The 288,358-nt window shown below is 44.3% G+C and overlaps 1 protein-coding gene across 1 annotated transcript; it reads left to right on the forward strand.

The window, feature by feature from the left end:
• Positions 1-3,373: 3,373 nt before the first annotated feature.
• LOC121276073 (collagen alpha-6(VI) chain-like) lies at positions 3,374-232,622 on the forward strand. The gene is made up of 41 exons (XM_041184013.1): positions 3,374-3,935; positions 20,452-21,078; positions 22,786-23,349; positions 29,934-29,991; positions 36,927-36,997; positions 37,101-37,661; positions 39,173-39,757; positions 48,603-49,172; positions 53,899-54,254; positions 65,159-65,237; positions 80,189-80,334; positions 80,600-80,692; positions 80,818-80,871; positions 126,159-126,230; positions 126,335-126,361; positions 126,483-126,527; positions 127,056-127,109; positions 132,574-132,636; positions 137,434-137,499; positions 137,614-137,667; positions 140,005-140,040; positions 144,405-144,467; positions 157,886-157,948; positions 160,172-160,234; positions 162,911-162,973; positions 164,846-164,896; positions 167,418-167,520; positions 168,257-168,503; positions 168,618-168,819; positions 175,299-175,334; positions 175,424-175,486; positions 185,322-185,384; positions 194,203-194,238; positions 194,341-194,377; positions 208,687-208,701; positions 208,819-209,312; positions 210,827-210,908; positions 211,744-212,412; positions 227,984-228,080; positions 228,165-228,217; positions 231,041-232,622. The coding sequence occupies exons 1-41, from the start codon at positions 3,374-3,376 to the stop codon at positions 231,214-231,216; spliced, it is 7,419 nt and encodes a 2,472-aa protein (XP_041039947.1). The 3' UTR covers positions 231,217-232,622.
• Positions 232,623-288,358: the final 55,736 nt, after the last annotated feature.

The raw sequence follows: 288,358 nt of genomic DNA on the forward strand, positions 1-288,358 counted from the left end.
CACACTCAGTGCCATGCACTGCCATATGAACACACTTGACCTCTCCCTTCAGCAGCACTGCCGCACCCATTTCCAAAGCTGCGCATGCCCCCAGTTTCATTTTATTCTTCGTCTCATCCGACGCCTCAACAAGAAACTTTTTCTCTTTCTCTCAAGTGCTAAGGAACGCAAGCTCCAACAACTCCAACACCCATCGAGGACCCTCCACCCCTGCCTGTCCCTCTGTCCCCACCCCATCTTCCAATCCCAGCCCCGGCCGTGTATTCACTATACACCCTGACCCTCCCCTCTCCAACGCTGAATGTTCAGTGCTCAGCAAAGGACTTAGTTTCAAACCTTACGCCCTCATCTCAATGAATTTCGGGCTCGGCACGATGCTGAACACTTCTTCCGCCGCCTTCGTCTCCGTGCTCACTTCTTTGGCCAGGAGTCCTCTGCCCGTTCAACGGATCCTCTTACCCAGCTCCAATATTCTCCCTCCACCTGGACCCCTCCCTCTGGATTCTAACCTTCTCTTGATCTTTTCATTGAGAACTGTCGGCGTGACATTAGTCGTCTCAATTTCTCTGCTCCTCTCACCCATTCTAATCTGTCTCTCTCTGAACTTACTGCACTCCGTTCTCTCAGGTCCAACCCCAACATTGTCATCAAACCCGCTGACAAGGGTGGTGCTGTTGTTGTCTGGCACACTGACCTCTATCTCGCGGAGGCTGAGCGTCAACTCGCAGATACTTCCTCCTACCTCTCCCTGGACCATGACCACACCACTGAACATCAAGCCATTGTTTCCAGGACTGTCACTGACCTCATCTCCTCTGGAGATCTTCCTTCCACTGCTTCCAACCTGATAGTCGCCCAACCTTGGATGGCCCGCTTCTACCTCCTACCCAAAATCCACAAACAGGACTGTCCTGGCAGACCGATCGTGTCAGCCTGTTCCTGCCCCACGGAACTCATTTCTCACTATCTTGACTCCCTTCTCTTCCCCTTGTCCAGTCCCTTCCCACGTACATCCGTAATTCCTCTGACACCTTACGTCACATCAACAATTTCCAGTTCCCTGGCCCCAACCGCCTCCTCTTCACCATGGACGTCCAATCCCTCTACACCTCCATCCCCTACCGGGATGGTCTGAGGACTCTCTGCTTCTTCCTCGAACAGAGGCCCGAACAATCCCCATCCACCACTACTCTCCTCCGTCTGGCTGAACTTGTTCTCACACTGAACAATTTCTCCTTTAACTCCTCTCACTTCCTCCAAATAAAAGGTGTGGCTATGGGTACCCACATGGGCCCCAGCTATGCCCGTCTCTTTATGGGGTATGTGGAACATTCCTTGTTCCAGTCCTACTCCAGCCCCCTCCCACAACTCTTTCTCCGGTACATCGATGATTACTTTGGTGCTGCTTCATGCTCTCGTCGGGACCTGGAAAAATTTATTAATTTTGTTTCCAATCTCCACCCCTTCATCATTTTCCAATGGTCCATCTTTGATACTTTCCTTCCATTTCTTGACCTCTCTGTCTCAATTTCTAGTGATAGACTGTTGACCAATATCCATTACAAGCTACTGACTCCCACAGCTACTTCGACTACAGCTTCTCACACCTCACTTCCTATAAGGACTCCATCCCATTCTCTCAGTTCCTTCACCTCCGTCGCATCTGTTCTGATGATGCTACCTTCAAAAACAGTTCCTCTGACATGTCCCCCTTCTTCCTTAACCGAGGTTTTCCACCCACGGTAGTTGACAGGGCCCTCAACTGTGTCCGACACATCTCCCGCGCATCCGCCCTCACGCCTTCTCCTCCCTCCCAGAAACATGATAGGGCCCCCCTTGTCCTCACTTATCACCTCACCAGGCTCCGCATTCAAAGGTTCATCCTCTGCCATTTCCGACAACTCCAGCATGATGCCACCACCAAACACATCTTCCCTTCACCCCCCCGGCGGTATTCCGTAGGGATCGTTCCCTCCGTGACACGCTGGTCCACTCCTCCATCACCCCCTACTCCTCAACCCCCTCCTACGGCACCTCCCCATGCCCACGCAAAAAAAGTAACACCTGCCCCTTCACTTCCTCTCTCCTCACCATCCAAGGGCCCAAACACTCCTTTCAGGTGAAGCAGCATTTCACTTGCACTTCCTTCAACTTTGTCTACTGCATTCGTTGCTCCCATGTGGTTTCTTCTACATTGGAGAGACCAAACACAGACTGGGTGACCGCTTTGCAGAACACCTGTGATCTGTCCGCAGGCATGACCCAGACCTCCCTGTTGCTTGCTATTTTAACACTCCACCCTGCTCTCTTGCCCACATGTCTGTCCTTGGCTTGCTGCATTGTTCCAGTGAAGCTGAATGCAAACTGGAGGAACAGCACCTCATCTTCCGACTTTACAACCTTCCAGACTGAATATTGAGTTCAACAATTTTAGATCCTGAACTCCCTCCTCTATTTCCACACCCTTTCCGTTTCTTCACCCTCCTTTTTGTTTTTTCCAATAATTTATATAGATTTTTTTTCACCCATTTCAATTATTTTTAAATCTGTACCTTTTATGCCCTTTTAGTCTTATTTCACCCCGCCCCCACTTGAGCTATGTATACCTTGCTTATCCTCTTAATTAGCACATTTGTTTAGATGATATCACCACCTTCAACACCTCTTTGTTCTTTTTTCTGTGACATCTTTTGGTTATCTCCTCCTATCACTGCTTGCTCGTTGTCCCAACAACCACCCGCCCACCCCCCTTCTCCACAGCCCCCCCCCACCCCCTCTTAAACCAGCTCATATTTCACCCCTCTCCTATTTTTACTTAGTTCTGTTGAAGGGTCGTGAGGACTCGAAACATCAACTGTACTCTTCTTTGCCGATGCTGCCAGACCTGCTGAGTTTTTCCTGGTATTTTTTATTTTTTGTTTTAATCCTGTTAACCTATTCAGTGAAATTTCTAGTTGCTCTCAATTTAAGGATTTTTGTTTGGTTTTGGTCTACTGGGTTGAATTTCCAAAATCATTTCAGGTAGAAGCCTTGCATTTAATAGACAGTGAAGATTTCATTCTAGTCTGGGCTTTATTCAAACTGGAACTGGGAATGGACAGTATGTTAAAGCATCAGGTTAACCAGGTCTGGGCATTTTTGTTTGCTTGGCAAGCGAATTAAAAGTAGTTTCCTTATTTTGAAACATTTCAGTCTAATCACTTCATTAAAAAATAGGAGTGTAATACCCAGGTAATGCCTTTCATTTTTTTATATTAATAATTCTGTTAACAAGAGAAACTCTCTACATACACTCATTCTTTGCTATTTTAAATTCACAGGTAAACCTGAATCTTATTCTGATGTTGTATTTCTGGTCGATGGATCTCGAAATATGGGACGAGCAGGATTTCAGCATGTACGGAAATTAATTTTAGAGATTGTTGATAAGCTAAATGTTGAAGCGAAAAGCTACAGAATTGGACTTGCTCAGTTCAGTGGGGATGCACGCACTGAATTCTTACTGAATAAGTTTCAGACAAAAGCGGAGGTGATGAATTATTTACAAAGTAAGTATGCCTTCAAGGGTGGAGCAGCACTGAGAACAGGGCGTGCCATGAATTTTTTACACAAAGAATTCTTCACACGATCTGCTGGAAGTCGAAAGGATGATGGTGTTCCCCAGTTTGCAATCATAATTACTGCTGCCAGATCACAAGATGATGTTCGAACAGCTGCCAAAGCTTTAAAAAGTGATAATGTGCAAGTTATTTCTGTTGGCATAGGGACGGGAGCCCGAGCGGATCTGATAACAATGGCCTTTCTTCCAACCAGTCAATTTGTAGTACAGGTCAATGACTTTAATGAACTTCTGCAGTCTGCCAAAGCACTGTCCACTACAATCAAAGCAATAACACAGAAAACAAGTGTGGTGGAGGAAATCAAAGCACCACCAGGTAATGTGCAATCTCTTTTTATCTTCAGATCAGGATTTGTTCTAGAAGTGGGAGGCTTTTCTCTTGTTTTGATTTAGTCTCATTGTGAGGGACATTGTAATCCATTGACATGGTCCTTTATTACAAAATAAGTTATTTTGAAGGCTTTGCCACTGAAATACTTTAATGGCGTGAAAACCTGTCTCCACCACTTACTGATTATCATCAAGTTTTTCTTGTGAGTTCACATGACAACTGCCCCAATCCACTACAGTATATTTGTGCAAACGTACAAAGGGTCAGGCAAGTCTAAGCTATTTATTTGAGGTAGACTTCTAATAATGAATCAGTTTTAACAATTTTCATAGCCTCTCTCCAAGTATGTAATAATCAGTCAGTGGCCAGGGTTTTTAGGATGGTGGGGTTTCCCTTCCACTGCCTGTCCCACAATGATTTCACACTCTAAAAAGCATCAATTGGTTGGAGACCAGACTTCTGCCCCTCACCCAGGAGGAAGCCCCACCTTAGAGCTGCCAGCCTGTTTTGGGGTGTCAGGGCGGGGAGGGTAGGGGAGGCCTGGGGTGATGGGTAGAAGGGGATTAGGGTGTTGGTGGACAGCCCAGTGGAGGGGTGGGGGATGGAGGTCCTATGGTTGCTGGACCTTAAGGGGGCAATTCCTAATATTAAAAGGGCATTACTGATGAAGGAGTTTCCCCCCCCACCTTCCCGCCCAAGCCCGAACCTGATTTATTTTTGAGCTTCCCCCATACCCCGTACTCCTCCTGCCAGCCTGACAATTGAGGCTGGGCAGGAAACGGCCATTAAGTGGTCAGTAATTGGCCACTTAAGGGACCCAATTGGAACAAGGGTGGGCAGGCCTGCCCCAGTGACAATTGCAGAGATGTTGGGATGAGTGGGCACTGAGCGGGAAGACCATCCCACAGGCAGGAGAACATAAATTTCTGCCCAGTGAAACCAAGCAATAAGTTTGTGGCAGAATTTTCTGATCGCACTGAAGTCACACTGGAGGTGGGTGGGACCCGAAAATACCAGTGCTGGCTAGCATCCCAGCTTTCCAACACCATTCCCAGTGCCGGCCATTTTAAAGGAGGTGGGTTCGGGGCCCGGCAGAGCTACCTGTCCCCACAAGGTCGACAGCCAATTAGTCTTATCAAGGTAAAAGCAAAATGTTGCAGATGCTCGAAAGCTGAAATTAAAACAGGAAGTGCTGGAAAACCTCAGCCGGCCGGTCAGTACCTGTGGAGAAAGAAACAGGGTTAATGGCTGGAAATTTCCAGCCCCGATGTGGCAGTCCTGATGTGGCAAATGTGGTGAGCCAGCCAAAAATCTATTGACTTCGGCGGGACTGGAAGATCCCACCAGTGGGTGGGGCCAGAAAATCCCACCCAATATTTTGAGTTGAATGAGTTGAATCTCTAGAGTTCTTTGGCTCAAAACTTTAACTCTGTTTTCTTTCTCCACAGTTGTGGCATGACCTAGTGAGCTTTTCCAGCACTTTCTGTTTCTATTATAGACCTGATAAGGGCTGTTAATGGAGACCAATTGGGATTTTTTCATTTACCGACACAGTAGAAGGAAGCTGGAGACCAGGATACCAGGCAGGTCTACAGACCCTCCCTGCCTACATGGGTGGTTGTGCAGCCAATGGGCACCCAGTAGAGGAATTCCCTCCATCCCCCACACACCAACACTAGTGGCCTAGCGGCTTGTTCTGTTTTTTATTCGAATTTTTAAATCGTTAGTGAGAGGGTGCCTTCATGTAGGGTGCTCTTAGTTTCTTAACATGTTCTGTAGCCTGCTGTCCCTCTCAAATTGGAGGACTTCTGATTGTCTCCAGCTTCAAGAGTCTACCTGACACCCTTAATTGGACTAGCTGAGGTCAATGCCAATGCGAGGGCTTGCTGGTCCAAGCACATCCCCAGGAAGCCTGATGGGTCTCCTGGAGGAGCCTCTCCATGAGAGTCACCACTCTCTCCATGGAGGAAGCCTGGCGCCCGGCAATGAGGCTCATTGCTTCGGCAATAGTCCACGTAGACTCCTCCACCATGGACACCAAGCCAAGCATAGCCTCATGTATCTCCACCAGCTGCTCCCACACAATTGACTGCATTTCCTGCATTTGCTGCATGGTGGATGACTCCGTAGGCACATCATCAGGCATCAACTGAGCATGTGCCTGGTCTCCTGCAGCCCTCCAACCATTGGCACCATGGGCACTCTCTGTCTCTGCCAGCTCCTTCAGTGACTGTGAAGTGCCTTCACCACTGTGCCCTGGGACACTAATTCCCACCGAGGTGCTAGTGTCTGCACTGGTGCCTGCTTGGGAGAGATGGTGTGATGTCGGTGAGACTTCAGGACCCTCCGGTGTGAGAGGGGGCCTCTGCTGCTCCTCCTCCTGGCTCTGCTCCACTGATGCTGAAATGAAGAACAAGGACATTGGTTCAGTTAATGTGGAGACAATGTCAATGTGCATCCCTGTCCCCTACATCATTATGCGCTCATCCTTCCATAAGCAATGGTCAAGCCATATTGCATACTTCAATCAATGAACATTCAGCAGTGCCATGGCTGTTGGGAGAACAATGGTGACCTCACTGCTGGGCATACATACCTGCCCGTGGCACCCCAGCCTCATCGACATCGGTAGACATGGGCGCATAGTGCCTCTCCAGATCTAGGGCCTCCTGCTCGAAGCAGCTGAGAATTGCCAACTGTGCCGGGCTGCCGCCAGTTCTTACTCGCTTGGCGACATTATGTGCTTTCTTCTCCTGAAAAGGTGGGAAGAGCATTGATTAGTGCGACTTGTACCTGGACTCTCGTCGCAGATGGCCCATTCCAACCAGAGTGGGACATGTCAGGGCTCCAGTACCTCCTCACCCCGCTGCTGCTGAGCACTCACACAAAGGTGCTAGCCCTGTTCCCCCACCCCATCACTCCCCGCCCAACCCCACCCCATTGGCCAAATGCTGCCTACATCACATTAGGCACCACACGGCCTAACCTTCCATAGCAAGGAGGCGCAAGCATGTGGAGTGCAGAGGACAGCAAATCGATTGGTGCCACACCACCTTGAAGCTCCCCTCCCAGCATGTCATCACCCTGACTTTGACATGCCCTGGGGTTCCAGCACTGTGCCTAGGTGCAGCTCCTCCAGGTTGCCCCAGAACAGTAATATGGGTCACAGTGTACCACATGCTGTGGGGGCAAAGCCCATCTCATCACCACCCTCTCAGGGTGACCTCAGCATGGGCAATATCTGCTGGCCCACCCAGTGAAGGACACATGCCGTCAATGATTCAATGCAGTCACTACACTCAGAATTGGGGGGGTGGGGGGGGGGGATGGCCAGGGGGAAAGCCTACCTGTTGGGTTAAGTGACCAATGCCAACATTGTCCTCACCCTTCCTGAGCGCAACAGGGTGTTGAAGCGTTTGCGACGCTGGATCCAGGTGCATTGCACCACGTCACTGGAGCTCACCGCCTCCACTACCTCCTCCCAAACATGTTTGGTCATGTGTGTGGTGGGGAGGGGGAGCTCCTCCTCCTGTCCTGGGGTACGAGCACCTCCTGCTGTGCTGCCATCTCCTCGAGGAGGACAGCAAGGCAATCATCCGAAAAATGAGGGGCACAGTGCCCCCCCCCCTGCCCTACCCTCCTGCCTGGCCTGCTCACCAGCAGTGCTCTGGGGAGCCCTTCCACTGGCCATGATTTGCAGCCTTTGAAAAGCCGTAGCAACTTTTTAAACTTTTTGTATCTTCGCCGGTGTCTTTCTAATTCCCAAATATCACCCAGTTGGAATTTCATGAGCTATCCTAAAATCTCATTTCTATATCCAAATAGCCGTATAATCTGATGCACCTCCCTCCAGCTTTCATTTGCTGAAACATGACAAGGCCTCCATTTTCTCATTAAAGCATTACCCTTATGGTAGTAACATTCTGGATTATATTTTGCCTCTGCTTCTGAGTAAGCTGTCTGAAATAAATGTTTTATTTGCAAATCCTTTTTCTGTAACTTCACTAATCTCCTTGATTTTTAGCATTTCAGCTGAATTGTCTTCCAGTCTTTCTTCCTGAACAACCTTATCAAACACAATGTTATTTAATTAGATTTCCACACCTTCTCCCTGCCTTTGAACTTCCTGTTCTTCTTGTTTCAACCTATGAGTCTGTGAACTCATTATCACACAATCTGGAAACAATCCTGGATATTCCCTCTGCAACACTTCTTTTGAAAACACATCTACATGCTGTTCAACCAGCATAGGCATCACCCATATCAGTGATCAGCTATATCATCACCCAGCATAAATTGAACCCCTGTAATGGACAATTTTTCCACTAATCCAACAATCACTTCACCTGTTTTTCACTTACTCTTGAAATTTACCTTCCACAATGGGATAGGTTTAGCATCTCCATGAACCCTACTTGCTATCAACTCTTCCTGCAATATTCCCTCTGAACAACAAATGTCACTATCCCACAACATTAGGAATTGACTAGCCTCTGTGTCTCTTAGAATTTTAACATCTTTACCAACTCCACCTTGAACATATGAAAAGACTTTCCCTTCACACACAATATCTTTAAACATTTCTACAACCTTCTACTCTGAATTGCCTTGGGTAAATTGTGAACACATTCACACTCTTTTACCTATTCTGATTTTCTCTGTTTTACCTGCACACAAGCCATTGTTTTTTTCTGTGCCTGAACCTCAGAACCCACAGTACTTTTACTTCCAGAGCTTTTCTGCCTATAATTCCAACATATTTTCCCTGCAATTTCCAGCACACAGATTTCATATGCCCTACTTTATTACAATGAAAGCACCTTAATTTTCAAATGTCACTTCTACCTTCAGCACCTTTCCTTTTATTCTGAGAAAAATCTTCCTGCAAATTTCCACCTACTCCTCTTACCTGACTACCCACCTCCCTTTCACTTTCCTATTTTCTGTCCTTTTCAGATTTAAAAGAGTGACAAAAAAAGATTCAGCTCTATGAACTAATTCATAATCATTAGCTGTCTCTGCTGCTTGTCTTACCGTTTAAACCCTCTGTTCCTCCACATGAGTTGTCACTACCAAAGGAATTGGATCTTTAAATTCTTTCAAAAGAATTACCTCTCTAAGAGCTGCATATGTTATTTCTATCTTTAATGCACCAGTGAAAATTACTTCGTTTTACTCTTTCAATGTCAATGTAAATTTGCCTAGGCGGTTTTCTCATATTCCTAAATTTCTGTCTGAATGCCTCAGAAACCAACTCATATGCACTCAAAATAGCCTTTTTTTTTTAACCACATCATAGTTCACTGACATTTCTTCTGACAGTGAAGCATAAACCTCATGTGCTTTACCCATGAATCTGGATTGTAACAACAATGTCCAGTTTTCCTGTGGCCATTTGATTTGTTTAGCTATATTCTCATATGAAATATAGAATGCCTCCACATTTCTTTCCTCAAACTTTAGAAGAGCTCAAACAAATTTAAACATCTCCCCACTGGGTTTTAGGTTAAAGATTTTTTCATCATCAGAAATCTCCTCAGCATCTGATGCCTCCTTTTAAAATACCACTTTTTAAGCCGAAATTCCCTGTCTCTTTACTTCATTCTCTCTTCCATTGCTAACTTTTCGCTCTGGAAATCAAGTTTTCACATTTCCACTTCTTTATGAAATAATCTCTCCCATTCCCTTTCTTTTTCTGCTGCCTCTAGTTCCCGTTTTTAAATTTTCAATTCTTTTTCCTTTGCGTTTGTCTCCAATTCAAGTTTTCTCAGTCCCTTTACTTGTTCAAATTCAAACCTCTTCATTTCTAACTGAAGTCTCACTCTCTCCAGCTGTGACTTAGTGTCAGGTATCATTTCCAATTTTAAATGCTGTGCTATACCTTCAATTATATCTGCTTTCTTCACCCCTACAGGTAACACTAATTATAATTTATCCGCCAATTCCATTAACTTAACTTTAGTTATCTTTTATAAACAGCCAAAGTTATAACTTGAACTCCCAGGCAAGTCTGAGCAACTGCCAACGCTAAATTGTAGCCTCACCACTTCAACAAACCTCACACCAACTCCTGAATTCAAAGTACTTCTCGTACTCATAACCTCAAGATTAACCAACTCCAAACCAAGGAATTTCAAATCTACCCTACAAAGAGCCCCCAACTATGTTATGCACAGCTGATGGTAAATGCTGAGTCATTCAAATCCCCAAAGGAAACTTAAAACAACTTGTTCTGCAATTTGTATAAATTTTGAGATGCGTGCCTTGAATTCAGTAGTAATAAGACCACCAAGTGTTACAGGTTTTTTTTTACAAAACTAGATTAAACATTTATTAATAAGAGAAATGATTTTAAAACACATACATATGTCTACAAATTATTACTATGATAACTTCTAAGTCCCTTACTTAATCTGACTCCCAGTTACACTTTCATTAAGGCAACAGTAAGACACATAGATTATAAAGACCAGGCAAGGTGACACACAATATCCTGAACCAGTCGAATTCAAAATGAGTTTTCTTAAAATTCAATTCTTTGAAGAGAGCAGCTTGAGGCATAGATGCTTAAGGCTTTTCACACTTGTTAGATCTTAAAATGCCAACCGTTATGCACAAACGTCGCTCCTTTATACACATTTTCCCCTTTGAATGCAAATTCCCATTGTTTCGCTAAGGGCAGAATTTTGTGGGTGGCGGGCCCCACATGTCAGCGCTTAAAATGGCACGTGCTGCTGTCGGGCGAGCGTCCTGATGTCACCACACACCATTGCGATATTTAGCTGGGCGGGCGCGCGATGAACAGCGATGCGCGGCCGCCATTAATTAAAGGGCTTGGTAAGGCCCGTAACTCATCAACCGACGCCGATTTTGAGGCACCTATGCGATCTTCGGCTTGGCGCACGGGCGCAACGGGCAGGCGGGTAAGTGACTTTTTAACAAAACTCATCTACGGGCGGGATATGTGAGCTCAGTGGAGTTTTCAATGATTTATGTGAAGTATTTATTGCAGCAAGTGTTTTAAACTTGCCTGTGTGATCGGTAGCTGTTCAGATCAATTTCCAGCAGCTTTCTCTGTACTTTGAAGCTTCAGCTCAGCACTCTGCAGTCAGGAATCTTTATCGGGCCTGCAGCTTTCAGGAGGCCTCCATTTAACCTGGGTATGGGTTCTGACATCTCCACTGGAGGCAGCTGCTCCGAGGGCGAAGGGAGGGATAGAATAAGGAGGTGGAGCCACCTTTGGGAGGCCAGGCGCAGGCACAAGGGGTGCAGGTCCAAGAGGTTGTCCAAGGTGGAAGGGGCCACAGAAGATGCCACTATTCTGCTGCCAGGGTACACAGGCGGCGAAGCAGCTACCTCAATATGACTGAGATGCAGTGCCGAAGGAGGCTCCAACTGTTAAGAGAAACAGTCAACTACATCTGTCAGATGATTGGCCCTGAGATATCTCCTAACTGTGTGGGTGGACACCCCATGTCAGCAGCTCTGAAGGTCACAGTTGCCCTCAACTTCTATGCATCTGGCTCCTTCCAGGACTCAGTGAGTGATCTTTGTGGTGTCTCCCAATCAGCTGTCCACACTTGTGTCAAGCAAGTTACAGATGTCCTGTTCAGACGGGTATTGACCTTCATCCACTTCCGCTGCGACCAGGCAAGTCAGGCACAGCGAGCCATTGCTGGCTTCCCCTGTGTCCAGGGTGCTATAGACTGCACATATGTGGACATCAAGGCACTAGCAGGTGAGCCCGGTGCCTTTGTCAACAGGAAGGGCTTCCACTCCATGAATGTGCAGATAGTGTGTGATCACAGGATGCAGATTCTGCAAGTCTCTGTAAGGTACCCAGGCAGCTCCCACGACACCTACATCCTCAGACACTGCCAGGTGCCGGGGCTCTTCAGTGCTCCAGCTCAGCTGGATGGTTAGCTGGTGGGTGACAAGGACTATCTCCTCAGAAGGTGGCTCATGACGCCTCTCCACTATTCAAGAACAGAAACTGAGCAGTGGTACAATAGGAGCCACGTCTCCACAAGGGCTGTGGCGGAGAGAGCCATTGGTCTTCTCAAGAAGCGCTTCCGATGCTTGGATTGCTCAGGGGGCGTACTCCAGTACGCCCCATATCGTGTCTCTGTAAGAGTGATAGCATGCTGCGCTCTGCACAATCTTGCACTGGAAAGGGGGGACGCAGTTGACGATGAAGTGGATGCAGCTGCACACGATGAATCCAGCAGTGGCTCAGAGGATGAGGAAGCACAGGGCAATGATGAGGGGCAGCACGCCGATACGCTACTACACCAAGGAGGCAGGGCCATCCAGGGCACATTAATCCAACAAACTTTCAACAAGCTCCACACAAATGGATTGGCAGGACCAGCATTGCCTGGTGCATTCATACGCGGCACTTAAGTGCTACATCTTCCACTTCATCAGCTGCAACTAAGGGCTTAGTACATTAACATCAATGTCCACCCAACACTCCTGAAATGTCTGTGAAACAGACAAATGTAACACAAAGGAGACACCCTCAGCCATGGTCACGAGTGTGGACTTTATTGCCATCCATCAGCTGGTGCCACCAAAAACGTTACAAAACGTTGCTCCACGTTCACAAAAATAAATTCCCTAATCTAGGGCCAACAGAAAAGCACCAGTGAGAAACCCATGGAGTGCCTAACGTGTGTTATGCTTTTGTTTGCGGGTGCTATGTCTAGGTGCCGCCCCATCGCTCGGAGTGGCTCGTGAGACAGCCTGCTGACTCTGCTGTCCTGTTGGCCTCGATGACCTTGGCGGACGTCCTCTGGCCCGTGGAGCCTGTGATGGCCCCGCCTGGGAGGGAGTGGCCAGTTCCAGAACTGGCACTTCCCCAGTTGTCGCCGCCTCAATGGATGCAATGGTCACTGGCAGAGAGATGAAGGAGCTGCTGCCCTCATCTGGAGCGCCCTGAGAGGAGCTCGCAGTGACGATAGGCAGCTGCTGTGCCGGCATGAGGTCACATTGGACCTCCCTGCCCACTACAGATGGATGGGCACCGAGCGGTGACACTTGGTGCCCAGAATATCTCCCACATTGCCAATGACCACCTCTGGCCATTAGCACTGTGAGGGCTTGCAGGTCAGAACGTAGTCCAATCAGATGATGATCAATCTGTTGGAAGCCCCTTTCCATGAGAGTCGCCAACCTCTCAATGGAGGAAGCCTGGCGCTCTGACATGAGGTTCATGCCTTCACTGACACCCTGACTGGATTCCTCCATCACAGGGACCAAGTGAAGCACACTCTCATGCAACCCTGCCAGATGCTTCCGCGCACCCGGACGCTTGTCCTGCAGCGGCTACATGGCTGACATCTTCAGGGGCACATCATCACGGCCCAGCTCAGCATGTGCCTGTTCCCTGCAGTCGTCCGGCTGCTGGCGCCATTGGCATTCTCTGTCCATGCCAACTCCTCCAGCGATTATGAAGTGCCCTCACCACTGTGCTCTGGGACACTAGCCGACGTTATATTCCCCACCGATGTGGTAGTTGCTGTGCTGGTGCTTGGCTCACTGAAATGATGTGACGCTCGTGCCAATTGACGCCTCTCAGGTGTGGAAGGGGGACTCTGGATGTCCTCCTCGTGGCCATGTGATGGTGATGCTGAAATTAACAACAAGGACAGTGGATCAGTTAGCGTTCAGTTCAGTCACAATTCATCCCTCCCCCCCACCTCCAAGCTCATAATGCACTCAACCTTCAAGAACTTAAGGAGGCGTACATTGGTGGGGTAGTAGATAGTCAAATGGAGACCCAAACATTGCACGGCATACAGACAGGCTGGTCAGATAGGCTAAGCAATGCCACACGGAATGTTGTGTGGATAAGTGTGAGGTTAAGCCGTTGGGCAAGACAAGCAAGGTACGGGAATACAGGAGAAATGGTAGGACTGTGGAAAGTAAGGACGATTACAGGGACCTTGCTGGGCAGACCCGTTAAGGTAGCAGAACAGGAACATAAGACGTTTGACAAGGTCAAAGCCAGACTTGCCTTTATTAGCCGAGGAAGAGAATGTAGGAAAAGGGAGATCATGTTGCAAGTGCAGAAAACGCTGTCGAGGCCACAGCTACACTTCTGCGTTCAGTTGTGACCTGCACTCCATGGGAGGGATGGAATTGGAGTGGGGAGAGTGCAGAGGTTCCTGACCTGGATGCAAGCTGGCTGGAGAGTTGGAGTGATGAGGAAACATTGCAAACACTTGTGACATCTGCCATGGAGCACAGGAGATTGAAAGGTCACGTTATTGACCTTCATACCATTATGAGGGGCATAGAACAGGTGGACAGAAGGCAACATTTCCCCTTGGCACAGGGATGACTAACATGGTGGCATTTATTTAAGTTGAGTGCCATGAGGTTGACAGGTGAGGTGCTGAGGACATTTTGGACAGAGTAATGTGGGACACACTGGCTGAAAGGGTAGTGAGGTTCAAACCCTCCTAACATGCAATAAGTATTTGGCTATGCAGCAGCGATGCCATGGCATGTTAGGCCATGGGGATAGTGGTCACAAATGAGATAAGGCGACTTGGGAAGGTGCTAGAGATGCACATCCTCAAGGGGCCGAGGGACCTTTGTGTATGACCCACACGTCTGACTGTATCAGTCTGTGAATGAGCAGTGTTGCTGCATTAACGATTGCAGCAACCATCAGTGCTTTGGATGGTGGGAAGACAGAGTGGATGGGATTGTGGGCCTCAAATACCTGGCTGCTGGACCCCAGCCTCGCCAACACCTGCCAACCTGGCTGCTTGGCTTAATCCCAGCTCCATGGCCTGTTCTTCAAAATGAGTCAGTGTGTGCAGCATGGCCTGGCCACTACCAGTGCGCAAACGCTCTTGGGTGTTGTGGTCAGTTTTTTCACCTGCAGAACATAGAAGAGTATTTATAGGGGCTGATCGCTCATGTACTCTGCACGCGCACGCCTCACCCCAACCACAGTGGCCCATCTGAGGCCTCCAGCGGCTGCTGTCCACACTACTAGTGATCAGTCCCCAGAAGATAGCACGGCTGCTCCCAACCCCCTCCCCCAATGGCCACCTTGGACACATTCAGTGTCATCACTTTGAATAACACACGGGTCTTAGCGCCCATGGCAAGGAGGCGCCACTAGGTGTGGCGCCGAGGCCAGCGGATGGCTCTTGGCCACAACACCTTGAGACTCCCCTTCTAACATCTCATCACCGTCAATAAGATATGTGTTGGAGTTCTGAGTATGTGTCTAGCTGCCTCCCCTGCAGGTTGCCCCAAGACTACTCAAATGCGACAAACACCAACATATGCTGCAGGGAGAACCCATCTTCTCCTAAACCACTAAGGCTGATGTAAGCATGGTGACTATCTGTTTGTCCACCCAGCATGCACCAAATGCCCAATGCAGTAATGACACTAAGACGTGGACGGGGCCTCAAAGGCTAAGGCTACCTGCTGGGTTAAATGACCAAGGCTGACATGGTACTCACCTTTCCAGTGCGCAACACATCATTGAAGCGCTTGCGGCAATGTGTCCCTGTTCGCTGGACAGCATCTTGGGGGCTGATCACCTCCGCCACCTCCTGCCAGGCCCGCTTCATGACGTGGGGGACCCTCCTCCTCCCATCCCCAGGAAACAGGACCTCTCGATGCTCTGCCACCTCCTCGAGAAGGGCAGCAAGGCAGGTATCAGAGAGAAGCGAGGGGCACATTGCCCCCCCCCACCCCCCCCGCCCCCCTCCCCTGGCCTACCCTGCAGCCTGCCCTCCTCTGGCTTGCCCTCCTCCGGAGCACCTGTAGCTGGCCATGGTCATCAGCCCAAAGGAGGCTGCCTGGCCTTTCTTTATACAGACTGCTGGTTCCCCATTGGAACTGGCGGTCTGTACACGCCAGCTGCAAATTTGAAAATCCCACTCTCCATGGGAGTGTGAAATGCGCTGGGCGGGCTTTAATAGGCCCATCTGCGCAAAATGGTGGCGAAGCCTGGTTTGCCGGCAGCAATCGGCTCTGCACCCGCCTGCGATTGGGTCGGGCCCGCCCGCCCGACAAACGGAAAATGCTACCCTATGTCTTTGGACTTTACCTTTCTGATAATAAAATCTCTCATAAGTTTTACCAGTCATCTGGGAAAAATACACACACTGTTTCTGAACTTCACCTGGCTAGATGACATATTTCACTCCCTTTTTTGAAAACAATCTAGTGTGGTTAATTTAAAAATGCAAACGTTCCCTTGACACCTATGTTTACCTATTTAACATTTCAAACCTAGCTCATCTGCTACAACATCGAAGCCTCCAGACCAGCTGCCTTTAATCCAATTAAGTCACACACACACACAGACACACACACACACACACACACACATAGATATAGATACCACTATTTTACAATAAATTTTAATAACATTATGAGAATTATTATATCTTCCTGACCTTTCACCTGCTGGAGGTAGCTGGGATTATATGATTAACAAATTGTTTGTTGAAGACTTGCATTCCACTTTTACGTGGAGAACGGTATTGTCCTTACCAATCAAAATTGCTACTAGCCTTAATAGTGGCTTCCTCCCAGCAGTTACATTTCTCTAGTGCTGCTCACGTAGGACATTTCCCTTTCCTGAGTGAGAACACAATGGTAAAGGAATTTGAGTGGTAAAGCCATTCATCACTCACCTCCGTTTCATTCCAAATGAATGCAGCATTCATGACAATGAGGTGCATTGTCGCTTTAATTCAACAGTCGCATCAAACTATCAGAGCCCTTAAAGTAGATAGTGTGAATTACCAGAGCGGCTGTGAACTAACATAATGCTTCACTCTTTCCAGAGGTTTCCCTTTGCATGAGTTTGTTCCCCTCACCCCCAGGTGATATCACTTAAGGAGCTGGAGAAGTAATGAAGTGGGTAGGGGACAGAGCAGGGATTGGAAAATGCAGGGTGGAGAGGAAAAGATGAAGGAAATGAGAGTAGCAAATTGGGAAGGTGAGGAGATCTGAAAGAAAAGAAAAAGAGAGGGTGGAGGAGAGGATGGGAGACAGTAGAGGGAAGGGCAGGAAGCAGAGAGAGAAGAAATTTGGGGAGGTTAAAAGAAGAAAGGGCTGGGAGTGGGGGATGAAAAGCTTGGTGCTGGAATTTTAGGTTGTGGGCAGGGTCTCTTCCCCCTATTGTAAAAGTTGAGGGTAAGCCCGCCTCCACCTAGCTGGCTCACTTCACAGCCATTTAACAACTGTTGGGCCTTTTAATTGGCTCAAGGCGGAACTCCCACCCCCATCCGAGAGGATGTCCTGCCTCTGAGAGCTGCTGGCCAATCTCATGGTTGTGGTGGCTTTTGCTGGGATAACAGTGAGTCCCGAAGGAGAGGAGCAGCATGGAGCCGGACTTTAAGGTAAGTTCAGAGTTTCATTGAGACCAGACTGACAGCTCTCTGGTGAAGGGGTTAGGAGAGGGGGTTAAGAGAACAGGATCAACAGGGTTTGGTGGAGAGGAAACCCAGGGGTTGGAATACCCTTGCGGGGGAATCCTTCAAAGGGCACAGGTTTCCCTCAAAGTAGACACTTTACCTAAGCCCAGCCACCAGTACTCTGAGTGTTACCTAGTGGGCTAGACACTTGACCATGTAATTGCACTTACAGGCCTCAACTGGCCCACGGGCAAGTAGGCTGCCCAATATCTACCCTGCCATGGGTAAAAAATACCAGCAAGGGTAAAGCAGATAGGCACAGTGCTGCCGTCCTGGCACTCAATTTTACAAGCCTCTCCACCTATTTGCCATCCTGACTGCAGAGGATTGTAAAATTCCAGCCAAGGTGTGGGATCGAAGGAGAAAGTTGGAGGGGAAGTGAGAGGGGAGAGTTGAAGATGAGAGTGAAAGGCAGAGAAAATGATCAGGAGAGGATATAATCATTAAGGGGGTGGGGGTTAATTTGGAAGGAAATGTGCAGAAAAAAGGGGAGAGGAAAGGAAAGATGGAGAAAAGTGGAGCATGGAGAGAAGGTGGGGAAGAATTGGGGAAACAGAGTGGTGGAGATGGGTGATGAAAGATGGGAGGAGGTAGATGATAATGGGGGTTTGAAAAGTTGAAAGAGAAATGGTGAAAGAGACGGTGGAGGAAAGTGGGAATATGGTGGAGAAGAATGGACGTAAATGTAGATACCAAGGATTATGTCCTTGCTCAGTAGGTTAGCAAAACCTGGCCTGAAATGCTGGTCAGTGGCAGGGTATGGAGTGATGTTGAGCTCAATGGTAGCCAGAACTGAAATGCTGTACACTGGGAGTTGATCAGCTGTCCGGTGTTGCAGGAGATTTTGAGTTGCAATGTAGCAGCAGGGTAGGCAACACTGTTGGCCTTGAGTCGCTTGACAAGGGCCAAAATTCTGTGTATACAGGGTAGGGGTGAAAAGTTACTCAGCATATGGGGACAAGTGTGAATCTGAAATGCTTCTTAGCGCAGGAAGTATTGCTGAGTACTGGGGACAGAACAAAATGCTGGTCAGTGAGGAGACAAGGGTTGAACAGTGGTATATAAAGGCAGAATTAAAATTCCACCTTATGGAATGGATGTGAGGTTAGTGGGTCCAACAATGCTGCTCAGTGTGGGGTTGGGGGAAGGAAGAGGCTTGGTCCAGAGTGGATAAGAGTGGGTGAAATGCTACTTATTGGAGGATTTCTTAAGTGCTGCTATTGGAGGAATTGGAAGATTGTTGGAGGTTGGATGCAAGTGAGTAAAGTGGGAGAAATGAGCTGTGCTGGTTGGTGTTATTTGTTCTTACATGAATGCTGATTTCCCACCCTCTGAAAATCCGTGAGCTGCTGCTGGACACCCATTTGGCATTGAGATCTCACAAATGGAATTTAAGAGACCTAAAGCAAAACTCCTTGGGCATCCTGAAGATGGCATTAGGCAGACAGCCTGGAGCTCTGCTGGCTTTATCAACATAAGAACATAACAAATAGGAGCTGGATTAGGCCATTTGATTCTTCTAGCCTGGCCTGCCATTGAACAAGACCATGGCTGATCTTTTACCTCAACAGTATTTACTGCACCATCCCCAGTTCCCTTAATACTCAAAAATGTATCAAGCTCTGTCTTGAATGTACTTAGTGACTGAACATCCACAGCTCTCTCGGGTAGAGAATTCCAAAGTTTTACAGCCTTTGACTGAAGAAATTTCTCATCTCAGTCCTAACTGGCCGATCACTTATTTTGAGACTTTTGCCCCATGTTCTAGATTCCCCAGCCAGGGGAAAACTTTCACAGTGTCTACCCTGTTAAGCCCTTTAAGATATTTATATGTTTCAATGAGATCACCTTTCATTCTTCTAAACTCCAGGGGCAGAATTTTGCTGTCGGTGAGCAGGGTGCGGGGCCTGCTTGTCGACACATAAAATGACGTGGGATGATGTCGGGCGGAACCCCCAACATCATCCCGCCCCACTTAAATTTTCAGGAAGGCGGGGGCACAGCCAAATTAGCTGTGCGCCTGCCGATTTGTCAATGGCCAATTGAGGCCATTTACAGGATCATTAAAACAATTAAAGGCCCTGCCCGTCCAACCTTAAGGTTGGCAGGTAGGCCAGGAGCCTCGGCGGGCATTAGAAAAAACATGAAACCTCATCCAGCAGCGGCATGAGGTTTCATGTAGGGATTTAAATATTTTAATAAAGTTAGTGTGTATATAATGAACATGTCCCATCTCATGTCACATGAGGGGGACATGTTAGGGAATTTTTTTTTTCTATTTTTAACATTTTTCAGAGTGTAAGCGATCTCCCTGAGGCAGCACTTAGCCTCAGGGAGATGTGTGCATGCATGATAGAGCGCACTCTCAGTTTTAGGGAATCCCCTCACCCCCCCACCGTCCGCACAGGGAGCGCATAGCACTTCCCACCGGACATCATGCTGGGTGGGCCTTAATTGGCCCTCCCACGTAAAATGGCGGCGGGACCGGCTTCTCTGGCGGGGATCAGCTCCCTGCCCGCCCGAGATTGGGTTGGGTCCACTCGCCCGACAGGCAGAAAATTCTGCCCCAGGAAATTTAATCCTAGTCTATGCAATCTATCATCATAAAACACTCTCCTCATTCCAAGAAATGGTCTAATGAACCTTTGTTGAGTTCTCTCTAGGGCAAGTATTTCCTTCCTTACGTAAGGAGACCAAAATTATACATGCTACTCTAGGTGTGGCCTCACTAGTCCTGTATATCTGTAGTAAGACTTATTACTCTTACACTCCAATCCATTTGTAACAAAAGCTAACATATCCATTTGCCTTCCTCTTTGGTGCTGTACCTACATATTAACTTTCTGTCATTCGTGTACGAGGACACCCAGATCCCTCTGAATCCTTCTCTGTGCCTATTTTAGGCAGAAGTTTGCTCCCTGAATGTCCAGGTGCAAGAACAGGATCATGTGCTCAGTTTTCATAGTATTTAGTGAATACATGTCTGGTCTTTTGTTCAGTGCCACACAATACATTTACAATGTTTTCTTATTTATTTCCAGTGTGCCAGACTGCTTCACTTGCTGATATTGCATTTCTTGTGGATGGATCAGACAAAATTGGAGCAACAAACTTTCAACTGATCAAAGAGTTCCTAACTAATTTTATCAAGGTGCTTGGAATTGGTTCTGAACAAGTGCGAGTTGGTATGGTTCAGTACAGTACTCTCCCAAGAGCAGAGTTTTACTTTACAAGATTTCAAAACAAGAAAGATGTTCTCGAACACATTGCAAATTTACCTTACAGGGGAGGAAAGACAAATACAGGGGCTGCTATTAACTTTCTAAAAAATAACTACTTTGAGCTAAGAGCCAGAGGTAGGAATACAAACGGGATTCCTCAAATTGCGATTGTGATTACTGATGGAAACTCTGACGATGATGTCAAAAGACCAGCTGCTGCCCTTCGACGCCTTGGTGTTACTGTGTATGCCTTAGGAACAGAAAACACCAATTTCAGAGAACTAGCCAGTATTGCCTCATATCCTCCAGAAACTCATGTTTCAGTGAAAGGAAGTTTTGCAGAGTTATCAGAAATAACTCCTAAAACAAATATCCCAAAGAAAATTTGCATTGAAGTTGTCCATGATATTGATCTAAGACCTGGAAAAATAGATCAAATTGTGCAAGGTAAGAGTTTAAAGTTCTGAATTCAGAGCATACAGTGATCTTAGATGGAGAAAAATTGGGCTGCATTTTATGTGGCCCCGGTGAGTATATTCTTCTGCAGGGGATGGGAGGGGTGGGGGGGGTGGCCATGTAAAATGGGTAGGCACCCATCCCACCACCTTCCCGCTCACCCCCGAGCTCACCCTATAATTGGGGAGTGGCAGGCACTTAAATTGACAGCCCGCCTGCTATATTCAAATGACCAATTATGGGCCATTTAGGCTTGTTATCAGCCCTGTTGACTTCAATAATACACTGACTATGCCATAATCTGTTTGATGTGGGAAGCAAGACAGGAAGCCTGATTTTTTTTTTCAGGCTACCCTTTGCTGATCATGGGGGGGCACCCCTTAGACTGAACCCCCTCTTCCTTCCTAACCACTCCCTCCCTTAAACTAACCCCCACCTCCCCACTGCCCTTCTCCCTAACCTACCCTAACCCTTCTTGTCCAAGACCCCTGACTTAACTGCTCCAGGGATCCTAGGCCTTGGAGTGGCTCCTTCAGCAGCAGTCCCAGCATCTGCCATTAGCACCTTTCTGGCGCTGCTGAGACTGATGAAGCTGCTGGCCAATCGGGTTAACTGGCAGCTCCAGAGGGCGGAATCGAGGTTGAAGTCCCACTCAGCTCTCCTTAATGAGCCCCATAGTGCTTTACTGCTGCGGGACTGATCTGTGTGGAGCCTGTCCACTTCACGCTGAGGTGGTTACTGTAGAGAAAGTCCATGCTTTAAACTCACATATGTGCAGGATCATGGTGAACTTTAGAGTTGAATAAGAAACTGGGTTAAGAGTTAAAAACAATAAGGGTGAATGTCGGCGGGCTCTTTCCTGATTGTTGACCTTAACTGAGGGCTGCAATATGCCAGGAAAATAGCCTAGGTGGTATTTGTACTTATAGGCCTGGATTTTCACCGTCGGGTTGACTTGTCAGCCCTTTAAAAACGGTGGATGGGTCCTGATTTCTGGATTCGTGACCCCACTCCCAGCCTCTGCGATTTTTGGGAGTGCCCTTAAAGGTACAAGCAGCTTCCTGTCAGAAGCCTACACCTGGCACTCTCCTCGTGGCTGGCTCCATTGTGGAGATAGGTATGTCCTACCTCCGCAACTTTCATGGGGTCAGACCAGGTTCTGAAGAGTCGTGGTTCACGATCCCTAAGAGGAGTCTTGAATCTTAGCTTGCAGAAGGGGACCTTTTGAAAGGTTAGTTTAAAAGGTCCTCCTCATGCCACCTATGCCAAGCTCTGTCCTTCCAACCAACTCCTATGCCCCAATATGCCCCCAAGCCAGGATCTGGCATTTCCGGGCCCATTGACCCGCTATAAACTTTCTAGAACCAATCAGCACCGCAGTATAAAGTGGTATGTATTAAAAAAACGCTTCGAGAAAATGTAACCCATTGATTGCTTTCTCCTCTGGAAACAAACATCTGGACAGCAAACTAAAAAAAGTGTCAATCACCCAGGCCCTTTGAAGTTTCAAAAAACACAAACTACAAACACTTGAAACGACTTGAGTTATGTCGACATAACTCGTTGTGAAATTGACCGCAGAGATCCGACAGCCTGAATTGTCAATCAATGTTCCTTCTGGGGAGCAGGTGTTCTGTTATTCTAATTGATGCCTTGGCTCTCAGCCAAACCTCATTATGCTTTTTTTTCCCTTCTCAGGCTGCACTGAAACTGATGAAGCTGATATCTATTTCCTGGTTGATGGATCAGGTAACAAACAACCTGACGATTTCAGAGACATGAAAAATTTCATGATTGACATTGTAAATGTATTCCGCATTGGCAAAGACAAAGTACGGATTGGCTTTGTCCAATATGGATCTACTATACGGAAAGAATTTGACATCGCTAAATATACAACTGAAAATGAAATAAAAGCTGCAATTGAAAAAATCAATTTGATTAAAGGAAGTGTGTCAAAGGCAGCTCAGGCACTGAGATATATGAAGGACCTCTTCAACGAAGCAGATAAAAGTCGTATATATCGGGTGCGCCGCTTCCTGATTACCATCACAGATGAAAAGGCACAAGACGATGTTTCAATGCCTGCTGCAGAATTAAGGCAGAGGGGAATCGAGATTTATGCTGTTGGTGTGGGAAAAGCTGAACAAACTCAACTTCAACAGATCGCAGGAACACCTGAAAGGGCTTTTCACACTGAAAACTTTGACGCTTTGAAAGAAGTAAAATATAGAGTTATACAAGATATGTGTACAAAAGAAGGTAAGTGGTTCTTGTTTTTGCTGAAATGATCAAACATGGAAAGGTTTCTGTTTTAATACTTTATGTAGAGGGCACTAGGCATATAAAGATTGATTTTCCTTGACCACTGTGCCCCAGGAGAAGTGTATCGAAAAGGCACTGCATTTATCCTAGCCCTGAGACAGTAGAATTTCCAGTTCTGGGCCACTAACACTGTTGGGAAAGCCTTATTACAGGCATTGCAGAACCTAGAGAGCAGAAGGGGCAGGACAGAGATGAGATGCCACAAATTGTTGATTCGGGTAGAAATGGATTCTCGGAGTCACAGAATTGTTACGGTGTAGAAGGAGGTCATTCAGCCCATTGTGTCTGCACCGGCTCTCTGAGCATTTTAACTTAGTGCCAATCTCCTGCCTTTTTCCCATGACCCTGCACATTGTTTCTATTTAAATAATCATCCAATGCCCTCTTGAAGGCTCAATTAAATCTGCCTCCACCACACTTCCAGGCAGTGCATTTCAAACCCTAACTACTCGCTGTCGGTATTGGGAACCTTGCTTTTCCTGATATATATAAATGATCTAGATCTCGGTCTGCAGGGGGCAATTTCAAAGTTTGCGGATGACAAAAAACTTGGGAGAATTATAAACTATGAGGAGGACAGTGTAGAACTTCAAAAGGACATTGACACATTGATGGAGTTGGCAGATAGGTGGGCACTTGTAGTGAGGAGGGCCAGCAGCTAGAGACCTGGGGACATCACCCAGGTGACTCCCAAGCGTGTCCAGTCGATCCCAATCCCTTCTGGCTGTGATCCATCACCTTCAACTGTACGGGCCGACGAGGGTGCAGCTGACCCACAGCAGGATGCCCAAAGCAGGCCGGGGCCCTCCAGGTCTTGGCCCTCAAGAGGACGTATGTCTAAGTCATCAAAGACAACAGGACGTGGCAGTCAGCAGGCTGCCTCCACCTCTGCTGTGAATGTCAGGGATGCACCAAGACAGTAGGGTTAGATAAATCAAGAAATTTTGATATCACTTCTGGATCAAGGGCATTCAATTGCTATCTATATTATGCAACTTTGTAAATACATTTGCTGATCATGAGAATGGTCTCCTCATTCAAAAGCATTGTGCTTATGTATCCATGTGCCCTCGTATTGTGAGGGTGAGCCATGTTCCCAATCAGCGATCACCTCCCTTCATGAGCCTCACAATAATGTGGTGTAGCTGAGTCATGATAGTTACTCGACCCTTGTGTTATGTCAGAGGTATGTGTCACACTCTTTACTGGAAGTGTTTACGAAATGTGTTAGTAACCAAACTTCTTACAAGACAACATGGAGTTAGGTGTGCTCAGTAGCCTTGGAGGGTGAGCTTTAATTGTTTTGCATAATGAGGCGGCTGTCTTCATTACTCGTGCCAAAGCACAAGACCTGCAGCCATGATGGTCTCTCCCAAACATGCACGCACCTCAGTGTCCGCTACAAGTTTCTCATTAAAGTGGTGACAACTGTACCAAGTCCTTTGACGCAGCATTTGTGCTCTTGTGCCAACTTTCAATTCCCAGAGTGTACGGATACAGGGTTTATTGCTGACCTTTCCAAAGATTAGGGCTTGGTGAATCGTAAAAGTTGAAGCGGCAAGACTGAATGCTGAACTTGTTTTTGATGTTACTGGTTGTAAAAGCCTTTCAGTGCACAGTCATGGCACTAAGGGACAGAAAGAATGTGACTGCGTCCGGTTTCCTGAACCTTATTCCTCCTGGAATCTTGTGCTATCAGCATAGCACATGCATGCCTTCCATGTTGTGCTTCCTCGATGGCATTCTTACCTGGAAGCTGACTCTCATCTCCCTCTTCCGGTTCCTGCCCTTCCTGATCTTCATTGTCCAAGGAGCTCTCAGCCTCCGCCATGCCTCTCTCTGGCAAGGGATCTCCCCTTTGAAGCACCAGATTGTGAAGGACGCAACAGGTCACGCTTATGCAGGACACCCTCTGTGGAGAGCACTGCAGAGCCCCATTTGAGCGGTCCAAGCATCGGATGCGCATCTCCAGGATGCCAATGGTCTGCTCAATATTGGATCATGTCAATATGCCACATTGTATCTTTCTTCAGAGGCATGGGTATCATGAGCTATCATTTGAGCGGGTACCCCTTCTCCCCAAGCAGCCAACCCTGTAATTGCTGAGGACTGTGAGATGCCTCGTAGGTCCCCTGTGCACCCCTGGAATGATCCGCAGACAAAAAAAAATAAGCATGATGTTGACCTTCAGGGCACTGGCAGGGGATATTCTCCCAGTCCACGGGGTGTTAGATCTTCCCATAGACATGACCCACTACATCTCTTCACAAGTGCAAACATGTGCAGCATTGTCTTTCGCTCATCTCCAGATAGGAAAGTCTTCTCCAGTAGATTTTTGGTCATAAGAGTTGCCTCCTTTGGATGGGTCTAACCTCCTCATCCTCTGGGTCTTGCTGGGGCTCCCCTCGACCATGAACCTCAGGCTGGAGCTCCTCGTGAAGCTGTGCTAGGCAGTGCTGGGCCCTTCTCCTCCTCAATCGGATCACTGCCATCAAGAAGGCAGCATTGAGAGCAGGCTCCATTATTCAATCCTCCTTTTCCCTGTGGACTGATAGATGCAATAGAGTAATGAATATTGGCCAAATATTGTATACCTGCCCCTCACAGGCAGACAGCCATTGTCATGCCCTACAACTGCATCTGTGCTACTAGCTTTTAGCTGATACAGCCTTGTAGCTAAGGTGCAAACTCACAGATCTAAGTCACCAAAATGCCAACCCTGATACTTGTTATCTCAATCCCACAGAGATGGGAAGAGGTTTGGACGCATTTATGAAATGTTCCACTTTACCAAAGGCATTCCTGCAATCTCTGATCTGGCATGCTGATTAAGCTTAACTTGCACTTCAGCAATGACTGGATGTCCTTTGGCCTGTTGTCCATGCCAATTGGAGAAAGCACATTAGAGGCTTTCATTGGTGATCTGGTAGACATGCAACAGCTGTGCCTCCTTAATGGTTACCTGCATGTTCCATTATCACATACCTGTTAATGTTGAAATGGAGCAACTGTATTGTGAAGCCAATGGCTCAGTCAGTCTCTCGTTCAAGCACATCAAAAGGCAGTGGCTCCAATTCCACGTTCTTTACTCCCGGCTCTGACTCTATTTCAATGTTGCGACTCGAAGCGGTTTGAGGGTGCCATTGGAAAGGGCCCCTTAGTCTAGCTGTGGGCTCCTCCCACATTGCTTCAGACCTCTCCCCTGCAGATTATTTTCTAGTTTTGATTTCCAACTACACGACAACTTCGGGCTTTCAAGATGGTGGGGCTGCATTTTTATTTTGAGACCAGCTTCAACCCTCCCCCTGTCAGTGTGTGGATCCCTCCAGTCTTCCTGGAACCTCACGATGTGCAGCTAGGCCTCCCTCTGGTTATTCTTCAGCCTCCCCCAGTCACCCTGGATCCCATTGTATTGTGGACATTCCAGCCTTCCCCCGAACCCATCACTGTTAATATCCCCATGTCCCACGTGGACTTTACCCCTCCCCTTCTCGAGATTGTGTGCACAGTCACATGCAGAGGCGAACTCCCCCCCAAGAGAGCTTCAAATGCCAACTCCCCCACCTCTTTATTACCTTTTCCCCATTTACAGGCTGCAGATGCCTCACCCAATCATGACCATCCCATCAGCACTCCTATGCCGAGCCAGACAACCCCATCACTACTCACTGTAAGACTATGACCACATCCTGCACACTAAACTGTGTTTTATCACAATTGAGCACACAGGCCTTGCCCCTCCCCAGAAGGGGACTATGACATGCTTGCCATGATAGCTCTGCATTGTGTCCTGCAAAGCCCCAGGACTGCCTTTAATTTCTCACCCTGACTATAAGGTCCATAAAGCCCGAGGGCAGCCTTTAATCTCTCACCCTGACTATAAGGTCCATAAAGCCCGAGGGCAGCCTTTAATCTCTCACCCTGACAATAAGGTCCAGAAAGCCCGAGGGCAGCCTTTAATCTCTAACCCTGACTATTAGGTCCATAAAGCCCGAGGGCAGCCCTTAATCTCTTACCCTGACTATAAGGTCCATAAAGCTCCCGGATTGCCTTTAATCTCTCACCCTGACTATAAGGTCCATAAAGCTCCCGGATTGCCTTTAATCTCAAACCCTGACTATAAAGTCCATAAAGCTCCCAGATTGCCTTTAATCTCTCACCCTGACTATAAGGTCCATAAAGCTCCCGGATTGCCTTTAATCTCTCACCCTGACTATAAGGTCCATAAAGACGCAGGACTGCCTTTAATCTCTCACCCTGAATTCTTGACCATAGACTAGGGACTATGACTGTCTTTCAGTGAGCCCTCCCATTTCTTCAGGGCTTATCACAAGACAGCCTGCCTTCCGCCAATGCACCCCCACCCCCATGAGTCTCTGTGCAACCCATCCCTCATGTGCAAGCCTTTCCCCTCCACACCTCCATGAGGCTCTGCAACCCATCCCACTTGTACTACATGAACACAACACTCTCCACCCATCTCTGTGTGCATTACCTCCAATTCATACAGTTTGATTCCCATCCATCCCTCCCTTCTCTGTCCGCATTCTGGTCTTCCATGTCGGGCTCCAGCTTCCCCACCCTCAGTCTCCTCTCTGCCTGCCATCATCACCCCATTCTCCAACTCCACTATAGCCCTTTGTCCCCCATGTCCTTCATCCTTTCCCCTGACCACCCAGAACCACTGCCACCCCACCCCCCCCCCAACACCCACCGCCCCAACCTCCTAGCCCGGCTGGCCGCAATGCTGGTTTCTGTTTCAGAGTGCAGCCCTGCCTGAGACCTGCAGAACACACCCTCCCAGCGAACGGAGGAATGGAGTGAGCAGTCCAACCCGTAACCCCCACCAGTGTGGTGTCTCACTGGCATTGCTGAGAAACCAGAGCAGCGCTGTTACAGGTAGGTTTCGCATGTTGCACACATCTTGAAGTCACGAGCGAAGTGAGTATGGACAGCTGCACACCACTTATATCCAATCGTGATTTAGGCTGGTCTAATTTCCCGCTGGCGTGGCACGCAATTGAGAGGGGGGATCGTGATTCCAGCGAGTAGCGTTTTTAATGAGCATTCCTGATAAAGTAGTGGATGCAAATGGTGTTCCCGACGTGGATCAGCGGCGAACCTGCCCAGCCATCAGCCCACCGTGAAACCGGTGAGGGGAAAATTCCGAACTGATTTCCCGCTGGCGGGATTCCAATTTTCTGCCTTTCTCCAAATTTACTGCTCCAACCCCGCCAAGAGACTCGACACATGCAGGACTGGAAAATTCCACCTATTAATTCTGTTTTCCTCCCCACAGATACTGCCTGACCTCTTGAGTATTCCCAGCATTTTCTGTTGTTATTGGACATATATGAACCTAATTGCATACTGTGCTGCACACACTTTGAGGAGTAGCAATCACCGTTGGATTGCCTCTCTGTTCCGATTTTATTTTTTTACCTTGCACTGGAGCTCTGCCTTTGTGACCGGATTTCCAAACCAGACCTCTTTAGAAATGTGACACATACCTGTTCTGGAGTCCTTTTTAGGGAAGGAGGCATTTAATGACATCCCATATGAAAGTTTATTATGGAAAACAAAAGCTCATGGTATAGGGGGTAATATATTGGCGGGGATAGAAGATTAGCTGGCTAACAGGAACCAGAGAGTTGGCATAAATGGGTATTTTTCTGGTTGGCAGGATGTGATGAGTGGTGTGCCACAGGGATCAGTGCTTGGGCCTCAACTTTTTACAATTTATATAAATGACTTGGATGAAGGGACTGAAGGAATGGTTGCTAAATTTGCAGACCACACAAAGATAGGTAGGAAAGTAAATTGTGAGGAGGACTTGAGGAAGCTACAAAGAGAAATAGATAGGTTAAGTAAGTGGGCAAAGATCTGGCAAATGGTGTATAATCTGAGTAAATGTGCAAAATTTGTCTATTTTGGCAGGAAGAATAAAAAAGCTTATTATCTAAATGGTGAGAGATTGCAGAGCTCTGAGATGCAGAAAGATCTGCTGGGTGTCCTACTGCATGAATAACAAAAGGCCAGTATGCAGGTACAGCAGGTAATTAGGAACGCTAATAGAATGTTATCATTTATTGTGAGGGGAATTGATTACAAAAGTAGGGAGGTTATGCTTCACTTGTATCAAGACCATATCTGGCATATTGTGTACAGTACTAGACATGAAGTTTCCTCTTGTGGGAGAACCTAGAATTAGGGGTCACTGTTTAAAAATAAGGGGTTGCTCATTTAAGACAGAGATGAGGAGAAATGTTTTCTCTCAGAGGGTCATGAGTCTTTTGAACTCTCTTCCTCAAAAGGTGGTGGAAGCAGAGCCTTTGAATATTTTAAAAGCAGAGCTGGATAGATTCTTGATTAGCAAGGTGGTGAAAGGTTATCAGGGGTAGTCAGGAATGTGTGGTTGAGGTTACGGTCAGATCAGCCATGACCTTTTTGAACGGTGGAGCAGGCCTGAGGGGTTAAGTGGCTTACTCCTGCTGCTAATTTGTATGTTCGTATGTTCATAGGATCGTCAGTGGAAGCCAAGCCACGCCTCTTTTTTACAGCACTAGCTGCCATATTTTGGTAAGTCTTCATTCATTTCACAGTGAAAAGGCTAATCAAAAGGCTAATATGCAAGTACAGCAGGTAATTAGGAAAGCTAACAGAATGTTATCTTTTATTGTGAGGGGAATTGAATACAAAGGTAGGGAGGTTATGCTTCAGTTGTATAGGGCACGAGTGAGACCACATCTGGAGTACTGTGTACAATATTGGTCTCCTTATTTAAGGAAGAATGTAAATACGTTGGAAGCAGTTCAGAGAAGGATTACCAGACTAATACCTGGAATGGGTGTGCTGTCTTATGAGGAAAGGTTGGACAGACTAAGCTTTTATCTGCTGGCGTTAAGAAGAGTATGAGGGAACATGATTGAAACATATAAGATTCTGAGGGGTCTTGACAGGGTGGATGTGGAGAGGATGGTTCCTCTTGTGGAAGAATCTAGAACCAGTGGTCACTGTTTAAAAATAAGGGGGTCACCCATTTAAGACAGAGATGAGGCAAGATTCTTTCACTCAGAGGGTCATGAGTCTTTGGAACTCTCTTCCTGAAAATGTGGTGGATGCAGAGGCTTTGAATATTTTTAAGGCAGAAGTGAATAGATTCTTGGTAAGCAAGGGGGTGATAGGCTATCATGGGTAGGTGGGATGCAGATTTCAGGTTACTATCAGATCAGCCATGATCTTATTAAATGGTGGAGCAGGCTCGAGGGGCTGAATGGCCTACTCCTGCTCCTTGTTCATATGTTGGTATTTTCATAAAAACTTTGGGACATTTATATCGATTTCACTGTGTTAATGAATGAGTGTGAGTGAGTTAAATGGGTAGGGTGACTAGGGTAGCAGGTAGTTGGCAGAGTGGGTAGAGTGGCAGGTTGCCAGCTGGTTGGGAAGCATGGTGGTAGGTGGCAGGGTGGGTTAGAGTAGGGAGGGTGCCAGCTGAGTAGGCTGGCAGAGTTGGTAGAGTGGGTAGGGTGCCAGCTCAGTAGGGTGGCAGGGTGGATGGGATGGTGTGGTTGAGACAAGTCTGGTTGGGATTGGAGTCGGGGTGATTCAGAGGATCGGGTGAAGAGCCAGAGGATCCAGGGGAGAGTCGGAGGGTCAAGGGGGAATTGGGGGGTCAAGCCCTGCGTGAGTCAGGGGTGTCGGCGTGAGTTGCGGGGAGGGGGGGGGTCAGGGGGAGATTCATGGGTGAGTGGTAGTCAGGGTATTGGGGGTAAGTTGGTGGGTGTGGGGTCAGCATGAATGATTGGAGGCTCAGTTGTATTGTTAGCCAGGAGTTAGTCCTGTCAAACATTTCCTGGGTAACTGTCCAAGTATGTAAATCGGAACCGTCCGAAGTCTCCAACTCTAACTCAGAGTTGCAGACTTTCTCGGAGGATTCTGTACATTGGGGAATTATCTACCCAAAGTCTAAGCTTCCTGGGCAATTCCAGAATAGTCAGAGTATCGGCACTTCTGAGGCTTTCCTTAGGGGTACATCCAGGGCATGACAATCCAGAGATTGGAAGTTTTAAAATTCATTCGTGGAATGTTGGTGTCACTGGCTAGGCCAGATTTTATTGTCCATCCCTAATTGCCCAAGAGAAGGTGGTGGTGAGCTGCTTTCTTGAACCACTACGGTCCATGTGGCGTAAGTGCACCCACAGTGCTCTTAGGGAGGGAGTTCCCGGATTTTGACCCAGTGACAGTGAAGGAACGGTGATATATTTCCAAGTCAGGATGGCAAGTGGCTTGGAGGAAAATTTCTAGCTGGCAGTGTTCCCATGTGTCTGCTGCCCTTGTTGAAGGTGCTGCTAAGGAGCCTTGGTGAGTTCCTGCAAGGCATCTTGTAGATGGTACACACTGCTGCTACTGTGCGTCGGTGCTGGAGGGATTGAATGTTTGTGAATGGGATACCAATCAAGAAGGCTGCTTTGTACTGGATGCTGCCAAGTTTCTTGAGTGCTGATGGCGTTGCACTCATCCAGGCAAGTATTCCATCATATTCCTGACTTGTAAATGGTGGACAGGCTTTGGGGAGTAAGAAGGTGAGTTACTCACTGCAGGATTCCTAACCTCTGAACTGTTCTTGTAGCCATAATATTTATATGGCTAGTTCAGTTTAGTTTATGGTCAATAGTAACCCCCAGGATGTTGATGGTGGGGGATTCAGCGATCCAGTGATGGGGGAATGTCTCTTGTTGGAGATGGCCATTGCCCTGCACTTTTGTGGTGCAACTGTTAGCCCAAGCCTGCATATTGTCCACATCTTGCTGCATTTGGACATGGACTGCTTCAGTATCTGAGGAGTCGCAAGTGGTGTTGAACATTGTGTAATCATCAGCGAGCATCCCCACTTTTGACTTTATGATGGAAGGAAGGGCATTGATGAAGCAACTAAAGATTCACGAGCTTAGGACACTACCCTGAGGAACACCTGGAGTGATGTCCTGGAACTAAGATGATTGACCTCCAACCACCACAACTATCTTCCTTTGTGTTAGGTATGACTCCAACCAGCAGAGAGTTCCCCCCCCCCCCCTCTACCCCAATTCCCATTGACTCCAGTTTTGTTAGGGCTCCCTGATGCCACACTCAGCCAAATGTTGCCTCAATGTCAAGGATTCCCCCTTTCATTTCACCTCCGAAGTTCAGCTCTGTGCAAGTTTGAACCAAGGCTGTAATGAAGCCAGGAGCTGAGTGACCCTGGTGGAACCCAAACTGAGCATCAGTGAGCAGGTTATTGCTAATCATGTGCCGCTTGACAGCACTGTTGATAACCCCTTCCATTGCTTTACTGGTGATGGAGAGTAGACTGATGGGGCATTACTTGGCTGGGTTTGATTTGTCCTGCTTTTTGTGTACAGGGCATAACTGGGCAATTTTCCACATTGCTGGGTAGATGCCAATGTTGTAGCTGAACTAGAACATCTTGGCTAGGTGTGTGGCACGTCCTGGAGCACAGGTCTTCAGTACTATTGCCGGAATATTGTCAGGTCCCATTGCCTTTTCAGTATCCAGTGCCTTCAGCCATTTCTTGATATCACATGGATTGAACCAAATTGGCTGAAGACCGGCACCTTTGATGCTGGGGACCTCCGGGGGTGGCCGAGATGGATCATCCATTCAGCAATCCTGGCTGAAAATTGTTGTAAATGCTTCAGCCTTATCTTTTGCACTAGTGTGGATATTGAGGATGGGGATATTTAGAACCATAGAAAAGTTACAGCACAGAAGAAGACCATTCGGCCCATCTTGTCCATGCCAGCCCGAGGACACTCAGGTGCCCTTTCTAATCCTACCTTCCTGCACCCAGCCCATAGCCCTGCAGCTTACAGCATTTAAGGTGCTGATCCAGGTACTTTTTAAAAGGGTTTAGAGTTTCTGCCTCTACCACCAACTTGAGCAGCGAATTTCAGACACCCACTACCCCCTGCGTAAAAAAGTTCTTCCTCAAGTCCCCCCTACATCTTCTGCCACTTATCTTGAATCTATGTCTCCTGGTTCTAGAATTCTCCACCAAGGGAAACAATTTTATCCTATCCACTCTATCTATTCCCTTCATAATTTTGCACATCTCAATCAAGTCACCTCTCAGCCTTCTTTGTTGTAAGGAAAATAACCCCAACCTATCCAATCTCTCTTCGTAGCTACACTTTTCTAACCCTGGCAACATTCTTGTAAACCTCCTCTGCACTCTCTCCAGAGCTATTATGTTCTTCCTGTAATGTGGTGACCAGACAATACTCCAGTTGTGGCCTCACCAGTGTTTTATACAATTCCAACATATATCTTTACTTTTATATTCTATACCTCTGCCATTGAAGGAGACCATTCCAGATGCCTTCTTTACAGCCTTGTCTACTTGAACTGCTGCTTTCAGGGATCTGTGTACTTGTACGCCAAGATCTCTCACTTCATCTACCCCTCTTAGTATATTCCCATTTATTGTGTAATCCCTGTAACAGTTTGACTTCTCTAAATATATGACTTCACACTTCTCTATGTTAAAATCCATCTGCCATTTTACCGCCCACTCCACCAACCCATCTATATCTTTATGGAGATTATGGCTATCCTCTACACTATCCACTACTTGGCCAATCTTTGTGTCATCTGCAAATTTCCCAATCGTGGCCCCCACGTTCATGTCCAAATTGTTAATATATAACACAAACAGCAAGGGTCCCAACACCGAGCCCCGTGGAACACCACTTGAGACAACTTTCCATTCGCAAGGGCATACATTGACCATTATCCTTTGTTTCCTCTTACAAAGTCAACCTTTTATCCAGTTTACCACATTACCCTGAATCCCATGGGCTTTTACTTTCCTGACCAATCTGCCATGTGGGACCTTGTCAAATGCCTTGCTAAAATCCATGTACACAACATCCACTGCACTACCTTCATCAACCCTTCTTGTCACTTCCTCAAAGAATTCAATCAAATTTGTGAGGCGAGACCTTCCTTTAACAAATCCATGCTGACCATCCCTGACTAGTCCATGCCTTTCCACATGACAGTTAATCCTATCTCTCAGGATTGATTCTACTAATTTGCTCACCAACAATGTAAGACTAACTGGCCTATAATTGTTTGGCATTTCCTTTGATCCCTTTTTAAACAATGGAACTACGTTTGCATTTCTCCAGTCCTCTGGTACTTCCCCTGTATCTAGTGAAGATTGGAAAATCATCCTCAGAGCATCTGCTATCTCCTCCCTGACTCCCTTCAGCAGCCTCGGAAACAATCCATCTGGCCCTGGTGACTTATCAACTTTCAAGGATTTCAACCCTTCAAGTACATCCTCTCTCTTTATGACTATCCCATCCAATATCTCGTAGTGTTCCTCCTGGACTACTATATCTACATCCTCCCTTTCCTTTGTAAACACAGAGACAAAATATTCATTCAAAACCCTTCCCACAGCCTCTGCATCTACACACAAATTTCCATCTTCATCTCTGATAGGTCCCACTTTTTCCTTAACTAACCTTTTAGCATTAATGTATTGGTAAAACCCTTAACTAACCTTTTAGCATTAATGTATTGGTATTTATGGAGGCTCCTCCTTTAGTGAGTTATTAAATTGTCCACCACCATGCATGACTGGATCTAGCAGGACTGCAGAGCTTAGATCTGATCTGTTGGTTGTGGAATCGCTTAGCTCTATCTATCACTTGCTGCTTATGCTGTTTGACAAATGGTCCTGTGTTATAGCTTCACCAGGTTGACACTTCATTTTTAGGTATGCCTGGTGTTGCTCCTGGCATGCTCTCCTGCACTCTTCACTGATCCAGTGTTAATCCCCTTGTTTTGTGTTAATGGTAGAGTGGAGGATATGAGGGCCATAAGGTTACAGATTGTGGTTAAGTACAATTCTGCTGCTGTTGATGGTCCACAGCACCTCATGGATGCCAAGTCTTGAGTTGCTAGACCTGTTCAAAATCTGTCCCCTTTAGCATGGTGTTATTGCTACACAGCATGATGGAGAGTATCTTCAATGTTCATGGGACTTCATCTCTGGAAGGATTATGCAGTGGTCACTCCTACCGATACTGTCATGGACAGATGTACCTGCAGCAGGCAGGTTGGTATGGATGAGGTTGGGTATGTTTTTCCCTCTTGTTGGTTCCCTCACCAGCTACTGCGGACCCTATCTAGCAGCTATGTCCTTTAGGACTCGGCCAGCTCAGTCTGTAGTAGTGCTACCGAGCCAATCTTGGTGATGGACATTGAAGTCCCCCACCAGAGTACGTTCTGTGTTCTTGCCACCCTCAGTGGTTCCTCCAAGTGGTGTTCAACATGGAGGAATACTGATTCATCAGCTGAGGGGGGAATGATAGGTGGTAACTTGCAGGATGTTTCCTTGCCTATGACCCGATGCCATGAGGTCTGGAGTCAATGTTAAGGACTCCCAGGGCAACTCCCTCCTGTCTGTATACCACTGTGCTGCCATCTATGCTGGGTCTGTCCTGCCTTTGGGACAGGATATACCCAGGTATGATGATGGTGGTATGTGGAACATTATCTGTAAGATATGATTCCGTGAATATGACTATGTCAGGCTGCTGCTTGACTCGTCTTCAGACAGCTCTCCCAATTTTAGTACTAGCTCCCAGATATTAGTAAGCAGGACTTTGCAGAGCTGACAGAGCTGAGCTTGCCATTATCGTTTCCTGTGCCTAGTTTGATGCCTGGTGGTCCGTCCAGTTTCATTCCTTATTGATTTGTTTTTGCGGTTTGGTACAATTGAATGGCTTGCTAGGTCATTTCAGAGGGAATTTAAGAATCAACTGCATTGCTATGGGTCTGAAGTCACATGTAGGCCAGACCAGGTAAGATTTCCTTCCCTCAAGGATATTAGTGAACCAGATGGGTTTTTATGACAATTGACAATGGTTTCAAGGCAGCAAATTTGGAAAAAGTATTCCCCTAAATTTTTTCATATATATATGGCATTGTTGGTAAGGCCAGCACTTGTTGCCTGTCTCTAATTGCCCTCGAGAATATGGTGGCGATTCACCTTCTTGAACCACTGCAGTCCATCTGATACGACTTTCCTGAGGCGATTTGGTATGGTTTTAGTAGCTAAGTTATTTCAGAAGGTAGTTAAGAGTCAACCACATTGCTGTAGGTCTAGAGTCACATGTAGGCCAAACCTGGTAAGGACAGCATATTTCCTTTCCCAAATGACCAGATAGGTTTTTACAACAATCAATGATAATTTCATGCTCACCATTTCTGAAACCACTAGCTTCAACAACAAGATTTATTAATTAATTGAATTTAAATGCATGTTCCCAGAGCATTAAGCCTGGGCCTCCGGATTACAAGTCCAATGACATTACCACAATTTCATGGTCTCCCCCTAAATGTTGTAACATGTATAACATGACAGTATAGAAAATCTAACACAGCATTTCGCAAATATTACTGAACAGATTTGCTGCTGTCACTTTCACTAAAAAAAGCCTGGTGTGCGTCAACACGGTCTACAGTGGAGTTAACAACATTGCGAACCCTCCAAAAGTCTTTGAACAAAGTTTGTTATTCTACATTGACATGGGAAGATTAACTTGATGCAAATAATTTGAAAATTTAGTAACAAATGCAAACAAACATATTTTTGTTTTAATTTCCTACAGCCTGCAGTAAACTGGAAGTGGCAGACATGATTTTCGTAGTCGATGGATCAAGTAGTATATTTCCTTCAGACTTTGAAAAAGTAAAAAAATTTATAGAAATCTTAGTCAACAAAACTGAGGTTGGTAAAACCAGAGTCCAATATGGCGTAATAAAGTTTAGCACATATGTAACTTTGGAATTCCAGCTTGATCAATATGATGACAAAGCAGAACTACTGAATGCTGTTAATAGGATTCAGCAGATTGGTGGTGATACAAATATAGGCGCAGCACTGAAGTTTACAATTGACTACTTTAATAGCTCAAAAGGGGGCCGACCTGGAGAACGACAATACCTTATCGTGATTACAGATGGAGCAGCAAGCGACCATTTTCCTGAAGCTGCCAAAGCCATCAGAGATAAAAACATTAACATTTTAGCCATTGGTATTATCAATGCTAATAATGATGAGCTTACAGAGATTGCAGGATCCATAGATAATGTTTATCATGTTGACAGCTTTGATGCACTAAAGGACTTGGAAAAAATGATTTCATTTGAAGTGTGCAGTCCAATTGATGGTAAGTTAAAATGTTTTCAAAATACTTTGTAAACTAGCAGAATGATTCTACAGTAGAAGAAACTTTACAAGTATGTGGTGGTGGTGGGAGCCTTGCACATTGGCAATGAATTTTGGAATATCATGGGTGCTTTTCTGGATATAAAATTTTCCATTGTGTATTGCCACAGGCAGTAAGGTTAACCCCATCAGGGCAGACTCAGAAAATTAGGCTCAACTGGTCCAGTGTCACTGGTTAGGCTTATTACTGCTTTTCTTTCCTCTTCTCCTGAAGATGGTGATATTTGTTGAGCTCCTTTTAATGCCGGAAGCCTGCTGTACTTCAGCCAAGCAGCCACTCCTCACCTGTGGGCTTGGCAAAGTATTTGACTCTCAAAGTCATCACAGCTGAGCCACATGCTGTTCTCAGCCATAGTCAAACCATTCACACTTCCCAGGGATCAGTTAGGATTTTGATAGCATCTCTACCCCCTTCTCTAGCTGGAGGTACTGAATCAATTGAAACACCTTCCCCCCCAATTTAGCTGAGATAACTCAGTAGAACCAGGAACTTTTCTGATCAAAGACCCAGTGTAACTCTGCACAGAGCATCTTCCCCATCATTTCAGATAATGAAGAATAGGAAAGCCTTTCATAACTCTATTCAAAACAATATTCCAATCTGTTGAGCTATTGAAGGGCCCTTACCCAATAAAAATAGAATTTAAATTTTGAAGTTTTCAATTGACCTAGCCTTTGAAATAAGAAAGTTCCAGATTTTCACTGACATTTGTGTGAACAAGTTCTTTCTTACATCACCCTGAACAGCCTAACTCTAACTTTAAGATTATGTCCCTTGTTCAGGACTCATCCACAAGCAGAAATAGTTTCTCTCTATATATGCAATCAAACACATTAATTGGATCAACTCATAATCTTCTGCACTGAAGGGAAGACAAGCTGCCTCTTAATGTAATGCTTCTAACCCCTCTATCATTGTGATGAATCGACACTGCATGTCCTTCAAAGCCAATATATTCTGCTTGAGGTACAGTGCCCAGAATTGAATATCTTCTGTGAAGGGAAAAGTTACATTAGTGCTTCAGGTCCTATATCAGTGTGTGAATGAGCAATCCTTAATCAAACAAGATAATAAAGTAGGAGGGAAAAACAATATGTAAATGTCAAGAGTCCATAAATGAATATAACAAAGAACCAGTTGGTGAATTTAAATGTATATTATTTGCATCGGTAAATCAAGTTATTTATTTTTTTGTGATAGAAATCTCCATACTTATTGCTTGACTTTTAGATGTTCCTTTCTGCTCTGTCTGTTTTGTCAGACCTATGAAAGGAACTCAATTAACTTCCAGTTTTTAGTGTACACCTGAAGCATTAACTTGTCTTTTTTGTTTTCAGATGTTGTGTATTTATCATTGTGTATTGTTATTTAAGATTGCCAGCATTTTCCTTTTCTTTTCATTTCTACTTGCCTTTTCCTGATTATTTAATGTTGACTACTTTTTTCAACAGAATGCAAGAGAATTGAAGTCGCAGACATTGTATTTGTTTTGGATGGGTCAGACGGCATAAACACAGCTCAGTTTAATAGTATGAAGGATTTTATGATGGCAATGGTGAACCGTTCTGAAGTTGACAGGGATAATGTTCGATTTGGCGCCATTGTGTATGGAAACAATGCACAGACGATATTCCAGCTTGATCATTTCACGAGCAAAGCTGAAATCAGAGATGCAGTTTTAGGGCTACGGAAGGAGACGCGTGGATCTAGGAACACAGTAAAGGCTCTGGAACATGCAAACAAACTCCTAACTGCAGAACATGGTGGTCGACCGCAAAGCAAATCCAATGTGCCACAGATGGTTATTTTCATTACTAATGGACCAGTCACTGATTCAAGTGACATACCATCCATAGCTAATACCTTCAAAACCAATAATGTTGAAGTTTATGCCATTGGTGTAAAAGGTGCCAACAAACAACAACTTATGGCGATTACAGGATCAGAGGCTGCTTACTATGCTGCTGAGGATTTTAATTATTTGAACACTTTATCCAAGATAATCTCCAGCTGGCTGTGTAAAGAAACTAGGCCAGGTGGGTAGTTGTTTTTCAGAGGAAATTATAATGAAAGTATATCTGTCAAGGAACCATGGAACATAATCCATATTTCAGGTTAAGGTGCTAAAAGCTCAATGTAAATTGAATTTTAAATGGAAATTAAGTTGACACACAGAATCTGTGAAACTTTTGTTTGAGAAAATACTCAAAAGTACTGAATAATCTTTGGTAGAAATCATTTTGCTGAAAGGAAGCTCAAAGTGGAATGATTTTATGACAGGTTAGCTAGATTACAATCATTGTGATAGTACTGCACAAAGATTTTAAAAAAAACAAGGTTCCTTTATTCCACCAGCATCAAAACTACATAAACGCTCCAAGGAAAGCTTAACTTCAAGAAACTAGCTATTTATAGAGAATATCCACAGCATTGCTCCATTTCTCTGCCTTATTTGTGGCCTCAGCTCCTCAATGCAATGAATCACCAGACCTAATCTGCTGCTCCAGCTCCTGGATACAGTCTGACTCTCTCTCTTTCTCTCTCGCTATCCATGAGTCTCCAGGGGTGCTGCCAATCAGTCTGACTAGGTCTCCAATTTTGCCATCCCTATTCATGGCCTTGGCACCTCACCAGCCTACAACTCATGAATCCTAGACTTATCCTTGCTGTCTTCTCCCTTACCTCATGGCATTTGTCTCCGCTCCTCAGCTTGTCAAAGAACATTGCGCCATACAGGAAGGGGCCCACAGAGGCTCACCAGTTCTCCCGATCGGTGCTTCCCCCACTATAGCCACCTGCTGCCGAAGGCAACATACATTACTATGGGCAGAGTTTTTCATCCCACAGGCGGGCGCACGCCTGACCCGATTGGGAGTAAAATAGTACGCGATGACATTGGGCAGGCATCCTGATGTCATCATGCACTCGCATGTTATTTCACTTGGTGGGCGTGTGCGGCTGCCAGAGCGCCACTCAGCATTAATTAAGAGGCCACTTAATGCCCTTAATAATCCAATTGACTGTGATTTTCCCTTGCCTGGGCAATTTTATGCTTGTCACATGGTCAGCCAGCTGATATTTTCACAAACCTCATCTAAGGGAGGGATAAAATGAATCAGCAGCATTGCCAGTGTGAGTAGTGAACAGTTTTGGAGATAGTTTGCGGCTGGTTCCTTATTGGTAGCTTCATCTCTGTTCGGGCCTTCATTCTTAACATTTCCAGGGTTCATTTCAGGACTCATTGCTGTCTGCAAGGCCTCCAGAGGATTCAGGCTGTGTGGACCCTTCCAGGTATCAGACAGTCTTCCCTTACCCGGGTAATGGGTTTCTGTGTGGTCTCTGCTGGAGGCACTTCCTCTGAGGAGGAAGAGAGAGGCAGAGTGGGGAGGAGGCCAGGTGTCCATGTACAGCTTCCAGGGGAGGAGAGGCGCAGGCACAAGGGACATTGGGCCAGCAGGAAGCCCAAGGCGGAAGGGTCCACAGAAGACACCACTATCCAGCCAGGGTTTACAGTTGGCGATGCAGCTACCTCAATATGTCTGAGGTGCAATGTCGAAGGAGGCTCCACCTCGAGAGAGAGACTGTGACCTCCATTTGTCAGAATGGACCTGCGATATGCTCCGACTATGTGGGTGGACACCCCATACCAGTAGCTCTGAAGGTCACAGTGGCCCTCAACTTCTATGCCTCCGGCTCTTTCCAGGACTCAGTGGGGGGTCTTTGTGGAGTCTCCCAATCAGCTGTCCATAGTTGCATCAAGCTGGTGACAGAAGCTATTTTCAGGTGGGTACTGACCTTTATTCTTTGTCATACTGACGATGCCAGACAGGCTGAGTGAGCCAGTAGCTGTGCAGTGATTGCTGGGCTGCCATCTAGGCTGCCATCAACTGCACACATGTGGCCATCCAGGCGCCAGCCCTGTGCCTTCATCAATAGGAAGGGCTTCCACTCCGTGAACGTGCAGGCAGTGTGTGACCACAGGATGCAGATTCTACAAGTCTGTGCAAGGTACCCAGGCAGCTCCCAAGACAGGTACAACCTGAGACACTCCCAGGTGCCGAGGCTCTTCAGTGTTCCAGCCCAACTGGATGGATGGCTGCTGGGTGACAAGGGCTATCTGTTGAAGAGGTGGCTCACGATGCCTCTCTGCCACCCAAGAACAGAGACAGAGAAGCATTACAGTATAAGACATGCCTCCACAAGGGCTGTGGCAGAGAGGACCATAGGTCTTCTCAAGATGCACTTCCGATGCCTGGACCATTCAGGGGGTGAACTACAATAGCCTCCAGAGTGGGTGTCACTGATCATGGTTGCATGCTGCGTTCTCCACAATCTGGCATTGACAAGGGGGGACCCACTGAAGGAAGGGAATCTTGATGCAGCTGCACAGGCCACAGAGGATGATAGTGAGGAGAATGCTGAGTCCAAAGATGATCATTGTGAGGAGAATGCTGAGGGCATGGAGCCAGACCTCAGTAACCTTCAGGGAAGAAGGGATGCTAAGGATGCCTTGATCAGCGCTCCTTCAGCTAGGCTACCAGATCAGCTTCAAACACATGCCAGGGCTGCTTCCTCCATCCCGGATGTCTGGAAGGACCCTTTCATTTGAACACAAAGAATACTCAGTGCCTGTGCAATAAAATTCAGAGCTACGTACATCCAGCATTACATACTGGTGTTCCCCACACCAATAAAATAAAAAGGTGAAGCATACTCAGGCCATGATAACAAAAACAAAATTTATCTCCCTGTGACAGTTCCAAACAATTTACATAAATGTTTCTGGCCTTCAGTCCCAGACCAGCATAGATAAAGTAAACAGAAATGAACATAAAATCACTCTTGACCTGTCCCTCTTGTTTCATGGTGCCTTTAACTTACGTTTGTGATTGCTACATCTAGGTGCTCCCCCCTCGCTGGCACCAGCATTGGAGACAGCCTCCTGACCACATCATGGCTGCTCACCTGGGCTGCCATCTCCTCCCATGCCCTCTTGGTGAGGTGCAGTGGCCTCCTCCTCCCACCTCTGGGGACAGGGATGTCCCTCCTAGCAGCCATCTCCTCCAGGAGGACGGTGAAGCACTCCTGAGAAAAGCGGGAGGCTTAGTACCCACCCAACCTGCCCTCCTGCCAGGCTTTTGCAGCTGCACTCGAGTCCACCGTTGGAACGGCATACAGAAATCCTTCCCTGGCAGCCTTCCTGGGGCTGCCTGGGCTGTTTTTAAACTGACGGCCGGGTCGCCAATGGACCTGGCAACCAACAGGCTCCTGACCCCAGCTTGGCCCTTTCCTGCCAGTGCAGAGCCGCACTTCATGGTGGGGCAGGTCTTAATTGGCCTGCCAGCATGAAATCGGGGTTGGAGCCCGATTGTGGGTAGCGGTCAGTTTTGTGGCTGCTCCCGGGCCCACCCACTGCACCCGCTCCACAAGGGGAAAATCCTGCCCAATATGTGGATAGCATAGAAGAGCTGGAACAGTTTCAGAATTTATTTATAATGGACCTGAAAATAATTTAAAAGCAAATACTGTGGAGTCTGGGAATCTGAATTAAAAACAAAGTAATGGAAATACTCAGTGGGCGGAATTTAATATAAATAGCAGGGCATGCTGTTTGGAGAGCCAGTGAGAGCCCCACCTTGTCTCTTCTCGAGAAGGCCCACTGCATTAAGTGTCAATCAGGCACTTAACTGGGAAGCTGTGGGCCTTATTCGGGATCAAGAACCCCGGGGCAGGAAGTGTTGTCTGCCGAGAGCTTCAGGTCAATCAGAAGCTAGGAGCTCTTCATCATTCAGCAGTGCCACTGTCGAAGGGATGGTTGCTACTGGTAATACACGCACCTGAGGTCCAGGTTTCCTGAGGGACCCAGGCCAGGCCACAGATGAACAACGGCAGGAAGGGGGATCTCAGGGTGGAGTTCATTGGGTTGGGGTGGTTCGCAGAAAGGTCAGGGGGTGGCTCTCAGCAAGCCCTGCCCCTTCCTGAGCCTGGGTCCCTTCTGAGTGCCTTTGAGTGAGGGGATCTTCCCCCACTACCTGCTGGGTTAATGCCAGTTTCAGTGCCCAATTAAGCAATTAAGATCCTTAAATTGGCAGAGGGGCAGGAAGGCCATCCACAAGCCTTCCTGGAATAGCTTAACTGGGGCAGAGACGGGAAGGCAGTGGGATCCATGCCCATTACCCTCCTGCTTGATTAAATGCCACAGCACTGCCACCAAACCTGTCTCAGGAGGGCATTGAATTCCAGTCAGCAGGTCTGGCAGCATCTGCGGGGAGTTAAGCAGAGCTAATGGTCAGCATTTTACCAGGAAATTTTGACTGAGTTTGAAGAAAGGTGGGTGGGAGAAGGGGTGCCTGTAAAATGGGAGATGACTGCATTTGGCCTGAAATCAAGTGTCTTGATGTCACTTCCAAAATTTACCAGTGGCGGGAACCATGGAGTGCCATCTTTGGACAGTGAGGCGGTGGAACACCAATTAAGGTACTTGAAAGACCAATTAACTCCAATTTTACAACATATTTCTAATTTTATTGATAGTGCACGGTGCTCCTGCCTGCTGAAGTGAGGCAGCAACGAACCGGGGGATAAGTGCTGGCTTTCCCTGGAAGCCAATGAGAGAGCCAGTGTGCAGTGGCAGGAAATGTGGTCCACAGAGGGCACTGCCAGACTTGAGCAGAAGGAGGGAAGAAGTTGTCAGGACTGTGGGGGCTTGCTATGAGGGTCACATAGGCACAGTGATACTGGTTCCCTGCAAAAGACTCAGGGTTTGGGGGGTGGCCGGGTTGTGGGGGTGGTGGTGGGGGGGCGGTGGTGGGGGTGGAGGGGGGGTGGGGGGTGGTGGGTGTGGTGGGGGTGGTTGGGGGGTTCACCCTGGTAGAAGGCCTAGGAATCATTTGGCGTGTGCAATGCTGTTACAATGCCAGTACTGCAATTTTCAAACTCCAGCCTACATCCTGTGCCAACTTTGCACAGCTGAACATGAAGTTCAACAAATGAAGGGGACTTATTTTGTGCTAGTTATAATGAACTGCTCACTGGGTGGTTGCTGGATCATTTCTTCTGGCTGCTGGTGCAAATGTATGCAATTTGGGCCCTTTTGGATACTTTACTAAAGTTTTTAATATTCAACATGGAGCGGCTAGGCTAGTGTTGATTTATTTCTGTTGATTTTAAAGCTTGTGCTGAAAGAAGTTGTTTTCAGTCACAGGTGTCCTGGTGTGCCTTCCTCTGGGAAATGAGCATGATTTTGAGAATGCAGAACAAGACAGGTTGTTAGGAGTAGGAATTATAGAGAGGAAGGAGGGGGAGAAGAGTTCTCAATCGGAGGCCTAATCCACCAAGGGTCTTCAGGCAGCAATTCAATTTCAGTGAGAAACAATGCTTGAGTCAGCTTCACTTTTCAAAAGAGGTTGTGATTGAAATTTTCCAACTGCTACAGCCACAGCTCCAACTTCAGAGCAGGACATTTACTATGGCTGTCAAGTTGACCATGGCCTGAATCTTTCACTCGTCAGGCAAGCACGATTGGCGAGCCTGGGAGAGGATGGGAAATGAGTCCCTGACCGGGATCAGCCCCTGACTGCAATTTTACGCTGGCTGGCCAATTAATGGTCAACAAGCGTGAAACGCGCCATGAGAAAGGCTCAGCACTGCCTGTGGGGGCAGGAAGAGGGCGGGCGCCGACGTCACCACGGGTGCAGGTGAGCGCTTCCGGTGAGCTCCCTGAAGGCAGACAGATGCCTCAGGAAGCTGCAGACCTCCACATAATAAACAAAACAACAAAAATGCTGCAAAATACGTCATGCAGCACAATCAAGCTCCTGAAAGCATACCTCATAAAAAACCAGTCCCCAGATACCTCCTTATTTTATTTCTCTATGGTGATTTCATCCCCTGGATCAAGATTTAAGCAAAAATGTAAAGGCTGCCTGGCTGATTGGCCCATCCACCAATCGTAAAAGTGGATGGGCTGTGATAAAATCACTTTCAATTGCCTCCATAATGGGCTTAATTGCCCACTTAATTGTTGCTTCTGACTGCCACACACCCACCGAGTAAGATATCGTGTGAGTGCACGGTGACGTTAGGATACTCACCTCACTTTATTTTGCGCGATTTCGCATGCATTCGAGACGGGCATGCGCCCACTCGATCATTGTATAATTCTGGCCATGGTTCTTCTATGTGTCGGGTTCCTTCCACATTGCTGCTGCAAGTTTGGTACAAGGAACAACTCGCAGTTAGCAGTAACCTATTCCATAAGAGTTTGGCGAGAGAGTTTGGCATATTGAAAATGTCCCTGGACTAGTAATCTAATGCTCTGGGCTACAGATGTTATGATCCCAGTTGCAATTACCTCGGGACAAGCCTGGTCCCAGGGTGGAACCCAGCTTGATAGATCCTAACTTTTATTTGTTTGTTTAGATAATGGAGAGTAGCTACTGAACAGATTAACAGGAGTCGATTGATGTACTTTTTAACTAAAGAATAAAACATTTATTAAACAAGAAAAGATTAACTATATTGCAATGCTCCTTCACCCACAATGATACCTTTACAGATATATATATAGTTTTGTAACGATAACACAAGTTACAAAAGCTATCTTATACTTCAGTGTTCACAGTAAGTACACAGTCTATGTAAACCTATGGTTACCTGTGGTCAGGCACACCATACTCTGAAACCAAGTGACAGATGCCACCTCAACCAGATGCTATGGATCTCTCAACTTCCCCCAGATGCTTGTCACACCATGAGCCAACTGGTCGCACTGCACTCCGGCTTTCACATGAGGGTTTCCAATCTCCATTCTCCAAGACCTCGCCTTGGAATCCTCTCCCAAACTGACAGTTTCTCCCAGATGCCTTCCATAAGGGTTCACTTCCAGGGTTTCAAACTTTCCTTCCAATGTTCCTTTCCCCTGGGTCACCACATGCATTCAAGCTATCTTCCACACACTCTCTTTGACCGACTCAGCTATCAACAGTACCACTGCTTCACATGCCCATAGCAAAGAGTTACAGACCTTTAGTTGCCTCTTTGAACTTTCTTGCCTCTTGCAAGCTGTTCTTACTTTAAATCTGTTTCTGCAGCTTTCGTCTCTTTAAATCTGAAGCTTGGAGCCTTTCTCTCTGACCCTCATTCTTAACTTTACTAAACAGAGCCTTTTCCAGGTTCCTGACCTTCCTTAGACTAGAAGGTCTTCTTGGGACTTTCTCTTGTTCCACTCTCTTAGATTTAGGGGTCTTTTCTTTAGCTTGGGACTGGCTACCTGTCCCCTTTTGCTCCAGTCTCTCTGGCAGCTACTTTCAAAACCTGCTGAACTCCAACAACTTCCAAAACAAACTGCTGTTTCTAGCTTTTCTCTGTCTGTCTGGGGAAGGGACATGCCTCTTTGGACCCCTGTTGCTAGGCAACAGCCCAATTCCTCTACTTTTGCTTGTCTAACCTAGCTGCAACAGTCATAGAAAACCTCATTAGAAATGCAGGCACCTTCTTATCGTGAAACTAAAACTCAATTTGACCTTTCTTAACACAGATACAGAAATACAAATCAAACTTAAACTTTAAAGCTAAAACTCATCCCTAACAATGACAAATACAAATATAACTCACTTAAACTATGTCTATTTCCTAACACAGGTTCAAACCCCACCAAGGAAGCTGGCAGAATTTAAATTCAACTAATAAATCTGGAAATATAAAGCTAGTCTCAGTAATGGTGACCATGAAACTATTATCGATTGTTATAAAAACCCATTTGGTTCACTAATGCCTTTTAGGGAAAGAAATCTGCTGTCCTTACCTGGCCTGGGCTACTTGTGGCTCCAGATCCACAGCAATGTGATTGACTCTTAACTGTCCTCTTAAATGGCCAAGCAAATCACTCAATGCAAGGGCGGTTAGGGCTGAGCAACAAATGCAGGCCTTGCCAGTGATACCCAATTCCTATGAAAGAATAAAGAAGAAAAAAAGAAATGTTACGTAGGGAAGAATTTTCGGGTTGGCGAGCAGGGGTGGAGCCCGCTCGCCGGTGTGTAAAATAATGCGCGGTGACATCGGGCATGCATCCCAATGTCGACGTGCGTCATTTAGATTTACAGTTCGGCGGGCACGCAGCCGACTTGGCTGCACACCTGCCAAACCGTCAAAGGCCTATTAAGGCCATTAAGAAAGTAATTAATGTTGCTAAGAATGCTGCCCATCCAACCTTAAGGTTGGCGGGCAGGCGAAGAGCTCAGGCGGCCTTCATATTTTTCAGGAAACCTCATCCACGGGCAAAGTGATGTACTGTGCAATTCCCAGTACAGGATACCGAAGGGTCCCATAACTTTACACATAATTTAAAAGACAAAATTTTCCAACATCCTGCAGCAAACCCAGCAGCTGTGCTCTAACGTGCACCAGACTGTTCAGGTTTGCTGAAATCAATGTTTAAAATGCATACTGGCCACACTGGCCCATTAACAAGCTCCAAGCGGTAATTGGCAGTGAGTGGATTCCCTGTTCTTTCACTCCTGCCAGCCCTTTGAAAATTTCAAACTTCCCGTAGGCATCAGGATTCCAAGATGACCTCTGGGACCGCAATTTTCAAATCACACCCGCAACAGGTGCAATCCCACAGCCTTTTGAAAATCCAGCTCCCAAACTCAGTTTTACTCAATTCCTTAAAATTCAAAAGATCTCCGATTCTCCACCAAATTTGTGGAGATTCATGACTATGTTTGCATCCTATACTAAATAGAAATTTCTGAATGTTTGAGATATTAAGCGGGATTTACTGTATACATGCTTTAACGTTTTTGCTTTATATTTGCAGATGGTTTTTCGATCACATCATCTTGCTTTGCTCTAAATGATCTGTGACTTTATTTTGTGCAGAATGTAAACTTAAGAAAGCAGACATTGTTTTCCTTATGGATGGCTCGAAAATAGTAACAAGCAACGAATTCCAGTTGATGAAGGAAGGCTTGATAGATTTTGTCAAGTTGTTTAATGTTGGTCCAGATCACTTCCAGTTTGCTTTGGTCCAGTATGGTGCAACTCAACGTTATGAATTCAACTTGACTCAGTCTGGTTCACAGGATATGCTAAGAAAAAACATTGATCGTATCACCAAGTTGGGTGGAGGAGCTGCCACCGGGGCAGCACTGAAATTTGTGAATGGACTCTTTCAGCAATTAGAGGGAAGCCGAAGAAATGAACAAGTGCCCCAATACCTTTTAGTGATTACAAGTGGGTCATCTGTTGACAATGTGGTTCCAGCAGCTGCTGAGTTGAGGAAACAGGATATTGAAATATTTGCATTGGGTATTAAACACATAAAAAGTCGTGAACTCCTGCAAATCACTGGATCGGCAATGAGAAAACTTTTTATTAAAGATATTAAAGATTTAAGCAAAGTTAAAAGAAGAATTGTTCGTGGCATTTGCACTCCTTCTGTTCCAAAAGGTAAGTGAGCTTCATCTTCTAAAAGATTGTGCTTGGCTTTCTGTACCATAACCCAAATCACTGACAATTGTTGAACTAAATCATAAATCAAGCCATATATTGGCTTAGTTTTTTTTGTCTCTTCACTTTTTTTTTGGCAGATTGAGGCAGAAGGAGCCTCTAATGGACCTTTTCCCCATCTTATTTCCTGGGCGTTGCCTGTGTCAGTGATGAATGTCCTATTCATATGTGAGTGAGTGACCATTAGTGACATGCATAAGATGGAAAAATGTCAGTGAAAATATATCCAAGAATCTGGGCCTCGAGACCTTAAATAAAAGGACAGTCAGGATCTGCCCTTGTGCTCAGAGTTCTGCCTTGAACAGTCCCCAGGAAAATATTCAATTTTTAAAAAAACTACTTTACCATTTCATCGGCAGCTTATGGGCTGCCTACACCCTCAGGCTTCAACAAGCATCCAATTTCAGGGGCAGTTTCCAGGCAGAATCTGGTAAGCATACCCCCAATAAATAACTGGGGCTGCAAAACAGATATGCCACAATCAGAGAATCTAAGTTTTTGTGTTTTAATTTAGAAAACTAAGTGATCCCTTATTAAGTATTTTCAAAAACTTAATCAATATTCATGCTTTTAACTTCCCTTGCTAGTAATGATGTTTCATTCTTCTTATGTTAAGTTACTATCTGGTGTAGATGTATAGGTTGATTAAATGATCTGAAGCATGGTGGTAACCAAATGTTTCCCATAATTAAAGGAACAGCCGATTGGGAGCAGTAAAGCAACACATGTTTCTTCCTTTCTCCAAGTTGGTTTCCCTGTTCCACCCACCATCCTCAGCTGAAGTGGTGACCTGCTACCAGACCTCTAACAATGGGGTAGGTGGCCCACGTGAGGAGTGCTCAGTTTCCATATGGTCCCTAGGCTCTACTGTATTGTTGGAGTGGTATGTTGAGACCCAGCACACTTCAATAACTCACTCCATTCCATTAATTTTTATTGCTTGCTTTTAGTAATTTAATATGGGAACTTGTTTTAATTATTTCTTATCCAGCAGAGAGTTCTGAAAGATCAGGAGGCAAAGCAATTTATTTCTATTTCTTAAATAGCATTTTTCATGAAATTATTACAATATTTGAAAGCGGTCCAGTGTATTAGAATAGCAACCTGTTCCCAAAAGCTTAACTCAAACCTGCATTGCCTAATGTAGTAGTTTGCAATTTAGGCTAAAAGTCCCTGATTCCAGCCCTGATGTGTGTTGTGATAACTGGCCTCACCTTTGGCAGTGATAAAGCCACTACAATTGGCATTGGCACCTGATCGAGGGAGAGGAGAATAAGTCAGGATTTCATGCTTTTGATTGCTATCTTGTTGGAAAGTGTGAGTGTTGACCTTGAGTGAGGGCAGGATAATTCAGCTGTGATTCCCTTCAGAATCAAAGAATTGCAGACCCTTTATGCCTCTGATTGCCACTTAGGTTGAGGTTGGAATGTTTGTTGAGAATTGAACAGTGTTCAGTTCCATTCACAATTAATCAGATAATGAAGCAGTCTGTACATGCATGCAACAAGCGCTGGACAACTTTCAGGTTTGGCTGATATGTGACAAGTAACTTTAAAAAAAAAAAATTGGGGTATGTGGGTGTGCTACTGGTAAGGCTGGCACTTATTGCCCTTTCCTAATTACCTTTGAGCAGGTGGTGGTAAACCACTTTCTTGAACTGCTGCAGATGCCACACAAGTGCCAGGCAAAGATAATCTTGAACAAAAAAGTCTAACCACCTCCCTTTGACATTCAATGACATGACTATTTTTGAATCCTCCACTCTCAATATCCAGCGACATAAATATTGTGGCTACAAGAGCAGATCAGAGGCTGGGTATTCTGCAGCAAATGGCACACCACCTGAGTCCCCAAAACCTTCCATCATGTACAGGCACACGTCAGCAGTGTGGTGGAATATTCCCTCCTTGATGAAAATGCAGTTCCAATGACACTCAAGATGCTCAATGCCATCCAAGACAAGGCTTAACTGTCACCCCATCCACTACCTTAAACATTAACTAACTCCACCAGTGGCAGCAATGCGTACCATCTACAAGATGCACTGCAACAACTCAGCAGGGCTTCTTTAACACCTCCAAACCTTCACCTTCAACCATGGAGAAGAACAAAGGCAGTAGATAGATGGCAACACCAAGTTACCCTCCAAGCATTGCACAGCATCCCGATTTGGACAGATATTGCCATTACTTCAATGTTGCTAGGTCAAAATCCTGGAACTTATCTACTTAACAGAAATGCGGGTGTGCCTTCACCATACGAGCTGCTGCAGTTCAAGAAGGCAAACCACCACTGTTGAATATCTGACCAGCTCCCCACCACCTGACCTCCCTTGACTATCTCCATCCCTGAACACCTTCCTCCCTCTCCCCTTCCGACCACCTGATCCCCCACCACCCATCCTACCCCCTCACCCAATTACATTACACACTTACCTTCTCTCCCAACTTGTGAAGCTGGCTGGGACATTTCAATTAGTGCCATAAAAAGGGTGTGTGTCTTTGTTTCCTCTGAAGCTCCTATTTACACTGTTGGACTCCAGGAAAAGCTATGCTCCATCTTTCTAAGCAGGCCTGGATTGGAGGTCCAGGCAGAAAATGTGGAGCTCCAGTTTAAGGTAAGAAAATAGAGGTGGAGTGGCTATCCGAAGGTGATTGTCACTCCATGGAAGATTTGGCCCCATGTTTTCATGGTTATGTTGCCCTCTTAAACTGAGCCCCATTACTCAAGTGACCAGGCTAACGTATTCCAGACCATCACATGACTGAGAGGGGTTCACATATTCCATAATCCTGTTGAGTGGAGATACCTTAGGCCTAAAGCCAGTCACACAATGGATATTTTATAATCCCATATTCAGTGAAACTCATCATGCACTGATCTCACAGGCTGTCCAGAACACTGAGGTACTCCACTACTGTGGCATTGGGTCTATAAAGGGCCCATGGGTGGTGGACTGAGGGGCATACGTTGGTACAGAAGATATGAGGGGCCACAGGGATGGGTAGAGGGGCATAGCTTGACATGGAGGGTATGAGGACCCAGGGGGGTGGGTAGGGGGGCATGAAGTAGCATGATTTGGCATGGAAGGGGCATGGGAAGTGTATGGGAGTGAGGGGGTGTGATGATTGAGGGTTGTTTTTGTTTTTTCTTTACAGCTGGGACAAAATCCCAGAGCACCAAGGTGGGCCTTTTGAATAGCCCTCCTCGGCACCTAGCAGCCCCAGTGGCTGCATCCATACCATTTCCGGGGTGGGCCTGACTCCCATTAACATCTACCCCCCCACCCTGGGAATGAAAATCTGGAAAGATTTGGGCATTTTTACCGAGTTGGGAGCAAAAATTCAGACCTATATCTTTTCCACTATTTGGTGTCCCATAGGTTACTCCCAGTAGTGTAATAGTACCACTCTTGTTTCTTTACTCTCACCAGTAGTTTCGGTCTTTGAACCCTCTAAGACATCATCTTTCTCCAGTGCCGGAATATGCTCCTTAATCAATGCTGCCACCCCTCCTCCTTTCTTTTCCTATTGTTTTTGAACTGAAATTGGGCTGAAATTTTAAATCCCCGTGGGGTCAGAATCAGAGGCAGGTGGGTCTGAAATTTCCCGCCGCTAGCCATTTGGTGTCACAATTCCAATGCCAAGCCATTTTTGACATGGCTGTGTCAGGTTTGGAATAGACACCCACCCATATGTAGTGAGAGGCCAACTGAGGTGAGGTGAGGGGCTTTTAAAGATTCCTTTATCAAGCTGACTGGAATTTCCAAGTCGGCATGTGGGCTATGCACAGTGGCCGTGCTTAATCTCATGAGGGACACCCATGCCACATCCATCCTGGCTGCAAGGCCACAGCTATGACCACTGCCCGTCCCATGGAGGGGTATTCCCTTCATAAGCCAGGCAGCTGTGGCCTTTTTATTTTTAAAAAAAACTAACTTGTCATCAGAGGGTTGCTCCATGTTGAGGAGATCCTCTCTGTCTCTGTCTCTCTCTCTCTCTTCACCTGCACGGGAAACTCCCACCTCAGCTGGTGGAGCTGACAGTGTGGGGGTCTCTCATTGGTTTCAGGAGCCCATCCACCATCCTTAATTAGATGACGGGCCTGCTTCTTGGCCATTAGTTGGCCTGAAAATAACTCTGGGTAGCTCATACAGTGCGGTCTTGGTACCCAGAAATATTCTGGATGTGGGGGTCTTGACCCCAAAACAAAAATCTGGCTCCTTGTGTCCAGGATATTTAGTACCAAGTACTGTTCTTTTTTGAGTCCTGTGTCCACTATCACCACTATGTCATATTCCCCATTTGCGTCTGCAGCTCACCAACCTTATTTACCACACTTCATGTGCTTACATACATGCACTGTAAACCTGAATTAGCTCTTACTGTATTCCCTCTTAGCCTAATCCCATGTAGTACCTTACTTTTTCTTACTCTAGTGCTATAATGCTAGTACTGTGTCTCTCCCAATCCTTTGAGCATCGTGTTTCTCCTTTCTATTCCCAAAATTCTCTCCACCAGTATTAGCAAACTGACACTATAATTTCTGATTTTCTTAGTTCTTTCTTTCACTTTGCAAAAAAAATGTTTTGAAAGCAAGCTATTTACTTTGACATTCATTGCACAAAACGTATAAAAGCTCTGACTTTGGGTTGTTCATATTTTAGATGATCCAGTGTGTACGATAGACATTGCTGTGGGATTTGATTTCTCAAGAAGGACCGGATCAGAGAACATATTTGCGAGCCAACAAAAGCTGCAGGCAAAACTTCATCCAATATTACAGAAAATTGTTTCCATACAAAACATCAGCTGTATTTCTGCTGCCCAGCTAAATATCAGAGTGGGTTACCATGTAAGAAGCAGCACTGGCCAATCTATCTTTGAAACTGAATTTGAAGGATACAACCCAGAAATTTTAGATAAACTGTTGGCAATTCAATCAAATGCCAAAATTAATCTGAATGCTGATAATTTAAAATCATTTCTTGGCGTATTCAGTGCGTCAAAAGCAAGTTCAAAGGTAAGGACATTTTTAACCCTATGTGCAACGCTTTCAAACCTATTAATCTTAAATCATTTGAGAATATTGTCTTTTAAAAGTCATGGATGAGCCACATCTGGCTGTTTGAACACACTGTAATGGTTTGGGTTTTGAATGTATTGCCTGTGACCTGGCAATTTTCTTCACGATGTAGCAATCAAGCTACATTCAGATGGCTTCCTTGACTGATTCAATTTCCAAATGCATTTTGCACTGCTCTGTTCTAAAAACTAGTGGGCCAAGGTTCAGTGTAATGTCTCTGTGAACTTAACTGATCTCAGCTGAGCGATAGTCAGACACTGTAATTATCCTGAATACCTCTGGCCTAAGGTTGCCCATGTTGTTGATTATCTATTGATTCTTGAAGGAAAATCCATATATTGTGGCTTATAGATTAGAGGTGCATGTTTGCCATCCATGGCTTTACTCTCCCCAGTCTATAACTGTTCAAGCTATGATCCATAGATATCTATGATACTTGATATCTTATGAATCCTGGGTGTTTGGCCCATAAGTCCAAGTGAGTTACTTGTGGGATAACTTCTCACATACTCTTGTTTTTGTGCTTGTTCTTTCCTTGGTATGGGAAAATTATCAATCAGGTGATGTATTTGTGTATATATGGCAGCAGTTAAGTGCCTTCGGGACAAGGACAGAAAATGCTGGGGAAACTCAGCAGATCTAGCAGCATTTGTGGAGAGAGAAACAGAGTTAACGCTTCGAGTCCATATGACCCTTCTTCAGAGCTGAAAAGAAGTGGAAATGTGATGAAATTTATACTGTTTAAGGGGGGTCGAGTAGGTGGAGCTGGATAGAAGGCCAGTGATAGGTGGGGACAAAGGCGGGATTGCCAAAGAGGCAATGTTAATGCTAGTGGTTACTGCTAAAAAAGGTGCTAATAGTGGCATAAAGGTAAGAAAACAGAATGTGATAATAGCAGAACAAGGGTTAGCATTATGTGAAAGAACAACAGGGAACAAGTAACTGATGGCCCTGTCGGGGATGGGGTGGGGGGAGGGGATGGTGGTGGGGAAAAACTAAGATAGAAAATGGGATAGAAGGGGGGATAAAAAGGGGGATAAAACCACAGATAAATGAATAAACATAAAAGGATAAAAAATAAAAATTATTGTAGAAAAAATTAATTTAAAAAAGGGGGGGGTGAGGATGGAGAAGAGAGTTCATGATCTGAAGTTGTTGAACTCAATATTAAGTCCAGAAGTCTGTAACATGCCTAATCGGAAATGAGGTGCTGTTCCTCCAGTTTGCGCTGGGCTTCACTGGAACAATGCAGCAGGCCAAGGACAGACCCATGGGCATGAGAGCAGGGTGGAGTGTTGAAATGGGAAGTGACAGGGAGGTCTGGGTCATGCTTGCAGACAGACGGAAGGTGTTCCGCAAAGCGGTCACCCAGTCTGCGTTTGGTCTCTCCAATGTAGAGGAAACTGCATTGGGAGCAGCGAATGCAATAGACTAAATTGAGGGAAGTGCAAGTGAAATGCTGTTTCACTTGAAAGGAGTGTTTGGGCCCTTGGATGGTGAGGAGGGAGGAAGTAAAGGGGCAGATTGAATGGGAAGGTGCAGTGGGAAGGAGATGAGGTGTTGGGGGTGATGGAGGAGTGGACCATGGTTTCCGAGAGGGAATAGTCCCTACAGAATGCTGACGGGGGTTGGAGGGGGGGTGAGGGGAAGATGAATTTGGTGGTGGCATCATGCTGGAGTTGGCAGAAATGGCGGAGGATGATCCTTTGAATGCGGAGGCTGGTGGGGTGAAAAGTAAGGACAAGGGGGACCCTATCATGGTTCTGGGAGGGAGGGGAAGGTGTGAGGGCAGAGGCGCGGGAGATGGGTCAGACATGGCTGAGGGCCTTGTCAACCACAGTGGGGTGGTGGGGGGATCCGCGCTTAAGAAAGAAGGAAGGCATGTCAGAAGCGCTGTTTTTATTTTTATTCATTTGTCCATGGTTTTATTCCTCCTTTTTATTCCCCCTTTTATCCCATTTTCTATCCTTTTTTTCATCTGTTACTTGTTCCCTGTTGTTCTTTCACACAATGCTATCCTTGTTCTGCTATTATCACATTCTGCTTTCTTACCTTTATGCCACTTTCAGCACCTTTTTTAGCTCTTACTACTACATTAAAACTCCCTTTGTCCTTTAATTTATGGCATCTTTGTCAATCCATCCTTTGTCCCCACCTATCGCTGGCCTTCTATCCAGCTCGACCTGCCCCAAACCCCCTTTAAACAGTATGAATTTCATCACATTTCCGCTTCTCTTCAGCTCTGAAAGACTGCCTTAGGAAATTGGGAAGAATGTATAGAGAGAAAGAGAGGAAACAATTAGTGACGGTGAGTGCAGAATCACACTTTTAACCATGAGATGTGATGCTTTAGGAGATAGGAAGTACAGGAAGATACTAATGCAGAGCAAATTGAAGATTTTATTTTATACGGATGAACCATAAAGGAAGAAAACTAAAATCTGAGCTTGACCTTGTTGGTGTGCAGCAGCATCCTGCTCTTCAGTTTCAACCCTGAAATATCAATGACTTACTGTCTTACTGTGAAATTAATTATTACTTTGGTCACTTCTTTTCTGACCTTATGCAGGCACTCTGCAAGTGAGAGCTCAGAACATTATTAACAGCAAAACCTACTAGACATGTGGCCTCAACAGTAGGGTGGGAGTGCGGAATTTCCCATATGTGTGTTGGCGGGCGGTTTCGGAAGCGCCCAGCCCGTTGTCCAAAATGGCGGCAACTTGTGTTTGATTCTGCACTTGGAGGCTCATTAATTATGCAGAGGAGCGCGTTGGTCCGAATGACCTGACAGTTCGGGAACTAATTTGTTCGCCCACCATCAGCTGGTGGGTTTGAAGATCTGGGAACCATATTTAAACGCCAGTCCAGCACACAATCTCACACTCCCCAGCCCACTAGAGATGTCTGGCAACCAGAAGAGGAAGGCCAAGAGCCTGAAAAGGAAGGCAGCAGCCCACTTCATACCCCAGACCTCCCAGGCCTTGATCAGAGGGATGCAGGCGCACAGGCAAGTGCTCTAACCCAGGGATGGCTGCAGGAAGCATAGTAGCCTCACCTCTCTGGCCTGGGAGGCCATTTCGGAGCAGGTCAGTGCGGCTGGCACCTGCTCCTGAAGTGCCACCCAGTGCAGGAAGAGGATGAATGATCTCATCTGCTTCGCCAGGGTAAGTCATCCTTCAACACTCTCCAGTATCAAAATCTCATCATGGCATCATGCACTCAAATGGCTACCCTCTTCAGGGGTCTCATGCAACCATTAGCGGGGGCCACATATCAACCCCGAGACATTCACATCACCACCATCACATCTATCGTGTTGTTCACACTCCATCCTCTGGACTTTCTGGGGAGGGCTCACCACACACACAGGACAGGCATCTCACCCAACCTCTGCTCCGTCCCTTCTCATCACGTGCCTTTCTTTCTTCCTGATACAGGCCAAGCAGGTACACAACAGGCACGAGAGAGAGCATAGACTGGGGGAGGGGTGGCCAACATCATTGCCCTCACTTGGGTTGAGGAGGCTGCAGCCGAGCTGGCTGGGGATGACAGGGATCACTCCTGTGGGGAAGGGGAGATCAACCTCTCCCAGCTCCATCTCTTCATCAAGTCCTGACATTCACAGTGAGCCATGTGCAGTCTTACCGAGCTCATGCTCAGTAACTGAAACTCTAATTTCTATTTTCAAGGCACCAGCAGATTGAGGCCCCCAAGCCAGTCCAGCACCACCAGTGCAAGCCCCCAGACTTCATCCGAGGAGGAGGCTCCGGAAGAACCGTCACAGCACTCACATGCACCCATCCACCAGCTCAGAGAGACTCACACATCATTGGGACACAGATGTAGATTAGGCTCAGACTCACTTTCTGGGGAACATCTTACTGATGCGTCCCCACAGTAGTCAGAGCAGGGATAGCCCAGGTTTCCCGCACTTGGAGGGCTACTGGAGACCAGCCACCCACTTGGTCCGAGTGAGATGATAAGCCCCTTGAAGCGGCCGGCAAATCTATGCTGGAGATGCAGTGACAGGCGGCAGAACATCTGGCAGAGATTCAACAGTTGCTCAGCAGACCACAGCGAACGATGGAGGAGCCCGTCCGTGTTCTGTCTGATGTCATGGCTCCAACATGTAAGCACCTCAAGGTCACCCTAGGAAGGCTGGTAATCACCTTGGAGACCTTGGTCCTGCAGGGCTTGCCAGATTTGCGCTCAGTCATGCACTCCATGGCCACAAACCCTGGTGGGCACCATCAGGGTGTAGGCAACATGGGGACGAGGCACCTTGACCCCCCCCTCCAGGTATACCATCTCCTGCAGGAGTCTGGGTGGGGCACTCGGGCACCCACAGGAATGATGAGCATCAGCCGCACACCCGGGGCCTCCTCTCAAGACACTCCAAGGATGTACAGACGCTCACAGTCCCGTCTGCCTGTGACCCTATCCACTCCAGCTTCTCAGGCCGCAGAGAGTGCTTCTGCCCCTGAGCAGGTGACCCTTATCAGGCCTAGGCCCTCCAGGCCAGAGGGCATCCACAAAGATCATCACAGACCTCAGGACATAGGAGTCAGCAGGCTACATTCACCTCTATTGCACATGTCGGGACTGCACCCAGCCGTAGCGCTAGAGTTGGAAAATTTAAGAAAAATTGAAGTCACTTTTGGATCTGGGGTGTGCTAGACATGTAAATAAATTGCACGTTTGTTAATACATTTGATGGCTGTGTGAATATTCTTGTCAGTTGAAGTCGTTGTGATTTTGTACTTAGGAATCCTCTTATTTCAAGGTTTAGCCTTCCTCCCACTCAGTCCCACTCTGAGATTCACATTCCTCAGTTGAACTAGTCACCACACCCTTGTGTGATGTCAGGGAGACGTGTTTAAATCTTTATTGGAGGTGTGTGATGTAAGTTCCTAACCTTTCTTCCTCAAAGAAAACTATTGAGCGAGGGCAGCTCATCAGCATTGATAATCTAGCGGCATTTGTGTCTCCTCAATGGCAGTGGCAGAAGAAAAGACATGTACGGGAGGAGGAGATCCCTAGGCACATCCATATCTCAGCCGCGCAGTGTTTGCATCATTAGATGGCGGAAGAGGCTTCAAGCCTTTTCTAGCATTGCTCTTGTTCCTAAGTGGGCTCTCGGTTCCCAGAGTGAACTCACTCACAGGGCTCCACGGACCAAAGCAAAGATCATGGCCTGGTGACTCATGAGGCATGTGTGAATGCGGGATTCGTTTTTGCTACAAGTGGGTGGACCTCCCCTGTGTTGAAAGAAAATGGCATTTTGGGCTAGGAGAGAAGTGGCCATATTACCTCACTTGACATTACTCTTCCTGGAACCTGTCAGCAATTAGCATATAACAGGCACATCTCCCACGTCTCCATTCCTCCATAGTATGATTGTGTCCATACTGACCCTCAGCAGCCTCCTGATGTTCCTCATCCTCTGATGAGCTCTCATCCTCCTCCAGGGCATCCTCTGGCAGAGGTTCACCTCTTTACATAGCCAGATTGTGAAGGGCGCAACACACTGTGATGATGTGGGAAACCGTGTCGGGAGTATAATGGAGTGAGCCACCTGAACAGTCCAAGCATCTGAAACACATCTTCAGAAGCGCTATGGTCTGCTCTCTAAGGGAGCATGTGGAAATGTGAGCAGTGTTGTGCCTCTCCTTGGAACGACCCTGAAGGCAATGCACTGGTGTCATCAGTCAGCGTTTCAATGGGTACCCCTTATCCCTAAGCAGCCATCCCTACAGACGTAATGGCCCCTTGAAAATCTCAGGCATCTGAGAGTGACTCTGATGGAAGAGTCATGACAACCCCATTATACTGTGCACAAATGTGCAGTATGTGCATCTGGTGATCATAAAGCAGTTGCACAGTGATGGAATGATAGCCCTTGCGGTTTATAAACATTAGAGACTGCTGCCATGGAGTCCGTATGTCCATATGGGTGCAGTCTATTGCACCCTGCACTCTTGGGAAGCCTGAGATGGCAGTGAAGCCAGTGAATCTTGCAGCCTGGCTATCTTCGTCCTGAGCAAACCTGACATAATGATGGGCCTTCCTGTAAAGGGCATCTGTGACCCCTTTTATGCAGCGATATGTTGCGGACTGAGAGATGACACACAGGTTGCCTGTTGATCCTTGGAAAGAACCAGAGGCCAAGAAATTGACTATTGCAGTCACCTTCAAAGCCACTGGCAAGGGATACCCTCCAACTCCACATGGCATCAGTTCTTCACAAAGAATGTGGCATATGTGATATACCAGAGCTTGGGACAAGTGCAAATGTGCAGGGCATTGCCTCTCACTCATTTGTAAATAGGAGACTCTTAGATGATAAACCCTAGGCCTGGCAAGTCACCTCCATTGTCTGCGTCTCTCTTCCTGACCTTGTTGTTCATGCTCTGCCTCCGCTTGACCGTGTCCCTCCTGCTGGAGCTGCGCGCGGAGTTGCCTCTCCCTCCTTCACATCCTCCATTGCATTCAGACCCTGACAAAGGCAGCTGTGAGCCCTAGATCCATATCTGCTTTTGCCTTCTCTCTGAAAGAAAACATTGAAGACGTTAATGATTCAAGAGGCAAGAAGATGAAACTCAGAAGATGATACATTTGGAGACTGTAAGCTCCATAGTTTTCCCTGACTTACTTGCATGGTGGCTGATGCCGCCTTGTCCCTGAGACGCCAGCACACACATCGAGGTGACCAAGATGGCATCACAGATATGTACCATCTTGAGCACTACATGGGATGCTAAAATTTAAGTGAGATGAGTGATACAACCTAGCTCGGTGTTCCAATCTCTGATGCGGCATATTGATGACCAATCAGTTGCTCATGTTCAATGAATAGATGAGCCCATTAGGAGTGTCAAATATGGTGAACACATGAGAGGCCTTCATTGATGGAATGCCAAATATAATACAGGTGTGCCTCCTTCACTATTGCCTGCATTCCCAAATTCTACATTCGTATGTGTTACCCTTGCGATGCAGCAACTGTGATGTGAAGCAACTGAGTCCTGAGTAGCACGTTAATGGTGCTAATGAAGCTATTGACTTTAAGTGGCATTCATCGCAAGGAGGTCTTCCTTTTTACGCAGACTCCTGCTCACCCCTGCGGCAACAAGAGGTTAGAGGGCGACCCCAGAAAGGCCCCTCTCACTTTCACCCTTCCCCCTGATGGCTATTCCACAGCCCTCCCACCCCGCTGTCACCCTTGAGCTCATCCTTCCCTCTCACTGCCATTCCACAGCCTATCTTCCCTGTTGTCATCCTCATGTCATCAACCTGCCTCACAGCCACCCCCGGTTGAAGTGCTAATCTCTGAAAGTGGAGGTCTGTATGAATACCACAGCACAGTGATGTTCCTCGAGACAATGAAGGCAAAGAGCAGGAGCAGTCCAATGCTACAGCCCCAGCAGAGGGCCTTTATCGCCTCAAGACTGAAGTAGTGCTATGGCAGGTATGTTCCACTCACCTCGAACTGACCAGTGAACTGAGGTCCAACTTGTGCACGCCACCCCTTTTCAAATGGGTTTGAGGCCGGCGCAATTCCCCACTGGCATGACACAAGATTGGAAGGTGTGGCAAGATTCTGGTGAGCAGCTGTTTTAATGAACAGATTGTTCATTAAACATCTTCAAGTGGTGGTCGTGCCACGAGTCGGTGGGATTACCAATCTGCCTTGATCTGTTTCTCTCTGCACAGATGCTGCCAGACCTGCTGAGCTTTTCCAGTGTTTTCTGTTTTTATTTCAGATTTCCAGCATCCGCACTATCTTGCTTTGATGTCAGACCTGTAGATACACACCACAGTTTAGAGGGCTGTGTGTGGCATGCCTGTCCATATCCCATACAGTCCTATCAGGTGTGCCCAGCATGGTGTACAAGGTGTGTCTTCCCTCACACACATCTGTGCTGGGGGTTGGAGGCTTGATACTGGGCCACAGATGGTACAGTCACAGTCAGGGGAGATATCTGCAGCCTGTAGATGGGGAACAGGTAATGTAGGGGCAGGCACTTGATCGTCTCATGTGGGTGAGGGGGTAGTTCTCTGTAAGTGACAGTGCAATGGGCCCCCAGATGGTGAGGGGTCAGGTCTACATGGGGCATCAGGACATCCCCATCAAACAATTCGGGGGGGGAAGACAGGGATATCAACGGCCAAAACGATGAGATCAAGGATATGTGGGGGAGGAGAAGGGACACCTGGAGTGAGGTCAAGATGCCCCGTCCCCCTTTTGCTTAGCCATTGATGGGTCGCACCTATGTTCAGAGAGACGGAGTGCAGGTCCTGGTGCAGATCAGGCCCTATGTCCTGGACCAAGGTCTCCATGGCGGTTGCCATCTTACCAGTGTTGACCTTGGTGCACTATCATATCGGCGCTAAGACATCAGACAGAATGCGGATGGACTCCTCTGTCGTCCATTGGAATCTGGTGATGGCATCTGCCTGATGTTCCCATGTCTGCCTTTGAAGCTGTAACATCTGCATTAGGGCTGAGTCCAGGGGCTCGTCATCAAACTGGGACTCAGCAGGAGCTTGGCCTCCAGTAGTTCTCTGAGTGCCAGTGACCTTTGATGTCCTTGCCTTCGCCTGCTGTGGACCTAAATCTGCGCTGTGCTCACAAGATTGTGACACCGAGCCTGCTCTGGAATTTGGTTACACCGAGGTGTGTGTCTCGCGCCAGTGGAGAGTGGAGGTGAACACCATAAGGGGTCATTAACCTGTGTGTCCTCAGGATCCTCATCCGAGGTGGGGTGAGGGCTGGGGCTGGGGCTGATGAGCTGCCTGGCTGTCTGCCCCTTTCGTTTCCTGCTGGTGTCTGTCAAATAGAGAAGAGATAATTAGTGATTATCTGCATAATCATCAACATTACAAAGCAGCCACAGTTGTGTCGAGGGAAAAATTAGCTGGTGATGGGTCTTCACAAGGTTGAGAGATGCTGATCTCACCCTCAGTGCAGTAACGCTCCCATTCCTCTCTGGCCGGCTCTGCTGCATGCTCTTCAAATTCTGAAGGGCCTTGAGCTCGGGCATCTCCTCTGCGCTTTGAGGCTTCTCCCTGTTATTGAGGGCGATCTCCTGCTCCATAAAGACAAATGGACGGACTGTGAGCAGTACGAATGATAAGAATACCTGCCTTCTGTGGATGTTGAGTGGACCTGTGTAAGGGCTGAGGATGCGAGCTTCACAGGTTGTGCAAAGAGATGAGGATATCAAATGAGTGAGAAAGTCAGTTGTAATGTTGTTGTGCTGGGAATGTGTGAGATCCCTGTGGACTCTAACCCTGTAAATGCCTGATGGGCTTGTGGGAATGGGAGTTTAGAGTGACAAGAAGGTTGACTTACCCTGGTGGTGCAGATGAGACCATTCATTCTCTTCCTGCACTGGATGGCAGTCCTCTTTTGAGGAGCGTTGGCGCTGACTGACCCAGTGACCTGCTGCCAAGCTAGAGTGATAAGGTTGGTTGACCTCTGTCACCCATCATGGGGGAAAAGTATGTCCTCGCATTCCTCGACTGCATCGAGAAGTACCCTCAGAGCATTGTCGTTGAATTTGGGCACTCGCTTTCTCTCTTTTCAGGGCCATCACTCGCCATGATAAGTCCTGGGCTACAGACAGTGAATGATGTGTGCAGTTACAGTTTAAATATGGTGCCCAGAAAGATGATCTGATGAGGTCACGGTGGGGTGGAGGAATCGCAGCCCACCCTGGCACAAGATATAATGTGCTTCACATTCATGCGTAATAACGAGCTGAAAAGCAGATAATGCGACAAATGCGCAACTTTCCAGCCTGCCATCACACTTAGTCTCCAGAGTGGAAAATTCCACCCTATAACTATCCAGATTGGAGGAAGCTAGAAAGCAGTATTCCACAAGGATCAGTGCTGACACCAATGTTATTCATCATTTACATAAACAATTTGGGCTCAGGAACAACAGATGACCTTCATGTCCCTGACCTATCTGAAATTTTACAGGTGGCAGGGGAGGTGTTGAGTGACCCAACTACCCTTGGGCTTATTGAGGGCCTTAAGTGGCCACTTAATAGCCACATAAGGGCCTCATCAGGCCCCCATTGATATTTTGCCTATGGCACAGGGAAGCCCAGCAGATTTAGCTGTGCAGGATAGTATCAGGCAAGGTGGGGAACCTCCTTTATGGATCCCATGGGCCCATTGGAGGGTTCTGCCCCTCAAGATCATCCCCTCCTTGAACCCTGCCCCCAGCCTATTGAACCCTGCCGCTCCCACCAGATCCCTGAGCTTCCTCATTGAGACCCCCGACCCCAGACTTACCTGGGCTCCTCGGCGGGTTGGGACTGCCTGTAGTCCTAGTTGGCCACCACTTCTGACTGGCACCTTTGGGACTATAGAGTTGCTGACCATTCAATTGGCCAGCAGCTTTCTAAAGAAGGGAGCTTCCTCCTGAGAAAGGGGCGGAAGCCCTGCCTTAAGGCAATTAATGCTGCTCCCAGTGCTAAATTGCTGTGAGGTAGCAGTCAGGATCTTGGGCGGGTTCCTTGCTAACATTTTAGGGGTGGTGTGGGGACTGCGGCACCATGTAAAATCCAGCCCATGTAACTCAGTATCAAACCTTGCCAATGGGTATGTAGCTGGGGGCTATACCTGGCACTGAGGAAGTACGGAAGCTGATACAAGAAGATATTAGATAACTTGCAGACTGGGCAGCCATGTATATGCTATCAGTTACTTTAATAATATTACAGAATGGATAAAAACCTACTATTCCTCTGTTCCTTTTTCTGCCTTGTTATTTAAAATATAAATTAGCAAAAATAACTGCCTTTTCACTTACAATCTTTCTCTAGGTGATACTGTTATTCACGGATGGATTGGATGACACTGAAACGAGGCTTAAACAAAGCTCAAAAGAACTCAGTGATAAAGGTACATGCATTTTCATTTAGACATAGACCTTCCAATGGTTTTGCTAGACCTATTGAAAGGTACTTATGAATGCTGAATTTCTAATTGCATTGGTAATCTTTGTAACATACATAATATTCCCAAAATTGTAAGGCTCAGAGTTTCACTTTCCAAGAATACCAATGGAGCATTGGAACAATGAGTCAGCATGATCGATTTGCAGTTCATGCGACATTCTTATCACTGATTTTAATGGCTAGGAAACCAGAAGTGACTCAAAACTGGCATAATGATTTCCACTCCCATTTCTCCAATCTGTGTTCCAAATTAAGTGAGACCCAATACCAGGAATGTTGTCTCACAGTTTCAGTGTCAGAGTCGGAGGTGCAAAGGATCGATCTGTAATCTGGAGAACTGAACTGTTTCTTGCAAAGTGTTTTTATGGGAAAGATTGGTCTAAGTGCAAAACAGAAAAAATCTCATCGCTGTGAAAGTATTATTGAAATTACAATCTTAGGTCATCTAGCTACATGTTTTTGCATTTGCCCTAGAAATTCCTCTGGAGTGTAATGGCGTAAGTTTTGGACAGGTTGGAACTGTCTCCTTCACCTGGGCTGCACCCTGACTTTACTATTCAAATATTTAAATACCAATGGGGTATTTATGGCACCAATGGGTGACTGCCTCACATCAGAAGGAGTATTCTACTATGGCATCTATGGCTGTAGCATAAGTGGATCCATAGTTCCTGACTAACATTCAAGAAAATCTTTAAATATGCAGATTTCCCTAAAGCGATAGATTGCTCTGTGATTTGTTGAGAGGAATTGCCTTTGGGGAAATGGACTTTTAAAATTTAAAGTTCTGCCCCACTTGCAGCCCTCAGGAAGGCTGGATACTAAGAAAATGCAAGTGATCCTTGTGCCTACTATTGTTACGATGGAAATGACAAATATATCATGTAATCTATTCTCTTAAATTGGGTCTAATTATAATATTCCATCCAATTTACAAAGATGCTTCTCATAGGATTTTCAGCTCTCTTAAGTTCCCTTTATTGTTGCACCATACAAATTTATGGTGTATGTATATAGCGGAGTTGGTAATTTGGTGATATGGGGAAGTAATTGAATGTGCAATATTTAAAACTCTCTCACCGCACAATCTTGTGCATTATTTTTACCACAATTTTGGAGTTTCTCTGTTCAACAGTCCCTGATTCACCTTGGCCCTATGGGATTATTGCTTTGATTATTTAAAGTTATTATTGTCAATTTATCATTTTCCCCCTTTAGATTTCAATTTTGCTTCCTGAGAGATATAATTAAAAGAACAGAAGTGATTTGGTTTGGTGGGTTGAACTCATATTAACTTTTTTCTTGACGATTATTTAAGGAGCGACATTGTACCTATCCTAGAGCAGCTGAACACATTTCTCAAAATTCCAAAATAAATGATGGGTAATATTGTTTTGAAGGAAGATTTGCAATGTTCTCTGCAATATGATTCATGGCATAGGATATACACAAAAAGTGAATTCAGGTAACATAATACATCACACAAACATCAGGCCCCATCGCAATCAAGCTGAATCCCCCCCACCCAAATCTGTCCCCTCCATCTAACAATCTTGATTCTGTCCTGCCAAACATGGGAACAATGTGATGGGGCATATGTGCAGAGAATCTGAGTCCTCTTGATGCAGTATAGGCATTTTAATCATGGTGCTGATTTTTCAAGTAAATGTGAAGAAGAAGATAGTGGGTCTCGAAGAGTATCACCGAATCTTTTAGCACAGAAGGAGGTCATTCAGTCCCTCATGCCTGTGTCAGCTTCTCAATACAGCTATCAAATTAATCCCTCTTCTCTGCTCTTTTCCCATGGCCCTGCAATTTTTTTCTTTTGGTGCACATATACAATTTCCTTTTGAAAGTTATGACAGAATCTGCTTCCACTCCACTATTCTTGAGGGCAGTGCATTCCAAACCATCGAAACTCATTATACACAAAAAAAACTTATCTCTATCTTGCTCTTTCCCTGATTGTATTAAATCTGTGTCCACTGGTTAATGACCCTCCTGTCAGTGGAAACTGTTTCTTTTTAGCTATACTACCAAAACCCTTCAAACTTTTGAATACCTCAATTAGATCTTCCCTTAACCTTCTGTGATCTGAAGAGAACAGCCATGGCATCTCCAGACTGTCCATGTAACTGAGTTCCTGATGCCTGGTAGCGTTCTAGTAAATCTCCTCTAAATCATTTCAAAGGCTCTGGCATCCTTAAGTGTATGAATAACTGAACACAGTGAGTAGTATTTTATGGAGCCTGTTAATACAAGAAACATGGTGGGCAGGGTTACTTAATTAGGTGGGAGGCAAAATTTTGGTTTCCTGACAGCTTTGTGCAGTTGTCTGAGGACTTCGGTTTTCTCCGCTGAACTCTGTGGCACAAGGGAGGGGAGCAGGAAATGGGAAATTATATTGAGGCTTGGGACTGACAAGGGTGAGTCAGGGGTGAGTGGTGGGGGGAGGAGCGGTGGGGGAGAAGGAGGGATGCGGACTGGAATCAGGTGCATTGGGGAGTGGAAAAGGGATCCAAGAGTGGACAGAGAGTGGAGTCAGGAGCAGAGCTCAGAGGATGCAACAAAGGAGGGCTCTTGCTGGTCGACAAAGGCCACAATTCCAACAGCAGGCAGCACCAGAAGGGGAGGCTGGTTAGGCTGTAGCCATCCAGAAAAGGCGTTGTAGAAAATGGGCACTGCTGTATCAGGACAAGAACTAACTACCTGCAGTCATTGGAGAGGCAATGCCAGAGATAATTAATGATGTCCTGGGAAGTGGTCACTGAAATATCTGGGATTGTGCAGCAGGACCTGTAGCCATATTGATTTAGTTGGAGCCCCATGCCATGGAGCCTCAAGGTGACAGTGGCACTAAGTTTTTTCGCCAGCTGTGCATTCCAGGGCTCCTTGGGTAACATGTGTGGCATATTGCAGGCTGCCACACACTGATGCATAAAGGAGGTGACTGATGCCCTCTTTCATCATGCAAATCAATTAATCAATTACTCCATAGATGGGGACGCCAGGCAGCACAGACATTGGGCTTCGGGGCTTTGGTGCCTTCACTGATTTTCCTAGAGTGAAAGAGGTCATCAATTGCACTCATGGCCATTAGACCTCCCTGGTACCAGCCAGTGGCATTTATGAATCACAAGTGCTTTTATTCTTTGAATGTGCAACTGGTCTGCGACCACAAGCAAAGAAGCATGCATGCCTATGCTCATTTCCCAGGGAGCCCTCACTACTCGTACACTTCCTTAACTTGCAGCTCTCAGAACATTTTGAGGCCCCAGCCCAGACTGATGGCAGGATCCACCAATGAATATCAGCCCTCGCTGCGTGATCACACATGTCTCCTATTTTAATTAGAATCCAGGGATCCAGCCCCCAACACAAGAGTGGATTCTGGTTCTGCCAATAGGAATGGTGTGCCAGATAAAATACTGCCCATTAGTCCAGCTGTTTTATACAGATTAACCATAACCTCCTTGCTTTGGTTTATAATGCAAGGATCCTTTTTAACGTGCTCATTGATTTATTCCACCACCTTCCAAGATTTATGTATATGTCCCCCCATAGTTCTCTACTTTTGCACACTTTTGAAAGGTGTATCATTTAGTTTATAGTTCCTCTTCTCATCCTTCCTTCTAAAATGCAATAACTCAGTAACATGTGACGTACATGCAAAATTTTCAACAGAAAACAGTAGACTTCATAAAGTTGTATAGAAGTCTAAATAGCTATTCTGTCTTCATATTTGAAGTATCCAGTACAGGATAAATTGTTTTTGGAATGAAAGGGAGACCTGCATTAGGTTCAAAAATGCTTCCAACCCCCCTTGGGAAACACAATCTTGTTTCCAACAAGCTGCACTTCCTTCATAGACTTCGGCATCAGCCACTGTGCTAGCAATCCAACTCGTATTTTCTCCTAGCTCTCCAGTGTCACTTGATTTGGCAGGCGTATAAAATTGGATGGAGAGCTGTCCCACTTGTAACCCGCAAGTCCTCATTGTTATTTAGATTTTCTGCTGATGTCAGAAGTTCCACCCAATGTCATTCAGTGTCATTTTACATGTCGATGAATGGGCCCCACCCCCACTCACTGATGGGAAAGTTCTTCCCATGGACAGAGTAGATCAACAGATAGTGCTTTTGTAGAACGCATTCTATTTATTTGCAAAGGAACACAGCAGCCACATTTGTGTGCTTACAACTCAAATACTGTCTCTACATTTCAGGCTCTAGACTACTACTGACCACTAAGGTAGCCCACGCTACTCTATTATTGGATACTAAGATTATGTGATCTTCCCATTTATAACATTCTTCTTAAAGAAATATTACACATCAGATTATCACAAAAGTAACTACTGTCTTTTGGGCCATTGCACTGCTGAGTCCTAGGAATGCTGGCTCGAAATCCAAGGTTACAGTGGGGTAGCATAGAATCTACAATTTATAGGATCACTTGCCCGGTGCAAGTGATAACAAAGCAAGATTTTAAATTTTATTTTATTTAAATCAATTGCTTTGAAGCCTGTCAGCCAAATGCTGTGATGCAACAGGTGCCTTACCCATCTACATCCATTTTCCACCATCTCCGAAAGGCATTTTTCTAGATGAAGATAAGAATTTGTCAAGTGGTCTATGGAAATGCTTAGTTTGAAGGTATAGTCATCGATGCCCTGCTGAGTTTCTGCTTGGGTTTATCCGGAGCAGCATTCCTGCCTACATTGCCTCCAGATACATGAAATATTGCTCATGGCACTGACACTGATTGACAGTTGCTCTTTGATTTCTGCATTTCTTGGCAGCCTGCAGCATTCAATCTGGATTGCTGCGGTACAGTTGCTGTTGGTTTAATATTTCTCCGAGCTTATCTTTACTTGGTACATGAAACAATACCAGGCTTGGAAGCCAGTATCTGAATGCTGTTGAATTAAAAACATCTGTGTGTCATTAAGAACTATGTTCATATGACATCATTTTACAGACATTCACCTTTGTGTACATTCAGTATACCAGGAGATTATTTAATTTAAACATAGACTACAAGAGTAGAGAACAAGGTCAAAATTCTCCAAGAGTAACAGTGGAATATCCACAAAACAACTAATTTCATTTTTCCTTCAGAAAACACAGCTGAATAAATAGCTGCCTTAAGAATTAAATTGAAAAAGATTAAGAGCTAAAAGTTGGATTAAGGCCATTTTGCAACATGGATAATTATGATGGTGCAAACATCCTGATGGCTCCCATAGCGTAAAGCTGGCCTGCACTTCTTGAAGGCAGCATGTCCCTCGTAAATGGGAGATACAGTCAGGCTGCAAAAGTTGTTGGAACAGCCTCAGAAAGGTTTTGAAGGAAATGAATCATCAGGTCAGAGAGAGGCCTCCCAGGTTCTCTGATGCAGCACTGAAGTCCTTAATGCAAGAATTAGAATAGAGCAAAGGGGTAATGTTTCCCTACAGGACCAGGAGGTCTCAAGGCAGATCTTTCAAAGGGAATGAGGGCAGATGGCCAGAGAGGTCAATTCCTTGTATCTGGCTGTAGCACTGAAAAAAGTTCAAAGACTTCACACAAGTTGTCAAGGTCAGAGAATGCATCTTCGAATTGCATCTTCTACCCACTGCATCATCAACTTCTCAGGCTACTAATGCACCACATCCCTAACACTCATTTATCAGCAATCCAGTCTCCTGCCAAACATTCAAATATTCCAACTCACCAACACACCCTTACTAATGCTGCTATCCTCACAGCCACTTCTTGCAGCTTCCACATATATTCAGCTATGGCAGGTACATCAGCTAAAAAGATTGCAATACAGCCGCTGCACAAGAAGAACTCGTGGTGTTGGGGATGATTTATTCACATGGATAGAGGATTGGCTAATTTACAGGAAACAGAGAGTTGGGATAAATGGGTCATTTTCATATTGGCAAACTAACAAATGCTGGGACCTCAACTATTTATAATCCATATTAATGACTTGGATGAAAGGGCAGGCTTTATTGTAGCCAAATTTGCTGATGACACAAAGATAGTTAAAAGTAAGTTATGAGGAGAATACATAGGGTGGGATTTTTTTGACCCCTCCTGCCAGCGGGATCTCCAGTCCTGCCCAAGTCATCGAAAATTTGAATGGCTTGCCAGATCAAGCAGATTGAGCCTACCTATACTCATTGGAGGTTTGAAGAATGAGAGATGATCTTATCGAAACCTGGAAGGTTCTGAGGGGACTTGACAATGTAGATGTTGAGAGGATATTTCCTCACATGGAGGAATCTAAAACTGGGAGCACAATGTCAAAATAAGGAGTCTCCTATTTGACTCAGAGGTGAGGAAGGAATTTCTTCTCTTAACAGGTCATTATTCTTCCACAGATAGTAGTGGAGGCTAGGTCATTGAATATATTCAAGACCGAGTTAGACAGATTTGTGATTGCCAATGGACTCAAGGATTATGGCAACAGGCAGGAGAGTGGAGCTAAGGCCACAGCCTTATCGAATGGTGGAGCAGGCTCAACGGGCCAAATGGTCTGCTTCTGCTCCTATTTCTTATGATCTTATTGTGTGTGTGTGTGTGTGTGTGTGTGTGTGTGTGTGTGAAGGGGGTTTTTTTTGTGAGGGTATTCCCTCTTCAGGATGGCCTGCAGTTCGAGCTGTGCCCACTAATTCTCATGACTTTGGGAGATGGTATTAAAGGAGGCCTCACTGTGGCACCATGCTGCCGAGAGACTGCCTCAGAGCACCTCCTGGGCTTCTACCACAGTGGAGGGGTTGGGGGTCGGGGGGGGGGGGGGGGGGGGGGGGGGGGGGGGGTCTGTCTACCAATTTGTCACAAAGTGGCATTCATTGATAATAAACAATCCCATTTCTAAGGCCTTAACTTCCTTCATTAAAATAGGGCACCTACTGCGCAAAATATTCTGTGCACAAACCAATGATTTGTATCGGCGTAAATTTACTTATTTGCCTTTGTATTCCATATCTTTAGTTATAAAACCTATGATCCCTCACATTTTTTGAACAGTTTTTACAATTTGTCATTGCACTTCTAAAGATAAGGCAATTTCCAGAGCCTTATCATCATGAAAATTTTTATAAGCCCTTACCTTCAGAAGGTTAAATGAGTGGGATAAGTGAGTTCATTTTTTACTATTTTACTGAAAGGCATTTGATGGTTAAATTTAAATAAAATATATTTGATGGACTGCACTTGCAACTTTTATAATTCCAATCGCAGTGACTGAAAATTATCTAATCTGTTTGATTAACATATCTGTTCCATTTGTTATTAAGCCTGATAATCATTTATGTAAGATAACTGATTTATTTTTAATCTTTCATGGGATGTGAGCATTACTGGCAAGGTCAGCATCTGTTACATCCCAAAGATGGTGGTGAGTTACCTTTTTGAACCATTGCAGTCCATCTGGTTCACAGTGCTGTTAGAAAGTGCCAAGATTTTGACCCAGTGGCAGTGAAGGAACGATAATTTGGTTTTAATGAGGATGGTGTGTGGCTTGAAGGGGAACATGCAAGCGGTGTTGTTCCCATGCAGCTGCTGCCTCTGTCCTTCTAGGTGGAGGTTGTGGCTTTGAAAGTTGCTATCGAAGGAAGCTTGGTGAGTTGCTGCAGTATATCTTGTATATGACACACACTGCTGGCACTATGTGCCAGTGGTGGTGGGAGTGAATGTTTAATGTGGTGGATGTTTAATGTGGCCAATCAAGCATGCTGCTTTGCCCTGGATGGTGTCAAGCTTCTTGAGTGTTGTTGGAGCTGCACTCATCCAGGACTTCACATTCCTGACTTGTGCATTGTAGATGGTGAAAAAGCTGTGGTGTGTCAGGAGGTAAGTTACCAAAGAATTCCCAGCCTCCGATCAGCTCATGTAGCCACATTATTTGTATGAATTATATGGCCCAGTTAAGTTTATGGTCACCATTAGAATATTGACAGCGGGGGGTTCAGCAATCATAATGATATTGAATATCAAAGGGAGGTGGTTCAATTATTTCTTGTTGGAGATAGTCATTCCCTGGCAGTTGTGTGACACAAATGTTATTTTCCATTTATCAACCCAAGCCTGAATGTTGTCCAGATCTTGCTGTATATGGACACAGAATGCTTCAGGATGTGAGGAGTCATGAATGGTACTGAACACTGCAATCATCAGTGAACAACCCAACTTCTGACCTTATGGTGGAGGATAGGTTGTTGGTGAAAGCTGAAAATGGCTGGGCCTAGGGCACTACTCTGAAGAACTCCTGTAGTAATGTTCTGAGGCTGAGATAATTGGCTTCCAACAACCAAAACCATCTTTCTTTGTGCCGGGTATGACTCCAACCGTTGGAGTCCCCGTCTGATTCCTTTTGACGTCAATTTTGCTAGGGCTCTTTGATGCCACACTCAAACAAATATTGCATTCATCTGACCTCTTGAATTCTTTTCTCCATGTTTGGCCAAGGCTATAATGAGGTCAGGAGCCAAATGGTCCAGACAAAACCCAAATTGAACATCAGTTGCTGTGTATATGCAGCTTGATAACACTGTCAATGATACTTTTCATCACTGTGTTGATGATTGGGAGTAGATTGATGGAGCAGTAATTGGCCAGTTTGGATTTATCCTGCTTTATGTGCATAGTACTACCTGGAAAATTTTTCACATTGTTGTGTGGATGTTAGCATTGTAGCTGTACTAGAACAGCTTGATAAAGGACGTGACGAGTTTCTGGAGCACAGATTTTAGTCATGCTGCCTATTTTTGTCAGGCCCCATAGCTCTTGCTGTTCCAGTGCCTTCAGTCATTTCTTGATATCAGGTGGAATGAATCAAATTGGGTGAAGACTATCATCAGTGATCTTGAGGATCTCAGGAGGATTAATTGGATCAGTCACTCAGCATTTCTGGCTGAAGGATTGTAAATGCTTGTGCCTTAACTTTTACACTGAAATAGAAATAGCACTATCTGTATAACTGTCCTATTTCTCAATGTGAAATTTACCTTTATTCAAATCTAGCATTGCAGTGTTGGACTGACAGTACTGGAATACCTTGCATACTATCAACGAGCTGGAAAAACTAGGGTCTTAAATCTGAACAAAACAATCTATGTAGATATGAGGGTTGAATTGGCAAAGGTAGACTGGGAAACTAAATTTAAAGGAATGACAGTTGATAAGTATTGACAAGCATTTAAAGAAATAACTTGAAATTTGCAACAAATATATATATTCCCTTAAGGAATAAAAATCCCACAGTAAAAATGGTATAACCTTCAATAGCAAGGGAAGTTAAATATAGTTTTAGACTAAAGGAAGCTTACAATGTTGCCAAATAGTAACCCTGAGGTTTGGTAGGATTTAAGAAATCGTCAAAGGATGACCAGGAAATTGATAACGAGAGAAAATAGAATATGAGTGAAAAATGACATAAAAAGGTATCTAAAAAGGAAAAGATCAGCAAAAGAATACCTGGGTTCCTTGAAGGCAGAGACAGAACAAATTATAATGGGGGAGGTGGGGGGGTTGTGTAAGGAAATTGCACAGACATTAGATGAACACTTTGGGCAGAATTTTCTCCCTGTCGGACGGGCGGGCCCAACCCAATCTCTGGCGGGTGGGGAGCCTATCCCTGCCGGAGAAGCGGGCTCTGCCGCCATTTTATGTGGGCTGGCCAATTAAGGCTCGCCCAGCATGACATCTGGCAGGAGGTGCTATGCGTTCCCTGTGCGGGCCGGGGCGGGGGGTGGGGGGTGGTGGTGAATTCCCCAAAAGCAAGAGGGCGCTCTTTCTCGCATGCGCACAAAAGATCTCACATCTCCCTGAGGCTAAGTGTTGCCTCAGGGAGATCGCTTACACTTCTAAAAATATGAAAATTAGAAAAAAAAATTCCTTAACAATGTCATATGAGATGGGACATGTTCATAATTTATATTATAACTTTATTAAGCTTTTTAAATCCTTACGTGAAACCTCATCCTGCCAGTGGATGAGGTTTCATGTTTTTTCTGGTTCCCACTGGGGCTCCTGACCTGCTCCCCAACCTTAAAGTTGGACGGGCAGGTCCTTTAATTGTTTAAATGATCCTGTCAATGGCCTCAATTGGCCATTGACAGATTGGCAGGCACACAGCTGATTTTGCTGCGGGCCCTCCTTCCTGAAAATTTAAATGGGGCAGGATGACATCGGGAGTTCGCCCTGATGTCATCCCGCATCATTTTATGTGTCGGAGAGCGGGCCCCGCCCCTGCTCACCGATGGCAAAATTCTGTCCTATGTATCTGTCTTCACAGAATAAGAGACCAACACATTCTAGAAACAGTGGGTAACCAAGAATCTAGTGAGAATGAGGAAGTTGAAGAAATTAGTATGAGTAGCTAAGCACTATTGGAGAAATTAATGCAACTAAGAGTTGACAGAACCCCTGGTTCTCGTATCAACACGTGGCTGTATTGGTTTTGATTTTCCAGAATTCCTTAGATTCTAGAATGGTCCCCACATGTTGGAAGGTAATGAATGTAACATAGGAGGGAGAAAGAGGGTAGGGGACTATAGGGCCATTAGCCTGACATGAGTATTAGGGATATGCTATAATCTGTTCTTAGGGATCTGGTAACAGGGGACATAGAAAATCATAATATGATTGGCCAGAGTGAACACTGATCTATTGAAGGGAAATTGTGTTTGACAAATTTATTTGAGTTTTTTGAGGTTGCAGTCGAGGTGGATAAGTGACAACCAGTGGATATTGAGCATTTGGATTTTCAAAAAGCAATTGGCAAAGTTCACATAAAGAAGTTATTAAAAATGAGCAGGAGAAGAAGTCATTGGCAGGATGAGCTCAGAGAAAATACTTCAAATTGGTAGCATTGTTGTTGCTTGATAGCTGGGGAAGATGCTGCAGGGGCTCCATTTTCCCTGAAGACACATTTCGGGGGCGGGGGGGAAAAGAGACATTTTGTACTGCAAAATGGCTGCATAAGGTCCAATTTATTTTTTTACCTTTTTTGGTGAATATTTTGTTCCTGGTCGCTCTGCTAAACATGCAAATGATTGAAAAGGTTTCTAAATTCCATTAACTTATGTCAGAATATTTTAATTTTATTATAAATCTTTGGGGTGAATAATATACGGGGTGGGGGGGAAGGTGGGGGGTGGTGGGGGAAGCTTAGTGGGTGGCTTGACACTTCCCACTGCCCTCTTCCCCAGACCCAGAAGTAAAGTTGGCCTGCTCCACAACTGCCCAGCTGCCCGCCCATCGCGATAATGTGCTGCGGGCAGGCTGAGCAAGGTCATTGTGAGAACTCTGACCCTCGCTGGGGAGGAAGTCCTGTTCCCTGGAGCTGCCGGCCAACCTGATTGGCTGGCAGCTCCATCAGTCCTGGCTGTGCCAAGGGTGCGTAAGTGGCTGCTGCCAGGACTGCAGCAAAGAAGACTAAAAAGGCCCAGGGACCCACGGGACCAGTAAGTGCGGGGTGTTGGGCAGGGAGGGTTTCAGATGTCAGGGAGGAGGGCTGGGGAATGTCGGTTGGGGGTGGGGGGTGGTGGCGGGGTTTGGTGTTTAAGGCTGTGGGGGAGGTTAGAAGGAAGGTGGGGGTTTGATCTGAGGAGGGCTGCCCCCCTATCTGCAGAAGACAATCCCCAAAGATAGAGTCCCTACCCCCCTCCTTCCTGCCCTTTGAAGAAGTTAGGTAAAAGAAAAACAGGCTGCCCACTCCTGCCTGGCTGCCCAAGCCATTTGTTTTATGATGTGGGCAATGTATTATCAGGGTCAACTGGCTTGTTAACAAGTCTAATTGACCCTTGATAATCTATTTGAATATGGCAGGCGAGCTGCTCATTTTGGTGCCCTCCCATCCCCAGTATTATTGGGGTAAGCTCGGGGATGGGCGGGAAGATGTTTGGATGGAGCCACCGAATTTTACCTGCACCCCACTGGATACGTGCCCACCAGGGGCATGTAAAATGCAGCCCTTTATTTCTTTACAGGGTAACTGCTGCACCTTATTTCATAATCTCACTTGATATATCTCCCTGTGTTATGATCCCCAGCTAGGTTACCACTGGACAAACCTGATCCCAGGATGGAACCCAGCTTGATAGATCCTAGCTTTTATGGGCAGAAATTTGCGCTAAGCAGGCGGGTGTGCACCCGACCCAATCGAGCATGAAATGATGCACGATGATGTCGGGCGAGGGTCCCGATTACATCGTGCAATATTTTGGTCAACAGGCGCGTGTTGGAGTCGGCAGTGTACCCGCCGACAATTAACAGGCCTGTTAAGGCCATTAAAGTTCTAATTGAATGAAATTTTTTATTGCCTGTCCAACCTCATGACTGGCGGGCATGCCAAAAGTTCAAACGGCCTTTGGATTTTTTACGAAACCTCATCCATGGGTGGGGTGAGGTTTCCAACAGCGATTAAAGTTTTAATAAAATTTTAAAAAGTTCATTCATAACATGTCCCTGCTCGTGTGACAGAGCCACATGAGGGGACATGTTTTTAATATTGCTGACTTTTTTATTTTTAATATTATAAATCTTCAATTCCCTGAGGCAGCACTCGTGCGCTTAAGCAAACTTCCACGCTTGCCCTCCTTCTGCCCCCCACCCCTGCAGTGCTGAGTGCCAATTAATGGCCAGCCAGTGCGGAATAGATGTCAAGGCCCGATTGCAGGTGGCAGTCAGCTTTGTGACCATTCCCTGGCCCACCCGGCAAGGTAAAAACCTTGGCCTATTTGTCTGTTTAGATACATGGTGAGTAGCTACTGAACAGAGTCACAGGAGTCAGCGGATGAATGTTTAACAAAAGAATAAAGCATTTATTAAACAAGAAAAGATTAACTATGTTACAATACTCCTTCACCCACAACTATACCTTTACATATATATATATACACATTTGTAAGGATAACGCAAGTTACAAAAGCTACCTTATACCCTAATGTTCGCAATAAGTACGGTCCATGAAAAGCAATTGGCAACCCGTGGTCAGACACACCACACTCTGAAACCAATTGAAAAATGCTACCTCAACCAGATGCTGTGGATCTGTCCTCAACACCCACCCAGCCCCGCACCCCCCCACCAGATGCTTGTCACATTGTGAGCCAACCGGTCTCACTGAATTCCATATTTTACATGAGGGTTTCCAGTCTCCACCCTCTAAGAACTCACTTTGGAATCTTCTCCCAAACTGATACTTTCTTTCAGATGCTTTCCACAGGTGTTCACCTCCAGGGTTTCAAACTCTCCTTCCAATATTCCTCTCTCCTGGATCACCACATGTGTTCAAACTTGCCTCCACACACTCTCTCTCACTGACTCAGCTGTCAACCACTGATTCATAAGTCCATAGCAAGAGTTACAGATCATCAGTTGCCTCTTCGGACCTTCTGGCCTCTCACAAGCCTTTATCTCTTTAAGCTTTTCTCTGCTCCTCACTCTTAACTTCAATTAACAGGACCTTTTCCAGGTTCCAGTCCTTCTTTTGACTAGAAGGTCTGCTTGGGACTTTCTCTTGTTCCATTCCCCTGGATTTTGGGGTCGTTTCTTTAGCTTGGGACTGGCTATCTTTCCCCTTTGCTCCAGTCTCCCCTGGCAGCTGTCTTCAAAACCAACTGAACGCAAACAGCTTTCAAATCAAACTGCTGTTTCTAGTTTGCTGTGTATGTGTGTGTGTCTGTGTGTGTGTGTGTGTGCGTGCGCGCAAGTGTGCATGATTATTTGTGGGAGGGACCTGCCTCTCTGGCTCCTGTTGCTAGGCAACAGCCCAGTTTCTCTACTCTTCTTTGTTTAACTTAGGTGCAATAGTCATAAAAATCTTATGAGAAATGCAGGCACCTTTTAAAGTGAAACTAAAACTCAATTTAACCTTTTCTTAACACACAAATACAGAACTGCAAATCAAACTGAAACATTAGGCAGAATTTTTCCCTTGGTTGGAGGACGGGCCCTACTGGCTCGACGGTGGGCGGGCAGCTGAACTCTGTCGCCGAAATGGGGCTGGCCACCATTTTGAGTGGGCGGGCCAATTAAGGCCCATCCAGCGGCCTGCCTGACAGGAAGCACTATGCGCTTCCTGTGCGGGGAAGGGAGGGATTCCCCATCTGTCTGCATGTGCACGAAAGAGCGCACTGCTCCCTGAGACTAATTGCTGTCTAAGCCAGTCCCAAGCTAAAGAAAAGACCCCAAAATCCAGGGGAATGGAACAAGAGAAAGTCCCAAGCAGACCTACTAGTCAAAAGAAGGACTGGAACCTGGAAAAGGTCCTGTTAATTGAAGTTAAGAGTGAGGAGCAGAGAAAAGCTTAAAGAGATAAAGGCTTGTAAGAGGCCAGAAGGTCCGAAGAGACATTGTCACATGAAATGGGACATGTTAATAAATATGAGTGAAACTTTAATAAACTTTTTAAAAACAGATGAAACCTCATCCCGCCAACAGATGAGGTTTTATCTTTTTGCAGAAGCCCGCTGGGGCTCCTGGCTTGCCTGACAGCCTTAAGGTTGGCCGGGCAGGTAGTTAATTACTTTAATTAGCCTGTCAAAGGCCTCACTTGGCCATTGACAGGTCAGCGGGAGAACAGCTGATTTAGCTGTTCGCCCGCCTTCCTAAAAATTTAAATGGACCGGGATGACGTCGGGGATTCCTCCCGGAGTCATCCCGCGTCATTTTCCCATCGGCGCGCGGACCCCGCCCCCAAATCGCCAACAGGAACATTCTGCAGATTAAAGCTAAAACTCATTTCTAACACCCACAAATATAAATATAACTTACTTAAACTATCTCTATTTTCTAATTCCTGCCATCTACCAATGGCTGTGAACCACCCAATCTTCAATATTACAGAGTTATGAATAATAATGTGTGATAATAAACAGACATTTTGTAATTCCAGGAGTCCAAAGGCTCATTACGGTGGCTCTGGAAGATGCTGTGAATGTTGATGAGATTCTTCACATTGAGTTTGGAAGCGGACTTGGATACAAACAACAGCTAACAATTGAAATGGACGATATTGGACAAGCTTTGCTTCAACAAATAGTAAGTGATTCTGAGAAAAGTAAGGCAAGATTGATCTTTTGTACCTTTATCTAAATAAAATGGAATTTGGAACAAAATGGCCCATTATATTCAGTGACATTTCAATATGCAGTTCGATTATTTCAAAGTTGGCGATTATTCCTAATGTAGGTTCAGCAAATGTGTAATTTACGCTGACCCAGCATTTGCTGTTCAATGACTTAAGTATTTTGAGAAGCTAATCACAAAATACATTCTGCTATTTAAAAAAATGTTTTGTTTGCAGAATGCAGCTTTGGAAACAAAATGTTGTAAAGTCGTTTGCACATGCTTTGGAGAACCAGGTGTGATCGGTCTGCAAGGGAGCAAAGGACTGAAGGTAAATTAATTATATATTTCCATTTTTAACAGTTTCATGATAGATAACTACTCATTGGAATTTAGAAAGAAAAGTGCAGTGCCTTTTCTATTAATCACTTACTAGATCTGTTGATCTTGTTTTAGGGACAATCAGGTGTAAAGGGATTTCAAGGCTACCCAGGGGAAGAAGGAGGAGCAGTAAGTTGGTACTTTTAATATATTTGAACTGCTCTTTTACATGATGTGAAGTGCGGCTGCTTGTGTTTGTTTCTGGGGTCTTTTATCAGGCAGCAGGTTAAAGAAAATTTTGATTTCTGTACAAGATGCACAGAAGAAAAGCCAATGCAGCTCACATTACTGGATAGTTTAAATACTTCCTTCCTGAAACTAAAATACTCATTAAATTCTGGTTACAGTGGGGCTGATTTTAACTTCTGTGCAGCCCACCTGTTTTGTGGACAAAGAGGCTGGAGGCACTGGCCTCACTTGACTTGGCCAAATGTGCAACCCAATGTATCCCGCTGGACACAGGCCTGCCAGTATTGGGCATGTTCATGGTTGCCAACTCAACAGCAAGGTATATCCAGGATGGGTGACCTATCATGATCATGGAGGAGGGGGGCTGGGGGGAGTCCAGTGAAGAAGAGCCCCAGATTATTTTTGTTGTGTTCTTCCCGATACACAAGTATGAATTAAACCTTACTTTCCTAAGACATCTTCAGCTTTGTTGTCCATCAGACTATCGGAGAGCACACGGCATTTGTTCTGACCAGCATTTCCTAAAATAATAATCAGAGTCCTCTGTATGTCATGGGATTCCGACTTGCATCTCGTAAATGACTTACTGCCTCAAAAGGCAGGTGCTTAGAGCAGCCAGTCATCACCCCTCTGAAATTGGCAGCAGGCTGATCCTTGGCATTAACAGAATAATAAGTGCAGTTAAAAGATTCTAAAGTAAATGTGTAAATTCATTTGGTGTCTGATGACATTTACATGGTTTTTTGAGTTTAGAATTTGAGCCACTCCAGGGTTATTCCAAAATACACTCATAACATTTGTAATGACTATTCCTATATATATAATATATATATATATATGAGTATTGAGGAGAATAACTTAAAGAGGGTTTAATTATTTTGTTATTTTATGGGTGGTAACCTCTTGTTGGGCATGATTCATAACCGCCTACAGAGAGCAATTGCCAGATTTTGGTTATGTACTTTTGATAATGCTAGGACATTAGAGGAAATTGTTATGATATTGTCTAAGTTTGTATTTCTCTCCCACTGGATACCAAATAACAAACAGCTGGAAATAGTTGGTGATACATTCTAGTCCAGCCAGGAGCCAGATGGGTAAAAGTATGTTTGCAGAAGCAACGCTATGTAGGCTATGTTGCTTCCCCGGGAAGTATATAGTGCCATGGTCAAGTGGATTTCCTTATTGATATAATTGAAGAACGCTATGCTGGCTGTGCAAGTAGCAGCCAACAGTGTTTACTGCCTCCACATAGTCTTCAAGCAGGGTTACAAGTTTCTCCTCCACTGTGCCTAAATGTCTTATATCTCGTGTGCAAAGAAAATAAATTAGGAAACTGAGATTAAAAATGATTTTAGCTCACTCCTTCAGTTTGTGTTACAGTCTACTGCTGATTATTGTTGTTTCTTTATGCGGAAAAATTGAGTTATCCAATAATTTGAATTAAACCATGTACATAGTACGTAGTTTCACACTTTTCTATGTTAAAACAAATTGAATCATCAAATAATTTGAATTTGACATTTTGAATTATTAGGAGTAGACAACATGCAGAATCTGTGACCACGTTTGGAACGTTTGCATGATCACTGCATGGAGTCCATTTATCATGAGTCTGTATAAATTATCTTGTTAAGATGTACAAAGTATGTACAGATTAGAATCAGAATGTGACCAATTACAGAATTATCTAAAATAAAAATGGGTTTTTGTCTATAATAAAATTGACTTTTTGATTCCACTAATATAACCCAGCTGCTTGTTGGCTGTACCGGCATTGAACCGCAGAGCTGAAATCCGTTTGTTACTTGTCAAGGGAATGCGAGAAACAGATTTTTAAAAAAAACCCAGTGACATGCTCTGTGTACAAAGGCATGATTTTTACTTCAATGTGTTTTGTATTTTTATATTAGTTCAAGTGTCTGGGACAAAAAATGACTCACTGTCGTTTAAAGCTGTTGATGGCTCAATTCCACCCACTTATCTGACTGAATGTCTTGCCGTAATGGAAATATCCTTTTCGCTTTTTCCTCTGTGCTCAATTGGTCTGACCTCTACTGTTTGGTTGAATACAACTGCATTTATCTTACTTCTTGAGCCAAAGCGATCTCCAAATGCCTGCTCAACAACGTTCAAATGCGGCTGCAAACGCGGATTCCATAGCTGAAGTCATGACCCCATATGAACTTGTAGGCCAGTTGAGAGAAGGGAGGCTCTGGTATCACTGGGGGAACCTGGTAATAAGATCAGCAAGCCTGTCAGTGGCATTTTAAAGTTGCATCTTACCTATGTCGGTGGGCTGGGCAGGAGCAAGTGGGAGCGGGCATGGAGCTGATTGCCACCCCTGATCGGCTGCGCACCACCATTTCACGCAGGCGGGCCAATTAAGGCCCGGCCAGCATAACACATGGCCAGTAGCGCTCAGCACTACCTGTGCGGGCGGTGGGGGAGGAGGGAGAGTCAGGGCCTGCGCTCTTTTGAACATATATGCGCAAAAGAGCACAACAATCTCCCTGAAGCACGGAGCTGCCTCAGGGAGATTAAGTGGATAATAAAAGTTTCTTTAAAATTAAAGTGAAATATTATTTAAACATGTCCCCTCATGTGACAGTGTCACATGAGCTGGGACATGTTTGTGAAGTTGACGAAATTTTATTTATTAATTTTATAAAACCTTCAGGACATCTCATCCCGCCCGTGGATTAGGTTTCCTGAAAACGCGAAGGCCGCTTGGGCTCTTCGCCTGTCCGCCAACCTTAAGGTTGGATGGGCAGCATTGTTAGTAAGGTAAATTGCTTTCTTAATGGCCTTAAAAGGCCACTGAGAGTTCGGCGGGCGCGCAGCTACCTCCGGCGTGTGCCCACCAAACACAATATTGAAATGACGTATGATGACGCCATCTTGTGGCATTTTACACATTGGCGAGTCGGGCCAGCCCCTGCACGCCGACGGCAATATTCTGCCCATTATCATTTTATTTCCAGGTGTCGATGCGGCAGCTGATAAGATACAATCTAAACTTCGGTTGTTAGGACAAGGTCAGAAGGGGTGAACTGGCTCTCCTCTATTCACTTAGTGACAATAAAGGTTTAAGTTCCTTTTTCATGAAAATCTGCCTTTTCCAAATCAGAATTTATTTAACTATTTAAGCTGTGAGCAATAAGAAGCCAATCAAATAAGGGGTGGAATGATCCAAGGTTTTCACTAAGTGCGGTAGCGGGCAGGTAAAATGACGTTTTACCCGTCAACCACAATGGCGGCTTCTCACACCGTATAGTCCCAAACCCGCCGCATTAATTATGCGCTCCTGGGAAACATGCCGTGGGCTCTCATTCACCTGCCGCGTCATTACCTCACCGCTTCATCATGCTGGGCATATTTAAAGTGCAGCCACATGCACAAATCTCAGTGCTTCCAGCCCAGGAGTGCTGCATGGAAGACATGGCCCCGAAAGGCAAAAAGACTGCAGGTTCAATGATGCATCCCTCCAGCATCTTTTGGATGGCATGGAGGCCCACCATGATGTCCTTTACCTCCGCTCTGGCTGCAGAATGGGCAGCAACATCACCAATCCAGCTTGGGAGGTGGTGGCAGCGGTGGTCAGCGCCAACACCCTGCAAAGGAGGATAGTCATCCAGTGCTGCAAGAGGATGAATGATCTCCTCCATTCTGCCAGGGTAAGTCACTCTTCTCATCACTCTCAACTCACACACTCACAAACCACAGGGCCCTCACTCACTGCTGGTTCAAGGGATACCACCATTCACTCTCTTACACACACTTTCATTGTCCTCATCCTGTCCATGCGTTGGGCCCAGGACATAGTGTCCTAGGCCCAACCATCTTCAGCTGCTTCATCAATGACCTTCCTTCCATCATAAGGTCAGAAGTGGGGATGTTCACTGATGATTGTTCAGCACCATTCGCGACTCTTCAGATACTGAAGCAGTCCATGTCCAAATGCAGCAAGACCTGGGTAATATCCAGGCTTGGGCTGACAAATGACAAGTAACATTCACGCCACACAAGTGCCAGGCAATGACTATCTCCAAAAAGAGAGAATTCAACCATCGCCCCGTGATATTCAATGGCATTACCATCACTGAATCCCCCATTATCAACATTCTGGGGTTTACCATTGACCAGAAACTGAACTGGACTAGCCATATAAAAAATGTGGCTACAAGAGCAGGTCAGAGGCTAGAAATCCTGCGATGAGTAACTCACCTCCTGACTCCCCAAAGCCTGTCCACCATCTACAAGGCACAAGTCAGGAGTGTGATGGAATACCCCTTACTTGCCTGGATGAATGCAGCTCCCACAACACCCAAGAAGCTTGACACCATCAAGGACAAAGCAGTCCACTTGATTGGCACCACATCCACATCCACAAACATTCACTCCCTCCACCACCAACGCACAGTAGCAGCAGTGTGCACCATCTACAAGATGAACTGCAAGAATTCACCAGGGCTCCATAGACAGCACCTTCCAAACCCACGACCATCTCTAAGGACAAGGGCAGCAGTTAGATGGGAACACCACCATCTGGAAGTTCCCCTCCAAGTCACTCACCATCCTGACTTGGAAATATATTACCGTCCCTCACTGTCGTTGGGTCAAAATCTTGGAACTTCCTAATAGCACTATTGATGTACCTACACCACATGGACTGCAGCAGTTCAAGAGAGCAGCTCACCACCACCTTGTCAAGGGCAACTAGGGATGGGCAATAAATGCTGGCCCAGCCAGCGAAGCCGACATCCCATGAATGAATAAAAAAAACTCATCACCCACACATGCCAGGCATACTTATCGTCTGGCCTGGCAGGCATCCCGCTTACATTCACTCCATTTCTATTCATGCGGGACAAGCTGGCACACAACAAGAAGGAGAGGTCGCAGACCTCAGGGTCAGACCTGCAGGGTGCGTTTGTGGAGGTCACACACCAGCTCCACATTCAATGAATGGAAGCCCTTGCGGTTGACAAAATTGATCCCTTGTTGCGATAGAGTTCTGAGCAGTCTATTGCACCCCTGCATCTGTGGGAAACCTGAGATCTAGGCAAATCGAATCGCTCTTGTATCCTGGCACTCTTGGTCCTGGGTGAAATGCAGAAAGTCGTGTGACCTCGTGAAGCTGGCATCCGTGACCTCAGGGATGCATTTGTGGGTGGAGGCTTATGATATCGCACAGAGGTCACCTGTGGAGCCCTGAAAGGAGCCACTGGCATTAAAATTGAGCGCAACAGTCACTTTCATGGCTCCTAGCCATGGATGTCCTCCAGGTACACGTGGCGCCAAATCCTGCTGTAGCAGGCAGACGTTACTGACCAGTTCCCTAGACGTGCACTGTCTTCATTAATACTGGGTGAGCATCATCTGCAGGAATGAAAGGCAGCATCTATCGACCCTTGGTTTAGTTAAGTGCCAACTAACAATGGCTTGCTATGGCTCTTCAGTGGTGTGTGCAGGAGCCCCTGCCACCCCTTCTTGATGGTTCTGCTCCTTCCTCTGCTCAGCCAGGCACCTCCATCGCACTCTTCTCTGTCGTCTCTGCTCTCTGTACGCCAGGAGGCATACAGTTAGTTCACCTGGCTCCATGCTCCTGATGTACTCCTCCTGCAGGATGAAAGAGAGAGACACATGTGTTATCTTGGTTATACTAAGAACCTCTCTTGGTTAGGTCTGAAGTCCCCTTAACGCATCCCGGAGAATGCTGGAAGCCAGTTGAATGGCCAAAGTCTAGTGCGTTGCCTGGCTGCCCAAAACCCCAACGATTTGTGCCCCCAGCTGGGCGGGAGGGGATGCTTCCGGTGGGCTGGCCTTATAATGGTTTGCAGATGTGTTGCAATGAGGTTCCCAATGTCCAATGGTGGGAAACGTGGCCTGCCATCGACGGGCTGAACGGTCGATTGCAAACAACATAGTGAAACCGATTTCTGGCCTTCTCGCCATTTAGTCCACTCCCTGACGCCACCGGGCACAGAAGATTCTGCTCAAAGTTTTCCTGAGTCAAAGCAGGAGCAAAATCATTAACCACTGAACCTGAGAAAAATAATAAAAACGTGATGTCAAGCATTTGGCCTTCATGCAATCATTTGGACACACACACACACACATATCGGAGACAAGGGGAGTTAAGAGTCTAATAAAAAAAAAGTAGATGAATATTCAGTTAAGTGTCCTTTGATTGTCCTTGAGGCAAGGATCTTAAACACTATAACTGATTTAGGTTAGCTGTTTCTTGGATGTGGTCAGAGGTAGAGATGTTGCAATTATCATGAGATCTCAGTGCGCTGGTAGGTTTTTGGTAGAATTGGCTTCTTGCACCAGATGACACACTTATTCCAGAAGAGAAAGGTGGAGAGAGAGCAGCCTTCAGCCCATTTCCTCTGGTGAAGCCTTTATTTACACTGCCTGTGTCATTTGCAATCTATCTCAAGTGGCTGGCCAGCCTTGCCTTGAAATACTTCACCCATTGTATGTTTCCAAGAGGTTTAGGATGTGTCTGTCTGTGGCAACCATTGTTTCAATATCCAGTACTTTGCACTTTTAATATCAATTCCTTAGACACTTACAAGTTTCAATAGCCGTCTGGGTAATAGGAAATGTCTCTCTCTTCACGTTCCCCTGAGGGTGATTTGTTTGTCTCCTGCCTTCACCTTGGAATGTGGGCTTGCATCTTTAAGCAATTTGCTTTGTCTCTGTTCAAATTGCGAAATTTCTACTTGGTTGTAAGTTGAAAAAACATATTTTCAAAAAGAGTAAAGGAGCATAACTTTGTGACACAGTATTTGAAGGATCAGTCCAAAAGATAGAATTTGGAGGAGTTTGAGTTGGAAATGGGAGAGATACAGTGTGAATTGTGGATCCCTCCCAGATGTACTGCTGGGGGTTGTGAGAAGCGGGAGAGAGATATTCTTCCCCTGCAAAGGGAGGAAGAAACCTGCTTCTGAATACCTGGCTGGAGGTGGCCAAGGAGGTCATCAGTATTGTTCCACTTTCCAGGATTTAATGCAGCGTTGGGATTTGGACTCTATACTAAACCCCGGGGTAAGAAAATTCTTGTCAGGGATTAACCTTATTGGCAAAAAGGGCAATCACTAATTTAGTATGCAAGCTAAGGTTTATTGAACAGCAAAGATTAATGCTCAACCTTTAATCAAGGCATGGCATGAGAAACTGTCTTTCCCATGGATTCTGGGACTTCTGGAGCTTTCCCTTCTTCTTGGCTCCTGAACCTGGGCTCTTGACTTATGACGTCCTTCGAGATTTTTAACTTAGTCTAATTGACTCTAACATACATGCAAAACCCCTTTGTAGCTTTAAGACTTCAACTCTAACTTCCCAGCCTACCTTTCCTGTTGTAACTGTATGTTTTGCAGCTACTTGCTGAGTGCTTTTCTCTCTCTCTCTCTCTGTCTTTCTTTAGCCCTTTCTTCCTCTCTCTCAAGCTGAAAGCAGCTTTCTGACAAAGATTGTTCACTTTTTCTTAAGGCAATTACTTTAGCCCTAAGATAAAAGCAAAATACTGCAGATGCTGGAAATCTGAAAGAGAGTTTTAAAGAAGAGTCATACAGACTCGAAACGTTAACTCTGTTTCTCTCTCCATAGATGCTGTCAGACCTGCTGAGTTTTTCCAGCAATTTTTATTTTTGTTACTTTAGCCCAAATACTGGATTCTAATAGTGATCTGGATTCTTACAGCAATCACCAAGCTTGTGACAATTTAATCATCTCGGATTTCTTACGGCAATCCCCAGCCTAAGACAACTTAGTCACTTATGGATTCTTATGGCAATCCCCAGCCATTGAGTGGCAAAGTCATCTCCAAATGCTAACTTCCTAGCGGGTGCCCCACTGCTAACTCCTAACTCTTTCTCCCAGCAAGAGCCCCTTAGCAAATGTCCTGAGACAAATGCTATCCCCTGGCAGGTACAAAGACCACTGGCAAGTGTCCTATTTTTATACCTTTCTTGCAGGCTGTATTTGCAACATTCAGCCCGAGTTGTGCACCTGTGTTAACAACTATTAACTTCTCAAATATTTGTAGTGGGGAAAGTGCTTCTGGCTTTCTTACAAGAACCTAACCTTGCACTCTTCACTTAAAATTCCAACTCTCAGTCCATTCTTTTAGCCAATCAGCATCCCAATTTTGGCTTCTGTTGACTGCTGATGCTAGGTGCACTGGAGCCCAAATGTGAAGATGTGCCCCAGCCATAATTCCACATGTTCTTTCTTAAAGCTATGTTAGAGTGTTTTGGCACTTCAATATATGCCAACTTAAAGACTTAACAACTTCCTAATAATACATATGAATTAAGGCTTTTCATCACCAAGCTTATGAACAGTACAATTTGATAACTTAAGCCTTATTAATTACACATGTGTCAACGAGGTGAAGTCTAACAGATTCCCCACCTCAAGATTGAGTGAAGCAATTTTCACCCACCCCCTTTAAACATTTATTACTAATGTACAACTCTAAATCCGTTTTAGTTTCTTTGAAGCATTGGATCTTGAAGACTTCCTCACATCTGGGAAAAAAAACAAAGTGCAGTATTTCTCTTATAAGATACGCTGCTGGATCCAACTTACCTACTATTGGGGATAGGCCCTTCCATTTAACATCAAAAGCATTTTCTTTCTTACTATGATTCATGACCATTACGGTATCCCCAAATTGATAGTTAAAAGGTTTGACTTTTTTATCAAAATACCTTTTAGCCTAGTCTTCAGATTTCCCAATATTCCTTGCAACAAATTCATTAACTTCCCATATATGCACTGTAGTCTGTTCCAACAATTTAAAGTCACACAATTGATCTGTAAGAGCAGTTATATCAGTCGATGTTAAATGACCTGGAACCCTCAAAAACCTTACTGTCATAGCCTGACAAGGTGACACATCTGTAGTTCTGTGAGGCGTAGACCTGGTCACCATTAAACAAAGAGGTAACATGTTTACTCATTGAGTGGAGTTAGCCACACATAACGTTTTCAACATAATCTTTAACATTCTATCACTACGCTCAACAATCCCAGAAGACTGTGGGTGATGAGATATATAAAAATTGTGTCAAATTCCCATCAACTCTCGTAACCTAGGAAAGACTTCTGCTGTAAAGCGAGTTCCCTGGTTACTGTCAACCTGTATGGAAAGTCCCCACCTTCACTGTTTTGTAGTAAGCAGTGATTCCATCAACAAAGAAATGCCTCTATCCACTTAGTAAACTGGTCAATAATCACAAGTGCATGCATTAAGTTTCTTTGTGATGGTGGTAATGGACCAATAAAGTCAATTTGGAGGTGATCCAATGATTCTCTGGTACTGCCTGATTTCAAAGGAAAGCCCTATTAATACATGACAAAGGGTTTTTCTGTAAACATGGCAAACATCTAGTAACATGGAGGTTTAGATCCTCCTTTATCTTAGGCCACTATGCAATAGCTGCAATTTTCTCTGTGATAATCTCAACAGAATAATGATCACCTGTTGGATCTAGCTCAGGAGGAACACACACTACTGCACTCTGATCTAGCTTTTGCCTATACGTTAAAAAACAAGGAGAATCTTCAGAAGGAAAAAACGTTTTGTGAGCCTATGAAGTAGGGCAGGCAAAGACTGCCCTTTCTCATGCCAATAGATTAAAAACCTGATATGGGTCATACTCACACATACCAAATCTAGGCCCAACTACTGAAACAGGAGTTGCTGCATTTTCTACCTTTGCATAACCATGACTTACTATATTCTAACTCTGGCAATGAACCGCTAGATATAGCTGCTTTCTTAGCTGCGATATCAGCTGCATTGTTACCCTGTGTATGCCTAGAACCATCCTGCCTCTGCTGTGACTTTAGTTTTGTAGCATGGTGTTTTTCTTTCAAAACCTGCCAAAGAAAATGAAGACATGGACCAGAGATTTGCCATCTGAGGAACAATAAGAATTTTTATTATAAAGAGGAAGACTCAACATGGCATTAAAAGCATAGGCACAATCAGACTAGATACTCATGAGATAACCAACAGTTTCTTCAACTGCAATAAGTAAAGACATCAATTCAGCAAACCAAGAAGAATGACAAAGATACTTGAACATGAGGGTATGCTCAGGCAGTGCCGCTACAAATCTTGTGTGAGGAACTCCCTTGACATGGTACAACAAATCGACAAATGCATCAATATAAACATCAGGAACTTCTTCAATAGGAACTTGAAGAACTGGATACTATTCAAAGTCTATCAGTGGTAAAGGACTCTAGTAAGGTTTGCCTTCACATGCCATCATTACAGGAAAAAAGAGTAATACCATGTGAAGTCACATCTAAATCTCCGTGAAGTAATTCTAATGTCCATCTGTTCAGCCTCACTGATACTAAAACGTCTCCTGGCTTCATCAGTAAATTTAAAGGAGTATTAAATGAATGGATGATGAGTTTTTGTAGGCCCATGATATAAGTTAAATAGCATACTGCCCAAAAAATAGCTAAAAAATGTTCACAAATCAAATAAGACTTCTCTGCCCGCTGTAGGATGCGAGAGCGATAACCTACTGGATGCCTGTGGCCTCGATAATCCTGTCCCAATACTGCTACTTTACTCTCCTCTGTGGAAGCTGCTTCCAAATGAAATGGCTGCTCTGGATCTGGCACTACTAAACTGGTAGCCTGCATACCTGCTACTTTTAATTTCTCCACTGTATTAATGTGCTCTGCTGTCCATGAGGACAATACTTGGCCTTCCTTGCCATGAAGAAGCCCATAGAGAGGTTTGGCGATCTCTGCAAAACCTGGAATAAAGCTGTACTTATCACAAAAACAAAGTGCAAATGTAGATTTTGGCAAAGGCAGCCACTGAATGGCTTCTAACTTGTGACTGTTTGGACTCAGGCTATTTGGTGACATCGATAGTCCAAAGAAAATGACTTTTTCCTGCAACAGTGAATCTTTTTGGGGTTAACTTTCAAAATAACAAAGACAACAACTTGTTTAATAATTTCATCACTATTTCAATGGCTAAGTGTAGATCTTCAACATGTTGCAACAAACATTTTGATTGCAGAAAGGCTATTACAATTTCTGCCACTCTCTTATGAAAAATAATTTTTTAAAACTTTGTAAGAATTATAATTTACACTATCAAAATTAACACAACCACTTTTTCATGTGTAATGATTTGTATCCAGATTAGAAGTCCCATATGTTTATCAATACATTCTTTATCTTTGGATAGCATCCTCGTCATTCAAAAGTAACCTGTTAAATTACACTGCACTTTACATCTCAAGATTGTCCCAAATTCAAATTACAATGCTGTTGGAATGCTGATTTTCAGTAAATTCTCTTTTAGAATTTTTAATTTCCCCTAACAAAGGGGTTGAATAGAGAACGATGGAGAGATTACCAAAGGGGAGATCATCTCCAAGACCTCTCTGTACACTTCACGGTCAGTCTCCAGCGCTGAAGGCAAAAACACTGAAGTGAAAGTGCTTCAATTGGCTAATGAAATGTTTGATTTAAGTGGGAAGTTTGACACACTGGTAGCAGTCATGGCTACACAGACCAGGCACAAGGGAGCAATGATCCCTTCATTCCACAATAGAGATAGACCTTTTAAGTATTGCTGCTTTAATCTAGATACTGTCTTTTACCCTATCCCAAGTTCTGTCTGCATGGTTCTCATGGTACCCGTTTCAACCCATAATGGCTGAGACATTATCAGTCCTGAAAACAAAGCTGAATTCCAGACACTGGACAAACATCCTTTGTTCAGAAAGCAATGTGGGTGCTTCTCTAACAATGGATGTGTATTTAGGTGTTATCTTATTTTATTTAACTCTCTGTAGTAACTGTCAATCTCCAAGAATTGCCTGGTTTTCTCACTGGCTTTATGGGTGAATTGGTCACGCTCTGCTTGAGAAGTGCCTCTGTTAACTCTTGCATGAAAGGAATGCTTTCCTTGGGTATCAGGTGCTGTTTGAGAAAAGAATGATAAGCTCCATTAATTATTTCTTCACCCTGCAATTTTCCATAATCATGTTTACTCCTAGCAAAAACTATGGAATGCTCTCTAAATGTCTTTTGGACTTGGCTATCCAAATGGCAAGGAACTTGATACACTGAAGCCTTTTTAAAGGCATTTGATAAAGATCAAATGAACATTAGAAATCTCAATCAGTTCACTGGTTCCTGTACCTATCCAAAGGTTGCCTTGGTTATAATCAACAATAGCCTATGGTTTTCTTTCACAGATATAAGGATCAACAGACCTAACAAATAGTTCAATTGCTTTAACAGGTCACTGCCTAGTATCCCTATTCCATTAACAGTGTTCACAAAAACTAGAGATTCGACATTTAATGAGATCCCTTGTATTTTAAGGATCAAGGCATTTCCTTTTGTGCATGCTTACTTCTTTTCCATCATTCACATTTAATTTGATCGGGTTACTGTGAAAATTTGAGCCCTTGCCCATCCTGGGTCAGCATTCAGGACATGAAGTGTGGACGATGGTAATGGCAAAACCTTTATCAACAAGCATAATTTGTGTTTGATCCCCCGGTAATTTGGCCAAATCTCTCATTGCCTGTTCACATCACATTGGAACCTAATTTCCAATAAGGCAAAGCTTAATTCTAACCCTGCAGCCTGCTGCTTTCAGTTCTTCATGGATTGTGTGGTAACTGCACACACTGGAGAGCCTTCGCTCCCTTGTAGCCATGACTGCTTACCAGTTTGTCAAATTTCCCACTTAAATCAAAAATTTCATTAGCCAATTGATTCACTTTCACTTTGGTGTTTTTGCCTTCAGCGCTGGACACTGTGAAGTGTACAAAGAGGTCTTGGAGGTGATTTTCCCTTTGGTGATCTCTCCATCGTTCCCCACTTAATCCCTTTACATTCCCTTGCTATGTGTCCTGCTCTTCAGCAGCTATTACATGATATCTCAAGTCTACTCAAAAATACTGGAACCTCTCTCAGTCCTTCCACAATAGAGATAGACCTTTTAACGATTGCTTCTTTAACCTAGATGCTGTCTTTTACCATATCCCAAACTCTGTCTGTATGGTTCTCATGGCACCACTTTCAACCCATAATGGCTGAGACATTATCAGTCCTGAAAACAAAACTGAATTCCAGATGCTGGATAAACATCCTTTGTTGAAGTCACTGTAGAGAAGGTAGGCCACATGAATCAAGACTCTGGCCTTTTGAACAGTTTAATATTACCTTTCCAAGCTGTGCAGCCAGTCTGCTCTTTAATATCTAACTGGCAGGCCACACAGAAGCAAGCTCTGTCCAGGTTGGACCACTAGCTCGTCTAACCAGACTTCGCTGGAAGATTTTTTATCATTGCTTACAGCACTGATGCAATCTCTGCATGCCTGTTTCATCTTGTGAAATCAACAGCACCTGAAAAACAAATCTTACAACATTGGTCCCTAGTCAGTCGACTAGAAGGCCTACGTGAAAGACTTCCTCATTGGACTCTCATTCTGGACTCTGGAACTCAAGTGAACCAATAATCATTCTCTCTGTGGTCCTTGTACTATAAAACCTCCTTTTCTCTATCCCTCGCTTTACTGTGTGGATGCAGAGTGGGATGTTGCTACCGTTCCTTTTTGTGGGTTTTGAATGTGTACAATAAACTAACCGGTTAAATTAATACTAACTTGAGTTTGCTGTGGGATTATTAGTCAAATTGGATCACACAAAAACAAATGGGTTGGGAAAATATGCCACTGCTTATTCTTAAATAAAAACTAATTAAGGAAACCCACTTTCTGTGTCTAGACCCTGTGTCTTGTGAAGCACTTCCTACAAGCTGTACTTCTTTGCTACTCCTGTCTTTGTTGTCTGGTGGCAGGTATCTCAACAATATGCCTTTGTAAAATAAATATTTCAGTGAATGTAGATGTCAGTAGCTAGGCTAGCATTTGTTGCCCATCCCTAAACGTCTTTGAGGAGGTGGTGGTGAGCACCTTCTTGAACTGCTGTGGTCCATGTGGTGTAGTTACATGCACAGTGCTGTTAGGGAGAGAGTTCCAGAATTTTGACCCAGGGACAGTGAAGGTATGGCGATATAGTTTCAAGCCAGGATGGTGTCTGGCTTGGAGGAGAACTAGCAGGTGATGATGTTCCCATGCATTTCCTGCCCTTGCCCTTCTTGGTGGTAATGGTTGTGGATTTGGAAGGTGCTATCCCAGGAGCCTTAATGAGTTGCAGAGTGTATTTTATAAGTGGTACACACTGCTGCCTCTGTGTGTCAGTGGTGGTGGGAATGAATGTTTAAGGTGGTGGATGTGATGCCAGTCAAGCAGGTGTTTTGTCCTGGATTTTATTTTTTTGTTATTCATTCAGGGGACTTTGCTGGCTGGGCCAACAGTTTTTTGCTCATCTCTAATTGCCCTTGAGAAGGTGATGGTGAGCTGCCTTCTTGAACCGCTGCAGATCATGAGGTGTAGGTACACCCACAGTGCTGTTAGGAAGGGAGTTCCAGGATTTTGAGTGTTATTGGAGCTACACTCATCCAAGCAAATGGAGAATATTCACACTCCTGATGTGCCTTTTGGTTGCTGGACAGGCTTTGTGGAGTCAGGAGGTAAGTTACTCTCTGCAGAATTCCCGGCCTCTGACCTGCTCCTGTAGATACAGTATTTATATGGGTGGCCTAGTTCAGCTTCTGGTCAATGATAACCCCAGGATCTTTATCCCCATGGCTGCTGCTGCTTCTACTGATGATATTACTCCTGGTTGGAGGTCCAAACTAACGTAGCTGAGGCACCATCCATCCTGATATGATTCAGAAAACATCCAAAAGTATAGAAAGTAAACTCCAAACGTAATGTGAACAAATCCTTTCCTACTATTATGTAAGATAATAGTGTGAATATTGAATATTTATTGTGGTATTTCAATGAGTTTCAATCAGTTGTTGTGCTCTCAAATTGCTTTTAAAGGGGAGTTTCAGAACATCCAAAAACAATTTTGGATGGAATTCTAACTTTAAAAATGTCTAAATATCACTCCATTGAACATTAACCATATGTTAATAGATGACCCGTCTCTCCCAAGTCGGTTTGATGTAACCAGCCCAATGCTTGAGTTAAAAGCAAAAGTCAGCGGTTAAAGCTGGCTTCTCAACACACTTGCATTTTGGCTGGTTTTAACCCCCCATCTGCACCCAAACTTCCATCCTCCTTTTTCTCATGGGATGTCTGTAACTGGACTAAAATCAGTTCAAATAGTTAGTCTGCAGCATCCAAAAATATTCAGTTTTGGGACAAGATGGAAAAGCTGGTTTAGTTCAAGATTTTAAGATGGTGTTGGACAGATAGAGCTGAGTATCATCAATGTACATGGGGAAGGTGACTTCATGTTTGCGGGCGATAACACCAAGGGACAACATGCGGATCAGGAAGAAGAGTGGGCCAAGGATAGATCCTCGGAAGACTCCAGAGTTAACGGTTCAGGGACAGGAAGATAATCCATTGCTGGAGATACTCCAGTTATGATCAAATAAATAAAAGTGGAATCAAGCAAGGGCACTCCCACTGAGCTGAACAATGAGGACAGGTTTTCAGCAAAGACAGCTGCAGAGCGGTTGAAATAGATGAGGGAAAGTGTGATGTGGTTACAGGAAATCTCATCTGTGACTTTTGATAGGGCGGCTTCAGTGTTGTCACTGTGTTGTAAACCTGATAGGAGAGATTTTGATCTTGTGGGAAAACGGGCATGGATTTGGGAGGCAACAATGTGCTTAAGAAATTTGCAAAGGAAAGGGAGCTTGGAGATACGGCAACAGTTCACAAAGATAGAGGGGTTGTGGTTTGTTTTTGAGGAAAGGAAGGGATGAGGGAGGGTAAAGCACCCGAAGAGAGGAAGCTATGTACACTGTCAACTAACATGGCAAAAACAGAATTACCTGGAAAAACTCAGCAGGTCTGGCAGCATCGGCGGAGAAGAAAAGAGTTGACGTTTCGAGTCCTCGTGACCCTTCGACAGAACTTGAGTTTGAGTCCAAGAAAGAGTTGAAATATAAGCTGGTTTAAGGTGTGGTGGGGGGTGGGGGGGGGGGGCGGTGGTGTGGGTAGAGAGAGAGAGAGAGAGAGAAGTGGAGGGGGGTGGTGTGGTTGTAGGCAAAAGCAGTGATAGAAGCAGATCATCAAAAGATGTCACAAACAACAGGACAAAAGAACACATAGGTGTTAAAGTTGGTGATATTATCTAAACGAGTGTGCTAATTAAGAATGGATGGTAGGGCACTCAAAGTATAGCTCTAGTGGGGGTGGGGAGAGCATAAAAGATTTTAAAATATTTAAAAATAATGGAAATAGGTGGGAAAAGAAAAATCTATATAATTTATTGGAAAAAAAAGGAGGGGGGAAACAGAAAGGGGGTGGGGATGGGGGAGGGAGCTCACGACCTAAAGTTGTTGAATTCAATATTCAGTCCGGAAGGCTGTAAAGTGCCCAGTCGGAAGATGAGGTGCTGTTCCTCCAGCTTGCGTTGGGCTTCACTGGAACAATGCAGCAAGCCAAGGACAGACATGTGGGCAAGGGAGCAGGGTGGAGTGTTAAAATGGCAAGCGACAGGGAGGTTTGGGTCATTCTTGTGGACAGACCGCAGGTGTTCTGCAAAGCGGTCGCCCAGTTTACGTTTGGTCTCTCCAATGTAGAGGAGACCACATTGGGAGCAACAAATGCAGTAGACTAAGTTGGGGGAAATGCAAGTGAAATGCTGCTTCACTTGAAAAGAATGGGCCCTAACATGGCAGTTGGGTGATCAGCAGTTTAGTGGAATGGGGACAAGGAAGCAAAAGATCTGCCGCAAGAACCAGATGAGATCAGAGGTAGCCTGGAAGGAGATAGAAGAGAAACCTGTGGCTATAGTACTAGAACAATGTAGAGTCTTTGGAGTGTTTGGCAGGTAAGGGATTTTGGAGCAGATGGCCTCAAATCTCAGTGACAAAGAGGTGCATGCAGTTCCTAGCATTAGTTATTCGGGAGGGTAGAGGGAAATAAAGAAATAAGAAAATGGGTAGTGATGCAGCAAAGGAGCTGGGAATGAACTTTGCTCTTTAGGATCCTGCAGTAGTGGATGGTTTTGGCAAAGCATGTTGTGATCCCTGATCAGGCCAGAATTAGTGATGAATGGCTAACCAGTTGTGTGTCAGGTACACTTGGGTCTGCTCCCCGTAGACCCGTAGAAGTGGGAGATCAATTGGGATGCGAGAGAATAAAAGGTATTTCTTGGGGCAAGAGCAATAGAGGTTGAGAGAGGGAGTGATTGAGTTGATTGACAGCTGCAGAAGTATTGTGATCAATGGAGGGTTAAAGGCTCGGCAGTTGGGATTTAGAAAATGCAGTTATAAGTGACTTGAAGGGAGTTTTTCTAGACGTAAATACCAAATGAAATGGGGGTGAAAGGGATAGGGTGGTGAGGAATTCAAGTAAATGGTCAGTGATGGCTCTATCAGTAATATAGACCAGAGGTCTATACAGGCATGGGAGGTGGAATGGTTGAAGTGTTGACTATGAGAATGGATAGGAGAGTTTATATGGATGTAGAGATTTATTAGTGAGGACAGTAATTCAGAGGAAAGAGGACAAGTGGAGCTAATATGAAGATTGAATGACAGAAGATGAAGAGTCTCTTAGTGTGGGCACTGAGGAAGGAAAGGACAAACAATATATTGAAGAGAATCTCGGAGCGTAACTGGGACATGGTAGATAATGAGGGTTTTAAAGGAGAGAAAAGAGGAACGAGGTGAGCTTCTCAGAAGAGGAGAAAACCTAAGAGGAGGAATCAAGCTATGATTTGAAGATAAGAACCATACTGCAACCCTGGCAGTTTGGATGATGCAGATGGTAGAAGGTGGCAGGGAGGCTTTAGTAAGGGCCAAAAGGTCGCTAGTTGGGAGGCAAGTTTCAGCCAAAGCCAAGATGCCAATAAAGCTGTGGTGACAAGAGGCTCATTTATTTCTTGTAATACTTTTGCAGCTGTCCATCTGTTCCTCATGTCCACCTGAGCAGGGAGACACAAGAGAGGGAAACAAAATTGGGAATGAGAGACAGAAAAGTAGAAAGAAAAAGTGGAAGGCAGAGGAAACTATTGCTAGCAGCAAATAGTGCCATAGTACAAAAAAATGTAAAAGTGTTAAAAAGACAAGTCTAAAGGCACTGTATCTGAATGCATGGAACATTTGCTGTAAGGTAGATGGATTCATAGTGCAAATTGATGTAAATGGGTACGATATGATTGCGATTACAGAGACATGGCTGCGTGGTGACCAAGGCTGGGAACTGAATATCCAAGGATAATTAGGATGGACAGGCAAAAAGGAAAAGGGGGTGGTGTGGTGTTGTTGGCTAAGGATGAAATCAATACAATAGTGAGAGAGGATATTCACTCAGAAAGTCTAGATATAGAATCAGTCTGGGTAGAGCTAAGAAGCAACAAGGGGGAAAACATTAGCGGGAGTGGTCTATAGGCCTCCAAACAGCAGTGATAGAGAATGGCTTAATTAGAGACACATGTAACAAGGATGCTAAAATAATAATGGGTGACTAATCTACATATAGACTGGGCAAACCAAATTAGCAATAATACTGTACCGGATGAATTCCTGGAGTGTGTACAAGGTGGTTTTTTTATCCAGTTTGTTGAGGAACTGACTAGGGAACAGGCTATCCTAGATTTGCTATTGTGCAATGAGAAAGGTTTCAGTAATAATCTTGCTGTGTGGGGTCCTTTAGGGAACAGTGACCATAACATGATAGAATTCTTTGTTAGGACGGAAACTGAAGTAGTCCAATCTGAAGTTAGCTCCTAAATCTTAACAAAGGCAACTACGAAGGATATACTTGCCAGAGAGGGAGTGCCGCGAAGGTTCACCAGACTGATTCCTGGGATGGCAGGTTTGTCGTATGAGGAGAGGTTGGGCCAACTAGGCCTGTATTCACTGGAGTTTAAAAGAATGAGAGGAGATCTCATTGAAGCATAAAATTCTGACCGGGATAGACAGACTGGATGCAGGGATGAAATGTCCTCTGGCTGGGGGTTTTAGAACAAGGGGTCACAGTCTCAGGATACAGGGTAGACCATTTAGGACTGAGATGAGGAGAAACTTCTTCATTCAGTGGGTGACGAACCTATGGAATTCTCTACCACAGAAGTCTGTGGAGACCAAGTCACTGAATATGGTAAAGAAGGAAACAGATAGATTTCTTGTTTCTAAATGCATTAAGGGGTATGGGGAGAGCGCAGGAGTACAGCATTGAGACAGAGGATTAGGCATAATCATATTGAATGTTGGAGTAGGCTCGAAGGGCCGAATGACCTACTCCTCCTATTTTCTATGTTTCTATGTTCTAGCGAGAAATGTAGAGTGGGCCAGTGATTGTCGGTCCTCGGTCCACTGCCAGTGTCCAAGAGAATAGTGCTGTGTGAGATGCTGATGGCAGGAAGTTGAGGTTAGCCTTCAGGGAACACTGTGTAGGAACATTGGCAAGACCCAAGGATGTGTTTCTGTTTGTAAAGAGACAGAGAGTGTTAAGAGAGGCACAGAGGGTATCTGTAGATTTATCCACAGAGAGTAGAGGGCTGGTGACTTCAAACCTTGAACAGTAACAGAGGAGTAGAAAGGCAGCAGTGTAGTAATAGATTGAGGTTGGAATTAGGGGGTACAGTACACCCCAGGAAAAGGGGAAGGTGTCATGGCAGCAACTGAAAGAAGGTCACAAATTCAGAAGAAGTCCTTTTTGAGGTGAATTTCCCTCACCAGAATCTGGAGGCAAAAACACCTCAATGTATGTTTAGATCTTAGTCGCTGTTTAGTATTCTGTCAGTCAGTATTGTGGTCTCTTACGGTCTGCTGCCACCAAGTTGAGGTTCTTGATGCAGACCCCAATGGATCTGTCTCTTTGCTATCTATGCTATGCAATGTATTGAGATGGACCAGGGTTCTCTTGAACACAACTCCATGAATTTTATTGCTAGCAACAACTCTATACAGCTCTGCAGAGGCCTTGATCCAGCCTGGGCCCGAACAATTGCATAGGCTGATCATTTGATAATATTCCTGATTAAGGTATACATGAAATCTTACAGATACAGGGTCACAGACAGTAGTCAACATCTGCAGGAGATTTCACCGGCATTGTGAACATCTAACATGGAGGCTATACCTTTTATCCTCCAGCCTTACACATGGTGATGTCATAATGATGTCACTATTCAGCTTCTTAAAGGTACATGTTATTGTTTGCATTGGCATGTATACAATATCACAACATCCCCCTTTTCCCTTTTGATAAAAGAAAAACTTCTTGAGAGCAGATATAACAGTGAATATCAAGCATAACAAGATTAAGTTACCGTATAGAATCTTTAAACATTGAAGTAACATTTGTTGGACATATGTTCCCGTGTAGTTTTGGTTGTTGTGGTACATTCTGTGGTTGTGCATTCTCAACTTGTGTTTCTTGGTTGTACACTGCGGGATCATCTTGTCTTAGTGTTGGTACTTGTGTGGTCCTCTGCGACTGAAATAACACTTGTCTGTGTCTAAGTCATTGTCAGTCTGATCTGTCTGTTATTCAGCTAGTGCGATGAGAATGTGCCGATGGTTCATTCTGAGGATCAGTCTGTTTGGCAGCTCAGCCTCGTATGTCCATGGCTGTGTGTACTTTCGCAGTACCTTTCCTTGTACCCAAGTCTTTGTGTGGCACACTTTGACCTACAATTAACTGTGTTAACGGTTTTGCTGTCTGATTGTGCTGCTGGGACATCCTCTCTCTCTGTTCTAATAGAATGTAATCAGCTTCCAGCTGGAATGGGAGAAGATGGGACAGGAGAGTGGTATGGACTTATCTCCCAAACATCAAATTGGCGGGTGAAGGTAGACCATCTCCCTGTGGTGGCACGAAGATGGAGTATGGCAATTTGGAAATCTTGCTTGGTTGCCCTACACTTTATAAGTGCTGCTTTGACCATTTTGATGGTCCATTTTGCTAATCTGTTGGACTGAGGGTAGAGCTGGAAAGATGTGATGTGTTTTACACCCCACTTTTTGCACATGCCTTGGAAGGGTTGTCCTGTACATTCGGGACCGTTCTTTGAGACAACAGTTTCAGGTGTAGAGGTTCCCCTTTTCCCTCAGATACCCTCCCCACACATGAGTTTGTGACACCAGATTCATGTGGGTATGGCTTGAACAGAATGTCCAGCAAGATAAGTTTCTTCTGATAATTCACAATCGCTTTATCAAAACACTCACAACCCCTTAGTACAAAACCCCAAATTAAAACAACCCCTTCCTAGTATCCGACACGAAGTCACCATGACTCGGGCTTAAACTTACTAAAATGCTGACTCCACACAAAGTCCCCACAAGTTGGTTTAAACTTAGAAAATCTCAGGCAAAACACGTCTTATTCGGAAATCTTAGGCAAAAGACCCTCAGACCAATATCACCAAGGTATGGCTGAAACAAGTTACAAGTTACCAGCAAAAACACTTTCACAAAACCCTCAGACCAATAAAACTACAATTTGGCTGAAACTTACAACCCCAACATGGCTGGTCTCTTTGTTGTTGACTGTAAGCCTGACCAAACTCAACCCTTCTTCCGACTGCAGCCCAGATACTCAGATGTGCTCTTCTTTTATAATAATTTAACACAGGCATGTCAAAACATATGGTGTTCCAATTTCTAGTTATTTGATTGCACACTAAGTCCAGACAAATGTCATCAGCTCCTGCTGGTTGAATTAATACAGGGTTTTCCATGGAAAATGTATCCAGACACATATTATCAGTTAACATTGTATGAGCAATTCTCCAGCTGTTTGAGGTGACACAGTAACATCACCCGGGCTCCAAAGCCCGGATAGGGATTGTTCGGGCCTCCGTTTGAGGAAGAAGCGGAGAGCCCTCAGACCATCTCGTTGGGGAATGGAGGTGTAGAGGGATTGGACGTCCATGGTGAAGAGGAGGCGGTTGGGGCCAGGGAACTGGAAATTGTTGATATGATGTAGGGCGTCAGAGGAATCGTGGATGTAGGTGGGAAGAGACTGGACAAGGGGAGAGAGAATGGAGTCAAAATAGTAAGAAATGAGTTCCGTGGGGCAGGAACAGGCTGACACGATTGGTCAGCCGGCCCGAACAATCCCCATCCACCACTACTTTCCTCCGTCTGGCTGAACTTGTTCTCTCGCTGAACAATTTCTCCTTAAGCTCGTCTCACTTCCTCCAAATAAAAGGTGTGGCTATGGGTACCAGCATGGGCCCCAGTTATGCCTGTCTCTTTATGGGGTATGTGGAACATTCCTTGTCCCTGTCCTATGCAGGCCCCCTCCCACATCTCTTTTTCCAGTACATCGATGACTGCTTTGGTGCCACTTCATGCTCTCATCTGGACCTGGAAAAATTTATTAATTTTGCTTCCAATTTCCACCCGTACATCATTTTCACATGGTCCATCACTGATACTTCCCTTCCCTTCCTTGACCTCTCTGTCTCAATTTCTGGTGATAGACTGTCCAGCAATATTCATTACAAGTCTACCAGCTCCCACAGCTACCTCGACTACAGTTCCTCACACCCCACTTCCTGTAAGGACTCCATCTTATTCTCTCAGTTCCTTCACCTCCGTCGCATCTGTTCTGATGATGCCACTTTCCAAAACAGTTCCTCTGACATGTCTTCCTTCTTCCTTAACCGAGGTTTTCCTCCCATGGTGGTTGACAGGGCCCTCAACCGTGTCCGGCCCATCTCCCGTGCATCCGCCCTCACACCTTCCTCTCCCTCCCAGAACCATGATAGGGTCCCCCTTGTCCTCACTTATCACCCCACCAGCCTCCGCGTTCAAAAGATCATCCTCCACCATTTCCGCCAACTCCAGCATGATGTCACCACCAAACACATCTTCCCTTCACCGCCCTGGCGGCTTTCCACAGGGTTCGTTCCCTCCGGGACACCCTGGTCCACTCCTCCATCACCCCCTACACCTCAATCCCCTTCCATGGCACCTTCCCATCCAGCTGAAGAAGGTGCAACACCCGCCCCTTTTCTTCCCCCCTCCTCACCGTCCAAGGGCCCAAACGCTCCTTTCAAGTGAAACAGCACTTCACTTGCACTTCCCTCAATTTAGTCCACTACATTCACTAGTCCCAATGTGGTCTCCTCTACCAAACGCAGACTGGGTGACCACTCTGCGGAATACCTACGGTCTGTCTGCAAGCATGACCCAGACCTCCCTGTCGCTTGCCATTTCAACACACCACCCTGCTCTCATGCCCACATGTCTGTCCTTGACCTGCTGCAATGTTCCAGTGAAGCTCAATGCAAACTGGAGGAACAGCACCTCATCTTCAGACTAGGCACTTTACAGCCTTGTGGACTTAACATTGAGTTCAACAATTACAGATCGTGAACTCTTTCCTCCATCCCCACCCCTTTTCCGATCCCCCTTTTTTCCAATAATTTATAATTTTTAAAATATATTTTTCTTTTCCCACCTATTTTTAAATTTATTTCGATCTATCGTTTTATCTCCACCTTTTAGCCCATTTCGATCCCTTCCCCCCACCCCACCCTCACTAGGGCCAGCTGTCACTTGCTCGTCCTCTTTCTACCCTTAATGTCCCCATTAGCACATTCCTTGGCTAATATCACCACCGTCAACACCCCTTTGTCCTGACATATTTGACAACCTTTTCTCTGCCTTCACCAATCACTGGCCCTCTATCCAGCTCTACCTGTCCCACCCCCCTCAACCAGCTTATATTTCACCTCATTTCTATTTTTCCTTAGTTCTGATGAAGAGTCATATGGACTCGAAACGTTAACTGTGCTCCTCTCCGCAGATGCTGTCAGACCTGCTGAGTATTTCTAGCTATTTTTCTTTTTGTTTCAGATTTCCAGCATCTGCAGTATTTTGCTTTTATTCAAAACCTTTTGATGAGTCACTGCTTTTTTTACTAAATGTCCAAATTAACCCCTTGCTGCCTAGCCCTGTGCTGCTGACTGCAACTTGGCTTTTGTAATTTATATTTCCAATCATGAGGGCAAAACATGTCTGTGGATTTGAAATTATATCCCATAAATTTCCCAGTTGGAGGGGATTCTGATCCAACACAGGTACACCAAACATGCTGAAAATTGGGGTGAGCGTGTCAGCAACTGTAAAGCTGGTCTTGTCCTTGATCTGGAGAATGGAAGGGGATTTAGTAAAATAGTCAGTTACCAAGATGTAATCTTTGCTGTCTAGATAGAATAAATCAGTGGATATTTTTGACCTTGGGACAAAAGGGATTTCATTTAGTAATAATGGTTCTCTGTTCTGCTGTGGTCGGTGCATCTGGCAGATATAGCATGTTTCTGTCAATCCGTTAATGTCCTTGCTAATACCTGGCCAATAAACTGATTCCCTGGCAAGGCATTTTGTTTGTTCTGTGCCCATGTGCCCGACTTGTAGGTTACTTAACATGGTTTGACACATTGCCTGAGGTATGAGGACTTGCATGCTTTTGAATATAATGCTTCTGAAAATGCCCAGTTCATCTCTGTAGTGCTAAAATGCTTGGATACTTCTATGAACATCCTTGGTGTGATCGGGCCAACCAGTGATAAGAACTTGCTCCAGCTATCATAGCTATGGGTCGTCTTGGGTGGGCTGTTGTGTCATTTCAGCTTGACCTTTCCCGAAATGGACCAAGTCAACATGGAGATTGTCTTCAACCTCATATTTGATGTTGTCCAGATGGAGCTCTAGAGGCAGATCTGTATTGTGAGCTGGGTTGGGTAACCGACTCAGGGTGTCAGAGGTTACTATTTTAGAACCTGGTTTATATTGATAATCAAGGTTGTAGCCTGAATTTTCATGAGTAAACCCTGGAACTATGGTGGTGCTTTAGTGAGGGATTTTTGGCAGATCATCTGCAGCAGCTTGTGGGTCGTGAAGCATTTTCCAAACGGACACTTTGGAAACGTTGGATGCCAAATACTAACACAAGAATTTTGCGTTCACTGTTAGAATAATTGGCTTATGCAGTGGTGAGAGCCTTTGAGGGAAAAGCTATAGGCTTGTTGTCCTGTAGAAGGCACGCACCAAGGCCCTTATGTGATGTGTCCACCTTGAGTACAATGTGTTTGGAAGGATGGTAGTATTGCAAGATACATGAGCTCGAAGAGAGGGCATCCTTCAAACTCTGAAAAATGTGGTGATCTTCTTGCTATACATATGGTGTGTCCTTCTTGAGGAGGTCCCTGAGTGGGGAAACTTTGGTTGCAAAGCCCATGATGTATGGAGATAGAAAGTTAAAAATAACCAAGACACCTTTGCAAGTCGCCTTTGAGTTGTGGGGTAGGCATCTTTTGTACATCTTCTATTTTTGCTGGATCTGGTTGAACGTCTTGAGAGGAGTAGATGGAGCCAAAAATGTCGATCTGGCTTGCATTAATTTGGCATTTGGCACTATTAAAAACAAGGCCAAGCTTTCTAGCTGCCTCCATGAGCATCTGCAGGTTGTTGTCATATTCTGCTTTTGTTTTGCCAAGGACTGCGATGTTGTTGGCGATGCACAGGCACCCAACCATGTCTTCAATGATGCGGTCCACCTGTTGTTGAAACAAATCTTGACTCACTGAGAGTCCAAATGGCAAGCGCAAGAAGCAATTGCTTCCAACAGGGGCGCAAAGTGTGGTGAGCTTATGGTGCTGGTGCCAGGTGGACAGACCAGTAGCCATCCTTCATGCCCAATTTTGAGAAATATCAGGCTCCCGCAAACTTGGGATTCAGGTCCTTTAATGTGGATATTTTGTGAGGACTTCACTTTAGTGCCATGTTGAGCTGTCTCAAGTCCCAGCATAAATGTAGCAAACCATCCCTCTTTAGTACACAAGTAATGGAATTGCACCTGTCTGTGTGGTGCTTGACTTTTTAGATGATTTTATTTCGGATCATCGTGTCCAATTCTGCCTTCAGCTAATCTTGGATATGGATGCTGCACTTCCTAGGTGGGTTGATGCTGGGTTGAGCATCGTCCTTTAGATGCAGCACTGCATCACCGCTGAAGTCTCCAATGGTGTCAAAGTGATTTAGGTACATGATTGTACAATGCTTTATGGAGTCATTTCTTCCTTTGGTGCTTTTCTGTGCATTGATAGTGCCTCTGACATGTTGTGGATAATTACCATGTGCCTGTCACTCCACACTGGCAGACCAATGATTGCCAGGTCACTGGTTTTCACAACATAAAAAATATCTGGTGTTCATCTGGATCTTCTGTATTGGCATTACATTATGATGGGATGTCAGACCGATTGTAGGTGGTGAGCCTGTCAGATGTTGACTGGACTACGCTGTGCCATTTTCCCATGTTTGTGGTATTGAGAATGTGCAGTGGTAAGAAGTTGGCACTTGCACCGGTATTGATCTTTGCACGTGTGGTATGCTGTCGATAGTATTGACGTTTACAGTGGAAAATGTTTCAGCTTGTCTGATTCTGTCCACATGCTGATTGAGGTTGACAAGTTTGGCTTGGATTTGTACACTGTGGTGTATTTGGGGTGTCTTTTATTTCATTGATATGTTTGTGTTTTGCAGGACAAGCCTTGGAACTGTCATTTGTTATCAGATTTTTGTGGAGCCCTTATTTGTGAGTTTTGTACCTCGGGTTTGTCTGGTGGGTTGCATTTGCGACACATTTTTGGCCAATGCCGTTTGGTGCAGTATAGTTTGCACATATCAAAATATGCTGGACATTGCCTGGGTAGTATGTAAGACCACACCGCATGCGGTTTTAGGTGTCTTTGATATGCTGGTTACTGCGGCAATGGTAGATTTGTGATCAAAGGCTTGAAGGTGCTGTTCGCCAGCCACTAATGCCTCAACTTTTCTACCTTCATCCAGTAATGCATCTATTGAGTAACATTTAGCTTTGTCTCGTAGTGCTTCCCTAAAAGACTTGATTGGCACTGAAGCAATGACAAGCTTCATCAATCTCTCCACACGGTAATCAGCACTGAAGTTGCATTTGGCTCCGTTGTGCCGGCACCTGTTTATAAATTCGTCAATGCTTTTATTTGGCTGTTGTCGGTGTGACATGAATTCTAGCCTGTGAACTCCAAAGTTAACTTGGACCTTTAGTGGACCTTTGATAAGCTTGAAGATTTCATTGGGGTCCTTTTGATCTTCATCAGGTAGACCTGATGAGTTTGCACACAGTAGACCCTCGTTGCTAAGAGCAATTAGTAATTTGATGGCTTTCTCTCTTGGCCCTGTACCTGCTGCTCCACAAAATGTAAGTGCATCTTCTGTCTAAGGAGTTGAAATTCTGCTTGCCAGTTCACAGTCAAGTTTTTATTCGCCATTGTGATGTTCTTGGTGATTGGCTGCACTGGGTGCTCCACAAGTGTAGTTGCTGAGTGCAGTGTCTCTTTAGATGAGAGTTTATACTTGCTGCCTGTCTGTTGTCCCGTGCTGTTGGAGAACAGGTGCTGTAACAATGTATCACTGTGGGCTCATAACAGAGTGTTGCTTAAGGAAAAAGCTTGCCTCTCCTTTTGCTTTTCCAGTCTGGCTTGAAATAAGGAGAAAGAATTTTAAGTTGCAGATCTTTAGATTACAGAGGTTTTGCGTTGCTTGTTATTTCTGTTGCAGTATTGAACTGTGCCATTTTATTCTCATGAGTTGCTACCATGCTGTGATTGTCAGGGCAAGAAAGCTGGTTTTGGGGCCAAAACTGAAAAAACAAAATGGCAGATTCACCTGACAGCCGTGTTAAGCTCTGTAGAGAGCTGTTGGAACTTGCCTTTCCCAGCCATCTCAGGCTGGGGTACGCTTTTAAAAAAAAAATAGACTTGACGCTCTAGTCTTCACTGTTAGGATGAGTGGCTTATAAATAGCTGATCTCAATGTTCAGATAAAATAAAGCCTTCTACCCAAATCACTGAGCTTGGAGTGAGGTCTTCACTCGCTTCTGAACCTCGGATATCTTTGGGGGACTAGTCGTTGTGCCTAATGTCGGAGTCCAAGTTCTTGTGGTTAAAGAACTGGACTTTTTGTGTTTTTAAACGAAGCACCTGGACTGAGGTTCCCTGTGAGTGACGTCTCTTAAAGTGCTGTACTTCCAGACTGCCCTTCCCTTGAGGAGTCTGGATTGGAGCTGGGTAAGTGGAATCACTGCAGTCGATGTTGCTGCTTAAGTAGTCTTCTGCCTTATGTTCCAGTATCTCCAGGAATTACCTCCATGGCTGTCAACCATGTTGTGGTCTCCTACTGCCTATTGCAACCATGTTGAGGGTCTCGATGTAGACCTTAAGGAAGCTGTCTCTATGCTATCTATGCTAAGCAAGAAATTGAGAATGATGAGGGTTCTCATTGAACACAATTACATTAAGTTTATTACTATCAACAACTATATACAGCTTTGCACATGCCTTGATCTACCTTGGGTCCTAACAGTTACATAGGCTGATTACTTGACTATATAACAGAATTACCTGGAAAAACTCAGCAGGTCTGGCAGCATCGGCGGAGAAGAAAAGAGTTGACGTTTCGAGTCATCATGACCCTTCGACAGAACTCCAGTTCTGTCGAAGGGTCATGATGACTCGAAACGTCAACTCTTTTCTTCTCCGCCGATGCTGCCAGACCTGTTGAGTTTTTCCAGGTAATTCTGTTTTTGTTTTGGATTTCCAGCATCCGCAGTTTTTTTGTTTTTATTACTTGACTATATGCCTGACTCATAAGGTATACTTGAAGTCTTACTGTTAACAGAGTCACAGGCAGTAGTGAATAACTGCAGTAGTGTTCACAGGCAATAGTGAACATCATGTAACATCTTTTATCCTCCAGCCTTACACACAGTGATGTCATAGTGATGTCACTATGTAGCTTCTTAAAGGTACATGTCATTGCCTGCATTGGCATGCATACAATATCACAACAGCTCCCTTAGTGCATATAGACTACACTAAGGCTTAGCCATAAAACAAATTCTGAAGGAAATGCAACACTTTCAACAACAGCATGAGTACTTATAGGGGGTTTAACATTAAGAAATATTCAACAATGCTTCATAAATATGGATCAAGAAATAAACCCCTGAACCAGAAAAAGCTAGATTAGGATGGTTAATTAAAAACTTAGGTTGAAGAAATGGGTTTTAGGAAAGTTTTTAAAGGTGGAGAGTGATGTAAAGAAGCCAAGGCAATTTAGGTGGAATTCCAGAGTGTAGGGGTGAGTGGATGTAGGCACTGTACCAGTAGCAGACAGAGCCCATGGTAGGAGGATACAAAATAGGATAAAGTCAGGAATTTTGTGTTTGGAAAAGGGATAGAGCTAGGTGGTTTGAAATCATGATGGAATGTATAGGTAAGAATAAAGATTTTAAATTTGATACACTGGAGGATTTGGGGTAATGCAAACAAAATATAAATGTAATCGACTGAGGTTTACATGCCATGTTGGACAAGTAGGATTTATCAGGGAATACGAACCAGCAGTAGAGTTTGAACATATAATGGACAGTGAAAAAAAGGAGCCTATCAAGGAGCACAATGCAATGATGTGATTCAGAGGAACAAATATACTGTCTGCCTTACTAGATTATACTTACAAAAATCCAATTTAGTTGTTGTGTCCAAGTGTGTTGGAATTAGAACTTGTTTTGTCTAAATTATTTATATTATTTTTATTGCCTCATTAACCAAGTCTTGACTTGAGGGCCAACAGTATCCACAGATGAGTAACCTTTTTCCCTACGATGTAATAACAGTATTGCCAATCCCAGTCTCTCAAAAATCAAGAGACAATCTCATAAAAATCAAGAGATTTGGATGATAAATCATGACTTGCTTTTATTTTGCAAACATAAATCAATTTAAAATTACTTGAAAAGACGTTGTGGTGAGACCATTTTTGGAAATGATAATTTGGGACAAAATTAATAGTCACTTGGGAATTAAGGAAAGCCAGCACAAATGTATTAAGGGCAAATTGTGCTTAACTAACTTGTTTTGAATTTTTTGATGAGCCAACAGAAACAGATAGGGTTAATGAGGCTAGTGCTGTTGATGTGGTGTACATGGACTTCCAGAAGGCATTTGATAAAGGACTGCACAACAAACTTGTGAGCAAAATTAGATCTCATGGAATGACAGGGACAGTAGCAATATGAATATGAAATTGGCTGAGTAACAGGAAACATAGTGGTGAATGGTTGTTTTTCAGACTGGAGGTAGTTTTATAGTGACCCCCAGAGGTCAGTGTTAGGACTCCTGCACTTCTTGATATATATTAATGACCTAGACCTTGGTGTGCAGGTACAATATCAAAATTTACGAATGATACAAAACTTCAAAGTATTGTGAATTCTGAGAACTTCAAAAGAACATAGACATGTTGGTGGAATGGGTAGACAGGTGATAGATTAAATTTAATGCAGCGAAGGTGAAGTGATTCATTTTGGTAAGAAAATGCAGAGAGACCATATATAATAAAAGATACAATCCTAAAAGGGATCCAGGAACATGGAAATCTGGGTGCTTTTATGCGTAAATCATTGATGGTGGCAGGACATGTTGAGAGTGCGGTTAACAAAGCATACAGCATCCTGAGCTTTATAGAGAGGTGCATAGAATACAAAAGCAAGGAAAAGTATTTAAAACAATGGTTTGAACTCAATGGGGGTATTATGTCCAATCTTTGCCACCAGACTTCACGAAGGATGTGAAGGTATTACAGCGGGTTCAGAAAAGATTCACAAGAATGGTTCCAGGGATGAGGAACATCAATTAGTAAATAGATTGGAGAAATCTAAAGGCACAGTAGACAAGTTTACAGGCACTGTATCTAAATGCATGGAACATTCGCTATAAGGTAGACAAATTAACAGCGCAAATAGATGTAATTGGGTACAATATTATTCCGATTTTGGAGACAGACCTGTATGGCAGACCAAGACTGGGATATTCCTCAATATCCAAGGGTACTCGATATTTAGGAAGGACACGCAAAAAGGAAAAGGAGATGGTGTAGCATGTTAGTTAAGGATGAAATCAGTGTGATAGTGAGAGAGGATATTGGTTCAGAAAATCTAGATGTGGAATAATTCTCGGTGAAGCTAAGAAGCAACAAAGGGCAGGAAATATTAGTGGGAGTTGTCTATAGGCCTCCAAGCAGTAGCGATAAGATAGGGGACGGCATTAAACAGAAAATTAGAGATGTATGTAACAAGGGTGCTACAGTAATCATGGGTGACTTTAATCTACATATAGATTGGGCAAACCAAATTAGCAATAATACTGTGGTGAATTAATTCCTGGAGTGTGTATGAGATGGTGTTTTTTAGACCAGTATGTCAAGGAACCGACTAGGGAACAGGATATCCTAGATTTGGTATTGTGCAATGAGAAGGGTTTCATTGATAATCTTGTTGTGTGAGGTCCTTTAGGGAACAGTGACCATAACATGATAGAATCCTTTATTAGGATGGAAAATGAAGTAGTCTGATCTGAAACTAGGCTCCTAAATCTTAATAAAGGAAACTACGAAGGTATGAGGCATGAGTTGGCTAAGATAGATCAAGGAACTTCATTAAAAGGCATGACAGTGGACAGACAATGGCTAATATTTAAGGAACGCATATATGCATTGCAACAGTTATACATTCCTTTCTGGGCAAAAACACAACAGGAAAAGCGGCCCAACCATGGCTAACAAAAGAAATTAAGGGAAGTATTAGATCCAAAGAGGAGTCATATCAATTTGCTTGATGATTGGGAGCTGTTTAGAATTCAGCAAAGGCGGGCCAAGAGATTGATTAAGAGAGAAAAAAAAAAGTACGGGAGCAAACTTACAAGGAACATAAAAGCAGACTGTAAAAGCTTCTATAAGTATGTAAAAAGAAAAAGATTAGTGAAGACAAATGTCGAGGTCCCTTACAGTCTGAAATGGGAGAATTTATATTAGAAAACAAGGAAATAGCAGAGCAATTAAACAACTCCTTTAGTTTTGTCTTCACAGAAGAAGACACAAATAACTTCCCAGAAATACTAAGGAACCAAAGGTCTAGTGAGAAGGAGGAATTGAAGGAAATTAGTATTACTAAAACAATAGTGCTGGAGGAATTAAAGAGACTAAAAGCCGATAAATTCCCAGGTTCCAATAATCTACATCCCAGGGTACAAAAGGATGTGGCCATGGAAATAATGGATGCATTGGTTGTCATTTTCCAAAATTCTGCAGATTCTGGAATAGTCCCAACAAATCTAACCCCACTATTTATAAAAGGAGGGAGGGAGAAAACAATGAATTTCAAACTGGTTAGCCTAACCTCAGTAATAGGGAAAATGCTAGAGTCTATATAAACAATGTGATAACAGGATGCTTGGAAAATATCTATGGGATTAGACAAAGTCAACATGGATTTATGAAAGGCAAATCATGTTTGATAAACCTACTGGAGTTCTTTGAGGATGTACCTAGCAGAATAGATAAGGCAGAGCCAGTGGATGTGGTGTTTTTGGATTTTCAGAAAGCTCTAGATAAGTCCCACGAAAGAGTTTAGTGTGTAAAATTAAAGCACACAGGATTTGGGGTAATATTTTGGCATGGATTTAGAATTAGTAGACAGGAAGCAGAGAGTAGGAATAAATGGGTCTTTTTCGGAGTGGCAGGTGGTGACTAGTGGGGTACCGCAGGGATCAGTGCTTGGGCCCCAGCTATTCAAAATATATATCAATAATTTGGATGAGGGAACCAAATGTAATATTTCAAGGTTGCTGATGACACAAAACTTAGTGTGAATGTGAGCGACAAGGAGGGTGTTAAGAGACTTCAAGTCGATTTAGACAGGTTGAGGGAGTGGGCAAATACATGGCAGATGTAGTATAATATGAATAAGTGTGAAGTGATTCACTTTGTAGGAAAAACAGAATGGCAGAGTATTATTGAAATGATGATAGATTGAGAAATGTTGAGGTACAAAGGGACCTGTGTGTCCTTGTACACCAATCGCTGAAAGCAAACATGCAGGTGCAGCAAGCAGTTAAGGAGGCAAATGCTATGTTGGCCTTCACTGAGCGAAGACTTGAGTACAGGAACAAGGATGTCTTAGTGCAGCTGTACAGGGCCTTGGTGAGACCACACCTGGAGTATTGTGTGCAGCTTTGGACTCCTTACCTAAGAAAGGATTTATAGTCGCCATAGAGGGAGTGCCACTAAGGTTCATCAAACTGAGACCTGGGATAGCAGGATTGTCATATGAGAAGAGATTGGGCTGACTAGGCCTGTATTCACTGGAGTTTAGAAGAATGAGAGGAGATCTCATTGAATCATATAAAATTCTGACAGGGATAGACAGACTGGATGCAGGAAAAATATTTACTCTGGCTGAGGGGGTCTAGAACAAGGGGTCACAGTTTCAGGATATGGGGTAGACCATTTAGGACTGAGAAGAGGAGAAACATCTTCACTCTGGCTGGTGAAGCTTTGGAATTCTCTACCATAGAAGGCTGTGAAGGCCAAGCCACTGAATATATTTAAGAAGGAACTAGATTCTGGACTTTAATGGCATTGAGGGGTATGGGGAGAACGCAGGAGTATGGCGTTGAGAAAAAGGATCAGCCATGATCATATTGAATGCGGAGGACGCTCGAAGGGCCGAATGAACTACTCCTGCTCCTATTTTCTATACTTATAAGTAAGCTGGGACTGTTCTCCTTGGAGATGAGAAGGAAGAGAGGAGATTTGATAGAGGTATTTAAAATCATCAGGGGTCTGGACAGAGTAGATAAGGAGAAACTGTTGCCATTGCCAGGAGGATCAAGAACCAGAGGGTACAGATTTAATGTAATAGGCTTAAAGAAGCAATGGCAACAGGAGGAAAAACTTTTTCATGCAGCTAGTGATTAGCATCTGGAATTCATTGCCTGAGAGTGTGGTGCAGGCAGGGTCAAACAAGACATTCAAAAGGAAATTAGATTAGTATCTGAAAATGAAAAATTTGCAGGGTGACGGTGAAAAGACTGGGCAGTGGTGAATTACTCATTCAGAGAGCCAGCAGAGACATGATGGGCTGAATGGCCTCCTTCTGTGCTGTACTCATGCTTTCTTTCATTCTATTATCCTATGAGATTGATACGTAACTGCAATCTTATAATCTACTGTCAATGTTAACGGCATTGAAACTAATAGTGTCATTTGCTTGAGGAAGAAAATTCCATAGCAATATGCAAACCCAGGCAATAATTATAGAATGAAAATGCTTTGTAAGGAAACATTTATGTTCAGATATCCTGTGGCGATCACACTAAACTAAAACAACTGAAGCTCATAGAGCTGGAAGGCCTGCTGAATGCAAAATGCGGTTATTTGCATAAGTAGCTTCTCCTGTAAGGACTGGTTTTTGGCCAAAAAAAATTAGATGTTTACACTTTACAAAATAATCTTGTAAATGTGCACACCACAGCTCATGAATCTTTTACTAGTCTTCCACTGTAAAATATAAACAATGCAGAGAAAAGAATAAAACTTGACTGAGGGTTTACAATATTTAAAATATATGCAGACCTGATCGCTAGCTCAATGGTTCTCAAACTCTTTTGGTTGAAACATTTCTTTTCAAATGTATTAGTATCACAGACATGCATCTGAATTACAATATGATATAATACTCATAATATGAGAGTGCTGCATGTAAACAGCGTTTTAACAATGCTTTGAAGAAGACAGCTATTTACCTTTCATGTCAGATTCAAGTCCCGCTCAAGGGCTTGAGCATAAAAATCAAGGCTGACTTCCCAGTGCAGTACTAAAGGAGTGCTGTACTGTTAGAGGCGCCGTCTTTCAGATGAAACATTATTCTAACTTTCCATCTGCCTTCTCGGGTAGATTTAAAAGATCCCCTGTCACTATTTGAAAGAACAGGTGGTGTCTGGCTAATATTTATCTTTCAATCAATATCACACAAACATAATATCTGATCATTGTCACATTGCTGTTTGTAGGAGCTTGTTGTTTGCAAATTGGCTGCCACGTCTCCTGTGTTACAACGGTGACTAACTATATTTCAAAAGTATTTTATTGGCTCTAAGCACTTTGAGACATCTGGTGGTTGTGAAAAGTGTTATAGAAATGCAAGTCATTCTTTTCTTCAGAGTAGCAGTTTGAAGACTATCTCACTGATGTAGACAGTGATGAGAGAAACCAGATGAACCAGAGATAAAGGATAAGCATGACTCCATTAACTTTCTACTGCATGCCAATTGAACTGCTTTTAGTGTGGTTCAAGATTGCCTGTTAAGGGCATACATGCACAATCAGTTCATAGGTTACAGCCAATACAACAACTATTGACCAAGTCAGTAACAATAGCAGTCACATCCTATTTAGATGCTTAACAGACTCAAAGAAGTATTTTATTAAAAAAATAACTTCCCATAAACATAAAATATTCCTTCCCACCAATTCTATTACAGTGTACTCACTTGAATTGACATTATTTTACAGGCCAGTGTAAAACCAGTCCAATTCCTTAGTCTTATTTAATTATTCAAGAAATTAACTTTATTGCAACATTCTGGATGATTTAAGTAAGACAACTAACAGTTTCTCCATAATTGCTAGAAGCAATCCAACAAGAGACTTTTGGAAGCAGAGAGTGCTGGAAATATTCAGCAGCCAGGCACTTGTTTACTCAATAAGTCCAAACTGAATGCACCTGAGTAGCACAGCAGCTGCCTCACCCACCCCACAGATCCCACCCCCTGCACCCCACCCCACCCCACAGACCCCTCCCCCACCTCACACTTTCTAGGGAATGTAAGTGTCAGGCTCACTGCTGAAAATCATGGCAACTGAGGTACCCATCACCAGGAAGAAGGCCAAGAATTCAGGACCTTTGGGGCTGCGCATCTTGTCAGCTACATATACGGGGCTAACACTAACTACCTTTAGTTTATATAAAGCAGGCAGCTTGCCTTTTTTTCTTTTCTTCCCCCTTGTATTTTTCTCTCTCACCCATGAAAGATTATTTTAAGGACTCCCGGGAAAATCTCATCCGACCCCCAGGGGTCTGCAGATCCCAGACTTTGAACCACTGCACGAGCAGACGGAGGATAATCACCATCGTTAGTCACAACCCAGTGTAAGCTATCAACTGGGTAAACTTTAGGAAAAGCTTCAGCTTCATTGTGCATTTAGGGAAAAAAAACCAAAATCGCGAGATTCAAAAGTTTCAGTGCAAGACCATGAGCGATGCTCAGAAATTGAGTTTCTTGCAATGAATTCACAAGAGTTGGCATCTCTCTAATAAACAGTTTTAAAAAGAATTTCAAGAAGCCAAACTTGTTGTTGATGCTTAAATGCACCATCAGTTGTGTTACTCAAACCAGGAAGGTCATAAGAAAGAAAGATTTGCATTTCTTTTGCGATTTTCCCAACCCCAGGATGTCCCAAAGTGCTTTATAGCCAATGAAGTACTTTTTATGTGTTGTCACTGTTGTACGTAGTATAAACAGCAACCAGAATTGTGCACAGCAAGGTCCCACAAACAGCACTCAAATAAATGACCAGATTTTTTTTTGAGTGTTCCTTGGAGGATGAATATTGGCCAGATCACTGGGAGAACTTCCCTGCTCTTCTTCAAATAGTGCCATGGACCTTTTATGTCATCTGACAGGAAAGCCAAGAGTACTACCACTGAGTACTACCACTACACTAGTCTTGGGTTTGAACCTCAGTATAGACTGAGTTACTTAATTTCAGCTAAGGTGGTGGTAGAGACTATACCTGTCTCCCATGTCCTTGTGAAATGGACACTCTCCACCCATACGTCCCACTACACAATCACCCATTGCCACCTTTGATGCCCTTGACTCCATAACGAACCCATAATGTCCACATAATGGACGGAATTGTCCCAGATTTGACTAAATGCGGTAGTGGGCAGGTAAAACGACATTTTACCCGCTGGCCGCATTGGCGGGTTTTCACGCCATATAATTCCAAACCTACCACATTATTTATGCATTCCTGGGAAACATACCGTTTCCATGGCAGGCAGGCTCCAATTCGCCTGCCTCACTGTTTCATCATGCCAGGCTCCACATTTAAAGTATAGCCGCGCTCAGTGCTTCCAGCTCAGGTCTGCAGCAAAGAAGACATGGCTCCGAAAGGCTAGAAGACTGCAGCCCTTGATTGCCTTTTTGGCACCGAGGTCGCCTGCTGTGATGTCCTCCAACCCCGCTCTGGCCGTAGGAGGGGCAGCAACATTATCACTCCAGCTTGGTAGGCCATGGCAATGGTGACCAATGCCTATGCAGCACAGAGGAGGTTGGCCACTCAATGCAGATAGAGGCTGAACTATCTCATCCGAGCAGCAAGGGTATGGCAACCATCTCATCACACTAAACTTACATACTCAAGCCCATCACACATTTACTGGCATCTCACTCACTGCTAGCTCAAAGGACATCACCTCCGATTCTCACACACACATCCTCACATGTCCATCTGGCCTCATCTCCCCTGGAAACTGCCTCTTCAGCCCTCACCATCTTGAGGCCACTTACACAGATCAACATGTGCCCTTCACACACACCGTGGGTTGCCCTTCTTCCCCAGTGAAGCTCTCGTCTTTTCCTGAGGCCACTTCTCCCCCTTCGCCAGCAAGACCTTGCCCTGCAGCTGTTGAAAAGCCACCCACATATGGCTGATCTGGTAGGTAGAGAACTACGCATGAGCCCCCCTAAATGTGATGATGTGCTGTCCGTGAAGCCTGGCGCTGATGACTGCAAGTGCTGACTGAAGCAAGGTAGGCAAACAAACCTTGAAGTGCTGAGCAAAGTGCAGCCTGCCAAGTGCACGTCGCTCATGTGTTGTTGTAAAACACATCGACATGTTTTCTTGCTGATGTGGGCAGACGATCCAGCGGTGGTCTGGCTTAATAATGATATGCTGATGTATTACAATGAGGTTGCTGATATCTGATGGCGGGGAACGTGACCTGCCATCGGTGGGCTGAGCAGACGAGTGCAAACTGGTTTCACGCCGTTGTGAAACCGATCGCGCCATACCAGCTGCTCACGCCACCGAACACGCCCGACACTGGTGGGCACAGAGAATCTCAGCCAATATCTCACCGTGGCTGTTCCCCAGTATGGCTCTCAACTTGGTTCCCTTAAGTACAAGAGACACAGACTTGACTGTCAATGCCCTTAACTATACTTTTCCAGATCAGGTAGGACCACTTAAATCATGAAGAATACTGTTGCCCTCTGCTAAAATTGCTCACTATGCCAAGATCATCTTGGAATGCAAAGATAACCCTTGGGTTCTATTCTCCACCACAAACCATCTCCTTAAACCGCCCTTCCCTGCATCCTTCTCTCTCAAGCCCAATGAATGCAAGGAGCTCATGTACTTCTTTGTTCAAAACTTGAGACCGTCTGTTCAGCTGCCTCTCCCAGCCTTCCTGTCACCCACTGGGCCACTCTTCCTCTAAGGCTCCCCACTACCCCAGCCTTGAACTTGGATCTTCTTCAATTTTCTCTCCTGTCTTCCATCTTGTTCTTTCTGTGCTCATCTTTTCCTGCTGCCTTGACCCTATTAACACTAGACTGTTGCTCACCCAATTTCCCTTCGGGGCCGCTTAGTTATAGCTGATGTTGTTAATGGTTCTGTCTGCCCAGGGAATGCCTGCCTCCCCTTGAAACCCACTGTCATCACCTGTGGTCTCTAAAAAAACTACCCTTGACCCCTCTATCTTTACAAAGTCCTTGAAATTGTTGACCTCTCCCAAATCTGCGCCATTTTCCCTGACACTTCGATGCTCAATTAGATTTCCAGCCCACCACGTTCTGAAAAAGCTGTTATATACCCATAGATGTTTACAGCACAGACGAAGTCCATTTGGCCCATCATGTGTGCCAGTCAACAAAGATCTGACAACACTAATCCCATTTTCTAACACTTGGCCCATAGCCCTGGAGGCCATGGCAACGCAAGTGAATATCTAAATACTTCTTAAATGTTACAAGAGTTTCTGACTCAACCACCCTTTCAGGCAGTGGGTTCCAGACTCCCACCACCCTCTGGGTGAAAAAATTTCTCCTCAACTCTCCTCTTAGCCTTCTACCTCTTACCTTAAATCTATGTCCCCTGATTATTGACCCCTTTACTAATGGAAAAAATGCCCTCCTATCCACCCTATTTAAGTCCCTCATAATCTTATACACCTCTATCAGGTTCCCTCTCAACCTTCATTGCTCCAAGGCCTCATAGGTCAGACCCTGCAGCCCAGGCAGCGTCCTAGTAAATCTCCTCTGCACCCTCTCCAGTGCAATCACATCCTTCCTAAAAAGCGGTGACCAGAATTGCACGCGGTACTCCAGTTGATGCCTAACCAGCGTTTTATACAGTTCCAGCATAACCTCCCAGCTCTTGTATTCTATGTCTCAGCTAATAAAGGCATGTACCCCATATGCCTTCCTAATCACCTTATCTAACTGCCCTGCTACTAACAGGAATCTGTGGATATGCGCACCAAAGTCCCTCTGATCTTCAGTACTTTCCAGGGTCCTGTTCTTCATAGTGGAATCCCTTGTGTTGTTAGCCCTCCCCAAGTGCATTACATCACACTTTTCTGGGTTTAATTTCATTTGCCACTGCTCTGCCTACCTGACCAGTCCATTGATAGCCTCCTGCAGTTTATGGCTATCCTCCTCACTGTTTACCAACCTACCAATTATCATGTCATATGCAAACTTCTTGATCATACCCCCTACATTTCAGTCCAAGTCACTTATGTACACCACAAACAACAAGGACCCCAGTACTGAGCCCTGTGGAACCCTATTGGAAACAGACTTCCAGTCAAAGAAACATCCTTCTACCATCACCCTCTGTTTCCTGCCTCTCAGCCAATTTTGAATCCAAAGTGCCACTTTGCCTTGGATGCCATGGGCTCTTACTTTCTAGGCCAGTCTGCCATGAGGGATGTTTTCAAAGGCCTTGGTTAAAGTCCATGTAGACCACATCAAATGCATTACCTTCATCAACACCCCTGGTTACCTCCTCAAACAATTCAATCAAATTTGTCAAACATGACCTTCCCTTAACAAATCCATGCTGACTATCACTGTTTAATCTATGTCTCTTCAAGTGCAAATATATTCTTTCCCTCAGAATTCTTTCTATTAACTTCCCCATCACTGAGGTTAGACTGACTGGCCTGTAATTTCCTGGTCTATCCCTTCCTCCCTTTTTTAATAATGGGACAACATTAGCAGTCCCCTGGCACATTACCTTTGGCCAGAGAGGATTTGAAAATTACTGCCAGGGCCCCTGATATCTCTTCCCTTGCCTCCCTCAATACTTGGGATACATCTCATCCAGGCCTGTGGATTTATCCATTCTAAGGCTTCTAAACCCACTAGTACCTCCTTATCAAAGTCACAAACATCCTATATGACTGAGGCCATGATAAACTATCCATCCTCATCTTTCTCAACCTGTATGCAGCCTTTGACATGGTAGACCACACTATCCTCCTCCAATGCTTCTCCTCTGTCTTCCAACATGGTGGGACTGCATTTGCTGATTTAATTCTTATGTATCCAGTTGTAGCCAGAGAACTTGCAATGGCTTCTCTTCTGCTCCCACACCATTACCTCTGGAGTTCCCCAATTGTCCATTCTTGGTTCCCTCCTGTTTCTTATCTGAATGCTACCCCTCAGCACATCATTTGAAAACACCACAGATTCTACATGTACGCTGATGACATCTCACCATCAGCTCTGTCAATCCTTCCACCATCTCTGATTTGTCACACTTCTTGTCCAATGTGTGGTACTGGATGAGCAGAAACTTTCTTCCACAAGGTATTGGGAAGACTGAAGCCATTATCTTTGTTCCCCACCACAAACTCTGTTCCCTAGCACTGGCTACTTATATTTTCCTGATGACTTTCTGAGCTTGAACAAGGCTATTCATAATCTTAATGTTGTCTTCAACACTGAGATGAGCTACTGATCATATATCTACTTCATCACTAAGGCTGTCTACTTTCGCTTTCATAATATTGCACAACTCTGCCTCTACCTCAACTCATTTGCTACTCAAACCCTAATTCAAGCTTTTGTTATCTTTAGATATGACTATCCTAATGCACTTCTGGCTGGACTCCTGTATTCTATCCTCTGTTATTACCTGGGACCAGACCCCCAAGATTTTGTTAAGGTCTGGTGAGGTTTTTGTTTAAAGTAGACAACGTTGAGATCCAAGACACTTACTAAAATAGTAAAATCACAAGATTCCATAGATTTTGAACAAACGAAAATAAATTTTACTATACAAGGTCAGAAAGATATAACAAGTTACAATATCTATCTTATACTCTAACATTAATATGAGGTACACATGAATTACCAGGCAAACTGTAAAATAAATGGCAGATGTGACCAAGACAGGTTCCATGGATTTCTCAACAACCAACTCAGACATCGGTAAACTCTATGGGTCAACCAAACTCATTGAAGCTCTATCTCTCTCATGGGGGATTCCAGTTTTTACCTTTAAAGGTCTCACCTTGGAAATCTCTCCAAAGGTCATTCTAGCTCAGATGGCCTCAACGACAGCATGTCTCCAAGTGTTTTAATCTTGCCTCCCAAGACTCTGTTCTCCTGGAATCCTGAGTCTGCACCCCAGCATCAACTCACAAGCACTACGTCAGCTCTTTAGTGCGCTGAGCAGAACTCTACTGCTCCAATGAGGTGCCTTTTCCCCAACTGCCCGCAGCCTTCTGTTGACTTCTTCAATTGCCAGGGTTTCTCGTGTGCACTCTTTGATCACCAGAGCTTCTCCTGAGCCCTCACCATTTTAAGGTATGTCAGCCATCGCCCTTTTACTTTTTGAAGCCTCTTTCTCTGCTCCCTTCTTCTGAACTGAGATCTCTCGCTGCTCCTCCTTCCTGTCCTCTGCCTGGGACTCTTTGCGATTATGCCATTCCACTCCTGGGTCACGTGACCCTATTTTCATGCCTTTTTTTTCCGCAAGTGCAATAGGCTGGTCCCCAGCCCCAAGAACTTCAAATGCTGTACTGCGCATGCATAGCCCACTCCCTGTCTGCACATGTATGCAAACTCCTGAGGCATGCTGGGTGTTGTAGTTTGCAGCTTCCTAATGATAAGTCTGGACCTCATAACACCTGCCTAAACTTGAGGTCATGCAAAACTCTGCCACCCAGTGTTCACTACTCACCCATCACCTAGCTCTCCTTGCGAACCTACATTGATTCCCAACGGCTATTTTAAAATTCTCATTGTTGTTTCCAAATCCCTCTTTGAGCTCACCCCTACTTACTTCAATAACTTCCTCCAGCCCTACAAACTTTTAAGATCTCTTGAGATCCTCCAATTCTGACTTCTTGCACATCCCTGATTTTAGTTCAAAAACAGAATTACCTGGAAAAACTCAGCAGGTCTGGCAGCATCGGCGGAGAAGAAAAGAGTTGACGTTTCGAGTCCTCATGACCCTTCGACAGAACTTGAGTTCGAGTCCAGGAAAGAGCTGAAATATAAGCTGGTTTAAGGTGTGTGTGTGGGGGGCGGAGAGATAGAGAGACAGAGAGGTGGAGGGGGTTGGTGTGGTTGTAGCGACAAACAAGCAGTGATAGAAGCAGATCATCAAAAGATGTCAACAACAATAGTACAATAGAACACATAGGTGTTAAAGTTAAAGTTGGTGATATTATCTAAACGAATGTGCTAATTAAGAATGGATGGTAGGGCACTCAAGGTATAGCTCTAGTGGGTTTTTTTTTTTTATTTTATATAATGGAAATAGGTGGGAAAAGGAAAATCTTTATAATTTATTGGGAAAAAAAAAAAGAAGGGGGAAACAGAAAGGGGGTGGGGATGGGGGAGGGGACTCACGACCTAAAGTTGTTGAATTCAATATTCAGTCCGGAAGGCTGTAAAGTCCCTAGTCGGAAGATGAGGTGTTGTTCCTCCAGTTTGCGTTGGGCTTCACTGGAACAATGCAGCAAGCCAAGGACAGACATGTGGGCAAGAGAGCAGGGTGGAGTGTTAAAATGGCAAGCGACAGGGAGGTTTGGGTCATTCTTGCGGACAGACCGCAGGTGTTCTGCAAAGCGGTCGCCCAGTTTACGTTTGGTCTCTCCAATGTAGAGGAGACCACATTGGGAGCAACGAATGCAGTAGACTAAGTTGGGGGAAATGCAAGTGAAATGCTGCTTCACTTGAAAGGAGTGTTTGGGTCCTTGGACGGTGAGGAGAGAGGAAGTGAAGGGGCAGGTGTTGCATCTTTTGCGTGGGCAAGGGGTTGTGCCATAGGAGGGGGTTGAGGAGTAGGGGGTGATGGAGGAGTGGACCAGGGTGTCCCGGAGGGAGCGATCCTTACGGAATGCCGATAAGGGGGGTGAAGGGAAGATGTGTTTGGTAGTGGCATCATGCTGGAGTTGGCGGAAATGGCGGAGGATGATCCTTTGAATGCGGAGGCTGGTGGGGTGATAAGTGAGGACAAGGGGGACCCTATCATGTTTCTGGGAGGGAAGCAGCATTTCACTTGCATTTCCCCCAACTTAGTCTACTGCATTCGTTGCTCCCAATGTGGTCTCCTCTACATTGGAGAGACCAAACGTAAACTGGGCGACCGCTTTGCAGAACACCTGCGGTCTGTCCGCAAGAATGACCCAAACCTCCCTGTCGCTTGCCATTTTAACACTCCACCCTGCTCTCTTGCCCACATGTCTGTCCTTGGCTTGCTGCATTGTTCCAGTGAAGCCCAACGCAAACTGGAGGAACAACACCTCATCTTCCGACTAGGGACTTTACAGCCTTCCGGACTGAATATTGAATTCAACAACTTTAGGTCGTGAGTCCCCTCCCCCATCCCCACCCCCTTTCTGTTTCCCCCTTCTTTTTTTTTTCCCAATAAATTATAAAGATTTTCCTTTTCCCACCTATTTCCATTATATAAAATAAAAAAAAAAACCCACTAGAGCTATACCTTGAGTGCCCTACCATCCATTCTTAATTAGCATATTCGTTTAGATAATATCACCAACTTTAACTTTAACACCTATGTGTTCTATTGTACTATTGTTGTTGACATCTTTTGATGATCTGCTTCTATCACTGCTTGTTTGTCGCTACAACCACACCAACCCCCTCCACCTCTCTGTCTCTCTATCTCTCCGCCCCCCACACACACACCTTAAACCAGCTTATATTTCAGCTCTTTCCTGGACTCGAACTCAAGTTCTGTCGAAGGGTCATGAGGACTCGAAACGTCAACTCTTTTCTTCTCCGCCGATGCTGCCAGACCTGCTGAGTTTTTCCAGGTAATTCTGTTTTTGTTTTGGATTTCCAGCATCCGCAGTTTTTTTGTTTTTATCCCTGATTTTAGTTGTTCAATCATTGATGGCCATGCCTTCAGCTGCCAAGGCCGTAAGCTCAGTAATTCTTCTCTAAAAAAGAATTTCTCTAAAATATTTCTCCCTTTAAAACATTTTAAGATATCTGATCTCTTTGACCAAAATTTTGGTCATCGGCTTTGATATCTCCTTCTATGGCTCATTGTCAAATTTCGATTGATAAAGCTCTAATGAGGCATCTTGAATGCTTTGCTACTTCAAAGGTGCAATTTAAATGCAAGTTGTTGTTCTGGCCAATTCTCTGCTCTCCGATTGCTGGGTACTGCCCCTGCCACTGGCTTATTGCCGTTGGTGCTGTCTCGTGCCTGTTGAGTGGGCTATCAATTTTGTCAGCTATTAGGCAGAAAATGGTCCAAGAAAATGTACAAATTTGTTCATTTGGGGCTCCTCAGCACCCTCCATGCCTTTATCTAGGCGGATATAGCTGGTTCTTCAGATTCAGAACAGTCCCAACTTGCACATCGAAATATTGCTGTTTGTGGTTTACTAAACCATGCAGTGCCAATTAGTCTGTTATAAATGACTTGAAAGTATTTATAAAACCCCAGCAGTACTGACGGATTATGAGATTTATTCTACCAGTGAAAATGACACATTGAATTGTATCTGAATTTAATAGTGCCACTGAGAGCACTAGCATTTCGTTTTTTTTCTTTTTTAATGTGTTTCTTTTTGGTGATTAATACCTTAACCTTTAAGCAACATTGGTTTGATATCATGATCCAGTGAGATAAGGTTTCATTGTTTCCTTAGGGTGAGAGAGGCCCACCTGGATATAACGGTACACTTGGAGATGATGGATGTCCAGGTCCCAGGGGCTTCACGGTAATAACATGTTACTAATCTATTCACATCAGTGACATTTAAATTAAAAAATTCCATTACATCTTAGTCTTACAGTTTTATAATCAACTACGTATATATTTCAGGGAAGAAGAGGTTATCGAGGACAGAAGGTAAATACGGCATTATATAATTTTTTAATTTATAATTGCTTTGTCCTATGAAATTTGAACATTTTCTTCAGCCTGACCTTTGTTTACCAATGTACTAAAACCCAATGTTCTGTTGTAACAGGGTAATGATGGAGACTTTGGTATCAATGGAATAATTGGAGAGCAGGTATGAATTATCTGAACTAGATTTTCACAGAAAGACCTATTTACAAATACTTTATAAATAGTAATACACCATAGATGTCAGTGTATAAGTCAACCTTTAAAGCCTCAGAAAATTCCCTCTAAAAATGGTGGTTGACTTATACACCTTTGGTGTGGGTGGTCACCATCTTTGCCGTTTGCCACACAGGATTGGCCCTGTGCAGATGTGTCTTAAACTCCCGCACATGTTCACAACTTTGTGAATAATAACTGCTGCATCCCTTGCACCATTATAAGATACCGGTAAGTAAAGCATCCATTTGTGGGGTGATAAATTAAGGCTGACTATTAATGCGAGTGTGGCATGTTGTGGCTGAAAAGGGGTCGGATTTATAAGGCAGAGTATATGCAAAAACATGAGAAATGGGGCCGAAAAATGAGGTCCTCAAATACTCCAGGTCGATTAACATGTCCCAATCTATGCTAATACATTTAAATTATAATGTATATCGTAATTAATATAATTATTAGGAATATTGTGTTCTTGCAGGGAGCTTATGGAATTTCTGGACCTTCCGGTGAAAACGGCATTAGTGGAAAACCGGTAAAATATTTCCTGTTATCTGTTAACAGTCATGACCAAGAAATTTATTTCTACTGCTTTGTGGAGAATTGTCCGGGGCAGATTTTTTGGTCCCGCTGAAGTTTATGGACTTACGAACGGCTCGCCGAATTTTATGGCCCCACCCCCGCCATGGTGGGGCCATAAAATTCCACTCCCTGTTCCAGTGATGTACAAGGGGAAAAAACTGCAGGTGCAGCAAATACATTCATTTGTATCGGTAAAAAGAAAAGGAAATATAATGCTTCAGGTACAGTTCCTAGCCTAAATACTTCAAGTGTGCACCAATGCCTGCCAACGTTGAAAACTGGAAAATTGTACAGCCTAAGATTTGTAAAATTTCCTCCCCCAGCCACCATCCCATTAACCTACCCTTTCTTTTATTCAGATATCCATGGACCTCCTTGGTATTTGTAGTATTTTCTGTTCGGATTCAGATTTATATCAGAGCTGCAACTTCTCGGTTTGATGACAAAACATCAATCCTAGTTTATATAACAAAAGAAATGAAGACAGGAAAACTATCTGATGGCAATGGGTGTTAAAACATGAAAAACAATGGAGGAGAATATGTGAATAATTGTTCAAAACGAGAATAGTACAGAATATTACTGGTTAATTTTACCTTGGGCTTGTAAATTGAATATGGGTTGCAGTAGAATTATGATTATAGTACACCCTGTTCCTGCTCCACTGCCACACCAACATCTGCCTGCATCAGGTGGGAGCCTTCCTAGAGCATGTAAACTGGGATTCTTTAATGTATGTAGGATCCAAGTCCAATTTAGAAGCAGAACTGGGCAGAATGTGCACAAGAATGCTGAACTGGGAGAAAGCAGAAGCCCCATTTCAAGCCAGGTGCTGGTACAGAGGGAGGTCATTGGGTCCTTTAGCCTCGTGCCTCTGCTAGTCCTACATTGGAGTTATCTACAAGAAACTCTATTCTCTGTTCATTCCCGACGTTCTTAATATTTTCACTCTTCTCATGTTCATGCGATTTCCTTGTAAATGTCATGATTGACAGAGCTTCAGTGTATACTTGTGATAATACATTCTGTTACAAATATGGGGCTGCATTTTGCCATCGGTGAGCAGGGGGCGGGGCCTGCTCACCGACATGCAAAATGACGTGGGATGACTACGGGGGTACATCCCAGCCCATTTAAATTTTCAGGAAGGCGGGCCCGCAGCAGAATCAGCAGAACCAATTGAGGCCATTGACAGGATCATTGAAACAATTAAAGGACCTGCCCATCCAACCTTAAGGTTGGTGGACAGGCCAGGAGCCACGGCGGGCAATAGAAAAAACATGAAACCTCATCCACCAGCGGGATGAGGTTTCATGTAGGGATTTAAACAGTTTAAGAAAGTTTTAGTGTAATTTATGAACATGTCCCATCTCATGTGACATTGTCACATAAGGGGGACATGTTGAGGATTTTTTTATTTATCTATTTTTAACATTTTTAAAAGTGTAAGCAATCTCCCTGAGGCAGCACTTTGCCTCAGGGAGATGTGCCCGCACTTTTGTGCGCATGCACGCTTTTGAGGAATCCTCCCCGCCCGCATAAGAAGCGCTTGGGCTTCCCACTGAATGTCACGCTGGGCGGGCCTTAATTGGCCCGCCCTTGTAAAATGGTGGCAGGGCCTGCTTCTCCAGCGGGGATTGGCTCCCCGCCCATCGGAGATTGAGTTGGGCCCGCCCGCCCGGTGGGCAGAAAATTCTGCCCATGAAGTTTGTAAGATTGTTATGTTTTGGGACTGTATTTAATTTAGGGTAAAATGAAGGAATAAGGGAGCCATGTAACCCACTTTAAGTCCTGCAAGACAACAAGCTTGGGTGGCTTGGTTGTTAAAGATTAAAGCGGGGGCTCCGGTTGTTTTACTGGAAGAAGGTGCAAGGTATTAACCATGTAAACAATGACCAGAATAGCCATACTGATGGTGCATCGGCTGTTAAGCCTGAATTTTTACGAAGTCACCAAGACTCCACGGACCTTTAAAAACCCGGATTTGGAAATCCCACCTCCATTTCTGATAGATCCTATTTTTGCCAGTAGGTAAAAGGGGGTGGAATATGACTCATACATGCAGGAAACTTGAACTCAACAATGTCCTTTGAACTCAGTGGTGCAGCAAGAACCCCAACCCAAATGTGGGGGTCACAAATTTATGGAGTAGATGTAAAGACTTTTGAGGAATGAATAAGATCTGTATAACTTTCATGATATGAAGTTATTCAAAGCCATGACCTTTAGAAATTTTTTAAAAAGGCAGCCTATGCCAACGAGAGTTGAAAGAATTCTTATCTAGCAGGTAGCTGTTAGCATTTCTCCGAGGGCTATCATTATGTCATTGTGAATGCTTCGCTGCTTTCCAGATGCTATAATTATCTCAGCAGAGGTTTTGAAGTTCACCGTTTGATTGACAGCTCAAAGAGATTATTGAAGGATTAGCTGTCTTTGATGTGGGTTATGAGTAGAAGTTTGTTTTAAAAGAGCTTAAACACCCGAGGAGCTTTATAAGCTTTGAATGGACTTTCATAAATGGGAGTGTTTTTAAAAAAATATAGCATTAAATATTTAGACCTTTATTTTATTCCATGGCTCATGATATCTGCACATGGTGGATACTGGGTGAATTGACGTGGAGGGAGCAAGGGTCAAAGTTGATGGGTGGATTGGCATGGGTTGTCATTAAGTTGGCATGGGGGAATGAAGGTGGCAGGAGGACTGGGTAGGGGTGATGGGATATGGGAGTGTGGAGGGCTAGAGGGCCTAAAATTTAACAAAACAGCTGAGATAAAGTCCCAGTGAACTGAGGGGGGCCTTTTAACTGGCACTCAGAGACCCCTGTAGCCACCTGCAGCTGCATCCCATACCTACGCCAGGGTAGAGCAAAGATCCCAACTTTTGGGAGAGCTTCTCCCAAGGTGGGTGCAGTGAGCTATGAAATTTCCTCGCTCGCACTTCCCACCTCGCGAGTGAAAATCCAGGCCTTAGTCTCCAAGTCTCACAGGGAAGTTTTAGGAATATCAGGTTTTGCAAACTTGTACAATTTAAACAGTCTATTTAATTTCAGGATAGAATGTAGATGGGGACTTAGAAACAAGTAAATCAGCATTTCTACCTAGAAGCAAGGCCCCTGTGATTCATGTTGCCATGGAAATTGTCTTTGAAAGGGAGAGAGTCCATAGCAAGACATTGTAATAATGGGTTAAAGAGTTTTTCTCATGATATCCCTGAACCTCACAGACTGTTTAGTCTGCAAGATCCTGAGAGAGAGAGAGCACGAGCAAAAGATAAAGGCAGGCAGTCTCTATTGTTTATCATGCATCAAATGCCAATGGCCCAACTTTGTTTCCTTCATCCTTTATCCCTCTTTCCTACAATCACCCATCTAAATTTCACTAAAATGTTGGCAGGATCTCTGCTTCAGTCATTAGCTTCAGTTGAGTATTCCCCAGCCTCACACCCTTCGGTATAAAAAAGATTCTCCTGCTTCTCCTCATGTTTAATCTTATGTCCATATATCCTTACATAAACCCTTCAATGACTGGAAGCAGTTTACTTCTATCTACTTTGTTCCATCCTGTCACAATTTTAAGCATCTCCATCAAAGCATCCCTTAATTTTCTCTCTTCTAACAAAAACTGCTCCAATATTTGATATCTTTCTTTACATTTATAATTGCTTATACTAGGCACCATCCACGAGAACCTCTGCAGTATCCTTTCTATTACCTGACTACTCTTCCTGTCATGTGGAGCCTAAAACTACACATTGTGGTCCACAATGTTTTGGTCTAACTAAAGTGTTACATTGATTCATCATATTTGACTTCTATATCGTACACTTCTTGTCATAAGCCCAGATTTTCATTTTCTTTTTTAATGGATTTATCTACTTGATGCATTGTTTTTAAGATCTTCTCAACTTCCTCCTCAAATTCATCTGCTCTTCACCCAGCATTCCCAAACTTAAAAGTATAATCCTTCTCATGTTTTGTTACAAAGTCTCACTTTCAGAAGCAGACCTCATTCATCAAAAACTAACTCCAGCTCTGACTTATTCCACATGCGTTCCAACTGAAATTCCACCATTCATTTTTCGTATCCACCCACAGTTAAAAATATTTCCAAGACATTCAGCATTCCTGGAACTACTGTTCTTGCCACATCCTGAGATACACACTCAATGCCATGTACCACCACATGTACCTCGTGCTTCAGCAACACCAGATTACTCTATCTCAAAACTGTCCTGGTCCACAGTTTCATTTTATCTTTCGTCTCATCCAGCGCTTTAACATTTTGTCAAGCCACCTAATATCAAGTTTTGAAGTTATCCCTTATATATCCATATTTACTCATGTTGAGAACAAGATAAGTGTAATCATAAATCAATGGCTTTCATTGCTAACCACACCTTGTCAAGCAGAGAAACATCCATTTGCGCTTACTTTCTGCTTTCTGTCCTTTAGCGATCCTTCTAGCCATTCTGACACTTTTCGTTTAACACACAGACCTTACATGGATTTTCACAAGGAGGTTCTTATGTAATTCCTCTCACATTATGTAATATATAATTGACTTTATTTAAAAGCCTTAAGTCCGCATGCATTCTTCAGTGCAATAAAATGCACTGAAACGTGATGGGAGCAGATTTTCCCCTTGAATTTGAACATGAAATAATTGCCTAGGTGAAACACATAAAATAAACTTGCATAAATTAAACCTTTAATGGAGCCTTCCTCATCTTCTGTCCATTATTCTGAAAGGATGAAAATTGGGCAACCTTGTCGCTGGCACAATATACTTTCCATCCAATTTTCACTTTGTTGTCTGCCTAGGTAATTAATTAACACCCAAGTGCAAAAGAGGAAAACCTACCCACAGGCTGAAATATTGGTGATGCTCTGCTAGAAATGTTCATTTGAACCATGGATAATGACCATTAGATAGCTAGATAATAAATACACTTTGAGTTAAGACATTGAGAAACTCAGATTGTATAAACTGCAAGATTTGATCTCAAGAGGCCAGCATTATCTAAACCTTAATAGGTGTTATTGCCTGATGAGGTGCTAGGCATAGGTGCTAGGATCAGATGTTTGAGAACAGATTTGTGGAGTTGTGGGATGGGGCAGTGGGGGGTTTTCTGCCATCCATAGTTTACCTTCTTGGATGCATGGAAGTACAATACTTTCCATTGATTTTTCAACTAGGATCAGAATCTCATCATGTGAAAATTAATAGGCCCAGTGTACCATTTCACAGGTTTCCTGAACACTGCAGCTAAAGCCTTAGCGAATCATGTTTTCATCTGAATGGGGTGAATCGTATTCCTGAACAGTGAAACCATTCCCCCCTATAGAATAAATTGAATGCAGCTGCTATGTCTTAAAAATATTTCTGAGAACTAATATTGCTTGCCTTAATTTCTAGGGTACAAAAGGCCGAAAAGGTTTTTCAGGTGATCGTGGAGAGACTGGGTCCCGAGGAGATCCTGTAAGTAATCTTTAGAAAAGGACTAGTATAAACATAGACAATCAAGGACTATATTTAAAAGCTATCAAATCTGGTTTTGAAAAATTCACACGGGGAAGATTTGTGTTTGCTAGAAATGGGGTTGGATTTTACACTCCTCTGCCAATGGGTTTGAAGGCAGGGGGCATATAAAATCCAACAGGTGGCTTTCACACCACCTCCCCGTCCTCCCCTGACCCATCTGAAATTTTGCAGGGGAGGCATTGGCAGCCCCAACTCTGCCCCTCCACTTATCCCAGGCTCATTGAGGTCTTTAAGTGGCCAATTGATGACCACTTTAGTGTCTTATCCTGCTGCCACTGGTAGTTTATCCAGGATAGAGTTAAGCCCAAGCCATATGGGAAGCCTGGCAGCTTTAGCTGGTGGTAAGAAAGTGCAGGGGAACCTCCTTTCTGGGCCCCCTCAGCCCATGGAAAGCAATTCCACCCCCCTTAGCCAGATCATTGCCCCCCACCACCCCCTTTTGAACCATCCCCCTGGCCTCTTGAATCTCGCCTCCCCACCACTCCCCACTCACTCCACCTTGTTCCCGCTCTCATCCTCACTGAGACTCCAGAGCCTGTATTTACCTGGGCTCCTCGACGTGGTGGGACTGCCTGTATGGGAGCCCAGCTATGGCTCCCACTGTTATTGCTGGGACTACACAACTGCCAGCCAATCTGATTGACATTGGGGAGGTTGTCGTATATTGGAGCCAGATAAATGCAATACCCATTTTCAAAAAGGGCAACAAATTAGCCACATACTTCAACCCAATATTATATAATGGAATTGGCTATCAGCTGTAAAATTGAAAACTATATGTACATTAATAATTCAGTGGTCAACATGAATGCATAAAGGGGATCTTACCTTTGTGTACTGTTTTTCTACTCTGCTGTTATAATTTCCCCTGTTATAACTCATTATTGCTCCCATTAATGTTTGATTAAAATTTGCTGTCCCTGGATAGCTTCACTCATTCTGTCCTTAGCAAGGGTTAACTTGGAGTCTAACTGTAATTTCATAGGCTTGCTGCAACATGACCACAAATCATTTTGCCATGTAGAATAGCACAGGGCAAAATACTATGAAATGGTTATCAAACAGGCCGCTGATTTTGTTTTATATTTCTTTTGATTAAATTTAGTTTTCAAAACTTAAATTTCTGCAGGTTAAAAAATATTTTTCAAATTCACTTTATACTGTTTTGAAAATATTGTTTTATTCTTGGACAGTTGTGTTATATTTTAATGGCATGTAAAAATAGCCTTTCTTTTCCTCACCTATTGAATATACCGGTGTGTTAACTAAATCCAGTTCTTTCTGTCTAAATCTGTAGCAATTCTAAATAATTCAGATCATTTTATCTACCTTATCCTTTCTGAAGCCTTACTGAAGTCAGAGTTTTCTAGTTGGCTTATATGGAACAAGCTACTTCTCTGTGCTTTCAAATCTCTTCTATAACTATTTTCTGCTCCAAACATTTCCAATTTGGCTCCCAACAAACTCATTATCTGCTTCTCATGGGTTGCAGATGATTATCAATCAAAGGCAACAATTGTCATTATGATGTGGTATGAATGCTTTGAAAATGGAATCAGATGCAAAGAGGTCTCCAGAATATAATTTAATAGTTAATGTTTTCCAGGGGCTTTCTGGCTGTGATCTAGACCATGAAAACTTACTGCTTACGTACTCCCAGAAATCCATTTCTCTATCTTTAGAATAACTCAGCTTTCTTCAGCTGTCCTATATTCACATTATACAGACATAACATATTACCTACCCCTATTAAGACTGACAGTAAAGTCAATACACTTTCTCTCTGGTAATTAGAAAGAACTTCCATTGCTATAGCATTTTATTATGACTCATAGAAACACCTCAAAACATTTCACACACAACAAATTACTGCCATTGTTCTTAATTGGATGATACATTAAAAATGTTGCTCACAGCAAGATCCTATAAATGGCAAAGCAATGTATGACCAATCAATCTACATTTTGTGTTGTTAGTTGTAGAAAGACTGTTTTTCTTCAAGTAGTGACATGAGACCTGTACATGCACATAGCCAAGGCTGTAATTGCCTTATCTGACAGAATAGCATAGCAGTGTCGGTACCACATTAAAGTGCCATTATAGATTATCCTGGCATTGGCTATGATCTATGGCATTCTAACTCAGAGGTGTGAGTGGTACAACTGACTCCAGTGTGACTGGTTATTTTGCAGACTTGAAATTGGATTTATGAATAAAACATGCCCAAGAAGAAAGGTGGGATTCTTGTCCTGTTGTTGGGTTTGCATCAGGATGACAGCCATTACCAAACATGACTAACTAGCCTCTAATTGCTCCTAGGACCCTCATTAGTCACGGAGGGTGTTACAGAGACAGAAAGGCATTGTTCAGTGGTGAGGTTGGGAGTGGGAGCATTACAGTTCTGGTTCAGCATCTAAATGAGTACAGCCAGTTGAAGGATAAACCTTCCATTTATAGTTTGATACAGTGCAAGATAGCTGAGGTAGCAACAGTACCCGACATGGTAGCAGCAACAAAAGTATAAAGGTTTTTCAGCTTCATTTGTGGTGATCCTGCTGTCAGTAGAAAAGTCAAGGACAGAAACTCTCCTTGGGAAATGAGGGTAGAAAGCCCCCAAGGAGGGTAGTACAGTTGTCTGGAGGAAGAGGCAGGCTGCAAGACCTCTTCCACCTAAATAAATATCACTCACTGCCAAAAAAAGGTTCAATGACCTTTTGTGCATGGCCAAAGTACTCGTCCCAACACACTTCAGTTACTACTCTACCAGTAATAGAGCAGTAACTCAATTCATGATCCCTTGCACTCGCTCTGCACCTGGATGTTAGGGAACCTCATTAATAGAATAGGCAAAGTCACCCCCAGCAAGTGGTTGCGGTTAGGCCAATTTAAAACTGAGAGTAATAGATTTTTGTTTGCAAAGGTTGTGAAAGATACAGATTGCCATGAAATATTTGAATAGTGGGACAGGCCGGAGAGCTAATTGGCCTACTCCTATTCCTATATCCCTCAAATCAACTACAAGGCTCAATTAGTCAGGACTGTAGTTCAACATATACCAATTACCTTGTTGCATGTAGCTGCAGCAACACTCAAGAAGCTTGGCGCCACCCAGGATAGAGCACTTAGCTTGTTCACTGCCCCGATACACAGTTTCAGCTACTTCCAACACTGACACATTCTGATTGTTCCATGTACGACCTATATGTTCTCCCCTTGCAACTTCTACATCACAAAAGAACAGCAGTGTTGTTAAACACCATCATATACAAGTTCCCCTCCAAATTGCTCAGCATCCTAACTAGGATATATATCACTATTCCTTCATGATCACTGGGTCCATATCTGGGAATTTTGCACCTAACTCATCACCAATAAGTACTGTGATGGTTCAAGCAGGAGGCCCAACATCACATTCTCAGGGAAACTAGAGATATGAAGTAAATATGGCCTTGTCAAAATCACTTACATCTGAAGAACTCCATATTGTTTAAAGTAGGCACAGCTTGATCTGTGTATGCATATCTGTGCATCTTGTTTCTGTGTATGCTTAAATTTTCAGGAGTTGGATGATGGCAAGGATATGGCGACTTCTCTTTCATTAAGGAATTTTGCAGAAATCCTGGACAATGAGAGACATTTTGAGAGTGGGGGGAGGGCATAAGCAGGCATGATGTGATTTTATTTTGGTAATACAGCTTTTATTTTTTGAAGTAATGGACTTTTAGCCATGTTCTACTTGGTCAGGCAGCTGATTGCTTCTATTACACCTCTCTCTTTCCTGCAAATCTTTCTCATGCTGTGGGGCTGCATGTGCTGCCTCCTCCTCCTCAGCATCATCACCTTCAGGTTCTGCAAGCAGCCAGTCTCTCTCCATAGCAGTCTTTAAAGCACACAGCATGCTCTAGCTATCCAGGAGATTCTGACTGTTTGTACTGCAGTACAAACAGATTGATCCAGATATCAAAAATAAGACCTCAAGGTGCCTTTAATCTGCTCTATAACAATTCATGAAGTTTCATGGGCCTCACTTGCCTCTGATCTACCTATGGAACATCTAGTCCTCAGCCATGAGTAGAAATAACAGCAGAGGTCCTGAAGCAACCCCAAAAGTACATTAACAAATACTATTCAGGCAAAGAAAACTAAATTACATTTGAGCATACAAAATGGCTGTGTCCAATCTGTATCTCTCACAGGCTTTACCACCACCTTTACAGTGGTGTTAATTGCTTGAGATAGAAATGGATTGGAATGAGCCAGAGGAGCTGGCCACAGTCCCCTGATCCCTTTTACATAGGGCAATAAGCACTTCATATATGTCTTAAAAGGGAATGGTGAAATCAATGGAAATGATAATTGAGTGGGATGCTGTCCAGATTTCTCTTTAGCATTCCTCAACTCAGACAGGAATTTAAGAAATTTATGATTTTGGATGTAAATGCATTGGGATATAGGGACAGAAAACTCCTAACTGATCGTATTTTAACCACTCTGACAACCCTACAGCAGCATAGATATAGCTAAGTCCCAATATGGAAAATACTGGTTTGAATAATTTCTTGAAATCCACTAATTTCTACTAAAATGCATTCTTCATGGTGCATTGGTAATTGGTGCTAGCAAGAACTAATGCTATATGATTAATCATTTGGATCACTGGCTTTTATCAAACTGTCTGCCAAAGCTATTTTTTTTGGCAAAGATTTTCTGACTTTTTTTGTGCTTCTCTCTAAGGGTGAACCTGGCACCAGCAACATTGTTCAAGGACCAAAGGGTGATACAGGGAACCCTGGTCAAGTGGTACGTTAACTTTATTTCTCTAACGCATCTATTTAGTAATTTATAGAGAGCTGTAATTTTTCTTTATGAACTTGATAATCCTAAATGGGATAACAGTGAAACATTATTTTACAGGGTGATACAGGAAGAAGTGGTAATCCAGGAAAACGTGGTGATATCGGAAACCTCGTAAGCAAGCCTTTGTTACCTTCATCAGATTCACTGCAGTTCCATAATATTTATTCAGCTAAATTATTATTTTTCAAATCAGATTCATTATTTCAAACTTACTGAATCAGTCCCAATGTAAACCAAAGAGATGGCTTGAATAAATGAGGTTAATTACCCAGAGAACATTTCAAATTGGGAACAAATTCTCAGTTTGACCATTAATGATAATATTTTCTCCCTGTTAACTAATTTTACTTAAAAATGAAATGTGACCATAAATAAGTTCGCTGTTTTTAAATTAGCAATTTAAAAAATATAGCCATTAATGTCTAATCTTGTTGATAATTAAAATGTAAATAATTTAGGTAGCTTAGGACTATACACTCAGTGTGTATATTAACGGTGGTTCAAGTACTACATGGAGTCTCAGTATAGAGATCAGTGATGTTATGGAGGTGGAAACAAACGATATTTGTGATGAAGAGAATGTGGGGTGGAAAGTTCATTTCAGGGTTGAATGGGATAGTAAGACTTCAAACAGGGCCAGACGGAATTGGAAGACAGGACTAATCCTGCATCCCATTTCTTGACAGTGTCAAGAGGCGTGATTTTCAGTGGGGGTAGTGGTCCAAGCTCTAATGGCCTGGAGACGGGCCTGCCACCTTGGAGACCTATCTAAATCCAGAGAAGGCAGGTTAAAAGGCCCATCTCCACTCCCAAAAAATCTTGACCCAGTTCTTCAAATGCAATCAGTGGCTCAATTATATACAGTTTAAACTTCAGACCACTTTAAACCCCACCTCATTCCTACCGCCTCACCCCCTCGCTGCCTCACCTCCCTCAACCTCATTCCCCTCACCTCCCTCAACCATCACGCCCCTTATCCCTTATCTGCTTTATGCTGAGAACTCTCAGGTCCAATTATTACAGCTGGAAGTAGTTGAATAACCCATAAAAATCCACAAATAAACAAATAGGCATGTCAAACCAACGGTGTAAACAGAGTCAAGTACCGGTAAAATGATTAGGCAGTTGGATTGCAGTCAAGAGCGCATAAAACTCCCCAATTAAGCAAACAGACTTCAGAAGTACTGGGCGGGATTTTCTGGTTTGTCAAGTTTTTCATCCTGCCTGTAATAACCCCCATGGCAGTCAGGTTTGGAAAATTTAGACAACTATCTCAACAGATGTCTAGACATCTATTGAGATAGCAATGGGATAAATGTCAACAGTTAGACATTGTTGTCATGCTAGGCTACACCTTCAATATTATTTAAAGTACTCTACCATTTTAGCTATTTGATGAACTTTTTAAATTCATCTGAAGACATTTTCGCATTTACAATGTTGATCTTTTACTTGACAGCTTGCCAGTTGGTGGAAAATCTATACATAAAAATCTATCAAACACAATATTTAATAGGTATTTACATCTTCCAGCACAGCACTGTTGTCACTCACTTGAATAAACACAGATAAACTCATGCTTCAGCATTTAATGATGAACTTTAAAGGAGGCAAAACCGTTTTACTTACCTTTTAAACTCTTCTCACCTCTAAGCCATGGTTCACACCTCCATACAACTGGTGTAAAACTCAATGACTGCTAAAGTCCAGCCGCCTCCCTGGAATTTAAAATTTACCAGATACAGGCTCTTAATAAGCCCACAATCCTGTCCATTACTTCCTTATTAAGAGCAGACCTTTTCCATGGCCCGCTGCCTGCCTCACTCTTGTAAGAATGACCAAGAGCAGAAACAAAGGTGGAACCTCCAGGCGTGTCACTCGGGAGCCTTTATTTTCTGGTCCTGCCTCTGGTCAGGTCATGATAATTCATCCCTTTGAGTCAGCTTGAGATGGTGTCTTGGGAAAAAGGTGGATTAGTGGTATGAACACAAAGGCAAAAGATGATGGCTTCACTTTTCCCAGTGTTTATCTGGAGGCAGTTGTGACTCATCCATGTCTGGATCCTTGAAAAACAGTCTGACAATCAAGTTAATGAATGGGTCAAGAAAAGTGCTGAAGAAGATGGCAGGGGAGTAGTGGGTGGTCAGGAGAAGCAGATGCCATTAATACAGATGTGAAGGCTGATCCCATGAGTGCAGATAAAGGCACCAAGGAACAGCATGAAGATGAGGAAGAGTAGGGTGCCAAGACTCCTGAGGTGTTGATTTTGGGGTGGAATTAGAAGCCTAATATTCCTACAAGGTAAATTAATTTTTATCTCTTACCTGTATTTTTTAGACACAGATTGAATGCCTTTTATTTTCAAAAGTGTTATCTAGTAAGAAAGGATTGCATTATTATTATTAGAACAACAGAATAAAAAAACATTATATTTTCCACTTTGTTTAGGGTGCAGATGGTGAGAGAGGACAACTGGGTCCACAGGTAAGATTTCTTTTGTCTTGATCATAATAATTTAGCAACTTTTACATACTATGTAATTGCAGGCAAAAGCTGGTAGTGTAGATAGGAAGAGTGAAAGCATTAGCTTTAGCCTGGGAATCTCAGAATTGACAAAGATGTCTTGTTTAAAGTATTCTGACATTTTGTTATAGCAGAATGCATTTGCTACCACATACATCAGTATTGGTAAATAAAATGTGGTTCATAATCATAATGGTATGCTAATTAGATGCTCCTTTCAAATATATATTATAATATACATTTAAGTAGTATATAGGTAATATATTTAATATATACAAAATTATATGTACTATATATGTAATATAAATAAATTAGCCAGTAATCTATCAAAGCTTTCATAGTCTCTCAGGCACCACAAGCTACATGCTCAAAATTCTACAATCTAATTTTAAATGTTGAGAAATGATGAACCATTCATTCACTGTTATTCCAGTTCAATCACTTTTTGCATTTAAAAGAGGCGCTTTAAAGAGGCAACATGCTGATGGTGCTTTCTCTACCAAAGTTTATCATGTTTTGAGTAAAATTGATCAGATTGTATTCACTGCTAGATTGATGGGAAGGTGTGTCCAGTGCTACACCAAAGTGTGTGACCACATCTCCTTGATCTGGGTAGGTAGGAAGTCTGCTTCATTATCACTGGGGAATATATAATAGTGAAGCAGGTTTCTGTTTTTAATTCTATCATGGGATGTGAGTGTTGCTGGCAAGGCCAGCATTTATCACCATCTGTAATTGCCCTTAAGAAGCTAATGGTGAGCTGCCACCTTGAACTGCTGCAGTCCATGTAGTGTAGGTACACCCAGAGAGCTGTTAGGAAAGGAGTTCCAGGTTTTTGACCCAGCCACAGTGGGGATGGGGAACTAGCATGCATTGCAATGTGTCTGCTGCCCGCATCCTTCAAGATGGTGGAGATCGCAGATTTAGAGTCTACTGGTGAAGGAGCCTTGGTGAGTTGCTGCAGTGCATCTTGTAAATGGCAGTCACTGCAGCCACTGTGTGTAGTGGTGGAGCGAGTGAATGTTTGAGGTGGTGGATGAGATGCCAATCAAGTGCGCTGCTTTGTCTTGAATAGTGCCAAGTTTCTTTTGTTGTTGGATCTGCACTCATCCAATCAAGTGGAGAGCATTCTATCTCATTACTAACTTGTGCCTTGTAGTGGACAGGCTTGGGGAGAGTCAAAAGGTGAGTTACTTGCTGCAAAATTCCCAGTCTCTGACCTGCTCGTGTAGCCACAGTATTTATATGATTGGTCTACTTAAGTTTCTGGTCAATGGTAACCCCCAGGATGTTGATGGTGGGGGATTCAGTGATGGTAATGCCATTGAATGTCATGGGGAGTTGTTTAGATTCTCTTGTTGGAGATGGTCATTGCCTGTCACTTGTGTGGCATGAATGTTACTTGCCATTTACCAGCCCAAACCTGAATGTTGTCAACGTCTTGCTGCATTTGGACGCAGACTTCTTCAGTATCTGATTAGTCTGAATGGTGCTGAGCACTGTGCAATCATCAGTGAACACCCCCACTTCTAACCTTATGATGGAGGGAGGATCATTTTTGAAGCAGCTGAAGATGGTTGATTCTGGGACACTACCCTGTGGAACACCTGCAGTGATGTTCTGGGGCAGAGATGATTGACTGCCAACAACCACAACTATCTTTCTTTGTGCTAGTTATGAGTCCAACCATTGGAGAGTTTTCCCCCTGATTCCCATTGACTTCAATTTTGCTGAGGTTCCTTGAAGTCACTTGGTCAAATGCTGCCTTAATGTCAAAGGCTGTCACTCTTGTGTGAATTCACATATTTAGTCTATGTTTGGACTATGGCTGTAATGAGATCTGAAGCTGAGTAGCAGTGGCAGAATCCAAACTGAGTACTGGTGAGCAGGTTATTGCTGATAGTACTGTTAACGACACCTTCCATTACTTTGCTGATGATTGAGAATAGGTCAAACCAGGCTTGTCCTTTTTTATGTGGAGTGGCTATACTTGGGTAATGCTCTACATTGCCAAATAGAAACTAGTGCTGTAGCTGTACTAGAGCAGCTTGGCTAGGGGTGCGGCTAGTTCTGAGCACAAGTCTTCAGTACTACAGCCAGGATGTTGTCAAGGCCTGTTGCCTGTACTGTATCCTTTGCTTTTTTTTTGATTTCATGTGGAGGGAATCAAATTTGCTGAAGACTGGCATCATTAGTGAGGGAAGTAGGATTTTCCCTCTGGTTGATTCTCTTACCACCTGCCTTAGGCCCAGTCTGGTAGATTTGTCCTTAACTTGGTCAGTAGTGGTGCAACCAAGTTACTCTTGGTGATGGAAATTGAAGTCCCTCACCCAAGGTATATGCTGTACCCTTGATACCCTATTTGATGCCGGGGACCTCAGAAGGAGGCCAAGATGGATCATCCACTCGATACTTATGGCTGAAAATGGTTGCAAGTGCTTCAGCCTTATCTTTTGCACTGATGTGCTGGGCTCTCCCGCCATTGAGGATGGAGATATTGGTGGAGCCTTTGCCTCTGGATCGTTATCTAATTGTCTACCACCATTCACAATTGGATTTGACGGGACTGCGGAGTTTTGATGTGGTCTGTTGGTTGTGGGATCACTTAGCTATATTGCATGCTGCTGCTGCTGCTTAATATGCATGCAAGTTCACCAGGTTGACACCTCATATTTAGGTATCCATGTGCTGCTCCTGGTTTGCTCTCCTGCACTTCTCATTGAGCCAGGGTTGATCCCTGGTTTGATGGTAATGGTAGAGTGAGGGACATGCCAGGCCGTGAGATTACAGATTACAGTTGAATAAAATTCTGCTGCTGATGGCTCACAATACCTTGTAAATGCCCAGTTTTAAGTTGCTAGACCTGTTTGAAATCTATCCCATTTAGCATGGTGGCAGTGACACAAAACATGATGGAGGATATCCTCAGTGTGAAGACAGGATTTCCTCTCCACAAGGACTCCTACCAGCACTGTCATGGACAGATGCATCTGCAACAGGTAGATTTGTATGGGTGAGGTCAAGTAGGTTATTCCCTTTTGTTGGTTCTCTCACCACCTGATTCAGGCCCAGCCTGACAGATATGTCCTTTAGGACATGGCCAGCACAGGCAGTAGTGGTGCAACCGAGTCACTCATGGTAATGGAAATTGAAATCCCCCACCCAGAGTCCATTCTGTGCTCTTGCCACTCAGAGCTTCTTCCAGGTGTTGTTCAACATGGAGAAGTACTGAACCATCAGTTTAAGTCAGTGATAATCAGCAGGAGATTTCCAGGTTTCACATCATGGGGTCAGAGTCAATCACAGAATCACAGTGCAGAAGAGGCCCTTTGTCCCATCGAGTCTGCACCGACATGTGAGAAACACCTGACCTACCTATCGAATCCCATTTATCAGCACTTGGCCCATTGTCAAGGTTGAGGACTCCCGGGGCCACTCCCACCTAACAATACCACTGTGCTGCCATCTCTGATGAGTCTGTCACGCTGGCTGGATAGATCATACCCAGAGATGGTGATGGGAGAGTCAGGTTGTAATGTATGATTCAGCGAATATGACTGTGTTAGGTTTCCATATGTTAGTGAGTAGGACTTGCAGGTTTTGTCATTTCCGGTGTCTTGGTCAATGCTGGGTAGTCCGAACAGTTTCATTCTTATTTGATTTTCCTGTAGCAGTTTGATACAACTAAGTAGTTTGCTCGGTCATTTCAATTAATTGAACTTTAAGTTCCGCCAGCTGCCATTGTGGGATTTGAACTTGCTTCTCCTGAGCATTAGCAGGGTGTCTGGATTACTAGCCCAGTAACATTATCACTATATATCATTCTCTTAGCAATGCCTCTTGCTTTAGTAATCGCCATGAATAGGAATAGGTACCCAGTGAGTCCAAAAAGAGTGACTGGAAAGAAGATAAAGGCTAAGAAGTGTCAATGCCTGAACTGTGAAAGATTAGAGCTGATGTTGGCTAGAATTGGGGAATCTAGATTTCCTGAAACAAAAACAGAAGATTATGTTTTGGGGCACTATGAAATTACATTCATTATATAATGAAATTAGTTATTACATAATTTAGTGCTTAATAAAAAAATGGAAATATTAATGATAATTGTTGATTTTGCTGGGAGGCTCATGGAGGGGAATGATGCTGGTGGAGACCGAGGTGGATGGTTGGGGGTAGAATGCACATTGACAATTCAAACCAAGTATCAGCAGTGGGATATGGGGTTATTGATTATGCACCAAATTTCCCTTATTTATCTTCTTAGTTAAGATGGTAATTGTACCACTGTATTCACAACTTTAAATAAGTATTATCTTTATGTGTAGGGGGCTAAAGGAAGAGACGGTGTTGAAGGACCCCAAGGAGATCCAGGAATCCGAGGCCAACAGGTTGTTAACAGTAGTGATTAACATTTGATAAGCATATCAGCCTTGTATAAGCTCAATGTTTATCTATTTTGTCATGCTGCAGCTTTAATAACATTTCAATGAGTTACTCAACTGACTTATATCTCAAGGTGAAATAATACCAAGGTTTGTGGAGCATTTATTAATTTTCTAATGTTTAAGCCATCATTATTTTACTTATTGATAAATATGTGCAAAATTTCCAAACTCAGGATAGGCTGGATGATTGACAGACTTTGAGTGAACAACTGCCATGCTTGAATTAGTGTGATAGAATATTATGTGTTCCATTATTATTAGACAGACAGAACTTAAAGGTCCTCACATTTCAAGTTGCAAGTTAAGTATTTCCAAATTTTTGTTAGCTCAAGTGGATTTAGCATATAGTACGTCAGAGTGCAAGGTCTCTCTTTTAGTCTCTTTTGTCCTTGTGCTCATGGCTGAGAGACTGAATTGTGCTCCACTCATTTCACAATTGTAAAACAGGTGCCTGAGGATCTGACATGGCAGGTAGCTTGAACAAACTCATTCCGCATCAGAATTGCACCACCCACTCCCGTAGCCACCCATAGTCCCTGCCTGTAACAGATATTAGGCTGTTTGCATGAGAAAATAAGGTGCCCGAAAAATTTGATTGTGTATTGCACAGAAAAAACACCACTGGAGACTGCCACAGGAGCATGAACTGACATCTCCCACTCCCTTCATCCCATCTTCTTTCCTTGTTGCTGCCCCATCTGTGCCTCCCTCCCCCTTCCACTCCAAGATTCTGGATCACTTCCCTCACCGTTCATCCCTGACACTTTGTGTTGACCAGTTCAACATGGGAACTAGCCAATTCACTGCCCTTCCAGAACTAGGAAACTGCAGTAGGGTGTCCATTTGATGCCCACAGCTTTTTGATAGAATGTACATGATGACTAGGCACCACTTACAGTTCTCTATATGTACAGTAAATCACCTCCATCCCTTTTTTTATACCTGTCTGTTTCTCTCTCTGTCTGTGTTTGTCTTAGAACATTTACTGTTGTCAACTTTCAAGAAACCACAGGCAATAATTTTCTTGGCTTTGAAATGCAACTTGTACTTTGTTTGAAAACTGTATAAATTACCGTGACAAAAGACATGGGCTATTTTTCCTGCATACTTTAGGTGCTAAAGAGTCTCTTGAAGTAGCCAAGATGGGTCTTGACCTGCAAAGCCTCATTAGCCTGCGTTTAGCGCAAGTTGCCATCTTGGCAAAGGAATTGAAGCATCTGCTAGAATGGCCGCCCTGAGATTCAATAAGCTAATTAAAGTGTGTCCTAAGTCTCCTTGAAGAGGCTGCACATCATTTTGCTGGATTAACACACTCTGCTAATAAAAACCAACAGGAGTAAAGACGTTGTTGGTGAAGATTGCAGGTGCTACTTACAGCCATGCTTAACTTTCACTGTTCACTCGCTGCTGGAGATCAACTGGCTACACTGCATTTAAAGGGATTTCTTGATACACATTGGGAGACTTCCTGAGGCACTTTGTCAAGACTACACCAACATTATACCAACATGTATTATGCAAATTCTCTGAGAACTTCACCTAAAGAGAATAAGTGCTGTGCTCATTTATTGGGAAGCTGATAGGCATCACAAGGGGAAAGGTAGTGGTTGGTCATGGGAATCTTGCTAGGGGCCTCCTTGGTCTAGAGGAGGAATGGAAGGAAGAAATGAGGCCAGGCAGGGCAGCACCAGGTGCTGGAAGGGAGGAGACAGGTGGACAAAAAGGCTCCAGTTTTGTGCTGATTTGCTGCATGCTCCATGACCTGGTACTTGTGAGAGACCAGGCCTTACCACCAGCAAATGTGCCAAAAGGTCAAGCACAGGAGCCACAAGGAAAGGATGATGAGGTGGAGGACCAGGGGGTACACCAGATAGTTCCAGGAGGGACAGTCGCCAGTTTGAAGATTGAAGGACATCCTCCACCATCCAGACATCGGGGCACTGTAGCCAAATGCCTTACCTTCCATAATGAGAATCCATCAAGAAGTTCACCATATGCACTCAATCCTTTCAATCCCTTCCCGATAATAAAAAGAGCACTTCCTCAATTAAAGAGAGCACGAATTCCAGCATTATACAAATACTGTAGTCATTCTTCATCTAGAGCAAACACAGACAATGAAAACGTGACATGATCAACAGCACTTGTGAATATGACACCATTCACCCTGGCGTGTTTATGCTTACCAGCTATCCTATAAGCGTACTGGCGCTTCTATGAAGTGCAACTTGAGTGGCAGTGACACGCTGCTGAGACTTTGAAGAGGGCAAATCAAGTGTCATCCTGGAATAACTTGAAGAGGTTGTGGACTATGATGGTCCCACCTCAGACTGAACCATCTCAGCATGGGCTCGAGGGTTCTCAGTGGACTGGCTGACAGGCAACTGTAAAGACAGTGGTAATGGTGGAGTCTCAGAGAGTGAGGGGGGGATGGATAGGAAGCAGGAAACTGCCATCCGGGGAGATGTCAGTAGTCTCTTGCTCCCTGATTCCCTTGCCTCTACTTTGGTACATCTGTCCTGCCAGTTCTTTGCTCTGCTGGAGAATTGATCTACGAGCAACTGAGACACTGGGCCGTATCAACCAAGGCGCCCAAAATAGAATCATATGAACATACATACAAGGTGCCCAGAAACAACATGACAGCTGCTTGAGTTTCCATTGCAACACTTTGGGAAAAATTGACCCAAATTTGCACAAAGTGCAGTAGCGGGTGGGAAAAGGGACGTTTTATCCGCTGGCCACAATGGCAGGCTTTCGCGCCATATTGCCCTTTCCTCAACACATCCCATCTCATTAGGAATGCATTCCTGGGAAACACGCTGGATCACTGGTGGGGCGTGCACTGATATGCCTGCCCTGCCATGACCTTAGGCTGTCTTTAATCTGGGTGCCATACTTAAAGGGCTAGCACTCTCTAAGGGATCGGAAGCTGCAGGAAAGTCATGGCTGCCAAAGGGAAGAAACAAGCTGCCTCCAATTTTAGTGATGCCTGCCTTGGACACCCACTGGATGCAGTAGAGGCCCACCGTGAAGTCCTCTACCCCCACTCTAGGCAAAAACCAGCAAGCAATGTCACCAATCTAGCATGGGAGGTGGTGGTGGCAGTGGTCAGCGCCAGCGCCCTGCAAAAGAGGACAGCCACCCAGTGATGAAAGAGGATGAATGATCTCCTCCATTCTGCCAGGGTGAGTCACTTGTCTCATCACTCTGAACTCACACACCCACAAACCCATCGCACATCTACAGGGATCTCACTCAAGGGACGTCACCATTCACTCTCTCACACACATACCTTCATCTGCCCAGTGGATTGTGTCCTCATCCCATCCATGGGACCACTCACCACCCATACATGCCAGGCATCCTTCTCATCTGGCCTGGCAGGCAGCCTGCTTACACTCTCTCCATCTCTATTCATGCAGGACAAGCTGGCACACAACAAAAGGGAGAGGTTGCAGACTGGTGGAGGAATGCCTGACATCAAGGCCCTCACGGACTTTGAAAAGCCTGCATTGTTCCTGAGCTGATTGTGAGCTGACAGCAGTGCAACATCCATCAGACAACCATGTTGTGAGTGAGTTCCTCTGTTCCTCAGTCCCCTGCCATGCACTAGTTATCTCTCCTTGCATAGGCAGGAACATCTGGGATGCAGCCGAGGGGGTCCACGAGCCAGGTGCTCAACCCAAGCATCTTGGAAGAAGAATCTGATGACACTCTAATTGAAGACCTGTCACAACGCTCACCCACACCCTCCACCAGCGCAGAGACACACACCTCAGTGGGACCCAGTTCTTGAGTAGACTTGGAGTCACAATCTGCTGAGCACATTGCACTGTCTGATTCACAATGGTCTGTGGCAGGGTCTTTCCAGGTTTCCGGCACTCAGAGGATTGCTGGAGGCCGGAAATCTGCTGAGTCTGAGTCAGGTGATGAACCCCTGGCCTTAGTCATACCTCAGTTGCTGAAGCTGCAAAGGCAAGTCTGGGAACATCAGGAAAGGATGTCTGCTGCAGTCCTCAGATTGCAGGCACGATGGAGGAGTCCGTCCACCTTCAGTCTAAGGTGATAGCGCCAGCATGCCAACACACTGAGATCAACACTGATAGGATGGTGGCTGCCATGGAAACGTTGGTCCAGGACATTGGTCCTGCACTGCTGCGTGGACTAAACTCCATTGCTGATGTCATAGTTGGCCACCAACATTGTCAACATGAGAGGAGTGTGGGGCAGCTTGATCTCACTCCAGTTTCCCCATTTCACGTAGTCAGCCACCCATCAGGCACCCATAGGTAGGAGGACCGGCAGCTCAGCACCCCTTGGCCATCCACAAAGGTTACTCTGGGAATGTCTGACCAATCCAAATCCCCTGTTCCTGTGACCCTCCCGCAGCTCCTACTCAACAGGATGCAATTAGCCCAAAGCAGGACAGTCAAAGCAGGCTGGGGCCCTTCAGAGGATGCCCCCAAGGTCATCAGAGACAGGGCGTGGCACTTAGCAGGCTGCCTGCACCTCTGCTGTGGATGGCAGGGAGCGCCAAGATGTAGTGGCAGGGTTAGGAAAGTTAAGAAGAGGTAGTTGCAAAGCCTGGGCACTGGTTTTGATCTCTTGTACTTAGTGTTCACCATTGTAAATAAAGTCCCAAGAATGACTCCTTGCCTTTGGCTCCTTGTTATGATGAGCAGTGTTTGTCTCACTCAGGTGTGAAACCTTGGTTCCTGCACAAGATAACGGCAGGACTCTCAGTCCAGGGCCTCTTCCCTTTGCAGTGTGTAAACTTCCGACCAAAGTGATGGTCCGGCTTCACGCTAACTGGGCACCTTGATGGTGCTTGTCATTGCTGCCAGGGTATAGTGGGCAGGTGTCACAGAGTTCCATCATTCTCTCTGTGTGCTCTCAGCACCTTTGAGGTGGGACTGGCGCCCATCTCTCCAGCATCTGTGACCGGTGACGCTGTGCTCCCGAAGAGATCGGGTGTTAAAGGCTGAAAAATGATCAGGTGTATTTAACGTTTCACTGTTGGTTCTCCATAATGTGACCCTGATCACAGAGCACAAGTGAGCTGCCCTTAGCCAGGCAAGAGTCAGGCATTTACAGAGACAATGTGAAGATCTATGGAGTGTCCTCACTGCATCTTGTCATCATATACCTGGAATTGAGTGACTATTAGGGCCTCAGCTGCATCTCCATGACATGAGCCTGAGCACTGAGGGTATGTGCGTTGCCATCAGTCACACAGGATCAAACATTCACAGATGCAAGGTGAGGATGTCAGGATTGCCCTCACTGCATCTCGTCATCATCCTCCATGAACCTTGTGCCTCCCAAATGCACCTACCTCATCTGGCCAGTGTGATTGCCTCATCACCAGCATCCTTGCCATCGAGGACCTCATCATCTTCGACATCCTCCTCAATGGAGGATACGTGCAGCTCCTTCATAATCTCCTGAGCCAAGTCCTCTCTCTGTTGCAGCACCAGGTTTTGGAGCGCGCAGCAAGCGACGATGATGTGCAACACCCTCTGGGAACTGTATTGCAATGCTCCACTGGATCTTCATTTTCAAAATGCCTATCATTTGCTCCACCAAAGTCCGGGTTGCGGCATGAGCCTCGTTAGACCATCGCTTTGCTGCAGTCTGAGGTCACCGCATGGGCAGTATCAGCCACGTCCACTGTGGGTAGCCCATGTCCCCGACGAGCCAATCCTGCAGCCTCTCTGGACCCTGGAAGATGTCAGGGATCTGAGACCTGCTAAGGATGTAGGAGCCGTGGATACTCCCTGGGAATCCTGTGCAGAACTGTAGAATGCGTTTGTTGTGGTTACACACCAGCTGAATTTCCTGCGAGTGGAAGCCCTTGTGGTAAACATAGTTGACTGCTTGTTGCCACAGAGGTCTAAGCACCGTATGAGTGCAGCCAAAGACACCCTGTAGCTGTGGAAAACCAGAGATCTGCGCAAATTGCAGCGCCCCTCCTTCCTGGCTTTCCTGATCCCAGTCAAAGAGCACAAAGTTCTGTGCCTTCGCAAAGGTGGCATCTGTGACCTCCTGGATACACTTGTGTGCGGAACCTTGCAGGATTCCGCAGATGTCACCTGTGGAGCCCTGGAACAAGGCAATGCCGTAAAAATTGGGTGTCGTGGTCACTTTCACAGCCACTTGCAGTAGATGCCCTCCATGTTTCTGTATCGCCAAATCCTGCAGCAGGTGACATATGTGACCGAGCAGTTCCCTAGACATGCCAAAGTCATCTGCAGGAATGACAGGAGCTGTCTATGGACCCCTTGGTCTAGAGCGACAGCTTGTTGTGGATCTTCAGCTGCATACGCAGCAGGCCCAAAGCCCCTAAATCTTGAGGGAGGTGCTCCTCCCTTTGTCAAATCAGGTGCCTCCGACATCCTCTTCTTCTCTGCTCCCTGTAAGCCAGGAGGCTTACCACTAAATCACCAGGCTCCATGATCCTGATATTCTCCTCCTGCAGGATTAAAGAGAGAGACATGTGGGATAGCATAGGTGTACTAAGAACCTCTAAGTGAACCCACCTCCGCCCCATTCCACTTGACTGATTGGCGGCAGCGTCGGCCACTGAACTGCATGCTGTGCTCTCAGATCAGGCACAGGCATTCTCCTAACCCACACTGCAAGGCTGCACTGTTAGCTTGAACCGTAATGGATACTGGTCCAAACCTTAATAAAGACACTGCAAGGGCTGTGAGCACCTCCACCAGTGACTGCACCATGGCCACCTTTCGCAAGGGGATTCTACAACTTGCCCGGTCGGCCAACTGCTCTGCTGCCCTTAAAATGCACATTAATTTGCAGTCAGCACCCGAGGGGTGAAATGTTTTGGAGCATTTGGTGGCATTTTGATGTTTTTATGTTGCTTGGATGGGCAGAAAAGCCTCAGAGGCCCAACTCTAAGCATGTCAAAGGAGCTGCAGAACTGCAGCTGAATGCTCTCAACTGCAGAATATTGCTCACTTTTGACAAGTTTTTCCAAGTGCATGGCCCCTTCCCTCCTCACCCCTCCCCCCCACCACACCCGGCATGTGCTTGAGTATTTCCTTCAGTCTGTGTTGCCTTCACCCCCCCTCCGCCCCCAGCAGCCTGACCTGCACCTGCACTGGAGCCCTTGCCCCAGCACTGCACTGAAAGCTAACCAGGAAAAAGCGACCTGGCTGTGTCCCGCTCCGAATGCGGGGCACCTCTCCCTTTGTTTCCTACAGGCAATGCTCGCTAGTGCTGCACAAGGTTGTGTGCAATCACTTCCGGATTCCCCCTGACTGAAGTTCATGTCGCCAGGTGCACGCCTTTAAAGGCAATAATGAAGCATGCTGTCCTGAAGTCACGCTGACACGGGTGGTAAATCTGATGTGGGGGGATGGTTCTGGTGAGTGGAGCTTGTAATTAAATGCAAATGTATTAAAATGAGGTTCCTGACGTGCGATGGTGGGAAACACGGCCGCCATTGATGGGTGGAGCAGACGATCACAATCTGGTTTCATGATGGCGTGAACCTGATTTTGGCCTTCTGGCCATATTGTTGTCCACCCACCTGCCAGAATACCCGACGCCACTGGTGGCCGGGAAATTCCAGCCTTTGTTATTTCATGAAAGCCGTGATAAGTTCAGTGAAGACTGTGACCTCAGTGCAGCTGCCGTGATGTTGGTCAGTTCATTGGGTGGCACTGACCATCCTTTCCACACTGGAGAGGTTGGGTCCAGGCTGTGCATCGGGTAATGGGCCAGGCTGGAGGTGACCTACTCCATCCCTACCCTAGTTGCATCCTGTCAACTTTCAAACAGGCCATCCACGTAAATACAACATTTGGTTTGTTAAATATATCTGCCCTGTGCAGTTCTCATCTGAATTTTCTAAAGCAGAATTAGTATGTGACCTTGGCCCCTAGCAAGGTGGCAATCACTGCTGCCCAAAAATGCCCAGTGTGTCCCATGGATCGGGTTCTACACCAGCCTTTAAATTGTGCAAGGTGCTGGTCTCTGAGCTGGTGCCTGCAGCAGAGGTGGTGATAGACAGCATATGAGCCAAATCTTGTAGAGGTGATGGGGGGGGCTTGGCCACTCGCTGGAGATTTGCTAAGAATCCCACCTCTTTTCGGAAGGACCGCTGCATCTTGTGCCACTCAGGCACTTGGCAGGCCAGTGGCAGGTCTTCCCCTGGGAGCAAGGACTCTGGGGGCAGAAGTCCCGGCTGCTGAGAGCAGCCGGCCAGTCAGAGGAGGCAGTGGCTGCTGTCCATACTACACTCACCTGAGGCCTTGGAATGACCCAGGATGGCGGGAAGGGGTTCGCAGGCTAGAGGTTGAGGTGGCGGTGGAGGGGGTGGGGTGAGGGGTGTCGGCAGCAATAGCAGAAAGATGGCTCTCAGCGGGCCCTTCTTACCCAGTGCCAGGTCCCTTGATCAGGCATTGAGTGTCTCTGAACGAGGGACCTCCCCCTGGGTGCCTGCAAGCAAACACGCCAGAGTCCGCTTGTCATGTTCCCTGCATGGTGAGCACTCCCCAGCCGCTTTTGAGTTAATACCAGCAAGGACAGGATGAGGCTCTTATGTGAACATTAATTGTGCCCTTAAGGAGCACAGTTGGCAGCAGGGTGGCCACCGAATTTGCTGCCACAGACTTAATTGGAGTAGAGGCTAGAAGGTGATGAGGTCCCCACCTGCCATCCTCCCGCCTGTTTAAATACTACCCCTGCCAAACCTGTGGGGAAGGGCACAAAACTCCACCCTGTGTCTTCTTCCTCACCCTCCTCTGTCTCTGGAGTGGGGGGAGGGGCTTGATGTCGGTGACAGGTGAGCTTTGCTCCTGGAGATCGGCAATAATAAAGCTTGAGAGGGATACATGGAATAAGATAATATGGAGTATATGAGCGAGGGTAGGATTAGGGATCAGGAATAGTTGTGGATATGTAAGGAAGCTGGAATGGCTACAAAGCTCTAGGCAAGATGTCCCATGCCCTGCCTGTGGCCAGGCTGACATCTGTCACTCCACTCCTGATCACCACCAGCACTGCCTCCACAAAAGGAAAGATCTCATGCAGTCTTGCATCCCTCTCCTGGTGAGCTCCTGCTGGGTTCAATCTCATCCTGGAAGAAAAAGAATGATGATTATAAACGAATGTATTGGCAGGTGTGTTTGTGTGTGTTATGGTTGAAGAGCTGTGCGATGTGCCTGAAGTAAGAGTACTGCAGATGAATAGCGTGAGATGTGCGAATATTCGTGTATATAGATGGTGCACGGAAAGTGTTGAGATTGTGATGTTGCTGGTGGTGCAATTATTGGGAAGTGTGTTTGTGAGACGGGATCTTTCCCTCACCATCTGTATCAAACTGTTATACTTCTTTTTTTGGCACTGGAGTCATTCCCTGGGACCAGAACTCCTGACCGTGACCTTCCTGACAAACTTTCCTCACATTCGTCACATTATTTGCCTCTGTGACCTCCTCGCTCCAAGTAAAGAATATCTATCTGCCATTGTACCACAAGGACCTATAGTGCCTCATACGAGAATCTTCACACCTTCTTTCTCGGTCCCTGAGCCATCCTGATATAGGCTATTGTCAGTCAGCTGGTGCATTCCAAACTTTCATTGAAGTGTGCACATGGAAGCTACTTATATCCCTCCACGAAAATTGCTTGTAATCAGCACTTGCATGCTAAACATGCAAGCCTACTGTACGGTGCCTACAGGTATGTTTAAGCCATGGTAATCAGCAATTAGCCCCAAACTTTCAGGTTAAAACAAGACTTGTAAACAGATATGCCTTATTAGTATATTTAATGCCTGTTTCCATCATTTCCCCAAAATAACCCCCCATAATCTCTCCTCAGTTTCATATACTTTCTGAAATTTGCACAACAGAATGCTGGCACTATTTCCTCACTCTCTCTACACATTTGTACAAATCATGTTTTTTGATTTGAAAAAGAGTCCTTTGATCAACTTTAACTGAATAAAGCTTTGAAATTTTCCCTCTAGCTTGTCTTTAAATAACTTTGAAAACACGGAGCAGAAGCTGGAAAAATGTCTGTCAGTAGCTTTGGCTGCGATACATCCAGGGAAATTAGGTGCACTGCACATGCTCAGACTGCACAATCTGTAATCAGCATGCAGTGTGTAGCTCTGGGTAAAAATATCCTAGACCAGACTTTATGGAGAGCCTGAGGCCTACAGGTTAAATTATTAATGAAATCATTAAAAAGAGTATGCTAATGAATAATTTAATTAATTTACTGTGAGATATGTAAACATATGTGTGTTTGAATTGTTAGTACAACAGCTTGCATTTATAAAGCACCTTTAAGAAATCAAAATGTCCCAAGGTGCACAGTAGTGTACATTTGACATGCAGCTACATAGGATAATAATGGCGACCAAAAGCTTTTAAGGTGCTAATAAATGTCTTAAAGAAGGAGAAAAGTGGAAAGATATAGTGAGAGAATTCCGGAGTTTAGGGTGAGGTGGCTGAAGGAATGGGGACGAGTGGTGAAATGATTAAAATATGGATGCCAAATGTCCAGAATTAGAGGAGCACAGATATCTCAGAGTTAGGGCTGAAGGAGAAAACTGGGATAGGGAGGGGTGAGACCACAGAGGGATTGGAAAACAAGGATGAGAATTTACAAATGGTGGCACCGCTGCATTGGGAGCTGATGTAGGACAATGAGCACACATGCAATTATGGAGTGGATATTTTGAACATTAAAAATTTTAATCACAGAGAAATATGTCACTGAAGAAAATTGCTGTGCCGTGTGCAGTTAATGGAAGCTTCATCCACAATAATGCTGCTTGCTGAACTAGCAGGTACATGATGGGTTCTTTTTTTGTATCCTACTGTTATTTACTGTTAGTATGCACTAGGAAATGATTTAGTAGTGTTTAATGAATGAATCCATTTGAGTTAAGACATGCCTACACCAAAGCACCTGCCTAGCTCAATAATCTAGTCATGTTCAAAAAAGTAGAAGTACAAATATTTTCAAGTTCATGGCTGAGTTCCAGGTCTAGAAACAGGAACAATCATGTACTGTTTTTACTGATGTATGAAATGATTCTTAGGTAACACTTGTAACAGAAAAATAGTTATGTAACTCCAGAAATGTGTCAGATTTATATAATCACCCTGGCTGAATTTGTTTTTGTTTTCCATAAGGCAACATGATTCAACATATGGAAATATGTACTCCGAGTGTATTAGTTTTTCTCCTTGTACGTAGTAATTTAAGTCAAAATGAAGGATTTTTTACAGTGTAGAATGGGGCAGAAACTCCTTTAGAGAAATGTTACACTCTGGTTTGAATAGCTCATTTTTAATGACAATTTGGAAATGGCACTGTAGTGCTGGCGGCCTTACACTGCAACACAAACAACAGCAATTGCTGTTTTTTTTAAAAAAAAATCACATATGGAATGTAAGCATCGTTGGCAAGGCCAACATTTATTGCCCATCCCATTTGCCTTAGAAAAGGAGATGGTGAGTCACCTTCTTAAACCTCTGCAGTCCATGTGGTGTAGGTTCGCTTCAGAGTTGTTAGGGAGGGAGTTCCAGGTTTTTGACCAAGTGACAGTGAAGGAGCTGTTCCAAGTCAGGATGGTGTGTGGCTTGGAGGGGAACGTGCAGGTGGTGGTGTTCCCATGCCTCTGCTACTCTTGTCCTTCTAAGTGGTCGAGGTTGCAGGTTTGGAAGGTGATGTCGAAAGAGCCTTGGTGAGTTGCTGTGGTGTATCTTGTAGGTGATACATGTACCCACTGTACATGGGTGGTTGAGAGAGTGAATAGTGGATAGTGGTAATGGATGAAGCGCCGATCATATTTTTTCTTAAAGGTATATTATTATGCTATTTGCATCAAGTGCCAAGCAACAAACCACCATTTATCAAACTAACATTTCTGGCAGTTTATAGTTGTATATACATCACCAACATAATATTGGTATAGAATACAGTATTAGATTGGTTCCATTGTCTCTTTAATTGAAAATTAAGTGGCAATAGGTTGGAGGAAATAATTCAAAATCTGAAATACCATCTAATAAAAGTTTGGAAAAACTACCCAAAAAATGCTAACTACATGTCACACAATATTTGGAATTTAATGCACCCCCCCCCCCCCCCCCCACCACTCACCCCCTCCCTGAGGCGAGTTCAGGGGCAAAGGAGGCTGTTGATGTGGCGGGAGAGTACAGGGCATGGACCTTGCTCCTGCCTCCCCTCGATTCAGTTCTGGGTGGGAAGGCTCGAGGACAGCCAGATGGTATTCAACCAGCAGCAGTCAGGGACTTGACATGTGGGGAGACGGACAAGCAAACCATCAAGTTTGCTTACAGCCTAAAAGTTTTTAAAGTCTGGGAAGACATAAATATGCCTAAAACTGTCAATAGCGATGACGGGGCAGTCTGCTGGTGTCTTCTGTATATGCAGAAGAGGTTGACGGAACTTGTCACAGTCAGCATGCAGGAAGTTTATTGTACCTTTCTCACTGATCAACTGTCGTGCAGCTTCTTGCTGGTATTTCTCCAAGCTTGTGGTGTTCCCTTTCAAGTGAATTAGTATAAGGAATGGTAGGCCCTCTACAGTTAGCACCTCACCATTTTCAAAAGTAATTTCCTTAACCAGTGGAACACACTTGTCTTGAGTTCAGGCAAATGTCAGGTCAAAGTTGCTAATGAACCCAATTAGCCTAATAGGGGGAGTCCCTCATTCAAAGGCACTCAGTACCTGATGAAAGGACCCGGAGTCAGGGATGAGGGGCCCCCCTTCCTCCAAGTTGCGTCTCACGCTCACTTATTTTTCTTCAGAATCTAGTGATGATCCCTGGTGAAGACCCAAGTGTATTACCGGCAGCAGCCACCATTCCCTGTGGTGCTGCCAGTAATGGAGAGCTGCCAGCCCCTGATTAGCCAGCAGCTCTCGGGGGGGGGTGAGATTTCCGCCCTACTGGGGGAAGACCTGGAATTAAACGTCTCCCGTGGACCCGTGAGCCCAGGGGACAGGGTGCCCAGCACTGCTAATTAGGAACTTAATTTCCGGAGATTGGATCAGCTGGGATGTTGCCAGTTTTGGTGGCAGATGTTGTGCCCCCCCCATCCCTGGCCCCCAAGCCACAAGGCTGTACTGATGATCTGCCACATGAGTTTCCTAACTGGGAAAGAGCTTCTGCTCCGAAGTGTGGCTGGTTTTAATCATGTTGGCTGAGAGCAGGCATTTCCCTTAGGATACGATGGCTGTTGCTGGAACTCCCATCTATTAAAAAAGCTGTGACGCAAGTGGATCATCACTGCCTTAAGTACACTTACTACAGTTTACAAACAATTATTGACATGGCTTTTCTTGTTGCAGGGGACATCTGGTGTTTCTGGTACTCCAGGTCGAAAAGGAGAACAGGGAGCTCGAGGCCGGCAGGTTTGTAACGGACCTGAGTCTTGGTATGTCTGTAATGAAGAGGCTTTATGCAGTTTTAGGTCAGTTTTATTAAAATTATTTTGTTGAGCCATTGTAATGGAGATGACAGGGTAATTTAGAACCCAAATGGATACGAATGTCTGTTTGCCATCATAGTATGTGTCAATCGCATCTACGTGCCTCAGGGCACAGTATTATTCTGATCACTCGCCGAGTGCTGCTCACATCGATTCCAAAATGAACAGAAATTATAAAATACTAAAAGAATTCAATCCAGAATTTCCATACAATGCAAAACAAAGACATAATAGTTGGGAGCTTCAAGCCATCTTGGAGGTACACTAGGTTATGCAAATGAACAGGAAGTAGAGGTATTGATAGGGGTGAAAATGACTGGAGCAACTGAGGTGGTGGTGGTGGTTGGGTAGTGGGGGTTGCGGGGTGGGGGGGGTTTGGAGGGTAGGGGCTGGATGCCGAAAACCATGAGAAGCAGATAGTTAATTGAAGCACAAGGCATTGATTGTGGAAGCAGTCAAAATCTATAATTTTTTTACAACTATATTTTTTTCTTTTCCCTCCTATCTTTAAATTTATTCCGATCTATTGTTTCATCTCCACCTCTTAGCCCATTTCAATCCCTTCCCCCCACCCCACCCACACTAGGGCCATCTGCCACTAGCTTGCTTCCCTTAATGTCCCCATTAGCACATCCTTTAGACAATATCACCACTGTCAACACCCCTTTGTCCTTTTGTCTATGACATCTTTGGCAGTCTCTTCTTGGCCTCCACCTATCACTGGCCCCCTATCCAGCTCTCCTGTCCCAACCCCCTCAACCAGCTTATATTTCATCTCATTTCTATATGTCTTGGTTCTGATGAAGGGTCATACGTCAACTGTATCCCTCTCCGTGGATGCTGTCAGACCTGCTGAGTTTTTCCAGGTATTTTTGTTTTTGTTCTAGATTTCCAGCATCCGCAGTATTTTGTTTTTATCTAAATTCAGGTTGTTGAGTACTCTCACAGAGCTGGGAACAGAGCACAATGTGAGCAGACAAAAGGCTCTCTGGCAAAGTATGAGTGATGTTGACAAGAGACAGAAGTTTCAGGCAGTTAGCAAGAGACTTTGCCGAGATGGAACAGCTGAAGAAGCAGTGAAAATACTTTTAGATGGGAATCGGATAATAGGTTACTGTGAGCTTTGCTGTCCTTTTAATGAATGGAGAAGTCAAGCAGGGCATGAGTCAGGTGCACTGGTATCCATGCCAGAATTTATGATGCTGTGTGGTGTCCCACACTGATGTAAAATCTTTAAATTGCAAAATCTGGCTCTGTGACCCAGTGAAGAATACTGCTCCAGGCAATACTGCGCTCTGGACGTTTTCACTGAACCTCTTACTGAGAGCAACAGTGGCATCTGATGGCCAGAAGTGGTACTGAATGAGTTGTAATTGTGAGCCAGATATTTTGTTTAATGGCGTTTAGTCACAACTGCAAGTTACCAGCTCATTTACCCCAAGATCAAGAGTTCAAATCTCACAATGGCAAACTATGAAACAATGTAACTTCATCTGAAACAGATGGAAACGGGTTTGTACTCGAAAGAGTTACCAGCTCATTTAATTGTTAAACGGAACTTACTCCGATACTAAATGTGATACAAACAGTCCAGGGATGAGCTTTAAAAATTGGTTTAAATCATTTATGAAGCTCCAAACGTTTACATTGTTTTAACTTGTCTTCTCTTCTAATTTCATTTTTTCTTCCTACTCTCCATATCAGCAAGGATCAATGCTTTCTTGTTGAGACAACTTGACCAACTGTCTGTTATTTATGCTTTAATCTTAACTGTGAACATCGGCAGTCTATATGATAGTTGGAAATATCATAATGGAACTCATCCTGTTCTCATCTAATCTGCATATGTACTCTCCAGCTGGCTGTTTCTTTTCTTCTCTCCAGCCTAGATGTATTGAGTCCAGTTATAGCTCCTCTGTTGTCACCCTGACTGATATTAGCCAATTTAGCACAGATCAGGGATTAAACTTGGGACCTTCCCATGGGAATGTTTTCCATCTAACAAGTATCTGCAGAACTATTCTATCTAAAGTGCCAACTCGGTCACCCTGCAACAAGCGTGCAAATGTGACTCTTAAGTCACAATATTAGTAATTGTGAAATATGCAGCCACTATAATCAATCATCCATATTATTTGCATGACAGGGTCCATCTGGAGAGTCTGGTCCTCTGGGAATAAATGGTGAACTTGGTCATAAAGGGAAAACTGTAAGTATCATTATTTACTATTTATTCAACATAGACAACATGATCATCAGTGGAATGGACACTGGTCTTTCTTGAGGATAGAATGAATATTGGCAAATTTCTAAGGAGAAGGAAAGGTCGGACAGAAAAGATTGGTATTTAGCAGGATTGAGTTCAAAAAGAAAGAGTGCCTTTCACAACGTTGGATGTTTCAAAGTGCCTTACAGTCTATGAAGTATTTTTGAAGTGCAGTCACTATTGTAACATTGAAAGTATTACACTTAATTTAATGGCATACATGGGAAGGATACTATCAGGGCCAGAGAGCTTGGACAGAATTTTAACTGCCAACAGGAGGTGTGCTCCAGTGTGAACCTGGTGTTAAATTCCTGAAAATCGACACCTAGTCAGGAACCTCGGTGATGGACCGGGCAGGTATGCGGGTGAGTTGGGGAACTCCCACGCAGCTGTCAGCAACAAACAGATAATTAACTTTGAACTTAAACCCTGCCTTGAGGCTTCAACAGCTGGAACACCGATTTCCCAAGGTAATGAAGAGCTCCAGTCATCACCAGATGAGATGCTGGTGCTTCTTAGCAGAATAAAGAAGGCAAGACCCCTGCAACAGAGGGTCTTAAGAAGAGGATCAGCTCTCTCCTTACGTGTGAGCACCGGTGCTTCAAGAGGCTCGGGCTTTCACAGCAGTAAATTGCTAACATCTGTAGCATCCTGAAACAAAACATCCTTCCCAGTGGACCAGATGGCCTGTAACTGTCAAGGAGGGACACCGCTGGTTCTCTGCCTGCCCCTGGATTTCTGTGCTCTCTTCTGCAAAGAGAGAAAGCAGAGTGTTGTTAGTGTAAATAATGGATTGTGTGGAGAGGAAGGAAGGGCAACATTCATGGTGGATAACTGCGAGGCATTGATGGGAGTGGACAGTAGGATGAGGGTGAGTGGCTGCTGTCTAAATGATGATGTGAGGGTATGTCTGGAGGGAAAGAATGGAGCTGCAAGGTGTGTATGGGAATGCTGGGAAAGTCAGAGTGTGGGGTTGGCACCTGAAAGTGTTGTGCCACTCACCTTTCCTTCCCTTCTGAGACCCTTGACTCTCTCCGTGCACTTTCTCCATATTGGAGACTTCACACTCCTGCTGATCACTTCTTTGGCCATTTCCACCAATGCCTGCTCGATTTGAGAGGCTGGTCTCTTCCTCCCATGCTTGGCAAACATCACTTAACTTTAGACCCTCAGATCCAGGTAACCAGGACCTCCAGGTGAGAATCTGAAACATGGCAGACAGCCTTCCCAGATCCCCTCTCCATTCCTGTGGTTCCACAAGTCAACATACTGTTCATCCATTCTGACCCCTGCCAGGTTCCCTTTAACTAGAAATTCTTCCTTTGACAGATTCAGCATGTCATCCTGCCTGCTCTCTCTTATTGGCCAGGGAACCTAGAAGTGGAATGCTAATGCTAATGCTGAGTTAAAGAAGCAGGAAGCCTGCTTCAATTGCGAATGGGTTCTTGACCCATTACCTGCTTCCCCGTTGAGTGCAAGTCTATTGAATTGAGATTCTGCATCATATTGCAGCCCAGAGAGCAGAAGATTCAACGGTCTAGTCAGGGTAAAATATGTTGCCAGTTGTATCCATAGAACAGAATGAAACAATGGAGGAATATTTCTCCTGTATGATTGTCAAGGTTCAATTTGGAGCCAAAGTGTTGACATCCTCTTTAGAAGAGCAAAAATTGTGTACTAAGCGGATTAAAAAAGAGAATTCATAAAAGTTGTGGGAGATAATTTCAGCAAAAAATTATAAAGATGCAACTACACTTAAATTTTTAAATAGTGTTCAGCAGCTCCCAAATTGGATTTGTTGAAGTTATCAGCAGAGATAAAGATGGCCTCAGGCTGATAAGATACCTTGTGAAAGTCAGAATTTTTACTTAAGACATAGAACAGCAGACATGATTAGATTTAAAAGCATGACCAGGTCAAACAGAACGGGGAATGTCATGCATGAAACCTTGCACTGCTTTGTAATAATCTGTTACTTCACTGGCACAGAATAATACTGTTCGGATCAAGGAGTAACAGTCAGAAAGAAACGTGATTATCAGATACTGGCATTAGCACCATATCAAGTTTACAGTTCTCTACACTGAGAGTTGCTCATTTTAATCATATTCATAAAATATGTCTGTCATAACAATCGAGATATTTGGTTTTAGCTGATGGCCATTTTCAAAGCGGTCATGACACAATTCTCTTCTCTTTCATAAGAAAAATATTATTGAACTATATTCCTGCTGCATCAGGGTCTGTTCGCTCAATAATATTCAACAATTTTTAATTATTTGGAGCTTTGTATCATCACTTAGTTCATTGCAGGTTTTACAGTTGGCAACCTGCGGAGATTTCAATTTGTTGTGTACGTGAGGAATTGTGTTGCAACATTAAGAAAAGATTATAAAATGTAGTTTATGAGCTGCCACGCCAGATAGAATTTAATGGAGAGAGAATCTTGCGAACTGTTAACCAGCTGCACTGGCTTCCGCACCTAATTCCTAATTATGTACTTTTGTTTTATGGAGCCCTATGCTGGGAGTGCTAAATTGTAACATGTACCCTTACATTCCCTTGAATATACTTGTGTTATTAACCAATTACTAACCAGTTTCTCTGGATATTTAACAGGGCCAGCCTGGAAATCCTGGAGAAAAAGGCGTGAGAGGAATAGAGGGACCTCGTGGGATAACGGTGAGCTTTTTCTGTTTTTTTTTTCAATTTATCCTTTCTTGAAACACATTTTCTGGCAAAAAGCAACATTCATCATAAATAATCTAGAAGACCTTCAGAAATAAAGTTGAAGGGCTCTGACTCAGTTACTAATTATGTAGAGAAATATGCTTGATTCCGCTATTCCATACATTATAATCAAATCCAAAATATAGTATGTTTTTGTTCAAGCATTCAAGAGCTGAAGTAGCAATATATGATTTAAATTTGCAAAGTGCATATGTGATTTTCTATTTTTGATACTTCCAGAAGAATATAATTTATGAGAAACAGCATAAAGGAAACAACAATGCAAAGTTTAAAAAAGAGGATAGCTTCAGGCTAATTTCAGAATGTAATATTTACACTGAATGGATTTTAGTACCTTGATTAAAAATGAATCATTTCTGTTAGTCCTATGATAGAGTAGTTATGGCTCAGGCTCTTGAAACTTGTTTCATTCTAATGGTTGTGTCAGACTATCCTTGAATGAAACACACCTATGTAACCAGATAATGCAAGTCTTAGAATAGGCAGTGGGATGGCTACCATGAGCCTAGTTACAAGTAACGATGACCAGTTCATGTAATATTCCACCTATGACTTTCACTTGTCAACTTAGAAACTTTCAAATATCACATGTTAGGCTATCTTCACACGTACTAGTCAAGTTTATGTGTTTAAATCATTTGCAGCAAAGATAGTATGGCAAATAGGTTTTAAAAGCATAGACACTTTGAATGACAAGCCAGAAACTTCAGTGGTTTTTTTCCTATCCTTTTTGGAATAGAACAGTTGCTTAGGGTGAAACTGATGACTAGGTAAATGAATTTAGTATGATACTGTATCTCTTTTGTAAAGCATTGACATATAAAATATAATCCAAAGTGCTTAAGGAGTTCTTTGTCATATCTGAACTCAGAAACAGCCAGGCCTAGATCATTTATGTATTTTAAGTAAATACACTGATTTTGTGTTCCCTCTGGGGAACTCTACATTAAGAGAACACAGGATGGAGTATTCTGCTACAATGCTGTAACCCTATCATTAACTCATGTTCCTTTTGAGCATGGTCCCCCAATAATATTGAAAGATCAGTGAATTTATTGTTCAATTCTTTTATCTAGAGAAATTGTTTTGAAATAAATAAACTGTCAGTAATCCCAATAAACAATGGCATAGCATATGGGATAGTCATGTCCATACCTGTGTCTTTCATACTTGGCACCCAGTCTATATTAATGTGTGAGAATAACCAGAAATCACATTTTAATCTGCTAATATACCAGCATGAATATATATCAATCATTTATGATCATATGGAACTTTAATGAGCACATTATGGTAGAAAATTAGGTTGGTATACTTCTGATACGAAAGTTGAATATGCACATGCCAAACTCTTATATGACAATTTGAACTATTTTAACTATGACATTAGAATAGTACAGAGAAGCATGTGGAATCAGCACATCTAAGTATTTGTAAAAGCCCAACTGTGACATCTACCCCATTGGAACCCAAGCACCACATTAGTTGAGAATCCTCTCACTATAGTTCACAATGATTAGCAATACACAGTCTAATTCTCACAGAATCAATGACCCCAATATTTTCTGGAACAAGTTTTAGAATGGGGAGGAGAAGGGATAGTTTGGAAATCTAGAAGTCCGAGTTCCCTTGAAGGTAGTGGCCTTATTGTCTATTGGCTAATTATTCTAAAACATGAGGCTAAGGATATATTATAACTATGTTTCATTTTTCATAGAATTTGCATTTTGAAATATAGAAGGTCAAATAAAGAAGTGTTGATCAAATTGTACAACTGTATTAAAAATGTTGCTTATCATACAGGGTACAGATGGCAAAAATAGATTTGGTCCCAAAGGAATAAAAGGCAAAAAGGTAAGGTGTATTGTTGCATGTAGGATATGTTCACACTGCCAGTGAAAGCATGGGTGTGGAGATCAGAACTGATATATTGTCACCATATCTCTAACCCATGATCCTTTCAAGCACTGAATTTACCCTGTATTCTATTTCTTGATCTGAAAAATATCTTTCACTGTTCTTTTTATGTTGCTTTTGAAAAAATTTCTGACTAATGAAGTGTTATTGAGAGATGCAAGATCATAGTTTTGTCTTTTTTTTCAATATTAATATACAGATACTAAGGTTTCTCTCTTTAACCCATTTTAGCAGCAACTTTGAAAGAAACAGCACAAAGGCAATGCTTTCCTAAATTGCAAGGCCATCAGCTTATCATTTCAAGACCTGTTGGAAACGAGAGGGAATTGATCAAATGGAGTGGGAGCAATATATTTTCTGATCAGATATGAATGTTTAGTGTGCTTGTACAACATTTATCTGGGTGCTATTTTTAGGCACCTATTTAAAATAAATAGTTTAATGTCTACCTAAAAACAATGCACAGAAAAATGTTGCAACCACGCACCATGCATTTGACCCTAAACTTACTGATTGGAGTTCCAAACACAGTGCCTCTGACACTGAAAAATAGTAGTGGTGCCTGAGAAGGCAAATCAGGACTCAGAACACTGGCTATCAGTCTGGCAGAGAAGTGAATGTTAGTTTCCAATAGAGCTTAGGGTGACCAAGTTCCAGGCAATTTATATAAAGTTCCCAAAGTCGTAAGTAGGAGGAGCTAATAGGATAGCTTCTCCCAATGAAACAATTCCTGCAGCCATCACTGGCTCACCATGAGTAGTTTAGATACAAGAAAGAGATCAATGTTCAAGTCATTTAGGGGGTGGAAGGAAGTAGGACCCACTGGGGTCTCAAGGTCAAGGTCACATCCTGCAACTCAACAGAGCTGACAGGCAATTTTTTTGGAACCGGTTCTTCCTATCAAGGGTCTTCTGACACCCCATCCCCCCATCTCAACACCCCAGAGATTTCCAACCTGCCAGCTGCCAAGGATATTATATCCAAGGACGCTCACCCTGATTCCGGTGAATTCATGCCACACTTGACATCAGCTCAGCAGGAATTTTGGACCCAAATCAGTAGTGCCCGTTGTTTAGATGTTATGTCTGCTGTTTGGTGTCCAAGATGGCGTCCATGGCACGCAAGCACACTTTTGGGAGGAGTTGTATTGGATACCATGTTGGTGGGGGTGTTTGCAAGCATGTAGTGAAAGGCCACTGGAAGTATTCCGAATAGAGAATCATGATGCCAATCTACACACAACATTGGTTTTAAACCAATGCAAGCTTCTTGGATCTCCATGCTTCAGCTAGCACACTCCCTTAACCTCACACAGCTGAATCAGTGCTCAAGAGCAGGAAGGAACCCCCACCAGGGATCCTCAACCACTCTCAGGTTAGTTGCTGATTGATTCCTTATGACTATGCCTCAATTCTATAAGTGTTTGGTGCAGTCTATAGCTGCTTAAAGTTGCTACAGTCTACAGGGAATGTTGTGATAGGCACTCAAGGAGCTTTTGCTGGCTTCAAAGTTTCTGCACAAACCAGTTACTGGCAGACATGGGTGCATTAGTATTCATTTCCCTTGAATGGCCCCTAACTTAGAGATTGAGCGGAGGCTTGCCAAGCAGGATAAGCTGCTGGAAGGAGGAGGAGAGGGAGAAGGTTTCTTGGTAGGAGGCCATATGTACCTGGGTGGTCAGGGAACAATTCTCCTACCTCAGTGAGGAACAATAGCAGGAATGTCCCTCCCCACTGGAGTTGGGGAAGGAGTTTTAAAATTGTATAGTTTTGTGGAGACTGCCATGGCCTGCTTCTGCTGGAATTTTATCAGCAACAGGGAGTGTGTCAGGTAACCCGCCTGACCTTGTGCTTATAGAGACCCTTTTGTGACCAATTAATGGCCTTAAAGACTTCTTTCCAACACCGCTGGTATTTTACTAGCAGCAGGGGGCCCACGCCAGATGGTGAAGCTGCCGCATGAGAAAAGCAAGTGAAGCGAGCATATAACATTGATAGGATTTCCCGTGGAATACAGTGTCGTTGACTGCATGCATGTCATCTTGCGGTGTCAACTGTGCCCTACACCAGAACTGAAGGGGTTTTCATTCCTTCGATGTGCATGTGTGTGACCATGGTCAGGGAATCATGCAAGTCAATGCCCAGTGTCATATCAACAGTCATAATGCCATTACGCTGTGGTAGTCCACTGTGCTAGTTGCAATAGAGCCAGCAAGGTAAACCAAAGGATGACTACTGGGCAACAAGAGCTATCTGACCACATGGCTGATGACTGTAGGAGAATTGCTCCCTGAACACTCTGGGCAGATATGGCCTCCTACCGAGAATCCTCCTCCCTATCCTCCTTCTCCTTACAGCAACTTGTCCTGCTTGGCACGTGTACATGCATGCACAAAATGTGATCAAGCAGAGCACTGGCATACTAAAATAATACTTCCACTGTTTGGACCATTCTGCAGGAGCTAGACAAGCATTCAGAGGAGCAGGTGTCAAGATTTGTCATGGTGCTCTGCAAGCTGCACCATGTCATCATTGAGGGGACAGCCCTTGTTACCAGTTACTGTGCAAGGACCTCGGGAACACAAGCATGAGAAGGAGTAGGAGTTTGAGAAGGAGGGGGAGGAAGATGGGAGGGAATGTTAATGACCCCTTTCTAGCTAGACTGTCCATGAAGAATTCATCTGATTGCAAAACCACTAACCACAACTGCAATTCCCCACTCGTCAGCAGTTCCACACCGTATATTCCCAGGATTTACTTCGCCATAATGGAAAAATAAAACCGCTACAAAATAAACATTCCAAACCAAACTTATAAATGAAATCATTCCACATTTCATAAGTCAACACATCATCCTTGTGCACTTTCTTAGTGTTTGCCTTCCACATGCCTGTCCTGTGTTCCTATGCAGTACTCCTTCTAGTGGCTCCAGACTGCTGATTTTCAGTGGAGGAGATTGCAGATGGCCTTGGAGTCCAACCTCAAGAAGCTTTGAACCTTGAAGGCCTGACTGAGGATTGCATCTTCTCTCTATGGACTGCAACAATATTGGCTGACTGAATGACAGGCAACAGCAAGCGCATTGGAGAAGTGGCAGGGGCGGGGGGGGATGAGTCATCCTGAGAGAGGACAACAGGTTTGTGCTTCATGGAACCATTGTCGTTTCCCTGAGGTGGTGCCTCAGCGATCCTAGTAATCTGTGGAAAGACAAATCTTTGGACTGTTTTGATAGCCTGCAAGCCCCTTTGCTCACTGGCATCCACAACTATGATGGTAGCTGTCTGAGCTCCCACTGCAGCATTCAGATTCCTGGTGGAAGCTGTCTGTTCTGCAATGGAAACTGAGACATCGACCATCGGATACTGTATCATGATTGGGTCCAGAAGTGTGTTGACGGAGTTGGTCACCACTTCCATGCTGGAAAAGATGGGCTCTAAGCTTTACACAAAGCTCTTTGCCAAGTTGGTGCCAGCCTCTTCCATGCTCAACATAATGATTGCAGGTTCCCAATGCATCAAGTGTTTCATTGCACACGTTGTTCTTGTGTAGGCTGCCCCATTGAAGTGCTCATCTGATTCCTCTGTTGCAGAAACTGTGGACAACCACACCCTTTGGGAAGCTGGGACCTTTTCTATACTTGTCCCCTGCTCTGGTTGCAGGGCACTTTTGCCCGATGAATCGACATGTGCAAATCTTGCCACTATACCATCTTCTAAATTACAAGCAGTGTCTCTATCTGAGTTGGTGGCTGCACATGCGAAATCAAGTGATGGTGTTTCTTTGTCATCACTGTCTCTTGATGTTCCTCCTGACCAGGTCATCCTGCACTTCTTAGGTATCCGAAAGGAGAATGGCAAAAGGGTAAGGCTGTAGTGTAGAGATATGGAGGGAAAAAAGGTGCTTTCACCATCTGCAGCTTGCAAACTTGAAGAGTGTAGGTTGAATGTGACTGTGTTAGGTGTGAGGATACCATCATCTTTGATTCTAGCTCCTCCGTCAGTCACAGCCTCAGTCATGGGCATTCCAATAATGGTCAGTACCATCTCCTCCATGGGGTCAGGAAGTACAGACAGCTTTTCCAGTTAGTTCGATTGTGTGCCACCTTTTCCAACAAGAGAAAGGGAAGTACATCAATGAGTATTGTGAAATCTGATTAGCCATTATGCCTGCCATGGTTAAATAGTTGGTAGTAAGTGCAAGCGCGCATGCATGTGTGTGTGTCTAACAACAGTGCTAATCTTGTGAGAATGTGCTGAAGCATGTAAGCATCTTGATTGATAGAGATGTTAATAGGTGAGTGATGGGATTTGGTGAACTGAGCAGTGGTGGAGGCAAGTAGTGCAGTTGGAAGGATATGGCATTTGATGCGTTCACTCACTTTGACCACTCATTTGAGGTCACTGAACTAATTGTAACACTGCATCCAGGTCCTTGAGGCTTGACTCCTGACATCAGCCTCCATGACTGGCTGCTTTCACTGCCTTTTGATTATGTGTCTTGGCCCCTGGCAGATACAGGATTTCTCTCCTCCCTTGCACCAAGGCCTTTAATGCAGCATCCAAAAGCCTTGAAAGTCACACTCTCCCATGTTACACTATTTTCCACTGGTGCAAAATGCTCACAATATTGGGATCTTGCTGATACATTCAGCTAATCAATAACATGGTTAGCGCTGGCTGAATGCCAGCTCCAAATCAGTTAAAACAGCAGGCAACTTGGAGTTGGAGTGCTGCCTGCATTGCAGTCAATGGGTGTGAGTTAATCGTGCATTGTGATCCCCATGTTGGGTTTTGGGGCTATCAAATTTAGCCCCTGTGAGAGTTTAAATGTTTAATTTTTAGCTGAGTTTATGTGATGCTGTTTGGTTGCAGTTCCTACAGAGGGCAGTGTTGTATTGACCTTAAGTAAAGGATTCAACAAAGAAATTAATAAAAATTTTGTACCGCTCAATTTCTAGTGCTGACCCCTGCTTGATTATCATTTAGATTGGAGAATATAGGGTGAAGGTTAGAGAGTATTATTTGCGATGCTTCCAAATTTTAGATGAATGGAAATTAATCACTGGAAAATTAAGAATGCCATGAATTTGTTGCTCTGACCTCTGCTCTTAATTCTCTGGTCCACGTCACAATAAAATTAGGCTTTGTTTTATTTGTTCACGGGTTATGGGTATTGCTGGCTGGGCCAACATTTATTGTCCACCACTAATTGCCCTTGAGAAGGTGATAGTGAGCTGCCTTCTTGAACCGCTGCAGTCTGTGTGGTGTAGGTACATTCTTGTGCCAGGTGTGGATGTTCACAGATTTGATTTTTGTATTCTAACATTATATAGTAGGTTAAACACTTGTCACTGACTAAACCCTTCTACAAGTGTCATCAAAGAATGTGAAAAATTCAAATTATTTACACATTTTACATGACAAATAAGTTACATGACAAATGTAACCTATCAAAAATACAGAGTTTCCCATCTACACTAATGTATAATCAGCTTAATTGAAATTTATCTGTGCAATATTTTAGCAAAATCATAAGCTCATTTAAAATAACAGGTTAAGAACTTGGTTGAAATAATGCACAGGAATTTGTTGCAAACATGATAAGTGATCTGCTAAAATAATGGACAGAAAAACTGCAATATCAATATTCTTTAGTTATAAGGGTATAAAGAGAATGTACTTAACCAAAGTTTCTAATTCTAATTTAACAGAAGTGAGTACGACTTAACACAAAAATATTAAAAATAGTTAAGCGATCCACTCTCAATGTTCATCAAAGTAAATTGACACCCTGGTCCACTCCTCCATCACCCCCTACTCCTCAACCCCCTCCTATGGCACCACCCCATGCCCACGCAAAAAATGCAATACCTGCCCCTTCACTTCCTCTCTCCTCACCGTCCAAGGACCCAAACACTCCTTTCAAGTGAAGCAGCATTTCACTTGCATTTCCCCCAACTTAGTCTACTGCATCCATTGCTCCCAATGTGGTCTCCTCTACATTGGAGAGACCAAACGTAAACTGGGCGACCGCTTTGCAGAACACCTGCGGTCTGTCCGCAAGAATGACCCAAACCTCCCTGTCGCTTGCCATTTCAACACTCCACCCTGCTCTCTTGCCCACATGTCTGTCCTTGGCTTGCTGCATTGTTCCAGTGAAGCCCAACGCAAACTGGAGGAACAACACCTCATCTTCCGACTAGGGACTTTACAGCCTTCTGGACTGAATATTGAATTCAACAACTTTAGGTCGTAAGCTCCCTCCCCCAAAATTAATAAAAATTTTGTACCGCTCAATTTCTAGTGCTGACCCCTGCTTGATTATCATTTAGATTGGAGAATATAGGGTGAAGGTTAGAGAGTATTATTTGCGATGCTTCCAAATTTTAGATGAATGGAAATTAATCACTGGAAAATTAAGAATGCCATGAATTTGTTGCTCTGACCTCTGCTCTTAATTCTCTGGTCCACGTCACAATAAAATTAGGCTTTGTTTTATTTGTTCACGGGTTATGGGTATTGCTGGCTGGGCCAACATTTATTGTCCACCACTAATTGCCCTTGAGAAGGTGATAGTGAGCTGCCTTCTTGAACCGCTGCAGTCTGTGTGGTGTAGGTACATTCTTGTGCCAGGTGTGGATGTTCACAGATTTGATTTTTGTATTCTAACATTATATAGTAGGTTAAACACTTGTCACTGACTAAACCCTTCTACAAGTGTCATCAAAGAATGTGAAAAATTCAAATTATTTACACATTTTACATGACAAATAAGTTACATGACAAATGTAACCTATCAAAAATACAGAGTTTCCCATCTACACTAATGTATAATCAGCTTAATTGAAATTTATCTGTGCAATATTTTAGCAAAATCATAAGCTCATTTAAAATAACAGGTTAAGAACTTGGTTGAAATAATGCACAGGAATTTGTTGCAAACATGATAAGTGATCTGCTAAAATAATGGACAGAAAAACTGCAATATCAATATTCTTTAGTTATAAGGGTATAAAGAGAATGTACTTAACCAAAGTTTCTAATTCTAATTTAACAGAAGTGAGTACGACTTAACACAAAAATATTAAAAATAGTTAAGCGATCCACTCTCAATGTTCATCAAAGTAAATTGACACCCTGGTCCACTCCTCCATCACCCCCTACTCCTCAACCCCCTCCTATGGCACCACCCCATGCCCACACAAAAAATGCAATACCTGCCCCTTCACTTCCTCTCTCCTCACCGTCCAAGGACCCAAACATTCCTTTCAAGTGAAGCAGCATTTCACTTGCATTTCCCCCAACTTAGTCTACTGCATCCATTGCTCCCAATGTGGTCTCCTCTACATTGGAGAGACCAAACGTAAACTGGGCGACCGCTTTGCAGAACACCTGCGGTCTGTCCGCAAGAATGACCCAAACCTCCCTGTCGCTTGCCATTTCAACACTCCACCCTGCTCTCTTGCCCACATGTCTGTCCTTGGCTTGCTGCATTGTTCCAGTGAAGCCCAACGCAAACTGGAGGAACAACACCTCATCTTCCGACTAGGGACTTTACAGCCTTCTGGACTGAATATTGAATTCAACAACTTTAGGTCGTAAGCTCCCTCCCCCATCCCCACCCCCTTTCTGTTTCCCCCTTCCCTTTTTTTTCCAATAAATTATAAAGATTTTCCTTTTCCCACCTATTTCCATTATATATAAAAAAAACCCACTAGAGCTATACCTTGAGTGCCCTACCATCCATTCTTAATTAGCACATTCGTTTAGATAATATCACCAACTTTAATTTTAACACCTATGTGTTCTATTGTACTATTGTCGTTGACATCTTTTGATGATCTGCTTCTATCACTGCTTGTTTGTCCCTACAACCACACACCCCCACCCCCCCCCCTCCACCTCTTTGTCTCTCTATCTCTCCGCCCCCCACACACACACCTTAAACCAGCTTATATTTCAACTCTTTCTTGGACTCGAACGCAAGTTCTGTCGAAGGGTCATGAGGACTCGAAACGTCAACTCTTTTCTTCTCCGCCGATGCTGCCAGACCTGCTGAGTTTTTCCAGGTAATTCTGTTTTTGTTTTGGATTTCCAGCATCCGCAGTTTTTTTGTTCTTATAAAGTAAATTTCATATTCTCCACATGCATACCTTAGGACAAGCCATAGCTGAATTCCCAGTACAGTCTGATTCTTTCTACTTGGGTGATTCTGTAATTTTCTGCTTCCATTGGCTAACCACATTCAATGACAGCTTGGCTTGGGAAATCCAGGCTACAATGCTGGAGCGCTATCTCTGTCCTGTGCTCTCTTTGATTATGGTTTCCCTGTTGAGAGTTAAAGAACCACAGAATCACTTCTTACTAAGGGTTACAATCTTAAATGCCTTTTTTCTCGGAAACAGGTTACCTTAGAGGTGTTAGAATTGTGGTACTAAATATCAGGAATATCAGCATGCAACATAGATAGCTGAATAGGAAGCTATGTGTATATAATGCATGTTAATATTATCATGATGTTACAGGAGAACCCAGAGAAGTTGGTATACTCCAGCCTTAACGGAAAAGCGAAACCAATTTGGTTGACTTCTATTTTGATATATAGTAGCCAGTTTAAGCAAATTTAACATTCTATTTGATCAACTCAATTTTTTCTTGCTGTTCCTAATTTGCCTTATATTTTTAAGCATGATGATGTCAAATAATTGAGGCAGTGCTTTATTACACTGTCAGTAACAATTTATCCAAGGTTTTCTTGATTTGCACTGTAATTCAGTGAAAATCCTGGATAGACCAGGCAATCAGTGTTTCCGCTGAACTTCAGACATTCAGAACTCCATGAGGCAATTTATTGACACACATGATGTGTCCATTGCAGATTGTTATTCTGTTTACATTTACCTACATGCTAGAGTGCAAATCCAGCGACAGATTAACATTATTCAATCTCCAAATCAAACTATTGGAAAAATCGCACAGGCAGGGTTTGTTTGCCATTGTGGATGGATGCCCTCTCCAAGCAGCAAGACACCTCACCTACCCACGTCCATAGAGCTTGCATACAGGTTGGCAAGAACCAAGGTTTATGGATCTTTGAGTGTGCAAAATTATCATTTGTTTATTCATCTGAAACCTCAAAGCCTAACAGAAGCTTTACAGTGTTTGCCCAGTCAGCAGCATCCAATGTGAAATGAGTATTTCAAACTGAGTGGGAAGAACTCCCATGACAGATCTACCCCTCCAGGCCCAATTAATGATACAGACTGCCCGGACAATCATTGACATTTTCCAGGATCAGGTATTGGTCGACCAAGCCTGTATAAAAAGCCAAATCAACCCCAACCTTGCATCACCAGACAGAAAAAGAAAATATTTGCATTTATATAGCATCTTTCACTCCCTCACCTTCCACATCCTTAGGATATTTCAAAACACTGAACAGCCAATAAATTTTAATTATGTTCACTCTTTTGATATGGGAAAATGGGGCAGCCAATCAGTGCAGTCACCTCCTATGATCAGTAATTGAGATTCTTGGGTGAATTGGCCGGGATGCTGTGAAAAGCACCTTGCACTTAAATTATGCCGTGGGATATTCAAATCTAGAAAAACTATGATACTAATGCATAGATTGAAAAAAAAGCAGATTGCCCAGTACTTTTTCTTAAATGACATCTGAATAGCTCCATGGTGTACATGATATTGATGTAGTAATCCTTGAAGATGCCATATAAAGATAGATACAAACCAATGTCAGAGATGCTAAATGATTAAAGATCACGGAGCCAGTGTATCTGGTTTACACCTACCCTAGTGCAAGTTAGGGGCAGAGCTAATATTGGCCTTGTTGCCTCATCCCCTTAGACACAGCTGCCTTCTTTACCCACTTCTGAAACTGGCTGCCCAGCTGACAAGAGAAGAGGACATGAAAATGAAAAGACAAGGAAAGTCCCCCTACCCCGCTTTATTTATATGACATTGCTAGATGTACTACTTTCGTCACTGTGGGCCCAGTTCCATTACTCCCCTATGGGGGAGCCATGAAGATCCCAGGGAAGTGAAAATGTTGAGGAGATGCAGCATAATGGATCTCTGGTCCATTTTTCCTCAGCTTTTGAGAGTGGGCATTCTTCAGCACAAAGTTCAGGAAAATCAACTTTCACAACTCATAGCTTGGGTTGAATAGTTCATACCTAACGTTGTTCATCCTAAAGATACTAATAATAAGGTATTTCTAGACATTGCGGGGGTAAAATAATTAATACAATTAATGATTTATGTAGCATTTTTATATATATATACATATAGACTAAAATGACTTATGTTAAATTAAATTTTTAGGGAGGACGAGGAACTCCTGGAAATGCTGGTCCACAGGTAAAACTGGTACTATTTTTATTGTCTTACATTTTGAAGTAAAGATATAACATCCTGGTTAACCTGCATTTGTCTATCATGGGATTTAGGGAAAGGATGGAGAACCTGGATTTCCTGGTAATGAAGGACTAAAAGGAATAAGGGGTCGCAGGGTAGGATTTTCCTTTAAATTATTCTCAATTTGTTTGATTCAAGCCCTCAAAGATACAGAAGGATGTTGTCTGATGAATTTTATTTTCTGCTTTTTTACTTACCCTATTACTAAAATTAGCAAATGTCTGCAAAAATCTTAATGTCTTTTTTTCTCTTGTTGACCCAACAAACTTTGATTGATGCCCTCTTTCTCCAGCTTTAGTTATTGACCTGCTTAGCCTCTCACTGTTTTCTCTTACCTCAAATGAAGCTCCCAAATTGGGCAGTCTTTATTGGAGGTGAAGGGGGTCTCGTCCACCGGCTGGAGAGCCAGTGAGAGCACTACTTCACCTCTTTTTGGGAGACCCCTGCATTAGGTATTAACTGGGCAGTGGCAGATCTTCTCTGGGATCGAGGGCCCCAAGGGCGGAGGTCCCCACCTACCGAGAGCTGTTAGCCAATCAGAGGCTGGCAGCTCTTCTGCACTCAGCAGTGCCATCAGGGAGATAGTGGCTGCTGCCAGTACTACACTGACCTGAGGCCTAGGCTTGCCATGGACCCAGGTACAGATGAGTGATGGGGAGAGGAGAGGTCATGGGGTGGGGGGGGTGTCACAGGAGAGCAGGGTCAGCAGCAAAGGTGGGGGGGTATGTTGGCTCTCAGTGGGCCTCACCCACTTCCTAAAGCTGGGTCCCTCAATCAGGCACTGAGACCAGTGTTTGCTTATTGGGCCCTCCGCATGGTGAGTCCCCTGCCTGATGCAGGGTTATTACCAGCGGCAGTGGGATGAGGCCCTTAATTGGGCATTAATTGTTTACTGAGGAGCCTCAAATGGCAATGGGGCAGGAAAGGCCAAACATGAGCCTTCCCGCCACAGGCTTAATCAGATCAGTGATGGGAAGGTGGCGTGGTCCCCAATCACCACCCTCCCACCTGATTAAATGCCCCGCCCCCACCTCCAAGCTCACCAAGGAGGAGGGTATTAATTTACTCCATCTTCTCTGTTGAGGAAAGCTGTTGTAAAAAGCTTTGTTTTTATTTGCTCCAATCACTTCTCTTCCCCTCAGTGGTAATTAGCACTCAATAAAGCCCAAGGCTTGAACATTGTTTCTGTTCTGTAAAATGCTTCTGGTATCTCAATCACATCCCTGATCAGGATACAAGAGAAGATTTAGGGAAACAATTTTCCCCTGTCGGGGGGGAGGAACGAGAGCAGGCACGAGTGGGCGGGCTTCCGATCAACACCCCCACTTACGTGGGCAGACCAATTGAGGCCCGCCCAGCGTGACATCCCTGTGTGGGCACGGTGGGGGGGGGGGGGTGATTCCCTCAGCCGGCAGTGCGTTCCTTCATGCACACGCGTGAAAGAGCTCACAGATCTCCCTGAGGCTAAGTGCTGCCTCAGAGAGATGGGCTCCGTTTTGAAACTTTTAATAAAGGAGTTTAACATTTTCTCTGCCATGCTCCCTCGTGTGACACTGGATGAGGATTCATGTTTTTTTCCCGGCATGCCTGGGCTCCCGGCCTGCCTGACAACCTTAAGGTTGGATGGGCAGGTCCATTAATGAGCTGAATTGGTTTCTTAATGGCCTTAATAAGCTGTTGACAGGTCAGCGGCGTGCATCCCACTTGGCTGCTCCCCCGCCGACCTGAAAATGTAAATGATGCAAGGTGAGGTCGGGAGTTCCATCCAACATCACCCTGCATCACTTTACACGTTGGTGTGGGGGTCCTTACCCCAACCCCCACCCCCCGCCCCCAGCACGCCCACGGAAAAATTCTGCCCTTGTTATCCAATAGATGACCCTTGACTTATTTCTGGTCTCCATTTCCTCTCTAATGCAAACTTCAAGTTTTTTGTTTCGCTGACACAACTTTGGCCCTTAGTCATCTGAACTTTATCCTTATGTTCCTCCAAATCTGCACTTTACAAGTTTTTTTTCTCCTCCCAGTTTGTTCATTGTTTTGAAATGCATGGTCATTAAAATGCCAGTTCTCTGATTCATTGAGATTAAAACTGTGGAACATTTTGCTTCCCTCAATTTTCCCTTTTACAATGTTTTTTTAACACCCCATGCACAATGTCACCTAATTAGTAATACGTTATCTCACATTCTCAATCTTTCCAGCATTGCTGTACCGTGGGCATTGGCCCTTCAGCTAAGTTTCTCAACAATAAAGAAAACCACAATTGTTTGCCTTCCTTCAGCTCCTATTTCTAATATTTTAGGTCAGTCTCTGCATCCCAGTTAGTCCTGTTTAAGAACGCAAAGCCTGCCAGCTTCAGCGAGTTCACACAACAATCCATTTATAAACTAATCAGCACCGATCATCTGTTGTAATTTCTTACTTGGCCAAACTTTCGACATTCTGGAGAAAATAATATGCAGAGAAAACACACAAAGTGATGTGCTTAGATTTCCTAAAACACCGTTCAATATAGCTCCATGTGAAAGACTCCTACAGGAACTGAATGGAGGGAGTTAGCAGCAAAACATGGAAGTAGACAAGAAGCTGGTGAACCAATGGTACTTCAAGACAATGTAGGATCGGGATGGGGTGTAGGTAAGAATTATTATTGGAAACCCATGGTTGATGCTAAAACCTTCACATTTTCTGATCTTTATCAATGATTTGGATTTAATGTCTGGTGCCATGACTACGGATGCATAAAAGGAGCAAGATGAAACCTGTAAATAGACAGTCGTTGATCATATTTATTCCAGACAAGTGGAAGATAACATTGGAAGTAGGAATGGTGCCATATGTAAACTGCAGCTAAACCCTCCATAAATATGGGGCGGAATCATCCCAGATTTGCACTAAGTGCAGTAGCGGGTGGGTAAAATGGTGTTTTACCCACCGGCCGCAAAGCAGGTTTTCAAGCCATATCGTCCCAAACCAGCCGCAATACTTATGCATTCCCAGGAAACACGCCTTTTCCATGGCGGGCAGGCTCTTATTCACCCACCATGCCATCACCTCGCCGCTTCATCATGCCGGGTGTCATATTTCAAGTCCACACATCTCAGTGTTTCCAGTCCACAACTACTGCAGAGAAGATGTCCACAAAAGGCAAAAGGACTGCAGCCCCCAGGTTTAATGATGCATCACTGGATGCCATTTGGACGGCGTGGAGGCCCACCATGATGTCCTCTGCCCCCACTTCGGCCACAGGACAGGCAGTGGCATCACCAATCCAGCATGGCAGGTGGTGGTAGCGGTGTTCAGTGCCAACGACCTTCAAAAGAGAACAGCCACCCAGTGCCGCAAGAGAACGAATGATCTCCTCTGCTCCACCAGGGTAAGTCACTTTTCTCACACTGTCAACTCACACACTCACAAACACATCCACAGGGACCCCACTCACTGCTCATTCAAGGGACATCACCATTCACTCTCTTACACTCACCTTCATTGTCCATGGGACCACTCATGGGACCGATTTGATTGACACGTGCCAGGCCTACTTATCACCTGGCCCGGCAGGTGTCCCGCTTACACTTTCTCCATCTCTATTCATGCAGAACAAGCTGGCACACAACAAGAGGGAGAGACCGCCTACCGGGAGAGGAATGCCTGAAATTAAAGCCTTTATGGACTTTGAAAACAGAGCCATCCAGCTGGCTGGTGACAATCTGAACTAGTCCTGTGCTGAGGTTGGTGGTGATCTACCAAGTGAGGGTCCAGCAATGCAACATCTATCAGACTGTCAAAATGGCAATCAACTTGTTAAAAAACCAATTGCTAGTTAAACAGGTGATGGGCATTGGTTATCCCGTCTAAATAGAATAAAAAGATACAGGTGGAACACTTTGTGTGGAAGCTACTTGGAAGTCAGTAACACTGAGGAGTTGTCTTGAAAATAAACCAGTTTAAACCAAAAGACCAACCTGGATTAATTCTTCTACCACAACCTCTTATTGTGAGTAACACAGACAACCATTTTGCAAGTGATGTGTCCTGTTCCACAGGCCACAGCCATGCACTGATTATCTCCCCTTGTTTCTGTAGGCACATCTGGGAAACAGCTGACGGAGCCCACGACCCAGGGCCAAACAAGCCACGAAGAAACCTCTGAAGAGGAATCTGAAGGCACCCTCCTTAAAGACCCATCACAGCGCTCACCCACACCCTCCACCAATGCAGAGACACAGACCTCAGTGAGACCTAGCTGCAGAATAGCCTTGGGATCACCATCTGGTGAGCACATCGCACTGTCTGATCCACAACAGGCAGTGGCAGGGACTTCCCAGGTGTCTGGCACTCAGAGGACTGCTGGAGGCCAGAACTTTGCTGAGTCTAAGTCAGATGGTGAGCCTCTGGACTCGGGCATGTCCCAGTTGCTGGAGCTGCAAAGGCAAACTCGGGAACATCAGGAAGAGATGTCCGCTGCACTCCTCAGATTGCAAGGCACGGTGGAGGTGTCCGTATGCCTTCAGGGTGAGGTGATAGCGTTAGCATGCTAATGCAACGAGGACAACTTTGGTAAGATGGCAGCCGCCATGGAGAAATTGGTCCAGGACTTCGCTCCTACACTGCTGCGTGGGCTCAACTCCATCGACGATGTAATAGTTGGCCTCCAAAAGTGTGTATGTGAGAGGGGTGCAGACCATCTCGATCTCAGTCCAGCTACCCCTTCTCCTCAACGAGTCAGCCTGGGGCCCTTGGGCACCCATGGGGAGGAGGATCAGCAGGTGTCCTCGCCGGGGCCATCCATCCAGGTGACACTGAGAGTGTCCGGCCCATCCGACTCCCCTCTTCCTCTGACCTCAGCAGCTCCAGCTCCACAGGCCGAGGAAGGTGCCACTGCCACATAGCAGACACCAAAAGCAGGCCGGGGCCCTCCAAGTCTCAGCCCTCCAGAGGACGCCCACCAAGGCCATCACAGACAGGGCCCAGCAGTCAGCAGGCTGCCTCACCCTCCGCCGTGGATGTCCGGGGAGCACCAAGACATAGGGGCAGGGTTAGGAAAGCCAAGAAGATGTAGTTGCACAGCCTGGGTACGGGTGTTATTCATTTGTACATACTGCTCACTAATGTCAATAAACTCCCAAAAATATCTCCCTACCTTTAGTTCCTTGTCCTGATGAGCAGTGTTCGTGTCATTCAGATGTGAAACCTTTCTGCACAAGATAAAGGCTGGTGTCTCAGTCCAGGGCCTCTTCCCTGTGCTCTGTGCAGCCTTCAGACCAAAGTGATGGTCCAGCCTCACACTCCCTGGACACATTACTGATGCCTGCACCTCGGCGATGCTGGTCACTGCTGCCAGAATATAGTGGCAGGTGCCACAAAGTTCTCTCATTCCCTCTGTGTGCTCTCAGTACCTTTAAGGAGGGGCTGGCCCCCATCCCTTCAGCTACTGAAGGAGTCAGGTGCTGAAGGTGGACAAAGGGTCAAATGCTTCTAAAGTTTCATGGCAGGAATCAGACATTCTCAGAGGCTATGTGAAGATCTATGGAGAGTCCTCACTGCATGTCATCATTATCCTCCTGCACTCAAGTGACTGTTAGGGCCTCCACTGCATCTTCATGACAGAAACATTATCTGCCATAAGCCAGACTGGAGTCAGACATTTACAGATGTAATGTGAGGATCTGTGGGGTCTCCAAACTGCATGTGGTCATCATCCTCCACAAATCTAGCAACCATGAAGGCTTCCCAAGTGCCAGCCTCATCCAGCCAGTGCGAGGGCCGCATCCCCTTCTTCGCTGCCTTTGAGGACTTCCACACCCTCATCCCTGTCGGCGTCTTCCTCAGCCGAGGAGACCTCCAGCTTCTCCAGCTCCTCCTCAGACAGTTTCTCTCCCCATTGCAGCGCCAGGTTGTAAAGGGCGCAGCAGGTGGCGACAAAGTGTGACACTCTCTGTGGACTATATTGAACCGGTCCAAGCACCGGAACCTCATTTTCAGAGTCCAGCTGATAAGCTCCAACAAGTTGTGAGTTGCAGCTTGAGCCTCATCATACCTTTGTTCTGCTTCAGTCTGAGACCCCTACATGGGTCTCATCAGCCACACCCTCTGTGGATAGCCCTTGTCCCTGAGGAGTCACCCCTGCAGCTTCTGTGGACCTAGGAGTATGTCAGGAAGTTGTGACCAACTGATAACATAAGAGTTGTGTACACTCTCTGGAAACTGCGCACACCTGCAGGATGCATTTCTACTGGTCACACACCAGCTGCACATTCAGTGAATGGAAGGCCTTGCAGTCGATGTAGTTGAACGTGTGTTGCGACAGAAACGTGAATGCAGTTGATGGCACCTTGCACCTGAGGGAAGCTCGAGATCTGGGCAAATCCAATCGCTCTTGCTTTCAGGCTCTCCTCATCCCTGGCAAAATGCACAAAGTTGTGTGCCCTCGGGAAGATGACATCCATGAATTTGTGGATGCATTTATGGGTGAAGGCTTGTGATATCCCACAGAGGTCATCTGCGGAGTCCTGAAAGGGCTGAAATTGAGCACCGCTGTCCCTTTCACAGCCATGGGCAGTGGATTCCCTCCAAGTCCCCTTGGCACCAAATCCTGCAGCATGTAGCAGGTGTGACTGACCAGTTCCCTAGACATGTACAGGCTTCAACGACACTGGTTCTCCGTCATCTGCAGGAATGAAAGGCAGAGTCTATAGACCCTGGGTATCGCTAAGCGCTGATCAACAATAGCTCACTGTGGATCTTCAGTGGCATGTGTGGGAGCCCCAGCCACCACTCCTTCCTGATGGTGCTGCTCCTCCCTCTGTGCAACCAGGCACCTCATTCACTCTCTCCTCCGTCATCTTCGCTCCCTGTACGCCACGAGGCATACAGTTAGTTCACCAGGCTCCATGATCCTGATGTACTCCTCCTGCAGAATGAAAGAGTGCATGGGTGTACTAAGAACCTGTTAAGTGTGAAGGCCCCTTAACGGATCCCAGAGAGTGCTGGCCACTGCTTGGATGGCCAGAGATTTAGCGCACTGCATGACTGTACAAAACACCACCCATCTCCACCCCACTCCACCCAACCGATTGGCAGCAGCTTTGTCCATTGCACTGCAAGCAGTGCTCTTAGCTCAGGCACAGGCATTCTCCTAACCTACGCTGTAAAGCTGAAATGTTAGCTTAAACCATCGGGGAGACTCAACCAAACTAGGATGCTAATGTTGCAAAGGGCTGTGAGCGCCTCCATCACTGACTGCGCCACAGCCAGCTTTAGCAAGGAGATTGTACAACGTGAGCAGTCATCCAACTGTTCTGCAGTCCACTAAAATGCTCATTAGTTTGCAGTCTGTGCTAAAGGGGTGAAAAGCTCTGGAGCACTCAGTGGCATTTTAATGCCTCTGCATTGCTTGAATGGGCAGAGAAGCTAGAAGCCCGATTCCAGACATATCAATGAGGCTGCGCCTGAACTGTCTCAGTTACAGACGAATGGTCACTGTATACAGGTTTGCCTAATGCATGACCGCTTCCCTCACCCACCCTACCACCCCACCCCGAATACTGTGCGCTACGTTCAACCTCAGAGCAGTCCTAACTCCCAACCCCCACCAAGTCACCTCAACCCCAGGGCTGCCCTTGCCCCCACTCCAAACGCATCTCAAGCTTGAAATCCAACAGGTGGCCCTGGTGAGCGCTGCACAGTGTTACTGTGTACTCGCCTCCGAGTTCCCCTCAAAGTGCAGATCGCCAAACGCACGTTGTTTATGTGCTGTTGGGAAACACGTCAGCGTGCTTTCCCGCCGACATGGGTGGCTGATCCAGCGGAGCGGGGCAGGGTGGGACAACTCCCACGGGCTGGCCTAATAATGATATGCAGATGTATTACAGTCAGGTTCCCAATGTCCGATGGCGGGAAATGCGGCCCCTCATAGGCGGGCTGAGCAGATGATCACAAACTGGTTTTATTACATCATGAAGCCGATCGCGCCATATTGTCCACTCACACCGCCAAACACGCCTGAAGCCAGTAGATACGGAAAATCCAGGCCATAGTTTAAGATGAAATTGGAAGGAATCTGGAACTAGTAGTGACCTTAACGCTTAAAGAGAACTTTACAAATGTACATCACCTATGGGGAGTCCTCACCTGCATATTAAGAAATGCTGTTTGTGTTGCCCGTGATTAATTTTAATGGATCTACAATAGTACACAACGCATATCTGCAATTTCAGAATGGGAGTGACTGAATCCTCCTGCTGGTAGCAGGTAAGTTTGAATTGGCATCAATGGTGGGAGGGTTGTGGGGAGGCATTTTAACTCCAAAAAGCGGTTGGTTTGGGATGGGTGGGAAATAAACATGTAAAAATCTCAAGCAGAACACAACCCACCTCAAAGATGCCCACTTCAGGCCATAACAGAGGCAGGATTAAGGGCCCAACCATGGGACTCCCAGAATCTACTCCCCGATTTCTCTAGATCCCTCAACATGATCTTCTCACCTTTTTCTTCAATCTTTCCCTGAGCCCACCTACAACTTCCATCCCCTCTGACTCCTAATCACATCAGGCACACCCATTAACATTCTCCTGATCTCTTCTCCCCCCTCCTATCCAGTCTCTTCATCCCTCCTCTCCGCTCCATGGCTGCAGCCGAGTGCTAAAGACCTACCTGTCCAACAGCTTTTGCAACCTCTCTATCTGGCTGGCTGCAGATGAAAAAGTAGCAATAATGTTACACTTTTAAATTTAGTGAGGTCTGAAGGAAACCCACTCTTGGAGCTTTCATGTCCACAAAATCACCCTTCCCCAACGCCCCAACCAGCCTCCACCAGCTTCCTCCCCATTAATATTGGTCCCAATATATATAATTGTAGTTGTTATATATTGTTGTGTTTTCTGTAAATACTTGTAACGCTAGGAACTAATGTGTTATGTGTAAATGTTCCAGGGGGTCACATTTCATTGTTACACTAGAAACTGAAGCGATGTGTACAGAATCAGTTCAATCTGGTTCTTCTTTTGAGCCAGACGGCATGGCAAAGTTAAATATAAAGAATTTCTGATCTTTACAGATTTAGTGTGATTATTAACAACATCTGGGAACCAAAAGACAGTTAGAGCACATAGCCAACAATAGAGCAGAAATAAACAAAACAAACTGAAAGTTGAATTCTATTGCTAAATCATAAATTGGAGGCAATACTTGATAGAGATATATAAGATATTCAAAAGGTATAAATTAGTTAAATCCAGAACACTGCTTCAAATTAGTTGAAGAGAGTAGGAGAAAGGGGAATATGCTAACACTACAGAAAGGTCAACTTAGGACTGATTTCAGGAAGAATTCTTCAGGCAAAAAGTAATAGATATTTAAATTAGTCTCCTGGATACAGTAGTGGTAGTAGAAGCTTTTCATATGTTCACTCAAGGGAGATGAGTTGCATGACTGTTGTTTGTCCTAGATGGATAAGCCAAAATAAGCCAAACTACTCCATGGTCTGTATTTATCTTGGACTTTAGGAATTATTATTAACTTTAAAAAAAGACTGTAAATGTTAAAAAGGAAAAATGTGCATATGCCTCACCAATCCTTTTCTAAATACATCTATGTAAAGGATATTTCAACTGAGTAATCTCGATCTCAGATGGCCACTCAAACATTTTTATTATTATTTTATTATTGAACTTTAGATAATTCTATAAATATTTTGGACAATAATTACACAAGAGTGAAATCATCAGTTATTCTTGAAACCTCATTAACCCATCCTGTATCGAAGATTTTTAAAATGTTTAAGAAATATTGACAATCTTGATACAAAGTACATTTGCATGTTACAGTCACAATGGCTGTCTAATTATAGAACTGTTTATAACTACAACTGATATTTGTGGTTGATTAAGTTTCAAGTCAAGTAATGTGATTTTCTTATAATATTAGGGTACTTCTGGCCATCTTGGTGATCCTGGTGATGCAGGCATGAATGGATATCCTGGAGAAAGGGTAAGACATGCTCCACAAAATATTGTGCTGAATGATAGCAGGATAGTTGCAACCGAACATCGAATTGGATGTGTATTATCTGCAATGAGAGTACTTGTTACTGTCACAAGGGTGATTCGTGATTGTTATTCTTCCTGTCAGAGGTTTTGTACTTTACTTCCATCAACTCAAGCACATATAAACAAAGTACTTTTAAAAGACTAATGGTATTTTAGTATTTAATTCATTTATGTGTGCTCTGCCAGAAGGCAGGCCCTTGGTTCATTGTCTTCTGATGCTTCACCCTGAGCTGTTTTCTTGACAGCTTTTGTCAGTGGCCTTCCACTGGCAATTGCTTTCCACACTCGGGCAGCTAGGTCAAGGAAGTAGGCCCCAAGTCTACCTCAGTCAGAGGAGGAATTGAACCCGCGCTGTTTGCATTATTCCAAACCATATGCTAGCCAACTGAGCTAACTGGCCCCCAGTTTTAGTATTTATTCCTAATAAATTCTTATTGCAAAATTAAATAGCATATTTTGAAGTTTTGATAGTAGCCTTAACCTCCCTTTGGTCTATTAAACCAATACAGTAAAGCCTCGCAACCACAGGGGTTACGTTCCCACTAAACCATGCAAACAGCAAAATTGTGAAAGAGGAACATGCTTTTGAATGGGTTCTCAGTTGGATAGATTCCAGCAATGCGAGGTCAGCAATGGTTTGGGCAGTTTCAATACTCTACAATAACCTGTGTTTCTCTTCAATGAAGCTGTTGGACCTAATGTGTATACTCCACATTTTTGCTTTTTGTTTCCAGTTTCCAACGCTGGCAGTTTAAAAATCATGGTCAATAAAAAATAGAATAACCCAGGGCTCAACAAGAGGTAGTATATATCCTGGGAAGTTCCTCTCTGCTCTCCCCGTCAGGTAACTGAAATCAGTCAAGGTGGTTACGTGAGCCAAGGATTATAAAGACATTTACATTACGGTTTATGTGATTTCTGACCTTGGCAGGAACTTGTCCAGTTCCCTCGGAAAGTATTTGGAGAGCCAGCACCTACCGCACAAGCCTGTATCATATTCCAGAGCCTCACTACTCCCTGAGAAAAGACAAATCAGCTAATATTTAGTCTATTTTCTCGTAGTAACTTAACCGATCCCACAGTTGAGCTGTGCTCAAAGGGTGTGCTTGAAAGGATGTACTTGTCAAAGAATCAGTGCAGAGATTCGGACATTTCAAACGGGAATAAGCAAACATTGTTCACACGATGGGCGATGCGATGTACAAAGTACAAAGTGTAGGCAAGTGAAGATACAAACAAGGACGTCGCAAAAGGAGGGACTTTGCCTAATTGGACAAATGTCGCTTTTTCTCAACTGCTGTACTTTTACATGTTGCACCCAGATTTTTCAGTTTCACCTCATTTTTAGACACTGTTTTTATTTCATTAGCACTCTTCAGTAACCAGCAAGGACTTTTTGAAGAAGAAGACACATGGGGTGTGAGATTTGGACCTGTGGGGCTGCCACAGATGCTGATTGCACTCCTGGGGGTGTGCGCTGCGCTGCCAGCTGCTCCCAGCTTGGCCTGAGCAATGCCTCATCAGTTGAGAAGGACACTCATGTGGGTGACCCCTGCTAGTATCAGAAGCAATTAAGTTTTGCAGCCATGACGTCACATGGCCCTACTGGCTGATGCGATGCTCATTTTGCAAATTTGGACCATGTAGACCCATTCAATAAATTTTGGAAGTCACTCCCAAAGACCAAGCTCTTAGCTGCAAGATGGGACCTGCACTAGCCTGACTTATAGGGCCAGGCACTTAACTGCAGATCAGATGATTTTGAAGTAAATCTGCTATTGCAAAGTATCTGAAAGTTCTTTGGAATGTTTTTGGATGTGTTGTGTTGAGTTCTTGGATTTGGTAGGGAGTGTTGTTGCATCCACACTGGGAGAGCAGGGAGGTAGGTGTTCACACGGGTACAAGGGCCAAGAGTTGCAGTACCTCTAGTCTGCAAGACAACAGAGAGATAGAGCTGAAAATGCGATGAGGGCATCCTCCATGGTCATTGGTAGTGACAGGAGTTTATCTGGCAGGCCAGTCAATGCACCCTGCACCTCAGAATGCATGCCCAACAGTGTTCTCCTCACTGATTCCCCTGTAGCAAAACTCATATACAACTTCACTCTCCGGTGAGCTGACATGCCAACCATCCATTATCATTAGCTTGGCTGCAGCCTACATGTACCTGGTGACCTACCTTATGCTAATCCCAACCCTATACTATCCTCAAAGCTATGTGTAGTGCCAGTATTTGAGCTGGTGTCTGCGAGTGTCAGATCAAGGAATGGATCCCCTTCATTAATGCTGTGCTGTAGTGCTCTTTCTTTCTCTCTCTCTCTCACTCCTCCTCCTGGAGCTGTTGTGGCTGGGCAGACTGCAATTCTTGGATGTCTGAAAGCAGAAAATCAGAAGAAGAAGAAGATTGGGGTGAAGGAAGGGGAGGTGGGGTGGAAAGCAAAATGTCTGTGGTGACACCATCTGCAATTGAGAAGGGCCATAAGGCAGGAACATGTCATCATCCTGAATGTTTCGGTCTATGCCGGATGCCATGGGCTCTGTCACAGTAAGCCCAAAAATGTGGGAACTGTGTCCTCTGTGGAACTCAGAAGGTACAGACATCATTGTCCCCCCACCGACTCTGCTCTTCTTCCTTCTATGTTGTGTCCTTCAAGAGGAGGGGAAGAATGTCAGTGATTGTGTTACACTGTGTTTTGGTGATGTATCTACCATAACCAAATAGCTAGAGGTATATGGGGGCAGCGAGAGGCGGGTGTACGGCTGGCAGCATTGGTAAGTGGGTGAGGGTGATGTGGGGTACCTTGATGTTAGGTGTGAGTCCTGAGTGTCACGGATTGGGTGAGTGATGTGTGTGTGGTCCACTGAGCAGTGTGAGAGTTCATGGAACGTTGGTAGGAAATGTCATGTGAAGATGCATTCACTGACCTTGACCACGCACTTCAGTCATTAGTCATGCTATTGCACTGCTGCAAGGCTCTTAGGTCCAGACATGAGGAATTGAGGGCCATCTGGCACCCTATGGGACCATGGTGTCCCTCCACCCGTCCACCTTCACCACTAATGCCCCCAATACTGTATGTGTGACCCTGGAGCCCTCTACCTACCCTGATGTTTCATTTTCCTTGTTTAGCATTCAGCAGAATCCCCTGTCTTTCAGTGGTCCTTTTCTTTAAGAAGGACCAACTATCTTTAAGAACAGAAGGCTGGCTTCTCCACATACCACTAGCAAATGCTTCTCAGCTCATTGCTGAGCCCAGAGGCAGCCAGCAATGTGGCAGATGTTTGGCCGTGCAGGGTAAATGAGGTGCCAGCACCAAATTTTCTTGCTGCCTAACTCCACAGGAACTGGCGTGGACAGGTTGCAAATTGAGATGACCATACCTGAATAATGCCTCAAGCCAATTTTTAGCCCATGTGGATGAAAGAATAGCTCGAGAAGAGAAATAAATTTTGTAAGTAAACTTGTTGGAGAACTTGAGTGAGGGAAGGACACTCCAGGATCACTATCAATTCTAATTTACATTTGTAGTTTGGATTTAGAAGCTTAGTGCAAATTGTGCAAATTTACAGGTGACATCATAGATATTAAAAGCTTGGAATAATTTAAGAAACAATGACATATACTTTACAGTAGTTAAATTATGTAAACTAGGTTTGTGGTCCCTGGGATACAGAAGGTTGAGGGATGATTTGATAGTTATTAGTTTTGAGAAGAGTTGGTAGTGTAAATAGATAGTGGGCAAGGTGAGAACAAGAGGATGTAACCTTAAATCAGAGACAGGCCACTTAGCAGAGAAGGTAGGAGATACTTCTTTACAGAAAGGGTTGAAGTTTAGAGTCCACTCCCATGTAAAGCAATAAATGCTAGTTCAGTTAATACTTTTATATCTGAGATCAATAGAATTTTGCTAGCCAACGCTGTTAAGAGAAATTGAGCCAAGGCAGGTGGATGGATTTAGGATACAGATCAGCCATGATCTCATTGAATGACAGAACTTGCTTGAGGTGCTGAATGACCCAATCCTGTTCCTGTGTCCCACTATCTTAAACCTTTCTTCGATGCTCCTTTTGAAAGAGTGTAGCATATAAGGGCTAATCTTTAGGAAGATAAATCTGTTTTTAAGTCTGCTTTCATAATGCTTCTTGTGGCTCTGTGTGTTTGCTGATTGAGTAATTGAGTCATACATCCTGGAAAGGAGTGAGAATTAATAAGTGATTTTCCTGATTTAGATGATCTCAGCTGAGGCAGCAGATGGGAGTGCAGCTTCTATGGCACTGCCTTGAAGAGTGGAAAACCTCCCCGACCTCTGCTTCTGCTTACAATGACCCTTACTGAACTGTGGACATTGGGTGACATTGAGACTGTTCTGTGATGGGCCTTTCTATCTTGGACTCTAGGGGTGGAATTTTACAACAGCAGGATTTTACTGCCCAGCCGAAGTCGCTGGAGTTTAGATTGGCTCGCTGCATTTTATGGCCCCATCCATGCTGCGACGGGGTTGTAAAATTCGGCCTAGGTATGGGACTTGGTTCTCAGATAGACTGTAGACATACTCTGGTACCTGCTTAACATTTGTTTCTTGGTACTATTTCTAAACAAGTTACAGAGTAGGCATACCTCTTAGGCATTAATCCAACTTCTCTCTTGAGAGTTTAACACATTACTGACTGATGTCAGTGGTACATCCTCATCTACATTATGTATTAGCATATCCCATCTGTTAACTCTTGTACTACACCTCCCCCATCCAAGTATGCTATCCATTTTTTAAATCAACAACATGAAACTATGGCCAGGATTTTCCAGTCCCGCCCACCATGGGACCAGAAATTACCACCGAAAGTCAGCAGACCTTTCGCTGGTCCATCAAAACTTCCGCAATGCGGCAGGACCAGAAAATTCCAGCCGATGTCTTTAGTCATTTCCATTACATTTCTGTAATTCCCCTTTTTTACAACAACTGATTTCAATCAACTCCAACTCCTTTTCTCCTGCCTCCAAGCCACAGTTCTGAGGGATTCAATCTCCTTCAGTATTCTTGGTCCTTAAGGAAAACGGCTTAGCGACATAAGGATTTTCCTCTGCATTTGTTAGGACATCATCATCTGCAGAATAGGACAACACTTTATCAGCAGAGCTGGAAAGCTGAGTGTAGGCTGTAGAATGATTGAACTGCAAGGACAATGAAGACTTACCAATGAAAAGCCAATCCAAAAGGGACAACACTTCATCAGCATAGCTGGAAAGTTGAGAGGAATGATCTTCGACTCCTGGGAAGGCTATCATAGCTGTGTCATCAATTGCTATATCAAAGACTGAAAAGGTATTGAAGATCTGAGATTTCAATTAACTTAGAAGACAAAGGGAAGAATTATTAATTTCCTGTAAGATTTTCAGGAAAAGAAGACGAGATGATTTCCCAATGATTTTTTGGGAGGACCGTCTACTTTCTGCAGAGAGTGGTGAGAGAGCCACATTTCTCTCTGTACGAGGTTGCTCCATTGATGAGAATATGGAGGCAAGGCATCCTCATCTTCTGTAGAGAGAAAAACTTCCTGTAGACAAGCAACTCTGAGACAAGATTTCTGTACAGAATTCTGCAGCTTCAGAAGTGCTAGAGATTTTGCTGCAGCTTCAGTGCTGACCTCCACATCTAAAGAGAAGACTTTAGGCTGGGACTGAAGTGTGGATGTCAATTGACTTTCAACCTGGGAAGGTACCAGCTATGGATTCTAACCTGGACTCAGGCAAGGCATCCTCTGTGGGACACTCTTCATGGATAACAGGAGATAAAGTAAGCAATACACCAGTAGTTTTAGTGGAACTAAGATCTGAATGCTGCTCAGCCATTAAAACCACAGCTGATTCTTTTAAAAAGACAATAGAGACTTCATAAGATACATCCATCAACTGGAAAGGTGAATCATTCTCTAGGACCTCATCCTCAAAGAAATTGCTCAGTACTGCAAAGGATTCTTCCTCATCACCCTCTAGGAAGAGCCAATTCAGGTTGACCAGATCTTCATAGGGATGATCACCATCTGTTGCAGTGCCTTATGTATCCTGCCCTACTTAATGAAGAACTGAAAGATTCATAATTTCCTTGTCTACCCTGGGTCTAGTGGATAGTATCTCTGTGAAAGAAAAGAATTTACGCTGACTGTATAAACTTCCTCAGCTTCTGAAGGCTGAATTTCCACTGCTTCTAAGTAAAACTTTAAAGGGGGAGATAGTGGTAATGTCACTGGCCTAGTAATCTAGAGGCCCAGGCTAATTCTCTGGGGGACATGGGTTCGAATCCCACCATGGCAAATGGTGTAATTTTAATTCAATAAGTAAACCTGGAGTTGAAAGCTAGTCTCAGTAATGGTGACCATGAAACCATCATTGATTATCATAAAAACCCATCTGGTTTGTTTAATGTCCTATAAATAAGGAAATCTGCTGCCTTTACCTGGTCTGGCCTAGATGTGATCCCAGACCCACAGGGGTGTGGTTGACTCTTTACCATCCTCTGAAATGACCAAGTAAACACTCAATTCAAGGGGATGGGCAACAAATGCTGGCCTTGCCAGTGACACCCACACCCCATGAAAAAATAAAGAAAATAAAACACTGTTGATGAAAGACAGTGAGTCATTCAAGTGATGAGCATCATCTAGTTTTTCTGAGATTCCTAGAAGTATGTCAACATCGCCACTCAATAAGGATGTGCATTGATCGTAAAGAATATAGAGTGAATCAAGGATCTGTTGCCCTTTGATTGGAAGGTTTATGCTGCCTGGACCTTGTAACTTGATGTCAGATGGACAAAGGGTCATCAGCTGAAGCCAGCCAAGGTCATCTGCTAAAATGTTAATAGAAGCCCAGTATCAATTTTTTAAAAAACTATCAAAGCCTTGAACTTGGACAGTAAGTGACCAGGGGTCTGGTTTGAGACTATCTACTTCTCCTGGGACATTTCTCAGAAGGAATGTGTTTCATAAATACATGCTGGTCTGCAACTTTAAGTAAAATTGCTGGATTTGCAGAAATGCTTGAAATGTCCAGTTTTGTCACACTGGAAGAACTCCATGCCCCTGCTGGACCTTCTTCACATCTGTCCTGAGTTTTTACGCCACAATGCAAGCATCTCAAAATGGTGCTGGAATGGTGTTTCCCGCCATTTCGGTTTGTTTGTTGGGCTTTTGTATGGAAGGAGCATCTGCCCATGGGCCCTACGGAGTGATGTGAAGCCCCAGAGCTGCCACAAATTATTGCCTGATTAAATGTTTAAAAGCTTGACCTGCCTCACATACTGGACTGCTTGATTCAAAGTAAGATCATCTTTGGTCTGCAGAAAGTCAGAGTTTTTCATTTCAGGCACCCACAACTATGTGACCATGGATTAGCTCGTCCTTTAGCACCATATATCCAGAGGAACTAGCTAGGTCAGTTAGGAATAATTCAGTCGATTCCCCCGGTCATTGCAAGCGCTGGTTAAAATGTGCTCATTCAATTGCTAAATTCTACTTCAGGCTAACATAGATGTCAAAAGCTTTAATAATGGAATCAAAATCTGCGGTGGACTCCTGTACTCCCTGCCTTAAGAGAACATGATCTGCTATTGGACCTATTGCATAAATAAAGGAGCTTTGGCTCTTTTTGTGAAGGTCTGACGCAGCTCAGTACTGGAAAAAATGGCATTTCTGTGACTCCCATTGCTAGCCTCTTTGCAGGCCTTGAGGCAGTCAAACAGGCAGGGCCAGGGCAGGGACTGCTAACTAGCTTTATCTCTCTCCAGTGTGCCACCACCGAGCGCCAAAATTTATTTGAGCTGCTTTCAAAGGTTTCTTCACTCTGTGGTTCCTTCAATAACACCAATGTTACTTTTACATGGATGTCTCCATCGCTGCCACCATGTTCTGAGATTGGGTCCTTTGATTTTGAACTCTAGACATGGGATTTGGTTCTTGGACTGTAGATACATCCTGGCGCCTGCCTAACACTTGATTATTTGTACTACCGTAGCTCTTAGGCATGATTCTAACCTCTCTCTTGAGAGTCTGACACATGACTAACTGATGTCAGTGGTACATCAACATCTACATCACATATTAGCATATCCCATCTGTTAACCCTTTATACTACAGAGACCAGATTCTGCTGTAATATATCTTATGATCAGTGAGCTTGTTTAAGAAAAGCTAGGTTCACAGCTGCTTGGAAAGACAATGGAAAGTGTCCATGGAAAAATATGCAGCAAAATGGCAATGCCTTCAGAGAAGGGGGGAGACAAGATTCTTTTCATTCTTTCCTGTGATTTAGGCATCACTGGCAGGGCTAGCATTTGCTGCCCTCCTTAATTGCCCTTTGAATTGAATGGTTTGCTGGGCCATTTCAGAGGGCAGTTTAAATTTAACCCCATTGTATTGGATCTGGAGTCACATGTCGGCCAGACCAGGTAAGGATGACAGATTTCTTTCCCTAAAGGACATTAGTGAACAAGATGAGTTTTTACAAAAGTCACTAATAGTTTCTTGGTCACTGTCACTGAGATTAGCTTTATATTCCAGTTTTTTATTTGTTCACAATTTAAATTCCACCAGCTGCTGTGGTGGGATTTGAACCCATGCTCCCTGAGCATTAGTCGGGGCCACTAGATTACTAGTCCAGTGACATTACCACAACCACTACACCTCCATCTCAAAATAAAAACTAACAAGAATGAAAAAATAAATGTATTCTTTTAACAAGATTTATCTTTCCTTTATTTCAGGGCCAGAAAGGACCACCAGGCTCTGCATTGGAAACGGTATGTAGCTTAAGCTCTACATATATGTGAACTCCCCTGATGTAGTCTAACTGTAGATTTTATCTAAAGTTTGTTTGCAAACTTTTCTCATTTTCATTGCAGTCTTGTGGCCTTGTAGCATATATACGCAGGAGCTGCCGTAAGTAACAGCCCTTTACATTTCTTCTCCGTGATTTTTATGCTGCAGTCTGAGTAAAGCTGGAAAACTTGAGAAATATATTCAAAGTTTGCATGGGAAAGTGAAACCAAAGGTTGTTCACATTTCTTTAGGTATTGATGAATATACTGATATCTTTAAATTTTACGACTAGGTTTCCTGATAGTTATTTCTATCCCTAGATAATTTTTAAATGGAAATATAGGAATGGCATTGGAGATTGTGATCAGACACTGTTCCCGCTCCTCAGTTTGAATCTAGGCTAAATTGATTTAAAAAAAATAGAGGCCTATAGCTGCTGGTTTTAAGGCGACTGTGCTTCAGTAAAATTTGAAAGTCAGTTTTTTAAATTCAATTCCTGATGGATATGGGTCGTCAGCACACACTATTCCTAACCTGGCAATAAATTGGCCATAGGAAGTACTTAGTGTGGGAATTGCAAAATATCACATGGTTGCTGTGGAGGTGCTGGATGCTGACACTGGGGATAGCGTTATGCCCTTGGCAGAGGTGTTCGGTTGGGGGCGGGCGGGGGTGATAGGGAAGCTGACCACCGCCTGTGACCGGCTCTGCTCCATGATTTCACGCTGGCGGGCCAATTAAGGCTCGCCCAGCGTGGAACACGAGCGGCAGCACTCAGCGCTGCCTGTGCGGGCGGGAGGGCAAGCGAGCCTTGAGTGATCTTCATGCATGCGCGCGAAAGAGTGCTTCAATATTCCTGAGGGCACGGAGCTGCCTCAGGGAGATGAAGCACTGTTTAAAAAAAAAAGGAAATAAAATTATCATAAAACATGCCCCCTCATGTGACTGTCACATGGGGCAGAATTTTCTTTTCAGCGAGTGGGGGCGAACCCTGCACACTGACACGTAAAATGATGTACGGTGACGTCGGGCATGCGTCCCAACATCACCGCGTGTTATTCCGATCTTAAGTTCGGCGGGCGCGGACCAGAGTCGGCTACCTGCCCGCCCGCTGAACTGTCAAAGGCCTGTTAAGGCCATTAATAAACTAACTATCCAAATTGACAGGGCTGCCTGTCCATCCTTAAGGTTGGTGGGCAGGCGATGAGTCCAAGCGGCCTTCACATTTTTCATAAAGCCTCATCCACGGGCGGGATGAGGTTTCACGAAGGGTTTATTAAATTAATAAATATTTTTTAAACATTTCATAAACATGTGACACTGTCACATGAGGAGATATGTGTAAATGATTTTTAACTTTCTTTATTTTGAAGTTTCAAATTGAGCTTAATCCCCCTTGAGGCAGCTCCGTGCACTCTTTTGAACGCATGCTGCCCCTCCCGACTCTCTCTCCTCCTCCCGCCCGCACAGGTAGTGCTGAACGCTACGGGGCTCGTGTCACGTTGGGTGGGCCTTAATTGGCCAGCCCACGTAAGATGGCGGCGCAGAGCCGATCGCAGGCAGGGTTGGTTCCACTCCCGCTCCCAAATGGCCTGCCTGATAGGCAGAAGATTCTGCCCATGAGCTGGGACATGTTTTTCATTCCAAAATAACATTTTTATTTGATGTTTATTTGCTTTAGAAACCTCATCCTGCCCGTGGAATTTAATTAGCTTCTTAATGGCCTTAATAGGATTTTCATGAGACTGAGCGATGACATCTAGACGTTCGCCCGCCATCATCGCGCCTCATTTTACATTCAGGCGTGTCGGGCGCACGTCTGCATGCTGAGCATAATATTCTGCTTTGGGAGCTGGATTTTCCTTTTTAATCACATCTGAAAAAGTTCAGGATAGTGGCAGAAAATAGGCAAAAGCAAGGCAATGATGCCCTCTACTAAGCTCTTACCACAAGCACAATATTCTCTCCCTCACCTCCACTAGGACAGGTACTCCTTCCCTGCCTGCTGGTGCTGTTCCCCAGTGAACCCCAGAGTAAGCCCTCAGCTGTGGGTATCCAAAATGGCAAGGGTCCTTACCACCAGTGGTAACATCCCTCACATTAATTTAAAAATATATCGACTTGTTTAATAAAGCTGATGAGTAACTAAGCTATGTAGAGCTGAAGGTTCAAGGTTTAATCCCTGGCTTGTGATGAGTTAGCTCCTATCAGCTGAGATTGCAGTAGGGTTGATGCTACAAATTAAAGCAGTTTGAGGTTTGCATTTAATTGTTTTATTTTACATTAGGAGGGCATGAAGGCAAAGCAGTCTGGCACCAATTTGTTTTAATTCTTTCACGGGCTGTGGGTATCACTGGCTGGCTCGCGTTTATTGCCCACCCCTAATTGCCCTTGAGAAGGTGGTATTGAGCTGCCTTCTTGAACCGCTGCAGTTAGTGTGGTGTAGGTACACCCACAGTGCTGTTAGGAAGGGAGTTACAGAATCCAGAGATAAAGAAGGAACAAGCCAGGATGGTATGTGGCTTGGATGGGAACTTGCAGGTGGTGGTGTTACCATGCATCTGCTGCCCCTGTCCTTTGGGTTGGTAGAGGTCATGAGTTTGGAAGGTGCTGTCAAAAAATATTCAAAAGAGAAGGAGACATTCAAGATTGCAAAAACTATCAAAGAACTCCTCCATAGCACTGAACCCCTTTCTAATCATGTTTGTCATTGATGTTCTAATTGAGCAAATGTGACAGGACAGGCCATGATCAATGATGCTTGTAGATGACTTTAAGCTTTGTGGTGCAATGATGATAACATGACTGAGTATCTGAAAAACTGGAGAAAAACACTGGAAGTCAGGATTATGAAGATCAGTAGACTCAAAGAATATATGGACTGTCAGTTTGAGCCTAGGGAAGAGGATCAGAGTGAAGATGTAAAGAGTATGGGTGAAGCCCTGGAGAAAGTGAGCAGTGTCAAGTACCTAGGGTCAGTGGTGGAAGAAAATGGAAGTATGGAAAGAGAAAGTAAGCAACAGATTAGCTCTGGTTGGAGTAACGGGAAGAAGTGACATCTTATTGATGGTGCATTATTTAAATGGAACCACCATCATCCATCATAATGGAGGGAATCTCATGGCTGGTAATGAAAATTGGTTAAGGTTCCACTCAACTGCATTTAGATGGCCTTCCCCCAGTATTTGTTTGCATTTTATGCAGCTGTCAGTTTATTGCACTTTTATTATGAGCAATAAGTCTCTTTCAGATATGAAAGAAAATTTTATGGATTTTTTTCCCCCTCTAATGCTCTTTTAACCTTCCATCTCCCAAAATGTTCATTTCCTGACACAACCTCAACTTTCATGAGAACTTCCAAGAATAATTAGGAATGCAGATAATGGAAGCACAAATAATTGGGAATCCCCTGTACTGTCAATTTACATTATGGCAATAATGCCCCTGATAGAAAATGCTAAAACATAAACATTTCAGTCTGACTTCATCTCTCTACTCCAAAAAAATCTTAGAACCAACGTTTATAGGCTGGAGGATTGTTATAAATTCATTGAAGCAACTTTATTGCAATAGTAAGGAAGACTTGATGACACTGAAGTCTTCTCCTGGTTGAAGCTACTTATGTAATACTATATGAATTAGGAACAGGAGGAGGCCATTCAGCCCTTCGAGCCTGCTTAGCCATTCAATAAAATCATGGCTGACCTGAATGTGGCCTCAACTCCACATACCCCTGGTTAAACTATATTTAAATAGTTTCAAAAGAGAGCTGAAGCTAGAAGAATTCTTCCCATCAGAGTAGTGACTATATGAAACTGATTTATATCAAAAGCTGTTAATAACGTGTCAGCAAATTCATTCAACATAGAGCTGGATAAATATTTGGTTGAGAATGAAATTTAAATTATAGAGATGCACAAGAACGAATCTGATCAAATTCCATGGAATACATTGTTTTGTATCCTGCTGTGTAGGTAACCCGTCAGAGGTGTGAATTTACCGTAATGGAATAGGTGGATATTCCTGACTTTTGATCAATTACTTTTGAAGTTCAAAGATGATTCCTAGAAATATTGAGCACTCTTCCCAGCAGAACAATAGACAAGGTTTCATTCTAAGCTTGTCTCCTTCTTAATTTGACCCTCAGAATTATAATGGATGTATTTATGTTCCAATCTACTACAGGAATTCTTTTTTGCTGTTCAGCAGACTTTGATCAAAAATATTAGTCTAAAACATTGAAACATTACAAATCTGCAAGTTTCAGGATTTTGAAACTGGAAACCAAACCAAACATCAGTCGACTAGAGGCTGCATTCAAGAAGCAAATGAAATTTGATTATCTGATATAAGCTTAGAAGTGATCTATATGGCAATATTTTGCAGATGGTTTTAATCCCATATGAGAGCATATGTATTTATATTTAATTTCTCCCTGGTAGCTTTAACACAGGATTTAACCCAGATTTTAATGGGTAATGTCTAGATTACAGCATTCTGTTGGGGAATTTAATAAAAGCATGTTAAGGACTTGTGGGGGAACAGAAGCAGTTGGAAAATATACCCCCATGGTCTTCATTCCATATTTTAATTAATTTAAATTAAATTAATTTAATAAATTGGAATTACAATCCTAATATTTGAAATTGGAGATAGTCACATCCTCTGGGACTTGGGCCTGGATTTTCACTACTGACGCCGGTAGCTCGAGTCAGGGAATTTCCTGGCTTGCCACACCGATGGTAGAAAGTGCCCCAAGTGGTGCAATTTTCACTCCAGGAGGGCAGGTATAGGCTTGGAGTCAGGCCCGCTGCCCCCGGAAGTAGATCGGAAGCGTAAGTACCAAGGCAGTCTGCTTAAAAGGCCCATCTCACAGAATCACAAAATTTTAACGGCACAGAAGGAGGCCATTTGGCCCCATCGTGTCTGCACCGGCTCTTCAAATGAGCATTATGACCTAGTGCCATTACCTAGCCTTTTCCCCCTACCCTTGCACATTGTTTCTATTCAAATAATCATCTAATGCCCTCTTGAATACCTCATTGAACCTGCCTCCATCCCACTTCCGGGCAGTGCATTTCAAACCCGAACCACTCATGTAAAAAAGTTTTTTTCTCGTGCCTCAGTTCTTTGCAACTTTGTCCCAGCTGTTTGGTTCCATTTTAAACTCCCTAGCCCTCACTCCTCACACCCCTTCACCCCTTCACCCACTCCTCATGCCATATCCATGCCCCCATGCCAATGCCATGCCAACCCATGCTCCTGACCCACCCCATGACCCCTTAAAGCCTCCCTGCCAATTCAATGCCAACTTATGCCCCCACCTACCCCACTCAATGGCTCCTCATGTCCTCCATGCCAACTCCTGGCCTTCTCAGGCCTATTCACCCCTATACAGCATGTACAGAACAAAGGTACCCTTTGGTAACAATGATATGTGTGAAACTGTTTATAGCGAAAAAGACCCATTCATAATTCTTTGGAAAAGACCCTCCTTCACATAATGTGAACATATGAACACACAAACATATCAGTTAGGAGCAGGAGTAGGCTACTCGGCCCCTCAAGCCTGCTCTGCCATTCAATGAGATCATGGCTGATCTGATTTTAACCTTATATTCCTGCCTACCCCCAATAACCTTTCACCCCCTTGCTTAAAAAGAATCTATTTACTTGTGCCTTAAAGATATTCAAGGACTTTGCTTCAGCTACCTTTTGAGAAAGAGAATTCCAAAGCCTCTCAACTCTCTGTGAGAAAAAATCTTGCCTCATCTCTGTCCTAAATGGATGACCTCTTATTTTGAAACATTAATTTCAAGTTCTAGATTGTCCCACAAGAGGAAATATCCTTTCCACATTCATCCTGTCAGGTGCCCTCATGAAACTAAAGGTTTCGATCAAGTCACCTCTTACTCTTCTAAACTCCAGTGAATAGAAACTTAGCCTGTCCAGCCTTTCCTCATAAAATAACCCACTCATTCCTGGCATTAATCTAGTAAACTTTCTCTGAACTGTTTCTAATGCATTTATATCCTTCCTTAAATAAGGAGACCAATACTGCACACAGTATCTAGATGTGGTCTCACCAATGCCCTGCACAACTGAAGCATAACCTCCCTATCCTTGTATTCAATTTTTTTTTATTCATTCAAGGGATGTGGGCTTTGCTGGCCAGGCCATCATTTATTGCCCATCCTTAATTGCCCTTGAGAAGGTGGTTGTGAGCTGCCTTGCAATAAACGATAACATTCTATTAGCTTTGCTAATTACTTGCTGCTTCCTTTTGTGAGTCTGGGTTCTCAACCAAATCTCATAAAAGAATTAACTCAGAGTGTTGCTTACACAGCTGCAGAGAAATGTTGGCTTTTCTTGATTGACATCTTTATGAGGTTATAATAAGTTATTTTTCATCAATTTATTTTGTCAATATTGCAATGGCTTGTGGGTGGTCTTTTTGTTAGCACGGAGGGTACAAGAGACATTGGGGGTGGGTGAGGAAGCATGAGTTGGTATGGGGAGGAATGGAGGGCATGGGTAAGATCTTTTGAACTTCACTTTCAAAAGTTTTTGAAATTCATACCAAGGCCCTTGACTCCTCTGAGTTCCATGAATCATGAGTCATGAAGGAGCTAGCCCACTGCATAAACATTATGAGGGGTAGACGATGCCTAGCCCCACAATGGAGCCAGCCAGATTGGGAGCGCAGGGTGTGGGCCCACTACTTGCACCCTTATCCCGTGACAGCAAAACTTGGGGATGCTGGGAGTGGGGATGGGAATCCCAGAATTAGGTCCCACCTGCCAGTTCTAAATGGCTCTGAGTCCTTCTGACTTTGTGGAAATCTAGGCCTTATTGTCCATTCAATTAATTGAAGTGATGAACAGCACAGATTATTCAGCGAGAAGAAATATTCAGTTTTCCGGTAGATTTGTATTTTTTGTGTTGTTTCCTTTGAAAACCTCCTTTGCCACCTAACCCCAGGCAAGGCACCAAGGCCAATCATTGTGTCTCCACCTCTCCAGTTGCAATCAGCTGAGCACAGATGGGGATTCAACCTCTGACACTCCTGGTCTTTCTGACACAGCTCTTCAATGCTTTAACCAGCAGAACTAATGAGGAAGCCTCCAGAACACCTAACTCGACCATATACTAAGGATTTAGTGAAAGGGAAGAGAAGAACTCAGTAAAACAAAAAAATTACAAGCAAGTGAAAAAGCTAGTGTACTTTGCTTTCTCTCCAAAGTGCATGCTTTCTAGCATATCTCCTTTAGTAAGGGTGCAATGCTAGGTCTTATGGACAGCTGTCATTCTTCTTCCATGATTGGTCAATGGGTAAAATCAAATTTGAAGGGGCAAATTGGTTCTTGATTTTTTTTAATCTAGAAACAAAATAACTTTGACCTTGTATCATGTTTTCTCAAATTTCTTGGTCAAGAACTGATGAAATACAAGCAAAGTAAGACAAAAATAATAGAATGGTAGGCAGCCTCAAGACTAAACTCAAATGATTTTCTGCTTGTACCACAGGATGGAATCATCCCAGATTTGCACTAAGTGCAATAGTGGGCGTCAAAATAGACGTTTTACCTGCCAGCTGCAATGACGGATTTTCACTCCATATCATCCCCTTCCCACCTCAAGCTATGCAGTCACGGGAAACATGCCTGATCACTGGCAGCCAGCTGGCTGGCTTCGATTTGTCTGCCACACCGCTTCCTCACTCCGGCCGGCATATTTAAACTGCAGCCGTGCACACACTTGTCAATTCTTGCAGCCCAGGACTGCTCCAGTGAAGGCATGACCCCAAAAGCCAAGAGTGCAGCCCCCCGATTCAGTGACGCATCCCTGGGATGCCTTTTGGACACCATGGAGGCCCACCACAATGTCCTCTACCTCCGCTCTTGCTGCAGGAGACCCACTGGTTTCATCACTCCAGCTTGGGATGCAGTGGCAGTGATGGTCAGTGCCAATGCTGCACACAAGAGGTCAGCCATCGAGTGCAGAAAAAAGATGAATTATCTCATCCCTGCTAGTAGGGTAAGTCAACCATCTCATCACTCTCAATTTACACACTCACAAGCCTATCACACATTCACTGGCAACTCACTCACTGCCAGCTCAAAGGATATCACCACTTACTCTCTCACACACACCCTCACATCTCCATCCAGTCTCATCTCTTCTGGAGATCACCTCCTCGTCCCATCCATGGCTCCACTCAGCACATACGCATGCCTGGCACCCTTCTCATTTGGCCTGGCATGTGCCTTGCTCACGTTCTCTCCATCTGTCTTTATGCAGGGTAAGATCATGCACAATCAATGGGAGAGGTCCTAGACCAGGGTGGAGCGTCAGACATCAAGGTCCATCCTCACTCCATTTGAGAGTCGCACATTGGTGCTGGCTGGAGAGAACGTAGACCATTTCTGTGACGATGGTGAGGTCGGCGGTATGCATAATGTGAGGATCCTACATCACATCATCCCTCTCTCAATGCTACTCTGAATCCACTGTTCTGTGCATAACTCAACTGCCAAGCACTAATAATCTCCATTTTCTCTCCTAGGCACAACTGCCTTGTTGCCTTCAGGTAACCTTGACCCTGAATCCAGCACCGAGAGCACCTCGGATGAGGAGCCTGAGGGCAGCACATTTGTAGATCTGTCATGGCGCTCACCCACACCCTCCAGCAGTGCAGTGACACACACACCTCAGCGGGACCTAGATGTAGAGCAGCCTGGGAATTATAATCTCGTGAACACAGCACATATTCTGTTCCTCAACAGGCAGAGGCAGAGACATCCTTGGTCGACAGCACTCAGACAACTGCTGGAGGCAAAGAATCTGCTGAGTCTAGGTCAGATGATGAGCCTCTGGATGCGACCCTCAATCAGTTGGGACTGCACAGATAGTCACGGGAACATCTGACGCACTCCTCAGATTGCAAGGGACGATGTAGGAGTCCGTCCACCTTCAGCCTGAGGTGATAGCCCCGGCATGCCAATGTACCGAGGTCAACAATGGCAGAACGGTGGCCACCATGGAGACCTTGGTCCAGGACATTTGCCCCGCACTGCTGCCTGGGCTGAACTCCATCACTGATACCTTGGTTGGCCTCCAACAGTGTCAACATGAGAGGGGTGGAAGGCAGCTTAGTCTCACTCCAGCTTCCCCTTCTCCTCAAGGAGTCAGCCAGGGGCTGTCAGGCACCCATAGGGAGAAGGACCAGGGCCATCCACCCAGGTGACTCTGGGAATGTCCGGCCGATTCAAATCCCCTCTTCCTGTAACCCCATCATCTCCAGCTCCATAGGCCGAAGAGATTGCAGCTGGCTCACAGCAGGTCTCCACCCTCCAAAATAATCACTGACAGTAACAGTCAGCAGGATGCATCCGATACAATTCACTGTAGATGTTGGGGGAGCACCAAAACTAGTGGCAGAGTTAGGAAGGTTAAGAAGATAACAGTTGCATCATGTGGGTATAGGTGTTAATCACTTGTAAATAATGTTCACTATTGTAAATAAACTCCCAAGAATGTCTCCTTGTCTATGGCTGCTTGTTATGATGCCCAGTGTTTGTGTATTTCAGATGTGAAAGCTTGGTTGCTGCACAAGACAAAGGCAAGTGTCTCAGTTCAGGGCCTCTTCCCTTCAGACCAAATTGTTGGTCTGGCCTCACAGTCCCTGGACACATTACTGATGCCTGCACCTCGATGGTGCTTGTCATTGCTGCCAGAATGTCATGGGCAGGCGTAACAGAGGTCTGTCATTTTCTCTCTGTGCTCTCAGCACCTTTAAGGTGGGGCTGGCCCCCATCTCTTCCGCATCTATGACCAGTGATGGTGTGTTCATGATGGGCTCAAGTGCTGAAGGCGGACAAAGGATTAAATACTTTTAAAGTTTCACAGCTGCGTCTCTATGATATGACCCTGATCACAGAGTGCAAGTGAGCTTCCCTCGTCCAGATAGGAGTCAGACACTCTCAGAGGCTATGTGAAGATCTATGGAATGTAAGGAGTATAGTTAATAAAATTGGGGAGTTACAGGTACAGATTGCCTTGGGGGATTATGATGCTGTGACAATAATGGAGACCTGGCTTAAGGAAGGGCAGATCTGGGTGTTAAATATTCCTGGTTACAAGGTGTTCAGAAAAGATATGAAAGGGAAAAAAGGAGGAGGAGCAGCATTTTTGATTAAGGAGAGTATTGCAGTACTGGAGAAAGGGGATGTGTCAGAGGATTCAAGGACGGAATCAATTTGGCTAAAGCTAAAGAATAAGAAGGGTGCAATTACATTGCTCAGTGTAATATAGAGCACCAGCTAGTGGGAAGGATATAGAGGAACAAACCTGAAAGGAAATTACAGAGAAGTGTAAGCATCAGAAAGTAGTTATAATGGGAGACTTCAATTACCCGTATATAGACTGGGATAGTGGTAGTTTAAGGAGCAGTGAGGGACAAGTGTTCCTAAATTGTGTCCTCTTAGGATGCCTAAACTACCACCATTAACGTGCATCCATGATTTTCTGATTGCCACTGCTGACAGGCAAGATCTCGAATAAACTACTGTATTGCATAATGTAACAGTTGCAGCAAGGAACAGTGGCAAAGTAGAAACAAAATTGGCTGAGAGATAGGAAACAGAGGGTGATGGTTAATGGGTATTTTTCAGGCTGGAAGAAGGTTTGGAGTGGAGTTCCCCAAGGGCCCCATTGGGACCCTTGCTTTTCCTGATATATATAATGATCTAGATCTTGGTGTGCAGGGGACAATTTCAAAGTTTGTGGATGACACAAAACTTGGGAGAATTATAAACTATGAAGAGGAGATTGTAGAACTTCAAAAGGACATTGACACTTGGTGGAATGGCAGATAGGTGGCAGATGAAGTTCAATGCAGATAAGTGAGGTGATACACTTTGATACAAAGAACATGGAGAGACAGTATAAAATAAAGGGTACTATTCTAAAGGGTGTGCAGGAGCAAAGAGACCTGGGTTTATATGTACATAAATCATTAAAGGTGGCAGGACAGGTAGAGGGAGCTGTTTCTAAAGCATACAGTATTCTAGGCCTCATTAATAGGGGCATAGAGTACAAGAGCAGGGAGGTTATAATGAACTTATATAAGACACTGGTTAGACCTCAGTTGGAGTATTGTGTACAGTTCTGGGCACCACACTATAAGAAGGATGTGAACGCATTGGAGTGAGTGCAGAGGAGGTTTACGAGAATGGTTCCAGGCATGAGACACTTCAGTTATGAGGAAAGATTGGAGAAGTTGGGGCTGTTTTCCTTAAGAGGGGAGAAGGCTAAGAGAAGACTTGATAGAAGTTTTCAAAATCATGAGGGGTCTGGACAGAGTAGATAGAAACTGTTCCTGCTCGTAAATGGATCAAGAACCAGAGGACACATTTTTAAAGTGTTTTGCAAAAGAAGCAAGTGCAAGGTGAGAAAAAACTTTTTCACACAGCGAGTAGTTAGGGTTTGGAATGCACTGCCTGGAAGTGTGGTGGAGACAGGTTCAACTGAGGCATTCAAGAGGGGATTGGATGGTTATCTAAATAGAAACAATGTGCAGGAGATTGGCACTAAGTTAAAATGCTCAGAGAGCCGTGCAGACATAATGGGCTGAATGGTCTCCTTCTACACTGTAACAAATCTGTGATCCTGAATGTCCTCCTGGAATCGAAAGACTTTTAGGGCCTCCACTGCATCTCCATGACAGGAATTTTATCACAAAGGGTGCACTGCCATAAGCCAGACTGGAGTCAGAAGTTTACAGATGCAATGTGAGGAGCTATGGTATCTCCTCACTGCCAGTCATCATCATCCTGCACAAATCTAGGAGCTAAAAGGGCAGTCCCAGTGTGCCTGCCTCGACTGGCCAGTGCAAGGGTCTCATCACTGTCATCGTTGCCTTTAAGGGCCTCTTCACCCTCATCCCCATTGACGTCCTCCTCATCGGAGTAGAACTCCAGCTTCTCCATCTCTTCCTCAGCCAGCTCCTCTCTCCATTGTCAAGGGCACAGCAGGTGACGATGATGCGTGACAGCCTCTGTGGGCAATATTGCAGGGTTCCACCAGACCGGTCCAGGCAGAAACTCATTTCCAGCATCCTGATGGTTTGCTTCACCAAGCTGCAAGTTCAAGCATGAGTCTCATTATACCTTTGCTGTGCTGCAGCCTGAGGCCGCGCAACGTTGTCATCAGCCATGGCCTCTGCGGGTAGCCCTTGTCCCTGAGGAGCAATCCCTGCAGCCTCTGTGGACCCTGGAAGATGTCAGGGATCTGTGATGGACTGAGAATGTAGGAGTCATGGAAACTCCCTGGAAACTGTGCGCAGACCTGCAGGATGCATTTGTGCTGGTCGCACACCAGCAGCACATTCAGAGAATGGAAGCCCTCATGGTTGACATAGTTGACAGAGATCTGAGCGCCACATGAGTGCAGTTGATGGAACCCTGCACCTGTGGAAACCTGAGATCTGGGAATAACCTATTGCTCTTGCATCCTGGCTTTCCTGGTCCCGGGCGAAATGCACAAAGTTGTGTGCCCTCGCGAAGATGGTATCCATGGCTTCATGGTTGCATTTGTGGGCAGAAACTTGTGATATCTCACAGAGGTCGCTTGTGGAGCCCTGAAAGGTGTCACTGGTGTAAAGATTGCCGGCTGCTGTCACTTTAACGGCCACAGGCAGTGAGAACCCTCCATGCCCCCATGGCACCAAACCCTGCAGCAGGTGGCAGATGTGACCGACTAGTTCTCTAAACGTGCGCTGTCTTCAGCGACACTGGTTCTCGGTCATCTGCAGGAATAAAGGTAGCATCTGTAGACTCTGGGTCTAGCTAGGTGCTGACTAGCGACTTTAGCTTTTCAATAGCGTGTGCAGGAGCCCCAGCCGCCCCTTCTTCCTGAGGGTGCTACTGCTCCCTCTGCGCAGCCAGCCACCTCCCTCGCTCTCTTCTCCGTCATCTCCACTCTCTGTACACCATGAGGCATACAGCTAGGTCACCAGGCTCATGCTCCTGATGTTGTACTCCTGCAGGATGAAAGAGAGAGACATGTGGGTTAGCTTGGGTGTTCTAAGAACCTGTCTTGGTTAAGTCTGAAGGTCCCTTAATGCATCCTGGAAAGTGCTGGCAACCACTTGGATGGCCAGAGTTTAGTGCGCTGCATGTCTGCCCAAAACGCACTCACCTCCGCCCTACTCCACCTGATTGAGTGGCTGCAGCTTCTTCCAACTGGACTGCATGCTGTGCTCTCAGCTCAACCCGTAGGCATTCTCCTAACCCACACTGTAAGGCTGCACTGTTAGCTTGAACCATGGGGGAGACTGGTCCAAACCAGAATGATGACATTGCAAGAGGCTGTGAGCGCCTCCACCAGTGACTGCTCCATGGCCAGCTTTAGCAAGGAGATTGTACAATTTGCCCAGTCATCCAACTGTTCCGCAGTCCACTAAAACACTCATTAGTTTACAATCTGTGCTCAAGGGGTGAAAAGTTCTGGAGCACTTGGTGTCACTTTCGTTCCTCTGCATTGCTTGTGTGGGCAGAGAAGCTAGAGGCCTGACCCCCCAATCATGTCAATGTGGCTGTGTCTGAACTATCTCAGCTGCAGAGGAATGGTCACTTTATACTGTGTAGCTGCTTCTCTCCCCCCACCACCCCGCATGTGCTGACCTCAAGTCTCCTCAACCACATTGCAGACCTTCCCAGCCCCCCACACACACACACAAGTTGCTTCACCCACGGGGCAACCCTTGTGCACCACCCCCCCCAACACCCCAAGCACCTCAAACTTGAAGTCCAGCAAGGAACTCTCGCAAGTGCTGAGCAACATTACTGTGCACTCACCTCTGAGTTCCCCTCAAAGTGTAGACTGCCATGTGTTGGCCTTTGCTGTTGTGAAACATGTCAGCGTGATGGGCGGGCGATCCAGCAGGGGTTGGGGGGGGAGGGGGTGGGATGATTCTGGTGGGCTGGCCTTCTAATGACATGCAGATATATTATGATGTGGTTCCCAAGGTCTGACAGCAGAAATGCGGCTCGTCATTGACAGGCAGAGTGGATGATTGCAAATTGGTTTCACGACATTGTGAAACCAATTTTTGGCCTTCTCGCCTTATTACCTGTTCACGCCGCTGAACATGCCCAACATCAGCAGGCACGGAAAATTCCGCCCGCTGGACCTCCAGTCAGTTTGTAAACAGAAGGTTTTCCCTCATGGTAGCCAAACTAAAAGTTTCCTGAGGTTTTACAATCTCAAGTATTGAAATTAAGTTAAACTTCAAACCCACTTTTATAATGTGGCTTTTGGAGTTAGACTATTGATTATTTTTGTGTTTCAAATGAACAGGTAACAATAAAAACAAGTGTTACATTGGAATTTCAATCATTAATTTTACCTTCTCTTTTTTCTTTTAGCTTGTTGTTCACAAAGTAAGTGATTTTAAAGAGTTTTGCAAATTAAAACATTTGCCATTCCTTTGAATGTTGTCCCTCGCTTGCTTGAATATGTGCTATTTTTAAACATTTCACTTCTTTTCATTGTTCCAGGAAGTGGAGGGTGTCCTGCATACCCCACGGAGCTGGTGTTTGCTTTGGACTCATCTGCAGATGTCACACCACCTATATTTGAAAGGATGAAGAGAATTGTAATTAGTTTTGTGGAGGATATTAACATCGCTGAAAGCAATTGCCCCACTGGTGCTCGAGTGGCAATTCTTACATACACTAACGCAGCGAAGCCTTTCATTCGATTTTCAGCTTTTAAGAAAAAACACTTACTTCTGAAAGAAATAGAGAGACTCACACAAGAACAGTCAACTAACAAGCGGAATATTGGTGTTAGTATGCAATTTGTTGCAAGAAATACTTTTAAGCGAATTCGTAATGGTGTCCTTGTGAAGAAAGTAGCTGTGTTTATCACTAATGGAGAATCCCAAGACACTGAGGCCATAGTTGCAGCTGCCACTCAATTCAGTGCTTTAGGTATCACTCCTGTCATCATCTCCTTTAAGAACATCCCGGAAGTCAAACGAGCTTTTCAGGTGAGGGAAATGATAATATATTCATATGTCAATTTGTTCTGCAAAGGGAGTAAATTTAGTTGGAATTATAAGCAGCAAAATGTGCATAATTTTAGGGCAGAATTTTTCAGATGGTGTCCAAAAAAGTCAGTGGGGAACGCACCCCTGCTGTTATCAGCAGCCCCACAACCATTTAACACTCCGTGGCAGCTCTGTAGTTGCAGCAGTGCCACTCGGAGCAGTTACCAGAGCTGGAACCGTACATCGTCCCCATATTCAAAGTGCCAGGAGTCCAGGACCAGGTAAGTGCAGGAGTCATGTGGAGAGATGCCTTGGAGGTGGGAATGAGAGGGAAGAGGCAGGTTGGAAAGGCCATGGGGCTAGGGCGCACTTGAGGGCAAGACCTGTGGTGGGGAGGGTGGGGGGTTGCACGGTTGGGAAAGCAGACCCCTGTGGGAGATGTTTTCCCCACTTGCTTGCCCAGGGCCCAAGCAAGGCAACCTGCCAGGTTTCCACCCACTTCTTGCCATCCTCCTGTTGGCCTGAAAATTACAGCTGGGTGGGAAGTGGCCCTTAAAATTTCAGGCAGGTTGGGGGAAGGTGGGAAGGCAATGTGAGGAATTTTCAAAACCCTCCAAACCACTGCAGGGCCCATAAAATTCTGCCCTTAATTTTCAAGATCTGTTTCACTAGACCCCTGGCATTTTTCAAACTGTTTGAAACCTGGGAAAGGTTTTCAGTTTGTATGTAACTCTGCTGTGCTGCACATTGCGGTTTCTTTTTTTACATATTGAAGGTTCCATTGATGGAAAAGTAGCTTTTAAATTATTTTTAAAGCAGATAGCAGGTCACGGAAATGTAAATTTTCGAACTCATGTAGCTGCTCAGCACCTGAATAGTTTATACTACAAGTTCTAAAAGCATTGTTTTCAAACTAAATGCAAGTTTAGATTTTCTCCTGTTTTAATTCCAACTGTTTGCCCACTGCAGGCAACAGAGACTTTGGTTAAAAAGTTACAAATATCAACAAGTAAACCTGTGAAAATTTTCAAGGTCTCAATGGGATTATAGTTGTACTTGTATGGGAATTGTAGACAATTTGGTGGAGGACGAGTGCCCCTCCTGGCCCATAAGAAAATCTTAAATAAAGCATTTAAACTAAAGTCCTGAACATCTTCTGGCCCAGGATCAGCTCCTGACAGGTTTCCCTGATGACAGAGCTGAACAGTGCTGCCTTGCTCACACCTCAATTTAAAATTGCAGATTGGGTCCCAATTACATTAGACCCCATCTGCCGATTTAAAGTAGGATCCCCGATTTCTTCCTGTGGGCACTTGCTCAAAATAGGTTAACATCGGGACACAACGGGAAGACAGCAGAGCAGGACTCGCCTTATGTTGACTGTCCCTATCTCACCAGTTTTGCCAGCTGGGGGCAGTTAAAATTGAGGCCCAGGTTTCTCTTATAAAATTATTTAACTATATTTACAAATCTCGGAGTTTTTTTTTTAATTTGTACTTTTTTTTTTCCACAAGAATGCAGTGGTTGTTTTGCCAAGACAGCAGCCACGATCCCAAGAGCTGTTACGCCAAATCTATTTATGCTCACTGTGCTACGGTAAGATTTTAGTTTTAGGTGAAACCTAAGTCTTCAATATATTAAGAAATCTTGTGACTCTCACTTTCCGTCTAAAAACCTTACTTCCTGTTGTCACATGTTTTCCTTTGTGTGATTAATAATGCAAATTACCTTATAAATTTGTCATGCTATGCTTATACCACTTAACCAGTGTTGGGCCTGTAGCACTTCAGTTTGTGTGTTCCAGCAACTCAGCCAGTATTACAAAATATATTATGTCTCAACCAACAAATTTCTGTGCTTCCCAAATTGCCTTACATTTTGCTATTTAATTATACCATAAGGTCAAAGTATTATTTTACATTCAGGACAGTATGTATAAATATCTAATGGGGATTGAGTTATGTCTGTGCATCCCCACCCTGTAACCTTGCTTCACCTGAAGGCTTCTCTTGGTCCTGACTCTATGTGCCATGGGAGATCCACTAGGATATTATTACAAATCGTTTGTAACTCTTTCGAGTACCCAAAGGAAGTTTGAACTTCCTGGACAATTGCAGTGCAATCTTTTGCCTGGGAACCTCCACGATTGGTGGTGGTGGTGGGGGGTTGGTTGGGGGTTGCGGCGGGGGTGGGGGGGGGGCGTTGTTTGTGTGTTCCCCAACTCATCTTTGGGCCACACTCCAGATACTGGAGCTGAGATGTCCCAGCCCAATAATTTTCATTTAGTTATCATATATTGTCATAAACTTTGATTATTGGTGCTCAACAAACCTAAATTAATAGCAAACTAAAACATACATGCATATGTCTAAAAACATAAAGCTAACACCAGCAAAATATAAACCAATAATTTCTAATCTTTCTATTGCAGATGAATGTAGCCCTGAAGACCTATGTCCAAAACCCATTACCCTACTTCCTATTCCAGTAAACCTGGACTTAGCTTTCATTGTTGATGACTTAGAGCAAATGGAAACTGCAAAATCTGAGACAGTTCAACATTTCTTAAACTCGATGCTTAACCAGTTTATAAGTTCTACAGAACCAAAAGCCTCTGACCTTCAACCCCGGGTGGCTCTGGTACAACACACATCAAATTCCGCACCAGGTTATGGGAAAGGTCCATTTAACCTGGAGTTTGGAGTTTTGGATTACACTGCAAAAACACTGAAGAAGAGACACATCCAAGACTCATTCTTTCAATTAGAGGACTTCTCTGGCATCGGCAGTACCATTGAATGGAGCTTGAAGAATTTCTTCCCAAGTCTCACAAATCAGCACATTTACAAGGTTATCTTTACAATATTCTCAGGGAGAACAATCATTGATGAGAAGAGATTACTGGAAATATCACGAGAAGCCAAATGTAAAGGTTTTGCAATGTTTGCACTGGCCCTTGGGGAGGTAACTAATGTCACAGTCCTGGAGGAGTTTGTCAGTTTTCCTTTTGATCAACATTTAGTTCAACTAGACAGAGTTCTGGAGCCTGAAATGGAATATGCACAAAAGTTTTCAGTGGCTTTCCTGAAAAACCTGGCAAGTAAGTGCAGTAACAATCTAATGAAAAGTTTACATATAAAAATATAACTTCATATAATAACACAGATGCAATAGCTTATCCAATACTGTTTTCATTATAATTTAAGTGAATTGTTATTTATCTGAAGTGACACCTGTTATATTTGATCTATCATTGAAAACCTACCTTAAGGGCCTTTAGATGACACGGTGATGAGCATTTTCAAAATTCCATCTGTCAAACTGTGAGACCCCTGATACTGACTATTGTACACTCTTTTACCCTGAGATTGTGCAACTAACCATTGGGTTTGTTTAAACACAAGATATCTTTACCAGATGTCTTTTTCCTCAAAAATAAATTGCTAGTATCCGGTATTGTAGTTTGAACAAAGTAAAAGTATTTCACAACAGCATTATTAACTTTATCCATTGGATTGACATTTGTACCTTATGAAGATTTTATTTGAAGGTCTAAGCCTCGCCCAAAAGCCAGGGCTTAATATCTTTACCCAGAGCTCTGTGAGCTATATTTGGATTGTGTCTTCTGAACATCCGCAGTGATGCATCAGTTTCAGTCAGCTGCACTGAGGAGATATTTTTCCCTAATTGCTAGCACATTCCAGTAGCTTTGAAAAAACAGAAGACAGATTTTAGAAGCTTAACTGAGGTAAAACTAATGTTGTGATTTTTTTGAAAGAGCAAAAGTATTAGAGCAAACAATAAATTACAAGAGTTCTGGTAACATACTGGTCTTGAGCTCGATAAACGTTAGAAAGCAGCATATTAAATGGAGTAGAACATTTAAAAGAAAGAGCAAAGAAAGAAAGAGAGAGAAAGAAAAAGAGTGGCAACAGTGCCTTCTTCATTTAATGTGAATTCAAATTAAAAACACCAGTTGAATTTCAAAGCCAACTAATGAGCTGCCAGTTAGAAAAGATCAGTGCTAGCATGTGAGGCAGATTTTCACCTCGCCAGTGGTGGGAAACTGGCAGCAACAGATGGGCTGCCATTTAAAACCCACCTGATCTTTTCCATTGATGGAAGGAAAATGGAGCAGCATATTTAAATCAGTGGCTGTCATCAGTTTTATGCAACAGGGGAAAGTGAAAATCAACCCCAGATTCTAATTTCCAATAACAAAGTGACAGAGAGAGATATAAAGAGCAGGTTTTTTTTTAACTCATTCTAATTTGAATTTCATTTAAAGACAAGTTGGATGTGAAATTGGGTTCAATAGCATTCCTTCGGATGCTGTGGGTGCTGTTTGGGAATCAAAATGGCATTTGATGTGCATGCGCACACATCTGGTGTAAATTGCTCCAGATGCCATATCGATGAAGGTGTTAGCATGCACAGCAAAAGTCTGCTAGAAAGAGGCAGAACATGATGTCAATCAGTTGATTCAATCCCAGTGCTGTGATTTTGGTAATCAACCTCCCAGCAAACACCATCTCTTAACCTCACATGGCTGAACATACATTAAGCAACAGGAAGAACTACCTGCATTCCCAAACCTCTGTTCTTTAAAGGGATGATCAACTACTTACAGCCTTATGATAACTGGCAAAATAACAGAAAGAGCATGGTAGGTGTGGGCGGAGAATTAACATGACAAGTGACAAGAAACTCAGAGTCGCCTTTGTAGACGGAGTGGAGACATTCTGTAAAGCGTTCACCCAGTCTGTGTTTAGTCTCTCCAATGTAGAGGAGATAACATAAGGAGCAATGAATACAGTTTACTAAATTGAAAGAATTACAACTAAATTGTTGTTTCACCTGGAAGGAGTACTTGGGGCCCTGACAACTAAGAAGGGAGGAGGTAAAAGGGCAGGTGTTGTAGCTCCTGCACTTGTATGAGAAGGGACTGTGGTAAGTGGAAAGAGTGATTGTGGAGTGGACCAGGATGCCACAGAGGCAATGGTCTCTTCAAAATGCTGAAAGTGGATGGGTGGAACCAGAATCACAATAGGGTTCCCCTGTCTTCACCTTCCACTCCACCAACTTCCACAATCAATGTGTCATCCTTAACTATTTCTGCTTACTGCAAATCACTAAACCCAAGATTCTATGGTAGTCATATTGTTCAACTTTATCCATATCAATCTGTGAACAACATTATGGGAGGTTAACTTGTAGCCATTAAAGGGCTTTCAAACATTTTTTGTTGATCCTTCATGTTCCTTAGTGTAGCTAGACAAACACTTGTAGACTAAAGAGACAGTGAGATAGAGATAACAAAAAAGATCTGTCAATCTGCACCATATATCCAATAAGCAGCCTACATGATAGCTCCTCTGTTGTCTTGCTAGGTATGAATATCCTCACCTGGATCCATTCCTATTTATCCAGTCATAGCCAGAAAATCCCTTGCAATGGTTTAATTTTCCATTCCCTCACCGAGTTCCTTCTCTAAGAATCTTTCCTTGCCTCTCTCCTGTTTCAATTCATCATGCTGCCCATTGATGGCATCATCTGAAAATCCAATGTCAGGTTCTATATGTACACTGATGACAGCCAGCTCTACTTCACCACCACCACCAATGTCAATCCCTCTACTGCCCCTGATTTGTCTTGCTGCTTGGCTGACTCACTACTGGCTGAGCAGAAATTCCTTCTAATCAAGCGTTGGGACCACCAAAGTCATTGGCTGAGATTTTCTGTGCCCGCCGGGGTTGGGCGTGTTCGGTGGCGTGAGCGGACAATATGGCACAATCGGTTTCATGACGGTGTGAACCAGTTTGCGATTGTCCGTTCAGCCTGCCAACGGTGGGCCACATTTCCCACCCTCGGACATCAGGAACCTCATTATAATACATCTGCATATCATTATTAGGCCAGCCCGCTGGAATCGTCCCACCCCGTCCCTCTGGATCGTCTGCCCACATCAGTGGGAAAGCATGCGGATGTGTTTCACTGGGCTGAGACATCAGCCTTTATCTTGTGCAGTAAGGTTTCACATCTGATCGACAAGAACACAGCTCACCAGAGCAAGGAGCCATAGGCAGGGAGACATCCTTGGGAGTTTATTGACAATAGTGAGCAGTATAAATAAGTGATTAACACCCATGCCCAGGCTGTACAACTACACCTTCTTAACTTTCCTAACCTTGCTGCTACGTCTTGGTGCTCCCTAGAAATCCACAACAGAGGTGGAGACAGCCTGCTGTCTGCGATAACCATGATGGGCATGCTTTGGAGGGCCTGCTTTCGTGGTTCTGCTATGTGGCAGTGGCACCTCCTCGGCCTGCGGAGCTAGAGCTGCTGAGGTCACAGGAAGAGGGGATTCAGAATGGCTGGACACTCCCAAAGTCACCTGGATGGATGGCCCCGGAGTGTGTATCTGCTGATCCTCCTCCCTATGGGTGCCTGAGGGCTCCAGGCTGAATCCTTGAGGAGAAGGTGTAGCTGCAGTGAGATCGAGCTGGCCAGCTCCCCTTTCATGTAAACACTGTTGGAAGTCAACTATGGCATCAGCGATGGAGTTGGCCCCATGCAGCTGTGCAGGAGCAACATCCTGTACCAAGGTCTCCATGGGGGCTGCCATCCTACCAATGTTGACCTCGGTGCCTTGGCATTCTGGCGCTATCAACTCAAAGTGAAGGCAGATGGATTCCTCCATCGTGCCTTGTAATCTGAGGAGTGCAGCGGACATTCCTTCTTGACGTTCCTGAACTTGCCGTTGCAGCTCCAGTAACTGTGACGTGACTGAGTCCAGAGGCTCGTCATCTAACTCGGACTCAGCAAATTTCTGGCCTCCAGCAGTCCTCCGAGTGCCGGACACCTGGAAGTCCCTGCCACTGCCTGCTGTGGATCAGACAGTCCGATGTGCTTATCAGATTGTGATCCCAAGGCTACTCTAAAGCTAGGTCCCACTGAGGTGTGTGTCTCTATGCTGGTAGAGAGTGAGGATGAGCATTGTGACGGGATTTCAAGGAGGGTGGTTCCAGATTCCTCTTCAGAGGTTTTCCCGGGGCTTAATTGGAGACCCTGGGTCATGGACCTTGTCGGCTGTTTCCCAGATGTGCCTGCAGAAGCAAGGGGAGATAATTAGTTCATGGTTGTGGCCTGTGAAACAGGACATATCACTCACATCACGGTTGTCTGATGGATGTTGCACTGCTGGATCCTCACTTAGTAAAGCACCACCGACCTCACCATCAGCACAGGAATGGTCCAGATCATCGCCAGCCAACTTGATTCTAATGGTTCTGTTTTCAAAGGAGGACCTTGATTTCAGGCATTCTGCCACTGGCCTGCAACCTCTCCTCCTTGTTGTGTGCCAGCTTGTCCTACATATAAAGTTGGAGAGAGTGTATGCAGCATGCCTGCCAGGCCAGATGACAAGTTTGGCATGTGTGTGTGGTGAGTGTGTACAACGATGGTGTGTGTGAGAGAGTGAATGGTGATGTCCCTTGAACTGGCAGTAAGTGAGATCCCCATGCATATCAGTTGGGTTTGTGAGTGTGTGAGTTGAGAGTGATGAGAAGAGTAACTTACCCTGGCAAAACGGAGGAGATCACTCATCCTCTTGCAGCACTGGATGACTGTCCTCTTTTTTGAAGGGTGTTGGCACTGACCACCATTGCCACAACCTCCCAATCCAGGTTGGGCATGCCGCTGCCCATACTGCGGCCAGAGCGGTGGTAGAGGACATCCCGGTGGGCCTCCACAGCACGCAAAAGACATTCCAGTGAGCATCGCTAAACCAGGGGGCTGCAGTGTTCTTGCCTTGCGTGGATATCTTCCCTGCAGCTGTCATGGGTTGGAAGCACTGAGATGTGCTACGTGTGACTGTACTTCAAATATGGTGCCCGGCATGATGAAGTGGCAAGGCGATGGCGGGCGGGCGAACGAGAGCTCGCCCGTCATGGAAATGGTGTGTTTCCCGGGAGTGCATAAATAACATGGTGGGCTAACGTGGTTTTACCCGCCCACTTCAGCACTTAATGCAAATCTGGAACGATTCCGCCCATTGTCTTGGGTCCTCACTGTGAACTTTGCTACTTAGCCACTGACTCCCCACTCTCTGGATACTGCCTGATGCTGAACCATACTGTTTGCCATCAGACCCTGAGCTGGAACCTCATATCCTCATCATCATCAAAAATTGCCTACATTTATCTCTGTAAAATCACCCATGTCCATCCCTGTGTCACCTTATCTGCCTCTGAAACACTCACCTTTGTTACCTCCAGACATGTCTATTCCACTGATGTCTTGGCCAACCTCTCACCTGCACGCTTCATAAATTTGAGTAAATCCAAAACTTTGCTGCCCATTTCCAAACTCGTATCAAGTCCCATCCAAAACCCCTGTGTTCTTCAGCCTATGTTGTCTCCCGGGCAGGTAATGCCTCAATTTAATAATTCTGATGTTTGGGTTAAAATCCTTCCATGGCCTCACTCCATCCAATCCCCGGCAACCCTCTGAGATCTCTACATTCCTCCAATTCTGGCCTCTTGCTCATCCCCAACTTTCATTCTTTCCGCATTAGGACCTGTTTCTTCACCTCTCTCTCCTTCTTGAAAACACTCCTTAAAACATGCTTCCTGGGCCAAGCTTTTGGTTGCCTATCCTAAAATCTCCTAATGTAGCCCGGTGTCAAATTTTGTTTGCTAATGCTCCGGGCAAGCACCTTGGGACATTTGACTGCATTAAAGGTGCTCTGCAAGTTTTTTGCTGTTATTGTACATTAACATCACAATTAGTGATTCGATTTTTTTGCATTAATTAATGGAATGCAGGCATTGCTGGCAAGGTTAACAATATTGCCCATTCCTAATTGCCCTTGAGAATGCAGTTGTGAGCAACCTTCTTGAGTCACTGCAGTCTACATGTGATAGGTACACTTGCAGTGATATTGGGGAACAAGTTGACAATGATAGTGAAGGAACGGATGTGGGGAGCTTGGAGAAGAACTTGCAAATGGTGGTGTTCCCATGTGCCTTCAGCCTTTGTTTCTAGGTAGTTGAGATTGCATGTTTGAAAGGTGCTGTTGAAAGAGGCTTGGCACATTGTTGCAGTGCATTTTGTAGATGGTAGACACTGCTGCCACTGTGCATCTTTGGAGGGAGTGAATGTTTAAGATGGTGAGTAGGGTGCTGATCAAATAGACTGTTTTGTCCTTAATGAAATGATAGCAGTAGCATCTTGCTACAGGCTAATTTACTGCAGCTAACCTTCTCAGCAAATCAATTATTGGTAGTTTTGAAGGTTTAAAAATACCCATTGAAGACATTTATGTTACAGGTCAAAGAACCTTTACTGTAATTAGCAAGAATCCAAACAATATAGAATTAAACTGAAAATAATTTTTGTAAGCACATTTTTTTTGTGCATGATTTTGTGCATTACTGAATGTGTTTAAGCAGTTTCAGAATATTTCTCAGCTGTAACCTTAGTGGGTATGCTGGTGGTAAGATGGAAGCATTATGTCTTCGAGCTAGGATTACATGTTACTAGACTTTTGTGGTAAAGCCCACTAAACCAGTCTTTGTATTTTTTACCCTCTCAGTGAACGGAAGCAGAATTTTATTATCTCACAAGGCTTTATTGTTGTTTTGCCCTCAGGAAAGTCTATTACTTTGTTTTGTTTTTATCCCATGTCCAACCCCATGCATGGGAATTTTTTGATACATAGATTCATCTTGATCCCGGTGCCTTACTCCTATACCTCCCTATAAAGGTAGTAGAGTTTAGTCTGTTTAAATCTTTGCAACTAATAAATATTTTATCTTTCAAGATGGAATGCAAATGACCTCTCTATGCCACAAAAATTGAAGCATCGACAGGGAAGGGTTCCAGCAAATATCCTGCTAGCTGAATACAGTCTTAAAGGCTGTTGCCACACACAACTCAACACCGCCTCCATTAGCCAGTATTAAGTCTGGTTTTCCAGATCCTGCTGGAAATCCAAATTATAGTACCATCAATGTAGATAACTAGTAAGGTGCTCCGGGAATGTACCCAGACTTTTAATTCATCCAAGAAATGGAAGATAAAGGAAAATTTGTTCTACTTGTCATGGACAAATATCGTTACTTTCACTTAAGGAATGAAAAAAAATTATATTGTACTTAAATATTCAAGGAATGCTGGTTTGTGTTGTGGGACACCTCTTTAAGCTATTTCCTTATTAATGATTTAAGTAAATTTGTGTTTATTTTATTAAACTCCAGCCATATGAACATACGCGAACAGAAACAATGTAAGTTGGGCAAATTAGCAGAGCTCTATCCAGTTCCTTTTATTAGGTACACACCAACCTAAAAAATCAGCAAAAGCTGACTAACTGCTTAAAGGAAGCTGACCACAAAGCCAGCAGCTCAATAACATGCCTAATTTCCCTCTTTCTACTGCAAGAGTTCAAGTTGCCGCTCCTCACCTCAGTTCTTGCTGGCATTTTTTTCCCCTCCCTCAGTTTGAGCCAGAACTCTCCTTATTTGCTCCCTCACATTAATCTGATACTCTCCTTGCTGCCCTCACCAGTGGACTACTCCCATATTCTCCCCAGTTCCCTCCAAAGCACCACTCCCAGCTTGTACCTGTAACCCTCACTTCTTCATTTCTATTAATGTCCTTGAGTTCCTCTCTTTTTCGTTGTCATGCTTTTCTTAATGGAAGTTCTTTTCCTTCCCTTCCCATTCACATTCATTGTCATCTACTTTCCCCTTTCCTATTTAAAGGGGAGCAGGGAGGAAGGTGGAGTTAAGGCCACAATCAGATCAACCATGATCTTATTGAATAGCAAAGCAGGCTGGAGGGGCCGAATGGCCTACTCCTGTTCTTACTCATCTTCTTTTGTTCTATCTCCTTTATTATATCTATTTCCTCTTCTCTTTCATTGTCAACCTTTATCTTTCCCTCCCTCCTCCAGTGACTGTCTTTCCCCCCTTTGCTCTCCCTGCATTGTCAACCATCTCCTTCTTTATCATATCTTTAATGCCATCAATTTTCCTTTTCCCAGCTCCTTCATTTCCATCAATTTCCCACCACCTCTTCCCACTTCGTTACCATCCATTTCTCACCCTTCCAGTTCCCTTTGTTACCACGTTCTATCTGAACCCTATTGCGAGTAATGAAAGTGATTATTGCATACTGTAGGTGGGAATTCCTTTTCTTGTTAGAATTCCCATTCGTTATATGTAGCAGCTGAAGACATTTTCCTTAGTTGCAACATTCTTGTAGTAGTGGTGTTGAGGGGAATGGGGCTGGGTTTGTACTGATTTTTGCCAGCAAATGTAAATGTACACTTGTGGAATGGGACACCAAAACACTGACTGCCAACATGAAACGTAGATAATTGGCATGTACATTACAAGATCTGGAAATGATTTAAGCGAAATCAGGGATAACTCAAACAGCCTGAAATCCCTATGGAAACAATCTGAATTTCTGCATGACAGCTTTAAGGAAGTTGTTTCCTGACTCAGAGTCCTGGCATCACCTGGGAGTTGCCAGATGCAAGGTCCAAACTTAGTCTTTCAGCCTTGTTCCAACATTTAGTGTTTTAGAGCAGTTCTCGAGACTCCTCATACACTACCTAGTTCTTACTGAAGCCTTAGGACTGGATTTTGGCTATCAAGGCAAGTAGCTCAAGCTGGGAAATTTCCCAACTTGCCGGACCTGCCTCAGTAAAAAGTACCTCAAAACACTTGATTTTCACCCCAGGGAGGTGGGTGTGGGATAGAGTGGGTCCTGCCAACCCTGGAAGCAGAATAGTGTAATGATATGGCAGGTGCATTTTGCCAGGCTGACCAAATCCCAAAGGGAAACTTGGCCACGCTACCACAACAATTTTGCAATTTATATTTATTAGGAGAAGGTTTGTGCACTGAAGTCAGAAGTAATGAATCCATTACCACCTTCAGTGATTTTATAGATGAAGGCTGAGATTTTCCGTGCCCAGCGGCGTCGGGCGAGTTCCATGGCATGAACAGACAATGTGGCGCGATTGGTTTCATGATGGCGTGAAACCAGTTTGCGATCGCCCGCTCATTGATGGTGGGCCGCATTTCCCGCCATCAGATGTCGGGAACCTCATAATACATCTACGTGTCATTATTAGGCCAGCCCGCCAGAATCGTCCCCCCACCCCACCCCGCTGTATCGTCTGCCCACATCAGCGGGAAAACACAGTGACGTCTTTCACAAAAGCACATAAGCAATGTGCAGCGGGCTACACTTTTCTCGGGACTTTGCTTGCCTACCTTGCTTCAGTCAGCACTCGCAGTCATCAGCACCAAGCTTCACAGACAGCACCACATCACTTTTAGTGGGGCTCAAGGCAGATCTCTACCTACCAGATTAGCCATATGTGGGTGGCTTTCCAATGGCTGCAGGGCTAGGGCTTGCTTGGCAAAGGGGGAGAAGTAGCCTCAAGCAAAGGAAGAGGCTGCAGGACGAGGGCTGTACTAGGGAAAGAGGGTAGCCCAGGGTGTGTGTGAGGGCACATGTTGATTTGTGCAAGTGCCCTCAAGATGGTGAGGGCTGAAGGGGCAGTCTCCAGAGGAGATGAGGCCAGATGGACATGTGAGGATATGTGTGTGAGAATGGGTGATGATGTCCCTTGGGCTGGAAGTGAGTGAGATGCCAGTGAATGTGCGATGGGCTTGAGTGTGTGAGTTTAGAGTGATGAGATGGTTGCCATACGTTGTCTGCACGGACGAGATCATTGATCCTCTATCTGCATTGGATGGCCAACCTCTTCTGTGCAGCATTGGCACTGATCACCACTGCCACCACCTCCCAAGCCTGGTTGATCATGCCATTTCCCATCCTACAGCCAGAGCAGGGGTGGAGGACATTGCAGCAGGTCTCCACGACCTTCAAAAGGCATTCAGTGACACGTCACTAAACCTGGGGGCTGAAGTCTTTTTTCCTTTTGTGGACATCTTCCCTGCAGTAGTTCTGGGCTGGAAGCGTTGAGATGTGTGCGTGCGTCTGGACTTTAAACATGGTACCCAGCATGATATGGTGCCCAGCAGGTTTAAGAACATAAGAACTCGGAGCAGGAGTAGGCAACTCAGCCCCTCGGGCCTGCCCCGCCATTCAATACGATCATGGCTGATCTCATTTTGGCCTCAACTCCAATTTCCTGCCCTCTCCCCATAACTTTTCAACCCGTTACTAGTTAAAAATCTGTCTATCTCCTCCTTAAATTTATTCAGCGTCCTGGCATCCACCGCACTCTGAGGTAGTGAATTCCACAGATTCACGACCCTTTGAGAAAAGTAATTCCTCCTCATCTCTGATTTAAATCTACCACCCCTTAGCCTAAAACTATGGCCTCTCCTTCTAGAATGCCCCAGAAGGGGAAACATCCGCTCCACGTCTACTTTGTCTATTCCCTTTAGCATCTTATATACCTCAGTTAGATCTCCTCTCATCCTTCTAAACTCTAGTGAGTAAATACCTAAACTGCTCAAGCTCTCCTCATAAGACAAGCCCCACATCTCTGGAATCAATCTAGTGAACCTCCTCTGAACCGCCTCCAGTGCAACTACATCCTTCCTCAAGTAACGCACAGTACTCCAGGTGCGGTCTCACCAATGCCTTGTACAGTTGCAACAACACTTCCCTATTTTTATACTCTATTCCTTTAGCAATAAATACCAAAATTCCATTTGCCTTCCTTATTACCTGCTGTAGCTGCATACTAGCTTTCAGTGATTCATGCACGAGGACACCCAGATCCCTCTGCACTGAAGCATTTTGAAGTTTATGTCCATTTAAATAATAAGCTGCCTTTTTATTCTTCTGACCAAAATGGAGAACCTCACATTATCCACATTAAACTCCATCTGCCACATTTTGGCCCATTCACCTATCCTGCCCATTTCCATTTGTAAATTTCTTATTTCTTCATTGCAACTTACTTTCCTACCTAATTTGATGTCATCTGCAAATTTAGCTATAGTACCTTCTATCCCTGAATCCAAGTCATTATTATAGATTGTTAATAACTGGGGCCCAAGGACCGAACCCTGTGGCACCCCACAAGTTACATCTTGCCATCCAGAAAAAGACTCATTTATCCCGATTGCTTTCTGTTGGTTAGCCAATCCCCTATTCAAGCTAATATATTACCCCAACTCCGTGTGATCTTATCTTGTATATTAATCTTTTGTGCGGCACCTTATCAAATGCCTCCTGGAAGTCCAGATATACTACATCTACAGGATCCCCATTATCCATTTTGCTTGTCACATCTTCAAAGAACTCAAGCAAATTAGTCAAACATGATTTACTCTTCATAAAACCATGCCGACTCTGATGGATTGCATTTTGACTTTCCAAATGCCCCATTACTACTTCCATAATAATGGATTCCAACAATTTCCCAATGACAGACGTTAAACTAACTGGTCTATAGTTTCCCACTTTCTGCCTCCCCCACTTTTTGAATAATATTAGCATTTTTCTAATCCACTGGAACCTTTCCAGAATCCAGGGAATTTTGGAATATTACAGCCAATGCATCCACTATCTCCTCTGCCACTTCCTTTAAGATCCTGGGATGTAGGCCATCAGGTCCTGGAGACTTGTCATCCTTTAATCCCAATAGTTTGCTCAGTACTTTTTCTCCAGTGATGGTGATTGTTCTAAGTTACTTCTTCTGTATATCCTCTGCACTACTTGTTACTATTGGGAGGTACTAATGTCCTCCATTGAGAAAACTGAGACAAAATATTGATTAAGTGTCTCTGCCATTTCTGCATTCCCCATTATTAACTCCCCTGTCTCGTCCTCCAGGGGACCAACATTCACTTTAGCTATTCTCTTTCCTTTTATTTGCTTGTAGAAGCTTTTGCTATCAGTTTTTACATTTTGCGCTAGTTTTCTTTCATAATTTACCTTTGCTCTTTTTAATATTTTTTTAGTAACCCTTTGTTGACCTTTAAAAGTTTCCCAATCTTCCAACCTGCCACTGACCTTTGCAATTTGGTCTGCCTTAGTTTTTGCCTTTAAGTTATCTTTAACTTGCTTGCTTAGCCATGGATGCTTTTCCCCCCTCTTAACATCTATCATTGGGACATATTTTACTTGGGAGGAATTGAATATCTCCTTAAATATCTGCCTCTGTTCATCAACTATCCTGCCTTGTAGTCTTCCTGCCCAGTCCACTTGGGCCATATCTGCCCTCATACCTATGTAGCTACCTTTGTTTAACTCCAGAACACTAATGTGGGACTCAAGTTTGGAATGATATGGCATGAAAACCTGCCATTGCGGCCAGTGAGTAAACGCTACCACACCTAGTGCAAATCTGGGATGATTTCACCCTAAATTAAAACATTTATTAACAGAAGAAAGGAAAGGTTAAGCACACACAATATTACAGATATACATTTATTTAGTCTTATAGCAGTTCCCAAAATTTCTACTTAATTGGACTCCCAACTGCACATCCATTTCAGGCAACAGTCCAAAATAGGTTTTTAATCTATAAAACATCCAGCAAGATTACCACAAGCAGCAAGATAAAAGCAAAATACTGCGGATGCTGAAAATCTGAAACAAAAACGAAAAATGCTGGAAAAACTCAGCAGGTCTGACAGCATCTATGGAGAGAGAAACAGAGTTGGTGTTTCAAATCCGTATGACCCTTCTTCAGAGCTAAGAGATTTTATAAAATAAGCATATTATAAACAAATAAACATTATTTACTTTGCTAGTTGTAAACATCTTACCATGTCCCTTTGAAAATCGAATGACCTCCCAATTTATCTAAAAATGCAAATTCCATTCACACTGTATCCGCTGAGACCTCACCCTTGCTTACCCATCTTCATTTTAAATGCTTGTTTTACATTTAATCCGTTTTGATGATACAAACCTTGGAGTCTAACAGTCTACAGTTTACTTAACTTATTCACATATACAGAAACATACTTACGCAAACATAAGCCTGCTCTAAAGTATCCCACAATAATATCAGAAAAGATATGATAGTTCCTTTACTAGGGGCAGACAAGTACTAAAGTGGGCTGGATAGAAGGATCACCTTGCTTCTCTGGGACTTCATTCCAGTTGTTTTAGAAGATGTTAGGCCCTCACTCTTTACATCCCCTCATGCCTGCACCCTACCCACATGGCCCCTCATGCCCTCAAAGCCAAATCATGGCTCCCACCCACAACCCAACCCTCTCATACCTCCCATGCCACCTCCATAGCCAGTTACCCTCTACACACCATGGGAAGACCTCAGAAGCCATGTGGACTTTTTTAAAAAAAACTTCTAACAATGTAATAGAGCTCTCACTCCTGTGCACTTGATAGCAGAAAAAAAACCTACCATTCATAAAGCACTTTCAAAGCTTTTAAATCTTCCCAAGTGGTTGATCTCTTATAAAAACAAGTAAACTTCTATTCAAACCCCACATTAGGTGCATCTTATATGTCAATGGCCTCTTTAAGCTGCCAATCGAACTATGAACTCAAAAAACCCTGCTTATGAAATTTTGAGATTTTTAAACTCAGCCAAGCATTCATAATGATATAGCCATGCCCAGTAAAGACATGTCATAAATGAACTTTCAGTCAACACTATTAAAGCATTGAAAACAAACAAACAATTAAGATGGCAGCTGCAAGCCATATGACTACAGAGAGTATCAATTCTCCAGCAAATACCTAAATAAATGCAGACGTAGATGAGGGTACCCAACAGCAATTTATGGAATTCACACATCTCGTTGTTTAAGGATGGGCCAACACCTAAAGACTAGGGAGTTTCCAGGCTGCCTGTTCCCATGTTTCATACTGGTCAAAAGGAAATAATGAAACTCAATGACCACTATCAACTTTCCATTGTATCATAATGGCTTCTCCCATTCAGAATGGGTGGGCATCAGACGTGTTAACCCAGTGGTCATATGATTGAGGGACTGTACTCTTAATACCCCTGGCCCCATCAGACCTATTAGAACCATCAGTCTGAAGACCAAACTCTGAAACTAACTTCAAGTCATCAAGTAGCTAAAGTATTTAGCCTGTTCCAGTTTCAAAGTTCACCTGAGAACCAAAATCCTATATGTTCGACTACAAGAAACTTTACAACCTACGTTGAACCTTTCGCTTTACAAGACCCTTACTTTGACTTTAAATCACCAAATCCTTTCAAGAAACCACAAACCTGCCACCTGGGTGACCAGAATAATAAATGAAAGATTGGAGTAACTGTAATCTGTAAAGGTGCTTTATCTTTATCTTTATGCTATCTTTGTGTGTACGTGTGTGAGACTGGGTGTGTGATGTTGCATTAATTCCATCCAAGCATGTGAGAATAAATCTTATAATCCTTAATTTTTAAACTCACAAAACCTTGCTGCTGAATTATTTAATTGGAATACACACTTCAAGGGTAAAAAAAGACACATATCTTTTCCATTAAAAACATACTGATTACAGGCATTAAGAGTGCATGCATGTTCTGTCCATGACAACATACTGTTCGCCCTTGGGTAAATGTTAACAAAGAGCTCCATTGAAACTGCACGACCAGATGCTACTTTCTTATCTGACCTGTGCCTGTCAATAAAAGTCCAGCAGAGAGCTTTTTTAACTCTCACTGACAGCTGAAACCCTTTTTTTAAGTTTAAAGTGCTGGCATTTAAAAAAAAACTTTAGGCCATGACAGTTATACAGAGGCATTCCGCCCTTCATGAACGTTTACATCTACTCCATCAATTTGTGACTCCCGCACTGTGGGTGAATGCCCTTAGACCAGCCAAAATAGGGTCTGTTTGAACTTAGCATTGGCCAAAATTGGATCTGTTGGAAATATGGGTGGAATTTCCACATCCAGGTCCCACCTGTCATTTTTAAAGGTCTGAAGAATCTTCCTGATTTCGCAAAAATCCAGCCCTTATTTTCATCTCTACTTTCCTGTGTGTACCCGCTTTCAAAGTCTAAAAGTAAGGCCTGTGATGTGAGGAAGAATTCCCATACAAAGTAGTAGTAGCATTCATAAGCATAATCTGAAGAATGTCTTCAACATTAAAAGTCATATTTCATATTTTCAATGTTCAGAAATACAGGGAATCTAGGCTCTTATTTTCTTTTTAAAAGAAGAGATGATACATATCAATACGAGCTACAATTAAATAAGGCGTTGAAGTTAGATCTTAGCCATGGATCATTGATCCACAACTTCACATTAACTTTATAAGTTTGTCCTAATCATTTCAGTAGATGGAAGACTTGGTGCAGAATGTTGCAACCATCAGTGCATTCTTGCTTAACAGCCTCCTAAAGCATTATAACATTCTTCTTTTTCTAATGTTAAAGGTGATCAATGAATCAAGGAAAAAAATGAAAATTATTCCTTTTATGCTAATCTCCCCACTAGAGCATTTGTTTTTAATTGTTTGATTTGGCTTGTTTGCTTATGGCTTGAAGTGCCCTGTGCTGATGGAGGATTGTAGGGATTGAGTCAGCTATCTAAAATCTAATAGTTGAATTATATACTGATCTTAACTGAAAAACCTCCTTTATGAAAATTACACATAGCTGTAATTTTGTTTCATTTTATATTATTGTGTGGGTGTCCTGATGTCATTCTGAAAATATTTTATTTATTGTTATAGCTGGAATCAACAACTATCCACCTCCATCTCTAAAGAGGGAATGCGTAGGAATAAATTCTCACAACACAACAGAACCAGAAACATTTCCTGATGTGCCGTATGTTTTGTAGACATCTACTATCAAATTTTGATCACGGTGTATTTTTCCTACAGTGATTAATGTATTACTTCCTCATTACAGCATGAATATTATGCAAGATTTTGAAGAACAGAAAGATGACACCAATATTTATGGTAAATGCCGACAAACACATTTCTATTCATCTGATAGAGGGGACTTCATCTAAGAATGGGTTTTGGAAAGATGTGGGATGACAGTATCAGTTTGAAGACGAGGCTCCTAGATTTGACCTCCCAGATCTCATTTACATCCCATTGACCAGCTACCCATGTGCAGTGGGCAGAACAATTAGATGGGCAGTTGCCAGCAAGTAAAGATTGTCTAGGTGTTGCCAATCACAATGCAGTAAGAGGTGGGTTGACTAGGGTGGTGTTGGCCCAGGCCTTCCAGATGGGAAAAGAGGAAGGAACCCATGGCAGCAGAGAATAGGATCTTGTGAAACCTGGAGGAGCAATCCTGTTTAAAACTTTCCTTTTAGGACCTTTGTTTCTTCCCTGACACACTTTCTCTTTTAAAATATCATCAGGATCCTAATGACATCCAGGAATCTTAATTTGCATGTATTAATGAGGCTGCTGACTGAGTAAGATGAGGGCCTCAATCACCTTAAAAAGATTTTGGTTAAAGCAGTGGCCAGTGTGAATGGAATTGGAATACTGTTTTACCCAAAGAGTGGTAAGAATGTAGAACACACTACCACAGAGAGTAGTTGAAGCGAAGAGTATAGATGTGCTTAAGGAGAAGTTGGACAAGCATTTGAGGGAGAAGGGGATAGATGGTTGTGATGGTAGATTTAGATGAGATAACATGGGAAGAGGCTCATTGGAGCATAAACACTGGCATGGACTTGATGAGCCGAATGGCCTGTTTCTGTGCTGTATATCCTTTACAAGTAAGTTTGTAAAGACAGTTTTAACTATGCGGTTTTCCCATTGCCATTGAACAGAGTGTGCTAAAGCTGGACCCTATGCTGGATTCTTGCTCCCAAGGCAGGTGCGCAGAATTGAAAAATCTCTCAACTCACTGCACCCGCCTTGGGAAAAAGTGTCCTGAATAATGGGGCCTTCATTCTGGGGGAGCAACTACAGGATAGAGTCAGGCTTGCCACCCCCAGATTATCAGAGGAGGCCACAGAGGCTAGTTGTTTTGTGAAACATTAGACCCTCTAGGCCTCACTGATCACTTCCCCAATGCCCCCACCCACTCCCCATGCCCATACATGCCAGCTCATGAAAATCCATGCCCCCCACCCACTCTCATGGACTCTTATAGCCATTATGCCAACTTAGTGCCAACCCATGCCCCTACCCACCACCCTTTGCACTAACACACCCCCATGCCAAGTCATCCAGTATCTACCATGGACAGATCTCAGGATCCATGCTGAGATGAAATAAAGTCTTAAATATCTATTACAGACTTTGCTATGTAAAAAAACACTCAACACTCTCATTCATGAAAACTCATTCAATACATTTAAGTCCCCTAAAGTATATAATCCCTTGTAAAAACAGACTTTTGTATTCATAACTCCACATGAAAGACAGCTAATCCTTTAATAACCTCTTGGAGCTGTCAATGAGCCCATGAACTTAAAGTGTCCCACTGTGATACTGATAAGTTGTGGAAGCAGTAATGATAGAACTTAGGGTTATGTCAACAAACAGCTATTGAAACTAAAAGCTCAGTTTTCTTTGAACTCACAACACAGGCTGTTTTTTTAATCAATTTTTAAAGGAGAGGGGATTTGACAGTTCCAAAGACCTTATCCGCCCTTCATGAGCATTCAGATCTACCCTAAAAATTTGTAACTTGCACACTTTAGGATATGGCGCTCCAGCAACAATGAGGTTTGTTAGAACTCAACACTGAGTTCAAATCGCCCTACTGAGTTTTCATGTCCTATCTCTTCTTCTACTGGTGAAAATACAATCTGTTGGAAATGCGGGTAGGACTTCTGGACCCAGGTTCCCAGCACCATTTTGGATAAGCCACAGAGGCTCCACAACACTGGAAAAATCTAGGTCTATTTGTTTTGTGAGATCATTAAATAATAAATTAAAATTACACAAAATGCATAGTTGTTACCATTTTTCCTATTAAGTAGGGGTCCAATGCCCAGTGGCCTCCCCTATCCTTGCTCCTTCCTGCTATTGCCTCAGGCCTTGCTCCTTGGTGCTTACCTAACCCGGGGCATATGATTTTTTGTTCCCATCTGCCAGCCACTGTATAATTTCTGTTGAATTCTGTGGGGCATTTGATCTGAAAAATTAAAATGTGGCCCAAGTGTTAAAATAGCCCAGGCATCACTCTGGCAATGCCATCCAAGTTTCCTGTTTACACTGGTGTCCCCATGCTGCTATTGTGTCCTGAGGTAAAGTCAGAGTTTTATTGTTTATATGCTATTCCTGGTTTGTCTTCATGTTTGCAGCTACATTGAAAAAAATGCAATTGATTGGGAGAATAAAAGGAAAATTCCTGAAAGATATGTTCACAATGTGGTAATTTTTAGTGAGCTTCTGTTTGCTCATTTGACAAGAAAGAACTCACCAGTGTCAAACAGCAGGATAAGAGAAAGTACAGCAGGTTTGCTGCTATAGCACCCAAAGCGAAGGCAAGAAGCAGAAGATCTCTGAAAAGGGAAAAGGTTACGGTTTATAGGACTTTGCTGAGACTGGGATCTCTAAATATATGGGAGCTGAACTGGAGGGTGAAGAGACATCTACTGAAAAAGGGGCAACCATCAGGAAAATTCATTGGAAAACTTGATCTTGCTCCTGTCGGCATTTGTAAGTAGCCGGCAGTGGGGACCTAAAATTCCTAGTGGGGAAGCACTGGTAAGGTTGTGTCCACTTTTTGTGCTGCAATGTCCAATGGTCAGGAAAGGCACTACATAAATATAAATGAAAGTCCTTCTTTCTTTCTTTCCATTCTAGACGAATGTGCACTGAATCTCAATGAAGGGGACTGTTCCAACTACAGCTTAAAATGGTTCTTTGATAAAACATTACAGGTCTGCAAAAGGTTCTGGTATGGTGGCTGTGGAGGAAACAAAAACAGATTTGATACCCGCAGTGAATGTGAAGCCTTATGTCTAAGATCTGCCTTCTAAATACAATGGTGCTGTTGATTTCTGATAAACTTGACACAAACATAACATTTCAGTGTACCACAGCATTTCCTATTTACATATAGAATACCTCATTTATACCGATACATCATGTTTATACGTCCTAACGTTTCTTGAATAATAATTAGGAATTAGAACTATCCCACTTCCACGGTGTCTCAACACATGACCGCCCAGCAATGGATAAGTGCATTTTTCTTCTGTGAATGCTTTTTCAAAAAGGGAATGGAGCAGATAGATGGCAGCGGCACTGAACATCAAACGGGTTCCAAGAATATTTTTTAAGGTTACAAGTTTGTAAACAATTAAAATTAAATTAAAACTTAACAGTGGTGAAAGGCAGCTTCACCTGCTTTTCCTCCTCTGGGCTATGTGTACGACCTTAAGGAATTCTAGATGCAATCTAAGCCTTGCACTCTAAAGTGCTGGAGGAAATATGAGCTCAGCAGCAGGACTGCTGAGGTTAGACCTTCCCACTGCTGCTGGAGAGCATCAGTCAAAGATCTTGAATGTTTTCCATTTCCCAGGAGAGGGGAAGGATGATAGAGAACAATTCTCCACTTGTATGTGAAATTTTTTGGCCTGTCCTGAGAACAGTTCCTAGCACCAGTTTTTGACAGGTGACCATCGTTGGGGCATTTACCATGAAAGAATTCATGAAAGAATGAGGCAATACACCAGGGAAAGTCCACTTTTACCTCAATCAAATATTGATGCCAAACCTGTAGGTATAACATATGCAGGCCAAATGATACTACAGGAAATTTCAAGGCTGTTCAGTGGAAATAGAGACAGAAGAGCCCTTCACCCCATTCTCTCCTGCTCTGCATTCAGGGACTGCTGATTCCCCATATGCTGGATAAAGGAAAATTAATCCTATTCTCTACTCAGGACAGAGTACCATAAATGCAAAAAGAAATAGAATATATGATAATGTGGAAAATAGATGGGCTGCTTTATTTCCTGATTTTATCAAATGAATGAAAAATAATTGATTATGCTCAACTAGTCACCTCGCACTAAAGAAGCTCCAGACTGATGTCTGAGCGAAGCCTGTCCTGGGAGGATTGCCCCTAGTTGCAAGCAAAAAGGAAGGATTTTAGCATGATCCATATTGAGAAGTTCATATTTGAATGGCATATGTAATGTATTTGAGTACTACGGTTATGCAGATTGCATGTAAAATCCTTGCCCAAATTAAAATGCCCCATGTTCTTGATGGTGATTGCAATCCATTGTCATTTCAATCTGCTGCCATATTTAAGTTTGAGACCATTATCTTCCAAAAATTTAATTTCTTTTGTGTAAATTTTGTTTCTATTAATGATTTATTGGTTTTCATGTACTGAAATGCTTAATTTAATATTAAATGAGTAGTGGTGCAAAGATTTCTAACGCAATCTTTTTGTATGGTCATTTACAGAGATTCTGTTCAAAGTATAGTTCTGCTTCAAGCACAAAATGTACTGGTGAACGAGTTATGTATTTACCAGAATTCAACCCGATATACATATAAAAAAAAACATGTAAAGGGAATTTTGAAGAGGCATTTATGAGTAGAATCAGTACTCAGGGTAATTAAAGGACAAATTAGGGGTTCCAATTCAAACCAAGAGGATTTACTGATAATGTTGAGTGTAGCATTATCATTTAGTGCACTAAATGCCCAACTGCATTTACTTCTCTAATTCCCACAAGATCATTCATTTATAATGCCTGCAAAGTTCAAGAAATGTTTGAATGCTACACCAGAATCTTTTGATCGTTTCCTTACTAATCAGTTCTGTCCACTAATTTTTTTAAATTGATTTTCACTTGTGGTCAAACCAATGACATTAAAAAATGATTGTTGTCAATGCTAGAATTGAAGATAATTCTGTTGTTATATATTCTAGCTGATATTTGTTCTAAGGGAAACATTATTGTTCTTTGCTCAGGGTAGGGTATATAGTAATTTGTATGTTCCTCTGTATCTCTGAAGCTCGTGATACATCTGGACTCAAAGAGTAACCTGATGACTTCAATGAAATGCCAATTTGATGATGTGAAAAGTAGTTGTTTTATATAATATCATTTATTAATCTTTTTCATATAAAGTGCATTATAGACTCAGTACTGGTTTTTTTTATATGAAAAATTACTTGAGGCCCTCCATGAATGACCATGCCAGAGATTGCATGGTCACTGAGAATATGTGCCTGATGAATGCAAGTACTACCTCAGGCTGAAAACCCTGAGGTTTTTTAAAAATAAAAGTGAATGCTTTTGGGAGGCCTCTTGTCCAAACTGGACCCCAATGTTGAGGACCACCTATATGAAGATCAGTACACTTCAAATGATTTGATCTACTGGCTATCACTACAACACAGGGCTCCCTTCCAAGTTCAGGAGCAGAAACTCCCAGTTTATGGAGTTCCTGTTCCTGGCTCCACCCCAGTTGTCTTTTACTTAGGGATGGGCAGAGATAATGCCTCTCACAAGGCAAAGAGAAAACTGTCAAACATTGTGGTGACCTTGGTCACCATGTTTTCTTTGAAGTCCGACCACTTTCCTGCCAGAGCCATGTGGAATTTTGGCCAGCTTAATCTCACAGATTTCAGAGTCCATTTTTATGGATGCTTGTGGCTTATCTACTTGGATGAAGGCTCAGCACCCACTCTAGACTTGAGCACATAATTCAGGGTGACACTTCAATTCAGCAGCAGGGAGTGTTGCACTGTTGGCGGTGTTATGTTTCAGATGAGAAACCAAACTGGGGCCCTGACAGCCCACTCAGGTGGTTGTAAAATGGCACTATTCAAAGAAGAACAGGATAGTTCCACCCAGTGCCCTGGGTGACATTTGTTCTTTACCAACACCACCAAAGCAGTTTGTAGGACTTTATGCATAAATTGGTTGCTGTGTTTCCCACATTACCACATTGAATACCCTTGAAAAGAACTTCTTTGATTGTAAAAAGCATTTTAAGATATCTGGAGGTCATGAAAACTCAGTGACAAATAGGAAACCTATATTGATAACAATCTGGTTTAGCATCAGACAGTGGCCAGAGAAGAAAATCAATGGCTAGAGAATGAAGATTGTGGCAGGGAGTGAAGACAATGGTTTTGATCTTCCCAATATTTAATTGGAGGAGATTTCTGGTGATCCAATACTGAATTCCGGACAAGTAATGTGACAAATTAAGGCTGAAGAGGAGTTGAGGGAGGCGGTGGTGAGGTAGAGCTGGTTGTCATCAACATGCATGTGAAACCTAGCATTGTGTTGTTGGATGATGCCTCTGGAGGCTGTAAGAAAATTTGAAATAGGAGGGGGCCAAGTGTGGACCCTTGAAGGAATCCAGAGGTAATGTCACTGAAGTGGAAAGTGAAGCCATTGCAGTTCATTTTTGATTATGACTTGATAGATAAGAATGGGACCAGGGGAGGCAGTCAAAGGCTGCAGACTGAACAAGAAGGATGAAATAGGATGGTTTAAGTTCACTGCCATGTAGGATGTCATTTGTGACTTTGCTAACAGGCATTTTGGTGCTGTAACAGGAGCAGAGTTATGGTTGTGGTTGTTGGATGTCATTCATCTCAGTTCCAAAACATTGCTGCAGGAGTTCCTCAGGGTAGTGTCCTAGGCTGAAACATCTTCAGCTGCTTCATCGATGACCTTCCCCCCATCATACGGTCAGAAATGGGGATGTTCGCTGATCGCATAATGTTCAGTACAGGTCGCAACTATCTATTCCTCAGGGCAAGACTGAACCCAGTTGGGAGATATTAAAAGGATACAGTTCTTTTTTGTGAGCGGTGAACAGCAGCTGTTTGCTGCGTGAGAAGCCGTGGTCAGCTCAGCGAAGCTGAAGCGTTTGCTCCATGAAGCCACAAAGGGCAGTGGTCAGTTCAGTGAAGCTGAAGTGTGTGTCTGCTCCATGAAGCTGCGTGGGGTAGTGATCAGTTCAGTGAAACTGAAGTTGCTGTCTACTCCATGAAGTTGGTAGTTTGGGCAAAGAAAAGCCCATGGGCAGTGAACAGCAGTTGGCAGCAGCATGGTGGAGGAGCTGGGACTGTACCCATGTTTAGAAGCTAGAGTGTAGTCTGACCAACACAGTGGGATGCAGTTTTGGAAGTAGGTCAGCTCAGCTGAAAAAAACCGAGAAAACTAGGCCCGAGAGCAGATCTGAGAGAGATCTGGAATTGTGAGCCTTTTGATGTGGATTGCACCTGTGAAACTTGGAGTAATGTTGCTGTCGGCATCAAACTGGCTTATTGATGGAGAGGAGCTGAAAATCCTCATGAGGAAGACAGAGTTTCAAGGATTGGTATGACTCACAGTGATCACTGATGTCTGAATGGGTTGATGAGAAATTCATGGGACCTGTCTTGGTTGTGCCTGCCATTTGATGTGCAAGTTGTGGTATATTTGACCACAGTTTGCCTGAGATGTTAGAGCACAGAAGACAGATAGCATTGAATGTTGACTCTTGTATAGTAAAATTTCTCCTGTTTGTTTAAAACCATGGAATCTTGTGGCGTTATCTTCTTAGTGTGTATCTGGGATTTCTAATTTTGTCTACTTTAAAATAAAAGTTACTGGTCCCTAACCAGATCGTAACAAATTTGGAGATCTCATCCAGGACTGTAAAAAAGAATTGAGGGTCTGGCCTGGGATTGTAACACAGGTTATTACCACCTTCAACAAGAGGGAATCTGATCATCTCCCCTTGATATTCAATAGCATTATCATCACTGAATGTCCCACCATTAACATCCTAGGGGTTATCATTAACCAGAAACTTAAATAGTCCAGCCACATAAATACTGTGACTACAAGAGTAGGTCAGAGACTGAGATTTCTGCAGTGAGTAACTCACTTCCAAAGTCTGTCCACCATTTACGAGGCACAAGTTGGGAGCATGATGGAATACACTCCGCTTGCCTGGACATGTACAGTTCCAACAACACTCAAGAAACTCAATTCCATCCAGGGCAGAGCAGCCCATCCACCTTGAATGTTCACTCCCCCCACCACCAATGCATAGTGGCAGCAGTGTGTACAATCTACAAGGTGCACAACAGCATCCTTCAACAGCACCTATCAAACCTATGACCTCAACCACCAAGAAGGACAAGGGCAGCAGTCTCTTGTGAGCACACCTTCAAGTTCCCTCCAAGCCACACATCATCCTGACTTAGAACTATATGGCTGTTCCTTCACTGTCATTGGATCAAATTCCTGAAGCTCCCTTCCTAACATCACTGTGGGTCTATTTACACCACATGGATGGCAACAGTTCAAGAAGGTGGCTCACCACCACCTTCTCAATGGAATTTGGGGATGGGCAACAAATGCTGACCTTGTCAGCGATGCTTATAGTTCATGAAAGAATAACAGGAAAGCCAGGTGATGTTACAGAGTTGGAAATATGTGGTTTATTTCCCATGAATGAATTTTAAAAAAAGAACTTGGACTGGAGGGTTTTAATCATGGATTTTGAGGAAAGATGGATATGGATTTTGGGAGACGACAATGGGCGGAATTGTCTCAGATTTGCACTAAGTGCGATAGTGGGCAGGTAAAACAACATTTTAACCACTGGCCGCAATGATGGGTTTTCACGTCATATCATCCCAAACCTGCCGCGTTAGTTGTGCATTCCCGGGAAATACGCTGTTTCGATAGCGGGCGGCTCTCACTCACCCACCTCGCCATCACCTCGCCGCTTCATCAAGCCATGCACCCTGTTTAAAGCCCAGCTGCCACGCACATCTCAGTGCTTCCAGCCCACAACTACTGCAGGGGAGATGTCCACGAAAGGCAAAAAGACTGCAGCCCACAGGTTTAGTGACCCATCACTGAACACCTTTTAGAGGCCTGTTGCAATGCCCTCTACCCCCGCTGTGGCCACAGGACAGGCAGCGGCGTGACCAACCAAGCTTGGGAGGCGGTGGCAGTGGTGATCAGTGCCAATGCTGCATGGAAGGGTTTGGCCATCCAATGCAGATAGAGGATCAAAGATCTCATCCGTGCAGCCTGGGTAAGGCAACCATCTCACTATTCTAAACTCACACACTCAAGCCCATCACACATTCACTGACATCTTATTCGCTGCCAGCTGAAGGGACATCACCCATTCTCACAGCATACCCTCACATGTCCACCTGGCCTCATCTCTGGAGACTGGCTCCTCAGCCCTCACCATCTGGAGGCCACTTGCACAGGTCAACATGTGCCCCCACACACACCCTGGGATACCCTCCTTCCCCAGTATAGTTCTCATCCGGCAGCCTCTTGCTGGAGGCCACTTCTCCCTCTTCACCAAGCAGGATGTGGGGAGGTGGTGGCATACTGGTATTGTCATTGACTATTATCCCAGAGACCCAGGGTAATGCTCTGGGGACCCCTTGAATCTCACCATGGCAGATGGTAAAATTTGAATTTAATAAAAATCTAGAATTAAAAAAGCCTGATGATGACCATTGCCGATTGTCGTAAAAACTCATCTGGTTCACTAGTATCCTTTAAGGAAGGAAATCTGTTGTTCCTTACCTGGTCTCGCCTACACATGACACCAGACCCACAGCAATGGGCAATTGCTGTGGCAAATGGGGCAATTATGAATGGACAATTAGGGATGGGCAATAAATGCTGGCCTAGCCAGCGATGCCCACATCCCATGAACGAATTTAAGAAAAAGCAAGCCCCAGCCCTGCAGCCATTGAAAAGCTACCCACATATGGCTGACCTGGTAGGTAGAGATCTGCCACCAGCCCCCCTAAAATTGATGTGATGCTGTCTGTGAAGCCTGGTGCTGATGACTGTGAGTGCTGACCAAAGCACATTAGCCAAACAAATGTTGAAGTCCCAAGCGAAGTGCAGCCTGCCCTGTGCAAGTTGCTTATGTGCTGTTGTGAAACAAGTTGGTGTGTTTTCCTGCTGACGTGGGTGGATGATTCTGGCGGCTGGTGAGGGGTGGGGGGACGATTCCAGCAGGTAGGCCTAATAATGATATGCTGATGTATTACAATGAGGCTCCCATTGGCTGAGAATGCGGCCCGCCATTGGCCGGCTGAGCAGATGATCGCAAACTGGTTTCACACTGTCGTGAAACCAATTGCACCATATTGTCTGCTCACGCCACCAAACATGCCTGGCACCAGCGGGCATGGAAAATCCTGGCCAAGCTGTTCAGTGGCAGATTAATTGAGTGAACTTAATCTGCCACAGCTTTGTCTATTACGGTGAAGCATGAGGTCATTAATTTGCACCTATGAAAGATAAATATTAGCATTTTCTAAATGGTGATAAACCAGATACAGTTGAGGAGTAGAGATTTGGGTATCCAGGTACATAAATTGCTAAGTTTATACTTAATGTTTAGGTACAAAACGTAATCAAAAAAGCCTACTGAAATTTTAGCCTTTATTTGAAGGAGGATGAAGTATGAAGGAAAAAAGGCATTTGATGCTTTTATGGAGCCTTAAGTCGGACCCTGTCAAGAAAATTGCATTCAGTTTTGGGAATGCTTCTCAGGAAAGACATATCAGCATTGGAAGGGGTACAGCACAGATTCCCCAGAAGTATTCTAGAGATTATAAGGTTTAAGTTATGAGGACAGGCTGGATAACATTGAACAACGGAATTGAGAAATGATCTAACTGGGGTTTTTAAAAGCTTGAATACATACAAAGAAGTTATTTCACTTCATGAGGGAATCCAGAACAAGGGCTGAGGGGCAGGAGCAGAGTATTAAAATTAGATAGAAGCAAAATACTGCAGATGCTGGAAATATGAAATAAAAAATAAAAACAGAAAATGCTGAAAAAACTCAGCAGGTCTGACAGCATCTGTGAAGAGAGAAATAGAGTTAACGTTTCGAATCCACACAACTCTTCGTCAGAGATCTGAAATTTGAATTCAATAAAAAAAAAAATCTGGAAGTAAAAGTCTAATGATAACCATGAAACCACAGTCGATTGTTGTAAAAACCCATCTCGTTCACTAATGTCCTTTGGGAAGGAAATCTGCAGTCCTTACCTGGTCTGGCTTACATGTGACTCCAGACCCACAGCAATGCGGTTGACTCTTCAATGTCCTCTGAAATGGCCTAGCAAGCCACTCAGTTCTCAAGTTAATGGGCAATAAATGCTGGCCTAGCCAACAATGCTCCCAATCCATGAATGAATAAAAAAAACTCAGACTCTGTGCCAGGTTTCAGCACATCGATTTCAGGGGGCTATCTCAGACAAGGCTCCATGGTGGGGGTGGGTTCTAATGTGCTACAGGTTAAAGGTTTGACTAGGCGGGGGGAGACAAAACAGAGGGAGAGGGTTGGATGGCAAAGGCTTGACTGCGGGGGGAAGAGGGGAGGACAAGGGAATGTTGAAGACATGCATGTGATAGGGAAGGGGACAAAAAATATTGTGGCCAGATAGTAAAGAGAGTGAAGGGCAGCAGTCCCAAAGAATCCCCAGGCAGAATGGTAAGTCAACCAACTAAAGGAGGACTTAAGCAGTGATTTAAGTTTGAAAAGACTGTCCTTGTCCCAGTCCAGGTAGGGGGAGGGCTGGTCGGTCCACTGCCAGTATGTTGTGCAGAGGGTGGGGTCAGCACCTCGCACAGGGGTATTTTTGGCATAGTACTCGGCCACAGATGGCACAATCACAGTCAGGGGAGGGATCTTCAGCCGGTAGATTGGGAAGAGGTAGGGTAGGGGCGGGCACTCAATGGTCTCATGGGGCGGGGGAGGGGGGGGTCACTATCTGTCACAGTACAGCAGGCCTCAAGGTGGGTAGCGGTAAGATCTATTCTACATGATGTATAGGGCCATCCACCTCAAATGAGTCAGGGGGTAACACAGGGATATCAACCACTGTAATAATGGGATCCAGAATTACAGGGGGAGGACTGAGAATGATAAGAGGAGGGAAATCTGAATGTTATGCTCCTCCAGGGAGATGGGGGATCCACGGTCCTATAGGGAGGGTCGAAGTTAGCCTGGTAATAAAACCTGAGGACCACCATCTTGGAATCTGAAGCAATGGAGCAGTGGAAAATAAAACTAAAATCAATGCTGCTGGAGAGGGTTGTTAAGGCTTCTGGGAGGAGTGCCTCACAGCACTGGGGGCAGGGAGTGGGGCCACCCATCTGAAACCTTTATTCCCAAATGAGGTGGAATGCACAGCTAAGGCTTGTTATGAGCATCGCTGTTACAACAGGGGCAATAATAAGCCATCTGTAAAAGCGCATTCATGTGAGATTATTTCTGATTAGTTTTCATTATCAATCTCTGTGCAGTAACCCTTTCCAGCAATCATGGTTATTCCCCTCTGTGATAGTGACTCCAAAAACAATGGACACTTGGACAAGGAGCAAAAGTCTTTTGGAAACACCACCTCAGAAGCCCATAACTACCAGGTTCAGAGATGGGATTCCCAGGCCCCTCAAAAAGAATCTCATACCCTCACAGTATATCTGGCTTCATGAGTATTGTAAAGGATGTAGTCCTTCAGTCTACTGAATGAGTAATGTGTAAACTGGAATAAACACAGGCTATCCAAGTGCCTGGCCAAGTCCATCTCAAATCAGTAAGTCTACTGAGATGTGGCAAAGGGGATGGATTGGGGAGGAGGGATACTGTGACACTGAGAGCATTCATAACCGTGACCACAATTGCATTGGCTAATAGATGCTGATACTGTAAGCAAGCCCTTAAAGCCACAGTCACTCACTAGTCAGTGACAGGAAAAGAACCTTTGGAGACTGTTGCTAACTCATGCTTTTATTTCAGTGATCCAACAGAGAGGAGAACATGAAAAAAATTGAGGCTGCATTTAATGTTGCCAGCATCATCACAAGGCAGTCAGGAGCATGCACAACTTCTGAATATCGCCCTTTAGATCAGGGATGACTGAGAGTACATGGAGATAAAGATGGGGTTACCCTTCTCCATGTGAATCTACACCTCTCCTTGTACACTTCACCTTTCCACAATGCAGGAAAGTCGGGGGACTACATGAGCCTCCATCTTACACAGCCAAGAATAAACATCATTTGTACCTGCAACACTTGTCAACAAGATGTCTCACACAAGCACTTTTTACACAGAGGGCAACATATTACTGATGTCAAAGAAGAACTGAGAAGGGACATACACTGTAATGAAATAGCTTCACACAACATGGACCTGAGGCACATGATGCAAGATCAGTGATAAGTGGGGGCGGGGAACATGGTGTACCCCCAGATAGACCACAATACAATTCAGCATACAGAGGAGGCATACACTAGACAAGATGTGGAATGGGTGCAATTCTATTTACATGGGTGGAAAGTATATACATGTGATGAACACCCATGCCACCATTGTGCTCCTACTACTTGATCTTCCTAACCCTGCCACTACATCTTGTTGCTTCCCTGACATCGACAGTGGAGGTAGAGGTAGCCAGCTGAATTCTAGGCCCTGTTCTCTGTGATAACTTTGGCGACTGTCCTCTGGAGGGCCAAGACTTGGAGGGTGCCTGCCAGCTTTGGGTCTCCTGCTGTGGGTCTGGCACAGTCTTCTAGGCCTGTGGAGCTGGAGGTGTTGGGATCACAGGCAGAGTGGATTGGGATTGGCTGAACAGTCCCAGCGTCACCTTGGACCCGACATGTCCAACTGCTGGTCTTTGTCCCTATGGGTGCCCGAGGGCCTCCAACTGACTCCCTGAGGGGAAGGGAGTGCGATCGAGGTGCCCTGGCCTCCTCTCGCATAGCCACTGATAGATTTCACCAATGCCTACAGCAATGGAGGGCAACTTCCGGTGTAGTGCAGGACTTAAGCCCTGGAAAAAAGTCTCCATGGCAGCCATCGTTCTACCAGTGTTGACCTGCCTTGGCATGCCAGTGTGATGACCTCGGACAGAACGTGAAGGGACTCCTCCATTGTTCGTTATAATCTGTGGAATGCATCTGACAACCCTGCCTGATATTCCATTGCCATTCACTGCAGCTCCAACAACTGCCTTAAGACTGAATCCGGAGCTTCATCGTCTGACTCAGGCTTATCAGGATCCTGGCCTCCAACTGTCCTCCTAGTGCCTTTGACCCCGGATGTCCCTGCTTCTGCCTGCTGTAGGCCAGAATCTGTGCTGTACTCACCAGGTTGTGACTTCAAGCTGGCTCTAGATCTAAGTCCCACCAAGGCCTGTGTCTCTGCTTTGCTGGGGGGTGTGGGTGAATGCTGTGATGGGTGTTCACTTGTTGCATCTTCAGGGTCCTCATCTGAGGTGTCAAGGGGGCTGGAGATGAGGGATTGTCTCTCGGAGCCCCTAGGGCACTTGGAGGGGGTGCCTATGAAAGACAGTAGAGATAATTAGTGTATGGCATCATTGCACTCAGTCTTGCAGTCTGAAGGATGGGTTGGTACAGGCTCCTCACATAGGTGTGCGCCACCAGTCTCGACATTGCCACAGGCACCGAGCCGGTCCTCTCCAGCCAGGTTAAGAACATATTCCTCATACTGGGTCTGGGCCCTGATCTCTGCCATGCCTTATAAGCCAGAAGCTCCAGGTTTTAGTCCTATTCGAGGACTTGATGAGAGGTGTATTTGTTATGATCCCCAGCTGAGGTTACCACTGGACAAGCTTGATACCAGGTGGATCCCAGCTTGATAAATGTTAACTTTTATTTATTTGTTTAGGTATGTGGAGAGGGGCTACTGAACAGAGTCACTGGAGTCAGCTAATGAACTTTTAACAACAGCATAAAACATTTATTAAACAAGAAAAGATTAACTATATTACAATACTCCTTTGCCCACAACTATACAGTTATGTACAGTGTAAGGATAACGCAAGTTACAAAACTATCTTTTACTCTAATGTTCACATTAGAGTAAGTTCAGTAAGTACACCGTAACTAAGGCGACCTGTGGTCAGACACATCACACTCTGAAACCAAGTAACAGGTGCCACCTCAACCAGGTGCGATGGATCTCCTCCTCAAATCCCCCATCTAGCATTGAGCTTGTCACACTGTGAACCAACCAGTCTCATTGAACTTCGCCTTTCACATGAGGCCTTCCAATTTCCACTCTCGAAGGGCTTGCTTTAGAATCTTCTTCCAAACAAATGCTTTCTCTTAGAAACCTTCCACAAGGGTTCACCTCCTGAGTTTTTAACTCTCCTCCTGATGTTCCTCTCCTCTGGGTCACCACATGCATTCAAGCGTTCCTCCACGCACTCTCTTTCTCTCTCACCGACTGAGATATCAAAAGTACGCCACATGCCCATAGCAAAGAGTTACCGACCCTCAGCCGTCTCTTGGAACTCTTGCAAGCTGTTCTCACTTTAAATCTGCTTCCTGCAGCTTTTGCCTCTTTAAATCTGAAGCTCAGAGTTTTTCTCCCTGCCCCTCACTCTTAGCTTCATTAAACAGGACCCTTTTCCAGGTTCCTGTCCTTCCTTTGACTAGATGGCCTGCTTGGGACTTTCCCCTGTTTCTGTCTCACTCCTTTGGCCTTGGGACCTTTTGGTTCTTTTGGGAAATTTGTTCTCCCTCTCCCAGTGTCCAGTCTCTCTAGATTCCTGTCTTCAAACTGAACTCAAAACTGCTGTTTCTAGTTTCTTTTGTGCGTGTGTCTGTGGGAGGGGCCTGCCTCTCTGGACCCCTGTTGCTAGACAACAGCACTATTTTTTCTACTCTTGTGTTTGCTTAACTGAGCTTAGAGTCACAAACCTCTCATTAGAAATGCAGGCTCCTTTTAAAGTGAAACTAAAACTCAACTTGACCTTTAACACACAAATATAGAAATATAAATCAAACTTAAACTTTAAAGCTAAAACTCATTCCTAACACCCACAAATACTAATATAACTTCCTTAAATTGTCTCTATTTCCTAACAAAATGCAATTACAAAATTGCCAAGTTTATAGCTGGGACAAGTTCACATCCAGGAGACCACAGAAGGTACATGGCAACCAGCCAAAGAGACAATGATATGTTCAGAACCAAGCTCTTATGAATTCATTACACACAAAGATGCATCAACTCGCATATTACTGCCACAAAAAATTCAAAATGTTCATCAATCAACACCTTCCCTTAACAAACCCATGCTGACTGTGCTTGATTAATCTCTGAGGTCCTCTCTCCTGTCCACCCCCTGCACCAAGGCCTCCAGTGCTGTATCAGCGAACCTTGGAGCATGCTGTCCTGCTGCACCATCTTCATTCTTCTTTACTGTCCTTAAGTAGCCCAGGTTGGCTTTAAGTAGAGCTAACCACACATGAACTTTCACCTCCTGCTAAGCATGCTGCTAAGTGGATACATGTCACTATCATTTAAATTAACAAGCACCACAAAGTTTGCATGTTACGTTTAAACAATTAGGCATGTCCTTCCTAACAGCACTGTGGGTGTACTTACACCACATGAACTACAGCAGTTCAAGAAGGCAGCTCACCACCACTTTCTCAAGGGCAATTAGGGATGGGCAATAGATGCTGGCCTAGCCAAAAACACCCACATCCTGTGAACAAATAAAAAAAAAACATTGCAAGAAACAAGTGCAGATGAATCACACATTGCGATCCTTGCACCCGATATCGGGCCTGAACCAATTTTCTCCTCTAAAGTTCTGACATTCTTATGTCTGTTCCTCCCTGCACACGTACCCCCCCACCCCATGCCCCACATGCCTACCACCACTCCCTGCTTCCATGTATCAGAGTTGGAGTTTGCTACACCATTAGGACAGCTACCAGTCGCTGTTGAAGAAAGGTTGAACAGGTTTGGCCTATATCCTTTGGAGCTTAGAAGAATGAGAGGTGACCTTATTGAAACATATAAGATCCTGATGAGACTTGATAGGATGAATACTGTGGGGATGTTTCCTCTTTTGGGGGATGCTAGGACTAGGGGACATAGTTTAAAAATAAGCGATCTCCCTTCTAAGGCAGAGATGAGGAGGATTTTTTTTTTTCTCTCAGATGGTCATTACTCTGCGGAATTCTTTTCTCCAGAAAGCAGTGAATTTTCTTCAAGTTTTTGTTAGATAAAGGAGTTAAGAGTTATGGGGGTGAGGGGCAGTCAGGAAAGTGGAGTTGAAACCACCACCGATTAGCCATGTTCTTATTGAATAGTGGATCAGGCTGGAAGGGCCAAATGGCCCACTCCTGCTCCAAAGTTGCAGCTGGAAGTTGAACATATATTGAGGAGTTCAATCAAATCTGTGAAGTGAGTTCCCTATCAGCATCACCAGTGGGAAAGGCACTGTGAACCTCACTTATGTCTCTAATTTGCAAGTACAGCTGCATCATGTAAATGTCCTCTATATTGTCTTTTAGAGAGGTGGGACTGACAGCATTTGTGTTAGGGAAGGGATATGATCTGTGAACTATAAACTGAATGATTTCTTTTTACCAGCTTTTCCCACCCCCTATATTAAAATTTTGGCTCTGTAATCACATTGGATTGGAAACCAGAATATCCTTCCTTTGCTTAAACTGTGAATACGCTAGAGAATGAAACATAAACATTCATAGCTCTCAAAATGCCCTTTGCATGTTTTAAAAGTCGAGTTTGGGATTAATGTGACATTATACTTTGCAGAAGATGGAAACATTGTTTATTATTACCAATTTCAATTCTGGCAATAATTATTGAAGAAGAAGCCAACTGCACAAAGGAGAAACCTATTGAACAAATCTAAATTGATTAACAACGATTCAGTACCAACGTTTCTCATTATTTATCAGCTGAGCTGCATAGGCAGCTAATTGTTTGCAAACGTATTCGTAATGTAGGTTTTGGCTTCACCCTCAAGCGTGTTAAGGAACAATCAGACTGCCTTCTCACATCAGGAGTGCTGACACAATTGTAAAGGCAAAAACAGTTCATTAGAGCATAGCAACAAGCTAACAAAACAGTATTGCAGGCTCAACACTGCTTAAAGGAGCATAGCAAGCACTACATTAAATAAAGCCAATGACAAGTACTGAGTCTCACTGAAATAATGATGGACTGGAGAAACAGGACCAAGCAGCACACTCTAAAATATTATATCCTTCCATCTGCAAACAAACTAAATATAGTGTTACAGCCAGAAAGAAAAAAAATAGTAGAGGCTTCAGTGTGGGTTTTTAATCAAGAATGACCAGGACAACCATCTAAGCCTTCGTTCTATACTTTTTTGAAGTGGACGGAAAGAGCCTGTTTTGCATTCCATCTTTTTTTAAAAAAATCAGCCAGTGTACTTAGAGCTATTGTCCAAGGCAAAATTTTGCCCTCCCGGTACAATAATTCTAAAGGCAGAGGGGCATATTAGTGGGGTGGTGAAAAAGGCATATGGGACACTTGCCTTTATCAATTGAGGCATAGATTACAAAAGTAAGGAGGTCATGTTGGAGTTGTATAGAACCATAATGAGGCCACAGCTGGAGTACTGTGTACAGTTCTGGTCACCACATTATAGGAAGGGTGAGATTGCACTTGAGGGGGTGCAGAGGAGATTCACCAGATGTTGCCTGGGATGAAACATTTAAGTTATGAAGAGAGGTTGGATAGACTTGGGCTGTTTATGTTTGAGCAGAGAAGGCTGAGGGACGACCTGATCGAGGTGTACAAGATTATGAGGAGCATGGTTTACAGTTTGTATGCTCTACAGTAACGAGGATCAGTAAAGAAGGGACCTAGAGTAATTGACTTAAAAGGTTTAATTTAAAGGGATGAGTCATGGCAGAAGAGCTCAAAGCCGTGATGTGCTCCTCGTGCTCCATGTGGGAAGCCGGGGACATTTCCAGTGCCCGGGACTAGCATGTGTACAGGAAGTCTGTCCAGCTGCAGCTCCTGGAAGCTTGGGTTGGGCACACTGTGGAGCATCTGTGAATCTGAGAGCATCATGGATAGCACGTTTAGAGAGGTGGTCACACCACAGATGAAGGGACTTGAGGAAGGAAGGGAATGGATGACCACAAGGCAGTCCAGGAGAAACAGGCAGGTAGTTCAGGAGTCCCCTGGGGTCCCAAGCACAAATCGGTATTCCGTTTTGGAGGTTGATGAGGGCACTGGTTCCTCCTGGGAGTGCAGACATACCCAATCTTCTGGCACCACAAGCAGCCTGTCTGTACAAGAGGGTAGGCAGAGAGGAAGAGCAATAGTAAGAGGGGATTCTATAGTCAGGGGAACAGATAGGCGCTACTGTGGCCGTCAACGTGACTCCAGGATGGTATATTGCCTCCCAGGTGCCAGGGTCCAGGATGTCAATGAACGGCTGCAGGCATCCTGAAGGGGAAGGGTGATAAAGCAGAGGTCATGGTACATGTTTGTACCAATGACATGGGTAGAAAGAGGGATGAGTTCTTGCATCAAGACTTCAGGGAGTTAGGCAGTAGAATAAAAAGCAAGACCTCTCGGGTTGTCATCTCTGGATTACTCCCAGTGCCACGTGCTAGCGAGCTTAGAAGTAGGAGAATAGCACAGATGAATATGTGGTTTAAGAGTTGGTGCAGGAGGGAGGGTTTTAGATTCCTGGATCACTGGGACCGTTTCTGGAGAAGGTGGGACCTGTACAAGCGGGACGGTCTACATCTGAACCAGAGCAGGACTAACATCCTTGCGGGTGGGTTTGCTAGTGCTGTTGGGAGAGTTTAAACTAATTTGGCAGGGGGAGGGGACACAGAATGTTAACAGAATAGGAACACACCATAATACAGTAAAACAATCAAGTCAGAGGGAGTACAGCTGCATTAAGTTTCAGGAGACTAAGGCAAGGCTGGATGGCCTCTACTTTAATGCCAGGAGTATTACAGGTAAAACGGATGAGTTAAGAGTGAGGATTGACACGTGGAATTGTGATATAGTAGCCATCCCTGAGACGTGGTTAAGGGAGGGGCAGGATTGGCAGCTCAACATTCTGGGACATAGAATCTTCAGGCAAGACAGGGGAGGGGGTAAAAGAGGAAGAGGCATTGCATTATTAGTTAAGAAGTCCATTACTGCAGTAAGGAGAGATAATATCTTGGAGGGGGCATTGAATGGAGCTTTGTGGGTAGATCTCAGGAATAAAAAAGAGGCAGCCACATTGTTATGTGTTTATTATATACTCCCAGGTAGTCAACGGGAAATTGAGGAGCAAATATGTGCACAATTTGCGGAGGTGTGTAAAAGCAATAACAATAGGGTAATTATATTAGATGAATTCAACTTTCAAAACATTAATTGGGATAGACATAGTGTTAAGGGGTTGGATGGAGTGGATTTCTTCAAATATGTACAGGAGAACTTTTTAGGTCAATATGTAGAGGGTCCAACAAGGGATAGTGCAGTGCTGGACCTAATTCTGGGGAATGAACCTGGACAGGTGGCTGAGGTGGTGGCGAACATTTTAGTGATAGCTACCACAACATGCTACAGTTTAAGTTTGTTATGGACAAGGAAATTGACAAGTTGCAAAAAACGTTTAGGATTGGGAGAGAGTGGATTTTAGTAAAATAAGGCAGGATCTGGCCAATGTAGACTGGAAACAGCTACTTGTGGGGAAATCTACAGAGGAACAGTGGTGGGGGGGGGGTTCAAAAAGGAAGTGGGGAGGGTACAGGCTCATCACATTCCCTCCAGGGTGATAGGAAGGAGTAACAAGCCCAGAAAACCATGGATGAACAGAAATAATCAGGTTACGATGAGAAGGAAAAGAGAAGCTTTTAGCAGGTACAAGGGAAGCAAATCAGCAGAGGCATTAGTGGAGTACAGAAAGTGCAGGGTGGAGCTTAAGAAAGCAATTAGGAGAGCAAAGAGGGGATATGAGAAAGCTCTGGCTGGTAAAAGTAGGGAAAATCCCAAGATATTCTATAAGTATATCAATGGGAAGAGGATAACCAGGGAAAGATCTAGGGCCCATAAGGGACCAAGGGGGCATTCTATGGGTGGACCCAGAGGAAATCGCTACAGTGTTGAATAAATACTTCATGTCCATCTTCACCAAAGAGAATGAGGATGAAGGTATGGAATTTGGGGAGAGAGACTGCAAGGTTCTTAAGCAAATTGATATAAGGGTGTTGACAGGCTTACAAGTGGACAAATCTCCAGGTCCAGATGATTTGTGTCCCAGACTGCTGAGGGAGGCAAGGGAGGAGTTCGCACAGGCTCTGACCCGAAGTTTTAATTCCTCTCTGGCTACGGGGGAGGTGCCAGAGGACTGGAGAACAGCTAATGTGGTTCCGCCACTTAAGAAGGGTTGTAGAGATAAGCCAGAGAACTACAGGCCAGTGAGTCACACGTCAGTGGTAGGGAAACTATTGGAGAAATCTATGAAGGAGAGAATCTATCTCCACTTGGAGATGGAAGGTTTGATCAGGGATAGCCAGCATGGCTTTGTCAGAGGGAGGTCATGCCTAACAAATTTGATTGAATTTTTTGAGGAGGTGACCATGTGTGTAGATGAGGGTAGTGCAGTTGATGTAGTTTATATGGATTTCAGCAAAGACTTTGCCAAGGTCCCACATGGGAGACTTATAAAGAAGGCAAAGGCACATGGGATACAGGGTAATTTGATAAGGTGGATTCAAAATTGGCTTAGTTGTTGGAGGCAGAGGCTGATGACAGAAGGATGCTTTAGTGACTGGAAGCCAGTGTCCAGTGGCGTACCACAGGGATCTATGCTGGGTCCCCTATTATTTGTCATTTATATAAATGACATAGATGACTATGTAGGGGGTAGGATTAGTAAGTTTGTAGATGACACAAAGATTGGCCGGTTGGTTAACAGTGAGGTTGAGTGTCTTGGGCTACAAAAAGATATAGATGGGATGGTCAAATGGGCAGATAAGTGGCAGATAGAATTTAACACTGAAAAGTGTGAGGTAATACACTTTGGAAGGAGTAATTTGACAAGGAAGTATTCAATGAACGGCATGACACTAAGAAGTTCTGAGGAACAAAGGGACCTTGGCGTATATGTCCATAGATCTCTGAAGGCAGAGTGGCATGTTAGTCGGGTTGTGAAAAAGGCACATGGGACACTTGCCTTTATCAATCGAGGCATAGTTTACAAAAGTAGGGAGGTCATGTTGAAGTTGTATAGAATCTCAGTGAAGCCACAGCTGGAGTGCTGTGTGCAGTTCTGGTCGCCACATTATAGGAAGGATGTGATTGCACTGGAGGGGGTGCAGAGGAGATTCACCAGGATGTTGCCTGGGATGAAACATTTAAGTTATGAAGAGAGGTTGGATAGACTTAGGTTGTTTTCATTGGAGCAGAGAAAACTGAGGGGTGACCTGATCGAGATGTACTAGATTATGAGGGGCATGGACAGGGTAGATAGGGAGCAGCTGTTCCGCTTAGTTGAAGGGTCAGTCACAAGGGGACATAAGTTCAAGGTAGGAGTTTTAGGGGGGATGTGTGGAAAAAATATTTTACCCACAGAGTGGTGAAGGTCTGGAATGCACTGCCTGGGAGGTGGTGGAGGCGAGTTGCCTCACATCCTTTAAAATGTACCTGGATGAGCACCTGGCACATCATAACATTCAAGGCTATGGGCCAAGTGCTGGTAAATGGGATTAGGCAGGTAGGTTAGGTGTTTCTCACGTGTCAGTGCAAACTTGATGGGCCGAAGGGCCCCTTAGTACTGTGCTTCTGTGATCCTGAATAATTGCCCAATGATAAATTGAAAAATTAATAGAGAAACAGTGAATGCTGAAAATATGAAATAAAAACAAAGAAAAAGGCCGGGGCCTTCCACCTCTGTTCACGGCGGGTGTGCTCGGTGGCAAGATCAGAGAATTTCGCAAGAAGGCCCTAGTCGCGTTTCCAGATGATGTAAATCCAGGACATGATTGTCCCTTACCCCTGTCAATGGCAGGCGGCATTTCACACCATCGAACGCCGGGGAGTTAATTGCAATAAGTTTAGGTATAGTTATTATGGCCTCATACCAGATTCATCCCCCCACGTCAAATTTAACTTCCATGTCGGCGTGCTTTACATCTGCCTTTACAAGACGTGAACCTGGTGACTTCAAATTCGAAGGGGATTCAAAGGTGAGTGCACACAACTTTATGCAACACTTGCGATGATCTCAGCTGATTCGGGCAGGTGGTGGGGTGGCACAGGCAAATCTCCGCAGTGGCTTCTTCATGGCTGTGTTGTGGTGCCTGGGCAAAGGCAACAGTGCAAAGGGGGAAAGGGGAGAAGGCAACTGTGAAGTAAGGGTGACAGTGCAAAGGTGGGGGGGTTGGTCATGGCTGCACCGACTGAAGTTTGAGCACAAACACCTGTTGGGGGGAGGGGAAGAAAACGACTGGACTAATGGCAAAACATATTAGAGCACTTCACCACAGCTGAGAGTGTTTTGCTTGAGTTTAGTTGACATGCTTGGAGTCAGCCTAGTCAAACAAGTGTGCCCACTCAAGTGGCACTCATCCCTCACAGTGCCAATGATTGCTCCTCTACTGTTAACCCCTCGCTCACACACTTCAAACTCAAATGAGTGCTATGGTGCTGCAGAACCATTGCGTGACTGGGCAAGCCTGAGGATCCTATTGGGAAAGGTGGCTATCGAACACTGATGGAGGGGTGCGCTCCTAGTCCCTTGCATTTATGTTTCAGTTGATATTGAAGAGTCACCCTCATGGTCCAAGCAAACTGCGAAGCCTTGGAGTCCAGGTTGGGAAAATGCCTGCACCTGAGATGAGAGTTCAGGTTGCAGTCTAGTGGCCGAAGCTACTGCCAACCGGTGGTCATGTGGTGTGGGGCAGTTCTCGGTGGGGGCATGGTGAACCATCAAATGCACTAAACACTGGACATCCATGTAGTAGTCTGGGCTCTCCAGCTGCATAAAGGGGTCTTAACAGGCAGCAGCAGGCGATGCCTTGACCAAGAGTGGTCCTTAGGAGACAATTGCTGACTCTTGCATCCATCTCTTTGATGCTGCAGTGAGAAAACCAACAGGAACATGGTGATTTTGCTGTCTGCTTGATTGCTTATTGGCAGGAGAGAAGAAGGAGAAGAATGCAACAGAGGCACCTGGCTTGCCAAAGGGAGGAGCAGACCCCTGAAGACCAGGGGGCAGAACAACCTCCTCTGCACGCAGAGAAAGAACCTCATGGAGCCTCGTTCTTAGGCACATCGCTAGACCCAGGGTTTATAGACAGCCCATGTGCCACCTGTGGACGAGTGAGAACCAGAGTCGCCGATGCCTGCACATGCCAAGGGAACTGGTCATGTACATATGCCTCCTTCTGCAGGATTTGGCACCATGGAGACTCAGAGGGTGTCCACTGCCAGTGGCAGTTAAAGTTACTGCCGTGCTCAATTTCTACGGCAGTGGTTCCTTCCAGGACTCCACTGGGACCTTTGTGGGGTCTCGCAAGCCTCCGTCCACAGCTGTATCCAGGAAGGCCTTTTTTCCAAGGCGCATACCTGTGTCAGTGTCGACAGGGATTTGCTCAGATTTCCGGATTACCACAGGTGCCAGGTGCCATTAACTGCACCCATGTGGCTCTGAAATCTCCCTGGCAACAAGCAGTCCAGTATGTGAACTGCAAAGGCTTCCGCTCTCTCAATGTTCAGCTGGTCTGAGACCATAACAAATGGATAATGCAGGAGTGTGCAAGATACCCCAGAAGCATCCATGAATCAATCATCCTCAGCAGGTCTCAGATCCCTGACATCTTCCAGAGACCACACAGGATGCAGGTTGGCTCCTCAGGGGCAGGGCTGCCCACAAAGGACATGCCTGATGATGCCTGTGCATTGGCCTCACACTCCTGGTGAGGGAAGGTGCAATGATGCTCATGCTGCAATGGTTGAACACACCATCGGCGTCCTGAAAATGAAGTTCTGGTGCCTGGAGAGATCTGGTGGAGCACTGCAGTGCAGTCCCCAGAGGGTGTTACACATCATTGTGGCTTGCTTTGAGCTACACAACCTGGTGATGCAAAGGGGTGAGGACCTGGATGATGAGGCAATGCAACAGCTACACATCTCCTCAGATGTGGAGGAAGTCCTAGGGGATGAAGGTGATGAGGTTCTGGAAGGTGAGGGTGCAGGCCATGAGGCCATTGTACTGGCCAGATGAGGCAGGGATACTCATGAGGCCGTCATTGCTGCAAGACTCCAGGAGAATGATGATGAGATGCAGTGAGGACACTCCCGAGATCTTCACATTGCACCTGAGAATGTCTCACATCTGTCTGGCTGAGGGCAGCGCACATACGCTCTGTGAAGAGGCTCATATCACAGGGACACTGCTGAGAAACAGTGGAGACATGGACTTTAAGACAACTTTGTCCTTTGACAGGCTTCATCACTTGTTCCCTTCAGCACCACACCTTCCCTGCCTCTGCCTGCTGTGGAACAGACAGTGGCGATGTGCTCATCAGATTGTGACCCTGAGGCTACTCTAGAACTAGGTCTCATCAAGGCATATGTGTCTGGGCTGGTGGAGGGCGTGAGTGAGCGTTGTGATGGGTCTTCAATTAGGCTGTCATCACATTCCTCTTCTGAAGCGCCTTTGGGGCTGGAGTCGAGGGCCTACTTCATGGACCCCCTAAGCTGCTTCCCAGATGTGCCTGCAAAAGCAAGGAGAGATAATTAGTGAATGGCAGGGAGCTGTGAAACAGGGAACCTCACTCACAGCATGGTTTTCTGATGGATGCTGCATTGCTGGCTCCTCACTTGGTTGAGTGCTGCCGACCTGACTGTCAGCACAAGAATGGTCCAGGTTGTCACCAGCCAGTTCGGTGGCTCTATTTCCAAAGCCTGTAAGTACCTTGACACTGGACATTCCTCCACCAGTCTGCGACCTCTCCCTGTTGTTGTGTGCCAGCTTGTCCTGCATGAATACAGATGGGGAGAGTGTAAGCAGGACACCTGCCAGACCAGATGAGAAGAGTGCCTAGCATGTGTGGGTGGTGAGTGGTGCCATGGACGGGTTGAGGACATGATCCGCAGGGCGGATGAAGGTGTGTGTGAGAGAGTGAATGGTGATGTCCCTGGCAGTGAGTGAGATCCCTGTGGATGTGTGATTGGTTTGTGAGTGTGTGAGTTGAGAGTGATGAGAAGAGTGACTTACCCGAGCAGAATCGAGGAGATTCTTCATCCTTTTTCTGGAGGTGGCTGTTCTCTTCTGGAGAGGGTTGGCACTGACCACCACTGGCACTGCCTCCCATGCTGGATTGGTAACCTTGCTTGTATAGGACTTTGTGGCAGTCCTCCACTGCATCCAGTAAGCACTTGAGGGATTGCCAGTAAACTTGGGGGCAGCATGTTTCCTCCCTTTGGCAGCCATGGCTTTCCAGCAGCTTTAGATCCCTTAGAGAGTGCTAGCTCTGTGCAGGGGTATCCTTTAAATATGATGCCTGGATTACTGAAGGCCTAAGGTGATGATGGGGTGATGGATCAACGGCTGCTCTGCCAGCGATCTGATGAGAACCACATGCCTCTGCATTTTTTAACAAAGTCCCGCACAATACGAAGGAAAAAGCTGCCATTGCCAATGGTGGGTCAAATGCCACTCACCCCACCCGATATCAGACATTGCTGACTTCCAGGATGATTTGCCCAAAGTCTATCTACAGCTATAAAGGCTGTACCGGTTAATGTGTACATTTACACCCCATTAAATTGTTCAAATGTAACAGTGTATTTCATATGGTATAAGCAGTGGAGAGGGCTACCAAAGTTTAAAATGATGCACCAAAGTATAACAGCAATGGCCAAGTGTCATTATCATCTGCCCTGATTATATTAGAGTTATGCAGTGCTTTTATAAGCTATTGCTTAATTACTATATTGTCCATTTCATCACAGTGAGGCATATGATTGTAAGGGAAGAGGATGCTTAGTTATTCCTAGCCCTTTGTTAGAATAATGAAATTAAACATACGGGAATAAGGTGTTGAAGGTCCTGGACCACAGTTAACAAGTTCAAAGATAAAAATAATAGTCTCCTGGCCTTCATACATGAAGAGAATAGTGAAGGCAAAACTGGGTATCAGGAAACTCACTTCACATCTTTGCTTCTTTCTCCCAGGAATTGGAAGCAAGAAGGGAAAAAAACAGAGAGAAATATAACCTTCAATAGCAGGTACTGCCAGCTGGAGTTCACCCAAACCATTGTTAATCCTCTCACTTGTGCTCAACGCCCTGTGATGACATCCTTGGGATGATAGAGTGTAGATCTGGAGTGGATGATGTACAATACACAAGAGAACCAGAAAAAAGTGGAAAATGATGTTCCTTTGCAGACAAGGCTGAGGAAAGGCCAATCCTTGGCTGAAGTAACTCACACAAAGGCATTGTAAATCCTATCCATAAATATGAATCAAATGGCAGAACTGGTAGCAGAGTTCAATCCTTTGCTGTAACATCAGAGAAGACTTCTCAGCAGTGCAAGTTTTGCTTTCACCTACAAAACAAAGAGACAAAGGTAGCTCATGATCTCTAACGTTCAGGCTAGAACAGATGGCATTCAGGCTATAAGTGTTGGAGCCATATACCAGGACACAAGCAACAACTAGCATTTACATAGTGCCTTTAATGGAGTAAAATATCCCACAAGTGCTTCACAGGAGCATAATATAATAAATGCTGGTGCTGAACCACACAGGGCTGCAGGAGGTTACAAAGATGAAGAGAGGCAAGGGCATAGAGGGATTTGAACACAAGAATGAAATGTTTAAATTAGAAGCATTGACAGGGAGACCTTTTGGTGAGTAAGCACTGGGGCAAACGGGACTTGGGGTGAATAAGGGTATGAGAAGTAGAGTTTTGGATGTCCTGAAGTTTACAGAGGCTAGGAGGTGGGAGATTGACCAATACATATTAGCATAGTTGTGCCTGGAAGTAACAAAAGCAGGATAGGGGTTTCAAAGGCCAGCGGACTAATGAAAGATGTTACAGAGATCATGGGCTGGATTTTTGCTCCTGAGTTGGGAAATTTCTCAGCTGGCCACACTGTCCTCAGGAAAAAGTGAACGGCATGATTTTCATTCCAGCTGGGGAGGCAGGTATGGGATAGAGTCAAGCTTGCTTTCCGTCATGCAGATCAGAGGTAGCCAAAGGGCAGCCAAGAGCTCAGACTGGCTGGTTAAAAGGCCCACCTCGGTTCTCTGGGAATTTACCCCGGCTGGTTTCTTATACATCAGGCCCTATAGCCCTCACCCTTCACACCACCTCACATCCCCCACCCCCCACTCCCCATGCCCATACCTGCAAACTCATGCCAACCTTTTCCCCATCCAAGCCCAAAGGTCCCACATACCCTCCATGCCAATCTATGTGCCCCCACCCATCTTTATGGCCCCTTATAGCCCCAATAATAACTTAGTGCCAACAAATGCCAACCCATGCCCCACACCCACCACCCTTTTCTCTTATACCATCCATGCCAACTCATCAAGTATCCAGTATAGGCAGACCTCAGGAGCCATGCTCAGATTAAATAAAATAAAGTTCTTAATACCTATGAAAGAGTTCACTACGTAAAAAGGTCCTGTTCATTAAAGCCCATTCAATACATTTAAATTGCCTCAAGTACTTCATCCCTTATAGAAAAAGGTATTTGTATTCATAACCCCACGTAAATAACAGCTAAACTTTTAATAACCACTTTCAGTTGTTAATCAAACTGTAAACACTGCTACGTACACCACCCACCACCACCACCCCGCCCCCCCGCCACTCCACTGTGATAATGATGGCCTGTAAAGAGCAACCAACCTTTAATAATACTATAATGATAGCACTTAGGGTTATGTCAACAAATAGCTATTGAAACTCTGAGAACAGATTTTTTTAAAATCACACAAACCAGGTAGGCATTTTTCAATTTTTAGAGGGCTGATAATTTAAATAGCTTAACAGCTTGACAGCTCTATTAAGCTTATCAGCCCTTCAAGAGCACTTAAAACCTCTCTAAAGTTTCATAACTCCTACACTATGGGATAAGAGCCTTGTTGCAGTGAAAATAGTGCCTGTTTGAACTCAGCACTGGATTCAAATGACCCTGCTGACTTTGGGTTTTCCTAATATCTGAGCCAAGCCCCGCCCCTCTCCGCCTCCCAGCAAAAATGGAATCCGTCCAAAATTGAGGCGGGACATCTGGATGCAATTCTCATCCACCATTTTCAAAGGTCCCCAGAATGTCCATGGTTCTGTGAAAATCCAACCCAATATATCTGAACAATACACCAGAGTTCAAAATTTTCTGGGCTCCATTTTGGAGGGTTTTCAGGATATTTGGTATATTCTCTGGAACATAAAGTGCTATATTATTTGCCTGTAACCTGTTCTCTCGCAGGTTAGAAGAAAGAGGAACTGGCAATTACATAGCACTTTTCAGATCCCAGGACATCCCAAAGTGCTTCACAGCCACAAAATTGCTTTTCTTTGAAATGCTTCATTGTTGCAATTCATGAAATCCAACAACCAATTTACATACAGCAAACTCACTCAAACAGCAATGTGATAATGACCAAACTACTGTTCGTTTGTGATGTTGATTGAGGGATAACTATTGGCCAGGGCACTGGGAATAACTCCTTTGCCCTTCTTCAGGATGGTGCTATGGGAGCTTTCACATCCACATTAGAGAGCAGACGAGGCCTCAGTTTAACATCTCATTCAAAAGATGACACCTGCAATGCAGCACTCCTTCAGTACTGCATTGGAGTATCAGCCTAGAATTTCATGCTCAAGTCTCTGGAGAGGGATTTGGACCCACAATCTTCTGACTCAGAAGCAAGAGTGCTATGAACTGAATCAGATCTGGCACACTATAGGAGGCAACTGATATCCTGATTCCATCTGTAACGGGAGAAGATTCTGCCTTCCTTCAAGGCAACAGCTTCTGAGTTCTCTGGTCAATCCCTTCACAGAAAAAAGGCAAACACCAAACCAAGGCTGTAAAGGTTCTTAGCTTAGAGATACTGTCTGTTGTGGTTTTATCACAGGATTCAAGTAGCCTCAAGGTGGTTGTTACCATCCCAAGAGGCCATATTTGTAGAGAGCAGCCCCGCCCTTTGTGAAGTAACAGGAAGGCATCAGCTGGAATGTCTCCAGTGCAGCAGGACTGAATGCTTAAATCCAGGAATTTGGTGCATTGAGGGAGGAGGTGCTGTTCTGGCCTTTTACAAAAACTGTGAGACCTAAGATCTGAAACCTGGAGGCATTAAGTATTTGTGCAAGTAGTTAATTGGTGAGTTTTGAGTTTTTTATTCCCTTTAAACAGGGGCAGTAGTTTAAACCTATACTGGAGCAATTTAATTATTATATTACATTTTTGGCGTAACTAGTTAAACTTCATAACCTAATTACGGATAATTGTTGTGATATTCTAAACTTGAAATTTAATTAGTTAAATAAAAACAAAATAAAGCTTGCAGGGCAGGTGATGTGTTGCAGTGTAAACATGTGGGAACTGGTTGTTATCCGTCTGATCCATGACAACCACATCAGCAATAAGTGTCTGCAACTTGAGGAACTTTGGCTCAGAGTTGATGAGCTGGAATTCTGAGCTTAGGAAATTGTGATACATTAGGGAGGGGGCAATTTACCTGGACACTTTGTTCCAGGAGGCAGTCACACCTCTTAAGCTAGATACATCAGATTTGGCCTGCAGTCAGGACAGGAGGGTTTGACCATAAGAGAGGCAGGTATGGGGACCCAGAAGGTAGCAATGGAGGAGCCTCAGCCTTGCAATTGTCCAAAAGTTTTGATGATCTTGCAGCTTGTATGGACAAGAGCAGGGACTGCAGGGAGGATGAGCAAACGGAACACAGTACCATGATGCTGGGTGCCATTCAAGTACAGGGAGTAAAAGAAATGTAGTTGTGGTAGTGGACAGCATAGTTATGGGGGATAGAAATTGTTCTCTGCAGCAGGGAGTATGAGTCTCGAAGGCTGTGTTGCCTGCCCAGTGCCAGAGTTAAGGACACCTCCTCCGCGCCAGAGAGGAACTTGGAGTGGGAGGGAAAGTCATAGAATCATAAACTATAGAGGTCTACAGCACAGAAAAGGCCCTTCAGCTCATTGAGTCTGCACCAGTCAAACAAATACCTTACTATTCTAATTCCATTTTCCAGCACTAGGCCCATAGCCTTGTATGCCATGGCATCACAAGCGCACATCCAAATACTTCTTAAATGTTATGAGGGTTTCTGCCTCTACCACCCTTTCAGACAGATCCAGCTGTCATGTTTCATGTAGGTAGGACTAAGAATAAGGTGTGCTGAGGGAGTTTGAGCAGCTAGGGCCTAAAAAAGGTAGGACCACAAAGATAATAATCTCTGGATTACTACATGAGCCAGAAGCAAACTGCCAAATATTAAATAACATCAGAGTAGTTGAAAGCATGGCACAAGGATTGGTGTGGGAAAATTGGTTTTGATTCATTAGGCACTGGCATTAGTACTGAGGAAAGAGGGTGCTGTGCTGTTGGAAGGGGCATTAGCTGAATGCTGCATGAATAGGTGTACTGGCTGTAGAGAGGTCTTTAATCCAAATAGTGGGGGGAACAATTCACATGAGGGGAGATTTGGGAAGTTATAAATAAATGACAAGGCAATGGTGTGGGCTAACAATGTGGATAATGATAACCAGATGTGACAGGAAGGGACAGAGAGTTTAAACATAAGAGTGCACCAGCAAATAAGGTCGAATAGAGAAAAATGTTAAACAGCCAGAATTAAAGGCTCTTTATCTAAATGCACACAACATTCATAACAAGATAGATGAAGTGATAACACAAATAGAAATAAATGAGTGTGCTATGATAGCCATTACAGTGACATGGTTGCAAAGTGACCGAGCTGAGACCTGAATATCTAAGGATACCTGGCATTTAGGAAGGACAGGGAGAAAGGAAAATGAAGTGGGGTAGGCTCAGATAATCGAGGTTGAGATCAGTGCAATAGAGAGAAATGATCTTGGATGAGAGGATCCAAATGTAGAATCAGTTTGCGTGGAGATAATAAATAGCAAAAGAAAGAAATCATCAGTGGGAGGTGTTTATAGGCCCCCTGACTGTTTCTTATAACTTTACCTTCTGAAACAAACTAGGAACAGGATTAGATGAGACAGGATTAATAAATGATCCCACAGTAAAGGATTCTCTAGGCAAGAATGATCATAACATTTCACTTTTAGCTTGCGGGTAAGAAATTTGGATCTGAAACTTATACCCAAGACAATTACAAGAGTTTGAAGTCAGGTTTGGTTAAATTGGACTGGGAAAATAGTTTAAAAGGTAAAACAATACAGGAGCAGTGATAAACATTTAAGGAGATATTTTATAACTCTCAACAAAAACATATTCCATTAAGAAAGGACTCTATGAGAAGAATGCAATATCTATGGTTAACTAAGAGAGTTAAGCATGGGGGAGAATTTTTAGCTTGGCACATGCCTGACCCAACTGAATGTAAAATGACGCGTGATGTCGGGTGAGCGTCCCAATGTCATCACGCACTCGCACAATATTTTGGTTGGCGGGCATGCGCTGGAGTCAGCAGGGCACCCACTGACAATTAAAAGGCCTATTAAGACCATCAAAAAGGTAATGGAGAGAAACTTTTCGCTGCCCATCCAACCTTACGGTTGACGGGAAGGCAAAAAGACCAAACGGCTTTGCATTTTTTAGGAAACTTCATCCACAGGTGGAATGAGATTTCCAACTGCAAATAAAAATAAAATCAAATTTTAAAATGTATTTAATAACATGCGAGAGAGTTACATGCTTCTTTTTGATTCTTCCTGCCAAAATGGATAATTTCACACTTGCCCACATTACTCTCCATTTGCCAGATCTTTGCCCACTCATTTAACCCATCTATGTCCTTTTGTAGCCTCCTTGAGTCCTGTGCACAACTGATTTGCCTACCTATCTTTGTGTCATGAGCAAATTTAGCTGCCAAACCTTCAGTCCCTTCATCCAAGTCGTTTAGATAAATTGTAAAAAGTTGAGGCCCCAGTACTGATCCTTGAGGCACACTACTCATTACATCCTGCCTATCAGAAAATGACTTATTTATGCCTACTCTCTGTTTCCTGTTAGCCAGCCAATCTTCTATCCCTGCCAATATGTTACCTCCTACACCATGAACTTTTATTTAACACAATAACCTTTGATGTAGCACCTTATCAAATGCATTCTAGAAGTCTAAGTATAGTACATCGCCTTTATCTACAGCATATATGGTTTCTTCAAAGAACGCCAATAAATTGGTTAAACATGATTTCCCTATCACAAAACCATGTTGACTCTGCCTGATTACCTTGAATTTTTCTAAGTGTCCTGCCATAACTTCTTTAATGATAGCTTCTAACGTTTTCTCTATGACAGACTTTAAAATAACAGGCCTGTAGTTTTCTGCTTTCTGTCTCCCTCCCTTTTTGATTAATGGGCCTTCCACAAATCTAGGGAATTTTGGAAAATTAAAACCAGCACATCACCTATCTCACTAGCCATTTCTTTTAAGACCCTAGGATGAAGTCCATCAGGACCTAGGGGTTTGTCAGCCTGCAGCTCCAGCAATTTGCTTCAATGCCATATCCATGGTGATTGTAATTTTCCCGAGTTCCTCCCCCCACCCTCCATTGCCTGATTTACAGCTATTTCTGGAATGTTATTTGTATCCTCTACATTGAAAACCGATGCAAAATGCCTGTTCAATTCATCTGTCATTTCGATTTTTCCATTATTAATTCCCCAGACTCACTTTCTATAGGACCAATTCTCACTTTGTTAACTTGTTTCTTATTTAAATATCGATAGAAACTCTTACTATCCGTCCTTATATTTCTAGCTAACTTTCTCTCGTACTCTAATTTTTCCCTCCTTGTTAATCTGTTTGTCATTCTTTGCTGTTTTTAGATTCTGCCCAATCTTCTGAACTGCCATCTGTCTTTGTGCAATTATATCCTTTTTCTTTAAGTTTGATACTGTCTTTAACTTTTTTTGTTAACCATGATCAGGGGTCCTGCCCTTGGAATGTTTCTTTCTTGTTGGAATGTATCTATTCTATGTATTTTGAAATATCCCTTTAAATGTCTGCCACTGAACTTCTATTGACCTATCCCTTAACCTCATTTGCCAGTTCACATTAGCAAGCTCTGCTTTCATATCCTTACAATTCCCCTTATTCAAGTTTAAAATACTGGTCTTGGACCCACTTTTCTCTCCCTCGAACTGAATGTAGAATTCAATCATATTATGATTGCTACTACTGAGGGGGGCCTTGACTATGAGGTCATCAATTAATCCTATCTCATTGCACAATACTAGGGCCAGGATTTTCCCGTCGGCGAGCGGGGGGGCGGGGCCCGCTCACCGATGTGTAAAATGATGTGTGGTGACGTCGGGCGGAACTGCTGATGACATCGTGCTCCATTTAAATTTTCAGATAGGCGGGGGCTCGGCAAAATCAGCTGGGCCAATCGAGGCCATTGACAGAGTCATTTAAGTAATTGATGGACCTGCCGATCCAACCTTAAGGTTGGCGGGCAAGCCAGGAGCCCTGGCGGGCATTAGAGAAAGCATGAAACCTCATCCACAGGTGGGATGAGGTTTCATGTACGTGTCAAATAATTTAAAGTGTTCTTAAAAGTTATGGACATGTCCCAACTCATGTGACAGTGTCACGTGAGGGTATATGTCAGGGATATTTTTTTCTCTATTTTTAATTTTTTTACAGTAGAGCCGATCTCCCTGAGCAGCACTTAGCTTCAGTGTGGACATCATGCTGGGTGGGCCTTAATTGGCCCACCCACGTAAAATGGCGGCACATCCCCAATTGGGGGCACCGATTGGAGGCATGCCTCCGCGCGCCCGTTCTTCAACATCCCCCTCAACGGGGGGACCAGTCTGCCCTAGGTCTAGTATAACCTGCTCTCTGGTTGGCTCCAAGACATGCTGTTCTGAAACTATCCTGAAAACATTCTATGAACTCTTCATCTTCGCTACTTTTGCTCATCTAATTTTTCCAGTCTATATGTAGACTAAAATCCCCCACAATTATAGCTTTACCTTTCTGACAAGCTCCCGTTATCTTTTCCTTTATATGCTGTCTATCATGTAGTTACAATTAGGGGGTCTATACACCACTCCCAGAAGTGACTTCTTGCCTTTATCATTTCTCATCACAAACCAAATTGCTTCTACATCCTGGTTTCTTGAACATCGGTCACCCCTCTCTAACGTGTTGTACCATCATTAATTAACTGAGCCACGCCTCCACCTTTTCCTAGCCTCCTGTTCTTCCTAAATGTCATGTACCCTCCAATATTTAGGCCCCAATCTCTGCCATCCTGTAGCCATGTCTCTGTAATGGCTATCAGATCTTACATATTTATTTCAATTTGCGCTATCAGTTCATCTTTTTTGTTTTGAAAGCTGCATCATTCATAGACAGAGCCTTTAGCTTCATCCATTTATTATTTTTTTTAAGTCTAGCCTTATCTGTTCATTTCTACTCTCTGTCTCTTCTTCAACCTGTTTATCGTTTCCCATATTAGTACCTTTCACTTTTGCATTGTCTCTACTCTTTGGTTTACCACATCTTCCCAAATTTGATCCCTCACCCCCACTACATAGCTTGAAATTCTCTCTGCTTTCCTAGTTATGTGGCTCACTAGAAAACCAACCCCAGCACGGTTCAGGTGTAGACTGCCTCAACGTTACAGTCCCCACTTTCCCCAGAACTGGTGCCAGTGCCCCACGAACTGGAACCGATTTCTTCCACACCAGTCTTTGAGCCATGTATTCATTTCTCTAATCTATTTTCCCTATGCCAATTTGCATAAGGCTCAAGTAATCACAGAATCACAGTGCAGAAGAGGCCCTTTGGCCCATCGAGTCTGCACTGACACGTGAGAAATAACTAACCTACCTACCTAATCCTATTTACCAGCACTTGGGCCAAAGCCTTGAATATTATGATGTGCCAAGTGCTCATCGAGGTACTTTTTAAAGAATGTGAGACAACCTGCCTCCATCACCCTCCCAGGCAGTGCATTCCAGGCCGTCACCACCCTCTGGATAAAAAGGTTTTTCTTCACATCCTCCAAACCTCCTGCCCCTCACCTTGAACTTGTGTCCCCTCGTGACTGACCCTTCAACTAAGGGGAACAGCTGTTCCCTATCCACCCTGTCCATGCCCCTCATAATCTTGTACACCTCGATCAGGCCGCCCCTCAGTCTTCTCTGCTACAACAAAAACAACCCAAGTCTATCCAACCTCTCTTCATAACTTAAATGTTTCATCCCAGGCAACAGCCTGGTGAATCTCTTCTACACCCCCTCCAGTGCAATCACATCCTTTCTGTAATGTGGTGCCCAGAATTGCACACAGTACTCCAGCTGTGGCCTCACCAAGGTTCTATACAACTCCAACATGACCTCCCTACTTTTGTAATCTATGCCTGGATTGATAAAGGCAAGTGTCCCATATGCCTTTATCACTACCCCACTAACATGCAAGAATCAAACAAGGCCTCAGTGAAAAATAGTGGGAATGGGACAGGTAATGTTAAAAAGACAAGCCTTGAGACTTTGTGCCTTAAAGCAAGGAGCATTCGCAATAAAGTGGATGAATTAATCGCACAAATAGATGTAATCAGATATGATATAGTCAGGATTACAGAGACATGGCTGCAGGGTGACCAGGGATGGGAACTGAACATCCAGGGGTATTCAGTATTTAGGAAGGACAGACAAAAAGGAAAGGGCAGTGGAGTTGCATTGCTGGTTAAAGAGGAAATTAATGCAATAGTAAGGAAAGATATTAGCTCCGACGATTTGGAATCTGTATGGGTAGAGCTGAGAAACACTAAGGGGCAAAAAACATTAGCGGGGGTTGTATATGGACCCCCAAACTGTAGTGGTGATGTTGGGAATGGCATTAAATAGGAAGTTAGAGATGCATGTAATAAAGGAACATCTGTAATTATGGGTGACTTTAATATGCATATAGATTGGGCAAATCAAATTAGTAACAATGCAGTAGGTGAGGAATTCCTGGAGTGTATAGGGAATGTTTTTCTGGACCAATACATTGAGAAACCAACGAGAGAACAGGCCATCTTTGACTGTGTATTGTGTAATGAGAAAGGAATAATTGGCAATCTTGTTATGCGAGGCCCCTTGGAGATGAACGACCCTAATATGATAGAATTCGTCATCAAGATGGAGAGTGACGTAGTTGATTCTGAGACTTGGGTCCTGAATCTTAATAAAGGAAACTATGATGGTATGAGGCACGAGTTGGCTATGATGGATTGGGAAACGTTACTTCAAGGGATGATGATGAATAGGCAATGGCAAACATTCAAAGAGCGCATGGGTGAACTGCAACAATTGTTTATTCCCGTCTGGCGCAAAAATAAAACAGGAAAGGCGGCCAAACCATGGCTTACAAGGGAAATTAGAGATAGTATTAATGCAAGGAAGAGGCATACAAATTGGCCAGAAAAAAACAACAGACCTGAGGATTGGGAGCAGTTTAGAATTCAGCAAAGGAGGACCAAGGGTTTGATTAAGAGGGGGAAAATAGAGTGTGAGAGTAAGCTTGCAGGGAACATAAAAACTGACTGTAAAGGTTTCTATAGGTAAGTGAAGAGAAAAAGATTGGTGAAGACAAATGTAGGTCCTTTACAGTCAGAAACAGGGGAATTTATAATGGGGAACAAAGAAATGGCTGACCAACTAAATGCATACTTTGGTTCTGTCTTCACAAAAGAGGGCACTAATAACATACCAGAAATGTTGAGGAACACAGGGTTTAGTGAGAGGAAGGAAATGAAAGAAATCAGTATTAGTAGGGAAATGGTGCTGAGGAAATTGACGGGATTGAAGGCCGATAAATCTACATCCCAGAGTACTTAAGGAAATGGCCCTAGAAATAGTGGATGCATTGGTGGTCAGTTTCTATAGACACTGGAAACGTTCCTACAGATTGGAGGTTAGCTAATGTAACCCCACTATTTAAAAAGGGAGGCAGAGAGAAAACAGTGAATTATAGACCAGTCAGTCTAACGTCAGGAGTGGGGAAAATTCCAGAGTCCATTATAAAAGATTTAATATGCTGAGCACATGGAAAACAGTGGTAAAATCGGACAGAGTCAGCATGGATTTATGAAAGCGAAATCATGCTTGACAAATCTACTGGAATTTTTTGAGGATGTAACTTGTAGAGTTGATGAGGGAAGGATGTACTTGCTATAGAGGAAGTGCAGCGAAGGTTTACCCGACTGACTCCTGGGATGGTGGGCCTAACATATGAGGAGAGACTGAGTCGATTAGGATTATATTCGCTGGAGTTCAGAAGAATGAGGGAGGATCTCTTAGAAACCTATAAAATTCTAACAGGACTATAGATAGGGTAGATGCAGGAAGGATGTTCCCAACGGTGGGGGAGTCCAGAACCAGGGTTCACAGTCTGAGCATACAGGGTAGACCATTTAGGACTGAGATCAGGAGAAATTCCTTCACCCAGAGATTGGTGAGCATGTGGAATTCATTACCACAGTAAGTAGGTGAGACCAAAACATTGTATGTTTTCAAGAAGGATGTTTTGGGGCAAAAGGGATCAAAGTGAGAAAGCGGGAGAAGGCTATTGAGTTGGATGATCAGCCATGATCATAATGAATGGCGGAGCAGGCTTGAAGGGCCGAATGCCTACTCCTGCTCCTAGTTTCTATTTTTCTATGCCCCTCCATCTTCAGAGATCTATGGACAAACACGCCAAGGTCCTTTTGTTCCTCAGAACTTCCTAGTGTCATGTCATTCATTGAATACTTCCTTGTCAAATTACTCCTTCTGAAGTGTATCACCTCACACTTGTCAGGGTTCAATTCCATCTGCCACTATCTGCCTATTTGACCATCCCTTCTATATCTGAAATCCATATAAACTGCATCCACTGCACTACCCTCATCGACACACCTGGTCACCTCCTCAAAAAAATTAATCAAATTTGTTAGTCATGACCTCCCTCTGGCAAGCCATGCTGACTATCCCTGATCAAACTTTGCCTCTCCAAGTGGAGATAGATTCTCTCCATCAGAATTTTCTCCAATAGTTTCCCTGCCACCGACGTGAGACTCACTGGCCTGTAGTTCCCTGGCTTATCTCTACAGCCCTGCTTAAATAGCAGAACCACATTAGCTGTTCTCCAGTCCTCTGACACCTCCCCCGTGGCCAGAGAGGAATTAAAAATTTGGGTCTGAGCCCCTGCGATCTCCTACCTTGCCTCTCTCAGCACTCTGGGACACAAATTATCCAGGCCTGGAAATTTATCTACTTTTAAGCCTGCCAACACCTCCAATACCTTGTCACTCCCTATATCAATTAGCTCAAGAACCTCACAGTCTCTCTCCCCAAGTTCCATACCTTTATCCTCATTCTCTTGGGTGAAGATGGATGTGAAGTATTCATTCAACATTGTACCAATGTCCTCTGGCTCCACCCATAGATTGCCCCCTTGGTCCATAATGGCCCTACTCTTTCCCTGGTTATCCTCTTCCCCTTGATATACTTATAGAATATCTTGGGATTTTCCCTACTTTTACCAGCCAGAGCTTTCTCATATCCCCTCTTTGCTCTTTTAATTGCTTTCTTACGCTCCACCCTGCACTTTCTGTACTCCACTAATGGCTCCGCTGATCTGCTTCCCTTGTACCTGCTAAAAGCCTCCCTTTTCCCCCTCATCGTACCGTGAATATTTCTGTTCATCCATGGTTTTCTGGGCTTGTTACTCCTTCCTATTACCCTAGAAGGGCCGTGTTGAGCCTGTTCCCTCCCCATTTCCTTTAAGAATGCCCCCCACTACTCCTCTGTAGATTTCCCCACAAGTAGCTGTTCCCAGTCTTCCTTTGCCAGATCCTGCCTTATTTCACTAAAATCCGCTCTCCCCCAGCCCAAAACATTTTTTTGCAAATTGTCTATTTCTTTGCCCATTAGAAGCTTAAATTGTACCATGTTGTCGCTATCTCTAAAATGCTCCCCTACCACAACCTCAGCCACCTGTCCGGCTTCATTCCCCAGAATTAGGTCCAGCAATGCATCGTCCCTTGTTGGACCCTCTACATATTGACCTAAAAAGTTCTCCTGTACACATTTCAAGAAATCCACTCCATCCAAACCCTTAACACTATGTCTATCCCAATTAATGTTTTGAAAGTTGAAATCACCTAATGTAATTACCCTATTGTTATTGTTTTTACACACCTCCACAAATTGTGCACATACTTGCTCCTCAATTTCCCACTGACTATCTGGGGGTCTATAATACACACCTAACAATGTGGCTGCCCCTTTTTTATTCCTAAGCTCTACCCACAAAGCTTCATTTGATGCCCCTTCCAAGATATCATCTCTCCTTACTGCAGTAACTGACATCTTAACTAATAATGCAATGCCTCCTCCTCTTTTACCCCCTCCTCTGTCTCGCCTGAAGATGCTATATCCCGGAATGTTGAGCTGCCAATCCTGCCTTTCCCTGAACCACATCTCAGTGATGGCTTTATATCACAATTCCACGTGTCAATCCACACCCTCAACTCATGCATTTTACCTGTAGTGATCCAGAGATTATGACCATTGAAGTTCTGCTTCTTAATTTGGTGCCTAGTTCCTCATACTGACTATGGACAACCTCCTTCCCCAGCCTGCCTATGTTGTTGGTACCTACATGAACCATGACAACTGGATCCTTCTCCTCCCATTTCAAGTTCCTCTCCAGCCCTGAACAAGCATCCTGAACCCTGGCACCGGGCAGGCAACACAGCTGTCTAGACTCTCACTCTTTGCTGCAGAGAACAGCGTCAATCGCCTTCACTATACCTTTCCGTACTACCACTACATTCCTTTTTGCTCCCCCCCCAATAAATAACTTCCTGTACCACAGTGCCATTGTCAGTCAGCTCATCCACCCTGCAGCCCCCACTCTCATCCAAACAAGCTGAAAGAATCTTAAACCTGTTGGACAATTGCAGAGGCTGACACACCTGCACTCCTGCCCTCTGGGCCCCCTTACCTGCAGTCACATCCTCCTGTCCTTGACCACCTTCCAAATCAGAAGAAGACCCTGTTCTATGGAGCACCCAGGTAACTTTCCGCTTCCCTGATGTGTTGTGGTATCTGCAGCTCGGCCTCCAGCGCAATGACTCTGAGCTGAAGGTCCTCAAGCCACAAATACTTATAGCAGATGTGCTTGCCCTGGATCACACTGGGATCCAGGAGCTCCCACATGTTGCAGCCATGACACATCACTTGTGCTGCCATCCTTGTGTGGTTTAATTAATTAATTAATTCATTCATTCATTCCTTTTATGTATTTTATTAATCTTATCACAAATTCCATGATATTTTAAACTTTAGGACTGGAACAGACCTTAACCACTTGCCAGATACTCACCAGACAGCTAGTTTCTTTCCCTGCAGTAGAGTAAGAACCAATTCCTACAGGTGAGAAAGTTATAAAAAGCAAAAGGAAAGGAATAACTCCTTCTCCTCGTTGCTGAACTCCCCTACTTACCAAACCTACAGGCTATACCTGAATTGAAAGCAGATGATTCTTGGGCTGAAGGGGTTATCTTATAAGGAAAGGTTGAAGAGGTTGGGCCTACACTCATTGGAGTTTAGAAGAATGAGAGGTGATCTTATTGAAATGTATAAGATTCTGAGGGGGCTTGACAGGGTAGATGCTGAGAGGATGTTACCTCTTGTGGGGTAATCTAGAACTAGGGGGCACAGTTTAAAAATAAGGGCCTCCCATTTAAGACAGACATTAGGACAAATTTCTTCTTTCAGAGGGTCATTAGATTTTGGAATTCTCTTCCACAGAGGACAGTGGAGATTGGGTTATTGCACACATTCAAGGCTGAGTTAGATTTTTTGTTGACGAGGGAGTTAAGGGTTATAGGGGAACAGGCAGGCAAGTGGAGTTAAAGCCACAATCAGATCAGCCATGATCTTATTGAATGGCAGAGCAGGCTGGAAGGGCTGAATAGTCTACTCTGGCTCCTATTTCTCATGATCTTGCAACCTGTAGTGACCACCTCTATTGGTGGCACTACTGACTGTGCAGAGCTGCCAGCCTTCTGATTGGCTGTTGTTGTACAGGTTTGTTTGATGTCTCACCAAGAGGTCTGGAGACATGTGCAGTTGAACATTAAGTGTTTATTGGTAACACAACTATATACATCTCCAAGGTATAGCCTTACCTGTGTAATATCTCTATTCTGGCTTCTGCTAGACTGCCACTGTACTCAGTCCATTATCATGTGACTCTCTACATTACACTGTAGGCAATACTGTTCTCTTGTCCCAAATTAACCCTTGCTATGCCAAACACCTTTATACTACAGCTGAAGCCAGTAAAATTGCCACTACCATCTTGCTGTTCTCCCTCGCAGTTCAGGACCTGCATTTGATCTTGATGTTAGGGTTCGTGGTGTGCCGATAATATTGCAGCCCTTATGTTTGACCTTTATTTATGATGATCATGGTTTTTTTATTGGAAACATAAACTTGGATGAAAATAGAGCTTTGTGGACTGGGTATTTACTTTGTTCAATACTTTTGAAGAATGCCCTTGAACGTCCAGTTGCTGACCTGAAGCACCAACTTTGTTTCCCTCTCCGCATACGCTGTCTGGCTTGCTGAATACTTCCAACATTTGCTGTTTCACTTAAGGAGTCCAGTTTGTTTAGGTGGTCTTCCAGGCCAATGACACAGTGGCATTATATTGTGATGCTCTTGTATTCCTATAGCATCTTTCCTACATCATCAAGATACCATTTAATTTTTTCCAACCTGTCTCAGGCAAAAGATTTCTACCCAAGCGACAGGTGCCCCTAAAAATGTACATCAAGAGCAAATTAAGAAAGAGACCTGGCATTTAGGTCTTCATTCATTGTCCCTCATTCAAATGCCCTGTAAGCTGATGTTAGGCACAGAAAAGCTGGCTGCTTTAAGTCACTAATGAAAAGCAGAATTTCCTCTAATTCATGATAAATGTTTTGTTCTTGTTTAAGATATATGTAGAATATTCCCCTCACTGAAATTTCTAACATTATTCTTGGCCTATTCTCATTATCTGATGAGTATTGCATGATGCTTACATCTGCTTTATTTGTTTGGCCATTTGGATTTGGACAAAGTTCAATCTTAATTACAGCTGTTAGTTGACACACAATAGCCAATATAGCAAATCTGCAGTATATGGCTCAATTTTGTGGAACATAGCCTCAGGATAAATTCTTATGAATCTAGAAGCCAAAGTCACTACTGTCATATTTTCTATAGTTTGAAGAGTTACTATGGTTATTTTTAAGAGCTGTACTACAATTCACTATTACTGTGCTTATTCACAATCGTTCAATGGACAGTCAACTAATAGCGTTTTTATAAATCAAAATTTCAGTTGCGTGCATGGTGAAAAAGAAAAGGCCACATATTTAAAAATAGGAAAATAAAAAAGGACAGAGCAACATAAAGTTTGCTCAATGGGACCTTTTCATCAGCGATATGCAACATGTTCTATCGTAAACTCTGCCCAAACCATTTATTCTTGAAAAAAAAGTTAGGAAACAATTTTCTCCATCCTTGTAAAGATAAATCAAACCCAGGCCAAAATCAAGGATGTTTTTCTAATCCTATAGTTGATCTTAATTGGCTTCGACTGGTTCATTGGTCTGTGTGGGGCATCACTCCCTTGATGCAGTGATTGTCCAGGATACTTTTTCAAATGGAATCATGGGCTTGTAGTTTCAGGATGTTCCTCCTGTTCAGTGCTGCTATCTTTGATTATATGTTAGGCTGTTCTAAAATTAGAGAAATAGGGCTAAGAATTGCTCCTTTTTTCAGGTGCGGGTGCATGATTCACAGTCTGCCTCTGCCTGTTGCTGATATGGCATGGGACATGCAAACTTCATGCTGTTTCCTCATTTCTATGATTGGAACATTCAACTGAGCATGTCCAGTACTACTGGTTGGCTGATCACTCCACTTCAGGCATTATAGCTTGAGAGACTAGCATGTGTCCCAGTTAGCCTCCTGCTCTTAAAGACAGTCCTTCCCTCCTAAAGGGGATATCCAGTGACTAAAAGGAAGATGCTGTTGACTATCAGCAGTGCAATTGGCTGCAAGAATAAATAAAACAAATGGAGAATCAGGGAAGAAAGACAGCTCCCAGATTCATGGATGCAGTGCTGGAGGCCATAACGATGGAGGGCAACTGGATGAGGAGAGAGGCTGTGTTTCTGCAGGGGACCAGGAGGTTCTCAAGGAACACCCTCCAAAGGGAATGGAGGCAGCTGACCAGCAAGATCAATGCCAGGACTCTGGTCCTGAGGACCTAGCTGTGGTGCCGGAAAAAAGTTTCATGACCTCATGTGGGTGGTCAAGGTCAGTGAATGCATCGTCACATGATAACTCCTACCCAACACTATGTTATGCTACTGTGCTAATAATCCAGACACCCAATGGTCCAGGGAACATGGGCAAGATTTTAATTCTGTGCAAATAGGTGGATTTTGAATGGGTTAAAATTCAACTCCATGAGTTCAAATCCCACCAATGTGGTTTGAAAAACCTAGGAGGGAATTTTCTCCCCATTGGGTGAGCTGATTGGGGGTGGACACGGCCAGACAGGGAACCAATCGCTACCCCTGATCGGCTCCGCGATGACATTTTACATGGGTGGGCCAATTAAGGCCCGCCCAGCGTGAAAAGCAGCTCCTGAGGTCAGCGGGAGTAGGCGGGCAGCGGTGGGAGTGCAATGACCACTGGGTCCAAAGGTGACCCAACGGCCTGTTTAAAGAGTGCTCAGGCAGCCTTGCAAAGGCTGTCAACCATGGCTAGCAGAAGGGCTCCCCAGAGCGCTGCTGGCGAACAGGCCAGGCAAGAGGGCAGGTTAGTGGGGCACTGTGCCCCTTGCTTCTCAGATAAGTGCCTTGCTGTTCTCCTTGAGGAGGTAGCAGCACGGTGTGAGATCCTCATTCTGAGGGACGGGAGGAGGAGACCCCTCCCACATGACAAAATGTGCCTGGGAGAAGGTGGCAGAGATGGTGAGTTCACACGATGTGCTGCGACGCACCTGGGCTCAATGTCGCAAACGTTTCAATGACCTCTTGCACTCAGGAAAGGTGAGTACCATGTTGGCATGGGCCACTTAACACAGCGGTTAGGCTTCCCACACTGCCCCCCAACCGCCAACTCTGAATGTAGTTACTGTAATGAATCATTCACGGCATGTGGCCTTTGCTGGGTGGGCCAGCATTTATTGCCTATGCCTAGTTCACCCTGAGAGAGTTGTACTTAGCTGGGTTCTGCACCCGCTGCATGTGGTAGACTGACAACCATGGTACTGTTTTGGGGGCTACCTCGAGGATTTGCACCTAGGCGCTGTGCTGGAACTCCGAAACATGTCAAGGTCAGGCTGCTGAGTGGCTGGGAAGGGAACTTCCAGGTGGCAGGGCACCCATCCATCTGCTGCTCTTGGTGTTCCACGTGCTTGTGTGTCCTTGCTTTGCAAGGTTATACCATGTGGGTGGCAAATGTGATGGAGGCAAGGCTGGGGTCAGCCCTGGCTTCTTGGTGTGGGTGTATGGCTGCTCCAGGGTCACGATTCACTTGCACCCTGTAATGTTTCACTCAGGTGGGGGTGGCAGGGCTGCAATGGCAATCCAGGTATAAGGTGGACTAATCAATGCCCCTTTCTCCTTTTCAGGAGAAGGCCACACACAATAATGCTGAGCAGATGCGGACTGGCAGAGGCCAGGCACAGTTGGTGATTATAACCAGACACGAGCAGGAGGTGATGGAGCTGGAGAGGCGCCATGTGCCCAGGTCCACCGGTGGCAGTGAGGCTGGGGTGCCAGGGGGAGGTAAGAGTGTTGCCATGTCTGTCCTCGCAACCATTCCACTGTTGAATATTTAGTGATTTAAGCTTTCCCATTGATTATGGAGGGAGGAGTGCATCCTGATCCAGAGGCCAGGGATGCACATTGACATTGCCTCGACTTGAACTAATTAAATGTCCTTGTTCTTCCTTTCAGCATCACCGGAGCAGGGCCGGGATAAGGAGGCAGGGGGCCTGCCACTAACACCTGAGGACCCGGATGAATTACAAGCACCAGCGTCACACCATCTCTGCCAGGCAGGCACCAGCACAGATACTAGCACCTCGGTAGGGATTAGATTGTCGGCTGGTGTTCTGGGGCACAGCGGTGAGGGCACTTCACACTTGCTTGAGGTGCAGGCGGAGACAGAGAGTGCCTAAGGCGCCAGCATTTGGAGGACTTCCGGGGACCAGGAACATGCTCAGTCGGTGGCTGATGATATGCCTCTGGAGTCGTCCCTAAGGCAGTAGATGCTGGGAGTCCAGCAGGGTGTGCGGGAGGATCTGACAGAGATACATGAGGCAATGCGTGGCATGGTCGCCATGCTGGAGGAGTCCATGCGGAGCATCAGCAATGCACTGACCCTGATGGCCGAGTGCAATGCTTCCTCCATGGAGACAGTGGTGACTCTCGTGGAGAGGCTCCTCCAAGAGAACAACCAGGTCCTCTCGGAGTTGCGCTTGGACCAGCAAGCCCTCACAGCAGCATTCACCACAGCTGGTCAGTGTCAGTGTGGAAGATGGATTGGGCACCAAGTATCCCAGTTCGGTGCTCACCCATTAATGGTGAGCAGGGAGGTCCGAAGTGACCTTACGTCGGTGCACGATCTGCCTGTTGTCTCAGTGGGCTCCAATCAGGGTGCTCTGGATGAGGGTGGCATCAGCTCCCCCCCTCTGCCAGTGACCATGGGATCTGATGAGGCTGCGGTGACTGAGGAGATGCCAGCTGTGCCACTGGCCACTCCATACCAGGCGGGGCCATGAAAGGCTCCACGGACCAGAGGACACTGGCCAAGGTCATCAAGACCAACAGGCTATCTCAAATGTCAGTGCCAGTGAGGGGAGAGCACCTAGGCGTAGCATCCAAAAACGTAAACTTAAGGCACCTTAGGTACACCAAGGGGTTCTCACTGGTGGTTTTATGTTGCCCCACTATTAGTTGATTATAATTTGATGTGCAGCTCAATACCCCAATTAAGTCTTTTCTCAGTTTTATTTGTTTCATTCATTAAATGCTTTAGTTGTGAACATGGCTCAGGGTGATTCCTTACTTCTGCAGGTGAAGGGGAACCCATGATGTTATGAGTGGCTTGTTTGAGCTTTATTGACAAGGCACATAGTTAATGTTCCTAACCAGACAAATGTTGCTTTCAGGCATCGAGTATAGAGCATGCAGTCCTGGCATATGTTGGAGGTCCATCTGTGATGGGCTAGCTGAAGGTTCATTGGATTAAAGCCTCCCAGGTGTCCCTGCCTTCCTGGAGGTTAACCAGGTCAGCGTCTATCCCCTTAGTGTTCCCCTGAGTGTGCTCATCCTCAGATTCACTACTGGACTCATCGTCTGCAGCCAGAGCATCTGCATCAACACCTTCTTCCTCCACTGTGCACCCCCTTTCCAGTGCCAGATTGTGGAGGGTGCAGCATGCAACCACCATCAGGGACACATGATCTGGGGGGTATTGGAGTGTGCCCCCTGAATGGTCCAGGTACCAGAAGCGTATCTTGAGAAGGCCCTTTGGTTCTCTCTACCACAGTCCTTGTGGAGGCATGGCTCCAATTGTACCACTGCTCAGTCTCTGCTCTTGGATGGTGGAGGGGCATCATCAACCACCTTTTGAGGGGTTAGCCCTTGACAATCAGCAACAATCCATCCAGCTGGGCTGGAGCACTGAAGAACCTCTGCACCTGGAAATATCTGAGGATGTAAGTGTCATGGGAGCTGCTTGGGTGCCTTGCACAGACTTGCAGAATCTGCGATCCTATGGTCACACGCTATCTGCACATTCAATGAGTGGAATCCCTTCCAGTTGACAAAAGCATCTGACTCACCCACTGGCGCCTTGATGGCCACATGTCTGCAGTCGATTGCACCCTGGACGCAGGGGAAGCCAACAATCGCTGCAAAGCCTCTGGCTCACTGTATCTGGCTGGCCTCGTCCCAGTGGTAGTGAATGAAAGTCAATGCACGCCTGAACAGACCATCTGTCACCAGCTTGACATAAGTGTAGATTGCTGTCTGGAAAGCTCCACAAAGGTCACCCAATGACCCCTGGAAAGAGCCGGAGGCATAGAAGTTGAGGGCAGGATTGACCTTCACATGGGGCGCCCACCCATACAGTTGCCAAAGGTCTCAGAGCCTATCATCTCCCTTGAGAGATGGAGCCTCCTTCGGCACTGCCCCTCAGACACATTGAGGTAGTTGCTTCGCTGCCTGTAAACCCTGGCAGCAGGATAGTGGTGTCTTCTGTGACCCCCTCCGCCTTGCACTTCCAGTTGGCCCTGCGCCCCTTGTGCCTGCGCCTGACTTCCCAAATGTGGCTCCCCTGGAGGCTGCATGTGCACTCTTAGCCTCCTCCCTGTTCTGGCCCTCCCTTCCTCCTCAGAGGAGGTGCCTTCAGTGGAGAGCACAGCTCCCATTGCCAGGGTAAGGGAAGGCTTCCTGAAGTTAGCAAGGCCCCAAAAATGATGTTTACTCCAGGGTCCTGACCTGAAGCCTGTTATTCCTGTCCAAGCAGCTGTGAAGAGATTTGAAGTTTTCCTGTTCACACAGCCAAGTATCAGTAAGTTTAAATATTAACTGTCTACTGAAGACCACTCACAACTCCACTGAGCCCTCTTACCCCACCTGTAGATGAGGTTTTTAAAAATGTGGCCTACCCGCCTGCCTGTTGCGCCTGTGTGGTGACCTGAAGATCGCACGGGCCCCAAATATTGCCATCAATTGCTGCCTCAAGGGCCTTAAGCGGCCCATTAATTAATGGCGGGCACGCATCGGAGATCATCGCATGCCCACCCACCGAAATATCGCAATGGCACGCGGTGACTTCAGGAAGCACGCCCAACATCACCGCGCATCATTTTACCCATCGGTTTGTGGGCCCTGCCCCCCACCCCCAGCACACTGATGAGAAAATCCTGCCCCTAATTCTTTTTGTTTAAATCCTGGAAATAAAGAGCTGATAATAGTAAAAGTAACCTTGAAGTTGTTAGATAGTTTTAAAAATCCAAATGAAAAAGAAACTTACAGTCCTTGCCGAGCCTGGCCTATGTGTGACTCCAGTCATGGTTTACTCCTAATAGATGCTCAAATGGCTTAACAAGCCAGCCACTGTATCAAACCACTAAAAGAGGAAAACAAAAACCGATAGGCTACAACCAAGGCATAGTATCATGTCACAACAAAAACACTTTCAAAGTCCTCCTCAATAGCATCTGGAGACAGTACCAAAATTGGGAGCACTGTTGTTCAGAGCAGTCAAGCAACAACCTGACATGGTCATACTCACAACATGATATCTATCAGTCAATGCTCCAGATTCCTCCATCATCATCCCTGGGTGTACCCTTTCCACCTGCAGGACAGATCCATCAGAGTTGGCAGCACAGTGGCATGCAGCCAAAGGGCAGGTGGGGGCTGGGGTGTTGGTTGGGGGACGGATTACTCAAGGAGTCCTTAATATTGATTCTGCAACCCATGACAGCCCTTGGATTCAGGTCAGTCATGGGCAAGAAAACCTGCTGATTATCTTTGGCTGAGCTGATGAGTCAGCTTTCCTCCTTGTTTAACATCACCTGCAGAAAGCTCTGACATTAGCAAAGGCACAGAATGTACACGAGGTGGCAGACTTTAATGTCCAAAACCCAAGAGTGGCTTGATAGCAACATCACTGACCAAGCTAGCCAAAGGAATTAGCTGCGAAACTGGACCTTTCTTTTAATCCTTTAATAGGATGTGGGCATCGCTGGCAAGGCCAGCATTTGTTGCCCATCCCTAACTGCCCTTGAACTGAGTGACCAGCTGGGCCTTTTCAGATGGCAGTTATGAGTTGACCATGTTGCTGTGGGTCTTGGATCACATGTAGACCAAACCAGGTAAGGATGGCAGATTTCCTTCCCTAAAGGATATTCGTGAACCAGATGGGTTTTTACAACAATTCCTTTCATGGTCACTATCAATGAGACTAGCTTTAGATCTGCTGTGATCTGATTTGAACCCATGTCCCCAGAGCATTAGCCTGCACCTCTAGATTACTAGTCTAATGGCATTACCACAATGCCACTGTCTCCCCCTATAATAAAGGAACCATCATGAGGCAATAAACTACCTGACCTCATGCTCACCAACCTATAACTGTATTGGGAGGAATGACCATCACAGAGTCCTTGTGGAGATCATGTCCCACCTTCACACTGAGGACACCATGCATCGTGTCATATGACACTACCCTTACACTTTGTGGGTTCAATTAAAAACAGATCTCATAGCTCAAAACTGGGCATCAGATTATTTAGAATTGTATATCATCACTGGTCACAACCTCACGGCATGTCCCTCACAACTCTTTTACTATCAAACTAAGTGACCAACCCTGGTTCAATAAGGAATGTAGAGAAACATGCCAGGAGCTGCACCACATATTCCTCAGAAATGAGGTATCAAGTTATAACAATGGACTACATACATATTAAACAGCAAAAGCAGCACGGTATATGCAGAGTAAAGTGACCCTGCAGCCTACAGCTCAGGTCAAAGCTCTGCAAACCTCCACAACCAATCGTAAGTGGTGGTGGACAATTAAGCGATGAATAAGAGGAGAATGCTCCATAAACATCCCCATCCTTAATGATGTTGAACTCCAGCATGTGAGTGCAAAAGACAAGACTTAAGTGTGTACAACTATCTTCAGCCAGTGCCCTGTGATTAATTCTTCTCAGCGAGCTCCTGCAATCTCCATCATCACAGATGCCAGCCTTCAGTTAATGCGATTCACTGCACATGGTATCAAGAAATGGCTGCCTATACTGGACTCAGTGAAGGTAATGGACTTCGGCAGTGGTGCAGAAGACCTGTGCTTCAGAAACCCTGGCTAAACTATTTTAGTGCAGCTACAATACTTGCATCTACCCAACAATATGGAAAATTGCATAGGCACGTGCTGTCCACATAAAAGCAGGAAAACTCCAACCCGATGAGGGTTTTAAAATAGTTAATAAAGGTTTCAGTAAAAGCGGTGGATATATCCCAAATCATGTGACAGTGTCACATGAGGGGACATGTCAGAGAAATTTGGATATCGTTTTGCTAACATTTTTAAATTTGGAGCCGATCTCCCTGAGGCGGCACTTAGCCTCAGGGAGATCTGTGCGCTCTTTTACGCGCACATGCGAAAGAGCGCAATCCCGGTTGAGGGAATCCCCCCCGCATAGCACATCCTGGCAGAAGTCATTTTGTGCGGGCCTTAATTGGCCTGCCCACGTAAAATGGCGGCACGCCCCCAATTGGAGGGGCGCCTGCCCACACCCACTCCAGCACTACCCACCGCTGACAGGGTGGAAATTTTCCCATGATTGCAGGGTGACCAAGACTGGGAACTCAATATTCAAGGGTATTTGACATTCCGGAAAAATAAGCAAAAAGGAAAATGAGATGAAGTAGCTTTGTTAATAAAGGAATGTATCAGTGCAGTGGTGAGTGGTGATATAGTTGCCATAGATCGTGATGTGGAATCGGTTTGGGTGGAGAAGAGCTGCCTCACTGTAGGAAAAGTATAAATCGGGAAATAATGGAGGTGTGTAAGAAGGGCACTACAGTTGTCATGGGTAGTTTTAATCTGCATATTGACTGGACAAACCAGATTGGCAGGAGTAACATAGAAGGCGAATTTGTAGAGTGCATCAGGGATTGGTTCTTAGAGCAATATGTTGCAGAACCTATCCAGGAACAGGTCATTTTAAATCTAGTAATGTGTAATGAGGTGAGATTAATAAGAGATCTCGGTAGTTAAGGATCCTCCAGGGGGTAGCGATCACAACATGGTAGAATTTCAAATTCAGTTTGAGGGCGAGCAACTCGGGTCTCAAACCAATGTCCTCAACTTAAATAAGGGCATGAAGACAGAGGTATGAAGAAAAAGTGGTCTAAAGCAGGCTGGGAAAATAGACTAAGGGGAAGGTCAGTGGGTGAGCAGTGGTAGACATTTAAGTAGATATTTCATAATGCTCAGCAAAAATTTATCCCAGTCAAAAAAAAGGACTCGATGAGAAGGATGAACTGCCCATGGTTAACAAAGGTGCTCAAGGAGAGTGTCCGATCAAAATCTAAAGCATACAAAGTGATGTAAACTAATGGCTGGCGAGAGGATTGGGATTTTTTTAGGAGCCAGTAGTGGATGAATAAAAAGCTAATAAGGAGGGAGAAAATTGATTATGAAGTAAATTGGCAAGAAATATAAAAACAAACAGCAAGAGCTTCTACGGGTATATAAAAAGAGAGTGGCTTAAGTGAACGTGGGACCCTTGGAGGATGTGACTGGAGAATTGATAATGGGGAACAGGGAGATGGCAGATAATTTAAACCAATATTTTGCATTGGTCTTCATGGTGGAGGAGACTATAAACATTCCAAAGACATCAGATAAGCAAGGAGCTAATGGGGGGAAAGATCTTGTAACAGTCTTTATCATGGGGGACAAAGTATTTGACAAGCTAATGGGACTAAAGACAGACAAGTCACCAGGACCTGATGGCCTGCATCCAAGGGTTTTAAAGGAAGTGGCTGCAGAGATAGTGGAGGCATTGGTCAAAATATTCCAGAACTCACTGGATTCCGGGAGGGTCCCAGCGGATTGGAAAACTGTTAATGTGACGTCTTTGTTCAAGAAGGGAAGGAGACAAAAAGCAGGAAACTATAGGTCAGTCAGCCTAACATCTGTCATTCAGAAAATGCTAGAGTCCATTATTAAGGAAGAAATAGCAGGACATTTAAAAAATCTTAATGCAATCAAACAGAATCAATATGGTTTTGTGAAAGAGAAATCATGTTTGACAAATTTGCTAGAGTTCTTTGAGGATATAACAAGCAGAATTGATAAAGGGGAACCGGTAGATGTAGTGTATATGGATTTCCAGAAGGCATTCGATAAGGTGCCACGTGAAAGGAGCTCACAGTATTGGGAGTAATGTATTAGCACGGATTAAGGATTGATTAACACACAGAAGAAAGAGTCAGGATTAATGTTAACACACAGAGGTCAGAGAGTTGGGATTAATGGGTCTTTTTCAGGTTGGAAAGACATAACTAGTGGAGTGCCACAAGAATCAGTCCTAGGACCTCAATTGATTACTATCTATATTAATGACTTGGAGGAGGGGGCAGAGTGCAATGTATCTAAATTTGCTGATGATACAAAAATACGTGGGAGGACATGTTGTGATGAGGACATAAGGAATCTGCAAGGGGATATAGACAGGTTGAATGAATGGGCAAAAAGTTGACAAATGGATTTTAACATGAGAGAGTGTGAGGTCATGCACTTTGGCAGGAAGAATCAAAAGGCAAACTATTATTTAAATGGAGACAGACTCCAAAAAAGTGCAGAACATACAAGATTCTGAGGGGGCTTGATAGGATAGATGCTGAGAAGCTTCCACTAGTGGGGGAATCTCGAACTAGGGGATATAGTTACAGAATAAGGGAACACTCATTTAAAACTGAGGTGCAAAGGAATTTCTTCTCTCAGAGGGCAGTGAATGTCTGGAATTCTCTATCCCAGAGAGTTGTGGAGGCTAGATCACTGAAAGTATTTAACGAGGAGATAGATCTGGGTGTTCTTATGCTTGAAACACAAAAAGTTAGCATGCATGTGCAGCAAGTAATTAAGAAGGCAAATGGAATTTTGGCCTGTTTTGTTAGGGGGGTTGGAGTTTAAAAATAGGGAAGTCTTGTTACAGCTGTACAGGGTGTTGGTGAGGTTGCACCTGGAGTACTGTGTAGAGTTTTGGTCCCCGTATTTAAGAGAGGATATACTGGCTTTGGAGGCAGTTCAAAAGAGATTCGCTAGGCTGATTCCTGGGATGAAGGGGTTGACTTATCAAGAAGGGCTAAACAGGTTAGGTCGATATTCATTAGACTTTAGAATAACGAGGGGTGGTCTTATTGAAACATACAAGGTTCTGAGGGTCTTGATAAGGTAGATGTTGAGAAGATGTTTCCACGAGTGGGGGAATTTTGAGCTAGGGAATATAGTTACAGAATAAGGGGACACTCATTTAAAACTGAGGTGTGAAGGAATTTCTTCTCTCAGAGGGCAGTGAATGTCTGGAATTCTCTACCCCAGAGAGTTGTGGAGGCTAGATCACTGAAAGTACTTAAAGAGGAGATAGATACCTTTTTGAAATATCAAGGAGTGAGGGCTAGGCGGAGCTGGCACAAAAGAGGAGTTGAGGCCTCAGGCAGATCAGCATGATCTTATTGAATGGTGGGGCAGGCTTGAGCAGCCAAATGGCCTCCTGCTCTTATTTCTTATGTTTTGAAGCACAGAGCTGAAATGGAGAATGCAGCCAGTCGATCCAAGTAACCATTGTTTAAAATTTTTTTCAAGGCTGATCGTGTGCACCATTGCAGCGGGAGTCCACCAAAACTGACAAGCTCAGGTAAATCCTTTGTCTCAAATGAACAGCAGCACAATCTTGAATTTGAGCAACTTCTTAAAGCTGAACCTACGCTTTAATTTTTTTTAACCATGGATTGAAAATCCAGTTTACCAGATCAGTTTGAACTCATCCAAGGGTCAAGTGGAAAATTTGGTGCCCTGGAGAAGGGAATTTTTGAACCACTTAAGTAGAAAGTCAGAAAAAGCCCAGATTAATGCCTTTTTATATTGGTTTGGTGAACTTGTCGATGAAGTAATCCTAATACAATGCATTGATGAATTTCCAACCAGCTTCAATGAAATATTAAAAGTCTTTGATGTTCATTTTAATCTTCAAGTTATGGAAAGCACAGAGCTTAAAATAGGCAGAGCAAACCCCCAGAAAAGCACTGAAAGGACAAAAGACAATGCTTAAGTAAACCACACAAGGCCACCAGAGAGGCAGGGAACTTTCTGGAAGTCTTAAAAATATCTTTTTGGAAATGATAACACATTACCTGAACGACAACACAGGTGACAATGTGAAGTGAGCAGCTGGCTCTAAATGAAGGAAAGCTTTTCGATGAACCCCAAAATAAACAAACCCTGAAAAAGGAAAGTTAAATAAGGTTGAAAATGTTCATATCAAAACTGAATTGGAATGTTCAAGCTGAGTTTTTTTTTTAACAGTGGCTAGGCCACCATTTATTGCCCATCCCTAACTGCCCTTGTTCAGAGTGCATTTAAGAGTTACATATAGGCTAGGCCAGGTAAGGACAGCAGATTCCCTTCCCTAAAAGGGCATTAATGAACCAGATGAGTTTTCATGACAATCAGCAATGGCTTTGTGGTTATTATTAAACTTTTAATTCCAAACTTTTTTTGAATTCAAATTTCACCATTTGCCCTGGTGGGATTCAAGCTAGGGTCCCCAGAGCATTACCCTGGGCCTCTGCAATACTAGTCTAGTGACAATACCACTATGCCACCACCTGCCCTTGGTATATACTCTTGAAAACACTTGAAACATTAAAGTTGTCAATGAACCAAACTGTTCAAGATCTGAACAAGCAAAATTTTGAGGTCTCACAGAGGTACAAAGAAAAGACTACAGTGCTAAAGAAAATGTTTGGACACTTGGAAGAAAATTTGGAAAAAAATTACATTTCCAAGGAGATATATGAGGAAATGAAAATCAAAAACCTAGAATGGTAAGAGAAAGTAGAAGCTCTCACAAAAGAGCATGTCAAAAAATTAGCTTCTGCTAATTGTCAAAAACAATTAGCAGAAGCACGATTACAGAATGCGAGCTTGACTAATGGCACAGAAGGACTATGCTCTGCCAAGGAAAAACTGATCTGTGTAGAGAATCAACTTTCACGTATGAAAGAGGCATTTGATAAGGAAACAGGAGAACTGCTGAGAACACTGGAATGTCACTCACAGGAAGTCGAACATTTGAAAGAGGACTGGAAATGCTTAAATGATGAACCTGTAGAAGCAAATTCAACAAAAATGGATCCTCAATGAAAACTTGATGAACTTCAAGCATCAAAAGTCTCTAGTAAGCATTGTGCAAAATGCCAGTAAAGGAGGAGGAATTGCTAATGAATTAAAACAGTTGCTTGAAAACAGAATTAACAACCAAAACCGATGAATTTCTTGAACTTCAGTCCAATCTGAACAACAGGAAGTAAGAGATACACATATGGAAGAGCAAATTGAGACTTTAAAACCATGCCAAACAATGGCTATCTCAAACAAGGGAGGCTATCTTGCTCTCCATAATATTTAATGACCTGCCCACCATCAACACCCTGAGGCTTCACCCAGAGACTCAACTAAATATTATGCTACAGGAGCAGGTCAGAGGCTGGGTATTCTGCAGTAAATGGCCCAATTCCTGACTCTCTAAAGCCTCACCATCATCTCCAAGACATATGTCAGAGGTTTGGTGAAATACTCTCTATTTGCATGGATGGGCAAAGCTGCAATAGAACTCAAGAAGCTCAAAACCATCCTGGACATAGCAGTCTGCTTTATTGGCACGCTATCCACTCACTCAGGCATCCTGTCCTTCTATTATCTTCATTATTTACAGGGTGAATTACAACACATTGCCAAAGCTTCTTATCAGTACTTCCAAAACCTGTAATCTCTAGCACCTAGAAGGAGAAGGATAGCAGATGCATGGAGCTTTGCCTCGAGTTTCCCTCTAAGTTGTATGCCATCCTGACTTGGACATGTATTGACATTTCTTCATAAATGATGGGTCAAAACCGTGAAATTCAATAACAACATTATGGTAGCTTTGACCCATGGTAAATGTGCAGTGGTACAAAAGGAAAGCCTATTATTACCTTCTCAAGGGAAACTAATGATGAACACTAATTAGTGTCATCTTAGCCATTGATGCCATATAAATATGAATACATAAAAATTCTGATAGATTCAAAGGTCATAGGAACAATTTAAAGACACTGGTAAGTAAATTTGGCTGTGATGTGCCCATTTTCCTGGTTCATGGGGCAGACACTTTAAAACACTGAATAAAGTTCCTGCACACATTGAAGCTGGTGTGTCATCTCTGCATAGCTCTGAGGCATATATAAAATACAAAACACACATCTCTCACAAGCACCTCTTCAAGATTTATTTTTGTAGTCTAGTGTGCTCCTCTATCACACTCCTATCTTCTTACAATGGTATAACCTCGGGGGAAGCCACTGGAGTTCTGCTAGTTGAATATTTCATTCATTGTTTACATTTTAAAAAATGCTTAATAAAATAGAGATAAAAACTATCGCCCAGCCTGTGTCCTTCTTTATGCAGGCTTTTCACCCTTGTTGAAAAGACTTCTCCTCATTACAATTATCTGAGCATAAAGCATTAACAAATAGGAACAAACAAGAGACCATTTAGTCCATCAAAATTGTCCCCAGCTGTTCAATGTGGAAGTTGTTCAATTATGGACTTATCCTAACACAACCTCCTGAGGGACACAAATATATAAATCACACATGTTAAACCACCAGAAATATAGAGTTCTGTAAAACGTCTGCAATTCCCTGAGGAAATTAAGCAAAATTTCAGGAAATTGATTTGATTTTGAAAACTACATTGTTGAACTCTGACCAGCTGCATTCCACAGATGACATATCCTTTGTCCTGAAGCCCAGACCATTGTGTAGGGTGGAGAATTAGTCCCTCTCATGCTTGTTTTTAGCATAAAATAGGAGTTGGCGACCAATTTTGATGCATGATCTTGCATGGCCAATCAGTAGTCAGTGGTTTCCAAGTGTCTGGGGAGTCCAGCTGACACAGGCACCACACGTTCTCTGTTCAAGCAAAGAAAAAAGCTGGAAAATTATTTTCAGAGGCGGGGAATCAGCAAGGAAAGCTGGGGGACTCTACAGAGCTCTCAAGCTCCTTACTTCTGCCTGGATCAGGTGATGAGCATTTCGCTATGGTTATTTATCTGTACAAATTGCTCAGTGCAATATGAATGCAAAGAAAGGGGAAACTTGCATCTGTATCACCACTACTTAACAGACTCTGTTATGCAAATTGACCTCTTGGAAGTTTGGTAGGTGGATTGGAGGAAGCGTCAAATGATAAAGGAAACTGCAGGGAAGTGATTTAAAGGCAAAAAAACCCACATCAAAAATCACTTTCACTGAAGTTTCCTCATTTGAAATAGATCCTATCCCATTTCATCATCTTGGGTGAGGAAACAGGGAGGAGATTGAGCCGCTTAGTAACAATACTTGGGAGCAGTCTGTTTCCTAAGATGTTACACAAGGCCGAGAGCAAGAATACTTTTCAGAGAAGAAAGGGGGAAGGAGATGGGGCAGAAGAGAGAGGAGATAGGAGGGTGAGAGGAGAGTTGCTGGAGGAACAAGCAAGGGAACTCTGAAAGGTGGAGTAGGGAGAGTTAGAAGGGTGTGGGGACAAAAGGAAAACAGGGAGGAGAGGAGAGGATCAGAGGGGAAGAAGAAAGATGGGGAGATGGAGAGAACAGAGAGAAAGGGAGAACTGTGTTGTGATATCACCTTAAAGGAATGTGCAAATGAACAAGTAACCAGGATGTGACTATCAGCTAATAGAGGGTGTGCAAATGCAGAGAAATTTTAGCTATGCTGTCTTGTGACTAATAATTGTTGAATCCATAAAGTAGATATGTTTGCTGAAGCACCCTGTTCTGTATCTTCAAATAAACCAAACCAAACTGGTATAGTTTACCAGTCCTGGTGTGAGATTGGTGAGTTGTGTAAAGCAGACATAGAAAAACAACATGGTGGTAGTGGTGGGATCTGTGTTGACCCAGGCAAGCTCAACGATGCATGACACATGCCTACTCCCCAGGACAAAGAGGACATACTCAAACCTGTCAATAAAGCACCATCAATCACAGAGCTCTTAAGGAAGGGCTTATGTATGTGTTCCACATGTGTTCAAATAACTTAAACAGTTATTGTCAGAAGAAACCTGTGTTCTACAATACTTTGAACCAAGAAAAGAGATGGTCTTAGAGATGAACACATCTCAAAATGGATTAGAAATGTGCATTATGCAAGATGGCAAACCAATTGCAGTTGGCTCCAAAATTCTATCACAAGCACAATCCAATTATTCAAATATAGTTCATGAGACACTTGCTCTGGTATTCAGTATCACAATAGTCCACATGTACCTATTCAGCAAAGGATTCATTGTGGAAATATCCACAAACTACTGGAAATTATTTGGCGCAACCACTGATGAGCGCACCACCCAAATTACAACAACATCTGATAAAAAGGGATTGGACTTTGACGTCTGTTACAAAGCGGGCAGCAACATGGTTACTTCAAACACCAAGCAGGTTGCCAAATCGGAAACCAGACCCACAAGTGGACAGCATGGACATCAGAGTAGAAGATGCACTCAATGCCAATCTGATGGGTTTTGGTCAACACAAATGTAACCAATTTCAGGTGAAAATAGCAAGAAATCCACAACTGAAGGCATTATGGAGAGTTATTGTGGAAGGTTGGTGTGATACAAGAAGTGCCAGACACCCTCAGATGTTTATGGCCCTACAGAACTGGGTATTTCAAGAGGTGTGATTTTCAAAGGAAGACAGGTTCTTGTACTTGAAGCTCTTCACCAGGACATATTGACACAGTTACACCAGGGGCATATGGGCATAGAGTAAACAAGGCGCCTAGTGCCTTGGGAAACTATGTAATGGCCAAGGATCAACAACAATATTGAGAAGATAGTGAGGGTGTGCGAGGCATGCCACAGTCAACAACCACATCAACATTAAGAACCTCTACACCCTCACGAGATTCTATTATAGTCTTAGTCTAATACTGTAATGATGTATTCACTATCTATGGCAGTGACTTTCTCCTAGTCATTGATTACTTTTCCAAGTTTCTAATATTCAGACAATTGAAGAATACCTCAAGTGGCAGACACAATGAATGCATTATTCAGTATGTGCAGTACACCTGAAGAAATCTTATCTGACAATGGGCCATAGTATTTTGGCAGACCTTTTAGGTACATGTGTGCTAAATGGGGGGTAAACCATGTCTCAGCATGCATGCCAGATCCAATGATTGCACAGTTAAGGC

This window comes from Carcharodon carcharias, chromosome 3 (genome assembly GCF_017639515.1).
Source record: "Carcharodon carcharias isolate sCarCar2 chromosome 3, sCarCar2.pri, whole genome shotgun sequence".
NCBI classification, from domain to species: Eukaryota; Metazoa; Chordata; class Chondrichthyes; order Lamniformes; family Lamnidae; genus Carcharodon; species Carcharodon carcharias.

Excerpts from the sequence above, each read along its gene's own strand:
- LOC121276073 (XM_041184013.1), top strand. The coding sequence starts at position 3,374 with ATGGGACGAGCAGGATTTCAGCATGTACGGAAATTAATTTTAGAGATT. Across the intron at positions 175,487-185,321 it reads AAGGAATAAGGGGTCGCAGG|GGTACTTCTGGCCATCTTGG; the intron begins GTAGGATTTTCC and ends TTATAATATTAG. Across the intron at positions 194,239-194,340 it reads CAGGCTCTGCATTGGAAACG|TCTTGTGGCCTTGTAGCATA; the intron begins GTATGTAGCTTA and ends TTTTCATTGCAG.